Source organism: Mixophyes fleayi, chromosome 3, assembly GCF_038048845.1.
Source record: "Mixophyes fleayi isolate aMixFle1 chromosome 3, aMixFle1.hap1, whole genome shotgun sequence".
NCBI lineage: Eukaryota > Metazoa > Chordata > Amphibia > Anura > Limnodynastidae > Mixophyes > Mixophyes fleayi.
In genome coordinates this window covers 28,173,314-28,407,289 of record NC_134404.1, presented here as the reverse complement: position 1 = coordinate 28,407,289, position 233,976 = coordinate 28,173,314, and the positions used below count along the sequence as shown (strand labels likewise).

At 39.2% G+C, this 233,976-nt stretch overlaps 3 protein-coding genes across 3 annotated transcripts in view; all 3 read right to left on the bottom strand.

Moving 5' to 3' along the window:
- Positions 1–13,821: 13,821 nt before the first annotated feature.
- On the bottom strand, positions 13,822–203,176 carry LOC142143093 (uncharacterized). The gene is made up of 21 exons (XM_075200807.1): positions 203,071–203,176; positions 191,674–191,862; positions 190,245–190,407; positions 187,691–187,840; positions 178,485–178,645; positions 176,713–176,889; positions 166,041–166,182; positions 163,096–163,280; positions 160,917–161,058; positions 157,642–157,815; positions 144,926–144,993; positions 142,086–142,283; positions 140,642–140,804; positions 137,083–137,232; positions 134,929–135,089; positions 127,462–127,638; positions 121,489–121,630; positions 117,768–117,952; positions 117,188–117,329; positions 102,334–102,707; positions 13,822–14,120 (listed from the first exon to the last, which is right to left on the bottom strand). Exons 2-20 carry the CDS (start codon positions 191,845–191,847, stop codon positions 102,529–102,531), a joined length of 3,033 nt encoding a protein of 1,010 aa, XP_075056908.1. The 5' UTR covers positions 191,848–191,862; positions 203,071–203,176; the 3' UTR covers positions 13,822–14,120; positions 102,334–102,528.
- LOC142143436 (cytochrome P450 2K4-like) lies at positions 14,185–79,025 on the bottom strand. The gene is made up of 10 exons (XM_075201277.1): positions 78,950–79,025; positions 63,103–63,300; positions 61,623–61,785; positions 59,664–59,813; positions 54,819–54,979; positions 47,701–47,877; positions 22,011–22,152; positions 18,999–19,183; positions 17,400–17,541; positions 14,185–14,512 (listed from the first exon to the last, which is right to left on the bottom strand). The coding sequence occupies exons 2-10, from the start codon at positions 63,274–63,276 to the stop codon at positions 14,334–14,336; spliced, it is 1,473 nt and encodes a 490-aa protein (XP_075057378.1). The 5' UTR covers positions 63,277–63,300; positions 78,950–79,025; the 3' UTR covers positions 14,185–14,333.
- Positions 203,177–219,702: 16,526 nt separating the features above from the next.
- The window catches only part of LOC142143433 (cytochrome P450 2K1-like), an 82,665-nt gene continuing 68,391 nt past the window's right edge, over positions 219,703–233,976 (bottom strand). Inside the window, exons 9-10 of the mRNA XM_075201273.1 lie at positions 221,967–222,108; positions 219,703–219,994 (exon numbers count right to left, since the gene is read on the bottom strand). Coding sequence (XP_075057374.1) covers positions 219,816–219,994; positions 221,967–222,108 — 321 coding nt within the window. The 3' untranslated portion in view covers positions 219,703–219,815. The remainder of the gene's footprint in view (positions 219,995–221,966; positions 222,109–233,976) is intronic.

Here is a 233,976-nt window from a genome sequence, read left to right as displayed (position 1 = left end):
GGATCAGAGAAGCAAATACAGGAAGCACCAGTAACTGGTAAAGTATCAAGGTTGCAAATACACAGTATAACAAAGTCAGGATTCAAGATTTACAAATACACTGGGGTGCCATATCAAGATCAAAGTTACATATGCAGAGGATTGTCAGGTCATCTTCAAAGTTACAGATGCCCAACGTACCAGATCAAAATAAAGAATCTAAGGGACTGTAACAGAATGACACCATCAACTCCTTCACTGATAACAACTACTGGGAGAGACAGAATATTAAGAACCAGCCATAGAGGCTTTGCTGAGGAATGCAGCCTAGTGGCTTTACTGGTGCATTGCTGGAACAGCTGGTAACCAAAATACAGCAGCATCCCTGGTGAGAGAATGGTACTGCACCAATGTTCTCAGTGCACTGAAAAACAGGACTAGTCATACTCATTACAGCCTCTAGGTGACCTGCAAAAGTTTATTTTTTTGTTGTTCACTCCACACACACCTGTCACAGTAAAATATAATCCTGAGAGCTTTATTTGGGTTCTAGATTCCAATCATCATATATAAACAAGTCATCATTTCACTAGTGGATCTGAATTTTGATAATTAAAGGATATCTCCACCCTCATCTGATTCAAACACTTTTAGTATGAGTAAACCACAGTGAGCTGTTATACATGCTGAGTATTTTAGTCTGCAGATGCCACTTGCATCTTCATTCCCAGGCATGCAGTATCTAACATTACAGTTCCTCCCATCATATAGGGATTTCAAACCTCTACAATTGCTGGTAATAGGGCTCCCATAATCTTAAAATGATAAACCTAGATATCCATGTGACCTGAAGTTGGATAAAGCTTTAAAATTAACCCCATACTTACTCTTAAATTACCAGATTCTGAAACATAAATCCAGGGATACAATGTATTATATATGATAAATAATAATAATAATCCCACGGCGCAAAATCAATATGAGTGCTAATAATAGCAAAAATGTATAATTCAATTATTAAAAACAGAACAAGCATGATGAGTGCACTGATAAATAAACATGCAATACAAATCATCAACCAATAAGTAATAATATTCTAAATACTCCTAATAAGATAACGCAAGTACCAAATAAGATAAGGGAATGTGTTATATGTGTGTAAATGTTCCTTTAATGGGGACAGATGGAATGGCTACATGTGTATAAATAATAAAATCCATAAAAAAAACTACAGGAAAATTAATTAATATTGTTGCTGCTTCAGTTCCAGATCATTTGGATCCAGTATCCATCACCATATCAATGTAGTCATAAGTTTCAGTAATACGCAGAGCGCTGGAGCGGAGGGAAAAAGCTCCACTAGATCAGAGCAGTAAATCGGTATACTGAAAAAATAGTATGCCCTTACAATTCTACCATTTTAAAGCCTAGCACAATAACTGTTGTTTACAGTGTTATGAGGGATTGATGATGGCAATGAAGACATTTTTCAATAGATTATACCGTTTAAATAAGTACTGTTATCTACAGTAGAGCTCAAGAAGGTCAGACAAACTACAAGTGTTCCCTATAACGTGTTTTGGAGGATATAACTGTCTCTTTCCTCACACATGGGAACACAGTGACTATGGTTGCTTTTGTGAGAATTCATCATAATACCAGCTACAGATGACAGGTGGCAGTGCATAATCAATACTGAAAACTGCACATTCTTTTTCACTTACTGCAATCAACACTTTACTAATGGTTCAGTCATTTAGGACTAAGAGACCACACTTGTTTGCAGTCATTATAAGGTCCTCACTCCTACCAATCCTTGCAGAAAAGATTACATTTTCTATTGCTAATTATTGGTATATTTGTGATGACATTTATGTCTTTTAAATACCTGTAAGTAAGGTGATGCTGGGGTATTTGTGATTATTGGGATATTTGTGAATTGTGACATTTGATTTAAATTACCTGCACTTATATAATTGGGATATTTCTGATGAAAAAAAATGTAAATGTTTATAGACCGAAACAGATTCTAAAGCATATTTTTTGTGACCATACTACAGAGATAAACAGCTCTGCATTGGACATGTTGAGCTTTAAGTAACATTGGAACATCCAAGTCAAATACATCTCTCCATATTGAGATGTGGTGGTAGTCAGTTTCACGGTACTGACTAACCCGACAGAGAAGACAATGACACGAGGAGTCCGATTCAATAGTACACCGACCTGCAAAAAAATGACTTACCGGAATGCAGATTACTTCAAATCACGACTCGCTCTGTTGCCGACTGGAGAAAATGACGTCATCCCCAGCCGTGAATTGACTTACAGCGGCGATGGATGGACCTGCCTGTCATTTATGTCAGGTAAGTATTATTTTAGGGGTTGAGTTAAAGGTTAAGGTTAGGGTTAGGGTTAGGCTTAGGATTAGGGTCAACCCTAACTCCTAACCCTAATACACCTAACCCCTAAAATAGTATTTACATGACATAAATCACAGGCGGGTCCGTCCATCGCCGCATTGAACCAAGTCGTGCCTGGTGATGATGTAATTTTCTCCAGTCAGCACCAGAGCAAGTTGTGATATGAAGTAATCTGCATTTCGTTAAGTACATTTTTTGGCAGGTCGGTGTACTATGGAATCAGACTCCTCATGTCGTTGTCTTCTCTGTTGGGGTAATCAGTACCGTTAATAGGTACTACACCCATTGAGATGGTGTCATGATGTAATGTTTGCAAAGAAATAGACCCGGATGGTTGGTGACCCCTGATACCCGATAGCAAGTTTCTGTGTGATGACAATTAACTACAATATGTAACTAGTGTAAAAGTAAAGCAGGCCTGGTCTGTAGGTTGAGGTTGTACAATGACCATTCTTACATCTAAATAGTCTGCACATAGCTCTTCAATTATTTTGAAAATACAGAGAACTTAGACAGAGCAAACAGTAATGTCCCAATATCAGAAAATGTTCTGAATAAAGACAAGTTTAGCTAAATTCACAAATTTTGAGGCAATAGCAATGATTCCAGAGATTCCTCAGCAGGAAATGTGGTGCAAAGAGAGCACAAGTTGCAAACAGCCTGTTGTACAGTCATGACCAAAAGTTTTGAGAATGACACAAATATTGTTTTTCACAAAGTCTGCTGTCTTAATTTTTATGATGGCAATTTGCATATACTCCAGAATGTCATGAAGAGCAATCAGATGAATTGCAATTAATTTCAAAGAGGGACATGGCAAAGAGGGACATTAAAGTCCCTTTTTGCCATGACAGTGAACTTTATCCCAAAAACAACATTTCCACTGCATTTCAGTCCTCCCACAAAAGGACCAGCTGACATAAGGTCAGTGATTCTTTCATTAACACAGGTAAGAGTGTTGACGACGACAAGGCTGGAGATCACTCTGTCATGCTGATTGAGTTCGACTGGAAGCTTTAAAACGAGGCTGGTGCTTGAAATCATTGTTCTTCTGTTAACCATGGTTACCTGCAAGGAAACATGTGCAGTCATCATTGCTTTGCACAAAAAGGACTTCACAGACAAGGATATTGCTGCTAGCAATATTGCACCTAAACCAACCTGTCACTCACCGGACCGTGAGTGCCTCTTCTCCCGTTATTAGGAACCGTGGCCGCCCGCCATCCTGATGGTCTGCGCATGCGCAGCCTCTATGAACCCTTCAGACCTGTTGCTTTTAGTTAATTGGCTGATCAGACAACACTCCCTATTTAAAGCGCCTGTGGTCATTACCTCGTTGCCTGATCTTGGAGTCTCATTCCCTGTGAATCTCTGAAGGTGTTCCTGTGTTTCTCCTCTTGTCTTCAGTTCCAGCTGATTCCTCTCTATTGCATTGCCGGTTTCCAGACCGCTTCAATTCTCCTGTGTTTCATCGTATCTTCAGTTCCAGCTGATTCCTGACTATTGCATTGCCGGTTTCCAAACCGCTTCAACTCTCCTGTGTTTCATCGTGTCTTCAGTCCTAGCTAATTCCTCTCTATTGCATTGCCGGTTTCCAGACCGCTTTAACTCTCCTGTGTTTCATCGTATCTTCAGTCCAGCTGATTCCTGACTATTGCATTGCCGGTTTCCAGACCGCTTCAACTCTCCTGTGTTTCATCGTGTCTTCAATTCCTGCTGACCTCCGCAAGAATCATCATTGCTCTACTCGTGTCAAGTTCTCTGCCTGTGTGCTACACAGACACGGATTACCGCTACCACTCTCCTGTGGCCTCTACTCGTGTCGGCGTTCAGCCGCTCAGCTATCCCTGTGTTTCTCTCGTGACAGCCTGCTCAACTAAATCGCGGTATGCTTACCTTCTATTGACTTTACCAGTTTATTGCATATCCGCTTGGACTGTGTTCTGCTCATCTACGGAGTCCTCTATCTCACGAAGTTATAGATGCTATTGACTTTGCCTCATTTGACCTGGATCTCAGTAGTGACTTTGTCTCTCTCAAGCAGCGCTTGTCATTTGCTATTGTGTGATATATACCATTTGGAATCAAGTACCTTGTGCTCTCCGTGTTACCTTCGATTTTCCACTCATCTACACTAGTGCCTATCCTCACCTATAGCAGTGGTACAACTTGCTGAACGCAGACCACTGACTTCCCCATAACCTACTTGCACCTGGAACCAGTCCCATCACTTCAAGCAGTGGTACAACTTGCTGTACACAGACCACTGACTTCACTACCTCCTATCTATCCCTAGACATTCCTCTCACTATAGCAGTGGTACAACTTGCTGTACGCAGACCACTGACTTTCCTCACGTCTTCACGTCCATCAAGATCCTCGTGTTCATATTGTCTAATCCATAACCAGTTGCTGCTAGTCATAGACTTTCCTTTAGCATCCTCTCACCATCTGCTGATTCTCCTGTTCCGCTAGTCACTCTGCTATCAGAGGACCACTGTGTGTATACACTACTCTGGTAAGACTACATCTGGTGATATCCTGGGCAAAGACTCCTAGTGCCCGTGACAGTAAGATCAGGCCGTGACAGACCCAGGATTGGAACCCTCAGCTAAAGAGATGCTGCAGTATCTGGTTACCCGTATTGAACAACAGGATGTTCGCCAACAACAGTTGCTGCAATGTTATCAGACTTTAGCCTCCCAAGGAACTTCTGTGCAAAATACCGCAGCCACTGTTGATACTCCTGTGTCATCACCTATTTCCCCAGTGCCATCCCAGGTGTCTACTGCTTCCACGATACACCTGCTTACTCCTTCAAAATATGATGGAGACCCCAAAACATGTAGGGGTTTTTGAATCAATGCTCTGTTCATTTTGAGCTTCAACCTCACAATTTCTCTACTCATCATTCCAGAGTGGCCTATCTCATCTCCTTGTTTTCCGGACAGGCTCTTGCATGGGCTTCCCCTCTGTGGGAGAGAAATGATCCATTGTTACAAGATAGTGCCAAATTTATTTCCACATTTCGAAGTGTATTTGATGAACCTGGTCGGGTTATCTCTGCCGCATCCAGCATCCTCCGTCTACGCCAAGGATCTCGCACTGTAGCTCAGTATGTCATTCAATTTCAGATACTAAACTCTGAACTTCAGTGGAACACTGAAGCCTTGATTGCCGCCTTCTGGCAGGGGCTTTCTGATAAAATAAAAGATGCACTGACCTCACAAGAATCACCCTCTTCCTTGGAGGATTTGATTTCTCTTTGCCATCGTGTGGACATGAGATTTCGTGAGAGAGATTCAGAAAAGACAACTTCCCATAAAGCACCTCTTCGCTCAGGACCTCAAGTTCGTCAAGCTCCATCTCCAGTAGTACCTATGGAGATAGGTCGCTCCAAATTAACTTCAGAGGAAAGAGACCGAAGAGTAAAAAATAGACTCTGTATCTATTGTGCTGATTCTACTCACATGCTCAACTCACGTCCTAAAAAGTCGGGAAATGCTAGGCCCTAACTAGTTCTGGAGAGGTGAAGTTAGGGTCCCTGGAGTCCTCTTCAAGTTCCACGAAATTAAAAGTTTGTGCTTTTGATGTTACCGTTTCCTTTGCTACCAAATCCTTTGTGTCCCAAGCACTTATTGATTCTGGAGCTGCAGGAAACTTTATTTCTAAATCCCTCGTGAATCAATGGTCCCTACCAGTGGTTTCTTTAAAGGTACCTATTACCGTTACTGCAATCGATGGATCATGTATTATTAATGGTTTCATTACTCAGAGTACGTCTCCAGTAACTCTTCAAATTGGAGCCTTACACCAGGAAAAAATTTCATTCCTAATTCTTCCTGTTACTACCAGTCCTATTGTTCTAGGCCTTCCATGGCTTCAACTGCATTCTCCTCAGATTGACTGGAACACTCCTCAAGTTACGTCTTGGGGGCCTGAGTGTCATCATCGTTGCCTTACTCAAGTTGTTCCACTCAAGATGCAGCAATCCTCCATTTCACTGTGTCCACCGGGCCTTCCTCCTCAGTATGCTTCCTTTGCCGATGTATTTGATAAGCTTCAGTCTGAACGTCTTCCTCCTCACCGTTCTTGGGACTGTCCGATTGATCTTCAACCTGGCAAGACTCCTCCTAGGGGTCGTGTGTATCCACTTTCTTTACCGGAGACTCAAGCTACATCTGAGTATATCAAAGAGAATCTCCAGCGAGGATTTATTCGACCTTCTTCCTCTTCTGCTGGAGCAGGATTCTTCTTCGTGAAAAAGAAGGATGGGTCATTACGTCCTTGTATAGATTATCGTGGACTCAACGCCATTACCATCAAAAATTGGTATCCCATTCCATTAATTACTGAGCTTTTTGATTGTATCAAGGGAGCCCGGATCTTTACCAAGTTGGATCTCCGTGGTGCTTCTAATTTAATTCGAATCAGGTCCGGTGACGAATGGAAGACAGCTTTCAACACCAGAGATGGGCATTATGAGTATTTAGTTATGCCCTTCGGGTTGTGTAACGCCCCCACTGTTTTCCAGGGTTTCGTTAATGAGATCTTCCGGGACTTGTTATATGTTTGTGTCATCGTCTATCTGGACGACATATTAATCTTTTCTCAGGACCTGCCTTCTCATCATCAACACGTGGCAGAAGTCCTTTCCAGACTCCGAAGAAATTCGTTATTCTGCAAGTTAGAAAAATGTTCATTTGAGTTGCCCCAGATTCCATTTCTGGGATATATTGTCTCCGGAGTCGGCCTTCAGATGGATCCAGAAAAGGTGAATGCTGTATTACATTGGCCTCAGCCAACTACTCTTCGTGCAATTCAGCGTTTTTTAGGTTTTGCTAATTATTACAGACGCTTCATCCAAGATTTTTCCTCGATTGCATCTCCTATTGTGGCCCTAACCCGTAAAGGGGCTAATACGAAACAATGGTCCCCCGAGGCCCTTCAAGCTTACCAGTTTCTCAAAGAGTCCTTCTCCTCTGCTCCTGTTCTTCGACAGCCTGATGTGACGCTTCCCTTCTTCCTAGAGTTAGACGCCTCTAATGTTGGCTTAGGAGCCATTCTATCCCAAAGATCGGATCAACAAAAATTCCATCCTTGTGCCTTTTATTCTCGGGGCCTTCTACCTGCAGAGAAAAATTATACCATCGGGGACAAGGAGTTGCTGGCTATAAAAGCAGCATTAGAGGAGTGGAGATATTTGCTGGAGGGAGCTCGCCATCCTGTGACAATTTTTACAGATCATAAAAATTTGTCATATTTACAGTCTGCTCAATGTTTGAATCCTCGTCAAGCAAGATGGTCTCTTTTCTTTTCTCGTTTTGAACTTATTATAACCTTCAAACCAGCTGCTAAAAATAAAAAAGCAGACGCCCTATCTCGGGCATTCGTGACGTCCTCAGACGTTGAAGATGGTCCTAACCACTCAATATTAGATCCCAAATGTGTTTCTCTGGCCGCTTCATCCACTAAGGTGCTACCATTTGGGAGAACTCTCGTGCCTCCATCCCTTAGGAAGAAAATCCTGTCGTGGTTTCATTCTTCACGTTTTTCTGGACATGCTGGTGAAAGCAAGACTTTCGAAATTCTTTCTCGTAGTTACTGGTAGCCCTCCATGAGGAAAGATGTCAAAGATTTTGTGGCTGCCTGTGAATTGTGTTCCCAGTTCAAGACCTCCCGCAGAACACCGGCGGGTCTACTTCAACCACTACCCATTCCTTACAGGTCTTGGACCCATATTATTATGGACTTTGTTACTGATCTTCCTCCTAGTAAAAAGTGTAATACAATTTGGGTAGTGGTAGATAGATTTTCGAAGATGGCACATTTTGTTCCTTTGACCGGTTTACCTTCTTCATCAACACTGGCTGATCATTTCATTAAAGAGATTTTCCGTATTCATGGATGTCCTTTAGAGATCGTTTCAGATAAAGGGGTGCAGTTCGTTTCTAGATTCTGGAGAGCCCTTTGTAAGACCTTGGGTATTTGATTATCACTCATCTTCCTACCATCCTCAATCAAACTGACAGACCGAGAGGGTCAATCAAGATCTTTAAACTTTCATAAGGATGTTCTCTTCAGCCAACCAAGATAACTGGGTCGATTTGCTTCCATGGGCTGAATTCGCCCATAACAACATGTATCATGAGTCATCTTCTAAAACTCCATTTTTTGTGGTTTACGGTCACCATCCATCTTTTCTGGACTTTGCTGCCCTCCCGCCCACCCAAGTTCCTGCTGTAGAGACTGTCTGTCAGACCTTCAAAAATATTTGGTCTCAGGTCAAAAGCTGTTTAAAGAAGACATCTGCCAGATATAAGTCCTTTGCAGATAAAAAGAGACGGGCTATTCCATCACTTAAAATTGGAGATCGTGTATGGTTATCAACCAAAAATATTCGTTTGAAGGTCCCATCTATGAAGTTCGCTCCGCGTTTTATTGGTCCATATAGGATCATTCAAGTGATAAACCCAGTTTGTTTCAAACTTCTACTTCCTAAGAACCTTCGTATTTCCAATGCCTTCCATGTGTCATTGCTCAAACCTCTCATCATCAACCCTTTCTCTGCTCCTCCTTCAGCACCTCGGCCAGTTCAAGCTCTTCAATAGGAGAACTTTGAGATCACACATATATTAGATGCAAAAATTTCGCGAGGTGTTCTTCGTTTCCTCGTTCATTGGAAGGGCTTTGGCCCTGAAGAGCGTTCATGGATTAGGGCTGAAGATCTCAACGCCCCAGCTCTTCTAAAAAAGTTCTATTCCAAATTTCCGGGCAAACCCGGTTCCATGTGTTCTGTGCCCACCTTTAAAAGGGGGGGTACTGTCACTCACCGGACCGTGAGTGCCTCTTCTCCCGTTATTAGGAACCGTGGCCGCCCGCCATCCTGATGGTCTGCGCATGCGCAGCCTCTATGAACCCTTCAGACCTGTTGCTTTTAGTTAATTGGCTGATCAGGCAACACTCCCTATTTAAAGCGCCTGTGGTCATTACCTCGTTGCCTGATCTTGGAGTCTCATTCCCTGTGAGTCTCTGAAGGTGTTCCTGTGTTTTTCCTCGTGTCTTCAGTTCCAGCTGATTCCTCTCTATTGCATTGCCGGTTTCCAGACCGCTTCAACTCTCCTGTGTTTCATCGTGTCTTCAGTTCCAGCTGATTCCTGACTATTGCATTGTCGGTTTCCAGACCGCTTCAACTCTCCTGTGTTTCATCGTGTCTTCAGTTCCAGCTGATTCCTGACTATTGCATTGCCGGTTTCCAGACCGCTTCAACTCTCCTGTGTTTCATCGTGTCTTCAATTCCTGCTGACCTCCGCAAGAATCATCATTGCTCCACTCGTGTCAAGTTCTCTGCCTGTGTGCTACACAGACACGGATTACCGCTACCACTCTCCTGTGGCCTCTACTCGTGTCGGCGTTCAGCCGCTCAGCTATCCCTGTGTTTCTCTCGTGACAGCCTACTCAACTGAATCGCGGTATGCTTACCGTCTATTGACTTTACCAGTTTATTGCATATCCGCTTGGACTGTGTTCTGCTCATCTACGGAGTCCTCTATCTCACAAAGTTATAGATGCTATTGACTTTGCCTCATTTGACCTGGATCTCAGTAGTGACTTTGTCCGTGTTACCTTCGATGTTCCACTCATCTACACTAGTGCCTATCCTCACCTATAGCAGTGGTACAACTTGCTGAATGCAGACCACTGACTACCAGTTTCCTATTGGCACCAGTTACAAGTTTCCTCACTATAAGCAGTGGTACAACTTGCTATACGCAGACCACTGACTTCCCCGTTACCTACATGCACCTGGAACCAGTCCCATCACTTCAAGCAGTGGTACAACTTGCTGTACGCAGACCACTGACTTCACTACCTCTTATCTATCCCTGGACATTCCTCTCACTATAGCAGTGGTACAACTTGCTGTACGCAGACCACTGACTTTCCTCACGTCTTCACGTCCATCAAGATCCTCGTGTTCATATTGTCTAATCCATAACCAGTTGCTGCTTGTCATAGACTTTCCTTTAGCATCCTCTCACCATCTGCTGATTCTCCTGTTCCGCTAGTCACCCTGCTATCAGAGGACCACTGTGTGTATACACTACTCTGGTAAGACTACATCTGGTGATATCCTGGGCAAAGACTCCTAGTGCCCGTGACACAACCATTTATCGGATCATCAAGAAGTTCAAGGAAAGAGGTTCAATAGTTGGGAAGAAGGCTTCAGGGCGCCCAAGAACATCCAGCAAGCGCCAGGACCATCTCCAAAAATTGATTGAACTGCGGGATCAGGGCACCACCAGTGCAGAGCTTGCTCAGGAATGGCAGCAGGCAGGTGTGAGTGCATCTGCACGCACAGTGAGGTGAATACTTTTGGAGGATGGCCTGGTGTCAAGAAGACCAGCAAAGAAGCCACTTCTTTCCAGGAAAAACATTAGGGACAGACTGATATTCTGCAAAAAGGTACAGGGATTCGACTGTTGAGGATTGTAGTAAAGTCATTTTCTCTGACGAATCTCCCTTTCAGATTGTTGGGGCATTGTTGGGTTGGAAAAATGCTTGTACAGAGAAGGAAAGATGACCGCTACCATCAGTCCTGTGTCATGCCAACAGTAAAGCATCCTGAGACCATTCATGTGTGGGGTTGCAATATCAGCCAAGGGAGTGGGCTCACTTACAATTTTGCCTAAGAACACAGCCATGAATAAAGAATCGTACCAAAACATCCTCCAAGAGTGGTGATGAACAATGCCTTTTCCAGCATGATGTTGCACCTTGCCATAAGGCAAAAGTGATAACTAAGTGGCTCGGGGATCAAAACCTAGAAATTTTGGGTCCATGGCCAGGAAACTCCCCAGACCTTAATCTCATTGGGAACTTGTGGTCAGTCTTCAAGAACTGGGTGGATAAACAAAAGCCCACAAATTCTGACAAACTCCAAGCATTGATTAGGCTAAAATGGGCGTCCATCAGTCAATATGTGGCCCTGAAGTTGATTGACAGCATGCCAGGGCGAATTGCAGAGGTCTTCAAAATAAAGGGTCAACACTGCAAATATTGACTCTTTGAAAAAACATTGAAACAGCAAACTTTGTGAAAACCAATACTTGTGTCATTCTCAAACTTTTGGCCATGACTAGTACAAACTTGTAGCTGCTTCAGTGTAATACAGATATCAGGAGTCAACTAATAGCTGGGTGTGCTACACAGTGAGTTGTATGGAACAAACCTCACAAATGGATGTTCGTACAATTTGTAGGTTAGAAATGTGAGGCATCGATCAAGAGTGATGTTCAGACTGGAAGCCAGGTAAGAGCTGCAGGAGGCAGACAAGCTGTGGTCAGGAATGGAAAATGCTGGACACAGGTCAGGAATAGACTCAACAATCTGTCAAGTCACAGTTCTTACAGCCGCAGGTATGTGCTTGGCACTTATATGATATCCCTCCTCATCAGGGAATCACCTCCGTGTTCAGGTATTCACATAATGCACATGCATACTCGTTTGACCTTATCTATGTCCAGTTATAATGTCAGCCTAGCAAAAGTTGAGTTATAACATTTTTCAAGTCTTTTGTACAATTCAATTCTCGCTACATATATGTTTCTGAGCTGTTTAGTTCCGAACCATGTTACTGCTACCAAGGTTTGTGACAAATGGTTTCTAAGAGAGATATTAGACATGACTGTATTTCCTAAAATGCCTTACATGTATACTGTTTTTTGACCAAGGTGCATAAGGAAATTTTCACACCATCATGCCCTCCCATAGTATCTACATTTAGGGGCAAGTACAGGACATTGGTAAGGGGAATTCGAAAGTAAAATATATATTGAGATACACAATCAATAGTAATTACATAACAATTACTAATTACAATTATTTTACAGTATAATTATTGTTCTAAACCTTGAAGGAAACCCCATGTAAACTTTTTGCTAAATTGTGTAGCTGAAATTGGCATTATTTTTTTTTTAAACGGGGGGACGTGGCTTGACCAACATTCGGATTAGTCATTCTCTACTTCTGCTCCTGACATGGAACACTGTGACCTACTTCTATTGGGTACCACAATAGCCCATTTTCACCCATATTATCAGTGCTGAGCTCCAGAATATTGCAGCTCTCTCTCTAGAGCCCTTTTTGTCTAATCTGTCTATGCCAAACACAGAGCACTGAACTGAGGCTTAGAGGACTCCTGCCTATCTACACAACCACTTCCATCTTCCTTTGAACCGATGGGATGACTGTTAATGATAACGCACTGAGGCCCCCTCAATTGCTTAAGCCAGCGCCGTTCTAAGCCGCTGATCTGACCGGGAACTATCTTTCACAGTGGGCCGGACACATTTACACCTTGTGTCCCCCTCTGGAAGTCGGTCTGTTCATAGAGGATTCACTAAATAAGAGGAAAATGCATTCCGACATTCCCCACCATTCTCCGCTGCTCTTCACCTCAGCAGCATTAGAGACTTAACTTACCTTCCGCAAGCCACCTGACAGTCAGAATAGCCAGAGCTGGACATATCCCTCCAGCTCCGAGACCTGCTTTTCCCCACCTGCAGACTCCCTGCCTCCAGACCAACACGCCTGCACCACTGTTGCATAATCACTGGAGTCTGGGTAAGTGACATTATATCAGAATGCCGAGATATCACTTGTCTCGACTCCCTTGCTCATCTATCAGAGACATTGATGGGGGAGTGGAGAAAGTTAAAAGTGCAAAAGGTGGTGGGGATTGGATGACTGAGAAGAAACAAGGGACTTAAAGAAGGGTTGTTTGGCAAGGAAAAGGGTGGAACTGTAGGAGGGGAGGATAAACTTAAAGTGAAGAAAATCGGCCAGGGAGCAAGATTTTCTCCAGAGGCATTCAGCAGCGCGTGTGCACTTCAGAAGGAAGAAGGTAAATTTAGAGTGACAAGGTTGGGGTAGCCAATGCTGGTAGTTGACAGAAGAGGCTGGTGAAAGTGCATCCAGAGCAGTGGCGAGGGAGAGGTTGTAGAGAGAGATCGGTTGGTTAGGCCAGACCAGAGTAGGAAGAGAGGAGAGAAGAGTTTCAAGAGAAGAGGAGAAAGAGGCAGGGTCAAGAATATCATGGTTGCACCTAGTGAAAGTGGATTTAGGCGGGGGGGGTCAGCGGAAGACGAAAGAGTGAAGGAGAGGAGGTGGTGGTCAAAGAGAGGGAAGGGGGAATTAGAGAAGTCAGAGAGATACAAAGCTCTTAGTATCTGTTAACCTATCTAATAAATTAAATGAAGAAAAGACTATAAAGCCCCCATGTTAAGCAAAATATTTAAAGAATAAACTATCCAGGATCAGAAATGTGCAGAAAAACAAATCACAATATATTCATGTATTATTATTTATTAAGCAATACAATAAAACATTTGCAAAAAAATAACACAAGCACATAAAAGTGAACAACCAAAAGCTTAGTAGTCTCAAATGGTCACCTGTAAATGTCATATATCCCACTGCATTCAGTAAATGCGGTCTTCTCAGCATCCTGGGTGCAAGTCTGTTGTACACTTATCTATCAAGCTTTGTACACTCCATCATATCGGAACTGTTCAGATTCCACAAGAAGTGGTACAAGGGGACTCTTCAATCTAATGTTCTTTTCCCAGTTCACAAATCACCTCCTTACCATTGTATTTTATAACATACATGGCTAAACACTCTTCCTGCATCTCAAGGCTGAAGGAGAGTAGCATGCTCTGCAGGTCATAACATTTAACATTTAATAATAAAATGCAAAATAACTAATTCAAAAATCATCAGTAGCTGCAACATTACATTAGAAGTATTTCTTAACCTTAAAATTGAACTAAAGTATGAATACCAGATACTGTTTTTTTCATTTCCTTAAATGCTTTAAGTTTAACAATTATGACATATCATTTAAATGAGCTTCTCTGAAAACATGTTCTAGCTGCGAGGTATAGCACAGGTTTCATAGGGTTCTGGGGCATTAGTAGAACTCAGTGTAGGGGTGAGGTCCAGTTTAGCTCCAGGAGGAGCCTTGAATGTGAAGTTCTGCAGCAGTGTTGTGAAGAACAGAAATAACTCCATTTTGGCCAGGTTTTCCCCAGCACAGCTTCTTTTACCTAGAGCAAATAAAAAACAAAAACATTAATAGCAGATATGTGCTATTTTGCCTTTTAAATAATACTGACATGCATCTCAGTATAACAATCAGTAAATTTATAGTCAAGCCTAACTAACAGAACTAGATCCATCTTTTTCTGAAGGCTTTTACTTTTTAAAGAGGAAGTAGCACAAAAAAATGTTTGAATTAGTTATGGAAAGTTAAACATTGTTGGAAATAAGCAAAGTTTCAATCCTGTTAATAATAATTACATACATATAACACATAAAAAAAAACAAAAACACCATTTCAATATCATGTCAATATGGCACCTCAGGGGACCGCACAATTTATTACATTTTTAAGCTGTGTATATAATTTTTTTCTCAATACCGACGGAGCCTACTCTTCATAGCAAAGTGAAATATATATTTTATTTATGGTCACTATGCATAGGAAACTTTAATATATATTATCATCACTATAGAGTTGACACTTTTTTTTTATTGTCCTTATCTGCAGCAATACTGTTTCCCTTTTCAGTCTAGACTTTTTCTGCATACTAACGGCACAGCAATGGGCACTTGTTTTGCCTTTTGCTCATTTGTTTATGGGGTGTTGGCAACAGCTATATATGTTCAATTAGAGAATTTGCCCTAACAATATCTGATATTTTTAATCGTTATATAGACAATATTTTAATTGTTTGGAATGGTATGGAGACTGGGGTGGATGACTTTGCAGGCTTATTGAACCAGAACAATTAGAACTTGCAACTCACATATGCAATTAATAAAATCAAGATAGATTTTCTGGATTTACAATGGAAAAGGTCACAAGACTGCCCGAGTTATCACTAATACCTATTTTCAGGCGCAGGCTGGGAGAGGGAAGCCCGGGGGGCACACAGGCGGCCGCATCTCATGAAACGGGATGTGGCCGCATCATTGATGACGCGGCTGTATCCCCTGTCATGTGATGCATGAAAATGGAGCATATTGCATCCGGGGGCGGCCGGCCCTAATAGCGGCCTGACTGAGCGGCCCGCCCCTGCCTATTTTAAACCTATATATGCCAAAACATTGATGCTACACTCCAGATACCACTTTCAAAAGTGTTGCCAACTTCTGCACTGAATTGTTTGCACTGAAAAGTAACTTTGTACCTTGGCAAAACCATGTTACATTGGAGGGGAGATAACTTTAAAATGTATTGACAGATTTATAGTTGCGTTAGGGCATGTCCTAGATCAACTTTAAATTACAGTGTATAAATAAAGCTATCAAGTATTTGTGTGCTACATGACTAAACAGCAAGGATTTAACTTATTTGCAAATTAATAAACTAATTTGAACACCTTGCATTGCAACATTGTTTGTCCAGGAGAAAATGTATTTCTTGTTTGCTTTACTTTCTTTAATAAATCATGTACCATGTGTTCTAGACTCGAAAAGGTGCATAACACCTATAATTACTTATAAGCTCAACAACATTGGTGCTTCTTACAAGATACAAGGTATATTCATACCCTGTACTTTCATCATTGGGAAATATGACGTTTCTTCTATTGATTGACAGGTACTTTCCATCTCAGGATTTTTCACACAGGACTTTAGTAAATAGGAATATAGGTATGCACCTACATATGTTGCTAGGTGAACAAATACGGTTATTTCCACGTAATTAAAAGCACTGCTCCTCCACTAATTAATAGTGACAATATTATATGTTATATTACACTAAAAAACTTGAAAAGAAACTACTGCACCAGTCTCACTTGTACAAATATTATTTATATGATCAAATCAATATAGACAAATATTGCTAATAAGGCTATATAATATCAGACGAAACATGATTTCTAAAAACTCAAATTCACAGTATTAATTTTTAATCACTCTTTTAAAATTTCAACACAAGAACTATTTCTACTTAACTATATATTATTATATATTTCACTGATTGTATAAAAAATATTTTATTGTAAATTTGTATTTTAAAAGTAAAATAATAAAAAAGTAATATTTTATAGACTTTAAGATTTCTAGGTAGTGCTTTTCCACAAAAATACTTAGTTTATCCTTTTTGCTATGTGTGACTAAAATAAAGTAGTAAAAGCAGATCAAAAAAATCAGATGTAGGGAGAACAGACAGACACAAATTGCAGAATTTAGTGGTTTTAATCATTGTGGATTTTTTGTATTAAGTCCCCAGCATTTGACTAATTGGCCATCAGGCATGGTTACAATTATTTGTACCCAAGACTACTAAAAGTCATCAATGTTGTAGATCTAATTTCATATAGGTGCATAACACCTATAATAACTTATGAGCACAGCAACATTGGTGCAAGGTATATGCATTCCCTTTAATTAAATTAAAGGGGAATATGAAGTTTGTTCTATTGCCTGACAGCTACTTTCCATCTCAAGCTGTATTTTCCACATGGGACTTTACTAAATAGGAATGTAGATATGCTCCAATATATGCTCCAGGTGGACAAATAAGGTAATTTCCACATAATTAAATGCAATGAACTTCCACTAATAAATAGAGGCAATATTATATGTTATATTACACTAAAATAAACTTCCAATAGCAGCTAAAAAATTTAGAGTTTTTAATCATTGTGGAATTTTTGTATCAAGTCCCCAGCATCTAACTAATTACCAGTTGGCCTGATTACAATTCTTTGAACCTAAGACTACTAAAAGCCAACAATGTTGTAGATCTAAGGTTTAATGTTCATAAGTTTGTGAAAGGTTCCTCTCTATAAATCATTTAACTCAAATTTCTTTTTGTCAAACTTTACTACTGATTAAGGTCTAGTCAGGTAACATTTACAGGTAATTTGGTCTCCTGCACTGGAATTCTCCTAAGAAAAGTCTGTTCAGAATTATTATTACCCATTGAGAAAGGTATGAATGCATCATTTTTCTTGAAATGTCCTTGTGAGTTGAGAAAATGTTCTGGGTAGAACTCTTCTGGTCTTTCAAAGTAGGTGCCATCTTTCAGTGCAGATGTCAATAATGGGATAACAGGAGTCCCCTGGGAAAAGAGTCAATTACAAACCACATGAATAAAACAGAATCAGAAATACATAGTTGAAAACAGAGACTATTATATCTGATGTGCAACCTGAGGAGGTGTGTAGCCATTGGACCATATATACGCATTACTAAATTGGACATGTTTTCATTAATAAAACACATCATGGTCATTGCCGGACCAGATTTTATAAACTGAACCATATTTTTATTCTTTAGAATGACACCCTTAAAAGTTTGGCCTGTTATTATTATTTACTTACATAGGGCTGACATATTATGCAGCGCTGTATATTGAGGTTACCATAATACAATTACATTATGTACAATGGCATTAATCAGAACGTAAAGAAAATCCAGAGTTCACAATCTAAGATGTGGGGTTAACAATTGATACATAAGGTAGCAGTATAATAATTGTAACTTCTGATAATGTAATGATGGTAAAAGTGTGTATGGCTGCTGCAAATTAGCCTTTGGAGACTGGCATTTCTGTGAGGATACCAGTGGTGCATTATGGTAAGTGACTGGAGACAGTGGAAGATGGAAACATGAAAGATGGATTAGTAATTGTAGAAACCTTATGTCAGTCAGCCCCTGGCAATCATGACTGCCCCTCACTATTTATTTTAACTGAACCTCCTTACTGTTCTGGTTCTGGAGAAGGCTTTCACTTTTCTGCTACTGTGCCCTTATATGTGTTCTCTGCAGTGTTTATCTGTCAATTTCAAGTGGAGATGCTCAGGCTCGGTTTTCCGAAAATAGAACCCCCCCAAACATCGTCAATCCGAGTACCGAGTCGGGTCAGCTCGGTACTTTTCCGCTTCCTCGGATCTGAGTCAAGGCAAAACATCATTGTTGCCTCTTTGGATCTTGTGGGTTTTGGATTCCATAAGTAACTTCCTCCCCAGCATATAGAGCGCCATTGCTCATACAGAAACAGGGATAGCAATGTTCTTGTCACTCTCCATTTTCCAGTGATATTTCTAAGTGCCATTGCTCACAATGAAATAGGGGCAGCAGTGTTCGTTCACTCTCCAGTCTCCAGTGCAGTTTCTCAGTTAATTGCCCATACAGAAATAGGAGGAGTAGCAGTGTTCTTGGCTGCATCACTGTGGAATGGAGTTTCAGAAATTGTGCTATAAACAGCCTACCAGTCTCTGCAGAGAGACAAAGAAGCCAATTGCTTGCTTCTACTCTCTGTGCATAAACAGAGAGGAGAAGAATCTTTTATCAATCAGTGCACATGCAGCGTTTGTCTCATATCAAACACTTATCTCTGTCAGTACAAATTTTTCACATAAACACTTTAATTGTACATTATTAACAGTAGGGCGTGTGTGTATGTGTGTTTGACATGTTTGTTCCCGTAAATATCTCTTTATCAATATTGATATGGAAATCCAATAGTCCCACATCTGTGTCCCTATGATATGCTCTGACAAATGTGACACTCACCTTTGGAATAAAATAGCCTCTAAATGTGACATCTTGAGAAGTTGCATGCGGGACATTAGCCGGTGCGATATCACCAAACCTCTGAATTTCATGAATTACGGCGTCTGTGTAGGGCATTTGTTTCCTATGCTCTATTTGTGGTGAAGCTGATCCAATCACTCTTTCAATTTCATTTTGCACTTTTACTGTCAGAAAAGAGGTAATTATATTATAATTTATGTCTATTGTCATGAACATAGAGAACTTACAGTTATTTATAAGAGTTAACCCATCTAATAATTGTGGTGAATATGGCCTAAATCATAATTGCAGTGTAAATATGGTATATCAAATGAATCCATTGATAAATTGAGCTACTGAAGTGTAAAATGTGAGGTCAGAAAGTCTATTGTGTGTGTATTCGGTGACTCTGTATATCTCAGTGTTAAAAGTTAGCAGTGTCACCTGTAGCAGCTTCAAAGGCCCCTGTGGTGAGCTATATCCTTTCCTGGGGTGGAGTTTTGACACCTGAATAGACTTTTAGGAACTGCTCAACTTGGTGTCTGGCTCAAAGAAACCATGTGCTGACTTGGCTATATTTTATATAGACAAGAATAATTCAGTTTTAAAATATTCCACTTAAAACCAATAATAGCAGTGATCAACCACATATTCCTCAATAGCACGATGAAGGGCAGCTCATATGCCAAATTAAGAATTCTGCCACACAGAGAAGTTGAAGAGAGACCTCATAAGTCTTCGAAGAGTTAGATAATTTAGTGAGGTGAGCGATTAGTGTGGATAATTTGTATTAACTTCAAATACAGCTGATATGTTTGATGGCATATGTATCCCTAAATATGAAATAAAATTTTCCTTATAAATTTACCTAAACCTGTATTTTAAACACACTAAGGAGTTCAATGGGAGGTTAAATGGGAGCGCCTCAGTTTTTATGTTGTTTAGTTTACAGTATGACACCCAAATATATTTATTCAGTATGTAGTACAGAGGCTCCAACAATGTCTCCAGGCTCGATACAAAGTGGAGGACATCATCCATGAATAAGCAAAAACTGTGGTCCATACCCAGGAGGTGAAAGCCCCTACACTCCGTAGACCTGTGGAAGCATTCCGCTAAGGGTTCAGTTGCCAACACATATATAATAGGTGTCATGGGACACCTCTGTCTGGTGCCATTAGCTAAGTTACATTTGTCGGAAAAGAAACCATTGCTAAAAACCTTGGTAGACGGGCCTCTGTAGAAAGCCATAATTTCCTTAAGGATGTGACCCCGGTAGCCAAATTTAAGTAGGGCTTGTTTCATGAGGTCCCAGTGAAGTCTGTGAAATGGCTGAGTTGCTGTTGTTCCTAAATGCTTCCACTTTCTATTAATAATACTTACAGTTGACCATGGAATATCCAGCAGGCATAAAATTTCACAAACCATCTTCTTGCAAAGGTGGCATCACAGTACCACGGTTGATATCACTGAGCTGTTCAGAATGACCCATTTTGTATCACAAATGTTTGTAAAATGAGACTGCATGGCTAGGTGCTTGATTTTATACACCTCTGGCAATGGGTCCGATTGAAACATCTGAATTTAATAACAGGTGTGGCCAAATACTTTTGTCCATATAGTGTATGTATAAACTGTAAAATACATCCTTATGTCTGTAAATCATTAACATCATTAGACATTAGTGATGAGCGAAGTTGCAGCACAATTTTATGCAAATCAAACTTAGTGGCAGAGAGGTATATTTGTTTAGAAGAGACACAAAGTTCTAGAGATACAAACTTCCAGTTTCACTTATGCTTTGACACTCCAGAAATGGCCATTTGGGACTGGATTTGTAAATAGGCATTTCGGAAATCTTAAAGTCTAATAATTAAGCTGTAAAATTTTTATGCTCTGTAGTAGGGGTTAAGGTCCAGTCATAGCAAAAATGCTAAGGGGAATATGTGTGGAACACTTAAGGAAAAAATTCTGCTTGTTAATTCAGTAGTTATTATTATTATTATTATTATTATTATTATTATCATCATTTATTTGTTAGGCGCAACAAGGTATCCGCAGCGCCGCACACAGTACTAACAGTAAACTATACAGGGTGAAACCATACAGAACAATGAACAAAAAGTACCAATACTTCAGAAACTCCGGCTAGTCATATGCAGTAAAGACGGAGTGGAAGAACAGGTATGGAGACAGGAGGGGAGGGGGCCCTGCTCATACGAGCTTACATCCTAAGGGAGGGTAAACAGACCAGGCACAAGAGGAGCCAGTTGAGGCAAGAGGAGAGAAGGGAGGACGAGCAAAGGGAGGACATGGGTGTTAAGTAGAAGGTTGGTAGGCTTTGAGGAAGAGTTGAGTTTTGAGTGCACGTTTGAAGGAGCACAGAGTAGCAGAGAGACGGATGGAACGAGGGAGGTCGTTTCAGAGAAGGGGGGCTGCACGGGTTAAATGCTGATGGAGGATAATACTTTGTAGAAACATGATGGCCATGTTAACACAGTCTCCATCCATACCAGAGTGTTGCATGTAATATATCCCACACATTTTCCTATAGTGTGCTGAACACTATAGGAAAAAGCTTCTCTACTTTATTCCAATCGTTCAACATCAATGGTGTCTTAGCCCAACATTAAACTGCCAGCAGCAGTCGTGGACCCATCCCCTCCCCGTACAATCTGTCTCAGATGCAGATCTATCACAAACAGCTTTGCTTTCCTCATTTGATAAAAAAGGAAAATATGTAGTTAAACCTTATTTACACCAAAGTATAATCTAATCAATGAACATAAAAATACTGAAATGTTTTATTCATTTACCAGAAACTACTATTCATGTATAAGAATTAATGCATCCCCTACTTTGAAATACAAGGCTTTGAGAAGCTCAGAATTCCACAGTCAGCTATTGACCTTATATTTTTTTACGGTAACAGAACTCCTAGGTGACTTGTCATATCCTTATATTTCACAGTATGCGTGTATTATACCATATGTAAATATAGAGATTTCTCACTTTGGATGTCTGGGTATTTCATCATTAGCAGGAGGCCCCATCTCAAAGTGGTAGTGGTTGTCTCCATTCCTGCAGCAAATAAATTTCCCACCAGTGCATTGAGGTTGTCGTTGTGGTAATACAAAGTGGATTCTGGTTTCCCCTGCACAATATAAATAAAACATTTTTATACAGAATACTTCTTAAAAGTTAAAAATACTATCTTAAACACTGCCTTTCTAGTGTTGTAAATAAGTATGATTTTTAAATGAAAGATTTCCCCTACATAGAGATGGCAGTGTACCAAATATAAATCAAATGATTGCTTATATGATTAATATCTGAATCAGCAGGGTTCCCAGATAAACCACTTAATCACAAAATACTTGGTCAGAAAAAAACAGCAGATAAACCCACTTTTAATGTACTAAATGGTTCATCCTTTAAACTATGTGCAATTTAAATTACACATAAAAATAAACGTATTGTCAGCTTATCTGTTGCACAATATAAAAAGTACAAGTAAAAGTATAATTTGCTTTGCAAATCTCTCTAGAACCCAAATCTATCTTTCCTCCTGACCTCTATTCTTCCCTTTTGTCTTGCGTCTCCTGCTGTCTTTCAGCCATTTTATCTTGGATACCCAGCACCCCCTTAAATTCAACATCTCCAAGATTTAAAAAATGGTCTCTCCCTTTTTGTTGATAGCACAACCTTTTCGACTCCTCCTTCAAACCAAACATTCCATCCATCTCAAATTCCTGCCACCTCCACAATATATCAATGATATAGCCCTTACTCACCATGAAAGTAATCAAAACTCTTAACTACTCCTTATAATCTCTCACCTTGATTACTGTAACATCCTTCACTCTCACCTTCCCACCTTGCCTCACTCAATTCTATCCTCATTGCTGCTGCCTGCCTTATTTTTCTCTTCCAATGCTCTATCTCAGCAGTTCCTCTCTGCCGGTTGCTACAATGATTCCCTGTGGCCTACAGAAATAAATTTAAACTCCTCACCTACAAAGCTCTCAACCATCCTCTCCCCTTCTTCGTCTTCAAGCTCACCACTACCCACAATCCTTGCTGCCTCTTTCTGCTAATGACTACCATCTCATTACCACAGATTTCCTCTTCCCTTTCCCACCCACTGTGGAACAATCGGCCATGGCCTATCAGGTTAGCCTCTACACTCAAAGGCTTCCCGTCCTTAAAACTGACTTTTTTATTCAGCCCTCATATTAACTGTTTGTCTCGGTTCTCAACGCCACTCTTCCACCTTATTTCTTTCTTCCCCCTTCCCTATAGGATGTAAGCTCTCATGAGCACGGCATTCTTTCTTTGATTTCTCCTTCTATTATTCCATTACCCTCTGTACCTCTAGGTCTTCTGTCCCCTAAATAGCTTGATCTGCATTCCCAAGTTATCTGTGTACAAAAAGCACTTTTATATGACACACTATATAGGGCGCATTTTCTTTTGTGCTTATTTTATTTTAAGACTTTTTTCCCTTTTCACCAAAGGTGTCTTGAAGAAGGGGCTCCCACCTTCAATATCTAAAAGGAAGTGACTTAGTATAAATTATGTTAGTGAAGCAATCCTGAAGGTACTACTAATGATCCTGAGGGCTACTGTTGATAGAGTTTTCCCCAATCTCTTAGAATTACTCAATTCACAACACCCCTTGAGTGCCCTACTCAGGATATACTTCCATATAAGATAAAATCCAGTTAACAATCTCAAGGATACATGTCATACACATAGGTTATGCAACAGTTTGATGCTGTGAAACAATTCAAATTCAGTTAGTATGACAATAGGAAATGTACCAATGTTCTTCTTGTGATTCTGTCCATTGTGAATAGTCACTTGAATGCAGTAACTCTAATCCAACTTATTCTGATATATGTCAATTCCACGACCCCCTCGATACAATCTGAATGTAATTTAATGGAGTATGCATGGAATAAAAGTGTACAAATCCAATATTGGAGTATATTTTTTATTGGTAATAAAAAAAGCACAATATCCACATACAATTAGGTAGATGACAGGAAGCTTGTAGTTCCTTTGTCCTGTGACTTTCCATTTTATTTGACAGCTGTGTTGCTGTGCGTTTGTCACAGATCTCAAACAGAAGTACAGCTAGGAGTCACGAATTTGGTGAAAACACGCTGTGTTTATTTGCAGAGAGGTATTAACAACAGGTAATAAGGAGCAGTGATAAATACCAGGTTCCAGCTGATGCAGAAAGTAGCATGAATGTCCAGAAACAACCAGGTAAACGGTAATGCAGGGTAGCAGAGGGTAGGTATTAACAACAGGTAATAAGGAGCAGTGAAAAATACCAGGTTCCAGCTGATGCAGAAAGTAGCATGAATGTCCAGAAACAATCAGGTAAGGACAACAGGAAAGGACATCACAGGATGGGACAACAATAACCAGCAATGACTGCTGGGAGGAACAGGTATATATAAGGGGAATGAGACACACCCAGGTGCATGAGATAATTAGTGAACATACAGGTTAACTCCTTAAGCACAAGAATAATGCACAATAGCAGCATCTCTGGTGAAAAGAGGTACTGCTGGACCACACAAAATAGAAATACAAATAATAGAGTCCAAAAGTCCAGGAGGCAGGTTGTTACAGTACCTCCTCCCTAAAGGGCGGATTCCAGACGCCCATATCACCAAAAGTGTTTGAAAGTGTCCGAGTCATAGTCCACTATCGGGCATGTGGTGGAGAAATCCTCATCCATGGACAGAGAAGGTACGGAAACCATGTCCAAGGAATGCGGGAATCCCGAAGTCTCACCTCTCTTCTTTTTACATTTCTTTTTCTTTGCTTTCTTTTTAGGGACACAGGATTGCTCAAACTGAATAGAACATGCAGGTAGCCTCAAAGGTTGGGCAACTGGAGACAACGAAGTTGGCACAACAGACATGCAAGGAGTAAAACTGACAAGTGCTGGAACAAATTCTTTGCACACTGCCTCACAAAAAAGTTGTAAATCGGAAAGGATGGGATCTCTGGTCTCAACAAAGGGGCTGGCCCATTCCAGAGCTTTCCCTGTAAAATTGGACAACATGTAATATACTTGCTTCCGTTGGCTATCTAGGAGGTCAGGTACTGATGGTAAATAGGATATAAAAAATTTAATCAGAGCATTAAATTGCTGTATATCCCCATTGAAGGTAGGTGGTAGTTCAGACTTGGTGGCAGGCCCGGACTGGGCAGCAGGCTTGACAGGAGAGCCGGAATGGGCGGCAGGCTTGGCAGCAGGCCCGGACTGGGCGGCAGACTTGCCAGCAGGCCCGGACTGGGCGGCAGACTTGCCAGCAGGCCCGGACTGGGCGGCAGACTTGCCAGCAGGCCCGGACTGGGCGGCAGACTTGCCAGCAGGCCCGGACTGGGCGGCAGACTTGCCAGCAGGCCCGGACTGGGCGGCAGACTTGCCAGCAGGCCCGGACTGGGCGGCAGACTTGGAGGAGACAGCGCTGTGAGAAGCCTCGGAGGGGACAGCACTTTGAGAAGCCTGAGGGCAGACAGCACTTTGAGAAGCCTGAGGGCAGACAGCACTTTGAGAAGCCTGAGGGCAGACAGCACTTTGAGAAGCCTGAGGGCAGACAGCACTTTGAGAAGCCTGAGGGCAGACAGCACCAAGTGGTAACTCGGGCTGAACCGCATGGACTGGCAACTCGGGCTGGACCGCATGGACTGGCAACTCGGGCTGGACCGCATGGACTGGCAACTCGGGCTGGACCGCATGGACTGGCAACTCGGGCTGGACCGCATGGACTGGCAACTCGGGCTGGACCGCATGGACTGGCAACTCGGGCTGGACCGCATGGACTGGCAACTCTTCTGGAGCAAAATGGAGGGACAGGACCCCCTCTGGAGCAGACTGGAAGGGCAGCGCCCCCTCTGGAGCAGACTGGAAGGGCAGCGCCCCCTCTGGAGCAGACTGGAAGGGCAGCGCCCCCTCTGGAGCAGATTGGAAGGGCAGCGCCCCCTCTGGAGCAGATTGGAAGGGCAGCGCCCCCTCTGGAGCAGACTGGAAGGGCAGCGCCCCCTCTGGAGCAGACTGAAAGGGCAGCGCCCCCTCTGGAGCAGACTGGAAGGGCAGCGCCCCCTCTGTAGCAGACTGGAAGGGCAGCGCCCCCTCTGTAGCAGACTGGAAGGGCAGCGCCCCCTCTGGAGAAGACTGGAAGGGCAGCGCCCCCTCTGGAGCAGACTGGAACTCAGGAACAGAGACAGCGGCGGAAGACACTGAACTGGACACAGTGGCAGGAGGCTCGGGACCGGACACTGTGGCAGCAGGCTCGGGACCGGACACAGTGGCAGCAGGCTCGGGACCGGACACAGTGGCAGCAGGCTCGGGACCGGACACAGTGGCAGCAGGCTCGGGACCGGACACAGTGGCAGCAGGCTCGGGACCGGACACAGTGGCAGCAGGCTCGGGACCGGACACAGTGGCAGCAGGCTCGGGACCGGACACAGTGGCAGCAGGCTCGGGACCGGACACAGTGGCAGCAGGCTCGGGACCGGACACAGTGGCAGCAGGCTCGGGACCGGACACAGTGGCAGCAGGCTCGGGACCGGACACAGTGGCAGCAGACTCCAAGCTGGAGGCAGATGATGTGACCTCAGAGCTGGAGGCAGATGATGTGACCTCAGAGCTGGAGGCAGATGATGTGACCTCGGCACAGGAGACAGAGGCTGGCACCTCGGCACAGGAGACAGAGGCTGGCACCTCGGCACAGGAGACAGAGGCTGGCACCTCGGCACAGGAGACAGAGGGAGTGGGTGCCTCAGGACAGGCGGCTGGAGCTGGCAGATTGGGTCTCTTCACAGAGAACAGGAATGCTGGAGCATAAACAGATTTGGAGTGCCGAGAGGAAACAGGAGATGGTTCAGTAAGCTGACGTGGTCTACGGACAGGACAGTCCTGCAAGAAATGTGCATCGCTGGCACAGTAGAGACACAGTTTGTTGGTTATTCTGCGCTGTCGCTCCACTTCGGTCAGATGGGGGCGTGGCCCACTTGTGAACCGGGCATTAGTTAAACTGCAGTTTTGACATGGTATTATTGCAAGGTGTTGGCGGCACGGATTCAGCAGCAGACAGAGTTGGCTGGGTCAAATCAACAGTATTAGATTTCAGTGAAACAGTCTCTGATAGTCTCCTGAGTGGGTCCAAAAGCAAAGTGGAAAATTTGGCCAGCTGGGAGCGTAACAATATAATGTCCATTTGTAAGGTTTGTAGCAGTGGTAATTCCATGATTGGTAAAACAGACATGTTGCAAAAGACAAATGAAAACTTGATTGCAGCAAAAAAAGTCCCAGAATAAAACAAAACTTTCACCTGACTCCAAAGCTGTTTGGGCTGGTTATACTGTCACAGATCTCAAACAGAAGTACAGCTAGGAGTCACGAATTTGGTGAAAACACGCTGTGTTTATTTGCAGAGAGGTATTAACAACAGGTAATAAGGAGCAGTGATAAATACCAGGTTCCAGCTGATGCAGAAAGTAGCATGAATGTCCAGAAACAACCAGGTAAACGGTAATGCAGGGTAGCAGAGGGTAGGTATTAACAACAGGTAATAAGGAGCAGTGAAAAATACCAGGTTCCAGCTGATGCAGAAAGTAGCATGAATGTCCAGAAACAATCAGGTAAGGACAACAGGAAATTACATCAGGATTGGACAACAGGAAAGGACATCACAGGATGGGACAACAATAACCAGCAATGACTGCTGGGAGGAACAGGTATATATAAGGGGAATGAGACACACCCAGGTGCATGAGATAATTAGTGAACATACAGGTTAACTCCTTAAGCACAAGAATAATGCACAATAGCAGCATCTCTGGTGAAAAGAGGTACTGCTGGACAACACAAAATAGCAATACAAATAATAGAGTCCAAAAGTCCAGGAGGCAGGTTGTTACAGCGTCCTCCTTATTAGTGTGAAGATGTCCACCTCGATAAGCTCATAAAATAAAATGGCTTGGTGTTACATTCAGGATATTTTAATTATGTAAAAATAATACTGGCACTTACATATCAGTTTGATGGTATTGGTGTGTCTGCGCACAGCTGCAGCAGATCTCATTCACTGTTATAATGTTATTATAGACATTATAAATTGCAAATAATAGAAGTCTAAAAAAACAAACTAGAGTGTACAATAATCCTCTCCAAAGTTCAATGCTTTTCATTCCCTCACGGAACTTTAGCAAGAGCAGAGGTGTCTTGTCGATAGTCTTTCTTTAAGTAATAAGCAATACACCTGTGGAATGTTAATCAGAAACTCAGTTCATCACCTGAATTTGTAACCTATGTTTACTATTTATACTAACTACTTCAATTGGCTCACTCTTAGGGCTAGATTTACTAAACTGCGGGTTTGAATAAGTGGGGAGGTTGCCTATAGCAAGCAATCAGATTCTAGCTGTCATTTATTTTGTACATTCTACAAAATGACAGCTAGAATCTGATTGGTTGCTATAGGCAACATCTCCACTTTTTGAAACCCGCAGTTTAGTAAATATACCCCTTAATCTTTTTTATATCATTGTTTAAATATATCAAATTGTTTGTTGTTACATATTTATTTAGTTAATTCATTCTGAAACACTAGGCTATATATGGATGTCAACTGGTTTATTTTAGAGATGGGCGGGTCCGGTTCCCCGAGAACCGAACCCACCCGAACTTTGCCTATCCGAGTACCGAGCTAACTAGCTCGGTATTCTCCCTCCCGCTCCAAATCCAAATCGAGGCCGAACGTCATCGTGACGCGATACTTCAACATTATAAGTACACGCCTCCACAGCAATCCATTGCCATTTGACAGAGGGAGAGAGCAGGGTGTAGTCACAGGCTGATTAGAGCAGGGACAGAGAATCCAATATTCTTCTTGCAATTGCTCTAACAAAAATCGCTAGAGAAGAGAGGAGAATAGAGGTTTATTTTATTTTTTTAATATTTGGCACTCCCCAGTGATTTTGGGGTGTCCCTCATAATTGTGCATAGATATTTATGGCTGTCAAAAGTCATATCTGTCAGCAGTATCTACCAAATAATTTTTAGCACTCCTCAGTGCTTTTGGGGTGTCCCCCATAATTGTGCATAAATATTTCTGGCTGTCAAAAGTCATATCTGTCAGCAGTATCTACCAAATAATTTTTAGCACTCCTCAGTGCTTTTGGGGTGTCCCCCATAATTGTGCATAAATATTTCTGGCTGTCAAAAGTCATATCTGTCAGCAGTATCTACCAAATAATTTTTAGCACTACAAGTGCCTTTCGCTCGGAATGGATTCAAAGCAGTCCACATATGATCAGAATGAGCAATCAGGTTCTGTCACCAGTCCTGATGTTAGTATTCCCAGTACGTCATCTGGGCAAGGCGATGTCAAACTACAGAGTGTTTCGAAATCAGTCCAAAAAACAAAAAATTATTTACTGTGTTGAAGCGAAAAAGAAGTGTTACTGAACAAAAGTTAAGTGCCGATAAAAAGAAAATTGCCAACATGCCATTCTACACACGCAGTGGCAAAGAGAGAATGAGGCCTTCACCTTTGGCTATTAGTTGCAGATCCCAAAAAGTTAAAGAGCCTACAATTGGTGCACAACTACTGTTGCGCATCAAAGCCGAGCTGCAAGATAACAGTAAGGCATTAGAGGATAATGTTTGCCCTGATTCACAAATGACACCAATCCCTGCGGAGAGTCCATCCAACAGTGGGATGTCTAATCGTGAGCATTCTGCCGATGTGTGCCTTAATAGCCCGAGTGTAGCCGGTGATACACAAATTGACGATGCCACTTTGGAATTAGAAGAGGATGAGGGGGAGATTCGTGGAGGTGACGAAGGCGCTAATGAGGATGTTGATGATTATGATGCAGACAGATACCAAATTGCCATTCTCAATTTCTATTTATATTCTAGATTATATAACGGCTGAATAGTTTTCTATTTTACTCCAAGTAGAGAGGGGATCTGATGCAGACAGATACCAAACTGCCTTTGTCCATTTCTTTGTATATTCGAATTTCTAGTTTTACAGTATATGCAGGCAGCTTTTTTTTTATATTCAACGACAAGTGGAGGGCGGGGGGCATAGATAGCCACCAAACTACAGTGGTCCATTTAATTTTACTTTCTAGGTCCTCAGCCTATGCAGGCTGCTTTTTTTATATTCAACTACAAGTGGAGGGTGTAATATACACCCAAAGATGATGGCTACATTGTCAATAATCAAAGATGGAGGAGGTAGACAACCAGGTTTTACTGTATACTTTGCAGACAAGTGTTCGCATTAAGGACGGCCTATTAGCTTTAGAATTACCTCACTTATCTAAGAAACTGGTGGAGCACTAAACTAGGTTATTTTAGACCAAAAAATTTGTATTTTTTTCAAAAATAGCAAAACAAAACCAAACAAAACCAAACCAAAACCAAAACACGCAAGGGTGGTTTTGCAAAACAAAAACCAAAACCAAAACACGAAGGTAATCCAGATCCAAAAATATAAACAAAACCTAAACACCGGGGTCAGTGACCATCTCTATTTTATTTATCCAATGCTTTTCAAACCTCAAATGTGTACGATTTCTCTGTATCTTTGTATCTTCTTACAGAAATCTTGTAGTATTCTAGGATATCGGGCAGATACAATTGCTGTGCTTATGAAGTTCGACTTATGCACCGCTCCTGCCCTGTTGCCCGACTTAATAAATCATACCTGTATTTAGTATACTAGTTTGCTTGACATAATAAAGTGCTGCTTGCACTTCTTTGGGATCTAATATTCATCCATAATGTAACTAACATTGATTTGTATAATCCCTTTGTCCATCAATATTTCACTTCATTGATTTGTATTCTGATAGTAGTTATCTTTGTTCGATTATATTGACCATAAGCAGGTGAGGGGTTATAATGTTATATGATATCACACACACTCAAAACTATACCTCTCTGTTTGTGGCTATGGACCGATCGAGACTTAGTGACCCTAAATGATTATCCACTGCTATAATAGGTATAAATTTGAATAAACATCTTTAGTTCATTCATTGTTGGTTACTATAAGCTATCCATCATGGTCTTAGACAGTTAAGGACCATATCCTAAATTTATGTCTCATTTCGTTAACATTTTGCGAATGGTACTTATATGTATCTTGTGCACTAAGCCCGATATCCCTACCTCATGATCCTCATAATATTTGATGCAATATTCTTGATAAATTTTGATATTATGGCACCCTCCAAGTCACTCACATTTAGTCTTGGTAAGTTAGTTCTCCAATCTTAGTATCTAATTGACACCCCACCAGCCCCTAGTTCTGCTACGGTGATCTCCAGTGACTTCTGATAAGACTGTTCCAGGGGAAAAGGGTGCGGGCGGTGGAAAGAACTGAATCATCCAGAGTCTAAATATGTGGTGGCTTTGGCCATATTGCTGGTAAATGTTCACTTGCAAAAGGTTATGTGGCAACTGCACTAGGTATGATAAGTACTTAACCATCCCTTATAGATCTATGCATATGGATCTCATAACTCAGGACATCTGTGTTTGAGTTACCTGAGTGGTGCACCCTATCACTTAGGAATTGCACAACACACAAAGTAGAAAATAATTGTGCACTCTGGGATTTTACTCAAAAAATGTTAAAAGACACATTCTTTATTGAAATATCTAAAATAATGGATTAATTCTAATCAAAGACGAGCTAGCGAAATGATGAAGGAAACAGTGATATAAGTGAAGAATAAAAATTGCAAACCGACCGAGAGAGAGATATTAGTGTCTTTTATTAAATTTGTATCAAAGTTATTGTAGGATATTCCTTTATTAGTTACAAACAATCTCTTATATATTTGTCTTTTGTCATTAGTAGTACTGATACATAAGGATAAGATATAGAGTCACAAGAAACACTTTTATTTCCTAATAGTATAGATTACTGCAAGTGTGAATCACACTGTAGACTGATTTGTTAGGATACCATGTGTGACATTCTGGCATCCAGCTAATTTTCCTTAAGGTGTACTATCAAACAAATGGGTTACAAAATAGAAGTCTGTTTTCAAATGGACAGAGACGTTGGGCCTGATTTATTAAGGAAAGTTAAGCGAAAATTTAATAACTTTTCTTGCTTAAGTGTTTTGGACAAAACCATGTTGCAATGCAAGGGGTGAAAATGAGTTTATTATTTTGCACATAAGGAAAATACTGGCTGTTTTTTCATGTAGCACACAAATACTTGATAGTTTATTTGCATACTAAAATTTATAGTTGATCTAGGACAGTGATGGCTAACCTTTTCGGCTTGGTGTGTCAAAAATCAGAAAAAAGTGTAGCCTTCCTCGGGTCGCGTGTCACTTAAAAAAAAAAAAAAAAAAAAAAAAAAAAATATATATATATATATATATATATATATAATTTAATAAAAATATAAATATACTCTAGAGACAGACCTCCTTAAGCCGAAACAGAGGTGTGATCCTTCTGAAAACAATAGACAGATACTATACCTTAAATAGTTTAATTTTCTCTTTAGGTTCCCAGAGATTGCTTTTCTCTCGTCCGTTGTTTTTTCTACCCCCTCCCCTCTTTTTTATTTCCTGACAGGTACGAGCATTACATCATCGTGTGCTCCACATGGACTGATCGGACGTGTCCTGTCTTATTGCTGAAAGAAGATTCACCTGTTCATCTCCGGCTCACCCCTCTAGTCTCACAGGGAGAGTTCAGCTCACTTCGAGGTCTGGGCGTAGACTTCTGCCAGCGCCATATGTGCTAAGAACTATTCTATACCGGTGATATTTAAGCCTTAAATACTATTTTAAGTTGCCAAACTTATATTGTTTTTACACAGATATCTCATGGCTGTTTACTATTGTACTTTCAGAGGATTCTCTAGTGTGTAAATGTTAAAGTTAAAGTCATGTTATTGTATTCTAACTAAATTGGTTGGTGCCCCTCTCTTCCCTTCTGCTCACACTACCCAAACACAACCTACAACAATCCACCCCGCCCTTCCCTGTCCTCTCCCCTCTTGGTGCGACCCCTTGTAGTAGCACCTACTACTTTACCCGAAGTCAAGCAACCATAGGTCGGACAAACGATGACCGGCCAATACTTCCCCCCCCTTGACAGGTTGCAGACAGCTCAACCCCAAACCTTCTCCCCTACCGATTCATCCATCCTTTACCATCCACTTTGTAAGCATAGCCCACTTCACGCATCCCTGATTTCATGGCATCTTGCTGGAACTGCGGACTCGGAGGAGCCCCTCAATGTTAAGTCTCACACTCTCACCACAATATGTCGCTTCACTTACTGACAATAAATGTTAAGGGGTTGAACACCCCCCAAAAGCGTTCCACATTAATGGCTGCACTTAAAAAGACACGAGCAGAAGTAGTCTTCCTGCAGGAAACCCACCTAACTCAACCGCACACAACATTTCAGGGAAAACTCTTTTCTCAAACCTTTTTTGCTTCAGCTGCATCTAAACACCGAGGAGTGGCAATCCTTGTACGACCATCAGTACCTCTTAAGGTACGACGCTCAATAGCAGATCCTGAGGGTCGATTTCTTATGTTAGTGGGCACACTGGGCCAGCTTCCGGTCACACTGATTTGTTGCTACGCTCCAAACCAAGGCCAGATCCCATTCCTACAAAAGCTATTCAGCCTTATTAACAAACAAGCGGAGGGCCAACTTTTGATGGGAGGTGATTTCAACGCGATACTGGATCCCAATTTGGATAAATCCCCAACTGTCACAACAGCTGCACAAACACCAATGCACCACACGCGACTTTCCAAACAATTTGCTCTCTTACTTAAAGAACATTCTCTGTTGGATGCATGGAGGGTTATCAATGGTACGGACAGGGGGTACACGTTTTACTCTCACCCTCATAATGTGTATACCCGTATAGACTATTTTTTCGTAGACTCACAGTTAGCAACCAAACTCTGTAAAGCTGAGGTTCATCCGTTTACCTGGACAGATCATATGGGGGTATCATTGGATTTACAAGTAGCAAATCTTCCTAAGCGAAACTTAACATGGAGGCTAGATGACACCCTCTTACTCAACCCTAAGACATGCTTGGAGCTATCGGAAGCACTTAATGATTACTTTGCTTTGAATGAGTCCCCTGACCTATCACCATCCGTAGTCTGGGAGGCGCATAAAGCCACAATCCGCGGGCGGCTCATCAGCATCGCCTCTGCTCGGCATAGAGAGGAAAAAGAACTGATAGCCACACTAGAGACTAGTCTTATCTCCCTTCTCGCTCAGCACCAGGGTTCCTTGGACCCATCGCACCTGCGGGAGCTGACAGCGGTGAGGGGTCAGCTCAACGCGGTTCTGTCCAAAAAAACAGCCCGCAGTCTTAAATGGACCCAGCAGCTTTTCTACGAAAAAAGCGATAAAGCGGACTCTCTCCTGGCTAGGAGGTTGCGGCAGAAGCGCACGCGTAACACGATCACATCAATTAAAAACTCGCAGGGTGTAATGACATACAATCCGAGTCAGATAGTGAAGGAATTCCAGGCGTACTATTCGTCGCTATATAACTTAGACGCCTCATCTCCACCCCCTCCTGATTTAGAAGACAGAATAAATGCGTATCTGTGCTCTTGCCAACTTCCGCGACTCTCTGAAGCAGAGATTGAATTCCTTAATTTAGATATAACGGAGGAGGAAACCATTACTGCATTACGCGCCATGAAAGTGTCATCTGCTCCAGGCCCAGATGGCTTCCCAGCCAAATATTATAAAAAATTTGCAGGTGTCCTTAGCCCTAAACTCACCACATGGTTTAATGCCATACTTGATGGTACCTCCTTTGACCCGGCAACGACCCGATCCCGGATATCAGTAATCCCAAAAGAGGGTAAGGACCCCTCCCTTTGCAGCAGCTATCGCCCCATATCACTTCTAAACGTTGACCTTAAGATATATGCTAAAATTCTCGCGAATAGGGTTAATTCTGTGCTCCCCAGGCTAATACACCCAGATCAAGTCGGGTTTGTCCCGGGTAGACAAGCTGCGGACAACACAAGGCGGATCATAGATCTTATTCAAAATATTAATGACAACAAACAACTCTCTCTCCTTATGTCACTCGACGCGGAGAAGGCATTTGACCGCGTTGGCTGGCCCTTCATGATGCAGGCTCTGGCTGCGTATGGCTTCCAAGACCGCTTTCTCAAAGGGGTGTCAGCCCTGTACCATAACCCATCGACTTCGGTCCAGGTGAACGGAGACTCCTCTCCATCTTTTATTATCCGAAACGGAACACGACAAGGGTGTCCTCTATCTCCCCTTCTATTTGCCTTGGTGATAGAACCCTTAGCCACGAGAATCCGTATAAATCCTAATATAACGGGGATACAACTGCCTTCCAGTGCCCATAAGATAGCCCTCTATGCAGACGATATTCTCCTCACCCTAACTAACCCTTTAACCTCTCTCCCCAACCTATTTCAAGAGCTTGAAATCTTTTCCACAATATCAAACTTTAAGATAAACACAGCCAAAACAGATATCCTTGACCTCCATATTCCCCCTAAGTTAAAGAAACTCCTAGAATTAAATTTCCCCTTTCACTGGAATTCCGAACACATAAGATACTTGGGCATAACCCTTACCAGAAAAGTGGAAGATATCTACCAGGCTAATTACCCCCCTCTCATAGCTTGTATAAGAAAAGACTTAAAAGCATGGGATAAACTCATGATATCCTGGGTGGGAAGGATAACATCTGTGAAAATGAACTTGCTCCCAAGGTTATTATACCTTTTCCACACTCTCCCTATCAGGGTCCCCCCCTCTATTCTAAAAAAGTTACAAACATTAATAATGCAGTTTATATGGTCGAACAAGAGACCCAGGATATCTGCTCGCATCCTACAGCGCTCTCCCGCTGCGGGTGGTCTTGGCATCCCTAGTATCCGCAATTACTATTATGCTGCGAGGCTGGCTCAGTGTGTACAATGGCACTCTCCCCCTGGAACTAGGATATGGGTAGACATAGAGTCGGACATACTGGGTGGCCCACCGATTTGCTCTGTACTATGGCTACCAGCTACACAGCGCCCAGTCTCTGTCCGAGCCCATCCAGTTCTGGCCCTGTCTTTATCAATTTGGTCTAGATGCAATCGCTTAGCTTCCCTCTCTCCTACCCCTTCGATTCTAGTACCTTTGTGGTCTAACCCAGCCTTTACGCCCGGATTATCTCGCTCTATGTATATGAAATGGGCAGGTGAAGGCAAGCTGCTGTTACTCAATCATATAACCAGAACAGCATTATTTCCACAATTCTCAGAGTTAGTTGAACAGTGTGGCTTTGCTCCGAGACAGTTCCATCAGTATCTTCAGATTAGGCACTACCACCAAACAGTCAAGGCTCAACTCTCTTCCAGGCCATCCACCACATTTGAGAATCTATGTCTTTCGGGCCCAGCCTCCAAAGGTCTCATTTCTATTCTATATAATACTTTACTTCCTGTCACTCCGCCTGTTAAGGATCGCTTTCAGGCGCAGTGGGAGGCTGACCTGGGGACTGTACTGGATGAGGAAGAATGGTCGGATATATTTGATGGTACGGCTCACTGTTCTATAAATGTCCGCATTAAAGAAAATGCTAACAAACTGTTGCACAGATGGTATTATGTCCCCTCGAGATTACAAAAAATATATCCACAGAGCAGCGCTGATTGTTGGAGAAACTGTGGTCAGACGGGAACATTCATGCATATATGGTGGGACTGTCCGGGGATCCGCTCATACTGGGCAGCAGTTCTTGCTCTAGCCTCAACAATCCTAAATGCCCACATACCACCTGACCCTAAGCACATCTTACTGCCACTACCCATTCCAGACCTTACTAGATCTGCTCACAAACTCTTTAGGCACATCATCAGTGCTGCCACTTGTCAAATAGCGGCCTCTTGGAAAAGCTCCACACCACCAACACTCCAGATGGTCTGCAGTCGGATCTGGCACACTTACCAAATGGAGCATATTACTAGTGTGCTGAGGGGCTCCTCCGTCTCCTTCTACAAAACTTGGACCCCATGGGCCATGTATCACAATCAATCTCCACTTCAGTTCTAGTGGAAAGATATTGCTAAGCAAACATACCTGTTCTCTTACTGGATGCGTGAATCACATACACCCCCCCCCCCCCCGTCCCTCCCTTTGGTCCCTGTATACCCCCCCCCCTTTTTTTATACCCTTCAAACTTGAAAAGTTAAAATAACATCTTTGCAATATTAGATAGATAAATATATATTTATCTCCCAAGTGCGAGAGAACCTGTTGTATGTAAACATGTGTTATTTATTTCTGTTTAACCTCTCGAAATTCTGTAATGCATTTTCTATGGGAAAAGATGTTTCTAATAAAAAGTTAAAAAAAAAAAAATAAAAAATATAAATATAAAACAACACTACATAAGATTGCTTGTGGCTAGTATCTGGTTTCACCCTGTAGCCCAATGACAAATTATATATATATATACTTTTTTAATCCTATAATACAATATTTATATATAATCAGACAGCTCTGCATACCCTGCAGGCTCACCAGAAATGGAGTATTTTGTCTACAAATAAAAACACTACATAACATTGCTGTTGGCCAGTATCTGAGGCTATTTTACTATTAAATATTATAAATAGCCTTTACAAGCCCTACCGTGCTCCAGGGAAGAGCGCCATTGAAGTAATGCCAGGAGATATACACAAGGGAGGAGCTGCTGCGACCGCGCGTGCGCAGCAGCTCCATGTCGCCGACGGGGAGATGTACAGCAGCCGCGGCGCTGTCAAAGAAGCGTCCGCGGCTGCTGTACAGAAAAAATATTTGGTATGTTTAAAACAGGCAGTTTGACTGAATCGCCTGGCGTGTCAGTCAAACTGCCTCCGCGTGTCACGAGTGACACGCGTGTCATAGGTTAGCCATCACGGATCTAGGACATGCCCTATCCCCATTATAAACCTGCCATCACATTTTAAATGTAACTCCCCTCTAATGCAACATGGTTTTGCCTTACTTACTTTTGCTTAACTTTCCTTAATGAATCAGGCCCATTATCTCTATGTATCTATTAGCTATCCCCTAATGTGATAATCGTTGTATGCTGCTGGTTTATGCAAAGAAGAACACTATCTGCTAGACTCCTATTGGTAATGGTAAACTAATAGTGTAGATCGATGCTAGATTCCTGACACTGCATAAATGGTATTATATTCTATCTAGAAGAACCCTACAATAATAATTAGTAGCATTGCGGGTAACAGGGTGAACGCCGGCACACGTATCGCTTATAGAATTTCACTAGCTTGTTTTTGATTAGGATGAATCCGTTTTTTTTTACATATTTCAATTGTTCACTTATGTCTGAACCGATGCAATGTGATACTGCTTATGTACAGTGCAGAGTATCTTTCTTTGCCCACCTGACCTGCAATGCAGGCTGCCAGACTGAGCCAGACAGACAAATGTGTGTAATTACCGTATAAGGCAAATGGGTAAAGGCTCAACTAAATTCTGGTAGTATGGTGACACTTGTAAAAGCCGAGTTGGTGAGCCCATTAAAACGTCAAGGGAAAACAATTGGGATAATTTGTATACATGGGGATACTCAGTATTATGTTACCGCTGAAGTGAGCATAGAAACACAGTGTGGTTCCATGGCATTCACTAGTTACTTGTTTGGGGTATGATGCAATATTGGGGAGAGATTTTTTCCCATTTCTGCAAGCTGTGAGAAACCCAGATGGTTACACAAGTAAATAGCCCAGAACCGGTTGATAATGTTACGGATGAAGTAGCAGTGGGAGAGTTTCCAAGTCCAAAATGTTCCTTTTCTCAAATAGGATTGTGGAGTCAGAAAAGGACGGTGACAGCAGTGGAGTGCAGAATGATGTACATCCTACTGAAGTACAAAATGTTGTTGAAAATAGTTGCTTGTATGCCTGATCTTGAAGTGGAAAAAATATTTTTGCCTCAGAACAGTTAAAAGATCCTACTCTGGTAAAGGTTAAAAAAATGTAAAAGTGGTTGATAGATACCCCGTAGAGCCAAATAGTAGGATGTTCCATTACCCATTATTGAGGTACCTTTCGAAAAAATAGCAATGGATTTGGATGGACCGCTAATAAATCTGTCCAGGGTCATCAGTATATTCAGGTGATACTGGATTACACTACCAGATACCTGAAAGCGATACTGTTACGCAATAAGTTCACACAGACAATTGCAAGGGAACTTGTAAGGTATTTAGCAGAGTAGGGATATCTAAGGAAATGGTCAATGACTAGGGCACTCCATTTATGTCCAGAAATATGAAAGAGCTGTGCCACCTGTTTAAGATTACTGAGTTGAGGACCTCTGTGTATCACCCTTGGACTGATGGTTTAGTGGAAAGGTTTAACAAAACTTTAAAGCATAGGCTAAGGAAGGTATTGGAAAAAGAAGGAAAAATTGGAATATTTGTCACCCTATTTGCTACTGGCCAATAGAGAGGTTCCATAGTGGTCCAAAGGATTCTCACCTGTTGATTTGCTGCATGGGAGCTATCCTACGGGATTACTGGATTTTTCAAAGGATACATGGTAGGGACAACCCAGTCCCTATAAAACTGTGAGTGAACATATTTCCCAGATGCAAGAAATAATAGCTGCAGTGGTGCAGATGTGAGAGAGCACATGGAACAGGCCCAACAGGCACAACAAAGGGTGTATAACCATAATGCCTATGTCAGGTTTCTATGCCGATAGCTGGAATAGCAATGGCAGCTATGGAGACAGAGTGTGATGAAAAACATAACAATTTTATTGAACAAATGTAATCCAGAAAATGGCAGGAAAGGTACAGACTAGGTAGAGCTGAGAACAATGGATATCTGGGTGTGGATGGAAAAAGGTAAGTAACAGGAAATACAGTAGGTGCAGGTTAACTAGTTAAGTGATGAAATATCAGGAACAGAGATGACAGCTAGCAGCTTGAGGTAAGTTAAAGGGAACAAGAACAGAACAACAGCAACAGCAATGGCCAGCAAGAGGAACTGTGGAAAGCAGGTATAAATAAACATAGACTGTTATGGTCTGATGCTTTTGCTGGTGCAGTTCTGCATTTTCCCCAGCAGTGGCCGCTATGGGGATTATGTGTCCTGGAAGCAGCTGATCTGCCTCACTCAGCTGTAAGTTGGTATGCTGATGACTAGACTATAAATACTCACCCTTGGCAATCAGACCTGGCAGGATCATTTGCAGCTCTGGATCATTGTGTTTGCAGTTCATGTTGTGCAGCTCTGGATTTTTGCTATTCCTGGTTCCTGCTTTACCTGGCTTTTTGACTTTGGCTATTCCTGACCTCACTGCTGATTTTCTAGTACCCTGACCCAACAGCTAGTCTGACTTCGCTGCATTTCTGGAACCCTGATTCTGGCAAGTTTAAAGGACTTTGTTTATGAATATTATTTCTGGACTTTTGTTGCATGCCTTGCCTGGCCCTCCAGCCGATGAGATCCTAACCTGCTTGTAGTAACAATAAACATTTTTTAAGTTCAGCACCATTGTAATTGTGTGATATACAAGAGAGCCGTGACATAGATACAGGTGCAGCAATTAACAGAGGCAGAAGGTTAACTCCTGCTAGTGAGGGAAAAAGGTAATAGACAATAGCAGCACCTCTGGTGAACCAGAGGTACTGCAAGGCTGATACAATAATACAGAGTCTAATATAGTGCAGCAGGTAGAAGCTGTCGAGACAAAGCAGCATCATAGGGCGATTCTGCAGTGCAGACGGAGGCAGATCCTGATTGCCAAATTACGCACCTTTGCTCCTGGGGACAGAGTGCTTATTTTAGTACCCTCGGTAGAAAATAAATATATAGCTAAATGGCAAGGATCATTCAAATAATGGAAAAAGTGGGGGAAGTTAATTAAAAGGTATGCCAGCCAGGGAAAAGAAATCTGGATCAGATGTAATGTAAATGCTATAAAACCAGGGAAAGACAGATTAGCTTTGTCAGCTACCCCAGTTTCCCCGGTAACCGCTATACCATACTAGTTCTGGAAGTAACAGTAGCTAAAAAAACCTCTCACCCACGCAATAGCAGGAGGCTAAATAGTTTCTCATAAAAAACAGAGACTTGTATTTGGATGTACCTGGTAAAACAACAGCCATTAAAAAAGACATAGTCACTGAACCAGTGGTTAAAGTCAATCTAAAACCCTATAGAATATCAAAGGCCCAACAGGAATTAGTGTCAAAGGAAATTTAAAAATGTTGGAATTGAGTGCATAAGAGTGACATAGTAAATTGGCAAATCCCATTGTGGTCATTTCAAAACCAGATGGGAGATTGTGCTTCTGCAATGACTTCCCTGAACTAAATTTAGGTGTCCAAGTTTGATGCATACCCAATGCCTTGTGTGAGCTTATTGAAAAGCTGGCTTTTTCAGCTCAGGTGGGCATGTTCCAGTATAGGAGGTTACCATTTGGGTTACATGGGGCACCCATCACATTTCAGAGAATGATGGGTACAATTGTAAGGTCCCATAGACAATAAGCTGTGACTAACCTTGATATAGTCATTCATAGTCCTGATTGGCAGCCTCACTTACCAGGGTACAAGCAATGGTGGTGTCAGACACCATCCCCACACTTCTGGTGCCAGAGATGGCTGCCTTCTCTTTCTCCACAGGTGTGTCTAGTTGCCTAGCGATGAGACACTTCTTACTCTTCTGGCCCATCAGGCGCATGTGCAATACACCCGAGTCTCCACTGCTAGGCAATGGGACACTATTTGACTCTCCTGTCGGCGGTCAGCTGTTTCCTGACCGCAGATTCCACTGCCCACCACTCAGGAGCCTTCTTAATATATATAAGGGAGGCTCTGGCAGCATTAGGGTGCCAGAGTATCAAGGTCCTCTTATGCTCCATTACTCCGGTTTGTGTACCTGCCTTCTGACTGACCTGCTGGCTTTTGACTCTGCTTTAGCTTACCTTGCACCTGGATTCTCCTTTGGGCTGTTTTGGATCTCTTGGTTTGACCTCTGACTCCTTGACTACGCTTCTGCTTCATCCCGTGGTACCACACATCCTGCTCAACCTAACTTCGAATTGCACGACTACGTCTCCTCACCCACTACTATGCTGGTGGATAACTTGGAGACCTGCACGTCTCCTGCTGCAAATTCCAAGCCCCCCTATCAAACACCAGAGGCGTGCTAGAGTCCACGCCTCCTAGCTTAACTGCATCAGTACCAGCAAGTAGATTTCAGTCCAGGCAAACTCGTGACAATTGGACTCCATCCATAGGCGACAGTTAACAGCCTTCTCAAAAAAGTGTGACTTGGGAATGGAGTAGGTGAAGTATCTGATGTACACGACAGACAGAGGGTTGCTATAGCCCCAACTTAATAAAATGGAGGTAATACAAAAATATGGGCAAGACCTTTAAACAAGAAGCAGGTTAGAACTTTCCCGGGAATCACTGGGTATTATAGAAGCTTTATTCCCAATTTTGCCCCCATTGCCCCCCCCTTGACTAAACTTACCAGTCAGATATGATTAAGTGGAGTCCTGAAGCAGAAAACGCTTTTCAGGCACTAACGGTATTGCTATGCACCCAACCCATTTTGGTGACGCTTGATTTTAAGAATGAGTATGTCATGCATACATATGTGTCAATTGTAGGGATTGGTGCAATGTTATCCCAAAATAAATGGTAAGGATCTACCTCTTATTTATTTAAGCAGAAAATTAAATGTACATGAGAAAAATTATGCCATTATTGAAAAAGAGACCCTTACAATTAAATGGGCATTGGAAACGAGGGTATTACCTGTTGGGCTGGAAAATTAGGTTGATTACAGATCATGCTCCGTTAAAATGGATGGAAAAAAATAAAGAAACCAATGGTAGAATAGCCAGGTGGTTTTTGGCTCTGCAAAATTTTAATTTCTCCCTAGCGCAAAGGCCAGGAAGCTAACTTGCCAATGCAGATGCATTGTCCCGAGTTTATTGTTTGGTGATTACAAGTGTTTCGCCCCATAGGTTGAAACAAGAGGAGGGGGATATGCAACATTAGCGCAGGGAAAGTGATTAAAGGCAGATATATTTCTCACAGACTACTGTCTTGTACATTTTAAAACCCCAGGAATATTGTTGTGTTTGGGAAACTTTCTCAAAGTTTGTTTTCAGCATTAGAAAAAGCTAGTAAGGGACTCTCTAGTATAAATGGAGGGAGAAGGGTTGGCTCTATTTATAAGGTCCATTTTGGGTTTTCCAACCAGCTAGCAAGTTGCTGGTAATCAAGAGCTGCTCCTATAAGGTGCTGATAAAAATTTGCAAGAGAGCTCAATCACTCTCTCACAATCTGGGGAGTAGTTGGATGCTACTGAGAGACTTCGCAATTTATGACTAGCAAGTGGCGTTGTTTTGTATGGGTGTGTGGGATACTAGGTCTTTCACTTCAGAGAGGATGATCCAGTGTATTAGTTACAAGCCTGACAGGCTAGTCTTTTTGGTTATGTTTTATTTGTTTTGAACATGGTGAAAAAAAACTGTCTGTGGCTAGTTGAACCAAAAATTATTGACTAGTGTAATATCTGTGGCTGATATGCCTGAAGGTGAAGCTGTCAACCCCAGAAGATGGTAATTCCAATACGATCTTATGACATTACTTAAAGACAGACTATGGGCAAGACACCACTGCTCTTGATAAAGTGGGGTATAAATGCGCTGAGCTAAGGAGAGGATTATTGTACATACTATTTTTGTCATCGTTTTATAGTCTCTTTTAGACTTCTATTATTTGAAATTTTAAATGTTTTAAACTTCAAGCTGTCATTCAACATAACAGTGAACGAGATTCATTGCAGCTGTCCGCAGACACACTGAAACCATCAAACTGATATGTGTCAGTATTATTTTTATGTAATAAAAATATCCTTTGAATATAACACCAAGGGGTGGACATCTTCACACTAACAAGGAGGACACACAGCAAAACAACTATAAGCTAAAAGGCTGGAGATTAGCAAGACAAAGGAATCTCCAAGCTTCGAGTCATCGACCTAATTGTAAGTGGATATTGTGCTTTTTTGTTATCAATACAGAACATACACTAATATTGGATTCATACAATTTTTCTGCATGCAAATCCCCTGAAATTACATTGTAATTTAGCTACTCTCTAATTGCATAGTAAGTTGGTCTTCTATCCATTAACAGTTCTCTACAGTGTACACAAATTTTACTTCTTTTATGTACCAGCCTGTCATTTAGAACAATTTTGAACACTTTTGCAAAATCCAAAATATTTTCACATCAGTTGCACTACCAAAATTTAGTTTGATGCTTACCTCATTATAAAAACTAAGCATATCTATTTGGAATGACGAAGTTTACCCTATGAAACCAAGCTGACACAGTGTAATCAAATTATTTATTTAATATATTTCAGGAGTCCTGTAGTGTCTATTCAAATAGTTTATTCACAACAGATGCAAGGCTAACTAATTTTTATTTTCCTGGTCCTGATTTTGTTCCCATTCTAAATTATGGTACCACATCTACTTTCCTCAAATAATGTGGCCTGACCAGATTATGGAGTGTTTAAATAAATAGTGATCTATTAATTACAAACTTTATTTCTTTCGTACACATGTATGGATTTCATTTGGACCAGATATTTTATATGTCTTCATCTTGCTTAGGTGTAACTACACCTTCAACTGGGTTAAACAAGTAGCGTACATATGCAGGTGTGAAAGACGCATTTCTGCATACTTCTGCAAGTATTTTCATTCACTATCGAATAGTGGACAAATATTATAAGTTTATTTTTTGCATATATTTTATGTACTTGATAACATTCAATTTTTTTTATTTTTCAGCTTCAGTCTTTGCTAACCTGATTTCATTTTTATATATTTTGTTACATTCATTGCATTTCTGTAAATAATTCAGTCCTTTCTAGATTAAGATTAAGTTCATAGAAATATTGTTGCCATATGATACTGCATAAACATACAACAATATTTATTTAAAATCATTTTTTTTTTTAATGTCCTGTTTGTAGACTGGGAAATATACTCTTAAATAAAGCACATGATTCATGCAGCTCCTTTACAAAACCTATTTTGAAACTCTAGTCAAATGTCACAATATTGTTATCGTTACCTCCAGGTCTGTATATTAAGTATTATTATTATTATTATTAATTTTTATTTATAGGGCGCCACAAGGTGTCCGTAGCGCCGTACAGGGACAAACGAGTTACAATACAAGGTGAGACAGCACAGTACAGTAAACAGTAAGCACAGTAACTCAGTAAGCTCAATGCACAGTTAGAGAGGGCGGGTGAAGGGGGAGGGAGGATCCACAAACAAAGGAGCCCAAGAAGGAGGGCGTGGAAGACAGGGAGACCCCCAGAGGGGACGGGGGGTGGAAGGTCCTTGAGGAGGAGGGCTAAGTAGCTGGAGAGCAGAATTAGGAGTGGGGGAAACAGGAGGAGAGATGGCCGTGCTCAGAGGAGCGTACAATCTAAGGGGAGGGGTGGACAGACAGAGATACAGAGGGGAGAGAGGGAGAGAAGGGGGACGGAGGCAGAAGATAAGGTAGGAAGTTAAGTGAGAGACTGAAAGGCTTTAAGAAAAAGGTGAGTTTTTATAGCCCGTTTGAAACTGGACAGATTGGGGGAAGTTCTGATGGAGGGAGGGAGCTTGTTCCAGTGGAGGGGGGCAGCGCGGGCGAAGTCTTGGATACGCGCGTGGGAGGAGGTAATAAGGGGGGAAGAGAGGCGACGGTCAGAGGCAGAACGGAGAGGGCGGGATGGAGTGTGAATAGAGAGGAGGGTAGAGATGTAGGGCGCAGTGGAGTTGGCGAGGGCCTTGTATGTGAGTGTGAGGAGTTTAAAGAGGATTCTGAAGTATAATATATTTTCTTTTAGATAGTAACAAGTCTAGCAGAGATTCCTCTCTAGTCGGTATTCCTAACACTTGCAAAAATATAGCTATAACACGGCTATCAGAAGCCCAGTAATCCCCTGATATACACATTTGTTTATTTCACATTAAATGTTTTATTTATATATATATATATATATATATATATATATATATATATATATATATATATATATATACATACACACTGTACATATACACACACACACACACACACACACACACACACACACACACTGATTTTCTTGGTCTATATTTACATTTGTATAATATACAATGCTATGCAGTGAAACCTGTGTGCTGCCCTCCTCAGCTACGTCACTGAGCAATGTAAATTATGTGTCCTATTAAGAAACATTAAATTGATAGTTTTCTCCTTCATTTGAATTCACATTTACCATACTTAAAACTACATATCTTATTCATTTCTTCTTATGAAGATTTTTAAGTATAAATAGGTGGAGACCATGGAGTTCAAGATTTCAAGAGCAAAGAAAGTCCAGTAATGTCTGCTGACCACACACTGAAATGATGCATTAAAGGGAGTCAGCAGCGAAGCAGGGGGTAGAGTGGATATTGGGTGACCCACTAGAGAGTCTCAATGCTAGACACCAGGGGCCTGATTCATTAAGGATCTTAACTTAAGAAACTTCTTATTTAAGTCTCCTGGACAAAACCATGGTACAATGCAAGGGGTGCAAATTAGTATTCTGTTTTGCACATAAGTTAAATACTGTCTGTTTTTTCATGTAGCACAAATATGTTAAGATCCTTAATGAATCAGGCCCCAGGTGAGTAAACAGTGGGGACAGAGTTTAATTTCCTTTTTTCACCTAGGTATTTTGGGAGAATAAACTTGCATTTTAATGATTAATGTTTAACACCCCCCCCACCCCAATTATTATAAATAGGTTGCTGCTACGTTATTCAGGGGTTAAAAGACTCACAAGTGAACTAAAAAAAAAAAGTTTGCATGAGCTCGAAATTGAGCACCCATTTCTGCAGGTGTAATATGTGTTGGGGAATTGCTGGTATGTACATGGTCATTTTTGGATTACTTTGTAGTGAACTTAAAAGATGTGAAAAACTTAATAACATTAAAATTTTAAAGGAAATAAATAAACTTGAAGAAAAATATTGTAAGGTTCTTTTTAAGTGTTAAACATATTCTATTACCATTCATTTAAGTATCTAATAGAAACAAAAAATTGGATAGATTAAAAATTTAAATGATGTCTTAATCACTACCAGTAAGTAGCATCCAGAGATTAGAAATTCCCATGTGTCAGATGTTTATACCCCATAGCCATTCCCCATATTTACCTTCTACATAAAAATGAGCACTTACCTCACTGCTCCCAAACACAGGACCTCTAGCACTCATGTGCCAGAGAGACAGGGCGGTTGAGCATGCAGTTACAAGACTATATGTAATCTCAAGAGCATTTGTAAACAGTGTATGAAGTTACAGTTATATATGTGCTTGAATTTTGAGTTGTACTACATTTTTGTGAAATAGACAATATTTACACACCAAAGAGTTTGGCACTATTATTTTAGGAATACTTCTTCTATAGTAACATTTAGTAAACACACATTCATGGACTGAAATGGAGGCACTAATGCTTTTACATACATTTATTATTTTGGGTAATTCATCCTAAATGATCAGATGTAATTTATACCTCTCGTTGCTTAGCCAGGAATACATCAATCAGATTCCTCTGGTCATTTACATCCAGGTCTTTCTTCTGTTTTATAAATGTTGCCCTTAGAAAGCTTTGAAACTTCTCAGCGTTTTCAAAGATTTTTCTGTGAGCCCCTGGCAGCCAGTCCATCACAGATGGAAAACTGTTGTACAGCTACAAAAGAAAATATTGAAGATTTAATTTATTTTTATGTCATATATAGGCTAACATTGTGATATATATATATATATATATATATATATATATATATATATATATATATATACATACACGATAAAACAAGAGATAATTGGTGCTGAAATGAAAAATAGAGAATTTTGCCATTATTCTAGTGATGAAACAAGTGCTTCATTTTAAATAAATATGGATTATAAAAACAAAAAAATATTAATGAAGGGGGGGCAACAGTAAAGGAAGGGGTGTTGTGGTTTTTGGTAGCCCACTAGAGAGGCTTAATGCTAGACACCAGGTAAGTAACCATTGGGGACAGAGTTTCACTATGGACAATAATAATCAATGCTAATAATGAATAATGCCACCACTAGTTATTGGCTTTGAGGTCCTGGGATAATGCTTTTGGCTAATTTTATTTACAGTGAGTGAATGGACATTAACCTGGAGGAGGGGTACCAAAATAGTATATAAGACAGATTCCAGAGCAGTTATAGGTGAGTTGTCAGTAGTGGTAAGGAGTTTCGACTGGTACTTTGGATTTAACCCTACTCCAGGAAAGAACTTGACTAGCTAAAACCTATCGGATTGTTGCTGTGAACACTGCTACTTTCCTGGAACTGTCATGCTTCTTAGCCAGAGGGAAAGTCACCAGGCACTTGGTGTACCTGCCTAAGAAGCAGGAAGGCCTATAACATTGTCCCTGCCAAGATGTTAGACGCCCAAACATAGTGCAGATGATTGGTACCAGGGAGTATGTATGTATGTATGTATGTATGTATAATTCTGAGTGTTGTCGATCCATAACACAGGAAGGGAGTATTGATTGAGGGTAAGGAGTTTAAATTTAATTCTGTAGGACACAGTGAGCCAGTGCAGCATCTGGCCGAAAGGGACAGCAGAGATAGAGGGCCAGGGAAAAAAAATAACCTGGGCAAACTCATATGGGTTAGCCTGAAGATGGGGAAAGGTGGGAGTTGGCTAAACAAGGAGGATAAAGTTAGAGGTATCAAGGCGAGAGATTTTAAGGGAGTGAATAAAAGTTTTAGTAGCTTCAATGGTGAGAAAGGGCCAGATCTTGGATATATTCAAGGTGGTTGTGGCAGGATTTGGAGAGGGACTCAATGTGAGGAGTGAAGGAGAGGGAGGAGTAGACTTGAGAGGTGAAGGAGATGGTAATGTTATCAGCAGAAAAAGAAAGGGGGTGCAGGAGCCTGGAGCAGAGGAAAATAATGTTTTCAATCTTAGGAATAATGAGTTTGAAGAGTGAGTTGAAGGTGAAAAATATGCAACAGGGACTTGTGGATTGTGAGGTATTGAGAGCCTTGAAGTAGGACTGTTTAGAGAGTGACAGGGCCCAACTGTCATAGGAGAGAATGAACTTGAATAAAAGAAGTCAGAGTGAGAGTATTACTTCCTCCTTTTTTGAAGAGAACTGAGGAAGGTCAATATTGACAGCTGGGATGACAGAGTCAAGGACAGTGGTAAGGGTGTGATTGTAGAATGAGATGGCCTGATCAAGACAAGAAATGGTGGTGATGGGGTAAGAAGTGAAATTAGTGAGGAGCAGAAAGTAGTAGAAACAATGGCATCCTGAGCCTGGTAACTTTGGGTTGGGGATGAAGAGATGCTAAAATAGAAGAGATGGTGGACAGAAAGAGGCAACATTGAATTGTTAAAGTTGGAGAAAATACATAGGTGGGAAAAGACCAGATCAAGGGAGTGTTCCATGTGAAAAAGTGTGAGCTAATATCACTAAACCCAGTCTGCACCTCATTTTTCTCAATGTGTGGCTTATAAAAACATGTACTTTTCAGCTCTGTGGTTCCCCTTATTTCTCAATATTTTTTTATTTTAAATTATGCATTTGTTATGGTGATTTTTAACTGGTATCATATCTGAAAGAGCATGACTTTGTAAGCTCATGTGCACATGCAGATTATTCCACTACCTCAGCTTACACAGAAAGATAATATTACATTGTCCATCAAATTTCTGCATAAATATATATTACACCAGTTTGGGGGGAGGTGGGGTTCATAGTCTGTGTGTCCATTTGTGTTAATATAATCAAAAAGATCACAGATAAACAAGACTTTGTTTAATTATTATTTATTTATTTATTTAATTATAAGGCGCCACAGATTCCATAGTGGTGAATTGAGGTGGAGGTCAGAGTGGCCGGGTAGGTATATACTTCAAGGCAAGGTCAGAGATATAAGGGAGAGAAATGTTGACAAGGGCTTTTTAAGTGAGGGTAAGGAGCTTGAAACAGATAGGAAGCCAATGAAGGGATTTACACAGAAGAGAAGAGGAAGAGGTGAGATGGGAGAGGAAGATGAGCCTAGCCGCAACATTCTGTATGGTTTGAAGATCAGAAATGTGAGAGTCAGGAAGGCCAGTGAGAAGGAGGTTGCAATAGTCAAGACGAGAAATATTAAGTGAATGGACCAGGATTTTGGTTGTTTCCTGAGAAAGGAAGGGATGGATCTTTGTGATGTTGCAGAGGAGGAAGTGGCAGGATTTGGTGATGGACTGCATATGAGGGGTAAACCTAAGGGCTGAGTCAAGGGTGACTCCAAGGCACCTTGAGTGACAGCAGAAAAAGTGATGTTGTCAACTAAAAGGGAGATATTGAGAGGGATAGCAACACTGTCAAGAGGAAAGATGATCTTGGATTAAAATTTTGACTTCTTTAGGTAATCAAATGTAATTTTTCTCTGCTATGACCTCTCCTGTTTAAAAAAAACTCTGTAGACTCTATCAAACAATTCCTAATTGCATCATCTGCAATCCCTTTGTCTGCATGTTTATTTGTAACAAGGAAACACACAAAAGGACAGGTTCTGGAGCTCCACAGGGGGCATTTCTGCCTTTAACAGAGAGTTCCCAAAACACCAGAGGTGAATTATCTACCCGGGGGTAGCTGAAGTTAAGCTTGTGTTGAGATTACAGGTCTCTGCCAGTTGACAGTAATGGACAGTCGGTCCCTGGAGTGCTGCCATTTGTCCTGATCACTCTCCAGATCTTGGCAAGCTGTGTCTGCCAAAAGCACAGTGACAGTGTCCTGGGACCACTACCTTACGGTAGCCTGACCGGAGAGAGTGACAGAATTCCTGGAGAAGCATTTGTAGACAGCGGTCCCTGAGAGGGGCACAGATACTAGTGAAGTGTTTTTATTGCATCCTGTATGTTGCCTGTGCAAGACAATAGTGTGATTTGCTGTCGTTCATTATTTAAATGTTATTATTACGGTTTGGTGCTACCATTGTGTTAAATAACCTAAATTGTGTTTTTAGGTAATTGTCTTGACGATTTTAAACCTCAGATAGGTACCGGTTAGACTAGCTGTGTGGCACAGAGAGATACATTAAGCATGTTAATATCAAAGCCCTGTAAACTATGCTATCAGCAACTACACTATATGCTACTGCAAATCATATCTCCTTATCCTTATAACACACATTTTATTATTTATAACATGCATGATACCATTTTAAATGTGAAATTCAGCATGTTGTCACATATCCTGCTAACCATTAGGGTATAATTTAATGTTGCATTTACTGTATGTAAGCAAATAATGAGTTAAATGAGAAATCAAATATATAACAATGTATCACGATATGGTAATATATCTTAAGAACACTGTTCTATTCAGATCTTGATAATTGATTTATAAGGCTGATTTAAAGTAGAGATGTGAGCTGACCCGTGTTTTGGTTTTGGATGTGGTTTTGGTTCTAATACTCCTTTGTATTTTGGTTTTGTCACATGTTTTGTGCAAAAATCATGAAAAGTTTTGGTTTTGGATCTGGATTTCATTAAATATTGTGAAAAATAGTTAAAATTGTCACTTACAGTCTATTTTCTAATGATCTTTTCACAACTGTCCAAATTTTCACCAATGTATTGCTATTGACCCTTTCGAAAGTATCACACATGCTGTCTAACAATTACCTATTTGGTGTATCTTCTTTATTTTTTAAATGAAAATTAAATTGATGTAGATGTAGACACTTTGACAAGGGTGATGATAAAATTGTCATTTGTCACAACTGAGGAAGATGACCAGTGACCACTGTTATCCAAATTGCTTTAATTCATTTATTAACATCCCTATCTATTCTCCAGTTCAACAATCAAAATGTTGGCTTTTGTGTGGGCCCAAACAAATCAAACTTCAGCCACAAATGTGGCAGTCCCTGCCGCTGTAGTGCTTGATTTGTTAAACTATGTGCATGTCCTTTTCAACATATGGGTTTGTGGGTGATTGGGCTATCTTGATTCGTACCATTTAACATTTTTCCCTCTCATCATCTTTTAAATGTCTACTTATGCCACAGTCTGTATTTATGCTCTGGTGTCCTCTTGTCTTAATGAAGGATTTTTTAAATCAGCCATTATTGCATTCGCTTTCTCCGATTCAATTAAAAAAAAAAAAATAACCAGACTAATTCCATCAAATAGCGTAAATCATTAGAAATCAAATTTTCATCTATACATGTATTCTTTGCTAGAGCCAAATTCTGTTCTCCTAATTGCCCAGAATGTGGACTTCTATTACATTGTCTTGTGAAGACCATTCCGCATACACTAATCACGTGTATACAAATATATTAAATAGATAAGAATCTCAAAGTGGACATTAGTTTGTAGATACATGGTAATTGGACTTAGATATACATGGTAACTGGCATTTATACAGTCGCCTTGTTTGATTCACAAGGGCAGCATTATGGCCCACATCTACCATAATGATAGTATAAACAATCACTTAAGTAAAACAAGGTATTTGAAAGCTCCACGTTTTGGCTAACAATGAAGGCTCTGCCCTTCGAGAATAGTACTAGTCTTCAAAGTTTTTAGTATGAGTGCAGGCCATCTTTGTCTATCAACATAAACATTTATTTATATAGTGACAGCAAATTACATTGCACTTTACAAATGGGTATCTACTTGTATAAATATCTACTGATGTCTCTGTCCATCTAATGACATCAGGGGGTAAATGTATGAACATGCGGGTTCTTCAACACCTGCGTGTTCAGCCTGTTCGGCGATTAAATTTCACGCGGCGCTGCATTGAAAAGGGAAGTTTCCGCATGTTCATACATTTACCCCCTGATTGTTACTACCTCTTCCCTCTCCATGATGCATGCTGTCTAACGTTTCAAATTTAGTATGTTTCAACATTTTATCTCTTGCACATTACACTAATTGTTTGTTGTTGTTCAACTTATCTAATGGGCTTGCTTCAGCTGGTGGCATGGCAGACAACATTATTTTTGTGGTCGCTGTATGTTGAAAATTCCCAGAAAAAACCTTACAGGCAAACACCCTTTTTTTCCCACTTAATGCAGATGATACGAAATTAAAATCAATTAATTTGCAAACTATTCTAGCTCACTGAACCTTACAGAACAGGTGTACCATAATCTACAACCTATTCTATAGTTTTCAATGTCCCTCATTTACCCTGAGTGCTATTTTCAGAGCAGAGCACTGCAGGCAACATCCTACCTTCACTCTGATCTAAAATGGCACATGAGAAAATGTGGGAGGGATATTATATAAATATATATATATATATATATATATATATATATATATATATATATATATATATATATATATATTTATATATTATATATATATATATATATATATATATATGCATACACATACGTACACACACACACACACATGCAAGTCTTGCATCAATATTTTCCCTAAAATTAAGTTTTGCCTCGTTTTGAGGTCCAAAATTGGCGCCGAAACTGAATCATGGCTCAGTTTCACTCGGAACTCCAAATCTTAGATCTGTTGGATTTCTTATAATCCGAACCGCTCATCTCTAGTTTAAAGTGCCGCTATTGCACACATGGGAGCAAGCATTTAGGTTATGCAGGCAGGCAATTCACTATGAACATACAAAGAACAAGATGCTATTATGTAATATACCAATTAGAATCCAGGTATAAAAAAATATATTTATTCACAGATAATTCTGTAAATTATAAAACCAAATAAAAGACTTAGATAAAATAATCCTGAATGAGCTCTATATAAATTGCAACAATATAATATCAATTGAGTGGAATAAAAGATCTTAACTTGATATTAGAGCTGAACACACTTGTTGAGAGTCTCAAACACTACATTCCGTCTGCATTCAACCCTATATGATAATATTGAAAGGTCATTAATATAACCAGTATCCTAAATGTCCAGTAAAGTTCTATAGACTGAAATATGTAGAAGTATCAATCATGAATAAATCAGGGCATGAGAATCATAAAACTTAATACCTTACTTGCAGATCTGAAGGGGAATAATAGCAGAATTTACCAGAGCTCCATGTGTCATGAAATGTTTACCGCTGAGAGTCTTCTGGAGGGTTTGAAAAACCAATCAGATTCTAGCTGTCATTTATTTAGTACATTCTACAAAATGATAGCTAGAATCTGATTGGTTGCTATAGGCAACATCTCCACTTTTCAAACCGGCCAGAAAACTCTCAGCTTGATACATTTTCCCCTATGTGTTGATGGTCCTGAAAGCATTTCCTGACAATTTGTGGATTTTCAATACTATTTCTCTTTAGATAAAAATAAATAAATTGGACAACTGTTTTAAATAATTAAATCCTATGCCATATTAAGGGTATTCTTTGTACATCACCCTCTGGAATCTCACCCTGTAATTGTGATAAGATGAGGACTGGCTGATTATGGAATTACTTTAATGAATCTTTCAATACATGTGCAGTACTGCAGTTGAGGGGGGGACTTCCCTGTCAAAGCCCCGTGTATATGTTAGTTTGCAGCCCAAAAAGGTCTAGCTATGCCCCAGATTACTTATCACTGCTACTTTTCTGTGATCAGTTAAAGCACAAAAACCCTCAGAAGAGAATAACTTACCCTGACCATAGGTCTTCCCAGGAGTCGTATATTTTCATTAACTGAACCCATCAGCTGCAGAATGGTCGGATCATCATATTCAAATCTACGACTGAGTAGTATGGACACAATTATATTGGCCACAGCAGCATTAATGATGGTCAAATTATTAAAGGATTTTCCTAAAATCGGAAAAAAAGGGTTGAAATTAAATCAAACATCAGCAATATTCATAGAAATCATATATATATATATATATATATATATATATATATATATATATATATTGTAACAAAAGGAGACATTTAGCTGGCAATATGCAGAGAAAGCAGGGGAGTAGAGTAAAACATTGGCACAGTTATGTACCTAGGTGGAGATTAAACCCGGTAAAAACATATCTGTAGTTTAAAATTGGTTTACTTACATGATTTAAAAGCTGCTTCCTCTCAGCAAACAGACAGGGTGGGTCTGATAGTCTAAACAGAGCCAGGGATGGGCGTTTCCTTTTAAAGAGAAGGTGGGTGTGTCACCTGTCCATCAAGCTAGGCCTGTGGGAGGAGTGTCAGGTATAAAACCCTGCTTGTTTCATTGTTCAGGGAGATCAACGCTGGGCTAGCTGGCTGATCTGGAAAGAGAGCTGGACTATGTATAGTAAGCGTTGAGGGTCTCCATAATTGCTGTGCAAGTATAAGGTGTCAAAAAATTATTACCATCCTGACAATAAAGAACCATAAAAAGGAAGAAGTTGTACGCGTGTGCTTCTGCAGTAGCGGGCTCTTGCCACAATATATATATATATTTATCAACATCATCATTTATTTATATAGTGCCACTAATTTCAAAGAATAGAGAACTCACTCACATCAGTCCCTGCCCCATTGGAGCTTACAGTCTAGACAGAAGTGCTAACCACTAAGCCACTGTGCTGATCATGAAAAATAAAGTTTCAGGATTTGGAATAATCATGTCCTGAATTTTTTTTTCTACAAGAATCACGTTGAATGAATGTGCATGAATACATTTTAATATCTTTAACACTTCTATCAATTCAATATTTTTCTCTACACCATTAGCAAATCCATGTGCTGAAAATCCAATTATTGTCGCAATGACTCAAATTGTCCCATGAATAGAACAGTGGGCATTCCACTCATCTCTACATATAAGCTGTCACGTAGCATTACCCTCATATCTACATATAAGCATGTGCCCTCACCTCTATTAATAACCCATCATTGTATCATTATCCAGTCTTCAAGACCCACTTTTGCGTTGCTACTTTGCAGAATGGCTTTCACATTTCTCAGAATGATTAGTCTATCAATTGAACTGAGATGACAAAGGTGTAAATTTATTCTGCTGTGTTTGTGATGTAATAAAAGGGAGAAGTCTGGACAGGAAAAAAATTAAAGGGGAACTCCGCACTGATCACCTAGGGACTCATGTACAGTTGGATGTATTTGCACCCAGACTATACACAGGAAAACATGCACGTATAAAAACACATTTACGTGCATATGTTTAGTCGGACACATCTCAAGAAGTGTCCAGCTTCACTAGCATGAACCACCTGTACATCAGGAGTAACAATTGTGTAAACTTACGCCCCATAATAGCATAGAAATGTGGCTTAACATTATAAGGAATCAAAGTGAAAGTCACATATTCCAATTTGTACATAAAATAATGATGTAATGAAGTGTCATACACAAAATAGAATAGTGGACAGTTATTAATAAATGCAAATGATACATTTACCATATACAATGTAATCAAATATAAAACATAAATATAAGTAAAAATTCAATTAAATACAAACCTATGTTGTTGCATGTTGGTCTATGCTCCAGAATGTATGCCAAGAAAAATAAAATACCAGAGATAGTATATTATCCTTTATAACCATCAATGTAGCACCACTTCCCCTAAATGTGTATATGCGCACCAGATATAAAAGATAACAGGCTTATCTGCAATAATCTTCAATCTCCTCTGAGTTCATAGTATAACTCCACCCCAGTAGGAAGAATAACATCATCATCATCAGCAGCAGCTATTTATATAGCCCAATAGATTGTAAGCTTGCAAACAGGGCCCTCTCACCTCTTTGTCTGATTTACCCAGTTTGTTTATTAGTTTACTATGTTTGTCCCCAATTGTAAAGCGCTACGGAATATGTTGGCGCTATATAAATAAATGATGATGATGATAGTGTCACTAATTCCGCATAGCTGTACACAGAACTCACATCAATCCCTGCCCCCTTGGAGCTTACTCTCTAAATTCCCTAACACACACACAAAGACAGAGACAGACTAGGGTTAATTTGATAGCAGCCAATTAACCTACTAATATGTACACAAATATCTTTAATATAGTACACCTACACTAAATGCACTTACAAAGACAATCAATTAAATACGCTTATCTGTAGTTCTCTGGTCGCCATGATAGCAGAATGGAGTAGGAGTTCCTTATGAACTCCCTTGTGTGGATTTTCCTTTTGCTGCAGACCAAAGCCAATGCGATGATTCCAGGGATAAGCGATAATTATTACGATATATATTAAAATTAACAAAATGTTCTTATATCACCTCAACGCATTTCATTTCTTGTGGAAACTTCTTCAGGAGGAAAATAATTATTCAGTGGATATGTCTGTCTTAAATAATGTGCACCACCATTTTACGCATGTGCAGTAGAAGCGACGTAGACTCGCATATATTATTTATTATCTTATATTTACATAGATTTGATAGGCTGACACATGTGTATTTATTTTTTTACATGATGTTCTGATATTATGTCTTCATAATTGCTGTGAAAGTATACGGTGTCAAAACATTTACCATCCTGACAATAAAACTACATAAAAAGGAAGAAGTTGTTCGCGTGTGCTGCAGCAATAGCGGGCACTTGCCACAAGTGGTGTCAGGAGCCCGCTACTGCTGAAGCAACGCGAACAACTTCTTCCTTTTTATGTAGTCTTATTGTCAGGATGGTAAATGTTTTGACACCGTATACTTTCACAGCAATTATGGAGACCCTAAACGCTAGCTAGACATAGCTCAGCTCTCTCCAGACCAGCCAGCTTCCCCAGCGTTGGTCTCAGTGCACAAATGATACAAACAAGCTTTAATACCTGATACTCCTCCCCCAGCCTTAGCTTGATGGACAGGTGACACACCCACCTTCTCTTTAAAAGGAAGCGCCCCATCACTGGCTCTGTTTGCACTAACAGACACACCCTGTCTGTTTGCTGAGAGGAAGGCTTTCTCTATCATGTAAGTTAACCAAACTTAAACTATTGTTTGTTACACATAAGTCAACAATCTAGGTGCATTACTGCACAAATGTTTTACTCTACTTCCCTGCTTTCTCTGCATATTGCCAGCTAAATGCCTCCCTTTGTTACAATATATATATATATATATATATCTCGTATATATTGTATATATTGTATATTAGTATTCTTTTTTTATGTAGTGCAGATATATTATGCAGTGCTATACATTGCGGGGATCATAATTCAAACAAATAACATACAATGATATAAATTGAAGGTAAATATGACTGTGTCCAGATGAGCCATTGAAGAGGTATGGGGAACAATTGATAAATAAGGTAGTATAATAACAATTTTTAAGACAGTCATCTACTGACAAACTGACTTGACTTTCATCATTTATATTAACCGAACTTCTTTCCTCTTCTGTTTCTGGAACAGGCTTTCACTTGCATGTTGCATAATCATCTATGTGGTTATTATCATACTCACTGCTGGACACAGAGCCAGGAAACTTTTTCTCAAACTTAGCAGAAGTTGTGACAGTGGCAGTTGCCACCAAGGAGGCCTCAGAATTCACTAAACAATAGACAGCAATAGCAACAGCAATGACAGACAGTTGACCTCTTTGGGCCCAGCAGCTAAACTGAGATAGTATTGAGAAGATCTTCAAAATAGTCAATCCTCAGCACTATACTGTAAATTCCCACTGAATTCACAAAAATGTAATAGTTTTGTATTTGGGAAGGTTATGTAGGAAATAGGACAAATATTTAATCTAAAATGCAGTCATTTCTAACTGACATCCACATACAACCTTAATCAGTCTACTCATCTTCATTTTCTACGCATCTCGTTACATGGCATGTCAATAACATTAAAGTTCAACTGGATGGTGCAAGAGGTTTAACATTATTAAATAAATGTATTGTACACTAAGTTTTACATATATGTATATAGTCAAGGATTCTAAAAGGGATTTAACTTTCCAGAACCCTTATGTCAAACATTCGTTCCCAAATTTGGAATTGCAATGAATTTGAAACACAAAGGGAATTTGATTATAGAATATTTGCCTAGGGTCTGTTAATAGTAGTGAATTAATCAGCTAATATAAAGCAGAATGAAGTCTGGTGAATTGTATTAACAGATAGAACAGCATTTGTTGCATAATCTGCTTAATCTTTATCATCATCGTCAGCTATTTATATAGCACCACTAATTTTGCAGCACTGTACAGAGAACTCATTCACATCAGCGCCTGCCCCATTGGAGCTTATAGTCTAAATACCCTAATATACACACACACACACAGACTGAGAGAGACTAGAATTGATGATATCACACCTTTCTATTAATAAACAATGGTTTTAGCTTGTGGAATGTTGAAATTCAAAAGCATAAGTTAGATGAAGTGCAATAAAGCCTACTACAAGTATGTTTTACAAACATAGTGTATAATTACAACAAATACAGAATACAAAACAGATTAGAACAAGCAGAGAATAACACAAATACAGTATATGGGGAATAGTGTATGTATGTAACAACACTACCAAATTATAGTGATGTCTACTCACCTCCATGTGATTTAATTTTCTGTGTTAAACATTCAGCCTCCTCAATAATCTTGTTTTCTATAGTTTTTCTCCCCATCCCAAAATCTCGTAATGTTGAAATAGCAAATCGCCTCATCACTTTCCAGTTCTCACCATTAGCAAATACAATACCTGAAGAGAATGAATACATGTCACAGGGCTGTGCTGACTAAAAGTACACATTACTTCTTAAAAGAAATATATAGTTCTAGCGAGAAGTGAGGTTCACCAAGAATGAAATTTGCCTCAAACTCCTGTATACAGTATGATGTCAGCTCTCCATAAGTCAGACGCACTCCCAGCCTCAATCTTCTTCTATCACAAAGTCTGTATTACAAAACTGAACATACATAGTTAAGTATAAATCCTCAATGCGTTGTATGTCCCTCATGCTCTCTTTCACTCTTCTGCAGCTCGTTTTCATGTTAGGAGGGAGGTGCTTCTCTAAGACAAGCAGAGAGTGACTGACAGCTGGGCAGACTTGCTTTACAGAAATGCACAGTGGGAATTGCTTGACATAGACAGAGTCAATTATGTTCCATAAGTTCAAATCACCAAAGATTGTTGTTTTTTTTTTCTCCAAACAAATGGATCATATGGGACTTAATCTGTGCATTTAAAAACTAACTGCAAATACATACAGATTACAATTATCACCATATTATATTTTCCAAGATATTAACAAGCCAAGTCTTTACCATCATTGGGACAGGTTTTTCAGTGTCATGACAGCATACTCTGAGCAAGAGAGTATGTCTCAGTTCTATTTGGAATTGAGAGATGTCATACAGTAATGGGAAGGTTTCTATTAGTTCTTAAAATTCATCTAAATGTATGTTTGACTTTCTCACAATTTTAGCATTATTTATGTAATTTAAATAAGACCGACCATGCTCAGCATGAAAGTAAATAGTGCCTTCAATACAATTTATACATAGCGTGGGTGAAATGTAATAAATGCAGTTTTTTTCAGCAGTTCTCAGAAACTGCCAATTTTTAAAAAAAGTCACATAAAACATAACTGTCTAGTCTCCAAAAGAGGTAATGTAAAGTAAGCCAGCCTACTTAATAGATGGGCAGCCAATAAGGAGTGCTCTCTTCCGTGAGAGTTACTCCTGATTGGCTGCCCATCTATTAAGTAGGCAAGCTTACCAGGCATTAACTTTTTTATTCTAAAAATCCTCAGCTTTGTGAGTTTTCAGAATATTGTGGGCACATTTAATTTTTTTGTTATAGTCTTGGGGGGGCATAAATAATTTATTATATTACTAAGGGGGAACAATTCATTTATTTGATCACCAAGGGGCACAAATATTTCATGATTATTCTTGTAGTGCCTGCTCTTTTGGCACTGCAAGTAACAATATGCACTGCTGCACAGGTGCATGCTGGTACTTGTAGTGTTAACCCAGGCATGCATGTTAGGGAACACCCAAGAGGACTAGGCATGATGCACAATAGAACTGAGATACAAGCAGTGGCGGGAATACCATTGGTGCAGCAGGTACGGTGCACCGGGCCCATGGAGATAATGGGGCCCCGGATCCCTCCTCCCTGCACCAGGGTCCACAGCTTGCTAGTTCCTCCTCTGGATGGAAGATAAGTTTCATATCTGGTTTTAACAGACAGTTTGCCTATACTTACTCTTTGGACTAACCCAAAGGGTTTTCAAACTGCCACATATTGCCAGTGGTTTGGGTTTTCACCATCCAAACTACTGGATTTTATAAATTTGTTAATAAATTTTCCACTATGTTTCAAATTACTTTTTTTAAGCTGTTTTTCATATATGACAGACTTAGTGCCAGGATGTCACAGGGAGTGGTGTATAAATAGTTGCACATTTTGCGTATAGCCAACAGATTTATTTTCAGCTTTACAATCTTTAAAACATACATAAATGATATTTATATATTCTTTAAAGAAATTAAAAACAGTTACCATTGCCCTTTAGTATTTTATCAAACACTGGAGTGCGTGGTCTGTCAGTAAATTCCTCAGCGTGGTTGATTAGAGCATCTTTAATAGTATCGTAACCACATAGGACGACCATCTTTGTCATGCCTAACTGGACGCTGAATACTGAGCCGTACTTCTTAGACATCTGTAAATAGTAAATAAACAATAAGAGAAAATATTTGGACTATAATCAGAAAAAAATACATTATGCCGGTAAATTAATAAGTTCCTATAGTATTGTATTACCAGGAACTGTAGTAGTTACTCCAATCCTCAATACAATAATATATATATATATATATATATATATATATATATATATATATAGTGGTGAAGGTATATTATGTTGAAGGTAGCATATTAAAACCTTGATCTGTGCAAGGAAATTAAAGATGCTGCACAGTGATTTACAAAATGGGCATAAATTCTGCGTAACACACATATGACAATAGGCAATGTTGCTGGTTGTCCTCATCCTCATGTATTTGCACCTCGCTTCCATCAGGAGCAAAATATATGCCTCCTGACAGACGTATATGCATCCCGTGCTGGTCTACATGAGCCATCATTGACAGTGAGTATCATTGACAGATAAGGATGACGAGTATAACATTGGAATGTATGGAATAACACCATCATCATCACCATTTATTTATAAAGCCCCACTAATTCCGCAGCGCTGTACAGAGAACTCATTCACATCAGTCCCTGCCCCATTGGGGCTTACAGTCTAAATTCTCTAACACACACACACACACAGACAGAGATAGAGAGACTAGGGTCAATGTGAGAGCAGCCAAATAACCTACCAGTATGTTTTTGGAGTGTGGGAGGAAACCCACACAAACACAGGGAGAACATACAAACTCCTTACAGATAAGGCCATGGTCGGGAATTGAACTCATAACCCCAGTGCTGTAAGGCAGAAGTGCTAACCACTACACCACCGTGCTTGTGGGAAGAAATAATTGCAATAATATAGCAAACAAACACATGGGGCTAGATTTACTAAGCTGCGGGTTTGAAAAAGTGGGGATGTTGCCTATAGCAACCAATCAGATTCTAGCTTTCATTTATTTAGTACCTTCTACAAAATAAAAGCTAGAATCTGATTGGTTGCTATAGGCAACATCCCCACTTTTTCAAACCCGCAGCTTAGTAAATCTAGCCCATGGTATTTTTCTTTTACTTATAGGAATACAAGTAACAGAGCTAAGTGTAAATTATCATTCTGCATTTGCACCCTCCTGTACAACTACTGTAGGTCCTTACCATTTGATGTTCAATTTAGTAAATGTGTGCAAATGTCTTCCCATTTCTTCTATTATAAATAATATGGGGAAAATAATGTACCCACTTTCTCATTTAAATTACCTTGTATTTGCTTCTGGACTAATGGAGTAAAAAATGTATTAAAACATATTTATTTTAACAATATGTTTTAGCAGACATACAGTATTACCTCTATAAGTGTTTTATGAGGTTTTGCCATGTCAATCATGTGTATATTTCCAATAATCGGTAAAGGCTTTGGTCCCGGTGGGAAATTCTTATAATTGTGCTGTTTCCGATTGGTAAAAACATAGGCCAAAAATAGGATGACTACAGCGGACATAATAATTGTGAAAGGGTCCATGGCATACAAAGTCTTCTGTAAAATCTAGAGAGGAAAGACAAAACATAGGTATTTTATTAGAAAACTAAAATAGTTATCATACATATACAGAATAAGCAATAGTCAAAGATATTTCTTCTGTCATCCTACGGGAGAACTTGCCACCAGAGAGGAGGAAGCTGAAAGATTGGCCCCTGTGGATGGGCCTCAATGTAAATATTTTTTTTTGTATATTGTCAGCATCTACTGGATTTAAGATCTAATCTTACAGAGGTTCTAAGGTTGTAACAATACCTTATTGTAAATAAGTATATCTGTTTTTAAAGCAGCCATACTAAAGATTGTTGGACCAAAAAAGGTTGTCAGTACACATCTGGTACATATGGTAGACCCTTGAAATCCAATCCCTCTAAGCATGGGGCTGTGGACACCTTGTGGAGTCCTCTAAGTAAGAGTTAATAATAATTGTGTCTTCAGAAATATCTGTCTGGTCACTACTGTTTCACACTGGGCCCTTTTTCTTTTTTGGCTCTTTACTGTATGAACATCGGCATCTCTTACAAAAGCTCTGTCCCTGCAATTAATTTGTACACTAACTCTGCTACTGGCCATTATAACTTACTTGCATGGCTGCACAACTAACCCGTGTCATATATAACGGCATTTCCACAGACGTTACATGAGCTGCCTAGCATATATTGCAATTTACCGTAAACAGTAAGCATTTTCTCACAAAAATACAAAGCACAGTAAATGGATTACAAAGAACAAACTTAACTGCACCACGCTCAAGCACTGCCCCATCCATCCTGATCCTGACACTTCCGGGTGGTGGGTCACATGACCCACCTAATGGGGTGGGTATTTTGAATGCCTACTACTATTTAGACACTGCACTGACAGTCACCCTGTGTCAGTCCAACAGAGTTGCTGTGCGTCTAACTCCTGCTTAGTTTCTGCTTTTGTCCTGCTCCCTGTGAGTGTTTCTCTGCTGGATCTTTTGTGTACTGTTCCTTACCTCTCTGACCCTGAGCTGCTGGATCTTCTGTGTACCATTCCCTGCCTGTCTGACCCTGAGCTGCTGGATCTGTTGTGTATCATTTCCTGTCTGTCTGACCCTGAGCTGCTGGATCATCTGACTATGCATTACCTGACTACACGTGTACATGATCCTAACCGGTAAATAATCTCTGAGCCAAATACCCTCTACTAGATCCTTGCCTGCCTATTCATTCTGTGCTACATTTGGTGTCCCTGATCCTAGTGCTATCACTACTTCTGTGCTATGTTCTGGGTATGTTATACACCCTTTAGGCCCCATGTTGCATCCTGAGACAGTCCAGGGGGCCACGACCTGTGAGTTCTGTAGCCAGCAACTGAAGTTTGAAAAGCCTATAAAGTGTGAAATTCCACCTCATTACTACCTATTGCTGAGTGCGATACATATGTTCAACAGTGAAATGATCGACACTTAATATAGATAGGGTTGGAAAGTCACCAATAAGGACATAGACGGTATTATTAGGTGAACAATTCAGTATTTTTAGGTTGACAATAATATCCCTAACCCTATCGTAATACTGTCTACATTTCAATTGTCGACCTAACAATACTGTCGACCACGTGAATTGTCGACCTAATGTTGTCAAGTTTCTCAATGTCGACCATACGATTGTCTAAAACACACACTAATATATATATATATATATATATATATATATATATATTTATATACATAAACTGCTTCTCTACTCTTCACTCTCAAAGCTATTTTCATAGCACAGAGTTGCGGCTAACCTTCTGCCCACATGCTATCACTTTTAAAATTGCAGATGAGAGAAAGACTATGCATAAAAGATATAGATCCTAAACCTGAGACATCCAACATTTTACAGGATATTATATTTTGACTCAATTTCAGATCCGAAAATTGACACGAGAAACGAGACACGAGAGTCATGTCTCGACTCGGAACCCCAAAAATCAGATCTGTCGGATTTCTCTAAATCTAATGTTAATAATCATTGAAACCCGCAGGAATTCAGTCTCAGGTTAGGACAAAATATATATTGTTTCCTTGATTTGAAAATATATTACATATCCTTTTACATCCAATCTCCACAGTAGTGCCAAAAGACAATTAACCTCAATGGATATTAATAGAGTCCATTAATTTTCTCTTTAAGAAGAAAATATCTCTGTGCTTTTAGTGACTGTCTATTGTACGATTCCACACACATGGCAGTTTTAATAAAGATAGAAATCAGTCAAAACAGGCACAAATTAGAAGAGAACATAAAAATCATATATTTATAGGAATAGATATCTCCATATTATCAAGACAGGGGTTGTGAATACAACACCAACCAGCAAGCGGTGGTGAGGAGTCTAAGTTCTTACTGTTATTCACCAGAGCCCACCACAACAAGGGTTACTTGTAGTAACCAGGTCGTGGTTTACCGATGTGGACTTTAGCTTGCTGGGTGGAACACTACAGGCCGATCACTCAGAAGGCGCAATGGTCAGACATGTCAAGGTCACCAGAATGCCGGTAGCACAAAACAAAATCAACAGGCAGGGGCACAAAACAAGATCCACAGGCAGGGGAATTCAAAAAGAGAAAGGTCAAAACTAATATGTCAGTACGATACAGTTAGGATCCCAGCCTTACAAAAACAGGAACAAGCCAGGTCAATAATCATGTAGTAATCAGGATTACATGCTCAGGAGCTCAGAACAGCAAAGCTGATACTCTGACAGGGAATGACAGACAGAGGAGTTTAAATACTGCATCTGTGTCAGCGGTCACCTGATTTTATCCTGTAATACTCTGGCACAACAAAGGTCTTCCCCTGTGAAAGTTCTTTGGGTGTGATAGTAGTATTGCCCAAAATGCAAGCTGGACACAGATTGAGTTTAGGGATGTTAGATTCCTCAACATCATCTGAATCAAAGGATCTAAAGAAAGTATCAGCTTTAGTGATTTGAATACCAGGGTGGAAGGTAATCTCAGAGTTGAATTGAGAGAGGTGTGTTGACTGTAAATATTCCAAATTTTTATGGTCATTGTATAATGTGATGCTATCATTGCATCTCAATTAACTTGCATCAGCTGTGCTTGCCACATTGTGAAGTTAAGGATAGGTACTGTGTCGAGCATTTAAATGAAGGATTCATTAAACAGGCTTTGAAGAGTTAATAGAAAATGTATTGCTCACTGGCCTAGTCAGGCAGTCTGTAATTGTGTTCCTTGTAACTGTCAAGGAAGCAACCCAGATATTTAAGTCCTTATAGTCTGACTGATCTGTAATTTTAGAAGCAGCACCCAAAACTCATCCAGTATTGCGCTTCCTGTATATATTTTATTGCGGAAACTGATAAAAAAAATCCAGAAAACACTCTTGTTCCTTTTGGGATTATTAGCAAGCAGTAACCAAAAGATCTTACAGCTTGATGCGTTTCATTACACTTGGTAATGAAATCCATCATTTGCTTACACTTTCATCAGAAGATACAGACGTTACATCCAGTAGTGTTTTTAGAAAGGGTGGGTACATTAATTACTAATCAGGTGGGTACATTAATTACACAGGTGTGCAAAAAAAATATTTTGGACAGCTGTTTGGTTTCGTTGACTGTTTCTTCCGTTTTTTGGTGCGCTGAATCCAAAAATGTCAGCCGTTTTGTCCTGGGACGTCAGGTTTTCGAACAAACGGGTGGTCATCGTTTAAAAATTCTCACCGAAAATATTTTATTTACATGAAAAATATTAACTCATTTGCACAGGTGATGACAAAATTAACACCACACTCAAGAAGATTGCTTGTGAAATCGTCTTTTTTGAAACTCTAAACTTCTTTTTGAGCTTTTCCTCTTGTAGGTGGCTTCCAGAAGATCCCTGTACAACATCCAGCAGTAGTCAGCCATCATCGTAACACTCCATTTCCCTTGATACCTTCTTTCCATTTCTTTTATATCTTGATGGAAACGTTCTCCCTGCTCTTCACTCACTGCTCCCAAATTTTCAGCAAAATAGTCAAGGTGTGAGTTGAGAAAATGGACTTTTAAGCTCATGGAGCAACCAAGCTTGTGGAATGCTTTCAACAGTGTTTTCACCATTTCCTTGTAATTTGGGTCCTTTTGGTTTCCCAAAAAGTTATTTATGACCACAGTAAAGGCAACCTACGCTTCTTTTTGAGTTGGGGTCATTGAACTGATGAAGTCTTTGTCGGATATGAGTTTTCTAATATCCGGGCAAACAAAAACCCCCTCTTTCAGTTTTGCCCTCCGTTAAACCTGGAAACTTGGATCCCAAGTACTTGAAGCATTCCCTATCTTTGGGAAGTGCCTTAACAAATTGCTTCATTAATCCTAATTTTATACTTCCACTTTGAATTGTACCCCTTCACATCACAGGAACAGAAATAACAATCATCACTATGATTCTTTTGCTCGCGACACACCATAGGAATTCCAAATAGAAAAGCTTTTACCTTGCCTTTTGACCAATTACGAAGATCTTCGACGCACCGCTTACATACTTTATGAGGAGCCCAAACTTTATCTTGGTCACCAAGTGTTAATTTAAAATAAACAAAATAAACTTTCTTAACAAAATCCGTAATATTCAACTGCTGCTTTTTCACCATGAACTCTCCACATATGAAACAGAAACTGACAGGCGAATTTACACACTTTCTTGGAGGCATTGCACTAATTTTGAACCACACAGACAATAGCAGGATGACGACTGAAATGAAATACAAGATTGTGGAGGAATCAGAGAACAAGTTAATGCATGAAAGAACATGTCCAGGCAGGCCCTAGCAATCACACTCAACAATGCAGTGATCACTATCAGGACCAATAAACATGTCTCATGTTTTTGGGAGCACTGGCAGTGAAAATAAATTTGTTTTTCCATGTTCAGTTTTTTTCCCCAAGTATGATGAATTTGAAATTTAGCGATTTCCAGCTACCTGTGTGACCAAGGCACATTTCGATTGTGAAAAAACCTGACGTCCCAGGAAAAAACGGTGGTCATTTTCGAATTTAGCACACCAAAAAACATAAGAATCAGATAAAATTATGAAAACAGCTTTTTGATTGCAGACCTGTGTTACCTATACCTTTTTTAGGGTTTAGTTGCCCCAAAATTTAAAAAATGTGTAATTAAAGCATATAAGAAAGCATACCTGGCTCACATAGCAAAATAGAGTGAGAAATTACGACTGAATTGTCAACGTATTAATTTTTTATACTTTAAGTTCCTTGTTACAATGAGTTCTAGGTTTCATCCCAAAAATGTTGACAGATATTTAAGAATCTCTAGTTACCATGGAGCTACTAAAGCAATGGATCCTGAAGGTTAGCCTTAAAAAACTCTTGAAAGTAGAATGTCATTGGCAAAAATCTCAATCTTCTAATAACTTCCTCAAATGTACTGTTACTTACCACATCTAGAAATGCTCTGGACACTGCCAAGCACATATACTTCAAATCCCTCACCTCTGCTCAGGCTTCTAACCACAAATACTTTTAATACCTTCAAATTTCTTCTCAACCCTCCCACGCCAAATCCTCTGACTACCATCAGTGCCAAATATCTTGCTTCTTACTTTGAACACAAGATTGATAAGACCTAAAATCAAATCGTATCCTCTTCCATGACCAACAGCCTGCTCAAATCCTTCCCTCTACCCTCTGGCACCTTTGTTTAGTTTAATAACCTCATATCTTCTTAATTTACTACCTGCCCTCTTCATGCTATACTTTCCCAAATCAGTCAATTCCTGTCTCATGTGCTCATCCCAGCCTTAACTAAGATCTGTAATCTTTCTCTACTGGTATATTTCCATCATTGTTCAAGCAAACAGTGATTATTCTTAGTCTCGAAAGACATAGTTCTGACCCAAACTCTCTCGCAATATAAAATATTTCTATTAAACACACAAGGACATTAAGAAAACTGCACCAAAATATATCTCAGCATTTGCCTTAAAATATCTCCCAACTCAAATCCTCGCTCTGCATAAGATCTGTTTCTCGCATCCACACTCACAACCTGCTATCATTCCCAGATAAAGGACTTTTTTCCAGGCTTCACCCATTTTGTGAAATGTCCTCCCTCATACAACAAACTTCCAAGTTCCCTGAAAACTCATCCTCTTCAGGCGAGCTAATCAAATCCCTGATCCACCCTCTTAACCTACCTAGGATATTCTACTTGATTAATAACCCTCAGTTCTGTCACCCAAAACGAATGTGTTCTGTTTAATGCTCAAACAATCCTCTGCCATCACACTAACATTGCACGGGTAGAAATCGCTTAAAGGGCTATTTGACCCAATCTGGCTGGACCAATATGCTATATGTGCACTTAGCCCAATGTATCAAACTTCTATTGTCCTATAGATTGTAAGCCAGGCCCGTGCATTTGCTACCAATTTGTGCTACAAATAAAATTATTGTTATTATTCCCAGGTATTGGAGAGGTTCAGCAGAAGTGACAGCAGGTGGAGACATTACCTTGGCAGATAACTAAGCCTTTAGCGCTGACACAGCAACCATGAGTACACACATTTTATCAACCAGGGGTGACTCAGCTTCATACTCCATGTCAGTAACATGTTACAAAGCAAAGTACAACTAGATAATTGTATTTATGCATATAAGACCAGTAGTAAACAAAAATAAGAAAAAAAAAGCAGTACTGATAGTAACCCCAATTCAATATGAAAAATCTTAAAATAAATAGATGTAATCTAAACAATTAGAAAGTCATATTGACATACTTACTGACAATTACTGAAATAAAAGTTAAAATTAGAATTTATTAAAAAAAAATATCAAAAGTTGCTTAAGTGTGGCAAATATATATATATATATATATATATATATATATATATATATATATATATATATATATATATATATATATATATATATTTCAAATGAATGTGTAAATGTTGGGACTAACTTCATATACTGCTCAATATAATAGAGATGTGTGAAGACCCCTGTCTTTTGGTTGTTTTCTGGTTTTGGCAAAACCAGCCTCATGTGTTTTGGTTTTGGATATAGATTTCATTGCAAAGGCCAAAAACAGGTAAATTCATGTAATTGTGTGCTGGTGTTTGTTACAATAGTACTAACACTCATTTACAGTCTATTTTCTAATGATCACCTTGCGCCTTTCAATATTTTACCAACATTGGGCAAATGCTGCAGAGGGTTGGCTGGCTAAAATAATAACAGAGCACCGGCACAAACACACGGCAGTTTTAAAAAATATATGATACCTATGAAACAGTGACACAGCAGTGGCAGAAAGGATGGCAGCTTAAAAGAATAAAGGAGAGAGCTCTGGCTGATACGACGATTTTCTCAAACTATTTTACTTTGGCAGTCTGTCCACCATGGGATATGCTCTTTTCTAAAATGACCATCCTATTTTATTCTCAATGTTATGCAGTATGTGTGACACATTGTAGACTGAAGATACACCAAGGTGGGCCTCACCCAGAAGTGAAATTATTTGAGAAAGGAAATAGTAACATTTCATGCTCAACGTTACACAGCATGTGGGACACATTGGAGAGGGAGAGAAGTGGCAGTAATAAATTGTCATTTTAGAGAAGATGATACATCAAGATGCATTAAGCCCATAATGTAAAATAGTTCACAATACAATTGTCATTTAGGTATATTGTACATACAAGTAGTATATCCGTAGTGTAACAAACCAAGCACTTTAGCAATAGTGAATGGCACTTTTGTGGCTGCAGTGCTTAATTTGTTTAGGCCCCACAAAAGAAAACAATTTGGTTGTTGGTTGATGAACTGGAAAGAATAGATAGTGATTAGTTTATACTTTAGCAAATTACTAATGGGCATTTGGGTAACAGTGGTCATCTTCCTGTAAATTGACAATGTCATCATCCTCATCATCATCCGCATCACTGATTTTAAGATCTTCATCATCACACAATATTAATTCATCCTCACTGGAAAATACACATTCTGTTGGTAATTGGCAGCAAGAACGACATTCCTAATACAATTTGTAGTTTATTTTGATGAGCACCAAGTTTTCTACAGTTTTGGGAAGTAGTTTCCTCCGACAATCACTCACAATTTTGCCTAAGAACACAGCCATGAATAAAGTATGGTACGAAAACATCCTCTAAGAGCAACTTCTCCCAACCCTCCGAAAACAGTTTGACGATGAACAAGGTCTTTTCCAGCATGACGGAGCACCTTGCCATAAGGCAAATGTGATAGCTAAGTGACTCGGGGGTCAAAACATTGAAATTTTGGGTCCATGGTCAGGAAACTCCCCAGACCGTAATCCCATTGAGAACTTGTTGTCAATCCTAAAGAGGCGGGTGTACAAAGAAAAACCCATAAATTCGGGCCTCAGTCAGTATATGGCCCAGAAGTTGATTGACAGCAAGCAAGGGCGAATTGCAGAGTTCTTCAAAAAGAAAGGTCAACACTCCAAATATTGACTCTTTGATTAAACTCAATGTAATTGTCAATAAAAGCCTTTGACACTTGTGAAATGCTTGTAAATTTACTTCAGAATACCATAGAAACATCTGACTGTTAAGGCTCACCAAGATGAACTTTTACAACAGATAGTATTGAGGTCTTCACCTTTTGCAGCCGCCTTTTCCGTAGACTTTATGTGCACACAGGTACTTGGATGGCTCCAGATCTTAAGTGTAGTGTAGTAAAGGCTCATCTATGATGGCCATAGAGCGGAAGCCCTCCCTGCCTTAAATACAGGAAACAACCAGTCAGTGCCTTGCCCACAAAAGTGCTCTCAGGAAGAACTTAATTAATTAATTAGATTAATTAGCCCACAGTCTAGCTCTCCGTATGTGGATGCACCCGGCAGTTCAATGTTGCCAGGATGCGGTGCTGCTTATAAAGCGTCCCAACCGTTGCCATGGTGACTGTTGAGACAACGGAAGCAGGAAGTGACACCCCGGCTGTTACCATGACAGCCGGGATGCAGCTGAAGGAGGCGAGCCGCGGATCGCCGTGGTTTGTAACATTGTTTGTAACACTGACAAAAAGGTCTAAAAACACTGAAGTAGCAAACTTTGTGAAAACCAATACTGTGTCATTCTCAAAACCTTTGGCCATGACTGTACACATATAAAAAGGAGCACTATAGGGACTAAATGTCTCAAGGTATTGTAGATCATTATGTGAAGAAATATAAATATATAAACACACAGGTGGATGGAGTGGATAATTTACTTAGTGGAATAAAGTCTGTCAATCTGATCACTAAGCATAGGTTTATCATCCAGAGAATAGTATTAATCATTAATTAGCTCACCACTCCTGGATTAAGAGCAAAATTCACTTCACCTTGATGTAAAAGATCCCAGCTCCTGTAATACATTTGTAGTTGTAGTTTCTATTGGAAATTCAACAATGACAAATAGAAGTCTACAAATCCCAATAGGTATTATCAGAAAAACACAAAGAAAAATACTTTGATGCATTTTTCTGCTGACACATTTTCATCAGAGGCAATGTAATTTTCGGCAGGAACACAATGGGCCTGATTCATCATTTGACATATCTGTGACATTGTGCTTATCGTGCGGTAATCCACACTGCACATTCTCAGGACCGGGAGTTAAGTGCGCAAAACAGTGAGAAACGAACAAATAAGTAGGCAAAGTACCTGCGTATACGAGCGCAGAGACCACTTATGACACCCTACATCCTTCCAAGTAAAAAGGGGAGTGTGATGGACGGACAACGCTGTGAACTACTCAAAGTAGCCGTTTATCGCAGAATACGTGTGATTCATACTCTGGTGTACGTTACAATTTAAGTAAAACCATGCACAACACTTACCCCAGCTAGGGGTCATGTCTAAGTCCAAAGCTATAGCAGCAATGCAGAATAAATACAGCTCTCGTCCCCCACAGCTGACCATATACCTGAATACACTTCTCTCATAACAAACCAGTATAAAAGATTTACTGATGTACAGTTACAATTGTTGAGAGTTTAAAATTGTTGTTGTGAAAGATTATATAATATAGTCAGCATATTAAATTATTTATCACTTTCTTTCCTGAGAGGTATGTTTTCTCTGTCTTATGCTGTGGTTTTTTTTTATGTCTAAACTGTATTGAATATTTTTTTAGCCACATTAATAATGCTTTTCTATTTTATAATGTTGTTATGCCTGTTGAATAGTTTTTGACATGCTTGATTGTTTGATTTTTGATATCCCTCCCTTAAAACATTGTTTTTAGCAAGATATGCTTGCTCTGGGTACCTATTTTTAAGGTGGGATAATAAAAATAATAATAATAATAATAATAATAATAATAATAATAAATTAACGTATTTTGTCCCTGGTGCACTACATTTTCCAGGATGGGCAGCTTGCCATTAAGTATTACTAGTACTACAAGCACAAGCTTACTCCATGGCTGCAAAGCCATGTTTTGTATTATTATTATCAGTTACTTATATAGGCCACTAATTCCGCAGCGCTGTACAGAGAACTCACTCACATCAGTCCCTGCCCCACTGGAGCTTACAGTTTAAAGTCCCTAACACACACACACACACACACACACACACACACACACACACACAGACACTAGAATGTTGAGACCTGTAATGTTAATCTCAAGACACATTTAAATACGACACAGACACAAGTTTAAACATCAGTTTTAAGGTCAAAAATGGCACACACATTATTGGTCACCTACATGATAGTGTGATCCAAACAGAACCAAAGCCAAGATAGATGATGCAAAATCAACTGTCCTGTAAAGTAAACTCTTTTTACATACATTATTAATATTTAACAAACAATGGATATTAATAGACATATAAAACTATAATAAAAAAGTTATGTGCAGCAGATTTTAGTTGCATTGTTTTCTGATGAAATGAGTTAAAGTGTCTCCTTATTGAACAACCTCGAGTTTACTGTGCAGGGCAGTTACTAATAATTATTACTATTAATTAATATTATTATTTATGAATTCCTAATTATATACATAAAATAATATTTATCTATATAATGTAAATCAAAATAATGTGGTATGCACCTAACAACGGTTCTGCGTAGTACACTCAAGGATATATATTTATTTAAAAATACACTAATCGCATCTCAACACTAGACAAGTCAATGGAACTGATCTATTTTATATTTGAATACGGCCAATTCATTGAGTACTCTAATGTTCGTAGTGCATGATATATGTGGTTTGACACATGTCCAAGTCACAAAGATTTTTACCTTACGTAAGCGACTCGCGACCAGATTCATTTTGGTTCGTATCTGGAGATACGTTGCTTGATGACAATGTGCATACGTTTCTTGCACTTATATGTGTATATTACGTTACGCACATTACGCACACAATACATCCGCTGATGAATCAGGCCCAATATGTACATGCCAGAATCTATTGAGCAAGTAGATCTATCCGTAGGTCTTGGACAATGAATAGGAAGAACATATCAACTGCACACAGATAGCAGTCTAGGGGGTATAATTACTAAACTGTGTGTTTGAAAAAGTGAAGATGTTGCCTATAGCAACCAATTCTTGTTATCATTTATTTACTACATTCTACTAAATGACAGGCAGAATCTGATTGGTTGCTATAGGCAACATCTCTCCTTTTTCAAACCCTCAGTTTAGTAAATATACCACTAGGTCAGAATGAAACTCGGGCCCAATGATGCAAGTCTAACCTCTGTGCCACCATTATAAGATAATTAATACTAATAGCTCATCCTAAGCAACTGAAGAAATAAATTACATTTAAAATGCACTGTTCTAATTTCCCAAAAAGTGCATGGGTCACTGGGTGACCTATTTTCAGTACCAAAAGAAGCCTTTGTAATTTACATTGGACATGGTTGCATACTTACATTACCCCCTTAACAACAGTGATAATCCCGTCGGCATGGTGAATGACGTCATCAACTGCAGCCGTCTTCTTACTTCATTATGATTGGCTGAAGTTGGTTTGAAGAGAAGTCATCATTGGTGATGGTCGGGAAGGAGCCCTTCGGAGTCCTCAGGTCGGTTAGGGATTGTTGGGGTACTCGGCATCGACATGCCGTACCACACCCCTTTAGTTTATATAATGGGTTTGCTTCAGTTGGTGACGTGGCAGATGCCATTTTTATTTGCAGCTTCTGCAATGTTATACATGCGGTCGCTGAATGTCGAAAATGCCCAGAAAAGCCCTCACACGCAAACATCCTTTTTTTAATTAAGTATTCACTGAATTACCATTTAAAAACGGACAAATAATTAAAATTAAAAACGATTAAAATATAATAATATACAGCATATATAGATAGAATTGGGAGGCAAACTCATTTCCTTTAAAATGCAAACCGGGTTCACAACTTAGCTCAACCATAAATTGTAGTGATATATATATATATAATCAAAATAAAAGATATATCTGGCGCTAATCACCACAGCGTGACAACTTTGAATTAAAATAATATAGTATCAGTCCCACATATAAAAATCCATAAAAATCACTTTACTCTCGTAAGAGTGGCAGCCTCAGTAGCCTGAAACCAGATGGTTGGTCCGGACGGATGCAATGCTGTAATACAAAGACAGGCAGGGTGCCTCTAAGTGGAATATCAAATATACAAGGTGGAAATGCGTAATAATATGCGTACCGTAAGGTAAGCAGCAATGGGTCTCCAGGAAAAAATGGAGCAGTCTCTGCTGTTCTTATAGTCCTCCAAATCTCCACCAATCAGTCATACAATATAAAAAGAGCAAACATAGTGTAACACTGAAATGTAATTGGTAAGGGCCGTTCACCAAATACCCCCCAATCCTATGGAGTGTCTGAGATTATTGTCTCAGATTATCATATACAGGACACCCAAATGAGTGCAACAAATATGTAATAAAATCTGCGTACCAAAAATCATGTAGATCTCACGTCTAGGTACTTAAGACATATGCAACATCAATGACTTCACAGTCCCAGCCTCATACACGTGGCGAAAATGCATAAGGTTGAAAAAAGAAGATAATTCAATGTGTATGCAAAAATATTTTAATAAAAAGTATAAAAGCACTCACATGAGGTAATGGAACTAACGTTGGATACCGCTCAATGCGTTTCGTCTTGTAACACCCAAGACTTCATCAGGAGCAGAAGATATCTTACACATTGAATTATCTTCTTTTTTCAACCTTATGCATTTTCGCCACGTGTATGAGGCTGGGACTGTGAAGTCATTGATGTTGCATATGTCTTAAGTACCTAGACGTGAGATCTACATGATTTTTGGTACGCAGATTTTATTACATATTTGTTGCACTCATTTGGGTGTCCTGTATATGATAATCTGAGACAATAATCTCAGACACTCCATAGGATTGGGGGGTATTTGGTGAACGGCCCTTACCAATTACATTTCAGTGTTACACTATGTTTGCTCTTTTTATATTGTATGACTGATTGGTGGAGATTTGGAGGACTATAAGAACAGCAGAGACTGCTCCATTTTTTCCTGGAGACCCATTGCTGCTTACCTTACGGTACGCATATTATTACGCATTTCCACCTTGTATATTTGATATTCCACTTAGAGGCGCCCTGCCTGTCTTTGTATTACAATATATATATATATATATATATATATATATATATATATATATATATATATATATATACACAAATCTACACATGCCCTTCTTCACATTCAAACACAAAATGCATATGTTCATGCCTCAGCAATGGCATCACTGTAGGTATGGTTGCGCTCTGTGCAGTGGCATGTCTGTTTAAGTTGAATGGTCGAAGGACAGTCTAAGGGTCACTTCTCCATACTCTTGCTCCTGGACCGCTCCCTGCTCTTTAAACAGTTGATCACCTTCTTCTCCTGCACACTCTTCACTCCATTATCCTTCATTACACTGTACTTTCCGGTCTCACATCCTACCAAACAAACCACTTATTTAGTGTCTCTACCTCCACTCCATTCCTGCTATCTACAAGACTCACTTCTTAGTCTTCTCCTTTTCTCACTGTGCACCTCTTCTTTTGGGGAATTAATTAGCTATTTCAGCCTCCAATGCCACCTCTACTCTGATGACACCCAAATCTACCTGTCACAGCAAAAACTGGAGAACAGAGGCAGGAGCTAGGATAATATTAGAGGATAAATCTATAAGCGATACTGTGCTCCAAATGGTCACAAGTACAGATGGTATTATATGATACAATGCCATACAATACTATATTCAGTTCAAAAGATGGACCTCAATGGCTGAATGCCTGATCGGACAGGAAGCAGGAGTTGAGCAGTTCAGGTTATCAGACTTTAGTAAGAGTGTATACAGAAAAATACTGACAATGATAATCAACATGTGCAGGTAACATGACTGAAATAGACTTAAAAATTAGTCAGGAAGATTCCCAGAATATGCCCTTTTCTTACCCAAGATGCTACCAAAACTGATCCATTCTCTCATCATCTCCTACTTTGACTACTGCAACCTCCTCCTATCAGGTACTCTCCTCACCCATCTTTCCTCATCTCAATCCATCATAAATGACACAGCAACACTTATCTTTCTGTTGCTCCACATCTCTTGAACCACTTTCATGCGCAGGGCCCATCCTACGCTTTATTTTCATGTCTGCGCTTATTGTCTTCCTTGTATGTCCCTGTTTTATGCATGTCCTGTTCTCCCTACTGTCCGGTGCTTCAGAACACTGTAGTGCATTATAAATAAAATAATTTTTATTAGTAATAATAAATGTTTATGCGTAGTGTTGAAATGAATCTCTTCAGAGGCTTACAGATACACCTTTTACGAGGCATATTTTTTGCAGGCGATGGAGACAAGGATATGCAATGAGGATGATGACTATAAGCAGCACTATCTAGCCCCTTCTGATTGGCTGGTTTGGATTGACCCCTCCAGCTGATAACACTTAAATCATTAATGGCTATATTATATGAAGTCTATTTGCATAATTAACATTTTCATTTGGACCATTGCATGAAAGACATTTACTATATAATTTTTAAAAGGACAAACAGCAGATTGTATTTAATTTAATTTGTGTTTGCATTTCATTATATTTTGTATTGAAATATGCACTGCCTTTTTTGTGTACACGGCACTTCATTGCAATATTATCCTGTGTACAAATAGTGTAATGGGAGACTTTAGCATTTATTATTAACACTGTCAAGTCATGTCTTTATGCAACGTCTATACTTTTGTGGTGGATGGGGGGAGGGTTTGCATACTTATTTTTTATATCTGACATACGCCTGGTGAACTGCTGCTGTTGTGAGCCAGATGCAACAACGTAACCTATGCATGCACCTCTAAATGAGCCATTATGTCTCTGTTCTGCTAAATAGTTAGCTAATTATAAGCAACCATGCAGTCATTGAGTGTGTAATCGACAAAGCCACAAAACAATAAAGATCACAGTAAAACATTAAGTACATATTATTACAGTGACCTGTGACATGCCAGACATGTAGATGAACATTTATGTGTATTACAATTTGCTAATCTGAGCACTCAGCTTAAACCTCTGTCTTTAATGAGACACACAGACATTTTATAGAAAAAAGCAATGTCAAAATGGTTTATGAACAGTCAGAGAACTTGTTTTCTTACTTTGAGTATTGCCGAGGATAGACACAGCGCTAATTCATTCGTCTCAATTCTGTTCTCTTTCAGTGAGTTGTGTAATGCTTGGAGAATGTTTAAGCCATATAATTACAACACACCTGACCTGCAGAGCCATATAAACATCCAAATGACTCCGCCCCACACTAAACAAATAAAATCATTTGAGAAAATATGGCGTTTAATAACAATGTACAACAGTCTTTCACAGTACTTTTTATCTATGTTTTAGAGTAGTGATATGAATGCTCATATAGTACTCTCTTTACTTATACTAGTTTAAAACACAGACCAAAGCAGAAATTATAGGGAGGGTGGTTATAAAGAGGGTGGCATATAATAGAATGAACACATTTTAATGTATATGTCATGTGCAAGCTAATGTTTAGGCATAAATCTGCAAGTATATGTTTGTGAATTACTTCCTAGAAATAGTGTGACCTGGTTCTCTTAGAAGCTGTTAGATCAATGGGTTTTGTGGATGTTAAACCACCCAGGGGGGCTGGTAGATAAAGATAGCACCTTATACCATTTATGGCAGGATGGCAAATGTGAATGCCTTTGAGGAGATCTCTTGCAAGACAATGAAATCTCACACATGTTTGGGAGGCCCCAGACAGGCCGACTGCAGAGACTGGGTTGTATGTTAATGACAGATTCAAGCTGAATAAGGGCACAGGAAAAGATCATATCATTTTCTCCAATATCATACATACCAGAGGCATGTGTGGTATGCAGATGAAGGGAAACTTAGGACCTGTTGTGTGAAGGTAAAATCATGTTCGTAAACCATACTGTTGAAAAGTTAGGACGGTGTAAAGAAAACTTGACTTAGAGGTATTCAAACAGCAAAGTCATAAGACCCTAATTTGCATTCTCCCCTCCTGTTGGTTCTGACCTCACAGGGAAGGGGGCTGGGGGGCCCTGTAGCTTGACTTTAAACTGTATTGAAAATGTAACTCTGGGTTCTTCTTCTGAGGGAGTTTAATTGAAGAGGTTCCATTTTTTCCTGCTCCTCCCGGCACCACAAACTTGATTCTAAGTGAGGTATCAATTCTGTGTTTTATCCTTTTTATTTTATAAGAAACAATTGCACTATATTTGTATGTCATTTTATTATCTTTTTATCTTAAGCATTGTGGATGTGTCTTCCATATTAAATTACACTTAATAAGTTCTAGTCTCTGTGTTCTTATGAATTCACGCGACAGTTTGGTCCACACGCTACCTAATTGAAACTGTGCAAACCTTGTGGTTTAAATGAACTCTGATTAAAGTAAATTGTGTTGGATTAATGCTAGGGAGAACCGAAGGCTTCCTAAATAAGAGTGTCAGCTCTTATCCGAAAAAAAAACCTTGGTGGTGGTAATTAGTATCGCAAAGCTAGTGTGTGGCATAGATAGGGAAGTATTTAATCATTTTAGACATACCAAGTGGTTGTTGTGTGGTTAACCCTGTGTCACATAAGCGTCACGCAGACTCAGGTGAGTGCTGTTCGTGACAGTATACTTTTTCAGAGAATACACCTGGGGATAAGTGAAGGGTTATTAAGAAGAGGATAACAAACAACTATAACACAGCACATTATGTTTTTCACTTTCTGATACCACTAACTATGGAATTCAGTTCAGAACATATTTCATTCATACCAAAGAATGGTGGAGAATAAACTTCATGCTAGTGGTCATTCACTAAATGCAAAACAATAGGAAACACACTACATGTTTTGTGTACAGAGGCGCCTATTATTTCTGCCACATACATGGGTGCCCGGCCACTTTCCGCAGGTGGGAATGTACCCCATAAAATCAAAGTTCTAAGTTAGTGGTATTTGTACTACATGGAAATGTTCTTGTTGGAAAGTGTAAAAATGTATAAAACTGCATAGTGTAGATGTCTCTCTTTTATGCACCCAACCCCCTTAAGATGTTATTTGTTATTACTTTATTTGCATGTAATAACCACACGGACACCATGCGAGTTCGGCGTCTTCGGCGCTTAAATTTAAAGCTGTTTTTTTCATGTAGCACACAAATATCAACTTTAAATTTCATTGTACAAATAAGCTATCAAGTATTTGTGTGCTACATGAAAAAACAGGCAGTATTTAACTTATCTGCAAAACAGAATACTAATTTGCACCCCTTGCATTGTAACATGGTTTTGTCCAGGTGACTGAAATAGGAAGTTTCTTAAGTTAAGATCCTTAATGAATCAGGCCCAAGATTGTCAGGTTACAGATGCCAACTTTTCAACAATCATTTCAGGGAGAAAGTAAAAGGCATTGTGGGCATGTCCTGGTCTGCCCAATAGGCATGTCCGCTCCTCCCAAAAGTGTGTCCTGCACTGATTTTGTTAGTGCAAGTCGACTCCTTAGGTTTTCAAGGTTCTTCAAATGATTACAAATTAGCAAGTTTTTCCCATTTTATCCTTCATTTACAAATATATCTAAATATTATGGAGTTTTATTCCAGTGTTGCAGATGGTGCTGACGTCCAGTGTTGCAGATGGTGATCCGGAGCTGTCCATTAACACATAGGTAATATAAGGCACTTTGTGCAGCTACATCCTGATGTGTGCCTTCAGATACACAGAATGGGCTTTATTCATGAAGGAAAGGAAAGCAAAAAAAATTGAACCTTGGCAAAACAATGTTGCATTGCAAGGGGTGCAAATTAGTTTATTATTTTGCACATAAGAAAAATACTGGTTTCTTTTTATATAGGACACAAATACTTCATAGCTTTATTTTTACACCATTTAAAGTTGATCTAGGACATGCCTTACCCCAATTATAAATCTGTCCCCACATTTTAAGTTTACCTCCCCTCCAATGCAACATGGCTTTGCCAAGGTGCGTAGTTACTCATTTGTTTTTGCTTTACCTTCCTTACTGAATTAGGCCTAATGAGTGTAGCTGTTTATATTGTGCCTGTCAATCTATTCACTAGTGTACAGCTAATTGGAACCCTGCATTCTCAAGTATAGCGGTTCATCCCACAAAATAACTGAGCTCCCTTTGTGCAGTTGATAACCTTAGAAATCTATCTGCAAAATGTGTCTAATAAGCACTCTTGCACTTTCTGAATGATGAACTGTTAAGCTTGTATCTTGCCTATATTATTATCTCCTAGAGAATTTATATGAAGCATTCAGTATAATTGATCATGCATCACTGCTGTTTGTCATAGATTAGAAGCACCTATTGCAGCTTTATATTTGGGGATTATATTTCATTTGACTTGGCCTTAGATAGATGCATTCCAAAACCTTAAATAAATAATTCACTGTTCAATGTACATCCCATTCTTCATTATAGTTGAAGAACCGTGTGGCAGCTAATGATGAGGTTTAATCTGGCTGCTTATTTTAATGCAGTTTTTAAATGAGCAAAGAGCCATATTCCTATATTCTCCTATTAAATATGTCACTCTGTAGCAATATCAACGAATTATGCAATCATTTTATGGACGGGCGCAGGAGGATGGCTTCAGAAACTTGAACAACTTTAGTATTAGAGGGCATCCAATCTTCATAGTGTCTGTGTATTTAATGAACTCTTAGCAGGCAGGCTGACTGTTGGGATGTTTAGTATTCTGCATATACATAATGAATAATCATTGTTTAGCTCCACAGTAATTCCTAGATGTTCAGAACGGACTCCTGGAAATTAATACAATTCCCTATCTTCTCTTGAGCACCCGGGAGCCTGTTCCATATTATTAAGTCACTGATCCCACATCCCAATATACCACAGGCTACAGAGAGATCATACCCATGTGTAATTAAAATGATTTCCACAATGCCGATTCTCTGACACTGTGTAAAACTGGGACTTTATATAAGAAGTTTCCTATATGCCTTTGTAACACTGACAATATCTTATCTGTTGGACAATTAAACATTCCATCTGTCTTGTGAAAAAAAAAAGGGACTAAATGTGCAGATCTATGGGGTGTGTTTATTACATTTGGTCACTTTTATATCATTATAAAATAAGTAAAACAAAACACAATATTATAAATACACACACTCACCTCATATGTCTGCATGTTAGCACACCTTAGTTATGATCTGGCCCGCTCACCGTCTCTCCGCTCACCGCTTCTCCTCAGTGCTGGGTGAGTCCTGGCCGAACTCTGTGCTCTGAGATGGCTGGTACCTTCTGGGAGGTGAGATCAGGTTGTGTCATCACGCAGGTGACGTCACCCAGTGCTTATGCGCAGTTTTCAATCAAGCCGAAAATCTACAAGTCCGGCAGGTCAGTCTACTCTCCCCGGAGTCAGGGAGAACTCCCAGTATTCTGGGAACACAGTAACTGGGATTGTTTTTTTGAGGATCCATCATAATGCCAGCACTAAGATGACAGGTGGTAGTGCACCATCAACATTGATAACCGCACCATATGAGCATCCAACGCAATACCGGCTACAGACAACAGGTGGCAGTGCATAATCAACACTGAGGTTGTATGAAAAAAGTTCACATGAAAAATTGCACACAGATAAAATATCAACAACACAAATGCCCACAAGAACGATGCTCACATGGAAATTGCTCACACAGAAAACTACCCACATGGAAAACTACCCACATGGAACAAAACTCACATATGCCCACACAAAAAAATACCCACATATAGCAATTTGATATTACTATATTAGTATATTAATTCATTGCAATACAAAAGTGGCTTATGTTTGAAGAGGGCTATAATGATCTTGAGTGTAAATGTTTGTAAGGTAAATAAACGAAACTGTGAACAGTTTTTTTGTCAACAAACTTTATTAAGAACGAAAAAAAAAAAATTAAAACAACAGTTATTTAATAGAACATTTTTTAACCCATAATGAGAGAGGAGCCCCGCACAGAGCCCCAACATTAAATAATACATGCCATAAATAACAAATTAGTTAAAATTATTTCTTGCAAATCTGCCAAATCTTTCTTAAGTTATTTAGCTTATCTTCCACCTGCTCATATTGCTGTACAGAAGTGGCAACTATGTGATGGGGTGCCTCCTATTTCCTGTTCTACACCTCTAGGTAACCTGCTTGTGCATTAGCCAGTGTTAGTTTGTGTGCAAGCCAAGTCCCTCTGCAGTCCATCAAATAGCAACCACACGCTGGGATGACTACTGCAGTGGAATAGGGAATTATGAGCATTGTGAAATCCCTCACAACAGTTTATAGCTTTTGACGACCGTTCCGGGACTGCATCATGATGATTCCATGTTGTTATAGGAAACTGAGGATCTCTACCTGCCGCACCCTCAATATATGTAGAAAAGTAGTATGTGAGCACCTCATTATGTTTTCATCTGGAAATGTGGCAGCAAGGTTATCAAAAACCCTTCTGACATCATAGATTGGAACGTCCTGTGAAGGAGAAGACTTCTTGCGAGAGAAGATTGTCTGGGAATATGGGCATATGGGCCAATATATCATTAGTTAACCCTGGCAACACATGTCCCATCACATTGTGTGGAGTGGCACTTGCTGCTCTCAATCTTGCCTCATTTTGCTTCTGGCAAAGATCGCTGTTGCTTTTTGAGGACAACAGTCATGGCAATGTTCTGTTGGTTCTTGGACTATGTTGCCATCTTTTGTTTTTATAATTGAAATCACCACTCTATTAATAGTGCAAAAAGCAAGATATTCAAACCCCAAATAAATCAATATGTAGCACACAAATACTTGATAGCTTATTTGTACACTGAAATTTAAAGTTGATATTTGTGTGCTACATGAAAAAACAGTCAGTATTTAACTTATGTGCAAATCAGAAAACTAATTTGCACCCCTTGCATTGTAACATGGTTTTGTCCAAGAGACTTAAATAAGAAACTTCTTAATTTAAGATACTTAATGAATCAGGCCCCGGGTCTTGTTTGAGTGTGAGCAGCAAATACACTGTATATCATGTTTTTAAAATCTAAAGTGCTTTCTCCACTTTTCTCTTTTCTAGTAAAAGTAAGTTTGTGATTGGCTCAATGAAAACATCAGCTCTTGATGTAAGGAGGATTAAGTGAGAAGTTTCTGGGGAATGTGGTGAATTGTTAAGAAAAGGGAAAATAGCTAACATTCTATACACCACCTGCAGTGGCAAGAAAAGGCTCAGACCATGCCCACTTGTTGCTAGTAATGATTCTGTTACTGCTTCTACACGTACTAGAATGCTCATTGCAAAAAGAGTGCCTAACCCGGTCATGCATCTTCCTTAACTTCCCATGCACCCTCTTCTCACTCAGAATGTAGGACTGTTCCAAAAAAGCCAGATCAGTGCCTGAAAAGAGAACTGAGGCTGAGGAACAACTTGGTCTAAGGTTATCCATGAGTGCTATATGTGAGTCTGACATTTCAGATTCTGACACTGTAATTACAGAGCAGAGCCTCAATCCCAGATTTCTTAACCATTTGGAAACTGTCAAGGCATCTATACCCTTTATGATGCTAAAATAGGTAGAGTTAGGGACGTTGATCATCTAGGCACCGAATAGATAGATACCTCATGGAATCCACATCGGCGTCAACACCTTCATTATCAACCTTCTCTTTATTAGTTCATAGTCCAGCATCCAATTTTTCAAGTCTAACTGACTCTGTTACATCATTTGCAGCGAGTTCAAGTGGTTCTTCAAAAGCTGGACAGTTGTGTATAGTAGCAAGTCTGTTGAGACTGGTCGGGATCCTATTGGTCCTGGATTGTGACGTTGACATATCAGATGTTGTGCGCACAACTCGGCAACCCGTCATACCAGAAGTCTACATGCATTCCAGAAGAGAGAGGACCGAGTTACTGGAACGCACGCGACTTGGATTGGAAAGCGGGACTGGCACAGTATACCATACACTATCCCGTATAGTGTGTATTACCGAAGTCTTAAAGGAATGTGGATTTAAGACTACTTGGAATCGAGAATGACCACATTCAATGAATTGTTGACACCAATATCATTTTGATGTATTTTGATCAGGACAATACTATTGATCATGGACTTATATGATTATTATCACTTTATTATTTTGTGTTTTTAATTTTTCTGGGATTTTATTGTATGGATTGTTTTTATTAGAACTATGTAATAAATAGAAGCATTTTAATGAATGTGATTATGTGCTATTTATCTTAGAGGCTGTGCGCTCTTTTATGTATAATATACAGGCCTTATAGAGGGATCTATGTTGAGTAACACCATCATGCATGAACTGTGCTGAATACGATATTCAACGTACATAAAGAGAGTTGTTATATAGTGTATTCAATCGGTGTAGCACTAATTTCTGATGTGTCACTCACTGGACCGTGAGTGCCTCTACGCTGGTGCGTGGCTCCCTAGCCTTCCTGCCGACACCTATCCTGAACCGCGGCCGTCCGCCATCCTGATGGACTGCGCATGTGCAGCACCCAAGAACTCTTGTGTCCTTTGCTTTTATCTTATTGGTTGATCAGACAACTCTCCCTATTTAAGGCACCTGTGCTCATTACCTCATTGCCTGATCTAGAGTCTCATTCCCTGTGAGTCTCTGAAGGTGTTCCCTGTGTTCTACTAGTGTCTTCAGTATCCTGCTGATTCCTGTTCTACTCATCGCTGGTCTCCCTACCCGCTACAGTCTCCTGTGTACTACTAGTGTCTTCAGTTTCCTGTGGATTCCCTGTGCTATTCATCGCTGGTTTCCATACCTGCTACAGTCTCCTGTTTCCTGCCTGTGTTCTCAGCTGGACACTGATTACCGGTTCTACTCACCTGTGGATCCTACACTCGTCTCTGCCGTTCAGCGTCTCTGCAGTCCCTGCATCTTCCTATGGACAGACTGTTCTACTGAATAGCGGTATGCCTATTTGTTATTGACTTTCCACGTTTAACTCTGCATATCCGCTGGGACAAGTTTCTCTTCTCAGCAGCGGTATCCATACCCGCTATAGACTGTTATTGTTACGCTGCATATCTGTTTGGAACTAATCATACTACTCAATCGTTATATGCATACTTGTGATTGACTATCCGTTATTGGCCTGCATATCTGTGCTGAGCAAGTCTCTACCAAGAAGTGCCACACATACCGTTATAGACTTTGCTGGATACGCTGCATACCATTTGGGATCAAGTTCCTCTGTGCTCTCAGTGTCTTCATCCTATTATCCTTTGTATGCCTCCACTCATCGACACCTGTACACATCCTCACCTATTAAGCAGTGGTACAACTTGCTGTATGCAGACCACTGACTTCCCCGCTACCTACCTGCACCTGGACAAGTCTTCTCACCTTAAGCAGTGGTACAACTTGCTGTACACAGACCACTGACTTCCCCGCTACCTACCTGCACCTGGACAAGTCTTCTCACCATAAGCAGTGGTACAACTTGCTGTACGCAGACCATTGACTTCCCCGCTACCTACCTGCACCTGGACAAGTCTTCTCACCATAAGCAGTGGTACAACTTGCTGTACGCAGACCACTGACTTCCCTGCACCTTCCTGCATCTGCTCACGTCCATCCTGATCTCCGTGTTCAAGTCTGCCTTTCCACTATATCAGCTAGTCGCTGACTCATTGACCAAGATAGCTGCAAGTCACTGACTTTCCTATTCTGTATTGGCATCCTCTCTCCATCTGCTGTGATATATGTTCCGCTAGTCACCCTGCTACCAGAGGACCGTTGTGTTAACTTCACCACTCTGGTAAGCCCAGTCATCTGGTGAATTCCTGGGCAAGACTCCTAGTGCCTGTGACATGATGTTTTTATAGTAGAAAGCAGCCCAGCATCAGCAAGCAGCCATATGGATAGACACCTCATGGAATCCACATCGGCCTTAACACCTTCATTATCAGCCTTCTCATTATTAGTTCATAGTCCAGCATCCAATTTTTAAATTCTAACTGACTCCCTGAATGCAATCCATGATTCCCAAGAGACATCCTTGCGCACTACAGCTACCACTGCTGTGGGCGTTACATCTACACAGAAGGGGACCAAGAAGTGTAAGCTGCATAGTTGTACACAATTTTCTGCAATGCAAGCACTTGCAAGAGGAACCAACATCAGATGACTAAAGCTATAACAGCTATGTTAGCAATTTCCGGGATCAGTGCATCAGATTTTAGCCGATTAGTTGAGGTGATGTGTCCATGCCACCAAACCCTGTCTTTATTCCATTCTATTCAGCTTTATCGGGTGGTTAAGTAAAAGTAATACATTCCCTAGAATATGCCATTGTACTGACTTTCCACTTAACTACGGATATGTGGACAAGCGGTAGTGCTCAAATGAAAGACAACATGACTGTGATAGCCACTGGGTTGGTGTTTTACCATCAGCAGCAGCACCGCCGGTAGCTTCACCTTCCTCATCCTTTCAGCATAGTAGTGTTAACACACATTAGTAGGTCATTCACAGGCAAGCTACTCTTTGTATCGCTGTTTTCATAAAGAAACATACTGGTGTCAATCTGTGTCAATTTCAACATGCTTATACATGCAATAAACTTGGTGGTGTAGAATTTTTTTAAAAAAAGATACGCCTCCACCAATACTTACAGATTAGACACTATCACCAAAAGGTCAGGGCTCAGTTATCATCTAGGCCTCCCACCGGGTTTGAGAACCTATGCCTTTCTGGAGCATCTTCAAAAGGTCTCATTTCCACGCTATACAATGCAGTACTCCACACCTCCACAGAGGTCAAGGACAGATTCCAAGTGCAGTGGGAAACGGACCTGGGAACGTCCCTAGATCCAGAAGAATGGTCGGACGTTTATGAGTGGACAGCGCGTTGTTCCATAAATGTCCGTATCAAAGAAAATGCCCATAAATTGCTCCTTAGATGGTACTATGTACCTGCTAGGCTTCATGTTATATATCCACAAACAAGTCCCGCATGTTGGAGAAATTATGGTCAAGTTGGCACCTTTATGCATATCTGGTGGGACTGTCCCAGAATACGCTCGTACTGGACAGCGGTTCTGACACTAGCTACAGCGGTCCTCGACACTCCCATACCCTCCGACCTTAAGCATGTACTATTACCCTTGCTTCTCCTAGACCTCCCTACACACATGCATAAGCTCCTCCGGCACATAATCAGCGCGGCTACTTGCCAGATAGCTGCTTCCTGGAAAAGTCCCACACCCCCTAGTCTCCAAATGGTCTGTGGTCGGGTTTGGCATACTTACCAAATGGAGCATATCACCAGTGGGCTGAGGGGCTCCTCCGTGTCTTTCCCTAAAGTCTGGTCTCCATGGGCTTCATACCATAATCAACCTCTGCTTCAAATCTAATAGAGGCCGCTCCTCCATTGAAATTATCGGATTTGACTACTCCTTCTTGTTAAAGGCGTGAATTCCTTCCCCCACAACCCCTCCAATTCTCTCCCCCCCCCTTCTTGCCCATTAACTTTACTTATCCCCCCCCCCTCTTTTCTTTCTATTATTTCTCTCTGTTTTGTTCAAAATAAAAAACAGCATCTACATGGTACAAGACTAACGCAATCAAATTTGCTCTGTAAAAGCTTTGTGAGAAAAAGTTGTACATCGTGTTTATCTTTATATGTACAAGTATTCGTCAATGTACCTTTTGGAAAATGTTGTAACTTTGTTAAAGATAAGATGTTATTATTAATAAAACGTACTTTAAAAAAAAAAAAAGATACGCCATGCGGGAGATGCTGTTTGTGGCCCATAAAATTTCTGGCCATTTAAGACATTCTGCGACCACATTATTATTTTTATTATTATTATCGTTTATTTGTAGGGCGCCACAAGGTTTCCACAGCGCAGCTCATAGTAGAAACAGTAGACTATACAGTAGACTATACAGGGTAGAACAGTACAGAACAATAAACACACAGTACCAGTACTTCAGAAACTCCGGGAGGGCAGATACAGTAGAGACAGAGCAGAAGAACAGGTATGGAGACTGGAGGGAAGAGGGCCCTGCTCATTCGAGCTTACATCCTAAGGGAGGGTAAACAAAGTCAGGCACAAAAGGGAGCCAGTGAATCAAAGGGGAGAAAGATGAGGGGTCAAGGGAGGATGAGCAGAAGAGATGAGAGGTTAAATGGATGGTTGGTAGGCCTTGAGGAACAGGTGAGTTTTAAGTGCCCGTTTGAAGGAGCACAGATTGGGAGAGAGACGGATGGAGCTAGGGAGGTCGCTCCAGTGAAGGGGGGCAGCACGGGAGAAGTCTTGGATTCGAGAGTGGGAAGAGGTGATCAGTGTGGAGGAGATCATTGGCTGAGCGCAGGGAGCGGACAGGAGTGTGAATGGAGAGGAGGTTAGAGATATAAGGGGCAGTAGACTGGGAGAGAGCCTTGTAAGTGGTGGTAAGGAGTTTAAAAAGGATTCTGTAGGGGAAGGGGAGCCAGTGTAAGGCGAGACAGAGTGGAGAGGCGGAGGAGGAGCGGCGTGAGAGGAAGATGAGTCTTGCAGCCGCATTGAGTATAGAGCGGAGGGGGGCAAGGTGGGAGTGGGGGAGGCCAGTAAGGGGGAGGTTGCAGTAATCAAGGCGGGAGATGATGAGAGCATGGATGATGGTTTTGGTGGCATCCTGAGAGAGAAAGGGACGGACGCAGGCAATGTTACGGAATTGGAAGCGACAGGCTTGGGTGAGGGATTGAATGTGGGGGGCAAAAGAGAGAGAGGAGTCAAGAGTGACACCCAGGCAGCGGAATTGGGTGACAAGATGTAGAGCTGAATGTCATCAGCGTAAAGGTGATACTGAAGACCAAACGAGGAGATGAGAGCACCAAGGGAGGAAGTATAGAGCGAGAAGAGTAGAGGGCCAAGAACAGAGCCCTGGGGGACTCCTACAGGGAGAGGGGAGGGGGTGGAGGAAGAGCCAGACGTGGATACAGAGAAGGAGCGGTTATCCAGGTATGAGGTGAACCAGGCATGGACAGAACCAGAGAGGCCAAGAGAAAGAAGAGTTTGCAGCAGGAGGGGGTGGTCCATGGTGTCAAAGGCCGCAGAGAGGTCGAGGAGGATGAGTATGGAGAAGTGACCTTTGGATTTGGCTGAAAGGAGGTCATTAGTGACTTTAGCCATGGCAGTTTCGGTGGAGTGGAGGGGGCGGTAGCCAGATTGGAGTGGGCCAAGGAGGGAGTTGTCAGAGAGGTGACAGGTGAGGCGGCTGCAGACAATCCGCTCAAGTAGTTTGGAGGCATAGGGGAGAAGAGAGATAGGGCGGTAGTTCGCAAGAGAGGTGGGGTCAAGATTGGGTTTCTTGAGGATAGGGGAGATAAGAGCATGCTTGAATGAGGATGGGACTACGCCAGAGGAGAGTGATAGGTTGAATAGGTGTGCGAGGTAAGAGCAGGCAGTAGGAGAGAGAGAGCAAAGGAGGTGAGAGGGGATGGGATCGAGAGGACAGGTAGAGGGTGGAGAGGAAAGAATAAGGGAGCGAACTTCTTCACCTGATGTAGGGGTGAAGGAGCACCACAGCTGGTTAATGGGGGGAGGTGAAGCAATGAGGGTGGTGGGAGAGGGTAAGGAGGAGGAGATGTTCTGTCTAATGGTTTAAATTTTGGAAGAGAAAAAGGTAGCGAAGTCAGAGGCAGAGAGGGAAGGCGGGACAGTGGGAGGGGGGGGGGAGAGGGGGGAGTTGAATGTGGCGAAGAGGCGGCGGGGATTGGAGGACTGAGAAGAGATAAGGAACTTAAAGAAGGATTGTTTAGCGAGGGACAGGGCAGAGCAGAAAGAGGAGAGGATAAATTTAAAGTGAAGGAAGTCCGCCAGGGAACGAGATTTCCTCCAGAGGCGTTCAGCTGTGCGAGACCACATGCAGAACATTGCAGCAGCTGCAAAAAATTTCATCTGCCATGCCACCAACTGAAGAAGAGGTAGTGACAAGGTGGAATTCCACACTATATATGCTTTAGAGACTAAAGGAACAGCAACAAACCATCAAGACATATACATCAAACCACACGATAGGGAGAGGGGGGACATTTTATCTTACTCCAGCATATTGAAGAATGCTTACAGTTTTATGCAAACTACTGAAACCATTTGGAAATTGTAGCAAACAAAGTAAGTTTGAACACTACCAGCCTAAGTCAAGTCATACCCTAAATCAATCTATTTGAAAAACAGTTGGAGAAACTGGAGATAAATCTTAGCAATTCTGCAAAGTATCCTGTCTTGTAGATCAAGCCCTTTTTTCACTTTGCCAGGACCAAAGGGTTTGCAACATCTTGAAATTGAATCACTACATTTTGGCAACTCTGCTTGATCTTAGGTTTAATTCATATGTAATGTCTTTCTTTCCAACTGACATAAATCTTCACAGATGCACAAATGAAACATTTAAGTTACAAAAGTGGCAGTCCCTGTTGCTGAAGTGCTTGGTTTGTCAAACTATGGTCATGTCATTTTTATCATATGAGTGGGTGGGTTTAACCAAGGATAGTTCCATCTTGCACAATTTAACATTATGGCTTTGGTCTATCATCTTGTGTAAAATGCTAGGCAATTGAAAGATAGACATTCATTTGATCGACATTAAGAAAGTCGACAACATTAGTTTGACAATGCAGGTGTAAGAGTATTATTAATTCAACAATTCACATGATAGACAGTATTATTAAGTCGACAATTCACATATTGAATAGTATTATTAGGTCAAACATTCAAATATCGATTGTATTATATGGTTAGTCTTAGTGTTAGGGATAGGGATAAGGATAGGGCTAGGTTTAGGGATAGAGCTAGGAACAGAGTTAGGGATAAGGTTAACTACAGGGTTTGGGATATGACTAGGGACAAGGATAGGGATAGGGCTAGGGACAGGGTTAGAAATAGGGTTAGAAATATTATTGTTAACCCAATAATTCTGTTTATATTTGACTTGTCAACCTAATAATGCTGTCTATATTTCAATTGTAGACCTAATAACACTGTCAATGTCATTATTGTCGAGTTTCCAACCCTGTCTATATTAGAGGGTCCACCATATAAATGTTGATCAAGGACAATTCTTTCTTCGGCCATTTTACATTGCGGCCTTGGTCTATCATCATCTGTTAAATGTCTACTGATGACGCCAAATTCTGTCTAATGACCTCTAATACTGCCACTGCTGTCCTTCTCCAATGTATCGCTGATGTCCCTCTCCAATGTGTCCCTGCTATTTTCTTTTGTAAAATGATACTGTATTTGACTTCTTTGATGAGGATGATGATGAAGGTGATGACATTGTCACAATGGAGGAAGATGACCACTGTTAGCCAAATGCCCATTAGTAATTTGTTAAAATCCTGATCTATTCTCTCCTGTTCGACAAACAACAGGCAGAAGTTTTTTGTGGAGCCTAAACAAATGAAGCACTTCAGCCGCAAAATGGACTGTCCCTGTCGCTGAAGTGCTTGGCTTGTTAAACTATGTGTATGTTCTTTTTAACATATGGGTGGGTGGGCCCAAGGACAATTTCATCTTGCACTATTTAACATTATGACCTTGGTTCATCATCATTTGTACAATGTCTACTGATGCCGCTGAATGTCTAATTACGTCTTATTCTTACTGCCTCTTCACATTCCATGATTCATGCTTCTTACCTTAAAAATGTGCATGGAGCTCCATGTTTTGGTTCTAAAACTTCTTTGTGTGTTGATGACCTGCCCAGTCTGATGAAGGAGGGGGCACAGTGCATGATGAGGGGGTACAGTGTGATGAAGAAGAAGGAGGGCACAGTGTGATAAAGGAGGGGGTACAGTGTGATGAAGTGGCAAAAGTGTGAAGAAGGAGGGGGAACAATGTGATGATGAAAGGGCAAAAGTGTAACAAAGGAGGGGGCACAGTGTATGATGAAGGGATACAGTGTGATGAAGAAGGAGGGCACAGTGTGATAAAGGAGGGGGTACAGTGTGATGAAGTGGCAAAAGTGTGAAAAAGGAGGGGGGACAATGTGATGGAGCAGGAGCAGAGAGTGATGAAGCAGGGAACACAGTGATGATGGAGCAAAAGTGTAATGAAGGAGTGACATGAGGGAGAGGTGAAGGCACACATAGGAAAGGTAAATGTAAACAGGAGAGGTGGGGGACACAGGGTGGATAGCCTTGCCTCATATAATATGTTTTATATTGAGAAATGCTGAGCTGACGCCATCTTCTTACTTGACAGACATTTTGTCCTTATACAGCTTAAAGACAGCTTAAATACAGCTAGTTTGTAGAAGCTATTCATTATTATCTTGTTGTTTGCAAGAAGCTGCACCCATGACCTTGGATATGGCAGACAGGATAGAAACCACCATCCACTTTGGGAGAATTCATGTGAGAATGTAGCAAGGTTTGTTTAAAGGATTCATGTGCAATAATTGGTTAAGACAGTTAGGGACGTAGTTTGCTGAAGTACGTGATTTTGTATAATCAGAGTGCTATAAGTATGTGAATTGGTAAACAATAAAGTAGAGAATATTGAACACTCTGAACTTGCAGTGTCTCTGATTCTTTCCAGCTGATGAGCTCATAAACTGGTAAACTGACACTTACAGGTGAACTGACTGATTAGATCTGACAATATTATACTATATAATGTTAAAATATATCTAAAATGAATTTCATTCTCTCAAAGTCACTAAACCATTGGGGAGAGGGGAGTTAGGCAGCCCCTGGCCATTCATTTCAAAGTGAAAGTTCCATACCAGCAATTCTAAATTTCCTCTTCGACCAACGGATCTCTTAACAACTATTCAAATTGTCATCAAATTTGTCCAAAGGCTGCACTAACTGGCTGCCTAACATTAGTGACAGAGCAGGGGCACAAATAAATGGCAGATTAATAAAATATACAATCCCAAAGCTAGGGGGCCTGGACAGATAGAGAGGTCCATCTGGGCCCCCTAGTCTGTATGGGCCCCTTACAATTTTACCACCTGTAGTCGTCTGATGGTTGCCCTGAGAGACAGCCTGGTGTGCCTCCACCTGTGTCTTAACGTGAACTGAAGTCAAAGAAAATGGTTTGAATTGACAGACATAGTAACACAATAGTCATGGAGGAAGATATTGGCTGCTTCTGTGTCTGACATATTGAAATAGCCGTTGATCAATATCCAGCCTGTAAGTTCAGTACAGTGAAGACTGTTAAGATAATATATATCCTGTGCCACTAATCTTACATGATACTTAAGAATCAGTGTGATGAGCAGGTTTGATGGCACCACAGATATTTTCACAGAAGTACTATAACATGGACAATAAAACAAAGTCTCCTTTTGGAGTAAAATATGTGCAAACTAAACCTCTGCATAACAAATCATCTCTAAGATAAAAAGAAATACTTTAAAAAAACTGTTTTGTTTGTTGTATGCCAAACAAATGAAAATATAATGGCATCTTGGAGACTTCAATAAGGAAAGACGAAATATGAACTGCAAGCTGAAGTCATTGTGGAATTTTTTAGAAATTAAATTTGCTGTCAATACAGGGTGTCAAGATGAGAGCATAAATCTGATATGCTGAAATAGAATATTGGATGTCAGGACCCAAAATAAATCTTTGCATGAATACCTAAATTAACCTGATCTTCAATTCACATAAAGGTGTGACCAAATGAGCCCAGGAGCAGGTAATTGAATTAAAGCAAACCCTGTGTGAACAGACCAGCTTTAGATATGCAGATCACAGACATCCATTGTATTTGATCATGTATTTCCCTAGCTAATTTACTTCCTTTCAATGGGTAGTCTAAACACAAACTAACTCCTGGGTGTAAATTGGAGAACCATATGCCTACAGGAGATCCTGGTAGACAGCATGTGAAAGCCTATACAGGTATATAGAAATGTGAACTTGAAAGGAAATTAATTCATTTTTCATATTTTGGGAAATCTGGATGCTACTCTGTGCTGAGGGGCAAGGAACACACAAGGGTCTTGAAAGATAGATGCCAACTACATAGGGAACAGCCATAGGCACATGTATTTCAGGATGAGATTGGATATTGTTGTAATTCCATTATGTTTGGTATTTAACCGTGCAGGAGATTATGACCGGTTTATTGAGGGGGGTGTTATTTCTCTGAAATATATCTGTGAAGAATTACCAACAGGTCAAAATTTAGGAATAGTTTGACCAAACCTGAGGTAACACCCAGGGGACATTTCCGCCCCCACATTAGCATTCACGCTGCCCCTGTGAATGCCGTCCCATTTGAGTTTGCTTAAAAACCTGTGTCTGGAGGGACAAAGTGTCAAACTTTTTGGGAAATCAATTGACATTGATAAGCTGTCCATCTTCTTAGCCACATTTCCCTTGGCCAGAAATGCAATTCATGTAAGTGCAAATCTGAATGTAATCCTTTTTATTTTAAACTGTTTTTGCTTGTTATGTCAAATTTATTATTTGTTTATTCGTTATTTTTCTTTATATCTGAATGCCCTGTACCTTTTTTATATTAAATCTAAAATTTAATAAGTTGGGTCCTTGCTACTCTAAAGAATCCATAGCCTGTGTAGAAGAGAGATTGCTAGTCCATGTTACCCTGTGTGTGATTTGTTGATACATTTGATTTGAGTAACAAGCTGTGTGTGCTTGTATTTACATTTGTGTAACCGTCTGGAGGTGTGAAGAGTTAACCCTGTGTGTGCTGGTGTAAGTCTTGCTAGATTGTGGAACTAGAAGCCTGTGTGCCAGTGTGAGTATATTGGGGTCCTATTGCCCGTACCCAATAGGTGGTGGCTGTACCTGAAGTGTCTGGGTGTGTGAAAACGCTGTGTTTGGGGGCGATTCTGTAGGTCTAGAACCTGTGTGATAGGTAAGAGAGACTGCGGGCTGAAATCCTGTGTGACCTCATACAGCAAACACCCCAAAGTCACGGCAGCTGGGAGCGCGTTCGTGACACAGGGTTTACAGCAAAACTTTTTTGAAAAGAGAACAGACATGAGGGAACTTGGAAGACATGGAAGAGAGTTAAAGGAAAAGATGTGCTTCCAGGTGGTACCAAACCAAGTTGCAACAGATATTTCTAACTGTGGTTTAACTGGGGGAAATATGCGTACTGGACAATCCAGAAAAGGGAGTTGATTTGTTCTGACATTTTGATGTTGCACTGAATTTTACTCATTGGAGAAATAGGGTTTCCAAAATACTAGTCGTTATTAAACTGCTGCTTGGTACAGTTAAGAAAATTAACAGAAATGAAAGTATCTTTGGATCCAATGCCAAACTTTGACTGTCATGTATCAAAAAAGGATTCATTATGGAATGAATCATTTGATGGGCAAGTTGCAAATTCCTTGATATAAGTGTATAAACGTGATTGCAACTTTCAGCCTATGAAAACAAAAAGACAATGTTTTCCAATTGTTTCATTATATGCAACTTTTGTATCCCAAAAAACTGTTAAAACGTCATGACCAGACATTCAAGTTAATTTCATCAGGCAATTATACATTTGCAAGCTATACAATGGTACAAAGAATTGGGAAAGGCAAATATGACAGAATTATAATTAAAAATGTTCATTCAACATTGCTGAAACCTTCCAGAAAAGAGACTTCCCAGAACAATGGCTCAGAAAATGAAGCACAGTCTACTAATTTTACAGATACAGATCAACGTTCTGATATCTTAGTGACATTAACTTTGTTTCAGAACCAAGTCACTGTTCCTCAAATAAGTACATCCCACCAAAACAACACTGTGGGCTAGATTTACTAAGTTGCGGGTTTGAAAAAGTGGGGATGTTGCCTATAGCAACCAATCAGATTCTAGCTTTCATTTATTTAGTACCTTCTACAAAATTACAGCTAGAATCTGATTGGTTGCTATAGGCAACATCCCCACTTTTCAAACCCGCAGCTTAGTAAATCTAGCCCTGTGTTTCTCTGGACAATCTAATGTCTTCATGTATGGTGGTTACATCCAAATCTATGAAAGACCCTCAACTCTTAATAAGAAGTGAACAGGAAGCTTTAATACCAGCTGATCGGTATCAAACTGGACATCAAAAACAAAACAGTCTTCTCTGTGAAAATGTGGGGTCTAGTAACAAAGAAAAGGACTCAAATGAAGAGAAATGTATGAGCTTTGAAAATATTATCAATAACATCCCTTTACTTGAGTTTTTATGAAATGTTTTTGATGACAATTTCATGTCCTAGAACAATAAATTAAATTTTCACCATTCTTGTCATTAAATAAAATAGGACAGAGATGCAAAGATCCAAAAAAATTATGCAGTTAGAAAAGAGCAGGACTTTCTAGAAAGTTGTGCACATATGACAAATACTACAGAATGTTTGCAAATCAATTAGAAGTTACAAAAGAAGGAAAATAGGCTAAAATGGCTTTATCTCCTGGAAAAAGTCCACCAACTTCTCCTCAAGTAACGGTTTCTGTGTCTGTTTAGTGCGTCACACTGTACTACTAAAGGCAATGAAATTGGTCACCTTCAAAACAAAAGCCAGTTGATTTCTTCATGGACTGATAAGCAAACAAGACGGTAGACAGTACATGGCCTAATCAACAAACCAAAGAGCTCCTCTAGGGGCAACGAATAGCTTCAGTGACAATTACAATGATTATTATTATTAATTTTTATTTATAGGGCGCCACTAGGTGTCTGTAGCGCCGTACAGGGACAAACAAAATTACAATACGAGGTGAGACAGCACAGTACAGTAAACAGTAAGCACAGTAACTCAGTGAGCTCAAAGCACAGCTAGAGAGGGCGGGGGAGGAGAGAGGGGAATGTCCGCCAATGACAGAGTCCAAGAGGGAAGGCACGGATGACAGGGAGACCCCCAAGGGGAGAGGAGGGAGCGAGTGGGGACGGGGGGAAGAGAGTCCTCAAGGAGGAGGGCTAAGTAGCTGGAGAGCAGAGTTAACAGTGGTGAAGACAGGAGGAGAGAATACCCTGCTCAAAGGAGCGTACAATCTAATGATGAACCATCATCTCATAAAAACAATTCTGTGGATAAAAGTAGTGATCACCAAAGCAAAAGTTTAAAAACTGTCCAGAGCTCTGTTACTCATGTTAATTGCAAAAGAAATTCTCCTGACATTGGTAAAGGTAAGGTATGTAAAGCTGAAGGATACCCCATCGGTAGAAGATGTGAAGAGACAGAGGACACCATTTAAAGTTGAAAAGGATGTCCCAGCAGAAATAAATGCTGCAAACAGTCATAAAACCTACAAGGATTGCAGATTCTCCATTGTCCCATCAGAAGGTAAATTGTCAGAAAGCTGAAAAGAAATGAATATTGAAGAAATCACCTGTAAAAAAATGCTAGTATACAAAACCTGATTCTTCACAAATCAGGGAAACAAAGAAAGCTAAGAATTTAAAAAAAGAACCTTCCTACTTCAGCTAAACAAATAACGGATAATAAACATGATATCACAAGTTAAGAAAAGGTTTGTATTCAAAAACTAATAATGAAAAGCACAACTTTGTTCTGCATTCATCTTATAAAGCATCTAATAGCACAAGCATTAAATAAATATTTAAAACAGACAGTTCAGATAGTCCAATAGTTGCCCTTCCTACACAAGTAAGTATGTGTAATACTCACATTGATGCATATTTGGTTGGCAAAAACATCTGTTTTGACAATACAATTGAAAGTTCACATTCTGAGAAATTAAGAGAACAGAATTTGGCACTGGCATAGTATACATGTATAGATGGAGATATTATGGTTGACAATATACGCTATGTAATGAAGTTAGGGAAGGTTTAGGTTGCATTATCGTAATCTGAGTAGAACTTTTCATGATCATTGCTGTCTAACATTCAAAATATAGTGTGTGGGGTCTTTCACTATTTTTCTTCTAGGCGCAGCCCATTTTATCTATTTACTTGACAAAATGTCTACTGATGCCGCTGTCTGTCTAACGACCTTACAGTATCTTCACTTTCAATGATGGATACTATCTGTCACAAATCCGGGTCTTAGTCCTGGTTACACCAATCGGCATTACCATATCACAGTACATCTCCCTCCTGCTCGAATGCAGCATTCTATCCTGGGACAAGCATGACTCCTCTCTGCAGTACTGGAGGCTGCATCTTGGCTGAGACATTTGCTAAACATCCTGATGAGTCTGAACACCTGGGGGTAAATGTATTATGGTCCAATTTTTCCAACTCGCAAGTTTGCCTTTAAAAGCCAGCGCCGCTTTAAATTTTAGCTGTAAATTCGACGATTTCCGGTGAGTTGAAAAAAATCGGACCATAATACATTTACCCCCTGATCTCATCCACCAATTAGCTTCCTCTGCACACTATAAGAGTCTCCTCCTATACTCAGAGAATTGCCAGTGCAACACTTTCCTAGTTCCTGGTTCCAGATTACCACAGTTGCTGTTTGTTTGTTGCTTCGTTCTGCCAGCTGTGTACAGATCTCAACCATTAACCCTTCGTGTGAATTCAGCTTCATCCTGTTTGTAGTTATATGGACTTCTATCATTAACCCTCTGAGTAAGTTCAGATTCATCCTGTTGCTGTTATATGGACTTCTACCATTAACCCTTTGTGTGAATTCAGCATCAATCTGCCTGCTGAAATAAAGACATTGCTTATTTATTCTTTGTGTGGATTCACCTTCATTCTATATGCTCGTGTACAGATTCCAGCTGTTACCTTCTGTGGAGATCCTCCTCTCACCAATCTATTCCTGTCTCTCCTACTGGCTATCTGGGGTAGTAGGTTGCTGTTCTGAGTCATCCACTTTCTGGAGCCATCTCTGTGTCTTGGGGTACTGACTTCCAGTTCTAGGCCCAGCCCAGGTTCTGAGTTGTCCAGGGCCAGTTCCAGGCTTTTTCTGTTCAGGAGGTTGCCACCCCTGTATATACTCTGCCTGAGTTCTGCGTCTTCTGAGTTACAGTTGTGGTACTATATTTGACTGAGTTTCTGAGTTCTTGGAGGTACTTAGTCTCTGGTCGTGGATTCAGGTCCTCCCTGTTCCACACGTCCAGGTTCCAGTCCATCAAGTCCAGATTCCAATCATCTATTTCAGTACAGAGTCCACTCCAGCATACCTCCTCCTAACATCCAGTATACAGGATTAGAGCAAGCTCTATGAGCAAGACATTCATCCGGCCTCACAGTTTCTACTACATTCCTGTCACAGCTAGTCCCAAGGATCACAAGACTGATTCCAGAAACCCTATTGCCGTGACACTATCTAATTTTTGCAGCAATTTGTGCTACAGTAGCTCTTCTCTGGGAATGGACCAGACAGGCTACCTACGTGCATCAATGAGCCTTAGGTGCACGTGTTCCTGTCGCTTGTTCACTGGTTGTCTTTCTTTGGAAAACCTTTGGTAGGTACTAACCACTGCATAATGGAAACACCCCACAAGACCTGTTTTGGAAATGCTCTGACCCAATAGTCTGACAATTCATTACAATTTGACCCTTGATAATGTTGCTCAGATCCTTACAGTTACCCATTTTACCAACACATCAACTTCAAGAATTGACTTTTCAATTGCTGTCAATACATATTACCACTTGACAGGAGCCTTTGTAATAAGATAATCAATGTTATTCATTTCACTTGTCAGTTGTTTAAATGTTGTGACTGATCAGTTAAAACAGACAGACACTCTTATTTGAACATAGGCAGATGACATAAAAAAGGCATTTGAAATGTGGATTTATATTTTTCAGCTTTTTTAATGACCCTCGTGACGGAGTCACACTGGTTATTGTTTCAGTGTTTTTGTGGCTGTAACTATATGGAAAATTGCTGGAGCTCGAAAGGAATATTTTCACTGCTTAAACATCTCAGCTTAACAGAAGCAATTTCAGTTATTTAGACCAGTGGGGGGACTTATTCTCAATGTTACTATTTTACATTGTATTCAACTATGAAACAATTTCTACCAGTGATTTTCTGAGTTACCTGAGTTCCAAAATTGATAGTGAGAGACAGCTTTTAGTAACTGTTAACCTATCTAATAAAATAAATGCAGAAAAGACTATAATGTCCATGTGTTAAGTAAAATATTTCAAGAATAAAGTATCCAGGATCAAATCTGAGCAGAAAAACCAATTACAATGTATTAATTTATTATTAATTTATTGTTATTGTTTATTGTTATTTAAGTAATACATACGTAAAATATATACAAAGAAACAACACAAGCACATGAAAGTGAACAAACAAGAGCTTAGGAGTCTCCAATGGTCACCTATAAATGTCATCTACCTCAATGCATTCAGTAAAGCATTGAGGACTGTTGTACACTTATTTATCAAGTCTGTTGTACACTTATTTATCAAGATTTGCACATTCCATCATATCGTAACTGTTCAGATTTCTCAAAGAAGTGACACAAGGAGACTCCTCAATTTTATATTCTTTATCCAGTTCACAAATAACCTCCTTGTATTTTATAACATATATGGCTAAATACTCTTCCTACATCTCATGGCTGAATGGCCATAATAATTAATATTTGTACATCAAAGACAAAATCACTAATTCCAAATTCATTTCCAGTAGCTGCAACATTGCATTGAAAGTATTTCTTAGACTTACAATTGAACCAAAATATGAATATCAGAGAGTCTAAACAATTATGGCATATCATTCAAGTGAGCTTCTCTCTAAACGTGTTCTAGCTGCGAGGTATAGCGCAGGTTTCATAAGGTTGTGGGGCACTAATAGCACTCAGTGCAGGGGTGAGGTCTATTATTGCTCCGGGAGGAGCCTTGAATGTGAAGTTCTGCAGCAGAGTTGTGAAGAACAGATAAAGCTCCATTTTAGCCAGATTTTCCCCAGCACAGCTCCTCTTACCTAGGACAAACAAAAAATAGAAACATTAATAAGAGATACATGCTATTTTTTTCTTTTTTTTAAAAAAAAAAAAAAAATAAACATGCTCACAGTTTAAAAGTTTATTAATTTTCTACTAACATATTTCAAGTCTTACTAATAGTGCTAAATATATTTTTTCTTAAGGATTTTACGTTTTAAAAAAAGAAAGTAGCACAAAAACATTTTTAATCGGTTATGGAAAGTTAACCATGGTTTGAAATATGCCATATTCCATTCTATGTATAATTAATTACAATAACTACATACACATAATAAAAAAAACACCATTTCAATTGCATGAATGTAACAGTGGTGTGTGCCAATATGGCACCTCAGGTAGCCGCACAATTATTTTTAATTTTTAAGCCGTGTATATATTGTTTTACTCAAGGCATATGGAGCCTACTTTTGATACCAAAGAAAAATATATATTTTATTCATGGTCAATATGCATAAAAACGTTAATATACATTAATCACTGTAGAGAATTTGCCCTGACAATATCCAATATTTTTAAACGTTATATAGACAATATTTACATTTTTTTAAATGGCATGGAGACTGGGTTGGAAGACTTTATAGGCTTATTAAACCAGAACAATTACAACTTGCTATTTACATATACAATCAAGATAGCGTTTGGAGATTTACAAAGATAGGTCGAGTTATTATAAATACCTATTTTTAACCTGTGGATACTAACACAGTGATGCTTCACTCCAGTTGCCACTTCTGAAAATGAAAGACTAATATTGCTTATTCACAATTTATAAGATTACATTGTAATTGTCCCTTACAGGTAACATTTGAGCAACAATCAGAGGTATTCATTTGTTTAAAGTGGATATATGACAGATTTGATAAACAATGCATACCAAAAAGTTCAGAATGAATGACAAGACCCAATGCCTCAATTTGAATAAACATAATTCAGCACTACTTTGTATCCTAAGGTACAAAGCTTGGACCCACATTTAACCGCTCAACTCAGATTAGTATACAGGTTACCAATTTTTTAAAATTCCCTTAAGTCCATAGTTTAGCGAGATGTTCCCTCTTTAGGTAAATCATCTTATCTAACATAGAGGTTCCCATCCCTCTTCACTGTGAAGTATGTAAGTTCATCGACAGAGAGTCTAAAAAAAATTCTATTCCCCATATGAGATCATTTGGAATGTATATAAAACACTACCAAACTGCACCTGGATGATAGAAACATGGTAATAAAACTTGTCAAGTAGTTTCCATAGGGGAAAATGAAGTTCAGGAATATCTATGTTAAGAGTTAATTCTGGAAGTGTTCCTCTCTATTAGTAGTAAATTACCCTGTAAAAAATTGTTATCCTGCCAATAGGACAGACTACAACACACCCCGGCCTGATTTATTAAGGAACGCAAGTCCATTTGCTGTATCTTGTGTAAAATTGCTCTGTGCATGTGCCAGAACAGGACTTGAGCAAAAAAACGCAGCTACATGCAGTTCATGTTCGAACTCAAATGACGCTTACAACAGCCTCTGATTTTAAGGGCAGAACGGAGGAGGGAAAGGACGGGTGAACATAGGCAATGTAAAGCAAGGGAGTGCCAAGGCCGAGCGAATGCACCTGAGGTTGATTCAAGTTCAAGGCATCTCTTAAGTCCGTGTTTTTTAACCGTATCACTTGCACCAGCTACAGGGCTATTGTAAGTGGCAAAAAATAGTGATGAAAACATGAATCTGTGCCAGAACATGTATTTGCAAGTAAAAGAAACAACAAAAATACATTGTATGTATAGTACGAATTAAGAAAATTTTGAATTTCATGTGGAAAAAAAGAAAAACATTTTAACATATTTTTATAAATTATTCTACAATTAAGTGTTAAACATTCATTTATTACAATATATTCTTTTTTGCACACATTCTGATGGGGGTTTATGCTTATCCTGTACTGTCTAAGAGATGGCAAGTACTGTTTAGGCAGGACATACTTGTACCCAAATTCAAATGGAAACATATCTTGAAATCCGTTTGTAGTTGAATACGGGTTCTCGTATGTACAGGTTATGTGCGGGATTTTAAATACACAACTTGCGTTCACATTGCTTTTCTTAAGGAATCAGACCCACTGTGTTTAGAATAATATCGGAGATAGAACAATTAGTGAATGTATCAGTCTTCAGTGTGTTTCCCAAGCTTTAAACAAAGACTAGTGTCCCATGTATAATTAGGAACATAATAACAATTCAAGCTCCTCAGAATGCTGTTTGTAGAGAGCAGAAGCACAGTTGACTAGGCAGCAGGACCACAGCTGATACAGTCAATTTCTAACTTAAATAAAGTGAGCAACATCCAGATATATATCTGTCCTAAAGCGCTTTTCCACAGGTTGCTTGTGCGATTTTATGAATTATATTGTATCCCAATATTTAACTTGACATCATAATAAAGATTCAACTTATTTTGAATTTCATAGCTATTGAATATGTGTTGTTAGGAATTAGAGGGACAGATAGATAATTCAAGTTATCCCAAAAGAAATTCTATTATTTCTTCCAAATAAATATCTTAGTCATTCTTTCTTAGTAAATATATTGGTATTGTTTATTATTATTATTATTATTCATAATTGTTCTTTTATTTGACACTGACATCTTCCTGTATGATGTATTAATATTTGCTTTTATACTACTTACATTCAACTTCTGAATATTGACAATCCAGGAGTTTAAAAAGACATACAATTACTGTTCTCCCCTATATATTAGATTGTAGTAGTATATTTAATATAATCATGTATACTGGCACACAAGTTAAAAATGTCAAGCAAATATCATGGACAGTATTAAAAGAGATTCACAGATCAAGAAAACCATGTTAAATTTTATTTTAAAGTTGCTGGCTGTGTGTGTCTTTATTTGCATTCTTTAGTGCACTATAACTCCCAGCAGACCCTGGGTGCCAGGGCAGCTGGGACCTGTTGTTCCTCAAGTGCCAGCATGCATTGGCAGCTCTGGGTACTATTACAAGCTCCAGCATGCCCAACCACTTAAAGGCAGCCAAGGCATGCTGAGGCCTGTAGTACACCATAGACAAAATGCTGATTTAACTCTTTTTCATATTACCACACCCACTGTAGCAGTGGTGGAGAAAGAGCCATAGCACTAGCACCATGCCTCTGGTTATTCCTAGGGCTGCCACATTTTATTTTGCTGGCCCGATCCCCCCAGGGAATTCAACCTCAAGTTGACTGGCCCAGGACTGGTTTATAGTATGCCAGTGAGACCCCATTATGCAGATTTTGCTGATTTCTGTGGAGAGGCCTGGGGCTGCAGCCCCATCAGGCCCATTGTTAATCTGGCCCTGTAGGGGACCCTGGACACCCACTGCAGCAGTGGTGGAGGGAACACCATAGTGCTAACACCACATGTCTGGTTATTTCTAGGGTGGCCACATTTTATTTTGCAGGCCCGATCTCCCTAATGAATTCATCTTCAAGTTGACTGGCCTAGGGCTGGTTGGTACTATGGCAGGGAGACCCTGTTTTTGGGTTTTCCTGCAATAGTGTCAACAACCCAGGCTGCAATAGCCTTGTGCTGCTATTATCAATTTCGAGGGAACCCAACCCTTTTTTGCCCTGATATTGCCAATATCAGCTGAGGCTTCAAGCACTAGAGCTGGTTTGGCTTTTTTTGGTGGTTTACTGCTTGCTTTTTAATATATATTTCTTGGGCTTATGGCCCCTAGTGTATGACACGTTTTTATGTTGTTTTAAGCGCACCTTACTGAATTCTATGCATTTTGTATGCTAGTACACATACATACCTAAAGATGTGTGCAGCTCTGAATACTAACTAAAGTAAGTAAAAACTAAGTAAAGTAAACATTTTAAATGAACATAATTTATGTGTATGGTTTTTGGCAAAACTTACATCCGACTCTACACTCTACATAAGACCCTTCAAGTTTATAGAAATACAAATTGTGTCTAATATATTAGTGACATGGACCAAATTAGTGTTGTACATAAATGAATTTATGTGTTATGAACAGTTGATGCACTACATATGTGCACAACTTGCATCTAAATTCAGAGGACAAGCAGCAGAAAGTTAAGCATGCCACGTTGAAATGCTTCTTATTTTGATCTTGAAATACAGTCAGGGCCAAATGTTTTGAGAGCGACACAAGGATTGGTTTTCACAAACTTTGCTGCTTCAGTGTTTTTAGACCTTTTTGTCAGATGTTACTGTGGTATACTGAAGTAAAAATACAAGCATTTCATAAGTGTCAAAGGCTTCTATTGACAATTACATTAAGTTTATGCAAAGAGTCATTATTGCAATGTTGACCCTTCTCCTTGAAGACCTCTGCTGCAATTCAACCTGGCATGCTCTCAATCAACTTCTGGGCCACATACTGACTGATGGCCAACCATTATTGCCTAATCAATGCTTGGACTTTGTCACAATTTGTGGGTTTTTTGTTTGTCCACCTGTCTCTGGAGGATTAACCACAAATTCTCAATGGGATTAAGGTCTAGGTAAATTCCTGGCCATGGACCCAACATTTCGATGTTTTGATCCCGGAGCCACTTAGTTATCACTTTTTTTTTTTTTTAAAGTAATTTTTATTGGGGGTTTTTCAAAACAAAACAATGAGATTGAAACATACCAAGAGAATGTATAAACATACTGTATACATGTGAAATTCAATAGAGTTTACACATAATAATAGAAAGACTTAGATTAATTCTCTAAAATCCGGTATGTTATTTATGGAAAAGAAAAAGAAAAATGTTGTTTGTTTTTATTTTTCAGAGGGAGGGGGGAGACGAACAATAGGGGAAGGAAAGGGAGGTTATGGGAATGGGGAGGGGAACAGGAGAATATTCTACTCATTGTATTATGCCTCAGATTGTAGGGTAGAGAAGCATTGACCCGTGTGGCTATATGAAGAACGAATTAAATCAGAATTTTCCAGAACTTATATGCGCAATGATCCTTTTTACACCTGACAGGGGTACCTATCCAAACCAACAAAGATTTGTCAACCGGTTGTCAAGGGAGGTTCAGCATCATAGTGATTCGTCCAGGAAGACCATGTGTTTTTGAAGTTCACTGGTTTGTCTTTGAGGAGAGCTGTGATGCTTTCCATCCTATAAACTGACCAAACTTTGTTGATAGTGGCCGAGAGTGAGGGGGGAGAGGTGTTTTTTCATTGAGCGGCAATTAAACATTTAGAGGCATTTAATATATGATTAATACGTTTTTGTGTGGAGCGACTAATGCCCGGGAGCCGTCTAGGAAGAAGCGAGTATTGGGGGGACTCGGGCATTTTAACCAATGTAATATCCTTGATGAGATTATGAATTTGTTGCCAATAAGGTTGCAATTTAGGGCAACACCACCAAACGTGCAGCAGGGTACCCCGCAAACCACACCCTCTCCAACATCTGTCACTAGCAGTCGGAAAGATAGAGTGGAGACGAGAGGGGACCAAATACCATCTATAGAAAATTTTGTAAGAGTTTTCCTTTATCCTAACCGATATAGATGACTTAGCTATATTAGCTCTTACCTTTGACCATTCTTTAGGAGTCAGGGTCTCCCCGGTGTCCCTCTCCCAGGCAAGCTCATGAGGGTCTTTATCGGGTTGGCCAAAGTTGTTAATCAATTGATACAAAGTGGAAATTAAGCCTCTAGTAGTTGGGGAACAGCGACACAGAGATGCTAATGGAGAACAATGAACCGAGGAGGGGGGGCGCGTTTATGTGTAGCTCTATAATACTTTATTATATTTGGGAGGCCCAGACCTCCAGAGGTTTGATGTTTACAGAGTATTCGCATACGCACTCTAGGCTTACGTCCTGCCCATACAAATTTAGATACCATTTGCTGAAGGTGCTGGAGAACATGTAAGGGAACCTGAATTGGGAGTGTTTGCCACAGATAAAGTAATCTAGGTAAAACATTCATTTTGATTAAAGCCATCCGGCCAATCCAGGAAACATGAAATTTATTCTATTGAGTTAGGTCACCTCGAATTGCATTAATTAGTCTAGGGAAATTAGCTGTGTATAGAGAGGAGTAATTCTTGGTTATATATATTCCCAAATATTTGATCTTATTGTGCTGCCATCGAAAATTATAAGTGGTTTTAAGAGGTTGAGTGATGTGCTGAGGGATCTAAAATTTTGGACTTGTCCGCATTAATTTTGTAGTTCGATAGGGAACTATAGAGCGATATTTCCTCAAAAAGTTTAGGCAGTGACGCATGCGGGCTAGTTAGTGTAAGTATAACATCATCCGCGTATAGAGCTATCTTATTATCTCTAGAATTTGTGGGAATACCCGTGATTCCCGTATTGTTTCTGATTCTAGCTGCTAAGGGTTCCATAATGAGGGCAAAGAGTAAGGGTGAAAGGGGGCAGCCCTAGCGGGTGCCATTACTTGTTCTAAAGGGTGTGGATGTGAGACTGTTCGCTAAAACTGAAGCTGTGGGATTATGATAAAGCGCCGAGATCCCCTTACAAAAGGAACCTTGGATCCCCATGCTTCCTAAAGTCTGCTGAATAAAGGGCCAAGCCACTCTATCAAAAGCTTTCTCAGCATCCAGAGCGACCACCAAGGCAGGGAGAGACGTACTATTAGCTATGTGGATTAAGTCTATTATCCTTCTTGTGTTATCTGAGGCTTGCCTTCCTGGAACAAATCCGACTTGGTCCGGGTGGACCAATGAAGGGAGGACGGCCTCTAATCTATTTGCTAGGATCTTAGCAAAAAGTTTTAGATCCACGTTAAGCAGGGAGATGGGTCTATAGTTACTCACTTCCATCGGGTCTCTGTCTGGTTTAGGTATTACGACGATCCCCGCACCGGTGGTGGCTCCATCAAATTTGCCACCTTCGAGTACTGAGCTAAATAACCCTGAAAGCATGGGGACCAGCTGGCGAACAAATTTTTGTAATATATAGAAGAAAATCCATCCGGACCTGGGGCTGACTGATGTTTCAGCGCTTTAATGGCCTCAGTAATTTCTTTAGGGGTGAGCTCTGCATTAAGAGTTGCCAATTGACTTCTACTATTGTTGGACTCAAATTGTATAGAGAAGCGTAATAATTTCCAAACCGTTGCGCAATCTTTTGAGGGTCAAAAAGAGGGCAACCCGTAGAATCTTTTACTGATATTATTCTGTTTCGGGTACGGCGAGCCCGGAGTTTGTGCGCCAAGATAGTATCCGCTTTGTCGCCTTTTTCATAGTACTTTTGTTGTACCCACAGAAGAGTTTTAGCTGCCTGTTTTGATAGTATTTGATTCAACTGCCCCCTAAGAGAAAGAAGTTTTAAATATAGTTTCTTTTTAGGGTTTAGTTGATGGCGAGATGTAACTTGCTGTATCTGTTGCTCAAGTTCGCATATGCGCTCTTTTTCTTTCTGCCTCTGCTGTGCTGCTATTCTGATAAAGATGCCCCTTATAGTAGCCTTATGGGCTTCCCAAATTATAGGTTGTGATATTTCCGGGGTCGCATTTTGTGTGACATAATCAGTCATAGCCTGAGATATCTGACTGATGTTCTCTTCCCTAAGAAGTAATGACTCATCAAGGCGCCATTTAGGACGTGATTCCGAGAGCCGTGGTAAAAGCAAAGATAGCTCAACTGCCTTATGGTCTGACCAGGACACCGGGAAGACCCGGACATCTCCCAATTTCTGGGTTGTCCGATGATCAACAAAGAAATAATCTATCCTTGAATACAAGTCATGAGGGGCCGAATAATGAGTGTATTCTCTGGAAGAAGGGTATAGAACTCGCAAGGCATTATACAAATTGGATTGCTTCAATTGGTCTTTCAGCCTGCTAGACTCCTTAGAGTGTCCAGAGGAGATATGAGTTTGAGTGGATCTATCTAGTATTGGGTCCAGGATAGTATTAAAGTCCCCTCCCATGATAGTCATACCACCTGCATTAGAGGTTAGTTGCTGAAAGAAATTTGCGTAAAAAGCTCCCTGCTGCACGTTTGGGGCATATACTGAGGCTACAGTTATAGGATTCTGATTCAAAGTACCCCTCAAAATAACATATCTACCAAGAGAGTCAGATATCTGAGACTCAACAGTCAGTGGAACTCTACTATGTATCAGTATAGCAGTACCTCTGCATTTTGCGTTTGCAGAGGAATAAAAGGCATGAGGATAAGATTTAGAGGCCAATGACGAATGGGGATCTCTGAGATGCGTTTCTTGTACGAAAATCAGGTCTGGGTTTTTCCTCTTAAAATACTGTAAAGCCATTGTACGCTTATTCGGTGAATTAAGGCCGTTGACGTTTAGAGAGATTATTTTAAGACTCATGGGGGATACTGATGCAGGAGAAGCTCTATTTTAACAATGAGAATAAGACCTTTATTTAAGCCTAGTAGCTGGATGCGGGGAAGGGAAGACACATAAGGAAAAAGGGGATGGGAATGTATGATGGTCCTGATCTCGAGACGAGTTCCAGGACCTAGATGAAAGAGATGTGATGGGTTGCATGACACCATCTCTTTGGTAGTGGAAGGATTGGTGGGGGTAGTGGTACTTCGTAGTAAGAAATGTAGTATACAACTAACAAAGTCTGCGCTTAGCGCACTTTTAAGGCACATGGGTACGGGTGAGTTAAACATGTGTGAGGAGGATTTCACAGGTAATTACCTAAACAAAGTGATATAAGTAGCACAACATAAGCATCAAATAAAAAGATATGAGAGCAGTTCAAACATATAACCATATCAACATTATAAACAAGAACTGTAAACATATTCTATATATACTATATATTGACTCCGGCGAATAACAGGAGTAGGTACTAATATATAAATTAAGACTCCATGTCTATTTTTAGATCAACCGGATTAGAATTGGTTAAGCCCTTTAAGGAGAAGGGGTAGGGAGGACAGAGGGGGGGAATTGGGGAAGGGAAGGAAGGGGAAGAGGGGGGAAAAAGAGGGCTTTTACCTGGCTATCAATACCTATATTAAAGTGTTACATGGTCTGAGAAATTAGCGAAGGTCTATAATCCATTTATATATAAACTTTAAGTATTATAATGGACACAATAAACCTATATGAAATAGTAAGCTAATTACGTATTAACAGCCGTAGCCATTGTTAAGACTGTATGATTACTCAAACCTCATAAAAAGGAGAGTCAAAGATAGTGAATAGACTGGAGTCAGTTTATAACCAAGAATCACGTTTTCTGCCAAGATGGAGCCGGAGCTGAAGTCTTCTGTTGTGAAGGAGATGCTGAAGTGGAAAGATCAGAGTCCTGGGTAAGGTGAAGACGCCTAAGCAAGTCAAGACCCTGCTCCGGGTTTCTCACCGAGTGGTTCCGACCATCTTTTGAGACAATTAGCTGGAATGGGAAGCCCCACTTGTACTTTATCGAGTGGATGCGTAGAACTTTTGTGACATTTAAAAGGTCTCTACGCTTTTTCAAAGTAGATGGAGCCAAGTCCTGATACAGCTGTAGGTGCGATCCAGAGTAGGAGATCGATTGGATGTTTCTAACTGCTGCCATTATTCACTCTTTGGTTTTGAAGTAGTGGAAACGTATAATTATGTCTCTAGAAGGTTGATCTGAATTTGGTTTCGGGCGAAGGGCTCTGTGGGCCCTATCTAAATTGAGTAACTCTTTTGATAGATCAGGTATTATCTGGAGGAATAGGCCCTCTAAGTAGTCAGGCAATGCTTCTGCAGAAATGGACTCTGGGACATTTTTTATCCGGATGTTGTTAAGCCTGTTGCGATTCTCTAGATCTTCCAGTTGGTCTTTGAAAGTGGTGAATTCCGCTTGCAGGTCCGCTACCTCCGTGTCTGTTGTTTTTGGGTGCTTGGAGACTACATCCAGCTGACTTTCAACAACATCAGTGCGAGATCCGAGTTCTGATATTTTCGACCGAAGCTCTCAGACAATTGCTCTCATTTCTAACTGAATTGTTTTTGTAACTATGGCAATCACATCCTTGAGGGTAAGTGGATTTTCAGGTGATGAATTGTCTTCTGAATCTGATTCTGTATCAGCGGCTTCGGGCAGCGTTTTAGATTGGCCACCGGCCTTTTCAAGAGCTTTTATAATGGTATGTTTAGGAGTGCTACCTATTTTTTTATTTTTGTGAGACATATTAGCGAATAAGGAGCACCTACTATTGACCCAGAATTAACTTAGAGATCAAGGTCTACAACAATCAGATGTATAGAACAGTGCGCAGCTTCCAAATCTGCATAGAATAATATACGACACTTTGCTTCAGGACATCATGAGTATGCAGTGCACCCCGCACCCAATAAAGTTAGAGTCAAGCAAACATTTCTTTACAACTTACAGTTGAGAGTGACTGAGGAGCTCCATTCGTTATATATAATCTAGATATCTCGATGACGTCAATGTTAGCTGCTATTGTTGCTGTAGAAGGAGCTATCCGCACCGCCGCCAAATCAAATCAGGGCTCCTGTTGCAAAATGTGAATCTTGTGTGCCTTAACCCTCTTCCAGCTGGGTAATTCAGAGACAGACTGAGCTCACACTTTCTTTGTTTCACCACTAGGTGGAAGTGTATACTCACAAGTGAGCTGTGTAGAGTACAGAAGCAGCTACTCCTGCAGGAAGAGAAGCCACAATGGTGGAAGTGGGACTTCCAGTTCGGAGTCCACTGTTGGCAGACTGGGCAGCGCTGGAGGGGTTGAGAGTGACAGAGCCAGGCTCGGGTCCCTGAGAGTGGCTCCCTCGTGCTCCGTTTTTTGAAGGGCTCTCACTGCTGCGGCAAACCGGAAGTGCGCGGCCGGAACCGGAAGTGCACAGTCGAAACCGGAAGTGCCCTCCCGCGGTCCACTCTGTCTGTTCTAACCACTCTCGGGCACACGATCCAGCAGGGGAGCCTCCGAATCAGGTAAGGAGCCAGGGGAAAACTAGGAAACCGTTCCGGGATTCGCCCACAACAGTCCAGTCCAGCGTAATACCCGTGGGTGGGGATGCCCAGGGGGTCCAGCGCTGTCTCCAAATGAAGCTCTTGAGCGCTCCTGGGGTGCCTGGTGATATTAGAGGAGAGTATGAGGCAGATGGTGATGTTAAGTACCTCCAAAAGTGTAATACTGGGATCTCCAGGGAAAGAGCTCTGTCTCCCAGCTTCTGGTCAAGATGGCGTTCAAGCCACGCCCCACTTAGTTATCACTTTTACCTTATGGCAAGGTGCTCCATCATGCTTGAAAAGGCATTGTTCATCACCAAACTGTTCTTGGATGGTTGGGAGTAGTTGCTCTTGGAGGAGGCTTTGGTGCCATTCTTTATTCATGGCTGTGTTCTTAGGCAAAATTGCGAGTGAGCCCACTCCCTTAACTGAGAAACAACCCCACACATGAATGGTCTCAGGATGCTTTACTGTTGGCATGATATAGAACTCATGGTAGTGCTCATCTTTCCTTCTCCAGAACAAGTTTTTTTCCATATGCCCCAAATATTCTGAAAGGGGATTCTTCAGAGAAAATAACTTTACCCCAGTCCTCAGCAGTCCAATCCCTGTACCTTTTGCAGAATATCTGTCTGTCCCTGATGTTTTTCCTGGAGAGAAGTGGCTTTTTGCTGGCCTTCTTGACACCAGGTAATCCTTCAAAAGTCTGCGCCTCACTGTGCGTGCAGATGCACTTACACCTGCCTACTACCATTCCTGAGCAAGCTCTGCACTGGTGGTGCCCCAATCACACAGCTGAATCAACTTTAGGAGACGGTCATGGTGCTTTCTGGATGTTCTTGGGCGCCCGGAAGCCTTCTTCACAACTATCGAACCTCCCTCCTTTAAGTTCTTGATGATCTGATAAATGGTTGATTTAGGTGCAATATTGTTAGGAGCAATATCCTTACCAGTGATGCCCTTTTTGTGCAAAGCAATGACGACTGCACATGTTTCCTTGCAGATAATCATGGTTAACAGAGGAAGAACAATGATTTCAAGCACTGCCCTCCTTTTAAAGCTTCCAGTCTGTTATTCTTACTCAGTCAGCATGAGAGAGTGATCTCCTGCCTTATCTTCATCACTCTCACCTGTGTTGATGATAGAATCAATGACCTGCTGTCAGCTGGTCCTTTTGTGGCAGGGCTGAAATGCAGCGGAAATGTTGTTTTTGGGATAAAGCTTGTTGTCATGGAAGGACTTTGAAATTAATTACAATTCATCTGATCACTCTTCATGACATTCTGGAGTATATGCAAATCGCCATCATAACAACTGAGGCAGCACACTTTGTGAAAAATAATATTTGTTTCATTCTCAAAACCTTTGCCCATAACTGTACACTAACTATGAGATTCAAACTTTGCACCTACACTGCCCTGAAGTATTGGAGTTGATGAATGATGCATTTTGGCACCAGGCTAGATTTAAGGTTGCACATATCTTAAGATGCAATCCAAATATAGAAGAGGAAACACAAGTGAGCAGAAACATCTTTGTTCAAATGCAAAAAATAAATAATAAATAAGGCCCTATATATGTAAGCAATTATAATTGTGTGTGGATATTTTTCTGTTGTGTGTAGGTTTTAATTTCTTTATTCCCCCAAAAAATATATGTTTTGTTCATGTTCAGTACAATTGCTGGTGATAACCTACAGGCTTGGATATCAGTGACATACTGTAACATAAAGGGCACAAATAAGACCCAGTGTTCTTCCCTTCAACAGAGAAATAATCACTTGATCTTATGCAATCCCTGGAGACTGATTTTGAGAATCTAGAGCAAAATTGTTATTTCAAGGCGACATCATTCTGTTTAGTACCTACTGACTGCAGATGAAATTCTGAGCAGTTTTCCTTGGCTGATGTATGACTTAAGCATTCTCAGTGCCAGCATGGTGGTCTGTACCATCATAAAGTACACCTGGGTCACCCAAGACTGGGGATCGGTATTTAACAGACTTCTGATAAATGCATTTGCTTATCTTAGATAGAAGATCTTGGCATTGTTTTCAAATATAATTGGTAGCATTCTTAAAATGATTTTAAGGCCTTGTGATCTACAGGTAGAAGTTGAGAAGGTAAATTCAGATGAACCCGTCAAGCTCTGGCTTCTTGACCAGCCATCCGAATGGAAAGTTCCTGGAACTTTTAGGATAGAATTACGAGTAGGTCAGTCAACATTTGAACTGGACCGATTTTAGCCTGTGATATTATCATGTCTTGACCCACTCTGTATTGATGATCACCAGTGGACAGGCATGTATGCTTTTTCTCTACAGCAGACCCTTATCTTTAAAGAGAGTTGTGCTTACCTGTATATAGCTGCCCCCAGGACTTATGAAGAAGTAAGAAATGTTTATTTGCAAGAAATACATCATACTCTAATTAACCACATGAATAAAACAGGATCAAAGAGCAGAAACACAAATTACAACATCAATTTTAGGGTTCAGTAACGGACAGAAACAGCACTAAATCAGTATCTTAGAGAACAGTCCAAATCTGAATCCAAAGTCAAGATAGACAGATAACCAGTAATATCAAGAGTCAGGCAGGGTCCAAACACTAGAGAGCCAAAAGTAACAATGTAACCAAGGATTAAACAGCATGGGTTCTAGGCTCAGATAAGTGCATAACACCTATAATTACTTATGAGCACAACAGCATTGGTGCTTCTTACAAGGTACAAGTTATATTCATACCCTGTAATTAAATTAATGGGAAATATGAAGTTTCTTCTATTGACTGACAGTTACTTTTCATCTCAGGCTGCATTTTTCACACAGGACTTTAGTAAATAGGAATGTAAGTATGTACCTACATATGTGCTAGGTGGACATATATGGTAATATCCACATAATTAAATGCACGTCTCATCCACTAATACAGTGTTTCCCAAGCTCAGTCATCAGATACCCCTAACAATGCTTGTTTTCCATATCTCCTTGCTAGACTACAGGTGTATTCATTACTGACTGACACATTGTAATTATACCACCTGTGGATCTGTTAGAATGTGTCAGTCAGTAATGAATACACCTGTGCTCCAGTAAGGAGATATGGAAAACATGCACTGTTAGGGGTACCTGAGGACTGAGCTTGGGAAAAACTGCACTAATACATAGTGACAATATTCTTATATTTTATATTACACTAAAATAAACTTCCAATATTAGCTAAAAAAAGTTGGAGTTTTTAATCTTTGTGGAATTTTTGTAATCAAGTCTCTAGCATCTGACTGATTGCCAGTTGGCCTGATTACAATTCTTTGAACCTAAGACTACTAAAAGCCGTCAATGTTGTAGATCTAAGGTTTAATGTACATAAGTGTGTGGAAGGTTCCTCTCTATAAAACTTTTAACTCAAATTTATCTTTGTTAAATTTAACTATTGATCAAGGACCAGTTAAGTAACATTTACAGGTAATTTGGTCTACTCCACATCATTGAAATTCTCATAAAAAGAAAATTTGTTCAGAATAAGTATTACCCATTGAGAAAGGTATGAATGCATCATTTTTCTTGAACTGTCCTTGTGAGTCGAGAAAATGTTCTGGGTAGAACTCTTCTGGTTTTTCAAAGTAGGTGTCATCTTTTAGAGCAGAGCTCAACAATGGGATAATAGGAGTCCCCTGGGAAATAAAAGTGTCAGTTATAAACCACATGAATAAAACAGAATCAGAACTACATGGTTGAAAACAGAGAAAATTGTACCAGTTGTTCAACCTGAAGTTTGAAAGATGAGGTATGTAGCCAGTTTGACCATATATATGAATTTCTGTAATAGACAGATCATAGGTTTTCATTAATAAAACACAATGGGGGGTTATTAAATTGTTCCTTCGGGCACCGCCAGAAAGAGCACGTTAAAACTATTACCGTTTATACGGTAATTACTCGCTCAATATCAGCTCGCAGCTCCCTGAGCAAAACACTTTATTTTTACACTATTAACAGTAATGTGTGTGTGTTTATTTTTAACAGATTTGTTCCAGTAAATCTCTCTTTATGAATATTGATATGGAAATCCATTTGGACCCATGATATGCTCTGACAAATTCGACACTCACCTTTGGAATAAAATAGCCCCTGAATGTGACATCTTGAGAAGTTGCATGCGGGAGGTTACTCGGAACTATATCACCAAACCGCTGAATTTCATGAATGACGGCGTCAGTGTACGGCATTTCTTTCCTATGCTCTATTTTTGGTGAAGCTGATCCAATCACTCTTTCAATTTCATTTTGCACTTTTTCTGTTATAAAAGAGGTTCTAAAATTATAATTCATGTCACATATCTATATAAACTAATTAGAGCTGTAGCAATAATCCAGTTACAGATGTGTACAAGTGCTTTAAGTTTTCCTTTAAGCTATGTCTTCATATACCAGTAACAGCATACTCATCAATTACATTATCGGCATTACATTACAAGACACCAGTGGTGTCCATCACAATTCTGTAATTTAAGCTTGAGCAAGAGCAATGTATGCCTGAGTGAGCATTGCCAGCAATCTATGACATAGAAATACCAGAGATGTAACTACCATGGGTTAAATAGCTAAAATTGCTCATGTTCTTTACATGTTATACCATATATCACATCATGAAGTCATCATTTGTCCTTTGATATCCTATCTCATAAATGTAGGAGGCCAAATTAACACCAGGCCCTGGAAGGTATCATTAAACCAGTGAGCATCAAAGCAAAGTGGATTAAAATACTATATAAGACTGGATACACACTAAAGGTTTGTCACCGGATTATCGGGCCAATCACACAATAAACGACCATTTGGCCCGATATCACATTAGTGTCTACGCTCCAAAGATAAATGATTGTTGTGCCAAAGCACATCGTATCATTTGATTTGAGTTTATAATTGGACTAAAAATCTAGTAAATGATGGAACAATGTTATTCCAATTCTGAAGTTTGTAAGCAATCTAGACCGGCAGTGTAGGCAGATCTCCATAGAGATTACAGAGTCACGACCTTATCAGCCGATGGCTATGACAGATGAAGGAGCATAGATCTGAAGGTAAATCTTGTAAAACGTGTATAGTGTGTACACATGAATCCACATGCTGATCGGGAATTTCAGTCGCTAGTAAAATCATTAACAATATTGCATCGGAATAAATTTTCTGTAGTGTGTACCCAGCCTAACTTGTGAGGTTTTGACAGTAGATAGTAATCACCTCTTACAGCTGACCATACCCTTTACTATTTGAATATGGATCAAATGTCTAAAGTACATGAAGGGAATGGCGGTGTCACACAATTTTACCAGCTAGAAAAGTACTAGCGTTAGTGCTCAGTTGCTGGAAGATTAAAGTTGATGTGGAATGCTCCTCCCCTGTTACACAAGAGCAATTCATTAAAGAAGATGTTGAATGAATGTTTATTCGCCCTTGTTATTCCTGTGAGACAGGCTAGGAGCATTCCATTTTATATGAGTATGCAATGTAAAAGAATGTTCCAATTCCTGATATTTTTCCTCCTTTGTGAATATAGATTCATTTCTAACATTTAAAATAATCAGCTTTATTTTCTAAAAAAAAATTGTTTTCCTATTTTATCATATAGTGACCTAATATTCTATGTTTTATTTTTATTCCTGTTTATGTACTAGAAAAACATTTGGGGAAGTTTTGCAGCCAAACGTTCACCACAAGCTACCATGTTATGATAACTATTCCCTTAATGTCCCCTGCTCTGTACATTAGATATAATATCTGTTATATTAGATAGTAAAATTCAAGCAGAGCTTCCCCTCAAGTGTTTACCATCAAAAACTTTGTGTACTTCAATGAAAAAAAATATACAGTAAAATTGTGAAAGTGTGACACCAGTTTGTCTCGTATTATGTAGTTAATTAATAATTTACTGACATATATAACCTAAGGCGGGCTGTTTCGGGGGTCAGGGCCGGACATTCAAAGTGTATTTTGGGCCGCCTGGTGGTCTAGTGGCAATGTGGTGCAGGTAGCCCTATGCAGGGACTGCATAGGCTACCTGCACCGCATTTCGGTAATGACAGTGCTACAGGACTCCTCACCTAGACCTGTAGCACCAAGTTACTGTGTGAGTGACGCGACTGTGATCACCACAATATTGATGGGCCATAAAGTCAGATTGACACCGAGTGCTCTGCCTCTGCTCCTATCTATCAGGGGGTGGCAATTTGGACGATTGCCCCTCCCAGCACACTGCCAGACCTAGTGCGCCCTGCATTCTCTACCCTCCTCCTCACTGACGGTGTGACATCACCATCACGCCTCATCGCTGTCAGTGAGGAGTTGCACTGAGAGGAGCGGCTGCAGAAAAGAAGAAGACTGAAGATAAGTAAAGAGTTGTGTTTATGCAGGGGGACAGTGTAATGAGGGGGACAGTAATGAGGGGAACAGTGTGCTGAGGGAGACACTGTTATGAGAGGGACAGTGGGATGAGAGGGACAGTCTGATGAAGTGGGAACAGTCTAATGAAGGAGGAACCGTCTGATGATTGGACAGAAATATCTGTTATTTGTTGCTCTTATTGTTGTAATTTTATAGCTATATATATATATATATATATATATATATATAGTTATAGTTATATATATGGGTATATATATATATATATAGTTATAGTTATAGTTATATATATGTGTATATATATATATATATAGTTATAGTTATAGTTATATATATGTGTATATATATCCATATATATATATATATGAAGAATTTAGCTGAAGTAAAATGATAGTCAATTTATTCTGCTCTGCAGGGTTTGAATTCCAGACAGAACATAAATGCTTATGGGAATTCTATGCGGAACACTTAGGGAAAGAATTCCGCTTCATAAATCAGTATCTAAATGCGGATGGAGGAAAGTATTTTGCATACTCATTTATTAAAATTTTGCATGTCTCTAGTCAAAGATAATGGGCCTGAGTCATCAAGGAGAGCAAAGCATAAAAAAGGAGTAACATTTGCACCTGGGCAAAACCATGTTGTATTGGAGGGGGAGTTAAATTTAAAATGTGGGGACAGATTTATAGTTGGGGTAGGTCATGTCCTGGATCAGCTTTAAATTTTGGTGTTATAACAAGCTAGCAAGTATTTGTGTGCTAGATGAAAAAACAGCCAGTATTTAACTTATGTGCAAAATAATAAATTAATTTGCACCCTTGTATTATAATATGGTTTGTCCCAGAGAACATTTACTCCTTTTTTGCCTTAATGACTCAGGCCCAATATGTTTAATTAGGGTGCCCATGTTACAACATACCTCATCCATGCCAGAGTGTTGCATATAATGTACTTCACTCTTTTTCCTATAGTGTGCTGAACACTATCTATGGAGCTTCTCTACTTTATTCCAGCAGCTTAACATCAGTGGTACCTTAGCCGGACATTAAACTGCCAGCACCAGTCCTGGACCCATCCCCTCCCCGTACAATCTGTCACAGATGCAAACCTATCACAAACAGCTTTGCTTCCTTTATTTAATTTAAAACAAGAAAAACATGTAGTTAAACAATAATTATACCAAAATGTAATCTAACAAATTAACATAAAAATACTAAAATGTTTTATTCATTTGCAGAAACTACTACTATACATGTATAAGAATTAATGCATCCCTTACTTTGAAATACAAGGCTATGAGAAGATCAAAAGTCCACATTCAACCTGCGGCCTTATACTTTTATATGATCATAGACCTCCTACATGACTTGTCCTTATATTTCACAGTAGGGGTGGATTATCCCGTATATATTTAAATATATAGATTTCTTACTTTGGATGTCTGGGTATTTCATCATTAGCAGGAGGCCCCATCTCAGAGTGGTAGTGGTTGTCTCCATCCCTGCAGCAAATAGATTCCCCACCAGTACAGTGAGGTTGTCATTGTGGAAATACAAAGTGGATTCTGCTTTCCCCTGCATAATATAAATAGAACATTACTATACAGAATACTTCTTAAAAGTTAAGAATACTACTTTAAAATGTGCCCTCATAGTGTAAGAAATAAGTGTGCTTTTTAAACGTAAAGATTTTCCATATACAAGGCAGTGTACCCAATGCATATCAAGCAACTGCTTATCTGATTAATATTAGTATCAGCCTTATTCCCTGATAGATCACTTAATCATGAGGTACTTGCTCAGAACTGATAAAAAAGCAGCATAGAACCCCACTTTTAGCTTAGTAAATAGTTCACCCTTTGATATATATTTAAAACGGCACATACATGAAAACAAAAATATTGACAGCTTATCTGTTGCACTATATATAAAGTACAAGGTCTTCAACCCATTCCAAGAGTGGACTCCTACATGCAGAAGACAAACCCATCAAGGTTAGTAAAAAAAAATACCTATGCATTTCATCTGTTTGGGGACTTCATCATGGTAAATTATTGCTTATAATAATCATCTCTTTCTTCTTTTAAATAGATACACTCAAAATCCATGCACATGCATTGATTAATTAATGAATAAAACCATCACTGGGAACCAGGAATTTTAATAAACAGTTGATAACAGTAGTTATCCACATTTTAAGAGTAGCAATTTAAACAAATGGTAGAACAATATACCTTTCTCACAATGTTGTTGATGAATAAAGAGGTATTGTAATAATAATGTGTAATCAACAACTAAGTGTATATACCTAAAGGTTTAAGAGTAGAGGACATCTGGACAATAGCTTTGATAAGGCCATTAATAAAGATTAATATAGGTGGCAGAAATTTATTACTGCTGTATAAACAGAAATAAAGAGAAAAAAAATGTTTATCCCATTTATAACTGAGTTCGGTAGTAATAAGATGAGTATATGTAAGTCATTGAACACCAAGTGGAAGATTTAGCTGAAGTTCTTCTGAAGAAAATGGATAGGCAAAAAAGGTTGAAAGGCAGAATGGCACCTAACATGTTGAAAAATAAACAAGAATAGATTTTAATATGCTGGGACAATGGACATTGAGAATGTTCACTCATTGAAATGTCTGTAAACATCTAAGTATGGAGAATAAACTTTTTTTTAAATAAAAGAGATAATGGTTCTTTTAGCATTAAACATCTTATGAACTGCACAACAACTTCAGTCATTTATCTTTTGGAATACACATATAACTGTCACAAATCCCTTACTAGCCAAGTTATCAGAACCAATCTTCAGAAGAGATTCTTCGCCTATAGCAACCCCCATTCCCATGAAACTTGATATGTTCAATGGTACTTGGTTGTCCCCTCACTTATCCTCAAGCATTGATAACTTAACAGATGTAGGTTGGCACATTAGTATAAAGAAAAAATATAATAGTTTGATGTTAGCAATGCACTAATGGGATACTGATGTATCAGGTATGAATGATGGAATGGGGAAATGCAGTACCCAAGTTCAACCAGCATTACTCTTGGCAGTAGAAAGTACTGAGTGATATAGTGAGCCACAAAGTAATGTGTAAGTTGTATTCCAGTGTTTGCCAAATACTGCTGTGGTAGTGTGGAGCAGCAACAATAGTGAGAAATCTGATAAAGCAGAAGCAGAAGTAAAACCAATAGTATCAGTAAAGTAATGTCCAGGCATAGGAAAAGTGAAAGTCTATTTACAAGGGGCCAGATTGATTATGGAAATCAAAGCAAAAAAGGAGTAAATTTGCAACTTGGCAAAATCATGTTGCATTGAAGGGGGAGGTAAATTTTAAATGTGAGGACAGATTTATTGGTGGGGTAGGTCATGTCAGAGATCAACTTTAAATTTCAGTGTAAAAAATAAAGCCATCAAGTATTTGTGATAAAGCAACCAGTATGCACAGCTTTTTTTGCTTTGCTTACCTTACTGAATCAGGCCCAAGGTGGGTGGAGCATGTGGTGCAGAATACAGAGAACATAGCATACAACAAACCAGAGTTAAACATGTAATATCTGATATGGGCAGCGAACAGGATAATCAGGGTCACATGCTATGATTCAGTCCATATATTGCACAGAGAAAAACAGTTGCGATTACTTTGTCATGGTGGCGCAAGGGTATTTGTCTAAAAACTTCAAAGTATATTGGTATGCCTTAAAATTATTATTGCAAGAACATTTTAATAGAAAAAAACCCATTAAGATTAGAGCATGAAAAATGTGCATCAGATAGAAAGGTTTCAATAAAATTCTAAATAAAATAAAGTATTGTAATAGTTCTTGTCCTCTGTTAATGTTTCAAAATTTTAATATATCAGTATGTAGTTATAGATTTTTCATTCAATACCTCTAATTTTAAGCAGTCTTTTGAACTATCCCGAAACCGCAGTCTGACTATCTATAAATCACTCGCTTGTGATCACATTCTTTATGTTCCCATATGTAAGGCAGCACGATGGCTCAGTGGTTAGCACTTCTGCCTCACAGCACTGGGGTTATGAGTTCAATTCCTGACCATGGCTTTATGTGTGTTGAGTTTGTATGTTCTCCCCATGTTTGTGTGGGTTTTCTCTGGGTGCTCCAGTTTCCTCCCACACTCCAAAAACATGCTACTAGGTTATTTGGCTGCTATCAAATTGACCCTAGTCTGTCTGGGTGTGTGTTAGGAAATTTAGACTATAAGCTCCAATGGGGCAAGAACTTGTTTGAATGAGTTCTTTGTACAGCGCTGCAGAATTAGTGTTGCTATATAAATAAATAGTGATGATATGGATTTGAATATACATCAGTTGCTAATTTTCTTATATATGGTTAGAGAACTAGTTTCTTAATACTTTCTTATCTCAAAAAGGTATATCCTAATATTGCAACAATTGTGATACAGGGTAATTGTATTCTTCCAAAAATCAACAGTATCCTTACAAGTTCACTGTTGATTTACAGTATATATCTTAAACCAACCTTGTGTTTAGTGTTTTGTATTCCTGGGTTACTCAGTATTATTGTAGCTCAACAGGCTATCAGATAAGGTTATTTTAATTATTCTGCTCTCTATGAATATACTGTATTTATTCTTATATATTATCTCAATATTTGTTCAATATTAAATTGGCTCTTAGTATCACTGTTATTTTCAATTAACAAACAGCACTTTATTCCAGGAGACAAACTTATGTTTATTTTATTCTGAGATTCATTAAATCCATGGTTGGTAGAAGAAGACTCAGTACTGATTTTGTATGCCACAACATTCCTTATAGCTTGTATACATGGAATTGAGTTTTCATCACTCCCAGGAACTGATGTACTGGTATTTCCCATAGCCTATGCATGTGCAATATGTGTTTTAGTGTGGATAATGAGCATATTTATTTAAAATAATAGAGGGCTTGTAATTATTTGCAATTTTTGCCCCTGATGAAGTTCCCAAACAGACAAAACTCATAGGGCTAGATTTACTAAGCTGCGGGTTTGAAAAAGTGGGGATGTTGCCTATAGCAACCAATCTGATTCTAGCTTTCATTTATTTAGTACCTTCTACAAAATGATAGCTAGAATCTGATTTGTTGCCATAGGCAACATCCACTCTTTCTCAAACCCGCAGCTTAGTAAATCTAGCCCATAGGGTAACTTTAGTATTAACTAAGGGATTTACTGTCTGCATATTGTTACATTAGCTGAAAGTGTAGGGGTCCACTCCTGGAAGGGATTGAGGAGCTTGGACTTTATATATGGTGCAACAGATAAGCTGATAACACTTCTATTTTGAGGTGTTTATAGTTTTATTTATACATTAAAAGGTGATCTATTTACTACATTGTAAGTGGGTTACTTTGCTATGTTTTCCTTTGTTGTATACAATTTCTGAGCAACTAATGATTAAGTGATCCACCTGGAAACCCTGCTGTATCAGATAATAACCAATAATCAATCATTTGACCACTGTCACCCCCACTTGCTAGCCCACCCACCTTCTCTTACATTACTTTGGTATCAGCTGATGAGGTCCGTACTCCATCCTCCTCACGTCCTCCACCTGCCCACTTGATCCCCTCCCACCTCCACTGCTCCCTGTCTCTCAAGGTCTGCTCCCACCTTGCGCAACTCTTTTCAGCCTTTCCCCTTCTCTGGAACCTTTCCCTCCTCCCTCAAACATGCCATCATCTCCTCCATGCTCAAAAAACAGTCCCTTGACCCCTGCTCTCTTTCTCTAATTACCGACCAACCTCCCTCCTTCGTTTTGACACCAAACTTCTCGAATGAGATGTTTACAACTGTCTAACCTCATAGAAAGAGAAGAAATGTATATATATATATATATATATATATATATATATATATAGGGCACTCAATGACTCACATATGTATGTCTTATGTTAGATAAAATTTACATTTTAATTATTATTATTATTTTAATAAAATGTAAATTTTATCTAACATAAGGCATAAATATATGAGTCATTGAGTGCCCTATATATACACATTTCAACTCTCTTTTGCCTTTTTATGAATTTCAATATATGTGTGGGTACACTGCCCTTATATGTAGAAGAATCATATATTTATACTTCTGAGACAAATGAGGGATTAATGACCTTTCTTGGTGTCGGAGTCAGTATTATTATTAACTGTCTAACCTCCTTATCTTGCTCCCTCCTTGACCCACGTCAATCTGGATTTCAGTCCCTCCACTCTGACAAAACTACCCTCAATAAGGTATAAAAAGTGACCTTCTCTTTGCTAAATCTAATGGTCATTGCTCCCTTCTTATCCTTCTTCAGCTTTCTGCTGCCATTGACCACTCCCTCCTTTTGTAAACTCTCCAATCTATAGGCCTCTATGATGCTGTCATCTCCTGGTTTTAGTCTTTCCTCAACAACCACTCCTTTTCAGTCTCTACACCTGACTACACCCCCTCTACCCTTGGGGACTGAGTTCCTCAAGGATCTGATCTTGGCCCCCCGCTATTCTCCCTATACACCTCCTCTCTCCTTTAAATTTACCATTCTTGAAACTACATATCTTTTTTGGATATTGGGTGTCCCACTAGAGATGCTTAATGCTAGACATAAGGTAATTATCCATTGGGGAACGAATACCACTTGGGTTTTGGGGAGAATAACTCTGTATTTTTATTTCTTCACCCCCCCCATTATAAATAGATTGCTGCTAGTTTATCCAAAGGGTTGAAATACTCACATGTGTACTAGTGAAACAAAGTTTGCATGGGCTCAAAGGGCAACACTGAGCATCCATTTTTGCAGGTGTAATATGTGTTAGGGCATTGCTGGTATGCATGTGGTTACTTCTGGATTAATTTGTAGTGAACATAAAAGATGTTAGACAAACTCATAACATTCAAATTTAAAGGAGAAAAATAAAATTGAAGAAGAAAAACAGTGCAAGGTTCTTTAAAAGTGTTAAAAATAGTGTGTTATTATCAATTTAGCAAAAAAAAACAACTATTAAAATACAAACATGGGGCATATATAAAATTAAAATGCTGTTTCAATCCCTACCAGTCAGTAAAATCCTGAGACTCAACACACAGTAGTGTCACATGTTTATACCCCCAAAGCCATGACCCTTCTACATAAAACAAGCATTTACTTCACTACTCCCAAACACAGGACCTCTAGCAGTATGTGCCTGACATTTGTGTTGTACTACAGTTTTGTGAAATGGACAATATTGAAACACCAAAGAGTCTGGCATTATTATTTTAGGAATACATCTTCTATAGATAATATTTAGTATACACACATTCAGGGACTGAAATGGAAGCACTAATGCTTTTACATACATTTATTCTTATGGGTAATTAATGCTAAATGGTAATATGTAATTTATACCTCTTGCTGCTTAGCCAGAAAAGCATCAATCAGATTCCTCTGGTCATTTACATCCAGTTCTTCCTTCTGTTTTGTAAATGTTGCTCTTATAAAGCTTAGAAACTTCTCACCGTTTTCAAAAACTTTTCTGTGATCACCTGGCAGCCAGTCCATCACAGATGGGAAATTGTTGTACAGCTTCAAAAGAAAAATGTAATTTTAAAGAAAACTATACTGAATGTTTAAATCATTTCCATGTCATACATAGACTAACATTGTGATATATGTAAAAAAATTAATTATTTTGAAAATAAAGAGACAGAATTTTGCCATTATTCTTGTGAAACAACAAGGGGTCAATTTTATATCAACATTATTTTCTCACATTAATATGGATTATTAAAATAGTGTACAGTTATATTGCTGGTATTAAGGGGCTGATGTGAGGACCCCGCACCTATATAATGTTTTTTTACTCAGGCTTACACATTGTACAGTACAGGTGCTGGGTCCTCGCATCACCCCCTCAATACCAGCAATGTAACTGTCACCATATTAAGTGACGAACATCACAATGCCGGCTTGTTCTGCTGTCTGCGTTTATAGCAGCCTTGCGGGAAATGTTCTCTGTAACTATTTCAGTAAGTCTCTATTTTTTACATGTCAGGACTAAAAAATTCTGGATTTTTATGGCGCTATAATTCTTGTTGGAATATTCGTAGTCGCACTTTCGTACCCCACCCACTCTTTATTGGGTGCAATTTCATGTATATGGATACTTGTTCACTTAGTGCAAGTACTGTTTCTATCGTTGTAAAATCAAGTCAGTATATGATTGTGTCTGCCTGGTAGGAATCATTAGCCTGAGTGCTAATTTGTTTGCACAAATCTACATAAGCCATGCTTTCTGTTAGCGATGGCTAGGTGTGAATTGGTTCTTTGCAGTTTAAGTATCCATCTTGGCTTGAATATAGCATTTTTGTATGTCATTTCTTTGTAGCTTATGAGTTCATTCTTTCAGGTGTTTAGAAAGCTTCGTAGTTTGACCCCATAGGTGCTAATGTGGATTGATCAAATATCCACTTAGCTTCCTCTCTGGAGATTCTGGATAAAACATTTCTCCCTCTCCAGGGCTTCTTGATTCTATTAATTCCTATGAATCTGAGGCTTGAGGGATCTGCATTGTGTTTATGGGCATAGTTATTAGATACCCTATTTGTTTCAACTTTTTGTGTATGTTTCTGCAATGTTTACCTATTCTTAGGCCGCACGGACATTCTGGGAGGTAAATAACACTGGTAGTTTCACAGGTTATTTTTTTTCTTTTATCGAAAATGCTTTGCCATTGGACTTTGATGTTATTTTAGTTATAATTAAAGGCAGCAGGATTTGGAGAGGAACTGAAATATTGGATGACACACTAGAGAAGCTTAATGTCTATAATAAGAGAGGAAAGAGTCAAAGAGGACCTATCGACAGTAGACTTGAGGGTCAAAGGAGATGGCAATTTTATCAACAGAAAAAGAGGGGCTGAAGGAGCTTGGAGCAGGTGAAGTCAATGATTTCAGTCTTGGCAATATTGTGTTTCAGAAAGAGCTGGGACATCCAAGATGAGAGAAACAGCAGGAGACATGAGAGAGGCGAGAAGGGGAGCAGTCAGGGAACGATAGATTTGGGTGTTATTAGCATACAGGTGGTACTGGGGGCCAAAAGAGCTGATGGGGAGGAGGTGAAGAGCAGGAGGACAAGAACGTATCCGTGATTAATTCCACAGGTAGTGTAAGTGGGGGAGGTAGAGTCAGATTTGGAGAGAGGCAAGGGGTGGTCAGTGGTATTGAATGTAAGAGAGGGTGAGGTAAAAGAGCGAGAGGATAGGGTCAAGGGAGGGTTTTTTTAAGTATGGGGAGATTATAGTATGCTTGAAGAAGGAGACGAAGGCATTGGAGGAAAGGGAGAGGTTGAGAAGTAGGCCAAATTGGAATCAGTCCTCAAGAGAAGGACCAGAGAAAGTGAGAGGAGATGCAGAAAAGGGGGCAGCAGGAGGGGATTTGGAGGGTAGAAGGGCATGGACTTCATCTGGAGATACTGGAGTGAAAGAGGAGAAGGTGGGTGGGCTAGTGTAGAGAAACAGGGTCTCTCTGGACTGTGGATTTTTTATTTATCATACCTTTTTTCCCAGCAGCATGTGATCTTTATACTTGCCCCAGTTTAAGTATATACACCAGCGGTGTATTACATTAAAGTTGGATCAAGAATGTTGCTATATATTGCAAATGTGTCACTGTGTGAGGAATGTCACAGGAAATATGATTAAGTTTTTAAGGTCAGCAAACAGTTCAATAGGAAAATTATATTGCAATGTTATTAGTATATTGTGAGCAGTCTCTGCTTTCTATTGTCTAGGACAAGGTCTAAATCAAACAACAGTGTTTGTCCCTTGTGATATGTGAATGTTATTTAAAATACAATGTTATATTGTGTGTGTATTGAATTGAGGTCATGTATTTTCTGAAGGAGGTGAGGTAAGCATATAAAAGGTAGAGGTAAAGTTACTGTTAAAGTTGGAGAATGTACGCTCTAGAGAGCTGGAGTGAAGAATATGGGAACAGGGATACTAAGCAGGAATCTATGTTCTATGTTCTGTTAGTACAGAGTGCCTTTAGTGACAGTGCTTTGTGTGAGCTGACATCCCAAGTCAGGAGACACAGACTGTTATCAGTGCGAAATAGCAGAAGGGCTAAAAGAGCTGATGGGGAGGAGGTGAAGAGGAGGTGTATTAAAAGATGCTACCAAGGAACTTGCCATCACATACCTAGAGACTCTGAACTGCCATCTGCTGGCAGAGCTGGATTAAGGCTTCGGGGGGCCCGGGGCACTTAAGACAGGGGGCCCCTAAGATCTAAAATTAAGGGCATAGTGACACATACTGCATTACATCACCTACAGCCCACAGTATGACACTTACAGCTCTCCCAGAGGGCTCGCTTAGGTTGTCTGCATAAGAAAAATCATTGCTTCCACAACTAAAATACTGTACATTAAAACAATCATCAAAACACCACATTAAAATGGGCATTGACTACACACATTAAAACTAGCAATGATATCATACATTAAAAATACCATTGATAACGTACACTAAAACTAGCAATGATACCGCACGCTAAAACTAGCAATGATATCGAACTTTAAAAATAAAATTTATAATGCACATTAAAACTAGCACTGATACCGCAAATTAAAATACCATTGATAAAGCATCATTGGGCATGACCAGGCCACCCTCCTACAGACAAAAAACCTGCATTGTTGTGTACACCATTGAACGGTCACCAAAAATTGGGATTGTCCCACTAGAATCACAACATTTCACAGACTTTGCTGCTCTCTCCTACCTGTTCTTCTCATTTTCACCACCTGTGCTGCAGGTTTCTTTAGTTGCGGTTTGTCTGGATCCTGGAATGTTAGGGGACCTATTTGGAAAAAAAAATGGGTACATTTAGAGAATTACAGCCACCCCCGGTGTTAAATCAGTACCACCCATAATTAATAATTAGGCCTTCCTCCAGCCCCAACATTAAAATCATAGTATTAACATTTAATAAATAAACCTATTTCCCTCCCTACAAACAGCCCCAGCAATAAATTAATGGTATTTACATTTCAGAAATATACTTATTTCCCGCAACCTTCACTGCCATTAAATAATTCATAGGCACATTTAATAAAGGGACCTCATTCTCCCCAAACTCACCCCCACATTCACTAGCGCCCAAACAACCCCATCTTAAATTAATTAATTGTCCCCACTATTGTGCCTCTCTTCTCCCCCTTTTACCATACTGTGCCTCTCTTCTCCCCCTCTTTTCTTACTGTGCCTTTCTTCTCCCCCTTTGTTCCTTACTGTGCTTCTCATCTCCCCCTTTTTTCCTTACTGTACTTCTCTTCTCCCCCTTTTTCCTCCATAGTGTGCCTTTCTTTTCCCCCTTTTTCCTCCATAGTGTGCCTTTCTTCTCCTCCTTTTTTCTCCATAGTGTGCCTCTCCTCTCTCCCTTTTTCCTCCATAGTGTGCCTTTCTTCTCCTCCTTTTTCCTCCATAGTGTGCCTTTCTTCTCCCCCTTTTTCCTCCATACTGTGCCTTTCTTCTCCCCCTTTTCCTCCATAGTGTGCCTCTCTTCTCTTCCTTTTTCCTCCATAGTGTGCCTCTCTTCTCCCCCTTTTTCCTCCATAGTGTGCCTTTCTTCTCTTCCTTTTTCCTCCATAGTGTGCCTCTCTTCTCCCCCTTTTTCCTCCATAGTGTGCCTTTCTTCTCTTCCTTTTTCCTCCATAGTGTGCCTTTCTTCTCCCCCTTTTTCCTCCATAGTGTGCCTTTCTTCTCCCCCTTTTTTCTCCATAGTGTGCCTCTCCTCTCTCCCTTTTTCCTCCATAGTGTGCCTTTCTTCTCCTCCTTTTTCCTCCATAGTGTGCCTTTCTTCTCCCCCTTTTTCCTCCATAGTGTGCCTTTCTTCTCCCCCTTTTTCCTCCATAGTGTGCCTTTCTTCTTCCCCTTTTTCCTCCATAGTGTGCCTTTCTGCGTTATTCCCTTTTTTTTTACTTACCTTTCTTTTAGCTTCTTTCTTCTCTTCACTTCTGTCTTCTTGTTTCTTTTTTGGTCCTCTCCGCGCTGCTCCTCACTGAATGACAGGCGTGACTTGATGACATCACGCCTGTCATTCAGTGTTAACATTGCAGAGAGGGAGGAGGAGGGACGCTGGCACCGCGATGAGGTGAGTAGTATCTCTATTTATTTATTTTTTACTACCCTGCTCCCCCCACCAACACAGGGAACCCACCAAGGTGTCTCTCCTTTGGAAATCCACTTCATATACAATCTATTAGAAAAATTGTCTTCAATGATAAGGTAGGTAAAGCTAAGTGTCTAAAGTCGATTGGTCCTTCACCACACAGCTCCCCTCATGTGATAACACTTACTAGAGAGAAGATTATGGAAGACATTATATCAAGGTACTTGATGTTTTCCTCTTCCCTTTAACATGATATTGGATGCTCTTCAATATTATTCCAAAGGAGAGACACCTTGGTGGGACAAACCCTCTGGATTGATTCACATTAATAATCACCATTGCTTTGGCACTTTTTTCACATGTTTATAATATTATGGCTTAAACAATGTTACTCTATGTTGTATTTTCATTTTCTTTTTATATGTTATTTACCACTATGAATAATTTGCATAGAGGAGAAAATCACTAGGCAATGATATAAGGATCCATCCTTATACTAAATATAAGTATATATTGTTTTTCTCAATATATATTTTTGGTGTATGCACCATTCATTTTTGAAAGGGATAACAGAGAAACAATATAAGCACACATGTTTGACACCCACAAGAATATGTTTATTTGATTTGTTTACATATTGGGTTATGTGAACACAGAGAGTGGACACTCTTGATTTTCTATATAGGTTTTTATTTGGATGAGAACGTTTGTGTGGTTCTTTTTAAGTGTAGATAGCAGCAACTGTTAGAAGCACGGTCATTTTTAATATCTCTTTTATACTTTTGTTTAATTATAGATGACTGAATTAGTTATTCAAATGTAATGTGTTATGACCTCTCCTGTTTAAACAAGCTCTGTAGAGGCTGCTGAACAATACTTAATTGTATAATTTGGTTTTCCTTTGTATGCATATTTACCTGTATCAAGTAATCCCACAAAAGGACTCCTCCAGGAGACCCACGGGGGGGACATTTCTGCTTTTAAAATAGAGCTCCCACAATTCCAGAGAAGAATTCACTACCCAGGGATAGCTGAAGTCAAACTGGCATTGAGATTGCAGGTCTCTGCCAGTTGACAGTAATAGACAATCGGTCCCTGACGCACTGCCATATATCCTGATCTCTCTCCAGGTCTTGGGGAGCTGTGTATCTTCCAAAAGCGAAGTGAAAGTGACCTGGGACCTCTAACTTACTGGTAGCTCCAAAGGAGAGAATGACTGCATCACTGGAGTAGTATTTATAGATAGCGTCCCCTGCTGAGGTGGCTTTATTACAAGTGTGCTAGACTGTAGTGTGATTTGTTGTGGTTCATTATTTAAATGTTATTATTGCTGTTTTGGTGCTACCTTTTGGTTAAATTTTCCTAAATTGTTATTTAAGAAATTTGCCTTGGTGATCTTGAACCTCAGATAGGTACCAGGTAGGCCAACTGTGTGGCACAGAGCAATACTTTAAGCCTTTCATTATCACAGCTCTGTAAACTATGCTGTCCGTAACCACAGTATATACTGCTACAAATCATATCTCCTTAGAGCAAACATTTTATTATTTATAATATGCATGATACCATTTTAAATGTAAAATAAATTCAACATGTTGAGATATACCTTGCTAATCATTGGGACATAATACAATGTTTCATGTACTGTATATAAGCATATAAAGGACTAAATGTGAATCAAATAAATAATACTGTTTTAAATCATTGTATGGTAATACTTCTTAATAACATTGATATATTCAGAACTTGATAATTGAATGGCAAGGATGGTATAACATGCTGTTATTGCATAGATGGGAGACAGTTATTTAGTTTATGCAGGTTAGTAATTCACTAAGAACAACCTATCAATTTCTACATCAGTAATGCACTGGTTACTAATTAACTGAGGCTGCTTCCTCATGAATAGACGTTAATAATATATGTGTAGCGACACAAACAAAGAATGTTAACTTCACAGTCATCCAGGTCTACTGTTGTAGTTGTTCCCACTAAAGCACATGTTTCCAATCTTGGCTGGTTTTAGAGACCAAGAACACTAATTTATTTTTTTAAATAGTATAACATTTTTAAACAGTCAAATAATTGTTGTAGTTTGGAAGATGAAAAGCTATCACCAATCTAATTCTTTCATCTTCTATCGCATCTCAAGCAAAAATCTACTGCCAACAAAACTTTAAACTGGTGCAAAACCCTCAAAAATTAACCCTAACCTAAACACAATGTTTGCACAAATACAAAATAAAGGTTTAAATTCTTGGGAAGAGATGAATAAAATTAACTACTAGGGGTAGTGGCGGGTGCAGTTACTGTCTGTGACGATTGACTATTGCTTTCAATGCAACCTTTTGTCCATCAACTAGGCACACTATGTAAGGGAAAATGCATTTATATGCAATAAGCCAACATAATTTATACATTTAGATATACACAAGAAGAAAAAAAAGAGCCCCAAAGTTCCTTTACTCTCACGACTATAGTGAAAATGTTGGAGATAGATACAAATTTTTAGGGGAGTAGGTGCTTCCCTGCCAAATCCACATGTATATCTGTGAGTTTTTCACCATGGGGACCCTTACAGAATTTTGCTGTGGGGCCCACAATCGTCTAGCCCAGATTAATTGTCAAAGGAAAGTAGAAGTAAAAAGTAAGTAAAAGTAATAAAAAACAAAACATTGAAAACAGCAATAGGAGAAAAACTTACCCTGACCATAGGTCTTCCCATGAATCTTACATTTTCATTAATTAAGCTCATAATCTGCAGAATGGTCGGATCCTCATAGTCAAATCTATGACTGAGTAGTATGGACACGATTATATTGGCTACAGCAGCATTAATGATGGTCAAGTTATTAAACGGTTTTCCTATAAATGTTAAAAAAAGTTTTCAAATTAAAATATTGACAGAAACACCTCTCTGGCGATTTTACATCAAATCTCAGGTTAATATATCGGCGAGTTTCAACTCTCCCGAGAAAATCACAGGATTTTCAAAATCAGGGGGTAAATGTACCAAGCTGAGAGTTTTCCGGCGGGTTTGAAAAGTGGAGATGTAGCCTATAGCAACCAATCAGATTCTAGCTATCATTTTGTAGAATGTACTAAATAAATGATAGCTAGAATCTGATTGATTTTCCAAACCTGCCGGAAAACTCTCAGCTTGATACATTTACCCCCAGGAGTAACAAGTGTGTGTATACTTATGCCTCATGATAGCACAGAAATATGGCTTTACATTAATGAAAGAGAAAGTCACATTACCCAATTTGTACACAATATAATGATGTAATGAAGTGTCAAATGCACAAAAGAGAATAGTTTCTGGACAGTTCTTAATAAATGCAAAAGTTACCTTTTCCAAATAAAAATGTAATCCAATACAAACACAAATAAAAGTTAAATTCAGTTAAATACAAATCTCTATTGCTTTCACCTATAAAAATGTTATGGGAATTTTCTTTCTTGCAGCAGTCCAAACGGAAACATCAATTAAGTAATATGAATATATGCCAGCAACTAATGAATTACTATGAAGTACCATCAGCAGACAGGCCAATATGCAATCATCTAATCAGAAGGTGTTAGCTAGTGGTGCGGAGTGTCTTCATCATTAGCATGTGTTTGAACCCTAGCCATCAGGCACAGATACGGCTCCTGAGAGGCGCACATGCATCTCTGTGCAGATCAGACTCAATCGAAAATTAAGCAAATATACCCTTACTGTACTCAGCCTGCTTTAACATGCCCCTCTCTGGTCTCAAGGAGGTGCGAGTGTCTGATGTGTGTATGCTTTTTTTGTGGGCATGTATAGTACAAATTTGCATATTTTATGTCAAACAAGCCATTATGCTTTTAAAACTTGCCTTTCCACTTTCTAACTCACAGATAACAGCTATGTAAAGAGACCAAGTTATCCTGGTGGAACCCTGGACAGGAAATATGTGACGCACACCCTCATTGCATAAACCTGTGGATCGTTGCTACAGGCAGGAGTGAATAAACATAAATCTTATTCACAAAAAGTTACTGCAGGCAGGGGCTAAATTGAATATGTTGTTAGAAGTTGGGAGGGGTACACACTCTAGCTCAACTCTAAATCACAGTGCAAAAAAAAAGATTGCAATATTTGTATTATTTTTTTTTACTGAAATTCTATTAGGATTCATGAGATTTTGTACAGAAATAAAAAAGGAAAAAGGGAATAAAAAAAAGTAAAAAAAGGGGAGTGAGGAAGGACAGTGTATTGGGGAAGGGAGGGGTACATACATAGTAGTGGGCACGAAACAAGTAATAAGTAATCACTTGCTGATTTGCTATTTAGTACAGATACAACAGATTAAATATTCATATATTCCACTTGCATTTCTGAATAAATGACCAGAAAAGCATTACAAGCCTTCTAGTTAAATATCATCTAAAAAATCATGGAATCAACATGTTAAAACCAATACTTGTGTCATTCCCAACATTTTTGGCCATGACTGTATAATAGAAATCCAAATGCACTCTGCATTGTATTAACAGTTAGAGCAGCCTTTGTTGCATAATTTCACATTACACAAAACAATTATGGTGAATTGATGGTATGACACCGTTCCAGTGATGAACAGTGGTTTTAACTTGTGGAATGTTGAAATTTAAGATACATGAGCCACACAAAGTGCAATAAAACCTACTCCAACTGTAATTTACCATCATAATGTATAATTACAGCAAATAAAGAATATGAAAAAGATTAGAGCAAGCAGAGAATAACACAAATAGATGTTGAACAGTGCATGTATGTAACAACACTAACAAACTTATTATAGTATGGTCTAATCCCTGTTATTATGGAAACTATAAAGTAACCACTCACCTCCATACGATTTAAATGTCTGTGTTAAACATTCAGCCTCTTCAATAATCTTGTTTTCTATAGTTTTCTTCCCCATCCCAAAATCTCTTAATGTTGAAAGAGTAAATCGTCTCATCACTTTCCAGTTCTCACCATTAGACATGACAACACCTGAACAGAGTGAATATATGTCACGGGGCTGTGCTGATTGAAATACACATAACGTCTGCAAAAAATATAATATATTTTTGGCAAGAGATGAGCTTCACCAAGAACGAAATCTACCTCAAACACCTTTATACAGTATGATGTCAGCTCTCCATAAGTCAGTCAACCATTCCCAGCCTAAATCTCCTGTTCAGAGTTGAAGAATATATTTGTAAATTTACATTTTCCATAATTTATAGCTTGAATACAGATGGGATGCAGGCGGTCAATTAATGCAGCTGTGTAGTGTGTTTGGTGCAGGACTGGGAACACTTAAGACCATATTCGTTGGTAAGACATGCAACATTTTGTTTCATAATGCAGAATGAGGCAAATATTTTGCAGAACTGCAAACATTTTACTCATCACTAATCAAAGGTGTGTTACAAAACTGAACAAAATACAATACATTGAGTAACTATACTTACTATGTATGTCACCCATTCTCTCTTTCACTCCTCTGCAGCATGTTTTCATGTTAGGGGGGAGGTGCTTATTTAAGACAAGCAGAGAGTGACTGACAGCTGGGCAGACTTGCTTTTCAGAAAAGCACTGAGTTGACTGGTTGAGTCAATGATGTCCCAAAAATTCAAAATCATTGACGTTTGTTTGTTTCATTGTTAAAGTGTAATTATTAGTGAATATATATGATTGTATATTTAATCATCAGTTCATCGTATTTAGTTATGACACTATATTTTTCCTTGATCAAAAGGATAAAAAACATATAGAATAAATTACCTTACATTCAGACAGTCTGTCTCTGTGTTAATATTATTTAATTTGATGTTAATTAAGGGTCTCATTTATAAGTTGTGAAACTAATCTATATTAAAACCAGATTGGCACATATGTTTAGTATCAACACAATTAAGGTACAAATACAATAGTGAAATGATTTTCATACTCCGCTAACACCCACAAGTAAGCATTAAAATTAACTGCATTGTTTACAGTGATTAGGGGAGGCTCTAGTTAATATTCTCAGATAGAGTGGAATCTGGTTGGGTATGTTACACCAGTGCTTGGAATGCTGATACCCGGTAAAGCGACCAAATAAATCTGATTGCAGTAATTCTGATATATCTAAAATGCCAACTTACTATAATGAAGACAGAGCACATGTCCGATGACACTCCTGCTATACATTCCGATAGTAGAAAATGGCGGCGCTTCAAATTGACGTCACTTGTAATGTAGACAGTGGGGGTTTTTTAGTTTTTAAGTGGCAATGGCAGGACCCTAATTTTTAACCCTAACCCTTGGATTCGTTTTTCGAGGCAGTGGGTCCTGGCATTGCCACTTTAAAAAAGAAAGTAGGAGTGTCTGCATTAGAAGTGACTTAAATTTGGCACGCCACTATTTCCTAATATCGCAATGTATAACATTTGTGCAGTCGTGCAGGAATGTTATTGGTCATCATTATAGTAATTAGTCTTTTTTTATATATTGGAATTACTGAAATTGAAATTATTTGGTCGATATACAGGGTGTCGACATTCCAAGCACTTGTATAATGACTGCCACCACTGGAATCAATGTTCAATAACTTACTAATAAGATAAGTATCACGTAAAAGAGTCTTAGAAAATGTCACTATCAAATATGTTGTGAAATTCTTATTAATTCAAGACTAAATATGACTAATTGTAATCTTTCTATTTAAGATTTACCTGTTTTAATTGACCAAAAAGCCAGATGTCAACAACGTCTGAGGGACCGAACACAAAGACAACATTTCATCCGCCCAGAGAGACAGAACTTATTGCAAATTGTAATTAACTTCTTTTTGGAACATTGTATAACACTGTAATAATTTATGTATATTTGTGAATTGTTTCCATTGTTCAAATGGTATTAAACGTCCCCCTTGCTGACTATGGTGAGAGGGTTCAGTAATGAAACTCCAAGCTAACAGGTTGGCTGTGCTGCATACTTCAATCTTATATTAATATTTTATTAAATAAATGTACTTATTTTCCCTTTAAGCAACTAGATCGGACAATCAATTATTTTCCTCTTTTATATCATTCTCCAAACAATTGGATAATATGGGGCTTAAACAGTGCATTTGGAAATTAACAACAAATACATGCAGATTGCAATCACCATCAAGTCTGTGCCATCATTGGTAAAGCTCTTTCAGACAAATGGCAGCATCCTCTGAGCAAGAGATTAGAGTGTGTCTCATTCCAGTTTGGAATTTAGAGATGTGATACGGTAATGGGAATGTTTCTATTATTTCTTAAAATGTATCTATATTTATGCTTTAACTCCTCACAATTTTAGAATTATGCATTTAATTTAAATAAGACATACTCTGCATGGTATGAAAGTAAATAGTGCATTCAATGCAATTTATAGATTGTATGGGTGAAATTAACGAAAATGCAGATTTATAGCAATTTCCATTTTTATTTTTACTTTGAAACCATCAAACTTACTAAAAGACCAAACCATGGTTTTTCAAAAAGCCACATAACACATCACTGTCCCGTCACCAAATGAGTTAATATACAATAAACCAGCCTAAACAATAGATAGGCAGTGTTTTCATCCGTGAAAGATAACTCCTGATTGGCTGCCCATCTATGAAGTATGCAAACTTACGAGGCATTAACCCATTTGGTCATAGGAGTTTCTTGGGAGGAGTCAGTTTTATCTGAGGGTTTTAATAATGTTGTGGACAAAATATTTTTTTCTTTGATAGACTATAATTAATTTATTGTATTACTAAGGGGACACAAATAATTTATCTTATCACCAAGGGGCACAAATACTTTATTATACCAAGAGGGTCAATTATATTAGTACCCGCTCTTGTGGCACTGCAAGTAACAGTACGCATGTGCATGATGGTACTTGTAGTGCTAAAATAGCAGGCACTATATTTGAACATTTGAACCCTGATATGTATGTTCAGGACCACCCTTGAGGACCGGGCATGATGCAGAATAGCACTAGAATGAATGCTAATGCTTGGTAAAACCTAATGTTTTCTATCTGGTTTTGCCAGACAGTTTGCCCTAAACCACATACTCTTTGGGTTAACCTGCATGTGACTACAGGGTTTTCAAACTGACACTCATTGCAAATGGTTTTGGCTTTCACCATCCAAACTGTTGGATATTAAAAAATATTAATACATTTCCCACTATGGTTTATTTGACTTTAAGCTGTAGAACCCTTCAACAACTTTTCATATATGATCAACTTACTACCAGGATGTCACAGGGAATGGTGTATAAATGGCTGAACATATTGCATATAGTACAAATAAGCCAACAGATATATGTTCAGTTTTACAATTTTTAAAACATACTTAAACTGTATTATATTTATATATTTTTTAAAGAAACTAAAAAACAGTTACCATATCCCTTTTGTACTTTATCAAACACTGGAGTCTCTGGTCTGTCGGCAAATTCCTCAGCGTGGTTGACTAGAGCATCTTTAATAGAATCATAACCACATAGGACGACTGTCTTTGTCATGCCTAACTGGACGCTGAATACTGAGCCGTATTTCTTAGACATCTGTAAATAAACAATAGGAGAAATAATTTGGACTATACTCAGAAATAAAATTACGATATACTAGTAAAATAATAATTTTCTACCATTGGTCCCAGTGGTCGAAGTGAAAATTTATGAGGGGCAGTATAAAAAAGTAAAGTGAATGGAATGTGATAGTTTTACAATGAAGGCAGTAGGAGGAGTGGTGGTATGGCATACCACCATATACACCACTACTTTCACCACTGGTTGAAACCCATTATATTGTATTACGAGGAACAGATATTATAAACCTCAAGAAAACATAAGAAAATAATCTACAAAACTATAAATTAAACATTTGATATTGCTGTAGTGAAGGCAGAATGTTAAAACCTGGATCTGTGTAGGGGGATTAGATCAAATGCTCTAAAATGGGTGTAAATTCTACTAAAACCATATACAAAAAGAAAGAACATTTCCACCCATGTGCTGGACCATATACATCTAGAGATGCATCCAGTTTCATATCAGTAGCATATGCGCCTGGTTTATATGTAGTTTAGGCAATTTTGCTGGTTGTCCTTGTCATCATGTATTTGCACCTGCCTTCTATCAGGAACAAAAGATACACCTCCTAACAGACGTATATGCATCCCGTGCTGGTCTACATGAGCCACTGTAAGAGACCACTTTTACCATTCTCAGCCTCTGCCAGACTGCTCCTATCCTCTCCCATTCTACCGCCCCCCTCGTAAGGAGAAAGAAGTGACAAATTTGTGCATGTTTGAAGTGGTGTATATGTCTACATTCATTCTGTGGACCTGTACATTGTAAATTTGTGCAATTTATGGTACGCAAACTGGCATAAGTTCAAATTCGCATCAGGCTCCGAATGTTGAGGTATCATTTCTTAACGGTTAAGGATGACATCTATAACATTGCCGTATGGAATAATACCATTCTGATTGTGGAAAGAAGAGATTGCAATAATACAGCAAACAAACTCATGATACTTTTATTTTACTTATAGGAATACAAGTAACAGAGCTAAGCATAAACTATTATTATGCATTTTCACCCTGATACACAACGACTATAGTTCCTTACCATTTGAAGTTTAGTAAAGTTGGCCAAATTTCTTCCCATTTCCCTACTGTAAATAGTTTGGGGAAATAAATGTACCCACTTTGACTTATTCTCATTTAAATTACCTTGTAGTTCTTTCTGGACTAATGGCGCAAAAAATGGTTAAAAATCATAATTTTTTTTAAATGTAGGCATAAATGGTTTGGTGGTGTCTTAGCAGATGTACAGTATTACCTCTATAAATGTTTTATGAGGTTTTGACATGTCAATCATGTGTATATTTCCAATAATCGGTAAAGGCTTTGGTCCCGGTGGAAAATTCTTATAATTGTGTTGTTTCCGATTGTTAAAAATGTAGGCCAAAAATAGGATGACTACAGCAGACAGAATAATTGTGAAAGGGTCCATGGCATACAAAGTCTTCTGTAATATCTAGAGAGGAAAGACAAAACATAGATATTTTATTAGAAAACTAAAATAGTTATCATACATATACAGTACCAGGAATAGTCAAAGATATTTCTTCTGTCATCCTACGGGAGAACTTGCCACCAGAGAGGTGGCTCCTGTATTTTTTTATACAGTGTTCAAGTCTACTGGATTTAAGATCTAACCTTACCGAGGTTAAAAGTTTGTAATATTATGTCTTATTGTAAATAAGTATGTCTGTTTTTACAGCAGCCACATTAAAGATTACTGGACACCAAAAAGCTTGTTAGTACACATCAGGTACATATGGCAGACCCTTGAAATCCAATCCCTCTATGTAGGGGGCTGTGGACCCCTTGTGGAGTCTTGTAAGTAAGAGTTAAGAATAATCCTGTCATTTGCATGTTTAACATATTACACTGTGACTGACTCACTTGGTACAAAAAGTTATATCAGGAAGAGTGATCTATTGACTTAATGATGTGCAATGTGTTTGTTTTGAGAAGATAAGTAAAGCTACATAATGATTCTTTTTTTATCGATTTGACATATCAAAGTGAATAATACTAATACAACGCTCTCTCTTTTACAGAGAATTACTTTAGTTCAATTAACTTAATTTGCTTATAATTATTACTTTGGAGGAATATCTATCTGGTCACTACTGTTTCAAACTGGGCCCTTTTTTGTTTTGGCCTCTTACTGTCTGAACACCGGCATTTCTTACAAGAGCTCTGTCCCTGCAATTAATTTTGTACACTAACTCTCCCACTGGCCATTATAACTTACTTGCACGGCTGTAGAGCTAACATGTGTCATATATCACTGCAGTTCCACAGACATTACATGATCTGCCTAGCATGAATTGCAATTTACCATAAACAGTAGGTGCTGTCTCACAAAGCACAGTAAATGGATTATGACTTACTGAATCAAAACTCTTGTGAAGCTGTAGCTATGAATAGCAAAAAAACTATCTGAAAAATATAATAAACATCTTTAATTTAAAGTTTCATAAATATGTACATACAATATAGATAACTATAAATGAAATCATTAATAAAATAAAAATATACAATTCCCTTGCCGCCGAAACAAGTGCTTATGGTGCATATAATGGATGTAAGAAATCAAGCAACTGATAATAGTGAATGATCATATATTGAGCCAAATCATATTACAACATAATAAGTGCACTGATACAATACATATAATCAGTAAATTAAGTAGAATTAACTTTCTACCCACTGAGAAACAAGGTAAACAAATCAATAGTAGTTCTGTATATCAGAGAAGGCTGAAAGTCCTGCATGTCAGAAAAGCTGAGATTTACAGCAAAACGTTGATAACAGTCTATGGTGTCCACAATGTATCCTGTCTTAAAAGTCTGAGATATCACAGCCACAGTGGAAATGAGGAAGGGTCTGCTAGAGGCAATGCCTGTAATGGAGGTGTTGGCCAATACAGTATCCAAAGTGCCTATAGTAGGTTAAGACACACTTATATCCAAGTTCATGCTTGCTGTGCAAATGTCACTGTATGGAGAATGAGGGTAGAGCCAGAGTAGATGCAAGTCCCGAAGATGTACTATGAAAACTCGCAAATGTCAATAACGGCTGGTGTTGGGGGACTGTTGTTCAGTCACTTACTCCATGAAAGAATCTTAACCGGGATCTCCGGTACTATTAGGTCCCCTTCATGCCGCATTCAGAATCTGTCTCCAGATGTGTTCCTGTTTGCGGCTGCGTCTCTTCCCATCTGTGCTTGCGTATCGGTGGTGTCAGACTCTGCAATAATAATGCCCTTGCCGTTCTGTAGGACAGAACAGGGTGTTCATATTGGAGATAGATAGAGATGGTCTGAAGTTGCAAAAAGGACCAACGCGTTTCGCCAATAGTTGGCTTCCTCAAGGATAATTGAGTTAATGGTGCAGCACCTAGTATGGTGATGTTCCTAGCCATTTGCTGATTGGTCATGTTCCAAATGGAGACTGATGTGCCATGATCCTATGGGTCCTAGTTGATTGACACTAGAAGCACCTTAATTGTAAAGGACTGTTATAAGAAATACATGAGTAGGGGGGAAATAGAGGAGACATGAATAGAAGTAATTAATAAAATAAATAGAGCAAATGTAGCGATGAGAATAGGTCAAGTTCCAAATGGATACTGATGTGCCGTAATCCTGTTGGTTCTTGTTGATTGACAATATCTTATTAGAAACAAAGAGAGAAAGCTCCTAACAGACATTAAAGATTATGACTCAAACCTCCAATTTCATGAAGAAGAGTCACAGACAATTCCCAAACACACGAAAAAGACTCCCAGACTCACTAGGAATTATAGAAACAGCCCCAGAAAGGCAGAGATTACTAGAAAACAGGGAGATAATTACTTTAACACTGTATCATCAGTCCACATCCCAATTTATATCCACGCTTATTTAGAAAACTCCCCAAAGAAATACATGAGATACATGAGATACACAACCAGACATGCAGATAAACATTTATGTGTATTAAATGATACAATTTCCTAATCTGAGCACTCAGTTTAAACCTATGTCTTTAATGTGACACACACTGACATTCCATAGATTAAAGCAGTCAAAATGTTTATGAGCAGTCAGAGGACTTTGTTCCTTACTTTGAGTTCTGCTGAGGTTACACAAAATGCTGATTCAGTCTTCTCTATTCTGTTCTTGCAGTGAGTTGTGTGTTAATAAATGCTTGGAGAATGTTTAAGCCATATAGTTACAACACACCTGACATGTAGAGGCGTATAAAACTTCCAAATGACTCCACCCCTCACTAAACACATAGAATAATTATGGCACTTAATAACAATGTTTAATAGTCTTTCACAGTACTGCATATGTGTTTACACACGAGGGGTTTGTATGCTCATTCAGTGCTCCTTTTATATATACTAGTTTAAAATACAGGCAAAAACTGACATTATATATCAAGGGTGGTTATAAAGTGGGGGTAATATTAACACATTATAAAGTACATTTTTGCAGAGAATACACTTGGTGATGAGTGAAAGTGGGATTAAGCTGATGGGAAATAAATAACTGTGACATAGATTATCGGTTTGTGACTTTCTGATACTCCAGAATCCAAGACTTCTCCTGTGCTGCCCCCCTTCAATGGAATGACCTCCCTCGCTCCATCCGTCTCTCTCCCACTCTTAGCTCCTTCAAACGGGCACTAAAAACCCACCTGTTCCTCAAAGCCTACCAACCTTCCACCTAAGCCCTCCTCCCCTCCCTTATACGTCAACTCACTCCCTTTGTACCTGAGTTTTGTTCACCCTTCCTTAGGATGTAAGCTCATTGAGCAGGACCCTCTTCTCTCTTGTGTCCTTACCTGCTCTTCTGCTCCGTCTTTACTGCATTAACCTGCTTGGAGCTCCTGAAGTGCTAGTATTTTTTTGTTTACTGTTCAGTAATGTTTTACCCTGTACTGTCTACTGTTTGTGCATTGTACCGCGCTGCGGAACTCTTTTGGCGCCTAACAAATAAAGGTTAATAATAATAATCATACTACGGAACTATGGAAATTATTTCAGAACAAATATCATTCATAGTATGCAATGACAAAGAGAATATACATCATGCTAGAGGTCATTCACTAAGTGCAAAATATAAGGAAACGCATTTTGTGTACAGAAGCGCCTATCATTCCTGCCACATACATGGGTGCACGGCATTCCGGAACAGACCCCATAAAATCAAAGTCCTAAGTTAGTGGTATCATATTACATGGAAATGTGCTTGTTGAAAAGTGTTAAAATGTTTTTGCAAAGTCCAGCCTATTACTGTTTTAGAACCATCACTAAATAATTACATATTTTATATTTTTCCAGCAAAATGGAATTTGTAATACATTTTAATTGCACAAAACTCATGCATTATAATGCATAACACACAACCTACCTCATCAGGAAATTAGCAGTTACTCAAAACAGAATAGTGCGGAATAATGAAAAGCTTAAAGCTGTCATTTTAAAATCCAGCCTATTACCACTTTAGAACCACATCTTTAATTAATTACAAATTTTACACTTTTCACAGCTGAAGCAAAATTTGCTGCATTTGAAATGTAAAATACAATAGTTGAAAAATAAAATTTCTGTATTACAAGGCATAGTGCACCTCCTACTGGAAAATACAAGGATTTTATTAGTTACTCAAGACTTCCAATACCATATAGAATAAATATTTTACATGTGATAGCTTTACATGTATGCTGGCCAGCTGGGTGAATATGCAGCATTGCCTACTGGTCAGATTGGTTGCGTAGTTTGATTATAGATTTCTGGAATTACAATTAGTCATTACACCTGGCACCTGTGACCACAGCCTATTGCATGTAGGCATGTACTATTACTGTATACTGGTGATAAAATGCAACTGTGTTGGTACTAAGTTCTTAGAGTAGATGGTCATGAGGCTTCTACTGTATTCAGACACAAGCTGTTATTGTATACTGCCGATAAGCTTCCACTGTTTATTGACTATGGGATGCAACTGTATAATGGCAATGGGCTGCTACTGAAAATGGATAATGGATTTGTTTTTGTATATGGGCATGGGAATCTTACTGAATACTGGAAAGGGATATCGCTGTATTGCAGCAGGGGTCTCTTGTTGCATAATGGGATGGGGTTGCTTCTATATATTAGACAAGGAACTGTATTACAAATTAAGCATTTGAGACTACAAAACATGCTGTATTACTGGTGACAGGGATGACAATTTCCCCTCTGATTGCAATTTTTCATATATTTATTTGGCTTAGTTAAAACATGAGCACTATTTGGCATGTAAGTACTAACCGCTATGCATATCTCCCTAATTCCTTCACCCAAAGTGTGATGTACATTTTATGTATGGTATGATACTGTGTATGGCATGAGTATAGGCTGTGGTATACTGTAATCAGTAAATATTTTATTTAATGTCTTATATTATAAATCAGTGGATAAAGTTACAATCTGTTCTTGCCAGATCCAACAGTCCACACTAACATTATCCTCCACTACCTTCCCCACCCTAAGGTATTCTCTCTTGTTACTGAGGAAGAGGTTTTTGCACTCCTAGCTTCATTTCTGGACAAATGGATAATCAAATATATGAAACTTTAATGCCTGCCCATAGGAAAACTAGAGTAATCAGGTAGTTTCCTAAATCATGGATCTAACATGATCTGTTGACTGAATGCATTATTATGTTTCTATGGTGTTCTGGTTAAAATATATTTTATTCCAAAATAGAAAGGTGCTGTGAATAAAAGTCATAAAACGGTGGTGAATTCACATTAACATAGACACAAACCTCTTCCAGTGAGATCCCAAGGAGTGAGGAGGATGGGAGAGTGTTTAAAAAACATTATAAACTGTTGTCCATTGTTCTTTTCATGGGTATTAATTTTTCTATAAAGGATCTGTTCCATATTTCAGCTTGCCATGTCAAAAGTTAGAAGAAATGTTCTATTCCTGTATTTCTCCTTTATATTTTAAGAAACTTGTTTGCATAATTGTATATTCCTGTGTGTCATTTTCATAATACATTTTTATACCTTAAGCTGGCGGTTCCCAAAGTGTGCGCTGCGGCTCCCAGGAGTGCCGCGGCGCTGTCACTGGGGTGCTGCGAGCCAGCCATAGGAAAAATCAAAGAGCACATAAACTTACCAATCCGCGCGGCGCCGGTACCCAGCAGACTCCTCTCTCCCGCAGCTATCACTGAATATCGACGTCAGTGACAGCTGCGGGAGAGAGTAGTCTGCTGGGTCCCGGCGCCGCGCGGATTGGTAAGTTTATGTGCTCTTTGTTTTTTCCTATGGCTGGCTCGTGGCAGAGGAGTGAGAGGGAGCGTGACAGCGGTCAGGCAGAGGGGCACAGTGGGACAGACAGCGGGGCAGACAGAGGGGCAGATGAGTGTGACAGAGGGGCAGATGAGTGTGACAGGCAGACAGTGGGGCAGACAGAGGGGCAGAGGAGGGTGACAGCGGGGCAGAGGAGGGGGACATCGTGAGAGGGGCAGTGAAGGTGGGACATCGTGAGAGGGGCAGTGGAGGGGGACACAGCGTGAGAGGGGCAGTGGAGGGGGACACAGCATGAGAGGGGCAGTGGAGGGGGACACAGGGTAAGAGGGGCAGTGGAGGGGGACACAGAGGGCAGAGTATTGGACAGCGTGACAAAGGGCAGAGGAGGGGGGACATTGTGAGAGAGGGCAGAGGAGGGGGACATCGTGAGAGAGGGCAGAGGAGGGGGGACAGCGTGACAGAGAGCAGAGGAGGGGGGACAGCGTGACAGAGGGCAGAGGGGGCAGTGTGAGAGAGGGCAGTGTGTCTGGATGCAGAGGGGGCAGTGTGTCTGGATGCAGAGGGGGCAGTGTGTCTGGATGCAGAGGGGACAGAGTGCCTGGATGCAGAGGGGGCATTTTTGCATACAACTAAATAAGTATTTCTGTCCTGACCTAAATACTTATTACATTTTTTTGACCCAACTACTTCTGAAACAGGACTGCTCAATAATTATTTTGGAGGGGTGCCTTGAAAAAATTTGGAGACTCTAAGGGTGCCGCGAACTGCAAAAGTTTGGGAACCACTGCCTTAATCATTGTTTTTCCTCATATTTAGCTCCATTTAATTATGTTCTGTCTTTGAGTGCTTAGGGGATTCATGTGCTAGATAGCTTGATTATTAGAAACTACATAAATGAAACACAGGAAATTGCTTTATTTACAATAAATGATCAATTTAAATTAAGCTGTAGTGGAATGTAAGTCAGGAAAAGAACATCGTCAGAGTGTTAGCTTTGGAATCAAATCTTGGTGGTGGCAGTAAATAGTGAGTGTGCAGTATAATACTACACCCTATGAGTGGTTTACCAGCTATAATCCTATCTCCATCTTGAGATTCATCCTTTATTGTCTCAGCATTGCCATCTCCCACTACAATGTATGCTCTCAAAAACAGGGCCCTCTCTATCCCAAGTTTTCACATTTTTCATCAGCTTTGTATGCACTTTTTATATTTTTCTATACAATTTGCTTTTATGTATAATTTGTAATACTCTTTGTCTAGTTCTGTGGAGTTTAATGCACTTTCAAATAAACAATGATGGTGATGATATGGTGATAGTGATATGCTGCTTACATCTTCATTAAAAAAAAAGAAGAAAATAATGCAGCAATTACTTTAAACCAGTTAAAGTAAGCAAGAACAGATATTTTTCCCTCTGTGTTAAGCTGGTAGAGTTTTGTGAAAGTAGTTAGATTTATATTTAGAAGCTATATTTTTTTGAATTCTGTAATATATTACAAATGTATTCTTGATGGGGATAAATTTTTCTTTTTTTCTTTTTTATATTTGAACTGAAACACCTGTATACATTGTACTGCGCATGTAAATGAAAGCTTTCCCATCACTATCCTGCAACATTGCTTGTGTCACCTTTACTCTGCAAAATGAACTCACCTTTACCCTATTTATTAGTGTTACACAATCTTCTTTTCTTGCCCAGAATGTATTCACAGGATGGAAACCCACCAATTATCTTCTTTCTAATGCTGACACCTAATTTTCATAAAGGTTGAGAAGAGGATTATCATTCCATGGCAGACAATATGTAAAATTGTTAAAGAATAACGCAAATTTACACTAATGAATAGATTTTTTACCCTTAGAGAGGTATCATACAGCACAAATAGCTTTGGTAGAACCCCCCACACATCCCCACTGGGACACCTGCAGGATAAAATACAATGTTGGCTTGCTTCTGTAATGAAGCTACAGCGTCACAAAGTATATCACAAGTCAAATAGTGATTAAAAGGCGATCAAACAGATAAATAAGATTGTAGATTATTGTTAAGGTGTAAATAGAGATATCACAGGGGCACCAGGTATCAGGATTGCACATAAATTGCATACTGTCTAGATTCCTAAAGATAGCAATGTAATAGATAACACATGGCTGTCCAATACTTATAAGTATTTATGCATAGTCTGCATGCACAGGATGAGGGAAGCAAATACAGGAAGCACGGGTATCAGGTATTACGATTGAAAATACATAGAATAACCAAGTCAGGATTCAAGTTTTGGAAATACACAGGAGTGTCACATCAAGATCAAACCTACATATGCACAAGATTGTCAGGTCAAGTACAAAGTTACAGATGCCCAACTTACTAGATCAGAATAAAGAATCTAAGGTTAGCATATAAACAGGATCTCAGGGACTGTAACGTAGTAACACCATCACTGCTGATAGAGCCAGAATTTTAGAACCAGCCATAGGAGCAGTGCTCACTACATATGTGGTTCTGGACTGCTGAGTACCGGATCAGGTTTCTGCTACCAAGGTTTGTGACAAAAGGTTCTTAATCAAAGAGAGATATTAGACATCACCGTATTGCCTAAAGTGACTTATTTGTATACTGAATGTTGACCAAGGTGCATAATGGAATTCTCCCAAAACCATGCCACCAATTGTCTCTACATTGTAGGGGCAAGCACAGGATTTTTATGAGGGGGGTTCCAAAGTAAAATATATATTGAGATACAAACTCAATAATGATTAGATAACAATTGTTTTTACAGTATAATTAATGTTTTATACCTTAAAGGATACTCCACACATATTTTGTACTAAACTGTACGCTGAAGGAGGCATTAAAATAAATTGAACACTTCAGTCCTCTTCATCTTATTTTCAGCTTCTTTCTGTAGGTCTTCCTTGGTTGTAACACTCAAAAATTGGAGTTGCCATGCAGAAACAATCGTGGCAACCCAACATAGACTGTAAGATGAATTCCTGAATGCGCCACTGCTCACTGCATAAGGAAGTCTTGTCATCCTGTCTGGCTGAGCAAGAGGCCTAATGGTTGTTCAGTAACAGTATTGACCAACTGCTGATTTAGCTGGTGTCTGGCCTGCTGTCAAATCTGTGCTTTTCCTATTCGCTAAATGGAATAATGTGAAAGATAATTTATTATTTAGTCATTCAAAAGGGAATTTTATCTGAAAAAATAAGTATAATCCTCATATTGTTACTCCAGGGGCAATAACCGCTAGTTAGTGCCTCACATTTCTACCTGAGTGTCCAGATAATGTTTAGTATACCATCCTATTAGGGGCTTGGCAGTAGGGTATTAATGTTTGATAGGAACTTTAGGTTACTCCAATACTAACAAAAATAAAATGTATTTTAACATCTGAAAAAGGTTCATAATAACAAGAACAAGTGAATATACTAAACAACTGGTGACAGCATTCAACATATAATGAAATACAGATACTCACACCAGAGCACTATTGCCTGCTTACACCCTGACCAAAGCGTCTAAATCAGTCAATGAACCAACTAGGGAGACAGGTGAAACTCTCCATCAAACTGTTATTATCAGAGTCAAGAGTGATTTCTGGTACAGTACACCTCACTGACCTACGTGGCAGGAGCTAGAGTCTCTCTGCCTTTGAAGGGAATATGCCAATCACCTGCCCTGTGAAAGTTTGGTTGCAGGGCAGTGGGGATACTTGTTGATAACAGGATCCACAAGTACAGAAGACGAGTCTACTTATTTCCGCAAATCGGTATCCAGTCAGAAAAGATCCTTTATCACCAGTCTTTGCATGTTGCAGACTCCCTGTAATCTGCCTCTTTAAAACCTCTCACAGTCTCAAGTCTCCCAAAGCCGAACTGTTATAATCTCCAAGGGGAACAGAGATTCAATAGCCAGAGAAGCTCTACAGTACTTGGACAGGGCCTTGTTTGCTGACTCCCTTCCTGGCTCCCTTCTGGGCAGAGGCTGGAATGACTGAAACTGTCTATTTGGACACATATGTGCTGCACAGTGGAGTTTATCAATTCAATAGATAAGGGCTGTTGGTAGGGACAGTGTCTTACTTCTTTCTTAGGAGTAGGATTGTGGTCCCACTGGGCAAACAGGAATTTTGATTTTGAATTATTGTTTTATGACTGATAAGAAAAACATGATCCTGATTTATCATCATCATCATCATCATCATCATCATTTATTTATATAGCGCCACTAATTACGCAGCGCTGTACAGAGAACTCATTCACATCAGTCCCTGCCCCATTGGAGCTTACAGTCTGAATTCCCTAATATAGACACACACTCACACACTCACACACAGACGCGGAGACAGACAAAGAGGGAGAGACTAGGGTCAATTTTAAAGCAGCCAATTAACCTACCAGTATGTTTTTGGAGTGTGGGAGGAAACCGGAGGACCCGGAGGAAACCCACGCAAACACAGGGAGAACATACAAACTCCACACAGATTATGAAACATAAACTCACTGGGAAGTCTAAAATAAAATAAAACTGGAAGACTATACAATTGATCTGATATAAAAATATGGTCCTGGGTGACTGAACTTAATAAATGGTCAATGTCACAATTGTTTAATGTGTCAGGATGATTGTCTTCCTTATTTGAAGAAAAGGTTAAATCCATTAGAAGCATGGGTTATGTGCTTTAGCACACTAGCTGTGTTTATGCACTTTATAAGGATCAACAAGTCTAGAATGGAACAGGTTACTAAAAGGAAGGTATGTTGGCTCATTTTGTGCTACCCTTTGTTGGTGTAAAGACTTTGCATGAGGTGGCACTGTGACTAAGTAGTTAGTTTCATTGTCTCAAAGCACTGGGACCATTAGTTCTATTTTGGGCAAGATTGTGTAGAGCTTGTATACTAGAGTTTATCTACACGGCCAGTCTGCTCTGACCTCTGCATCAATTCACCTATCATCACCTCCTCCCATGCTCGCATTCAAGACTTCTGCTGTTCTGCCCTCATTCTTTGGAACTCCATACCCTGCCTCACTCGACTCTCCCCCAACCTTCAGTCTTTCAAACGCTCACTCAAAACTCACCTTTTTTAAGCTCGACTATCCTGCCACCTCCTGACCATCTTTTCCATCACCTCCTATTTCTTGCCTGACATCTCCATTTTCGCCCAGATGTTTCAAATGCCTCTCATCACCCCCCCTCCTTCTAGAATGTAAGCTCTCGTAGGCAGGGTCCTCTCTACCTATTGTCCCATGTTTGTCTACAGACAGATTCCCTCGCACATCCTCTCATGTATTTTGCTGCAGTCTGTGTGAGTCCCCATAGTCCCCCAGAGCAGGAGCAGATGAGACAGAGAGCAGAGGAGAGGAGGAGAGGGGGAAAAGTTGAGAGGAAGAGAAGGATAGTGGATGAGACGTGGAGCGGATTAGAGTAGGAGAGGAGGAGCGTCTGAGACGGGAAGAGGATGAGAAGGAGAGCCGATGAGAGGAGGAGAAGGGATGTGGATGAGAGGAGGAGAGGGGGAGCGGAGAAGAGAAGGAGGAGAGGGAGCGGAGGAAAGGAGGAGAATGGGAGCGGATGAGAGGAGGAGTGGGTGAGTGGAGGAGAGGAGGAGAAGGGGAATTGAGGCAAGGAGGAGAATGGGAGCGGATGAGAGGAGGAGAGGGGGAGCTGATGAGATGGGGAGTGGATAAGAGGAGGAGACCGTGATGCAGAGGAGAGAGGAGAGGGGGAGCGGATGAGACAGCCTGCAGATGAGAGGGGAAGTGTATAAGATGGGCATCAGAGGAGAGGGGAAGCGGATAAGTCGGGGAGCGGATGAGACAGGGAGCAGAGGAGATGGGAGAAGATGAGAGGAGGGGATCAGAGGAGGAGAAGGGGAGCAGAGGAGAGGGGGATCGGAGGAGAGGGGGAGCAGGTGAGACGGGGAGCGGAGGAGATGGGGAGCGGATGAGAGGAGGAGAAGGGGAGTGGATGAGAGGGGGAGCAGATGAGAGGAGGAGAGGGGTAGCAGAGGAGAAGGGTAGCGGATGAGATGAGGGGAAGAGGAGCGAATGAGAGGAGCAGAGGGGGAGTGGATGAGAGGAGGAGCAGATGAGATTTGGAGGATAAGTAGAGTGGGAGCAGATGAGAGGAGGAGTGGAGGAGAGGGGGAGAAGAGGAGAGAAGCAGAGGGGAAGCAGAGGAGAGGGGAACCTGAGATGAGAGGAGGATAGTGGAAGAGGAGGAAAAGAGGAGAGGGGAAAAGGATGAGAGGAGGAGGAGTGGATGAGATGGGGGCAGGAGGAAATGGGTAGTGTATTGGAGGAGGAGAAGGGGAGTGGAGTAGAAGGGGAGCCGATGAGAGGAGGAGAGGGGTAGCAGATGAGAAGAGAGCAGAGTAGAGAAGAAGAAGGGGAGCGGATGAGAGGAGAAGACGGGGCGCGGATGAGACAAGGAGCGGAGGAGACAGGGAACGGATGGGAGGAGGAGAAGGGGAGTGGAGGAGAAGGGGAGCTGATGAGAGTAGGAGAGGTGGGAGCAGATGAGAGGAGGAGAGGGGGAGCAGATGAGAAGGGAGCGGAGGAAAGGAAGAGAAGGGGAGCGGATGAGATGAGGATAAGGGGAGTGGATGGGATGAGGAGAAGGGGGCGGATGAGAGGAGGAGGGGATGAGATTTGGAGAGGAGGAGAGGGGGAGCAGATGATAGGACGAGTAGAGGAGAGGGGGAGTGGAAGAGAGTAGCAGAGGGGAAGCGGAGGAGAGGGGGAGTGGAGGAGAGGAGCAGAGGGGAAGCGGAGGAGAGGGGGAGTGGAGGAGAGGAGCAGAGGGGAAGCGGAGGAGAAGGGGAGCGGATGAGAGGAGGAGAGGGGGGAGCAGATGAGAGGAGGAGAGGGGGAGCAAAGGAGAGGGGGAAGCGGATGACACAGGGAGTGGATGAGAAGGGGAGCTGATGAGAGGAGGAGGAGAAGGGAAGCCCATGAAAAGGGGAGCTGATTAAAGGAGGAGTCGAGGCGAGTGGGAGCGGATGAGAGGAGGAGAAGGGGAGCAAAGTAAAGGGGGAGCAAAGGAGAGGGGGAGTGGATTAGAGGGAGAACGGATGAGAAGAGGAGAAGGGGAGCAGATGAGAGGAGGAGAAGGGGAGCCGATGGGAGGAGGAGAAGGGGAGCAGATGAGAGGAGGAGCAGAGGAAAGGGGGGAGCAAAGGAGAGGAGGAGCGTATGAGAGAAGGCGAGTGGGAGCAGAGGGGGAGCGGAGGAGAGGAAGAAGGGAGTTAGGTTGCCAATTGGGATTTTTATCTTGGCCATAAAGTTTACCTCAGATTAGCTTATACAATGATGCTGTATGGACTGAGGTGCTGTCTTCCAGATACAAATTTTTTTTTGCAAGTGATTTTGTCCTTGAGAATTTTTAGTATACATGATAGCTGTTATGCTATTATAGTTGTTATGAGTTAATTTGCTAGGACAGTTTTCAGGATAGTATGAGAGATTCATTTTTTTGAGATATATTAGTTTATATTCAGTGAACTCAACAGAGAGTTGTTTGGAGTTGTCTGTTCAAAAGAATAAGAATAAAAATGATTATATAACCTTACATTTTTAAAAGAGAATGTATATGATTACATATTGTCACACAAGGTAGTATGTGACCGACATCTAAGATAATTATTAGATTTTGCAGTAGTCCATATAAATATATGTTTTCAAGTACTCAAAGAATAGGACACTTTTCTGACTTTCATGAATGTTATTTATATAATTTATTGTTGAGCAATTGTATGAGGTAAAATCAAATTACAGTGGCTCTTCACTGAGTTTAATGCTCACTGAGCAATTTTATATACATTATATGCTATTTTACTTATATTTATTTGTTTTTATGTTTATATTATTAGGTTGCTGCATCGCAATCTGAGTAGAACTTTCCATGATGCATTCTGTCTAACATTCAAAATATAGTGTATGTGGTCTTTCGTTATTTTTCTTCTGGGTGCAGAAGAAAAATGTCAAAATGTTTACAGATGCCGCTGTCCCAGCAACATCAGTAAATGACCTTACAGTAATGGCCTTACAGTATCTTCACTTTCTAAGATGGATGTCTAATGTTTGCAGCAATTTTTACTACAATAGCTCTTCTGTGGGATTGGACCAGACAGGCTCCCCACGTGCATCAATGAGCCTTGGGTGCCCATTTCCCTGTTGTCTGTTTACCAGTTGTCTATCTTTGGACAACTTTTGGTAGGTACTAACTACTGCATAATGGGACCACCCCAGAAGACGTGCCGTTTTGTAGATGATCTGACCGAATCATCCAGCCATCACAATTTGACCCTTATTAATGTTGCTCAGATCCTTGCACTTGCCCATTTTTACAACACATCCACTTCAACTTCAAGAACTGACTTTCAGCTTGCTGTCAATATATCTCACCATTTGACAGGTACCTTTCTAATGAGATAATCAATGTTATTCATTTCACTTGTCAGTTGTTTTAATGTTGTGGCTGATCTTATGCAAAGATAGGCACATGACATAAAAAAGGCATTTTAAATGACCCTAGTGACAGTCATAGTGGTGATTGTTTCAGTGTTTTTGTGGCTGCTACTATATTGAATATTGCTCGAGCTTGAAAGAAATATTCTCCCTGCTTAAACATCTCAACTTAACAGAAGCAATTTGAGCTATTTATACCATTAGGGTGACATATTCTCCATGTTACATTTTTTACATTGTATTCAACAATGCAATATTTTCTACCAGTGATTTTCTGAGTTACCCGAATTATTAAATTTCTAGTGAGACACAGCTTTTAGTAACTGTTAAACTATCTAATAAAATAAATGTAGAAAAGTCTATAATGTCCATGTGTTAAGTGAAAGATTTAAAGAATAAAGTATCCAGGATCAAATCTGAGCAGAAAAACAAATCACAATATATTCATTTATTATTTTTTAAGTAATGCAATAAAACTTATACAAAGAAATGACACAAGCACATGAAAGTGAACAAGCAAGATCTTAGGAGTCTCCAATGGTCACCTAAAAACGACATCTACCACAGTGCATTCAGTAATTGCAGTCTTCTCAGCATCTTGGGTGCAAGTAAGTTGTACACTTATTTATCCTGCTTTACACTCCTCCTCATCAATCTTATGTTCTTTATCCAGCTCATAAATAACCTCCTTACCATTGTATTTTTAAACCTACATGGTTAAACAGTCTTCCTGCATCTCCTGGGTGAAGGAGAGTAGAATGCTCTGTAGTATTATTGGCCATAACAATTAACATTAATATATCAAAGGCAAAAGCACTAATACCAAGTTCATTACCAGTAGCTGCAACATTACATCAGAAGCATTTCTTAGCCTTAAAATTAAGTAAAATATGAATATCAGATAGTTTCAATTATTATGGTATATCATTCAAAATAGCTTCTCTGAAAACATGTTCTAAAATATTAACATCAGACACTGATTTTTTTTCCTTAAATGCTGTAAGTCCAGCAATTATTGCATATTCAAATGAGCTTCTCTGAGAACATGTTCTAGCTGCGAGGTATAGCACACATTTCATAAGGTTCCGGGGCGTTAGTAGCACTCAGTGCAGGCGTGAGGTCCAGTTTTGCTCCAGGAGGAGCCTTGAATGTGAAGTTCTGCAGCAGCGTTGTGAAGAACAGAAATAGCTCCATTTTAGCCAGGTTTTCCCCAGCACAGCTCCTTTTACCTAGGATAAACAAAAATAATAAACATTAATAGCAGATACATGCTATTTTTTTCTTTTTTTTAAAAAATTAACACGCTCACATTGAATGTTCTCATAAATCCCCAATGTCCGAAAAGGAAAGGAGAGCTCTAATACAAGGTCCTGAAGACCATAATTACTTTTCTCTATTGTGTGTAGGTTTTGCTTTCTTTATACCCCAAAAAAATCTTAGTTTTTTTCATGTTTATTGCAAATGCTTGTATTATCCAAGCCTGTTGGTTATCATTGACAAACTATACCATTAAGGGCCAGAGCTTCTCTTTTTACCAGAGAAACAATCACTTGCTTTTTATACAATCAAACCCTGGAGACACAGTAATGAGTAATCTAACAAAGATAATCTCTTATCAATGCCAACTAAACTTTTATGAACATCAATGACTTCACTAATGTGCTTCTCTTCCTACAGCTTGAAGCAAGTAGTGATTACCTGTAATTATTTGCACCCAGGACTTTTGCACAAGCCAGATGTGTTTATTGAAAAGGGATGCAATGCACCAGTGCTATGAAAAAACAGTCAGTATTTAGCTTATGCGCAAAACAGAATACTAATTTGCACCCCTTGCATTGTAACATGGTTTTGCCCAGGAGACTTAAATAAGAAGTTTCTTAAGCTACGATCCTTAACGAATCAGGCCCAATATTCTTATATTTTACATTACACTAAAATCCAACAGCAACTAAAAAAATCCTCATGTAGGGAGAATAGATAAACAAAAATTTCAGAAATGAATGTTTTTAATAATTGTGGATTTTTCGTATATCAATTCTCTGGCATCTGGCTAATTGCCAACAATAACAGTTTTTTTGTATACATATTTGGGCATTTAAACTGCCATGAAGCTGGTACCATATATAACATGGGATATTTCGAGCGCAGGCTTATTTCTTCTCTGGTTTTGTCTCATAATATTGCCTTATATTGTCTTACCAGCTATCCATCAAGCCTTTTTAAGACTCATGTGTGTGTGTGGCTTACAAGCCAGCCCTTGCTAGATGTAAGCCCCTATACCTGGGAGGTGAGTGCATCTGATTTAATGGTATTTTAATGGGGTTTGACGCATATAGGTCATTGTAGGACCTATTATATTGAGGTGCCCTTGACGCTGGGATGCAGGCTTAAAAGTTTTGATGAAAATATGAACTAAGACCTCATTGTGTCGATAATGTAATATATCTATTATTATTGTTATTATTATTAATTTTTATTTATAGGGCGCCACAAAGTATCCGTAGCGCCGTACAAGGACAAACAATGGCACAGTACAAGGTGAAACAGCACAGTACAAGTAACAGTAAGCACTCTAACTCTGGGGGCTCAGGCACAGCATGAAAGAGAGGGAGGGAGGGGAAAAGTGAGTATAGGCAGGTCACTATGGCCCAAGAGGGTGGGCACGGATGACAGGTTGATAGTCACTGAGGGGAGCGGAGAGAAGCGAGAGGAGACAGAGGGCAGAGGGACTGAGAGGAGGTGAGCTGAGTAGCTGGAGAGCGCAGTTAAAAGTGATGGAAACAGAAGGTAGGAGAGCCCTGCTCAAAGGAGCGAGCAATCTAAAGGGAGGGGAAGACAGACAGACACATGGATGAGACGATGAGACTGGAGAAACGGAAACGGAGTCAAGGAAGGGGGAGAAGGGAAGTAGGGATGAGAAAGAGAGGTAGCCGACCGGTGGGAGTTTAGGCATGAGACTGGAAGGCTTTAAGGAAAAGGTGGGTTTTTAATGTTCGTTTGAAAGAGGACAGATTAGGGGAAGTTCTGATGGAGCGGTGGAGCTTGTTCCAATGGAGGGGAGCGGCGCGGGAGAAGTCTTCTATCTAATGACTTATTGTTATTTTCTGTTGAATTCATGTAAGACAATGTATATTGTATGTAATATTATAATTCAATCTCAGTGTGTACTTTGCTAGATAACATGAGTCTGAACCTTTGCAAGTGTCAATAATCTTTTGAAATTAGCCAGAAAGAAATATATAAGCATCTCTGAGGAGTTTCTTTGGTATGTAGAGATGTGGACCTGACCAGCCATCCAAACGAGCAGAGGTGAGAACTCCTGTGAACATCCCCGATCTCAGGACATCCTTAGCTCACTTTGAAATTCATGTGACATTTGGGAGATCAGTCTGTCCTTATGGACATATAAACTCCAAAGGTGGAGGGTGAGAGCTATGTGGAAAAAGGTTTAAGACCTTCTGCTTTAGACATCACAGTGTGCATTTTCATGAGAGGGTCTATCAAGACTAAAATGTCCCATATTTCTAATTTGTGTTCCCTCACACACATGCCAAGTCTTAACTAGTATGTAGTGACTGGTTTTATTTCCTATTTTATTTTTTGAAACTTACTTGTGCAACTTAATGTATGTCTTGTTATAAACTTTTTTGCAACTAAGCCTTGGAAACATTTTTCAGATTAAATAAATTTAATCTAGTGTTTTCTCCATGATTCTTTGTGAACTTACGAAGCCCAGGGAGGCTCATACTACATGTGTACGTGATTTAAGTGTGAAACATTAATAAGTGGGTTAGGTGAACATAAGGACACCATAATAAATTCTTTGAGGTGGCAGAAAAAGTGTATTAATTTCTAAGTGACTAAGGTGATGCCAGTCACGGCCAGCTGTTCAGATTGCTGTATGTGGGACAGGCTGGGCGTTCATGGCACTCATGTTTTCATTTTGCTAGATACACACAGATATGCAGTGTTAAGGATAAGCACTGACAACAACTGGCTTTTTGTTTCATATACGTATATGTACATTTATATTGTCATACAGCTGGTACCGTACCGTATATACTGAAAGGAGGCTTATTTCTTCTCTAATTACCAGCAGGCCTGATAACTATTCTTTGAACCTAAGACTACTAAAAGCCATCAAGGATGCAGATCTATGGTTTAATGTTTGTTAAGTGTGTGAAAGGTTACTGTCTATACATCCTTCGACTCAAATTTATTTTTGTCAAACTTTACTACTGATCAAGGAGTAACTTTTGCAGGAAATTTAATCTCCTGCACTTCATAGAAATTCTCATAAAAAATAAAATCTGTTCAGAATTAGTATTACCCAGTGAGAAAGGTATGAATGCATCATTTTTCTTGAACTGTCCTTGTGAGTTGAGAAAATGTTCTGGGTAGAACTCTTCTGGTCTTTCAAAGTAGGTGTCATCTTTTAGTGCAGAGCTCAACAATGGGATAATAGGAGTCTCCTGGGAAAAAAAAGAGCCAATTACAAACTAAAAGAATCAAACAGAATCAGAAATACATAGCTGAAAACAGAGAATAATTGTACCAGTTGTTCAACCTGAAGTTTGAAAGATGCGGTGTGTAAAGAATATGACCATATATATGTATTACTAAAATGGAGAGATCATATGTTTTCATTAATGAAGCACAAGGGAGTCATTACCTCAAAAGATTTTATAACCTTAGTGATAAAAACTGAACCATATTTTGTTGTTTATTCTGGCCTATTATTATTTACTTACAAAGTGCTGACATATTACACTGTATATTGTGGGTACCATAATACAACTATATTATTTACATTGGCATTAGACAGAAGATGAAAATGATCCCGAGTTCACAATCTATGAAGTGGGGTTAACACTTGATACATAAGGTAGCAGTATAGTAACTGTAGCTGGTGTTTAATGGGTAATGTGTGCAGGTCTGCTGCAAGGAAGGTGCAATATCAGCCAAGTATTAAATCATCTTTTGGCGACTGGCATTTCTTAGAGGACCAAAGAAAAAAGAGAAAGTGAGGTTGTTTAGAAATTGATGCACTACTTGCTCCCTGGTGTATATAGAGATCCAATATGTATTAGTGGAATGTCTAATGATAATTAAAATATAACATTTATTAATTCACATTAAAATTAGTTGGGTAAAAGTCAGAGAAATATAACAAAAAAAGTGCAAGTGAACAAATAAACAAATATGTGTTATAAAATAACTGGCTGTACTTGGATAGTCTCTAATCTTTTTTGAGGTTAATTGTTATCAAGGGAGATGTCCGCGCTACTCAAAAAATCCTAATGCCACTGCTATTATACAGGTATTGTTAAGAGTGCTATTCCTCCCTACAGATTAGCAAAATACTCCAGGGTGGTTGTTTTAATTATATGCTTAGTATTTTAAATGGACATAACTTAAATGCAGCCAGCGAAATGGACGTCAAATTATTATTTTAATTTAAACCATACGTAAAAGAGTGTTATTGCTCCCCACAATTAGTGCGACAGTACCTCCTACTCCCTTCCTCTTCTCTCTTTACATTTCTGTGAGTATACCAGTGATGCAGTATGGTAAGTGATGGGAGTGAGTGGAAGATTGAAACATGAAAAATGGATTGATCATTGCAGAAACCTTAAGACAGTCAAATGCTGCCAACCATGACTGTTCTTCACCATTTATATTAACTGAACATCCTTTCTATTCTGTTTCTAGAGAAGGCTTTCGCTTTTCTGCTGCTGTGTACTTATCTGTGTTTTTAGTGTTTATTTGTCAATTTTGAGCAGTTGTGTGTTGATATTTTTCTTTGCCATCTTTGCAGACGTTGTTTCAGCAGCTGATACCACCAAGGCGGTCATGGAGATCCTCCCTCAAAGGAGGAACAGAGATTGCACTCACTGTGGTTGATACAGGGGCTTTTCTCTATAAAAGTCCTATAGATAAATCAGGGTTTTTTCACGTGGGGCCTATACAAAATTTAGCTTTTTTTTGCAAAACACCTTTTCTTTATTTATTCTCCTTACCTTTATGGTAAGATACAGCACAAACAACAGTACAGAGAACGACTACAAGCAGTTAAGTCAAGTTCCTGTTGAGAGTTTTTAGCTTCCTTCCTCCAGATTAGAGGTGAGGTGAACTGTCATTGCATACATATAATGATGGGCAGCTTTGCATTAAACAAGAAGGACAGACAGGAATCGGTGACATCTACTGTTGCATTACTGTGGAAGTGAGTTTGAGAAATTGTGCTATCAGTGGCCTACCGGTCTCTAGAGAGAGTTAAAGGAGTCAATTGCTTGCTGCTGCTCTCTGTGCATAAATAGAGGGGAGAAGAATCATTTACCAATTCCTCTGCATGCTGTGTTTGCCTCATATCAAGCCCTTTTTTTCACATTAACACTTTATTTTTAACAGATTTCTTCCAGTAAATATCTCTTTATGAAAATTGATGTGGAAATCCATTAGGCCCCATCTGTGTCCCTAAGATGTGCTCTGACAAATTTGACACTCACCTTTGGAATAAAATATCCTCTGAATGTGATATCTTGAGAGGTTGCATGCGGGAGACTACCCGGAATGATATCACCAAACCGCTGAATTTCATGAATGACAGCGTCAGTGTACGGCATTTCTTTTCTATGCTCTATTTGTGGTGTAGCTGATCCAATCACTCTTTCAATTTCATTTTGCACTTTTTCTGTCAGAAAAGAGTTTCTAAAATTATAATTCATGTCACATATCTGTATAAACTACTTAGAGTTGTAGCAATATTCTACACATACAAAATTAACTTGGCAAAACTCACCAAATGCTTTGCCTAATATAACATATAATGGGCTCTAAATACATGCACAGAATATAATATGGATGCAACGTATGACTTCATATACCAGTAACAGCATGCACATCAATTACATTATAGACATTACCTTACAAGACACCAATGGTGTCAATCACAATTCTGTAACATTAGTTGAGCAAACGTAATGTATGCCTGAGTGAGCGTTGCCAGCAATTTACGACATAGAAAAACCAGAGATGTAACTGCCAGGAAGAACGCAGTTTAAATCGCTCGTGTTCTTTGTATTGTATATCATGTATCACATCATGAAGTCATCGGATGTCCTTTTGTGCTATCTCATATTTATAGCAGGCCAATTTTACACCAGGCCCTGAAAGGTATTATTAAACCAGTGAGCTTAATAGCGAAATGGAATAAAATACTAAATGAGTTTGTAATCAGACTAAAAATCTGGTAAATGATGAGACGATGCTGTTCCAATTCTGCAGTGTGTATGCACTTGCAACCAGCAGTGTCGGCAGATCTCCGTAGACTTTATAGAGTCACAAACTTTTAAGCCGATGATTATGACAGATGAATATCACAGATCTGAAGGTGAATCTTTTAAAATGTATATAGTGTGTACACATGAATCAACATGCTGACCGGGACATTCAGTCGATAGTGAAATCATTAACCAAAATGTATTGAGAGAAAATTTTCTGTCGTTTGTATCTAGTCTAACTTTTGAGGTTTTGGCAGTAGATAGTAATCACCTCTTACAGCTGACCATGCCCTTTACTATTTGAATATGGATCAAATATCTAAAGTACTGTACATGAAGGTAATGGTGGAGTCACACAATTTGTCCAGCTACAAAAGTGCTAGTATTGATAGTGCTCAGTTACTGGAGGATTACAGTTGATGCAGAAAGCTTCTATCCAGTTACACTGAAGCAATTCCTTTCAGAAAATGTTGAATAAATGTTTTTTCACCCTTGTTATTCCTGTGTGACAGGCTAGGATCATTCTCTTTTATACGAGTATGCAATCTGAAAAAAATGTTAGATAATTTTGTTTTCTAGAACTTTTGTCCAGTCTCTGTTCCATTTTTAATTATCCTTTGGTTTTTTTATCATTCAGTCAGTTATTTTATCCATGCAAAGGGGTCAGGGGTCAGCCTGGACAATCAAAGTGTATTTTTGGCTGCCTGGTTGTCTAATGGAAATGCCACATTTCTGTAATGACAGTGCTACAAGGCTCCTCCTCTAGACTACAGAGTTACAATCTTCCAGTTCCACTGATGCCTTGACAGTCCATGAACTGGACATTCAGGACCGGATTTGTAAATTACATTTCATATATCTGAGGGAGGAATTCAATTGGCCAAGTTACTGTAAAAAGTAACGCGACCTGCGCAATATTATCATCATCATCACCATTTATTTATATAGCGCCACTGATTCCGCAGCGCTGTACAGAGAACTCATTCACATCAATCCCTGCCCCATTGGGGCTTACAGTCTAAATTCCCTATCATACACATACAGACTAAGGTCAATTTGCTAGCAGTCAATTAACCTTCCAGTATGTTTTTGGCGTGTGGGAGGAAACCAGAGCACCCAGAGAAAACCCACGGAAACACGGGGAGAAGATACAAACTCCTCACAGATAAGGCCATGGTAGGTAATTGAACTCACAACCCCAGTGCTGAAAGTGCAAAAATGCTAACCACTGAGCCACCGTGCTGCCCAATAATAGTGCGCTTAAATATCATTATTACGGTAATATCAACGCTGGCTCTTTGCCTGCAGCTTCCTAAGCTGCGAGTAGAAAGCCGGGTTAAATTTACTGTAATAACGGTGATAGGTTTCACGCTGTGCTACTACCAGGGGATTTGAATTCCCCCCTTAGAGTCTAAAAATGAAGCTAAAGTAAAATGATTATTCTGCTCTGTAATGGGGTTTCAATTCCAGACAAAGCAAAAACGCTTAGGGGAATCCTGTGCGGAACACTCTAGGAAGAAATCAGCTGTATAATTCAGTATCTAAATGCAGAAGGAGGAGAATATTTTGTATAACCATCTTTTTAAATTTTGCATGTCTCTAGTCAAAGATAATATTTTTCATTACGGTGGCCATGTTACAACATACCTCATCTATGCCAGAGTGTTGCATATAATATATCTCACAATTTTCCTATAGTGTGCTGAAGACTATCTGTGTGCTGAAGACTATCTATAGAGCTTCTGTAGTTTAATCCAGTCATTCAACATCAATGGTACCTTAGCCGGACATTAATCTGCCAGCACCAGTCCTGGATCCATCCCCTGCCATATACAATCTGTCACAGATGCAAACCTATCACAAACAGCTTTGCTTCCTTTATTCAATTATAAAAAAAAATATATGTAGTTAATCAATATTTATACAAAAATATATTCTAACAAATGAACATAAAAACACTAAAATGTTTAATTCATTTGCAGAAACTACTATACATGTATAAGGATTAGCACATCCCCTACTTTGAAATACAAGACTATGAGAAGCTCAGAAGTCCACACTCAACCTGTAGCCTTATACTTTTATATGGTCATAGAACTCCAAGGTGACTTGTCCTTATATTTCACAGTAGGGGGAGCATTATCCCATAAACAAATATACAGAGTTCTCACTTTGGATGTCTGGGTGTTTCATCATTAGCAGGAGGCCCCATCTCAGAGTGGTAGCAGTTGTCTCCATTCCTGCGATAAATAGATTTCTCACCAGTATAGTGAGGTTGTCATTGTGGAAATACAAAGTGGATTCTGGTTTCCCCTGCATAATATAAATAGAACATTACTATACAGACTATTTCTTAAAAGTTAAGAAAACTACCTTAAAATGTGCCCTTATACTGTAGCAAATAAGTGTGCTTTTTAAATGTAAAGATTTTCCATATATATGTATATATATAGTGTATATATAATATAAATCAAACAATTGCTTATCTGGTTAATATCTGAATCAGCATTGTTCACAGATAGATCACTTAATCATGAGGTACTTGCTCAGAACTGAAAAAAGAGCAGAGAACCCCACCTTTAGTTTAGTAAATGTGTAACTAGCACATATATGAAAATAAAATTATTGATAGCTTATATTTTGCACCATATATAAAGTACAAGGCCTTCAACCCCTTCCAAGAGTGGACTCATACATTTTCAACCAGTGTAACAGAGAATGCAGAACACAAATTCATCAGGGGTAGTTAAAAAGCTACCCTACTTGTTTCATCTGCTTAGGGACTTCATTAGGGGAAAATATTGCTTAAAATAATCATCTCTCTCTTCCTTTAAATAGATACACTCATAATCCATGCTAAAATGCAAATTGCACATACGTAAGTGACACAGGATGCTGCCTTGCATGATATCTGCCATCTTAATAATGTCACTTCCTGGGAAGTGATTAAAACTTAAATACAAACTATAAGAAACCATAGCCATTAAAGAACAAATACATTTTAGACAAACAGGGTCTAAGACTAACTCTTCTGGCTGTTCTACGATTTCTTTAAAAACTAGAAACTTGAAAAATGTTTGCCTCCATATAAGAACACCTAAATAGGTTTGCCACTTTACAATCATTTCATTCTACTGAATAAGGAGGGCTACTATTGCCACTAAACAGAAGTTTCCCAAAGGGAGATGATGTACTGAGAAGATGTACTTCATTAGGTCTTGGGAAATAAGGAATTTTCAATGTTTCACCATACGCTTTATAATCCTGAGATCTCTTTATTAAGGGGAAGGTGTGACATTTGCACTCGCACAAAAAGCTAATACTTTGCAAACTATTATTTATCTTAATACATTTGCAAGATGTCTGCAGCCTGATCTTTAAAATACATTTTGCAAAAAAATATCTTCCCATTATAAGGGATTCTAGGATTCTAATGATACACAGTACCTCTCTAAGTCAGATCTTAAAGTAGTGTATAAGTTCTATCCTTTACAGTCAAAGTGCAACCATATTAATATCTTTTAGGACATGGTTAAATGGGATTTGACAAGGACAGAGATTATAAAGTGAAAGAGAATATATTTCAGAAAAGCAAGCCCTAAAGCACCTGTATAACAATGTGAATCTGATTATCAAGAAAGCTGATAGAGGTGGAGGTATAGCGATAATGAATAAAGAGAACATTGTTAAAAAAGCTTCAAGGCTTCTATTCGACACAATATCGTATACAATACCTATTTGAGAAAAAGGAGTTGTTGATGCTTTTGAATATCAATATATTTTACAAAAACTAATATTCCTTAATTTTATTAACTCCCAAAAAATCATAATTTACCTGGGAGACCAATTAATGCTAAAATAGATTTGCTTACCTGTCAAGCTTCAAACTAAATAAAATAAGGACACATCAACATTGCTACAATATTTTAAAGTTTTAAATGGAACGCAGAATATTTCTGGCTTATAATTCATATGCAGCCCTTATATCTATTGAGCATCAGTTAGGTATCACATGTAGACTAGTTTCTTAACCTGGATGACAATTGAACTCAGAAACATAAAACATTTTATTTGTGATCATATCTCTTTAAACCAGACCTAACTTATTTTATTTTAATACTTTCTTAAATAATTTAAATATACAAAAGTGTGGAACAGCAATGGGAACTATTTTTGCGATTTCTAAATCTTTTTATGGAGATTGGGAAAAGTTGCAGCTGCCAGAGTAAATTTTAGTTAAGTAAAATTGATTTATTTAATGATTGATTATAGATATATATATATATATATATATATATATATATATATATATATATATTGTAACAAAGGGAGGCATTTAGCTGACAATATGCAGAGAATGCATGCAAGCAGGGTAAAACATTCATGCAGTAATGCAGCTAGATTGAAGATAAACCAGGTAAAGACATATGTGTGGCAAACAATAGTTTAAAGTTTGGGTAACTCTCAGGGTTTGAAAGCTCCTTCCTCACAGCAAACAGACCGGGTGTGTCTGTGTCAGTGCAAATAGAACCATTGATGGGAGCTTCCTCTTAAAGGGGATGTGGGTGTGTCACCTGCCCATCAAGCTACGGCTGGGGGAGGAGTATCATGTATAAAAGCTTGCTTGTTGCATTGTACAGAAAGACCAATGCTGGGGAAGCTGGCTGGTCTTTAGAGAACTGGTCTCTGTCTAGCTAGTGTTTAGGGTCTCCAGAATCGGTGTGAAATTCTTATGGTGTCAAATATATTTTACCATCCTGACAATATAGCTGCATAAAAAGGAAGAAGTTGTTTGCGTATGCTTCAGTAGTAGTGGGCCCGTGCCACAATATATATATATATATATATATATATATATATATATATATATATATCAATAAAATCATCACTAGGAATTTTATTAAACAGTTGATTGGAATAGTTATCTACATTTTAAGAGTAGTCATTTCAACAAATGGTAGAAACATATACCTTTCTCACAATGTTGATGAATAAAGAAAAATTGTATTAATAATGTGTAACCAACAACTAAGTGTATATACCTAAAGGCTTAAAAATAGAGGATATCTGGATAATAGCTTTGATAATGCCATTAAAAAGATTAATACAGAGGACAGAGATTCATTTCTGCTGTATAAACGGAAATAAAGGAAAAATCCAGAGTCCAGTAGTAATAAGATGAGTATATGTAAGTCATTAAACACCAACTGGAAGATTTCATTTATGAACACGCCTTTAGCTGAAGTTCTACTGAAGAAAATGGATAGGCAAAAAAAAGACTGATTGGCACTTAGCGTGTTGAGAAATAAACAAGAATACATTTTTATATATTGGGACAATGAACATTGGGAATATTCAGTCATTGTAATAACTGTAAACATGTATGTTTGGACACTAATCTTTTTTAAAAATTAAAAGAGATAATGGTTCTATTAGCATTAAACATCTTATGAATTGCACAATACCTGTCCAGGCATAGGAGAAGTGGAAGTCTATACACGAGGTACCAGATTCATTAAGTAAAGCAAATAAAAAAAGGAGTAAATTTGCACCTTTGCAAAACCATGTTGTATTGGAGGTGGAGCTAAATTTAAAATGTAAGGACAGATTTATAGGTGGAGAGCAGAGGAAAAAGAAATCAATTATTTGTGTGGTACATGATAAAGCAGCCAGTATGTAAACCTTTTTTGCTTTGCTTTCCTTAATGAATCAGGCGCCAAGGTGTGTAGAGTTGTTATCTCAAAAAGATATACCGTATATACTCGAGTATAAGTCGACCCGAATATAAGCCGAGGTACCTAATTTTACCACAAAAAACTGGTAAAACTTATTGACTCGAGTATAAGCCTAGGGTGGGAAATGCAGCAGCTACTGGTAATTTTTTTTTAGATTTATTCATTATTATGTTTTTAATTTACATCTGTATATGCATTTTTATATCATGTGTGTTTTTCAGTTTATTGCTATTTTGTCATTTTGATGTATGCTTTCACCCCCTATGTACATTGTTGTGGAAAATAAGAAGATGTATACACATAAAATACAAATAAATTATTAAGTGTGTAAGTTGTGAAATTTGAAAATCTATTACTTGCAGTTTGGTGGGGTTGTCAGTTGTCAGGGGTCACTCTCACACGTTTGCAGCCACTATCAGAAAATATTTTGCACTCCTTTGGGACGTACGGCATCATATTTGCCACAGCCTCTATTATATGTGCATCCTCCTGGAGCCCATATTGCTCTTCCTTGATACACATCTTCACATGCCGGTGCTCCAGTGGCAGAAAGGGGATGAAGAAATCAACTATGTTCTGGTCAATGAGGCTGCTGTGAAAGAATGCACCTTTTTTGTTGTAAAGTGCTAGAGAGATTTCAGGCTCCAGATCCTGTAACTTCATCTCCTCCCTGTCTTTCCCCATTTTCAAGTTCTCCGGCACCTTTGTGTTTATCAGGTTGCCATAATCATTGCTGCTGAAAAATGAAGATCGCTTTAAGGTAAGACACTCCGTTAAAAAAAAAAATAGAGAGAGATTTTTTCAGCCTTTTCCTTCCCCCGCAGTGGAACGCATGTGCGTTCCACCGACAGGAAGTTCGGCACGCAAGTTTGCGTTCCAAATGCTGAACTTCCTGTCAGTGGAACGCACATGCGTTCCACTGCGGGGGAAGGAAAAGGCTGAAAAAATCTCTCTCTATTTTTTTTATTAAACGGAGTGTCTTACCTTAAAGCGGAACTTAAAAACTGAGGGACCGGACACCAGGTAAGTTCACCCGTGTATAAGCCGAGGGGGCTTTTTTCAGCATACAAAAATGTGCTGAAAAACTCGGCTTATACACGGGTATATACGGTATGCCAATATTGCAACAATTGTGTTACAGGTGAATTGTATACTTCAAATAAACAACATTATTCTTAGAAGTTCACGGTTGATATACATATCTCTTAAACCAACCTTGTCTTCAGTGTATCGTATTCCTGGGTTGCTCAGTATAATTGTAGCTGGATATCAGATAAGGCTATCTAAATATTTCTACACTCTAGTTATATATTCTTATATATTATCTCAATGCTTGTTCAATATTAAATAGGCTCTTAGTAACACTGTTATTTTTAATTAACAATCAGCGTTTTATTCCAGGAGACATAAACTTATGTTTATTATATTTAGAGATTGATTAAATCCATGGTTGGTAGAAGACTCAGCACTGATTATGTATGCCACAACATTCCTTATAGCTTGTATACAGGGGATTGAGCTTTCATCACTCCCAGGAACTGAGGTATTGGCATTTTCCACCGCCTGTACATGTGTAATATGTATTTTATTGTGAATAATGAGCATATTTATTTAAAATAATAGAGGGCTTATAATTATAAGGAATATTTCCCCCTGATGAAGTCTCCAAACAGATGAAAAACATAGGGTAACTTTAATAAAAACTAAGGGATCTGCTTTCTGCATACTCTGTTACATTGGCTGAAACTGGAGGGGTCCACTACTGGAAGGGATTGAAGACCTTGGACTCTATATACGGTGCAACAGATAAGCTGATAACACTTTTATTTTGAGGTATTTGTAATTTTAATTATGCATTCAAATGTGACCTATTTACTACACTGTTAGTGAGTTAATTTGCTATAATTTTTTCTGTTGCTACAATTTCTGAGCAACTAACAATTTAGTGATCTACCAGGGAACACTGCTGATTCAGAGTAGCCAACAATCATTTGATCACTGTCACCCCCACTCTCGCTAGCCCACCCACCTTCTCTTCCTGTACTTTGGTATCAGCTGATGAAATCCATACTCAATCCTCCTCACCGCCCTCCCCCTGCCCACTTGACCGCATCCCCACTCACCTCCACTGCTCATTCTGTCTCAAAGCCTGATACCACCTTGCACGATTCCTCAACCTCTCCCTTTCCTATGGAACCTTCCCATCCTCAATCAAACATGCTACATTACAACTGTCTAACTTCCTCCTCTCACTCCCTCCTTGACTCACTGCAATCTGAATTTCACTCGCTCCACTCCAACAAATCTAGCCTCAATAGGATTTTACTAACAACCTTCTCTTTCCTATATCTAATGGTCATTACTCCCTTCTTATCCTTCTCAGCCTTTGATACTGTTGACGACTCTCTAGATTTGTAAACTCTCCAGTCTATAGGCCTCTATGACACTGTCCTCTCCTGGTTTTAGTCTTTCCTCACCAACCACTCATTTTTAGTCTCTACAACTGATTACACCCTTCCCCCCCTCTTCCCTTATAGGACTGAGTTCCCCAAGAATCTGTTCTTGGTCTCTTGCTATTCTCCCTATACAGCTCCTTTTTCCTTCATATTTACCCTTCTTAAAACTACTACTACTCTTATTTTTTCTTCTTATTAAGAGTTTTCAGTATGAATAGTCCAACAAGGTCTGCTGACCACACACTGTAAAATGATGCATGAAAGAAGGTCAGTGAATATCGGGTGACCCACTAGAGAGGCTTAATGCTAGACACCAGGTAAGTATTCACTGAGGACAGAATTTCACTTAGGGTTTTTGGGAGAATAACTCTGCATTTATATTTTATCACTCCCGATTATGAATAGATTGCTGCTAGGCTATTCAAGAGGTTGAAATATTCACATGTGTACTAATGAAACAAAGTTTGCATGAGCCCCAAAGGGCAAAACTGAGCATCCATTTTTGCAGGTGTAATATGTGTTGGGGCTTAGCTCATATGTATGGGATCACTTCTGGAATAATTTGTAGTGAACTTAAAAAATGTAACAAAAGCTTATAACATTCAAATTTAAAGGAGATAAATAAAATAGAAGAAGAAAAACAGCGTAAGGTTCTTTTTAAATGTTAAAAATAGTGTGTTGCTATCAATTTAGCAAAAAAATATTTAAATATAAACTCATACTTGGCAACTTTTCCTCGTTGGCTTCCGGGAGATTCCGGGGGAGGTTGACGGGTGGGGGCACATCATTTTGCCCTCGCCCCCTAAATGATTGTCACAATTTTGGCCAATTACAGCAGGGGGCAGGGCTAAGATGACAATATTTGCATTATTAAGCCCCGCCCCATCACTTATCTATTGCGGGAGTGAGAACAGGGAGGTTGCACTGCTCCTCTGGGAGGTCTCCCAGAAATGCGTAAGTCTACTGGACATTCCGGTCGAGTAGGCAACTAATGAATCTCTAGAGACTGAAGTGTCTTTTACCTTTCTGTCTCCATTAGTGGAGTCATGTTGTCTTACCTGTCAGTCTATGATTACATCTTGGTCTCCATAGAAATGGCCACCTCCATAGGCATCAATACATGGACATAGGACACAATTTCTGAACTGTGTCATCCTGCCACAGATGGCGAAGTCAACCACGTCTTGTACTGGCTCAGCATCAGGGAGAATGCCAGACTCTTCAGGGAGTGAGGGAGATCACCCCTATTTCAGGAAGTCTCCCTGACATTCAGGGAGAGTTGGCAAGTATGTATAAACTTGGGGCAAATATATCAAATATAAATGTTGTTTCAACCCCTACCAGTCAGTAGAAACCTGAGATTCGACAGACAGCTGTGTCAGATGTTTGCACCCCACAGCCATGCCCCATAATTACCTTCTACATAGAAACAAGCATTTACTTCACTGCTCCCAAACACAGGACCTCTATGTAGCACCAATATATTAGAGAAACAGGACAGTTGAGCACGACAGTTACATGACCGCATGTAATCTCAAAAGCATTTGTTAACAGAGTGCCTGAGGTTGCAATTATATATGTGCCTGCCATTTGTGTTGCTCTACAGTTTTGTGAAATGGACAATATTGAAACACCAAAGAGTCTGGCATTACTATTTTAGGAATACATCTTCTATAGATACCATCAGGGGGGGAGAGGACCCAATAATGTATAAAGGGGGGGAGAGGACCTGATAATGTATGAAGGGGGGGAGAGGACCCGATAATGTGTGAAGGGGGGGGAGAAGACCCAATAATGTATGAAGGGGGGGAGAAGACTCGATAATGTATGAAGGGGGGAGAGGACCCGATAATGTATGAAGGGGGGAGAGGACCCGATAATGTATAAAGGGGGGGAGAGAACCCGATAATGTGTGAAGGGGGGAGAGGACCCAATAATGTATGAAGGGGGGGAGTGGGGCTGAAAATGTCTGCAGGGGTGGGGGGGGAGTGGGGCTGAAAATGCCTACAGGGTTAATAAAATGTCTGCATGGGTGGGGGGGGAGTAGGGCTGAAAATGCCTACAGGGTTAATGAAATATCTTGGGTGGTATTTAAAAAATATAGCAGTTTTGAGGGACATGATATCTTTTTTGTGTGGCAATTACATGGCTGTTTTAACTATCACTATTATATTTAATGCCAGTGAGATGGGGCTGGTAGAGGTTAATATTTTATTGACCACAAATGTTCAGATATTACTTATATATGCCTGTACAATGGGGTAGTGTTATCTGGCCATAATGGAGTGGGTTTTTTTTAAATTAAAGAGCCTAATCATTCTGGGTTTGTTAACATTTTGTATTATAATACATTTTTTGCATTTTCAGTACAGGACTCCAAATTTCCCAAAGCCAGCGAGAAGACAACAAAGCAGCAAGAGAGAAGAACAAGAACAGGTAAGAGTCAACGGCGCAATCAATCTAAATTGAATGCTGGAGAATATTTCCGAATATTTATATTTAGGAGTATTCCTATACATTGGGGGGTGGAGGCGCTGTTGGTGTATTTGACTACGGTGACTGGAACCTTTAATCAGGCCCTGGGTTTACTGTAGTCGTTTTATGTTGTCTCACGCAGTCAGAACAGTACGCTTTTGTAAATGAAGCAAACTGCTTGGTACTTGTTAATCTGTGACTGTGTTTAAAACATTATCAGAATAGGTTTGGTTAGTTCGTGTCCAACTACATGTATATGACAGTTCTTTCGATTGTTTTTCAAATGTGTTACCCATTTATGCTGAGGATGGTTATTTTTTTTTTTTACTTTTCTTGTGTCCCATTGATATGTCCGTATTAATCTCTGCAATGAAATTTCTTTTTATTATCCGTTATTTTATGATTTAGTTGTGACTGTGTATTCATTTATAATATTAAATGAATTTAATGTTTTGTACGTATCCCTGAATGTCTAATTGGCCATCTGTATGTATATGGTTTTTTTTATAATCTATCATGTTTTTTATTAATCATCACATCCAATTATCTCTCACCCACCTTCTCTATCCCCCTTAATTTATATACTGTGTTATTTAAAATGAATAGAAAAGACGTATATCCAGTTACTGTAGTAAAAAAAAATATTTTTCTCTGACATTTTGCTGTAGATGGAAATACTTTTAATGCGGCCGTGTGGGTTCAAATGATCATTCAATAGTTATGGTTTTTTTTTAGATATATGTTAGAGTTTTATTTCATGTGGAGTGATTCATGAAAATTCTGCCATTACTATTTAATCAAGGGAAAAGGGTTCCTGTTATCTATATGTGTGTAAGTATTCTGTTGTTGCCTGTATAATTGGTGGTATTGCTGTAGTATGGGGTGGCGTGGTGGTGGCAATGTTGTAGTGTGTTTGGGGCTTAGTATTGTTAATATGTAGGAGAGGGTATTGCTGTAATGTGGGGGTGATGCTGGACGCTGTAATGTGGGGGTGATGCTGGTTGCTGTAATGTGGGGGTGATGCTGGTTGTTGGAATGTGGGGGGGTGATGCTGATTGCTGTAATGTGGGGGTGATGCTGGACGCTGTAATGTGGGGTGATGCTAGTTGCTGGAATGTGGGGGTGATGCTGGTTGCTGGAATGTGGGGGGTGATGCTGGACACTGTAATGTGGGGGGTGATGCTGGTTGCTGGAATGTGGGAGGTAATGCCAGATGCTGTAATGTGGGGAGTCATGCTGGACGCTGTAATGTGGGAGGTGATGCTGGATGCTGTAATGTGGGGAGTGATGCTGGTTGCTGGAATGTGGGGGGTAATGCCGGATGCTGTAAATTGAGGGGTGATGCTGGACACTGTAAAGTGGGGTTGATGCCAGTTGCTGTAATGTGGGGGGTGATGCGGGTTGCTGTAATGTGGGGGGGTGTTGCTGGTTGCTGGAATTTGGGGGGTAATGCCGGATGCTGTAATGTGGGGGGTGATGCTGGTTGCTGTAATGTGGGAGGTGATGCTGGTTGCTGTAATGTGGGGGGTCATGCTGGACGCTGTAATGTGGGGGGTGATGCCGGATGCTGTAATGTGGGGGGTCATGCTGGACGCTGTAATGTGGGGGGTGATGCTGGACGCTGTAATGTGGGGAGTGATGCTGGTTGCTGGAATGTGGGGGATAATGCCGGATGCTGTAATTTGAGGGGTGATGCTGGTTGCTGTAGTGTGGGGTTGATGCCGGTTGCTGTAATGTGGGGGGTGATGCGGGTTGCTGTAATGTGGGGGGTGATTGATGTAGTATGAGTGTGTGTGGGGGGTTATTTATTGCTGTAATTTGGGTACTAATAATGTATTGTCATGTTATTTATTGATATAATTGGGGTGCTAACAATGTAATGTTGAGGGTCATTAGTAGAAATAAATACCCCCTCACACACACTCATACTACATCATATTTTACAGCACCAGCAAAGCGCACTGCGCCAGCATCAGTGTGCAACAATATAGTGCATGAAGCCCACAACACGTGGGCCTGTGTGCTTTAAATGCCATGGCTGATTTTTTTGTCCCAGTCCGGCCCTGGATACCATTTAGCAAACACACATTTGGGGGACTGATATTGAGGCACTAATGCTTTTACATACATTTATTCTTATGGGTAATTAATGCTAAATGATAACATATCATTTATACCTCTTGCTGTTTAGCCAGAAATGCATCAATCAGATTCCTCTGGTCTTTTACATCCAGTTCTTCCTTCTGTTTTGTAAATGTCGCTCTTATAAAGCTATGAAACTTCTCACCATTTTCAAAAATTTTCCTGTGATCACCTGGCAGCCAGTCCATCACAGATGGGAAACTGTTGTACAGCTTCAAAAGAAAAATTTCATTTTAAACAAAATTATTTTGAATGTTTAAATCATTTTCATGTCATACATAGACTAACATTGTGATGTCTGTTAAAACAAAAATTAATTTAAAAATAAAAATAGATAATTCTACCATTATTCTTGTGAGGCAACGAGGGGTTAATTTTATATCAACATTATTTTCTTACATGAATATTGATTATTAGAGTAGTGACAGTTATATTGAGTGGGCGATGTGAGAACCCGGCACCTGTTAAATGTTTTTTACTCAGGCTTACCCATTGTACAGGCGCTGGGTCCTCACATCACCCCCTTAATACCAGCAATGTAACTGTTGTCATTTTAAGTGACTGCCATCACAGTGTCGGCTTCTTCTGCTGTCTGCTTTTATAGCAGCCTTGCCGGAAATGTTCTCTGTAACTATTTCAGTAAGTCTCCATTTTTTACATGTGAGGATTACAAAATTCTGGCTTTTAATGTCGCTATAATTCTTGTTGGAATTTTCGTAGTCTCACTTTCGTACCCCAGTCACTCTTTATTGGGTGCAATTTCATGCTCATATACATTGGGATTTGTATATGGATACTTGTTCACTTAGTGCAAGTACTGTTTCTATTGCTGTAAAGTCAGTATATGATTGTGCCTGGCTGGTAGGATTAATAAGCCTGAGTGTTAATTTGTTTGCACAAATCTACATAAGCCATGCTTTTTGTTAGCGATGGGTAAGAATGATTTGTTTCTTTGCAGTATAAGTATCCATCTTGGCTTGACATTTTTTTGTGTCATTTCTTTGTGTCTTATAAGTTTATTCTTTCAGGTGTTTAGAAAGCTTCCTAGGTCGAAGTCTAGGTTTAACCCATTGGGTGCTAATGTGGGTTGATCAAATATCCACTTAGCTTCCTCTCTGGAGGTTCTGGATAAAACGTTTCTCCCTCTCCAGGGCTTCTTGATTCTATTAATTCCTATGAATTTTTTTAAGTGTTGTCGTTTGGAAGATGAAAAGCTATCACCAATCTAATTCTTTCCTCTCCTATCCCTTCTCAAGCAAAAATCTAGTGCCAACAAAACTTTAATCTGCTACAAAAACCCCCAAATTAACAAATACAAAAGAAAGATTTAAATTCTTGGGAAGGGATGAATAAAATGAATTACTAGGGGTAGTGGCGGGTGCAGTTACTGTCTGTGACAATTGACTATTGCTATCAATGCAACCTTTTGTCAACCATCTAGGCATACTATGTAAGGGAAAATGCATTTATATGCAATAAGTCAACATAATTTATACATTAAGATATACACAAGAAAAAAAGAGCCCCAAAGTTCTTTTACTCTCACGACAATAGTGAAAACGTACGAGTGGTGGAAATGAATAATTAATGCAATGGACAGGGCGATAGATACAAATTTTGAGGGGAGTAGGTGTTTCCCTGTCAAATCCCTGTGTTTCCCTGTCAAATCCCCATGTATAGCTGTGAGTTTTTCACCACGGGGACCCTTACAGAATTCTAGCCCAGATTATTTGTCAAAGGAAAGTAGAAGTAAAAAAGTAAGTAAAAGCAGAAAAAAAGTTGAAACAGCAATAGGAGAATAACTTACCCTGACCATAGGTCTTCCCATAAATCTTACATTTTCATTAATTAAGCTCATGATCTGCAGAATGGTCGGATCCTCATAGTCAAATCTATGACTGAGTAGTATGGACACGATTATATTGGCTACAGCAGCAGTAATGATGGTCAAATTATTAAACGGTTTTCCTAAAAATGAAAAGTAAAGTGTCAAATTAAAATGAAACATCAGTAATATCCATAGAATATATATATATATATATATATATATATATATATATATATATATATATATATATATATATATATATATATATATGGCAGCACGGTGGCCTAGTGGTTAGCACTTCTGCCTCACAATGCTGGGGTTATGAGTTTGATTCCCGACCTATGTGGAGTTTGTATGTTCTCCCCATGTTTGCGTGGGTTTCCTCCGGGTTCTCCGGTTTCCTTCCACACGCCAAAAACATACTAGTAAGTTAATTATATATACCCAAGACAATAAATAAGGAGCACCACACATAGTGTAATTCATTCAAGTAGGTGACAAAATAAAAATTGGTGCCAATTATGCTCGTACCAAATATATGAATAGTATCAGCTTATCTGAGGAGTAGATGAATGTAGTTTGAATACTCTAATATTCCTTCTACTTATCAACCAGAGAGTGCATCCAATCCAGGACTCTTCACTGGCTTTCCAAGTTGTCCCTGTGGTCCTCAGGCTCTGCTGGCTTCAGACGTCTCTGTAAAGCTGGGTACACACTACAGAAATTTCGACCAACTTTTTATGCCGAGCGATTTTACATGCGACCGATGTTCTGATCGCTCGGTCCATGGACTGCATACACACTAGCCTTGTTTAGGACGATAAAGGGAAGAGCAGACGTCCGTATAGCGACTTTTTACAGCCATGTTGTCGTGAGCAATGACTGTAATTTCGTACTCACTGTTGTGGATCGGTCGGAAGTTTATACACACTGCACAGCGGAAACGAGATTGGACCGAAAATATTAAACGGTACGACCAACCAAATGAGGCGACAATCGTCCATTTGGGCAGACTTTCGACCATCGTGTAACTGTACACACTGACCCGACCTTTAAACGAGCGGTCGTATGTCGGATGTTTGAGCCGATTATTGGATGTAAACAGTGTAGTGTGTACCTAGCTTAAGATGCTGCCCAGTCTTGACAGCACTACATTCATCTACTTATCAGATAAGCTGATATTATTCATATATATGGTATGGGCATACTTGATAATTGTCAAGGATTTTTATATTGTCATTTTTTTTAATAAATTACACTATGTGTGGTGCTCCTTTTGCTTTATGTCTCGGATTGTAGGTTTGGCACTTGCAGACAGGTGTCAGCTTATCTTCTTTTGATATATATATATATATATATATATATATATATATATATATATATATATATAAAGTGTGTGTGTGAAAACATTTTGAGGAGATCACGAATTTCAGGATTTGGAATAAACATTTTTGAACAAACAGAATTTTCAAGATGTATTTTTTTAATAATTTTTCTAAAATACTCAAACACTGATATCTTTAACACTTCTATCAAGTGTGTTTTAGTTTATACTGTTAACAAAAGCTTAATGAATCAATATGCTGAAAATCCAATTATTTTTACAATAGCACAAAGAGTCCCATGAACAGAACAGTGGGAGATGCACTTTTCTCTACTTATAAGCAGTCACTGTAGCACATACTTACCTACTTTCTTCAGCTCTCTTCCGGGAGCCAGCCAGTGGAGGGGGGCGTGAGGGGGCGGGGCGGCCAAAATCGCGTCATTTCGGCCCCGCCCCCTGTGACGTCATGACGCAAATTGCGTCATTTGACAGCGGGGGGCGGGGCTAAACGCCGCGATTCATCGGGAATCGCGGCGTTTGGGATCTAATTCTGCCCACTTCACTAGGAAGTGGGCACTTCCTAGTGAAGTGGGCAGAATTCGGGAGATTGCCACACTCGCCCGGGAGTCCGGGAGACTCTCGCAAAATGCGGGAGTCTCCCGGACATTCCGGGAGAGTTGGCAAGTATGCTGTAGCATTACCCTCATATCTACATATAAGTATGTGCCCTCACCTCTATGTATGAACCATAATTGTATCATTATCTAGTCTCTTCAAAATCCCCTACTGCCTTGCTATTCTGCAGAATGGTTTTCACATTTCTCAGAATGAATAATCTATCACTAAAACTGAGATGACAGCTGTGTTTGGGATGTAATAAAAGGGAGATGTCTGGGCAGGACAAAAAAAATGAAAGAGGAACTCTGCACTGATCACTGAGGGGCTCATGCACAGTTGCATGTATTTGTATCCTGACTATATAGAGGAAACATGCACACTTAAAAAACACATTTACGTACATTTGTTAAGTTGGACACATCTCATGAAGTGTTCAGCTGTAAATCATCATCACCATTTATTTATATAGTGCCACTAATTCTGAAGCGATGTACAGAGAACTTACTCCCTGCCCCATTGGCGCTTACAGTCTAAATTCCCTAACACACACACAGGCACAGCCAATTTAACCTACCAGTATGTTTTTGGAGTATGGGAGGAAACCGGAGCACCCGGAGGAAACCCACACAAAAACGGGGAGAACATACAAACTCCTCACAGATAAGGCCATGGCTGGGAATTGAACTCATGACCCCAGTGCTGTAAGGCAGACGTGCTAAACACTTAGCGACTGTGCTGCCCAATCACTAGCATTTACGCCAACTGTACATCAGGAGTAACAAGTGTGTATATTTACGCCCTATGATAGCATAGAAATATGGCTTGACAGTATAAGTAATGAAAGTAAAAGCCACATTACCCAATTTGTACACATATGCTGCCAAAGAAAAGAAAAGTGTGTTTAGAGTGATGCACTCAAATTGTCGATTCCCTTTAAAACTTAAATTGTTATTATATATTATTAAAAATTGGTCTATTAAAAGACTTGTAGCGAAATATTAAAAAGTGAATATAGAGTATATTTGCCCAAACGACGCTGTTCAATATATTGTAATACCTTCCATAAGTTCATACATTTATAGTTCTAATTTTTCAGACATCATTAGTAAATAAGACCTTTAATCCATAACCACCAGTTATCAAGAAAGATGTTTTCCTTAATCATGTGCTGATTTTTTAATCTACATAATCTATACTATAATAATGCAATGAAATGTCATATACACAAAATAGAATAGTTTCTGGACAGTTATTAATAAATGCAAAAATTACCTTTTCCATATAAAAATGTAATCCAATACAAACACAAATAAAAGTTAAATTCAATTGAATACAAACCTATGTTGCTTTCCCCTATAAAAATGTGATGGGAATCTTCTTTCTTGCAGCATTCCAAATGGAAACATCAATTAAGTAATGTGAAAATGTGTCTGCAACTAATGAATTACTATGAAGTACCATCAGCGAACAGGCCAATATGCAATATCTGATCAGAAGCGGCTAGCTAGTGGTGCGGATTGTCTTCATCGTTAGCATGTGTTTACAACAGCCATCAGGCACTCGCAACAGATACGGCTCCTGAGAGGCGCACATGCATCTCTGTGTAGATCAGCCTCAATCACAATTAAATAAATATGCCCTTACTATACAAGGAGGTGCCAGTGTCTGATGTGTTTATGCTTTTTTTTTGGGCATTTAGCAGGGGAAAAAAATTAAAGAGAGAGCTGCTGCGCATGCGGCCGCGCATGCGCAGCAGCTCCATTTCGGCGGCACTGTATTGTACAGCAGCCATGGCGCTGTCAAAGAAGCATCCACGGCGGTGCTTCTTTGACAGCGCCGCGGCTGCTGTACAGTACAGTGCCACTATGTAGGGGCACTGTTTAGCCCCTGCTCTTCGCGGAGGGGAGGGGTTTCTGGATTACCAGAAACCCCCCCTGCATGCGCCCCTGTGCATAGTACAAATTTGCACATTTTATGCTAAACAAGCCAATCTGCTTTTAAAATTTGCATGTGCAAAGACCCATTTACACTGGAACCCTGAGCAGGAAATATGTGACACGCACCCTCATTATATAAACCTGCGGATAGGTGCTACAGGCAACAGTGAATAAACAAAATTCTTTTTTTATAAAAAAAAGCACTGCAAGGGCTAAATTGAAAACGTTTTGATAGAATTGGGAAGGGTGCACATTCTAGTTCAACTTTAAATCACAGTGCAAAAATAAAGCTTCTGATATTTGAGTGATACATGCAAAAGCATGCAGTTTTTTTTTATATAACTGAATTTTTTTTATTAGGATTCATGAGATTTTTGCAGGAGGTACAGAAAGAAAAAGGGAATAAAAAAAGGGATGGGGAAGGACAATATATTGTGGAGGGGAGGGCTACATAGTTAAATATCTTATAAGAAACCATGGAGACATTGGTAGTCTGTTGAGCGGTCCATGACAGGGTTCCCTCCCCTTCAGTCAGATCTATATGCCAACTACGCACCTTCACAAGTGGGGAGGCAGCTGCCGTAAACTATGGTACTCCCAATATCTCCATTTCAAAACTAAAATTAACTCTTGTTATGATCTTAGGCAGTATCAGTGGTAAAGGTTGTTTCCAGGCCTGAGCTATTGAAACCCTATTTGTTATAAAAACATGGCCCATCACATATCAGTCCCCTTGTGGAATTGAAGGTGGGTAGTGGTGCAGTAAGGCAAGTTCAGTGGATGGGTGGACCGGATGTTTGAAGACGTTTCCCATTAAGTGAAGTACTTCCAGCCACAGGGGTTATAAAACTGGACAGGACCAAATACTATGAAAGATATCCTCTCTCCCTGAACAAATACGCCAGCATGTCGGGGGTATCAAGGGCTACATCCTATATGACTTCTCTGGGGTGACATACAATCTATTCAAGAGCTTTACCAACATTTCAAAATGGTTAGACATTTTAAATAAGTTCTGGAAGATGCACTCCAAATCCTCTCCCGAAAAGTCCATGTGAAGATCTGTCTCCTATTGAAGTTGATTTTGGATTTAGGCAAGTCTATTTGTGTGTTCAGAATATTGAACTATGTAGTTATATTAGCTGTAATGTTGCCCTTTGTCAGGTTAGTGGGGTATAATGATGGGGGGGGGTGATTAGCAGGCAGTATTGTTAGCGGGAAAATACGTTATATATTGCATTTTTATCACAACATGGTTTATACAGGTAAACATATGCACCCTGAAGTTGGATTTGCTCTAATTGAGGCTCTGAATATGCTAAAATTACAGAGTAACTCATTCACTGAGTGCCTTATTGATGTCACTGATTCCTAGAGAAATAAAAAGTTGCATTTTTGTTATTTTTGTTCCTCTCACAAATGGTGCTGTGTCAGGAGACTAAGCCATACTGGCTCTAAACCCATGGCAAAATGTGCTCCTGTAAGCTAAACCCAAGTTAACTCCACCAGACTTATTCTGCAGCCTTAACACTCTTTGCCCAGTAACTACTATGTGGGTACAAATTACATACTTAAATATATAACATAATAGTAACTATTTGTCAACTCAAGAAAACTGGCTGTTATGGCAACCACTGCGGCATAAACTTATAGAACTTCAGTAGAAGAGGTCTTCACTTTTAGCAGCCACCTTTCCCGTAGAGACTGGTTATGCTCACAGGTACTCTTAAGCCCAAAGGACTTATGCTTAGTGTAGTACAAGTTAATGCTCAGATGGTGGCCCACAGGTACAGAAGGTAATACACAGAGTAGAGACGGACCAGAGATATGCGGACTGGATAGAGCACAGGTGGAGATGTCAGGTACCAGCAGGGTCAGGGTCACAAGCAATAGTTTAAGTCTGGGTACAGGCAAAAGGTCAGGGCCACCAGCAATTGCTCAGAGTCCGGGTACAGGCAGAAGGTCAGGGTCACAGGCAAAGGTTCAGAGTCCAGGAACAGGCAGAGGTCATACACGGAGAAAGTAATCCAAGGTTACAACACCAATTAAGCACAGGAGTAGGCAGCACACTGAAACAGGACGCTATAACCGGCAGTGAGGCTCAGTCCTCACTGCCTTAAATAATGCAAAGGGTCAATCAGGGCAAAGCTCAACAAGTGCTGCATAATTAATTACTGGCATGCAGCCAGTAAAAGGGAGAGAGAGACCAGAAGAGTTCTGCCCTAATCAGCCACCATTGGCAGAGTCTGAGTAGTCCTGCGCACACGCGCTCGGCTGTTTGACAGCTGGCCGGGTGTGGCGGTTGGTAGGTGCAGGCGGTTGTTGCCTAGGCAACCGGGACGCAGAGAACGGAAGTGACGTTCCGGTCATCATAGTGACGGCCAGGACGCCAGAGACCAGGGGCGGGGAGTCGCGGCTGCCGCGGCTCCTGACACTGGCTCTACTATAATATTTAGAATATAATTTTTATAACATAAGACACATTAACAATAATGCTCAATACTGATCCACGAGTTTTAAACTTTCAAGTAGTGTCCTTATTGGCTGCTTTGTTGCTTTGGGTAGTACAGCTGCCAACCAGGCAGTGACCAAGCTCTGATGTCACCACAATTTCAGCATGCACTCAAGAGTGTGCATTGATGTCCTGTCATCCAAGTTCCACAACTTTCCCTGATCAATGTAAATAGTAAAATATAGAAATTTGATATTATTTCACTAATGTCAAAAGACAGGTGGATGTTAAAGGAATTATTTAGATTGACACAAATCTAGGTCTTTATTACTCCCTATATATACAAAAAAAAAATCATCATTTTACCTATGCTATGACAGCAAACCTGCCCCCTGCTCATGACCGCTCTCACCCCTTTCATGAACAGGTTGGCAAAACAGGGGGAAATTATGGTGCCCATTGTTTGAGGACATCGGGGTTGGAATCATAGTTTTCTAGGTACCCAGTTTTTTCCTTTAAATTCACAGATCACACAGGTAGGCAAAAAAGTGATAATGATCCCTTTGTCAGTGTAATCCCCACTGTGTTTTATATGTCATTAAATTTGTTTATTAATTAAAAAGTGTGAATTGTTATCATATAGTGGCATGCTATTACGGTATATTGATTGATTGTGCTTCTTAAATTTGGAAAATATTTTTGTTTTTATGTATTAATGGTTGTCACGAACACAAACCTCTAAGGAGCAGCAAAAAGTAATTGGTCTTTTATTAAGTATTAGGTATAATTTGTTTAACTCTTAATATAAAGTATAGGTTTAAGAGTTGAAGTTGGTCAGCGCCCATTAGCAGTCCGTTTAGGGGGACAGCAATATATGTAAATATTAACAGATAGAGCAGCCTTTGTTATGGTGAATTGATGGCATCACACCATTCTGGTGATGAACGATGGTTTTAACTTGTGGAATGTTGAAATTAAAGATACTTTAGCCACACAACGTGCAATGAAGCCCGCTCCAACTGTAATTTACCAGCATAATGTATAATTACAGCAAATAAAGAATATGAAAGAGATTAGAGCAAGCAGAGAATAACACAAATAGATGGGAAATAGTGAATGTATGTAACAACACTAACAAATGATAGTGATGTCTAACCGTCTCACCTCCTTTCTTACCTCTAACTCACTATTTGACCCGCTCCAATCTGGTTTTCGCCCACTCCACTCCACTGAAACTGCCCTCACTAAGGTCACTAATGACCTTCTCCTCGCTAAATCCAGTAGAAACTACTCCCTTCTTATCCTTCTTGACCTCTCTGCTGCCTTCGATACCATTGACCACGCACTCCTTTTGCAAACTCTCAAATCTTTAGGCCTATGTAACACTGTCCTCTCCTGGTTTTCCTCTTACCTCACCAACCGATCCTTCTCAGTCTCTACTCATGATTCTACATCACCCCCTCTTCCCCTACCCGTTGGCGTTCCTCAAGGCTCCGTTCTTGGCCCCCTGCTTTTCTCCCTCTACACCTCCTCCCTTGGTGTCCTCATCCGCTCCTTTGGCCTCCAGTACCACCTCTATGCTGATGATACCCAAATGTATCTTTCATCCCCTGACCTCTCCCCTTCCCTTCTGTCTCGTGTCTCCTCCTGTGTCTCGGCCATCTTATCTTGGATGTCCCAACGCTTCCTTAAACTCAATATTTCCAAGACCAAGCTTATAGTCTTCCCCCCTGCCAGGACTCTCCCACCTCCCCCCTCTCTATTTCTGTTAATAACACTACCCTCGTTTCTGTCCCCCAAGTCCGATGCCTTGGAGTCATCCTTGATTCCTCCCTCTCATTTAAGCCTCACATTCTGTCCCTCTCTAAATCCTGTTACTTCCACCTTCGGAATATATCTAAGACACATCCCTTTCTCACCACGGAAGCCACGAAAACCCTTGTTCACTCGCTTATTATCTCTCGCCTTGACTACTGTAACCTTCTTCTCTCTGGCCTACCTGTTTCTCGCCTTGACCCTCTTAAGTCTATCCTCAATGCTGCTGCCCGCCTCATTTTTCATTCCCGCCGCTCTAACTCTGCGGTCTCCCTCCAACAGTTACTACATTGGCTCCCCATACCCTACAGAATTAAATTTAAACTCCTCACGCTCACCTTTAAAGCTCTTAGTCAATCTTCCCCTCTCTACATCTCCAATCTCATCTCTACCTACACTCCTACCCGCTCCCTCCGCTCTGCCTCTGACCGCCGCCTCACTACTTCACTGATCACCTCCTCTCACTCTCGTCTTCAGGACTTTGCCCGGGCTGCTCCCCTGCTGTGGAACGATCTTCCACATTCCATCAGGTTAGGATCTACTCTCAAAGGCTTCAAGTGTGCCCTTAAGACTCATTTCTTTATTCAAGTCTATCAGTCCTCCTAACTTTCTTGTCCTGGCTCTCTCCCCTAATTAGTACCCCCATTTATGTGTCTCCCCCTCCCTCTAGGTTGTTAGCTCTCATGAGCAGGGCCCTCTTTCCTTGTGTGCTCCTTCTACAGTTCCTTCACCCTCTGTACCTCTTGGCCTGCTTCGCTAGCCCTGTTTTCCCTGTTTTATTAATCTTCGGCCTTCTTCTTGCTGATTTCTACTATCCCTTTCTCTATCTGTCAGATATAATCTGATTTGCTTTACCCTGTCACCTGTGTTTGTATATATTTGTGTATCATGTTGTGTCTTGGTTCTGTTTTCTGTATATGTAATGTACGGCGCTGCGGACCCTTTGTGGCGCCTTATAAGTCAAAGATAATAATAATAATAATAATAATAATAATAATGTCTAATCCGTTATTGTAGAAATTATATAGTAACCACTCACCTCCATATGATTTAAATGCCTGTGTTAAACATTCAGCTTCTTCAATAATCTTGTTCTCTATAGTTTTCTTCCCCATCCCAAAATCTCGTAATGTTGAAAGAGTAAATCGTCTCATTACTTTCCAGTTTTCACCATTAGACATGACAATACCTGAACAGAATAAAGAAATGTCACAGGGCTTTGCTGATTTAAAGTATACATAACGTCTGCAAAAAAATAATAATATGAGAAAGATGAGATTCACCAAGAATGAAATTTGCCTAAAACAGCTGTAATAAGCATGTCAGCTCTCCATAACTCTGTCACCCACTCCCAGCCTAAATCTTCTGTTTAGGTACCTGATAACTTTACTTGTACAGAGTTGAAGAAAATTATTGTAAATTAACATTTTGCATAATTTATAACCTGAATACAGATGGGATGCAGGCAGTCAATTAAAGCAGCTGTGTGGTGTGTTTGGTGCAGGACTGGGAACACTTAAGGCTCTATTCTCTGGTAAGAAATGCAAAATTTTGCTTCATAATGCAGAATGAGGCAAATATTTTGCAGAACAGTTATGAATATTTTGTTCACCACCAATCAAAGGTGTGTTATAAAACTGAACAGAATACAGTAATACAATACATTAACTATAATTACTATGTATGTCACCCATGCTCTCTTTCATTCCTCTGCAGCATGTTTTCATGTTAGCAAGGAGGTGCTTCTCTAAGACAAGCAGAGATTGACTGACAGCTGGGCAGACTTGCTTTGCAGAATGAGTTGATTGTTTGAGTCAGTGATGTCCAAAAAGTAAAAAATCATTGAAGCTTATTTGGTTCATTGTTAAAGTGTAATTTTTATAAAACTGATTGTTTATTTAATCGTCTGTTCATTGTATTTAGCTAAGACTCTATATTTGCCATTAATAAAAAGGATAAAAAATAAGATTCCTATATGAATACATAACTTTTCATTCAGACAATCTGAATCTGTGTTAAAATTAGTTACTTTGAATGTTAAAGGTCTCATCTATAAGTTGTGAAACTAATCTATAATAAAACCCAGATTTGCATATTTGGTTAGTTTAACACACAAGTAAAAGTACAAATAGAATACTGAATAGATTTTCACAGTCAGCTAATACACGCAAGTAAGCAATAAAGTTCATTGCATTGTTTACTAGGGTTAGGGGAGGCTCTAGTTAACATTCTCAGATAGACTAGAATCAATGTTCAATAACTTACTAATAATATAAGTATTAAATAAAAGTTTTAGAGTCTTGAAAAATGTCACTGTCATATATGCTGTGAAATTCTTATTAATTAAAGACTAAATATGACTTCACTAATTGTAATCTTTCTATTTAAGATTTACCTGTTTTAATTGACCAAAAAGCCAGATGTCAACATCGCCTGGGGGACCGAAAACAAAGACGACATTTCATCCGCCCAGAGAGACAGAGCTTATTGCATATTATAATTAACTTCTTTTTGGAACATGGTATAACACTGTAATAATTTATGTATATTTGCGAACGGTTTCCATTGTTCAAATGGTGTAAAAACTGCCCCGTGCTGACTATGGTGAGAGGGTTCAGTAATAAAACTCCAAGCTAACAGGTTGGCTGGGCTGCGTACTTCAATCTTAAATTAATATTTTATTAAATATATGTATTTGTTTTCCCTTTAAGCAAACTGGATCAGACAATCAATTATTTTCCACTTTTAGATCATTCTCCAAACAATTGGATCATATGGGGCTTAAACAGTGCTTTCGGAAGTTAACAACAAATATATGCAGATTGCAATCACCATATTATATTTCCCAAGATACTTATTGAGCCAAGTCTGTGCCATCATTGGGAAACCATTTTTCAGAGACATGGCAGCATCCTCTGAGCAAGAGAGTAGAGTATGTTTTAGTTCTGTTTGGAATTGAGAGATGTGATACAGTAATGGGAAGGTTTCTATTATTTTTTTAAAATTTATCTACATTTATGTTTTAACTGCTCACAATTTTAACATTATTTATTTAACTTAAGTAAGACAAGCTCTGCATGATATGAAAGTAAATAGTGCATTCAATACAATTTATAGATTGTATGGGTGAAATGACCTAAAATGCAGAATTCAGCCATTTCCATTTTTTATTTTTAATTCCCGTTTTGAAATCATCACACTTACTAAAAGACCAAACCATGGTTTTTCAAAAAGCCCCATAACACATCACTACCCCGTCACCAAATGAGTTAATGTACAGTAAGCCAGCCTAATTAATAGATAGGCAGTGCTTTCATCCATGAGCGATAACTCCTGATTGACTTGATATTAAAAACATATTAATACATTTCCCGTTATGTTTTAATTGACTTTAAGCTGTACAGCAACAGTTCAACAACTTTTCATATATGATAGACATACTGCCAGGATGTCACAGGGAATGGTGTATAAATGGCTGCATATTTTGCATATAGTACAAATTTGCCAACAGATTTATTTTCAGTTTTACAATCTCTAAAACAGACTTAAACTATATTATATTTATAGTTTTTTAAATAAACTAAAACAGTTACCATAGCCCTTTTGTACTTTATCAAACAATGGAGTCTCTGGTCTGTCAGTAAATTCCTCAGCGTGGTTGACTAGAGCATCTTTAATAGTATCATAACCACATAGGACGACCGTCTTTGTCATGCCTAACTGGACGCTGAATACTGAGCCGTACTTCTTAGACATCTGTAAATAAACAACAGGAGAAATATTTTTGACTATAGCCAGAATTATGCCAGTAAATTAATAATTTCCTATAGTTGGACCCAGTGGTCAAAGTGAAAATTTAGACGGGGCGGTGTGAAAAATGTAATGTGAATGGCATTTAATAGTTTTACAATGAAGGCAGAAGTAGAAAGGTCAGTTAGACATTCCCCCGTATATACTACCACTGGTTGTAATCCATAATATTGTATTACCAGGAACTGCAGTAGATATTATAAACCTCAAGAAAAGATCAGAAAATAATTTACAAATATATAAATTAAATAATCGATATTGCTGTAGTGAAGGAAGACTCTTAAAACCAGGATCTGTGTAGGGGAATTAGATAAGATGCTCTAAAAATGGTGTAAATTCTGCTAAAACACAAACAAAAAACAGAGCATTTCCACCCATATGCTGAGCCGTATACATCTCGAGATGCATCCAGTTTCATATCAGTATCATATGTGCCTGGTTTATACGTAGCTTAGACAATGTTGCTGGTTGTCCTCATCATCATGTAGTTGCACCTGCCTTCTATCAGAAATAAACGATATACCTCCTAATAGATGTATATGCATCCCGTGCTGGTCTACATGAGCCACATTTACGAGACCACCTTTACTATTCTCAGCCTCTGGCAGACAGCTCATATCCTCTCTCTTTCTGCCGCCCTAGTCATAAGGAGGTACAAGTGCCAAATTTGCGCATATTTGAAGTGGTGTATATGTATGCATTCTCTCTGTGGACCTGTACATTGTGAATTTGTGCAATTTTTGGTGAGCAAACTGGCATAAGTTCAACTTCGCATCAGGCTCCGAATGTTGAGGTATCATTTCTTAACAGTTAAGGATAACATCTATAACATTGCCGTATGGAATAATACCATTCTGATTGTGGAAAGTAGAGATTGCAATATTTCAGCTAACAAATTCATGATACTTTTATTTTACTTATAGGAATACAAGTAACAGAGCCAAATATAAAACTATTATTCTGCATTTGCACCCTCCTGTACAACTACTGTAGGTCCTTACCATTTGAGGTTTAGCAAAGTTGGACAAATTTCTTCCTATTTCCCTTACTATAAATAATTTAAGGAAATTAATGTACCCACTGACTTATTCTCATTTAAATTACCTTGTAGTTCTTTCTGGACTAATGGAGCAAAAAAATGTTTAAAAGCATATTTTTAAAAAATGTAGACATAAATGCTTTGGTGGCATTTTAGCAGATGTTCAGTATTACCTCTAAGAATGTTTTATGAGGTTTTGACATGTCAATCATATGTATATTTCCAATAATCGGTAAAGGCTTTGGTCCCGGGGGAAAATTCTTATAATTGTGTTGTTTCCGATTGTTAAAAACATAGGCCAAAAATAGGATGACTACAGCGGACAGAATAATTGTGAAAGGGTCCATTGCATACAAAGTCTTCTGTAATCTAGAGAGCAAAGACAAAACATAGATATTTTATTAGAAAACTAAAATAGTTATCATACATATACAGTACCAGGAATAGTCAAAGATATTTCTTCTGTCATCCTACGGGAGAACTTGCCACCAGAGAGGTGGCTCCTGTATATTTTTATCCAGTGTCCGAGTCTACTGGATGTAACATCTAACCTTACCGAGGTTAAAAGGTTGTAATATTATGCCTTATTGTAAATAAGTATGTCTGTTTTTACAGCAGCTATATTAAAGATTGCTGGACACCAAAAAGCTTGTTAGTACACATCAGGTACATATGGCAGACCCTTGAAATTCAATCCTTCTATGCATGGGACTGTGGACCCCATGTGGAGTCTTCTAGTAAGAGTTAATAATAATTCTGTCATTTGCATGTTTAACATATTACACTGTGACTGACTCACATAGTACAAAAAGTTCTATCAGGAAAAGTGATCTATTGACTTAATGATGTGCAATGTGTTTGTTTTGAGAAGATAAGTAAAGATCTTTAATTATTCTTTTTTGAATAATACTCCTACAGCACTCTCTCTTTTACAGAGAATTACCTTAGTTCAATTAACTTAATTTGCTTATAATTATTAGTTTACAGGAATATCTATCTGGTCACTACTGTTTCAAATTGGGCCTTTTTTTCGTTTTGGCCCCTTACTGTCTGAACACCGACATTTCTTACAAGAGCTCTGTCCCTGCAATTCATTTTGTACACTAACTCTGCTACTGGCCATTATAACTTACTTGCACGGCTGCACAGCTAACATGTGTCATATATTACTGCATTTGCACAGACATTACAGGATCTGTCTAGCATATATTACAATTTACCATAAACAGTAAGTGCTGTCTCACAAAGCACTGTAAATGGATTATGTCTTTTTGAATCAATACTCTTGTGAAGTTGTAGCTAGGAATAGCAAAAAAAAACAAATATGAAAAATATAATAAACATATTTCATTTAAAGTTTCATAAATATATAAATGTTGATAACTATATATGAAATAATAAAATAAAACTTTAATCCTGTCTCTTGAATACACAGTTCAGTCCAAAATCCTTACTGTAGAAGCTGTTTAACAAGGTCTGCAAAATAAGAAATACTGCCCCTTGGAAGAGGTCTGAGGAAGAAGCAGATTGGCATTTGACTCTAAATAACACCCATAGCAAGGAAGAGCCATGGCACTAATGTGATCCACCTGCAATCCAGGGTAAGGACAGTATTATAATGAGTATGCTCTCTGGCCACTAATTGTTAGTTGGTGGAACCTCATCCACAACTTCTACAGTAGGTAGGTTTTTCATAAAATATATTGTAGTTTCTAAACTTCAAATGAGCCCTCTCTTATTTAAAGAACTCCCCATACAAAAAAAATGGTTTTGGATTTAGGTGTAATAGGAGGCATATAATTCAGAAGGAATGAATGGATCTGCCTTTAATTTCCCATTTAACGATAACTCATTTCTCTCTATATATAGTCACTGACATCTTTTGCTGCTCCCTGCTTTGTGCAGGAACAGGTACATGTCATAATTTGCCAGCATTTGCTCTACAAATCTGAACTTTGTGAAGTGAACTTTATTGGGTTCAGATAATGTATTAGGACTGATGAAGCATATACCAGGTTTAAAGGAAGCCTAGTACTAAATTAAATTTTTTTTTGATGCTTTGGTTCAGTAAACTGCAGTTTAATTATTATTTTAGCTTTAGAAATCAAAAGTTTGAGCTCACAAACTAGTAAATCAATAACCAAAGGAGTGAATAATAGCAGGAAGAACAGTAGAAGAAGGCAAGAATGTTTATATTATTATTCCATACTATTGTTTTTTTTTTAATAAGGATATAAATCTGTCAAAACAGGCATGAATTAGAAGAGAATGTTAAAATAATCCATTTTAAGGAATAGAACATCTCTATGTCATCAAGACAGGGGTTGCAGATACAACACCAGTTAGGATTGACACAGTTAGAGAGGTAAGGAGTATAAATTATTACTGTTATTCTCCCTGCTTAAATCAGGGATGGATATGGCTGTGTGTAGTAACCAGGTTGTGGTTCACTGAAGTGGCCCTTAGTATGGTGGGTGGAGTTCTACAGGTCAATATCTCAGATGTCAGCATGGTGAGACTAATCAAGGTCATTGTGATGAAGGTAACAAGACAGAATCGACAGACAGGAGAATTGTCAGGGAAAGATAAAGGTCAAAATCGATATGTCTGCACGGTACAAAGTTGTGATCCAAGTATCACGAGAACAGGGTCAAACCAGGTAAATAATCAGGAGTCAAATAGTAATTAAAATAATGTATAGGGGCTCTGAACAGCAAAGCTGATACTCTTACAGGGAATGACAAGCATAGTAGGTTTAAACACTGGCTCTGTTAGTGATCTAGTCTAGTGATTTTATGACAGTGAACTTGCAGTATGTGTGCGTGCCACACTCTGAAGTGGAAGTTATATTCTGAGTCCTGTGTCTCAATGCTGAATTCCTGACAGTACCCCCTGTCTTTAATGTGGGCACAGAAAACCCAATAAAAGATTTTCCTGTATACTTCTTATGAAATGTTTGCAAGGCTCCAGGTAAATGCATATCCAAGGCCTTAGTCCAAAAACGATAATGAGGATGCATCCTTTCCAATCCACCAAAAATTAAAGGACTCCCCTAGCAATGTGGGAATCCAGTATTGGCTTAACCTCATACTTCTCCTATTGCTGAACAATTACCGTAGGATGAGGATGACAAGTATATGATTATCTGTTAATGACTAATGGTTCATCAGTGAAACATGAAAGGAGTTGGGTATCCTCAAAGCTGCAGTAAGTCCAGCTTATATTTTACTGGATTTATTTTGTGGAGTATGAGTCTGGGTGCAAATTTCATGGAGGTCATACTAACTTTTAGATTACAGGTAGATAACCAGTAGACAAACTTGGTGCTTATTATCAGTGGCTACTTTATGTAACTCTTGAAGTCTTTTTCAATTCCTTCTTGACTTGAGCCCAAATATTAGCAATATTATGTAAAACAATTCACTGAATGAACCTCGGGTGCTGGGAGGGAATACAGCACTGATGGGCACAGATGATATCCATAAAGAGTAAAGAAAAAGAACATAGCAGTACTGCCATGGGTATGAAAACAACTCTACACATTTATGATTAGCAGAGAAATACATCCTAATGAATATATCAAGATCTTCTTTTACACTCTAGGTGTGTCAAATGGTCTGAGGGTGGCAAGCCAAAGAAAATTTGAGCTTAATATCCATATTTTTGCTTAGAACTCACCAAAACTTAGAGGTAAATTGTGTAATTTAGTCTGAAATGTCTCTTCCAGGCATCCATGAAGCCGAAAGATCTCCTTAACAATAAGATTGGCTAGAGAGGCATTGGAAGGTAAACCCTTGAGGGGCAGAAAACTGTCCATTTTAGAGAATCTTTCTACCACACCTATATAGTATTGTATCCTATATAGTATTGTATCCTGACAATGGGATATCAAAGACAAAGTACATAGAGATGTGTGGCTATGACTAACTCGACCTACGTAAAGGTTGCAATAGTCCTGCTGTTTTTTGATTAACCACTTTATATTGAGCACAAGTGTGGCAGGAAGCCACAAAATCTAGGATTTCTTAGGCCACCAGTAACTTCTAGAAACAAACAACATCTTCCTGACATCAGGATGACCAGAAAATCTAAGTTCCTTAAGTTCCTTGTTACTATGAGTTCTCGGTTGCATCAGAAAAACTGGTGACAGATATTTAAACATTTCTTGTTACCCTGGAACTACTCAAGCAATAGATCCTTGGGATTAGCCTTCAAAAACCCTTTCTCAAAAAGAAGAATGTCATTGGCTAAAATCTCATACTTCTAATGACTTCCTCAAATATACTGCTACTTACCACTCCTAGAAATGCTCTGGATACTGCCAAACACACATACTTCCAATCTCTCATCTCTGCTCAGGCTTCTAACCCCAAATACTTTTTAATACCTTCAAATTTTGTCTCAACCCTCCCATGCCAAATCCTCTGACTACCATCAGTGCCAAAGATCTTGCCTCCTACTTCAAATACAAGATTAATAAGATCCAACTTGAAATGGTATCTTCATCCTTGACCAACAACCTGCTCAATACCTTCCCTGCACCTTCTGGCACTTTCACTTCATTTAATCACTGAATATCTTTTTACTTTACTACCTGTCCTCTTGATTCTTTACCTTTATTAAAATCAGTCAATTCCTGTCTAATGTGCTCATCCCAGCCTTACCTAAAATCTGTAATCTCTCTAGTGGTATCTTTCTATCATTGTTCAAACATACAAATTATTCTTATTCTGGAAAAATTAATTATGACCCAAACTCAATATAAAATATTTCTATTTAACAAACAAGGTCATTATGCACCAAAATAAACTTCTTTATTTTCCTTAATATATCTCCCAACTTGAACCCTCTGCTCTGTGCTAGATCTGTTTCTCTCATTCACACTCACAACCTGCTATCATTCCCAGTTATAGGACTTTTTTAAGGCTAAACCCACTTTGCATAACACCCTCCCCCACAAAATAAGCCTCCAAGTTTCCTGAAAACTCACCTCTTAAGTTTAAATTTTCACGTTCCTGATCCACCGATTGGGCCCACCCATATGTTATAAATGACATACATAGCTTAACAGAGGGGACTGACACTTTTATGGCTGAACTGCTTAATTTGTTTAGACCTCCACAAAAGAACCCATTTTGTTTGTTGGTTGAAGAAATGAAGAATAAATAGGGATTTTAACAAATTATTAATGGGTATTCGGCTAACAGTGGTCATCTTCCTCTTTGTTGACAATGTAATCATCCTCATCATCATCACTAATGTCAAGATCATCACACAACATTAGTTCATCCCCATTGGAATCTAGCATTACAGATTCTGTAATTGGTGGCAAGAACAGTATTCCTCTGATTTCTACATTTTTGGGAAGTAATCTCCTCCAACGATCACTCACAATGTTCCCGGCTATGCTAAACAATCTTTCCGAGTACATGCTGGAGGATGGGCAGCTTAAGTATATAGCTAGTTTGTAAAAGGGGCTTCAAATTGCCTTTTTTTTCCTTCCAGAATTCAAAGATGCTACTGAGATGCTACTTTCTACTTTATCATTAAAGTAATCCTTCACCATTCTAGTAATAAAAGGTGTATGAGATTGAGACATTGGGCTAGATTTACTAAACTGCGGGTTTGAAAAAGTGGAGATGTTGCCTATAGCAACCAGGTTTGTAAAAGAGAAAAGATATCCGCACTAGGTAAGTTTCATACCAAAGTCTAATAATAGGCTCTAAATATTATGGCCTATCAATCAGGATGATTGAATTGTAGTACAGAACATCCTGAGCGGTGCACCCTATACACCAAAAATATAGTGGAGTATCAAAGAGAAGAAAAGTAGGTGACTGAGGGGCACTCAGAGATGATGGATGAATATGTATGTGAAATAAAATAAATTTTTATTGATATACCCTAAAATTATGAATAAACTTTTCATCCTAAACCCAAAAGCTAGCGAAATATTAAAAACCAAAAAACAAAAAGAATAATTGTTAAAATTGCAGATCCACTACAAACTTAGCTCAGTGGTCATATAATAGATAATAGACTCAAAGTGGAAAATATCGCTATTGATATTAATTAGTTTATATAGAAATAGAAAATTCCACTATTTGAGAAGGATTCCCTATTAACAATAATGACTCCTAGATATCTTAAACAATATATTGGATCTAAAAAGATACCAATATAGATCAGAGGAAACCCCTTGGTAGAGGTTATAATAGTAACTAACTAGTATATCATAGTTAACGATATTGGGATAATGAGTGACCTATCAGAGTGAGCCCCTGATTGTGTAGTTGGTTTACAATGGTAAAGAATATGCTAGGAGAGATGCCTTTAAACCTTTAGAAGCAGTCCCCCTAGTGGTAGCTAGTATAGAAAATCTCAGGTCTATCCTGTATCATATCGTACTAACTCTGATATATAAGTCTTCTAGAAGTCTAATGTAAGAACAAGATGTGTCTGTATAGACAAACTCAGGGAACAGCGTGGGAACCGTGATGTTGGTAACGCTGAATAACCTACACTATTTCTCCCTAAATGCCCTATATATTCTAAGACAGCTAATTGGTAAATCGAGGGTGGGGGAGAGTAGTGAGAGCGTGGTTTAATGACTTTCCATGTTAGGAACACTGAGCTAAGATTCTCCAATGTGCTGGAGTAATGCAACATGTACCCCCTCTCCCTATTACATGGCTTGATGTGTAGGTCTTGATGACTTTTTGCTGTTCCTCTCATTGATAAAGCATATTGTCACACTTCAATGCTGAAAGCTAGAAATGACAGCTCTGGAGCTGGGGATATGGTGAAAGCATATGATATTTATTGAACAGATGCAATCAAGATAATGCAGAAAATGGTACAAACCAAGTATTGCAGACAGTGAACAAGGATTTCTGAGAGAGGCTGAAACCAGTTAATAATGAGGAATATGGGTGGTGCAGGTAAACAGGCTAAGTGGATAGAAACCAGGTAGAGAGATATTGGCAAGCAGATTTTAGTAGTCCCAGGGAACAGGATAAACAAGTGAGCACAACAATGTCAGGCACAGCAACATAAACAACAATGACCAGCCAAGGTAACTAGGAGAGACAGGTATAAATAAGGAGACAACAGGTGCAGATGATTAGCTAGTGCAGCAGGTTATCCATTGGTAGTCAATGCACAATAACAGCACCTCTGATGGTTTAGAGGTATTGCAGGATATATTACAGTAATCTAAAATCCAATATAGTCCCAGAGGCAGAAGCTGCCGATGCATAGCAGCATGCTGTTGCAATGTTGTAGCACAAGCAGAGGCAGATCGTGACACCCTCCCTTAAGGGCGGATTCCAGATATCTGAATCACCAAAAATGGTTAAAAAAGTCAGAATCATAGTCCAGAGTTGGGGACCTGGTAGAGAAGTCCTCGTCCAAGGGCGGAAAGGGAAAAGACATTATGCACGAAGAAAGTTGAGGCACAGCAGACCCTGCTTTCTTCTTTTGCCCTCTCTTTTTATGAGACCTTCTCGGAATGAAAGCCTGAACCAATTGCGTGGAACACAATGGTAATTCCTGGACTGGGGTCATAGAAGATGTTGCCGAATGTACTGAAGACCGCAAGTTGGCACTGCGAGGCATGGCGCAAACCTCCCGATCACTGATTCAGTAAAGAGTTGCAAATTAGACAGAATGGGATGGTTAGTCCCAATAAAAGGGGTTTGCCCATTTCAAGGCCATTTTATTTGACAACAGAAACAGTACCTGCCCTCTTGGGTTGTTGACAAGGCTAGGTGTTGTGTTTCAACATTTTTTTCCCTTGCACCTTACACTTCATTCACTAAAGTTTTTTTGTTGTTTAATTTACCTAATTAAATTATTTTCTTATCATTACACACCCCATACACTGCACCCAACCCTACATAAACGCTATCTACTACAATACACCACACCACATCACCAATGCATTTTGAGGTCCCCTCTGAGCCATGTCTCCTGGAGGCACAGGCACTCTGGGCTCCAAACACCATCGACTTTCCGGCATCAGATCAAGGCGACCCACCAATTCAGGGCATCCTGAAACAACCGTACTAGGTCAGATACTACACTTGAGCTTAGCCAAAAGGATGAATTGAGTTTGACATTTCAATCTCAAACTGAACATTAGTATGTAGATATATATGCTACCTAGATGTACATATATGGTAAATGGCAAATATATATGAGTTCTCTTGTTTGATTTTTGATGGATAACCTATTACCTTCCAAATTTTTGATGTGCATAGCATTTGAATTTATTGCTACGGGTGCAGGCCACCATCATCTATTTCACTTTCCAAATGTATAACTTTGCATTCTGCCACTGTCCATCCAAAAATTTATGGCTGTTTCTGTAGCACCAGTCTATGATGAATGCCCTATTGTGTTCTAAATATCCAAATGTGCTGGCTGCTGACCCCCTCCAATGTGTTGGCTGCTGACCTCCTCCAATGTGTCTTCTGTTGACCATCTTCAATGTGTCACATATGCTGCCTAATGGTTGCCTACTTGGTGTAACTTTTTCAAATGAAAATTTCTTTGATGCAGACATCTTTGATAAGGTGATGATAACATTGTAATATGTCACCACTGAGTAAGATGAACACTGTTGTCCAAAGCTGTATCTAGTTTTGTGAACCAGTTCAAAATAAGATTTCAATTTGCATAGCAAGATGATTGAAATGAGATGAATGTTTTTTTTGCAGTAGTTCAGACTTGGCAGAGATTGAGTTCTATTTCATATGTATATAGGACTTATTTTGCAAACTCCAACTGCAAAATGCAAAATCAGATATGGTGGAAAGTGATGTCTGCGCCATGTATTTGCTCTGTCACTATTTTTAACCAGCCAGATCACTGCAAAAACATCTCAAAATTATATAATTGTACTTAATTTTCACAATTTTTAATTAAATCCGCATCCAAAACCCAAATCTTTCACGGTTTTTGGGCAAAATCTGTCACAAAACCAAGCATGAAGACGTTTCAGAAGTAAAACCACATTCAAAACCAAAACTCGGTGGTCAGCGTACATCTCTATTATATACAAATTATAAATATACACATCCACACATACTCTTCTTCACACTGAAAACACAAACTGCACATGTTCCTGACATCTGGAGGCATGGTCGCCCTCTGTGCAATGACAGGTCTGTTTAAGTCTAAAGTTCACTTCTCCATACTCATCCTCCTTGACCACTCCTTGCTTTTGAAAAAGTTGATCACCTTCTTTTCCAACACACCCTTCACTCCATTATCCTTTATAACACTGTACTTTTCTGTCTCACTTCCTTCCAATCAAACAACTCTTTTAGTGTCTCTACCCCTAGCACGTCCTCCCCTCAATTCCCAATTTCTATACGACTCTATACGACTCTGTTCTCAACAATGACAATGCTGATATATGAACCTGACTGAAATAGACTGAAAAATCAGTCAGGAAGTTCAACAGCAGGCTCAGAGGTAGCGGAGTAAGCAACAAATAATGACTTTGCAAAGCTAATACAACAGGCCTCATTTAAAGGTTAACAACTAGAAATAAATATAGGCAGCTGCAGAGTTGTGAGCAAAGGCTGAGCAAGCCCAGGGACTTAGAAATACAACTGACAGTTGTAAAAGTATACATTGAGCAAGTTCAGGGAAAAGGGAACAGAAAAATCTCTCTTCTATTTAAGAGTACAGGATCATAACATTACCTCTCCTTCCCTGGCCTCACCCCTTCTGTACTATTTTGTGAATCAACTAACTAATCAAACAGAGCTTATCATCTTTCCTCCTCGCAAAGTCAGCACATCCCCTTGAAATGTCCCTCAAATTCAATAACACCCCAATTTTCTCAGTCTGCCAAGCCCACTGCCTTGTTGTCATAGTGGACACTGCCCTCTGCTTCATTCCTCACATCCAGTCTCTCTTCCAGTCCTGTCGCCAACAACATAGTAATATTGCCAAAATATGCCCTTTTTTTTACCCAAGATGCTGTAAAAACTCTTATTAACTTTCTCACCATCTCCTGCCTTGATTACTGTAACCTCCTCGTTTAGCATTCTCCTCACCCATCTTTCCTCACCATAATCCTTAAATAGCACAGCAATTCTGATCTTCCTGTTGCTCCACATCTTTTGCACCACTTTGCAAATACCTAATCCAACTCCCTTAGTACTCTCCCTTAGCCTATCACACATCTCAAATTTCATATCAATATCCTTCTCCCCCTCCTATATTTATTTCTGATCTATCTGCATTTTACCTAATTTCTGATATCACTTCTCACTCCCAATAACTATTCCAGTGCCGCTACACACTTATGGAAATCCTTAACATGCCTGATCAGACTCTCCCACGGCCTTTAAATCTTTAAACACTCTAAAAAAAAACAAAAAAAAAAACCCTTACCCTACTCCCTCCTATACTAACCTCACAACTGTCCCAATCTCCACTCTAAGCCACACTCGCTCCTCTTGCTGCAGCTGCGCCGACTTCCAATTAGAATGTAAGCTCTCTTATGAGTAGGGTCCATCACACCCTTTATTTTCATGTCTGCACTTATTGTGCTCCTTGAATGTCACTGTTTTATGTATGTCCTGTTTTCCCCACTGTCTGGTGCTGCCGAACACTGTAGTGTCTTATAATTAAATAATATTGTTATTATTTTTATTAGTAATAATAAATATTTATGCATATTGTAGACTTGAATCGCTTTACATCTGAATGGAGAGAACAGGGGTGTACAGACACACCCTTGAGGAGGCATATTCCTTGCAGGTAAAGGAGACAAGGATATGCGATGAGGATGATGATGAATATCAGTAGTAATATCTACCCCTCTCTGATTGGCTGATTTTGTTTGACCCCTCCAGCTGATAATACTTAAATCATATATTATATGAAGTCTAGTTGCATAATTAACATTTCCATATGGACTATTGCATGAAATACATTTACCATTTCATTTTTATAAGCAGTTGTATATAAATTAATTTTTGCTTGTATTTCATTATAATTTATATTGAAAGGTGTACATCACACTTCATTCCATTATATTATTGTGTATAAATAGGTAATGTGACAGCACTTATTATTGCCCTGTCAAGCCACATCTCTACGTCTAAAATACAGCTGGTGAAATGCTACATTTATGAACTGGATGTGTCTTGCGATGCATCCAACATAACATATGCATGAATATGCTTCCTTATGTGCATCTTCCCCCTATGAACATAATAAGCACCTATGCATCTACCTTTAAATAAGCCATTATGTCTATGCTGCTAAATAGTTATCTAATTATAAGCAACCATCCAGCCATTGAGTGTGTAATGACAAAAGCACAAAGCAATAAAGCTCACGTTAAAACATTAAGCACACATTTTTACAGTGACCTACGAGATACACAATCAGACCTGCAGATAAACATTTATGGGTATTAAATGATACAACTGCCTAATCTGAGCACTCAGTTTAACCCTATGTCTTTATTGAAACACACATTGACATTTTATAGATTAGAGCAAAGTCAAAATGTTTATGAGCAGTCAGAGGACTTGGTTTCTTACTTTGAGTTCTGCCGAGGTTACACAAAATGCTGATTCAGTCGTCTCTATTCTGTTCTCTTGCAGTGAGCTGTGTGTTTATAAATGCTGGGAGAATATTTAAGCCATATAGTTACAACACACTTGACATGCAGAGGTGTATAAATCTTCCAAATGACTCCACCCCTCACTAAACACAAAAAAGAATTATGTCACTTAATAACAATGTTTAATAATCTTTCACATTACTGTATATATATATTTATATATATATATATATATATATATATATATATATATATATATATGTACATACACACACACATATATACACACACACACACACACACTAGTTTAAAACACAGGCAAAACTGACATTATATTGACGGCAGTTATAAAGTGGGGGTGATATTAACACATTATTATTTTTGCAGAGAATACACCTGGCGATAAGTGAAAGTGGGATTAAGTGGATGAGAAATAAATAACTGTCACCTAGATCATTATGTTTGTCACTTTCTGATACTACTGGACTATGGAATTTGTTTCAGTACATATGTCATTCATACAGCGCTATGACAAAGAGAATATACTTCATGCTAGAGGTCATTCACTAAGTGCAAAATACGAGGAAACGCATCACATGTTTTGTGTACAGACGAGCCTATCATTCCTGCCACATACATGGGTGCACTGCCACTTTCTGCACTTAAAGCTGTCATTTTAAAATCCAGCCTATTACCACTTTAAAACTATATTTTTAATTAAATACAAATTTTACACTTTTCACAGCTGAAGCTAAATTTGCTGCATTTGAAATTTAAAATACAATAGATGAAAAATACAATTTGTGTTTACCAGGCATAGTGCACCTCCTACTGGAAAATACAATGATTTTATTAGTTACTCAAGACTTCCAAGACCATATAGAATATATATTTTACATGTGATAGCTTTACATGTATGCTGGCCAGCTGGGTGAATATGCAGCATTGCCTACTGGTCAGATTGGTTGTGTTGTTTAATTATAGATTTCTGGAATTGTAATCAGTCATTAGACCTGGCACCTATGGCCACAGCCTTTTGCATGTAAGCATGTACTATTATTGTGTATTGGTGATAAAATGCAACTATGTTGGTACTGAGTTCTTAGAGTAGATGGTCATGAGGCTTCTACTGTATTCAGACACAAGCTGTTATTGTATATTGCCGATAAGCTTCTACTGCTTATCGACAATGGAATGCAACTGTATAATGGCAATCGGCTGCTACTGAAAAAGGATAATGGATTTGTTTTTGTATATGGGGATGGGAATCTTACTGAATACTGGAAAGGGATATTGCTGTATTGCAGCAGGGGTTTCTTGTTGCATAATGGGATGGGGTTGCTTCTATATATTAGACAAGGAACTGTATTACAAATTAAGCATTTGAGACTGTAAAACATGCTGTATTAGTGGTGACAGGGATGACAATTTCCCCCCTGATTGCAATTTCTCATATATTTATTTGGCTTAGTTAAAACATTCACACTATTTGACATGTAAGTACTAACCACTATGCATAGCTCCCTAATTCCTTCACCCAAAGTGTGATGTACATTTTATGTATGGTGGGATACTGTGTATGGCATGAGTATAGGCTGTGGTATACTGTAATCAGTAAGTATATATTTAATAATATATATATATATTAATATTATATATTATTATATTATAAATCAGTGGATAAAGTTACGATCTGTTCTTGCCAGATCCAACAGTCTACACTAACATTATCCTCCACTACCTTACCCACCCTAAGGTATTCTCTCTTGTTACTGAGGAAGAGGTTTTTGCACTCCTAACTTCATTTCTGGACAAATGGATAATCAAATATATGAAACTTAAATGCCAGCCCATAGGAAAACTAGAGTAATCAGGTAGTTTCCTAAATCATGGATCTAATATGATCTGTTGATTGAATGCATTAATATGTTTCTATGATGTTCTAGTTAAAAGATATTTTATTGCTAAGATTCCAAAATAGTTTAATAAAAGAAGGGCTGAATAGGTGCACTAATGCGCTAAATTATAGAAGGAGTACAAATAACCTAAAACATAACTTTTATTACTGACATATCAGCGAAATATAAAATGGATTGGAAATCTTAAAACATGATGTGTAGTTAAAAATTCGCTGGATGCTCTACTAAATCCTATTAATCAGTAATTGCATCCTTGTGCTGAATTCTTATAGTATCTCATGCAATGTGAGCTAGCCCAATAGATTGATTATCTCACCATGAGACACATGGACACAATCGATCCGAGAGGATTAAATGAGAATAATAATTATATAATCTTCCTGTAAGCATCTCATCAAGTTTTGGATCTCTGACGGATATAAATTGTCTATAAGTCTTCAATTATAATAAAATTTACACCATCTTTAGATGAAGTATGGCAGATAGCTTAAGATCATTGACCTCACATTATTATTAAACTATGTAATATAACAAATGAAACCTCAATATATGACAACTTTATCACAATAATTTCTTTCTAGGAATCTATTTAAAATATGGAAAAATTTTCCTTCTAAAGCGTAATTGATATTTAATATTACACTATAATTGGTTATCCACTTATCACCTTGACATAGAATACTTTTCTTTGTCCTTACCTGGTTATATTATATGGGGTCTTTCTTGTAAATTATTTTTCCTTCCCCTCTTCTTGTTTTCAATTCTCTTTCACGGTAAATTATATCTTCACTATTCTTCCATGAATTTTTGCAATCGATAGCAATTGTTTAATTAACTTATACACGATCACTAGATACCATAATTTATAATAATTAATATCATAACATAATTTATTTTATAATAATCTTATAAAATCACTGAGTTGATTTAATATATATAATATTTTAGTAGAACACGTCATCGTTACTGAGGGTTTTTTGGGATATCAATATTTATGACAGATCAAATATTATATAATAAATCCAATTGGTTAATAACTACGCTAAAATGTATCAACAGCCATAATTAATCTTCATATAAATTATATATGATAGGTATCCATAATTCCCGATGAGATAATCTTCAGGATCGCAGTCCGATCAGAGGACATATGTTTACAATATGATCACCATGACTACCACGTACCGATGTGGTACGCTATCTGCCCTTTCATTTTAGAATATCCTATGGGAAGAGTTATCGTCATAGAATAAAAACGTGGCAGGATTCTATTGGATAATCTTTATAAGACTGACTTGTACTTTGTGAGACCTGTGATAGGCAGCTAACGATATCAATCTCATTCCCGCCACATGATTGGAACTAATCCTCACGTGACATTCACGTAGCCCCATACTGACGGTATAAAAGAGCTGTCAGTTGCGTCCTCCGCCAGCCACGACTAAGCACACATAGCGAAACACGCGTCGGCGTTTCGCTGGGTGCCTCTACTTACCTACTAAAATCTTAGATCCTTATCATTGCTCCTATTAGATCCAAAGATAGATGGAGTTAATGTTAGGTAGCTAGCAATACACTTTATATAGACTTATGGAGATTACTTGCTAGAACCGTGCCTCATAGATCTATTGATAGCTAGACAGCCAAGGTTATTATCAAGTCAGCCAGGAGGGTTGTGTACAAACCGATGGTTATATTAAGGTGACCTCTGATCTAACCTTTGGGATTATTTACCTTATATTATCGAAACCAGACGTGGTGAGATAATCAATCTATTGGGCTAGCTCACATTGCATGAGATACTATAAGGATTCAGCACAAGGATGCAATTACTGATTAATAGGATTTAGTAGAGCATCCAGCGAATTTTTAACTACACATAATGTTTTAAGATTTCCAATCCATTTTATATTTCGCTGATATGTCAATAATAAAAGTTATGTTTTAGGTGATTTGTACTCCTTCTATAATTTAGAGCATTAGTGCACCTATTCAGCCCTTCTTTTATTAAACTATTCAACTGCTTCTCAAAGGAATGGTAGCACCCCACACATTCATTAAAACAATATTGTGAGTGGAAACACGGGATATGCTCTATCACTAGTGCGACTAACTTAAGCCCCCCTCCCCCCGTTCTTATATCTATAGCTACTATGTAAGATTCCAAAATAGAAAGGTGCTGTGAATAAAGGTCATAAAACAGTGGTCAACCCACATTAGCATAGACACAAACCTCTTCCAGTGAGATCCCAAGGAGTGGGGAGGATGGGAGAGTGTTTAAAAAACATTAGAAACTGTTGTCCATTGTTCATTTCATGGGGATTAATTTTTCTATAAAGGATCTATTAGATATTTCCACTTGCCATGTCAAAAGATAGAAGGATTGCTCTGTTCCTGTATTTCTTCTTTATATTTTAAGAAACTTGTTTGCATAACTGTATATTACTGTGTGTCATTTTCATAATACATTTTTATACCTTAAGCATTGTGACATTTTTCATCATATTTAACTCCCTTTAATTATGTTTTGTTTTGAGTGCTTAAGGGATTCATGTGCTAGATAGCTTGATTATTAGAAACTCTACATAAGTGAAAGAAAGGAAATTGCTGTGTTTATGATAAATGATCAATTTGAATTAAGCTGTAGTGGAATGTAAGTCAGGAAAAGAATGTCTTTAAAGTTTTAGCTTTGGAATCAAATCTTGGTGGTGGCAGTAAATAGTGAGTGTGGGGTATAATACTATATTCTATGAGTGTTCTACCAGCTATTGTCCTATCTCCACCTTCAGATCCATCCTTCATTGTCTCAGCATTGCCATCTCCCACTAGAAAGTATGCTCTCACAAACAGGGAAATCTCTATCCCACGTGTGCACAATTTTAAGCAACTTTGTATGCATTTTTTTATATACGATTTGTTTTTATGCATAATTTGCAATACTCTTTGTATAGTCCTGTGGAGTTTTATTGCACTTTTCAAATAAACAATGATGATGATAATATGCTGATAGTGATATGCTGGTTACCGCTTTTTTTTAAAAAAAAAAAAAAAAAAGAAAATAATGCAGCAATTACGTAAACCCATGAAAGTAAGCAAAAACAGATCATTTGTATTCTGGATTAAGCTAGTAGAGATTTTTGAAAATAATTAGATTTCCATTTAGAAGTTATATTTTGTGAATTCTGTAATATATTGCAAATTTATTTTTGATGGTGATAAATTTTGCTTTTGTTCTTATTTATATTTGAACTAAAAACACCTGTATACATTGCTCTGCACATGTAAATAAAAGCTTTATCAATACTATCCTGCAACATTGCTTGTGTCACCTTTACTCTGCAAAAAGAAGCCAGCTCACCTTTTATCTGTTTATTAGTGTTACACAATCTTCTTTCCTTGCCCAGAATGTATTTTGCAGGATCCAAACCTACCAATTCTCTTCTCTCTAATGCTGACACCTGTTACTGAACAGCATATTTCACAAAGGTTGAGAAGAGGAACATCATTCCAGGGCAGACAATATGTAAAAGTATTAAATAATAAAGCACTAATGAATAGCTGTTTTACTCTTAGAGAGGTATCATACAGCACAAACAGCTTTGGTAGAACCCCCCACACACATCCCCACTGGGACACCTACAAGATAAAATACAATTCTGGCTTACTTCTTCAATGAAGCTAAAATGTAATCATCTTTACTGAAAAAACACTGATAAATAAGATTCTGGATTATTGTTAAGCAGTAAATAGAGATATCACAGGGGCAGCAGGTATCAGGATGGCACATAAATTGCATACTGTCTAGATTCCTAAAGATACCAATGTAATAGATAACACATGACTGTCCACTGGTTATACGTATTTATGCATAGTCTGCATGCACAGAATGACAGAAGTAAATACAAGAAGCACCAATAACAGGAATCAAGATTGGAAATACACAGTATAACCAAGTCAGGATTCCAGATTTGAAAATAGACAGCGACGCTACATCAAGATCAAAGTTACAAATGCACAGGAATGTCAGGTCATGAACAAAGTTATAGATGCCTAATTTACCATATTAGAATAAATAATCTAAGGTTAGCATATAAACAGGATCTCAGGGACTGTAACAGAGTAACACCATCTATGCTGAGAGAGCCAAAATTTTAGAACCAGCCAAAGGAGCAGTGCTCACTACATATGTGGTTCTGCACTGCTGAGTACCGGATCAGGGGCCTGATTCATTAAGGATCTTAAATGAAGAGGATTCTCATTTCAGTCTCCTGGAAAAAAACATGTTACATTGCAAGGGGTGCAAATGTGTGTTCTGTTTTGCATATAAGTTAAATACTGACTGTTTTTTCATGTAACACACAAATACTTGATAGCATATTTGTACACTGAAATTTAAAGTTGATATTTGTGTGCTACATGAAAAAACAGTCAGTATTTTACTTATATGCAAAACATAACACACATTTGCACCCCTTGCAATGTAACATGGTTTTTTCCAGGAGACTGAAATGAGAATCCTCTTCATTTAAGAACCTTAATGAATCAGGCCCCAGGTTTCTGCTACCAAGGTTTGTGACAAATGGTTCTTAATCTAAGAGAGATATTAGATATCACCGTATTGCCTAAAATTACTTTGTTGTATACTGAATGTTGACCAAGGTGCATAATGGTTTTTTTTTCTCCAAAACCATGCCACCAATTGTCTCTACATTGTAGGGGCAAGCACTGGATTTTTGTGAGGGGGGTTCCAAAGTAAAATATATATTAAGATACAAACTCAATAATAATGACATAACAATTGCTAATTACAATTCTTTTACAGTATAATTAATGTTTTACACCTTAAAGAATACGCCACACATATTTTGTACTAAACTGTGAAGCTGAAGGAGGCATTAAAATAAATTGAATGCTTCAGTCCTCTTCATCTTATTTTCAGCTTCTTTCTGTAGGTCTTCCTTGGTTATAACACTCAAAAATTGGAGTTGCCATGCAGAAACAATCGTGGCAACCCAACACAGACTGCAAGATGAATTCCAGAATGTGCCACTGCTCACTGCATAAGGAAGTCTTGTCATCCTGTCTGGCTGAGCAAGAGGCCTAATGGTTGTCCAGTAATAGTATTGACCAACTGCTGATTTAGCTGGTGTCTGGCCTGCTGTCAAATCTGTGCTTTTCATATTCGCAAAATGGAATAACGTGAAAAATAACTTATTATTTAGTCATTCCAAAGGAAATTTTATCTGAAAAAAATTATTAATATCCTCATATTGTTACTTCAGGGGCAAATAAAATAGTTAATCTCCACATTTCTACCTGAGTGTCCAGATAATTTTTAGTATACCATCCTATTAGGGGCTTGGCAGTAGGGTATTAATGTTTGATAGGATTTTTAGCTGGCTCCAATACTAACAAAAATAAAATGTATTTTAACCTCTGAAAAAGGTTCATAATAACAAGAACATGTGAATATACTAAACAACTGGTCACAGCATTCAACATATAATGAAATACAGATACTAACACCAGAGCACTATTGCCTGCTTACACCCTGACCAAAGCATCTAAATCAGTCAATGAACCAACTAGGGAGACATATGAAACTCTCCATCAAACTATTATTATCAGAGTCAAGAGTGATTTCTGGTACAGTACACCTCACTGACCTAGGTGCCAGGAGCTAGAGTCTATCTGCCTTTGAAGGGAATATGCCAATCACCTGCCCTGTGAAAGTTTGGATGCAGGGCAGTGGGGATACAAGTTGATAACAGGATCCACAAGTACAGAAGACAAGTCTACTTATTTCCGCAAATCGGTATCCAGTCAGAAGAGATCCTCTATCACCAGTCTTTGCATGTTGCAGACTCCCTGTAATCTGCCTCTTTAAAACCTCTCACAGTCTCAAGTCTCCCAAAGCCGAACTGTTATAATCTCCAAGGGGAACAGAAATTCAATGGCCAGAGAAGCTCTACAGTACTTGGGCAGGGCCTTGTGTGCTGACTCCCTTTCTGGCTCCCTTCTGGGCAGAGGCTGAAATAACTGAAACTGCACATTGGACACATACCTGCTGCACAATGGAGTTTATCAATTCAGTAGATAAGGGCTGTTGGCAGGGACGGTGTATTACTTCCTACTTAGGAGTAGGAACATTCTCCCACGTATCCTTTACCTCCTCCAGACTCTTCCAATTCACATACCAAATAAATGGTTTAATGACCTACAGAACTTGCTGAGAGACTTTGTTTGGAGGGGAAAGAGGCCCCGTTTCAAACATGATATTTTATATCGACGTAAACACATAGGGGGACTGCAACTTCCACACTTCCCCTCATACCATAATGCGGTGATGCTGGGAAGGATCCTGGAGTGGTCAAATGATAATAGTGAGAAGCAGTGGATCATTATTGAAGGATCATACCTTCCTTCCTCACCTCTATTTACTTCATGGTTAAGCAAACTACCTTTTATCAGACACCCCATAATTGGTCCTACCATTTTAGTATGGTCCAGACTTCGGATCCTTCCACACCTCTCCTCTATTATTTCACCACTGACCCCCTTATTTGATAATCCTCTTTTCCCCCCAGGCAAACAAACTGGCCCCTTTAAGACATGGGTGCGTGCTGGGATTACACGTGTCGGCCAGCTGATAAATTCCACCGGTGTGTCCTCCTTTCTTGAGATCCAGTCCAAGTGGGAGCTTCCGGGATTGGAGATTTGGAGATACCTCCAGATCAAGCACTTCCTGACCTCGGGATTACCACGTAATGATATAACTAGAGCCCTCACAGCGTTTGAAACATGGTGTCTAGCAGATGGCTGTCTTACCCACCTGCTCTCCAAAATCTACAAACTACTTATAGAAAACCTTTTTAGCTCCTTACCCAAATTCACCACTGCTTGGCAGCAAGATCTGGGAGAGCAGGTCCGTGAAGCAGACTGGTTAGCCATTTTTGAGACCACACATGCTTGTTCTGCTAGTGTCTCTATAATAGAAACTAATTACAAGGTTCTAACAAGATGGTATAGGTGCCCAGCCCAACTAGCAAACTTTTGCCAGGGTTTTTCTGACTCCTGTTAGAGATGCCAGAATGCCCGGGGCACTACTATGCATATCTGGTGGGATTGTGAGATACTCAGACCTTTCTGGTCCAAGGTCATGGAGGTCTCTGCTGAAATATTAGGAGATGATGTTCCTGATAGTCCCGCCTTCTGGCTTCTCAACAAGATCGACGTTCCAATTTCCAGGTTTAAAAAAAACATTTTACGTTATCTGATTTCGGCTGCGAAAGCAGTGATTCCAACCCATTGGAGATCTCCTAACCCCCCAACCATCCGGGAGTGGTTCCAGAGATTGGAGTTTTATAGAGTTATGGATGAGCTTTTACTTTCATCTGCTGATAAAGTTACTGAATATTACTCCATTTGGAGCCCATGGCTCGAATTCCAGGACTCCGATAAATTTAATCATTTAAACAAACCAGTTCTCTCACCTACTCTCCTTGCTAGGACTTGAATTGTTTATTTACATAATCTGTACTAGGAAACATTGCCCCCCCCACCCTTACCTATCCCCGTCTCTGTCTTTTCCTTTTTCTCTCTTTCTTCTTCTTCTATTATAACATTTATTTGAATGTGTTATTATGACATTTTGTATTAATGAGGTGGTTTTGTTACCCACTTATCTGTTCTTGTGAATCTCTGTTGAAACTGCCTTAAAAACTTCAATAAAGATAAATATTATAAAAAAAAAAGAAAAACATGATCCTGATGTATGAAACATAACTCACTGGAAAGTCTAAAATTAAATAAAACTGGAAGACTGTACAATTGATCTGATAAAAAAATATGTTCCTGGCTGACTGAACTTAATAAATGGTAAATGTCACAATTGTTTAATGTGTCAGGATGATTGTCTTCCACATTTGAGGGAAAGGTTAAATCCACTAGAAGCATGGGATAAGTCCTTTAGCACACTGGGCGTGATTATGCACTTTATAAGAATCAACAAGTCCAGAATGGAACAAGTTACTAAAAGGATGGTATGTTGGCTCAGTCTGTGCTACCCTTTACTGGTGGAAAGACTATGCATGAGGTGGCACTGTGACTAAGTAGTTAGTTTCATTGTCTGGCACTGGGACCATTAGTTCTATTTTGGGAAAGATTGTGTAGAGCTTGTATACTAGAGTTTTTATACTATGTTTCTTCTCGTGTTACCTTTTCCTCCCACAGTACAAACATATACTGGTAGATACTGGTGTTTTAATATTACTCATCTAGCGATCAGTCTATATTTCACTGCAGTTATTTCCATCTTCACTGGCCAGTGTATGTTCTCTGTATTATTGTTTTATTGTTTTAATTACTAATAAATAGTTTTTTTATTATCTCACGGACTGTATTAGCAGTTTTTGTGTATGCTGGCTGTCAGCGCTGTTTTTTTGTATACTGGTAGATTAACCATGCTTCTGTTCAAAACTGACTTAACACATGGTTTGACAGGGTGTTTACCAGGGAAAGCAGCATGCTGGTGGAGGCTTCTAATCTCTTCTGAGTCTGGTAGTCATGTAAGTAAAGCATGTTTTCCTGGTCTAGCCAGCTCCTGACTTGCCCCTCTTCAGCATATCCTCAATGGCTTTGCCCACCTTTTCTTCTCTCATCACCATCACTCTTACTCACTGTCCCTTAAATAACTTGATCTGCATTATGTTTATGTAATATGTTAACTAGTAGATGTCCAATCATTATATAATAATGTTTACTTTAATATTATATATTTTGTAATGTAATGTATTATGGATTGTTGCTGTTTGTGTCTTCTATACTACTATAAATTTAATGTACGGCAGTACGGATATTTTGTGGCTCCTTATAAATAAAAGTTAATAATAATAATAATAATAATAATAATAATAATAATGGGAGAGGGAGTTATGAAAGAGAAACTGGCGCAGTCTCAGAAGCAATATAAAACAGTCAGTCACTTCTGGTCGGTGTGTAATAGGGAGAAAGAGCTGTAGGTGAGCGCTAGTGTGTTCAGCTCATAAAAATTAATGAGTGATAATAAATATTCAGGTAGATTAGAGGATTGTCGGAATTTGCTGTATTGCTCTCATTCTTATTGATTCACCTTGTACATAGTACCTTGTAATTGTCCCTATCAATTCCATTTGTGTCCCCATTCACCTTGTTACGTTCCAGCATTAAATTCTATGGACATCTCATGCCATTCCTGCATTTACTTCATATACCTTCTACATTATCATCGAATTTATCCTGCTGCCTACTATATCATCATCCCATTTCTATACCTTTTCTAATATCATCCTGTCAGGAAATCACAAGAATTCTGGATTTGAATGGTCAGTCTTATTTGACACTACCTAGAGTGGAGGTGCAGAGTCAAAAGCAGGGTAAGTATGTAGCAGCCTCCCACCCCTCCCCCCCTTCCTGGAGGTATGGATTTCGCTGATATCCCTACTCAGGTCGCGGCCCTCTGACAGGTACCAAATGTTTCTGGCAAGTAAATGGAGTCTGACGTGAATATAATAGGAATTTACTGGTAAAAAGGAAAGTAAAACAGATGACTGAAGATATCAGGAATCCAGCGAACGGCTGCGGATACCAGAAATAAACTGGAACACATGGAATTGCCTAGAACACACTGGAAAAGATGGAATGACTAGGACCACATTGGAACAGAGGATATACTAGGAGCACACTAGAACAGCGAATATTCCAGGAACATATTAGAATAAGGAATTTACTAAGAACACACTGGAACAAAGGATATATCTATGACACAAGTCAAGAGTCAGTTTACAGTACAAGAGGCTTCATAAATTATTATTATTATTATTATTATTATTATTATTAATTTTTATTTATAGGGCGCCACAAAGTATCCGTAGCGCCGTACAAGGACAAACTATGGCCCAAGAGGGTGGGCACGGATGACAGGTTGAGAGTCACTGAGGGGAGCAGAGAGAAGCGAGAGGAGACAGAGGGCAGAGGGACTGAGAGGAGGTGAGCTGAGTAGCTGGAGAGCGCAGTTAAAAGTGATGGAAACAGAAGGTAGGAGAGCCCTGCTCAAAGGAGCGAACAATCTAAAGGGAGGGGAAGACAGACAGACACATGGATGAGAGGAGAGATGAGAGAAATGGAGACGGAGTCGAGGAAGGGGGAGAAGGGAAGAAGGGATGAGAAAGAGAGGTAGCCGACCGGTGGGAGTTTAGGCATGAGACTGAAAGGCTTTAAGGAAAAGGTGGGTTTTTAATGTTCGTTTGAAAGAGTACAGATTAGGGGATCTTCTGATGGAGCGGGGGAGCTTGTTCCAATGGAGGGGAGCGGCGCGGGAGAAGTCTTGGATACGTGCGTGAGAGGAGGTAATCAGAGGGGAAGAGAGGCGACGATCGTTGGATGATCGCAGTGAGCGTGAGGGAGTGTGAATAGAGATAAGGTTAGAGATGTATGGAGCAGTGGAGTTGGCGAGGGCCTTGTAAGTCAGAGTGAGGAGCTTGAAAAGTATTCTGTAGGGGAAGGGGAGCCAGTGAAGGGCTTGGTAGAGTGGGGATACAGAGGTGGAACGGCGAGAGAGGAAAATAAGCCTAGCAGCGGCGTTAAGTACAGATCTAAGGGGAGCGAGACGAGAGAGGAGGAGGCCGATAAGGAGAAGGTTGCAGTAGTCCAAGCGGGAGATAATCAGAGAGTGGACGAGAAATTTGGTGGCATCCTGGGAGAGGAAGGTCCGAATGCGGGCAATGTTGCGAAGCTGGAAACGGCAGGATTTGGCAAGAGAGTGAATGTGAGGGGCAAAGGAGAGAGAGGAGTCGAGGATGACACCTAGGCAGCGGAGTTGGGGAACAGGGGAGCTAGATAAGTTGTCAACAGTGATGGAGAGGTCAGAGGGGAAGGAGGTACGAGAGGGAGGAAAGACAATGAGTTCAGTTTTAGCAAGATTGGCACCATCTTGCAGTCACAGGTACCTTAAATAGTGTAGAGGCAAATAAGGGCAGGGAGGCAGGATCTAATAGAAGAAGTGGGATGATTTCACAAAGAACGGGTAATGCCTTCTTCTGAGCATGCCCAAAGAACTAAGATGGTGGCCACCATCCATCTGCAACATCAGCAGCTCCAGAGAAGATAGAAGTCCATGTTGCTGCCAGAAGCAATAATGAGAGTACGTCAGACCCCGGTAGGTACACCAGAGGGTCTGTTGTGTGACACATCCCATTTATCCCTAGAACTTCAAAATGGTTACCACATATATCACTATATATTCTATAATGATCAACATTTCATTCATTCGAACACCTTCTACATAACCATCCTCATGAATCCCTACCAGTGTCTGCAGTCACATCTGATGTCCATTCATTTAAATGGAAAAAGTAGATATGGAAAAAAATCTAAGATATTCAGCGCTAAATTGTAGTCAAAGATCAAGAAAACATAAAGAACTAAAGCGACAGTGTTGTAAAAAGTGTTGCTCTATTGAATTGATGGTAATTATGAGACAAATGTGCATGTTACAATAAATACTGCACATTATTTGGTGTTCTTGGTGTTATATGAATTCATATGTAGCTGTGTATATTGTATCTCAAGATATCATTGCCTCCTCCCTTGCTCGCATTTAAGACTTCTGCTGTGCTTCCCCCATTCTTTGGAACTCTCTACCCTCGACTCACTCGACTCTCCCCCAACCTTCAGTCCTTCAAACACTCACTCAAAACTCACCTTTTCAAGCTCGAATATCCTATCACCTCCTGACCATCTAATCCATCATCTCCTCTTTCTTGCCTGTCATCTCCAATTTCTTTTTGTAAAGGTAGGGCAAAGGGAATAGGGGTAGTCGCACTAGTAGTTTGTTGAGTGATTTAACCCTTCTAATATAGTAATTAAATTAGGATAATTATATCCATTAGGATTATTGAGGGGTGCATAAAACCTCTATCATGTCAATAGAAAAAAGAAGAGGAAAGAAAACAGATTGTAAGATGCACTAAAACACTCCATTATTTAAATTGTGTGGGAAGCAATTATGGATTGGTCATTATAAAATGTAACTTTTATTATTATTAATTCCTAAAAACAGCGAAATATCTAATAAAATAAACAAGTGAAAATGTGATTTAAAATGCTGGTCAGATCTCATGAATCTGTACATCTCCATTCATATAAGACCATTTATTATTATTATTATTATTATTAATTTTTATTTATAGGGCGCTACTAAGTGTCTGTAGCGCTGTACAGGGACAAACAAAATTACAATACGAGGAGAGACAGCACAGTACAGTAAACAATAAGCACAATAACTCTGAGAGCTCAAAGCACAGCTAGGGGTGGGGGAGGGGAGAGGGGAAGGTCCGCATACGACGGAGCCCAAGAAGGAAGGCACGGATGAAGGGAGACCCCTATGACATATGCGACGAATATGTATGCCTAAAAGGAATTATCAACCTAAGAGGCATGTAGATACTAGGATCACAATCCTATAGAAACCCGTATAATCTGGAGCAGAATACGTTCTATATAAATTAACACTGCTTTTTGGGGATTAGTTTCTTTGTGATCCGCTCTGTGTATAGGATATTAACCTTCAATACCCTCCTCATTCCAGCGTCTTTAAGAATGGAATTTATTCATTATTGGATAGAATTCATTTCAGATTGTTAAACCCATCTGTCCCCATTACTTAACGGGTTCAGTAATTATTAGATACATGCTGCAACAAATTAGAAACAGTGGCAGTGGTAGGAGTATCTAACTACCCAATTTATAATTTCTTCCATTGTAAAAATAACCAACATCGGACGCAAAAAATTATAGTATCTTACTAACACATTTTCAAGGCATACTCAGTATTGATTTTGACAACTGTATTAGATTAACACAATATTGGACTACATTTACATCTCATAAGGAATAAGTAGAATATCTTTGGATGGTAATCCACTAAATGGTCTTATATGAATGGAGATGTACAGATTCATGAGATGTGACCAGCATTTTAAATCACATTTTCACTTGCTTATTTTATTAGATATTTCGCTGTTTTTAGGAATTAATAATAATAAAAGTTATGTTTTATAATGACCAATCCATAATTGCTTCCTACACAATTTAAATAATGGAGTGTTTTAGTGCATCTTACAACCTGTTTTCTTTCCTCTTCTTTTTTCCATCTCCATTTTCTCCCAGATTTTCCGACTGTCTCTCATCACCCCTCCTTCTAGAATGTTAGCTCTCATGGGCAGGGTTTTCTATACCTATTGTCCCATGTCTGTCTGCAGTTGGTTTTCCTCACACATTCTGTCATGTATTTTGCTGCACTCTGAGTGAGTCCCCATAGCATTACGCATCTCATCTGTGCAACTTATGTGTATTACCTCATCTATTTGTTAATTGCTTCTGTAACTGGCACTGAGAAATCTGTGGCACCTTATCAATAAATAAACAATAATCATTAAAATTAGGTTATAGAGGATTTTTCTTGCTTCCAACACATCAGCTTCAAGAACTGACTGTTCACATGTTGCTTACTCAATCCCACTCCTTGACAGGCGCAAGAGGTGATGAGATAATCAATGTTATTCACTTCGCTTGTTGGTGGTTTTAATGTTGTGGTTGATTGGTGTAAACAGATGCTATTATGCAAACATAGAGACATGACATAAAAAAGGCATTTGAACTGTGGATTTATATTTTTCAGCTTTTAATTGACCCGAACAACAGTCACACTGGTGATTGTTAAAGTGTTTTTTGTGGCTGTAGCTATATAGAAAACTGCTGGTGCTTGAAATGAATGTTCTTGCTGCTTAAACATCATCGCTTACCAGAACCTGACTTATAAACTGAGCGATTTGACCTTCTTAGACCATTGGGAAACATATTCTCCATGTTACCTTTGATTTGCATTGTATTCATCTATGCAACATTTTCAACCAGTAATTTTTTGTTAAAATGCTGTTCAGAGTTTTCTGAGCAACTTCAGATACAAAATGTATTAGTGTGACAGCCTGACAAATAAAACCATTCAATTATATTGAATAGTATTGGTTATTAAATTGTTCTGCTTATTACACAAAGAGAGAATCTTGCTAGTGTGACACAGCTCTTTGTAACTGTTAAATAAAGAAAATGCCATAATGTCCATGTCTTACATCACAAATTGAAAGAATAAAACATTTCCAGAATCAGATGTGAGCAGAAAAAAAAATCACAATGTTTTAATTTATTATTATTTTTTAAGTAATACAATAAAATGTATGCATAAAATAACACATGCATATAAAAGTAACCAAACAAGAGCTTACAATGGTCACCCATAAATGTCATTTACCTCGCTCCATCCAATGAAAACTGTCTTATCAGCAAGACTGTTGTACATTTATTTATCAAACTTTGCACAGTCCGTCATATCAGCACTGTTCAGATTCCACAAAGAAGTGGTACAAGGGGATCCTCAATCTTAGGTTATTTTGCCCCCTCACAAGTAAACACCTTATCATTGTATTATATAACATACATGGCTAAACACTCTTCCTGCATCTCTTGGCTGAAGGAGAGTAGAATGCTCTGCAGTATTATTGGCCATAACAATTAACATTTTTAAATCAAAGGCAAAAGCACTAATTCCAAATTCATTACGAGTTGTTGCAATATGGCATTAGAGGTATTTTTTAAATTTTAAAATTGAACTAAAATATGAATATCAGATAATGTTTTTTTAATTTCCTTAAATGCTTTAAATCTAACAATTATGGCATATCATTCAAAAGGGATTATCTGACATGTTCTAGCTGCGAGTTATAGCACAGGTTTCATAAGGTTGTGGTGCGTTAGTAGCACTCACTTCAGGTGTGAGGTCCAGTTTTTCTCCAGGAGGAGCCTTGAATATGAAGTTCTGCAGAAGCGTTGTGAAGAACATAAATAGCTCCATTTTAGCCAGGTTTTCCCCAGCACAGCTTCTTTTACCTAGGACAAGCAGAAATAAGAAACATTAATAGCAGATACATGTTAAAAATAAACAGACAATACCGTGCTCAGAAGGGGCCCCTTCTGAGCACGGTAAGGGTCCACCTATCCCTACTGATCAGGTCCCGCCTAACGTTTATTTGTCTGTTTATTTTTAATTGTTTGTAATAAATTACCCATACGTTGTCACACTATGGAGCATTTTTTCTTTTATTGGAGTTCGATTTAATCGAGGGAAACTCTACATTATTGGATCGATATTTGTGAAGAACTACATCTCGGGTATGATTTGGGTTTGACCACATTATCTGTTCGGTATTATCGAGTGATATTATATATTAGAGGATCGACGTATCTGAGGAGTTACATCTTGCATACAGGCTTGTTTCACTATACTATTTGGTGAGTGCGCAACCCTGAGGGGTTAAGTTTAACCCATCATCACGTGAGGTGTTCCCGTTTATCTATTATTGCACGGAGTACATAGGGATTTTTCTCCTCCATCTACATTTTTGATATATATGTGGATTGCACTATGTTTTTTCCTTCTCTTTTACATGTATGACCTATGAGGAATATTGAAATATTCGACTTGATCAGAAGATTCCATAACTGTGCCTTTTGGAACATAGGACTTCCTTTATACTTATATATATTTTTTCTGGACTTTTTATTATTGATTTTTTATTATTGATTTTATATTTTGGTGGATTTATAGATGATTGGCGCCTGTTTGCGAATTTGCTGTGTGTATATATATATTTGATAGGGATTGGTGTTTCCTATATAGTTTGCTACAGGCTGCCTTTTTTGATTTGATACATTGCTTTGCGCCGTGGACTTAGTCATCTTTGATTTGTTGTTAACCCTTATAAATAACTGTAAGTTCTATCTGTTCACGACAAGGACACACAACAATACACCCTGGGCCTGATTCATGAAGGAACAAAAGTCCTTTGTATGCTTTTCCTCTACAGCAGACCCTTATATTTGAAGAGCGTTGTGCTTACTGGTATACAGTTGCCCCCAGGGCTTATGTACAAGTAAGAAGTGTTTATTTGCAAAAAATGCATCATTCCCTACCTAAATAACCAAAAGAATAAAAGAGGATCAAAGATCAGAGACACAAATGACAATGTCAGATTTAGGCCGGGTTCAGTAACAGGCAGAAACAGCACTAAACAAGTATCATAGAGAACTGTACAATTCTAAATCCAAAGTCATTATAGACAGATAATCAGGAGTCAGGCAGGGTCAAACACTAGAAAACCAAAAACAACAAAGTAATCAAGACTTAAACTGCATGGGTTCTAGACTCATATAGGTGCATAAAACCTATAATTACTTATGAGCACAACAGCATTGGTGCCTGTTATAGGGTATGTTCATACCCTGTATTTAAATGATGAAGTTTGTACTATTGACTGACAGTTACTTTCCATCTCAGGCTGTATTTTCCACACAGGACTTTACTGAATAGGAATGTAGGTATGCACTTACATATGCACTAGGTGGACATATAAGGTAATTTCCACATAAACAAATGCACTGCTCTTCCACTAATAAATATTGACATTATTCTTATATGTTATATTACACTAAAATAAACTTCTAAAAGCAACTAAAAAAAATCCTTATGTAGGGAGAATAGATACAAAGAAATTTCAGATTTAATTATTTTTAATCATTGTGGATTTTTTTGTATCAAGTCCCCAGCATCAGACTAATTACCAGTAAGACTGATTACCATTCTTGAACCTAAGACTGCTGAAAGCAAACAAAGATGTAGATCTAAAGTTTAATATCTATAAGTGTGTGGAAGGTTCCTCTCTATAAATCCTTTGACTCAAATTTATTTTTGTCAAACTTTATTACTGATCAAGGACCAGTCAAATAATATTTGCAGGTAATTTGGTCTCCTGCACATCATTGAAATTCTCATTAAAATAAATCTGTACAGAGTTAGTATTACCCATTGAGAAAGGTATGAATGCATCATTTTTCTTGAAATGTCCTTGTGAGTTGAGAAAATGTTCTGGGTAGAACTCTTCTGGTTTTTCAAAGTAGGTGTCATCTTTCAGTGCAGAGGTCAACAATGGCAAAACAGGAGTCCCCTGAGGGATAAAGAGCCAATTACAAACTAAAAGAATAAAACAGAATCAGAAATACATAGTTGAAAACAGAGAATATTGTACCAGTTGTTCACCCTGCAGTTTGAAAGACGAGGTCTGTAGTCAATTTGACCATATATATTGTGACAAAGGGAGGCATTTATCTGACAATATGCAAAGAAAACATACAATCAGATTAAGACATTGGCACAGTTATGCACCTAGATTCAGGTTAAACCAAGTAAAGACATGTGTAGTTTAAAGTTGGTTAACTTACATGATTTAAAAGCTGCTTCCTCTCAGCAAACAGACAGGGTGTGTCTGTTAGTTGAAACAGAGCCAGCGATGGGTGGGTGTGTCACCTGTCCATCAAGCTAAGGCTGGGGGAGGTGTATTATGTATAAAAGTTTGTTTGTGCCATTTGTTCACTGAGACCAACGCTGGGAAAGCTGGCTGGTCCTGAGAGAGAGCTGGTCTATGTATAGCTAGCATTTAGGGTCTCCATAATTGCTGTGAAAGTATACGGTGTCAAAACATTTACCATCCTGACAATAAAGAACCATAAAAAGGAAGAAGTTGTTCGCGTGTGCTTCTGCAGTAGCGGGCTCTTGCCACAATATGCATTACTAAATTGAACAGATCACGTTTTCATTAATAAAACACAATAGAGTCATTGCCTAAATTTTATAAAATAAGTGATAAAAGCTGAACCTTATTTTGTTGTTTAGAATTACACTTTTAAAAGCCTGGCCTATTATTATTATTTACTTACAAAGTGCTGACATATTATGCAGTGCTGTATATTGTGGATACTATAATACAATTCATTTTTGTACAATGGCATTAAACAGAAGGTAAAGATGATCCAGAGTTCACAATCTAAGATGTCGGGTGAACAACTGATATATAAGGTAGTAGTTTAATAATTGTAGCTGCTGATGTGTAATGATTGGTAAAGTGTGTAAGTCTACTGCAAGGCAGATGCATTATCAGTCAATTATTAAGTCAGTTATTGGTGCAGTATGGTTAGTGACGGGAGACAGAAACATGAAAGATAGATAAGTCATTGCAGAAACCTTAAAGCAGTCAGCTGCTGGCAACCATGACTGCTCCTCACCATTTATATTAACTGAACCTCCTTACTCTTCTAGTTCTGGAAAAGACTTTCGCTTTGTGCTGCTTTGCCGTTATCAGTGTTCTCTGTAGTCATTGTCAATTTTGAGCAGCTGTGTGCCAATATTTTTCTTTGTTATGTTTGCAGAACTTGTGGCAGCAGCTGATGCCACCAAGAAGGCCACGGAGATCCTCTCTCAAAGGATGAACAGAGATTGCTTTGACAGTGACCAATGAACTCTCTGTGGCTGATACTGGGCCCATCTTCTCTATAAAAGCCATATGCATAAATCATTGTTTTTCACCCATGGGCGGTATATGGGGACTCATATAAAACTTTGCTATTTGGCCATTAAATCTCTAGTTACACTTTTTTCCTGCAGGAAACCTTTTGTTTATTTATTCCCTTACCTCTGTGGTGAGAAACAGCACAAATAACAGTACAGAGAACAGCAACTAGCAGTTACTCATATGTTCCTGGTAAGAGTTTTTAGCTTCCCTCCAGAACAGTGGTAAGGTAAACTGGTACTGAATACACATTGTCACGAATGTCCAGCCTGTCCCAGATACAATGGATTCATTTGATATATCATATTAACACTGCAGCTGGCTGTGACTGGCGTCACCTTAGTTAATTAACAATGAATACACATTTTCTGCCGCCACAATGGATTTATTATGGTGTCCTTACATTCACCAATACCACTTATTAATGTTTCACACTTAAATCACGTACACATGTAGCATGAGCCTCCCTGGGCTTCGTGAGTTCACAAAGAATCACGGAGAAATACGCTAGATTATGTTTAATCTGAAAATTATTTCCAAGGCTTATTAACAGAAAGGTAATAAACAGACATACAATAGGATGCAAAAAAAATTAAATATTAAATAAAATCAGAGTACTTCTTACGAGGTAGTCTTGCTGTGTTTAAGGGAACACAATAGAAAAAAGGATGGAACATTTCAGTCTTGATAGACCCCTCATGAAATGCACAATTTGATGTCTAAGGCAGAAGATTTTAAACCCTTCTTAAAGGCTGTTCACCCCCACCTTAGGAATTTACACTGTCAATTAAGTCAGATTGATTCCCAAAATGACAGAGCTTTCCGAAGTAAATTATATATCACTAAGATATATGTTTGGGCACCTCAGAGACTCTATCACCTCTGCTCTGCTTGAGTGGCAAGAAGGTTTACAACTTTGGGGCTTCAAACTCCCCCAAGATCCTTATCTATCTGGCTAGTTTCAAAAGATATGTTACATTTCGTCACACACGTAATAATTGGCAGCTCTGTGTTGTTGTCTTCGAGCATCACACAAGACAGGAATCGATGACATCTACTGCTGCATCACTGTGGAAGTGAGGTTGAGAAATGGTGCTATCCGTAGCCTACCAGTCTCTAGAGAGAGTTAAAGGAGTCAGTTGCTTGTTGCTGTTCTCTGTGCATAAAGAGAGGGGAGAAGAATCTTCTACAAATCCCTCTACGGTCTGTGTTCTCATCATATCAGGCAGTTATCTTTGTTAGTAAGGGTGTGCAGCGGGCACTTTTAGTGTTTTGTGTTTTGGGTTCTGATTAGCTTGAGGTTTTGGGTTCTGATTTGTTTTGCCAAAACACCTGACGAAAGGTTTTGGTTCTGATTTCGGGTTTTGGGTTCTGATTTATATTTAAAAAAGCATAAAAAGCACTAAAATCCATTTTTTTTGTTTTTTCCACTCCTACGCTATTATTAACCTCAATAACATTCAATAACAATCATTTCCACTAATTTCCAGTCGATTCTGAATACCTCACACCTCACAATATTGTTTTTAGTCCAAAACGTTGCACCGAGGTAGCTTTCTAGACTGCGTAGTGGAGTGGGCCCGGTACCCAATTTGGTACCGGGGCCACAATACCTCCTCCAACCATGGTACAGAGCATTCATCATTGAGATCCCATCAAGGATGTAAAAGACAGACAGGGTCGAAGTGTTATTTGTTGACTTTGTGAACAAAAAAACTGTCCCTGTTGCAAATCTTCGTGCAATGAAGAGTGACTTTTTCATTTGAAGGCTCAAGCTTTCAAGTGTAGTGTTTATAAGTTATAAACACTACAGTAGTTCTAACATGTCAATACCTCTTGTTTTAGACGACCATGGTACAGAGCATTCATCATTGAGATCCCATCAAGTATGTCAAAGACAGACAGAGTCGAAGTGTTATTTGTTGACTTTGTGAACAAAAAAACTGTCCCTGTTGCAAATCTTCGTGCAATGAAGAGTGACTTTTTCATTTAAAGGCTCAAGCTTTCAAGTGTAGTGTTTATAAGTTATATTATACTTTTGGTTTAATTTGTTTAATTTGTTTTAAATTTGTTTTACTTTGTGCTCATGGCAAACGACTGTTGAACGGTCACATAATGCCAAAAAAAGAGTTGCAAGATGGAATTGTCCTTGGGCCCTCCCACCCACCCTGATGTTGTTGAAATAGGACATGCGCACTTTAACAAACCAATCATTTCAGCGACAGGGCCTACAAAACAACTGTGGCTGAAATGATTGGTTTGTTTGGGCCCCTACACCAAAAAAGCTATTCATCTCTCCCTGTACAAACTAAACAGGCTCTACTGAGGCAAGATGTCATCCTCATCCTCTGATTCCTCTCCCCCTTCAGTGTGTACTTCCTCATCCTCACACATTATCAATTCGTCCCCGCTGGACTCCACAACCACAGGTCCCTCTGTAGTATCTGGAGGCCAGTGCTGTACTTGATTGAGGGATTGATAATTCATTTTTATGAACATCATTTTTTCAACGTTCTGCGGAAGCAACCTTCTTCGTCGCTCACTGACCAGGTTCCCCGCTGCACTAAAAACTCTTTCCGAGTACACACTGGAGGGGGGACAACTCAGGTAAAATAGAGCCAGTTTGTACAGGGGCTTCCAAACTGCCTTTTTTTCCTGCCAGTAACAATATGGACTGTCTGACATGTCTATTTGGATGGTGTCAGAAAAATAATCCTCCACCATTTTTTCTATTGTGAAAGCATCCAATGCAGCGACAGTAGACATGTCTGCAATGGTTGGCAGGTCCTTCAGTCCGGACCAGATGTTGTCTGCATCCCCGCTAGCGGGTCTTTTAGGAAAACTGAGTTTTTTCCTCGCAGCCACAGGTGTGGAAGAATATGAAGGTGGAGCTGTTGGCACTGCTTAAAAGTTGAACGTATTAAATGTAATATAGATTGCAGTACCTATTTTCTGGAACTGCTTAAAGAATGAACTTAGTAAATGTAATATAGATTGCAGTACCTATTCTCTTGCACTGCTTAAAAATTGAACGTATTAAATGTAATATAGATTGCAGTACCTATTCTCTGGAACTGCTTAAAGAATGAACAGAGTAAATGTAATATAGATTGCAGTACCTATTCTCTTGCACTGCTTAAAGAATGAACGTAGTAAATGTAATATAGATTGCAGAACCTATTCTCTGGAACTGCTTAAAAATTGAAGGTAGTAAATGTAATATAGATTGCAGTACCTATTCTCTTGCACTGCTTAAAAATTGAACTTATTAAATGTAATATAGATTGCAGTACCTATTCTCTTGCACTGCTTAAAAATATAACTTATTAAATGTAATATAGATTGCAGTACCTATTCTCTGGAACTGCTTAAAAATTGAAGGTGGTAAATGTAATATAGATTGCAGTACCTATTCTTTAGAACTGCTTAAATATTTTTTTTTTATTAATTTTGTATAATTTTTAAAATACATTTTTTTTAGTAATTTTTAAGAGATTTTAATAATTATAAAATTTGTATGGACTTAGCACAACAAAGCACAGCACAAAAGCACCGCTGGACTCAGCAAGGACAGAGCACTGGACTGATGCACCACTGGACTCAGCAAGGACAGAGCACTGGACTGATGCACCACTGGACTCAGCAAGGACAGAGCACTGGACTGATGCACCACTGGACTCAGCAGGACAGAGCACTGGACTGATGCACCACTGGACTCAGCAGGACAGAGCACTGGCAAAAGCACCACTAGACTCAGCAGGACAGAGCACAGCACAGCACAGCACAGCACGAGAAATAGCAGGACAGAGGACCACCTAACACACCTTCCCTCTTCCCTGATCAATGCCGAGTGAAGATGGCGGCGGCAAGCGGGGAATTTAAAGGTTCCGAGTATCGCGAGATCCGACACCGGGATTATGACTCAGTGCGTCGTTTTAAGTTTCGTAATCGGCGGGAATACCCGGACAGTGCAGGATCTGACTCGGATCCGCACTGTTCGGGGGGGCTCGGATTTCAGGAATCCGAGTCCGCTCATCCTTATTTGTTAGTACAATTATTTTCACATAAACACTTTATTTTTACATTATTAACACTAGTGTGTGTTTATTTCTAACTAGGGATGAGCGCACTCGGATTTATGAAATCCGAGCCCACCCGAACGTTGCGGATCCGAGTCGGATCCGAGACAGATCCGGGTATTGGCGCCAAATTCAAAAGTGAAACTGAGGCTCTGACTCATAATCCCGTTGTCGGATCTCGCGATACTCGGATCCTATAAATTCCCCGCTAGTCGCCGCCATCTTCACTCGGGCATTGATCAGGGTAGAGGGAGGGTGTGTTAGGTGGTCCTCTGTGCTGTTTAGTTCTGTGCTGTTTAGTTCTGTGCTGTTTAGTTCTGTGCTGTTTAGTGCTGTTTAGTGCTGTGCTGTGCTGTGCTGTGTTCTGCAGTATCAGTCCAGTGGTGCTGTGTGCTGTGCTCTGTCCTTCTGAGGTCAGTGGTGCTGCTGGGTCCTGTGCTGTGTCCTGTTCAGTCCAGTGGTGCTGTGTCCTGTGCTCTGTGCTTCTAAGGGCATAGTTATTTCCCCATTATTCCCAAGTTTTTAAAAAATAAAAAAAAAATAAAAAAAAAAAAAAAATTAGAAATTAAAAAAAATATATATAATTATAACCAAATGTGCAAAACCAATCCAGCAGTATAAGTCCATTGGTACTGCAATATTACCAAGTTCACACATTCTGCAGTATCAGTCCAGTGGTGCTGTGTCCTGTGCTCTGTCCTGCTGAGTTCCGTAGTGCTGCTGGGTCCTGTGCCGTGTCCTGTTCAGTCCAGTGGTGCTGTGTCCTGTGCTCTGTGCTTCTAAGGGCATAGTTATTTCCCCATTATTCCCAAGTTTTTAAAAAATAAAAAAAAGTAAAAAAAAATAAAAAATTAGAAATTAAAAAAAATATATATAATTATAACCAAATGTGCAAAACCAATCCAGCAGTATAAGTCCATTGGTACTGCAATATTACCAAGTTCACACATTCTGCAGTATCAGTCCAGTGGTGCTGTGTCCTGTGCTCTGTCCTGCTGAGTTCCGTAGTGCTGCTGGGTCCTGTGCCGTCTCCTGTTCAGTCCAGTGGTGCTGTGTCCTGTGCTCTGTGCTTCTAAGGGCATAGTTTTTTCCCCACTATTCCCAAGTTTTTTAAAAATTAAAAAAAAGTAAAAAAAAATAAAAAATTAAAAAAAAAAAAAAAATATATAATAATTTAAACCAAATTTGCAAAACCAATCCAGCAGTATAAGTCCATTGGTACTGCAATATTACCAAGTTCACACATTCTGCAGTATCTTGTGCTACATATAATGGAGACCAAAAATTTGGAGGATAAAGTAGGGAAAGATCAAGACCCACTTCCTCCTAATGCTGAAGCTGCTGCCACTAGTCATGACATAGACGATGAAATGCCATCAACGTCGTCTTCCAAGCCCGATGCCCAATCTCGTAGTACCGGGCATGTAAAATCCAAAAAGCCCAAGTTAAGAAAAAGTAGCAAAAAGAGAAACTTAAAATCATCTGAGGAGAAACGTAAAGTTGCCAATATGCCATTTACGACACGGAGTGGCAAGGAACGGCTTAGGCCCTGGCCCGTGTTCATGACTAGTGGTTCAGCTTCACCCACGGATCTTAGCCCTCCTCCTCCTCCCCCCCCCTACAAAAAATTGAAGAGAGTTATGCTGTCAGCAACAAAACAGCAAACAACTCTGCCTTCTAAAGAGAAATTATCACAAATCCACAAGGCGAGTCCAAGGATGTTGGTGGTTGTCAAGCCTGACCTTCCCATCACTGTACGGGAAGAGGTGGCTCGGGAGGAGGCTATTGATGATGTAGCTGGCGCTGTGGAGGAACTTGATGATGAGGATGGTGATGTGGTTATTGTAAATGAGGCACCAGGGGGGGAAACAGCTGATGTCCATGGGATGAAAAAGCCCATCGTCATGCCTGGTCAGAAGACCAAAAAATGCACCTCTTCGGTCTGGAGTTATTTTTATTCAAATCCAGACAACCAATGTATGGCCATATGTAGCTTATGTAAAGCTCAAATAAGCAGGGGTAAGGATCTTGCCCACCTAGGAACATCCTCCCTTATACGTCACCTGAATAACCTTCATAGTTCAGTGGTTAGTTCAGGAACTGGGGCTAGGACCCTCATCGGTACAGGGACACCTAAATCCCGTGGTCCAGTTGGATACACACCAGCAACACCCTCCTCGTCAACTTCCTCCACAATCTCCATCAGATTCAGTCCTGCAGCCCAAGTCAGCAGCCAGACTGAGTCCTCCTCAATACGGGATTTATCCGAGGAATCCTGCAGCGGTACGCCTACTACTGCCACTGCTGCTGTTGCTGCTGTTAGTCGGTCATCTTCCCAGAGGGGAAGTCGTAAGACCGCTAAGTCTTTCACAAAACAATTGACCGTCCAACAGTCGTTTGCCATGACCACAAAATACGATAGTAGTCACCCTATTGCAAAGCGTATAACTGCGGCTGTAACTGCAATGTTGGTGTTAGACGTGCGCCCGGTGTCCGCCATCAGTGGAGTGGGATTTAGAGGGTTGATGGAGGTATTGTGTCCCCGGTAAAAAATCCCCTCGAGATTCCACTTCACTAGGCAGGCGATACCAAAAATGTACAGAGAAGTACGATCAAGTGTCCTCAGTGCTCTTAAAAATGCGGTTGTACCCACTGTCCACTTAACCACGGACATGTGGACAAGTGGTTCTGGGCAAACGAAGGACTATATGACTGTGACAGCCCACTGGGTAGATGCATCCCCTTCCGCAGCAACAGCAACAGCTGCATCAGTAGCAGCATCTACAAAATGGCTGCTCATGCAAAGGCAGGCAACATTGTGCATTACAGGCTTTAATAAGAGGCACAATGCTGACAACATATTAGAGAAAATGAGGGAAATTATCTCCCAGTGGCTTACCCCACTTAGACTCTCATGGGGATTTGTGGTGTCAGACAATGCCAGTAACATTGTGCGGGCATTAAATATGGGCAATTTCCAGCACGTCCCATGTTTTGCCCACACCATTAATTTGGTGGTGCAGCATTACCTCAAGAGTGACAGGGGTGTGCAGGAGATGCTTGCGGTGGCGCGCAAAATTGCTGGACACTTTCGGCATTCAGCCAGTGCCTACCGCAGACTAGAGGCACATCAAAAAAGCATGAACCTGCCCTGCCATCACCTCAAACAAGAGGTTGTGACGCGCTGGAACTCCACCCTCTATATGCTGCAGAGGATGGAGGAGCAGCAAAAGGCCATTCAGGCCTACACAGCCACCTACGACATAGGCAAAGGAGTGGGGATGCGCCTCAGTCAAGCGCAGTGGAGACTGATTGTTGTGCAAGGTTCTGCAGCCATTTGAACTTGCCACACGAGAAGTCAGTTCCGACACTGCCAGCTTGAGTCAGGTCATTCCCCTGATCAGGCTGTTGCAGAAGCAGCTGGAGAAAGTGAGGGAGGAGCTGGTAAGCCATTGCGATTACACCAAGCATGTAGCTCTTGTGGATGTAGCCCTTCGTACGCTTTGCCAGGATCCGAGGGTGGTCACTCTTTTAAAGTCAGAGGAATACATTCTGGCCACCGTGCTCGATCCTCGGTTTAAAGCGTATGTTGTGTCTCTGTTTCCGGCGGACACAAGTCTACAGCGGTGCAAAGACCTGCTGGTCAGGAGATTGTCCTCTGAAGAGGACCGTGACATGCCAACAGCTCCACCCTCATTTTCTTCCACATCTATGGCTGCGAGGAAAAAGCTCAGTTTTCCCAAAAGAGGCACTGGCGGGGATGCTGATAACATCTGGTCCGGACTGAAGGACCTGCCAACCATTGCAGACATGTCTACTCTCGCTGCATTGGATGCTGTCACAATAGAAAAAATTGTGGATGATTACTTTGCTGACACCATCCAAGTAGACATGTCAGACAGTCCATATTGTTACTGGCAGGAAAAAAAGGCAGTTTGGAAGCCCCTGTACAAACTGGCTCTATTTTACCTGAGTTGTCCCCCCTCCAGTGTGTACTCGGAAAGAGTTTTTAGTGCAGCGGGGAACCTGGTCAGTGAGCGGCGAAGGAGGTTGCTTCCTCATAACGTTGAAAAAATGATGTTTATAAAAATGAATAATCAATTCCTCAATGAAGTACAGCACTGCCCTCCAGATACTACAGAGGGACCTGTGGTTGTGGAGTCCAGCGGGGACGAATTGATAATGTGTGATGAGGAGGAAGTACACACTGTAGGGGGAGAGGAATCAGAGGTTGAGGATGAGGACGACATCTTGCCTCAGTAGAGCCTGTTTAGTCTGTACAGGGAGAGATGAATAGCTTTTTTGGTGTGGGGGCCCAAACAAACCAATCATTTCAGCCAAAGTTGTTTGGTAGGCCCTGTCGCTGAAATGATTGGTTTGTTAAAGTGTGCATGTCCTATTTCAACAACATAAGGGTGGGTGTGAGGGCCCAAGGACAATTCCATCTTGGAACTTTTTTTTTGGCATTATATGACCAATCAACAGTCGTTTGCCATGTTCAAAAAGTAAAACCAAATGTAAAAAAATTCAAGAAATTAAACCAAAAGTAAAATGCCGTGTCATAATTTAAAACAAGAGGTATTGACGTGCTCTAAAACTACTGTATTGTTGTTTATATTTTATAAACACTACACTTGAAAGCTTGAGTCTTTCAATAGAAAAGTAACTGTCCATTGCATGAATATTTGCAACAGGGACAATTTTAGGGTTAAGAAAGTCAACTAATAACACTTCGACGCTGTCTGTCTTTATAAACACTACACTTGGAAGTTGGAGGAGGTATTGTGGCCCCGGCACCAAATTTACTACCGGGGCCACTCCACTGTGCAGTCCATATTTAGGTGTATCAGATATTAAACAACGGTGACAGTTGATGCCCAATTTTTTAATTATATTGTGGCCTCGGTACCAAATTGTGTACCGGGGCCACCACACTACGCAGTCCAGATACTTGTTTGGTGGAATTCAGACCAGTTGAGGGTTTTATTATTATATTGTGTGGACCACTCTATCTATACCACACTACAACTCTATACCACTCTATTTCATACTTTAATTCTATTTCATACTTTAATTCTATTTCATACTTTAATTCTATTTCATACTTTAATTCTATTTCATACTTTAATTCTATTTCATACTTTAATTCTATTACTAATTAATTACCATAAAGAGGAACAAAATAAACCAATTTTACCAAAAGTATAATATGACTTAGACTTACAAACACTACACTTGAAAGATCGTGCCTTTAAATGAAAAAGTCAGTCTTCATTGCACGACTATGTGCAACAGGGACAGTTTTTTGGGTTTACAAAGTCAAACAATAACACTTTGACCCTGTCTGTCTGGGATCTCAATGACGAATTGTCTGTACCATGTTTGGAGGAGGTATTGTGGCCCCGGTATCAAATTGGGTACCGGGGCCACCCCACTATGCAGTCCAGATACTTGTTTGGTGGAATTCAGACACGTGGAGGGTTTTTTAATTATATTGTGGCCTCGGTACCAAATTGTGTACCGGGGCCACCACACTACGCAGTCAAGATAGATAGATGCGTATTGCGTATCATAGATAAAGTACATTCAGTGGTGTGGGGCAAATTGAAAAATATTCAAAATGCACTGACATTATCAAAAACAAGAGGTTGTCACACGCTAAAACTCCAACATATATATGATGGAGAGGATGGAGGAGCAGCCGTATGTGTAGTGTAATGCAGATCTGTTGAAGGTTTTTTATATATTTTATTGTGGTGCCCAGTGCCCACTCCTCTACGCAGTCCAGGTACAATTATTGGTGGGAATCATAAAAGTTCAGGGTTTTTAATTTATATTGTGGTGACCCACTCCTCTACGCAGTCCAGGTACATTTATTGGTGCGAATCATAAAAGTTCAGGGTTTTTAATTTATATTGTGGTGACCCACTCCTCTACGCAGTCCAGGTACATTTATTGGTGCGAATTATAAAAGTTCAGGGTTTTTAAGATATATTGTGGTGACCCACTCCTCTACGCAGTCCAGGTACATTTATTGGTGCGAATCATAAAAGTTCAGGGTTTTTAAGATATATTGTGGTGACCCACTCCTCTACGCAGTCCAGGTACATTTATTGGTGCGAATCATAAAAGTTCAGGGTTTTTAAGATATTGTGGTGACCCACTCCTCTACGCAGTCCAGGTACAATTATTGGTGCGATTCATAAAAGTTCAGGGTTTTTAATTTATATTGTGGTGACCCACTCCTCTACGCAGTCCAGGTACATTTATTGGTGCGAATCATAAAAGTTCAGGGTTTTTAAGATATATTGTGGTGACCCACTCCTCTACGCAGTCCAGGTACATTTATTGGTGCGAATCATAAAAGTTCAGGGTTTTTAAGATATTGTGG

Coding starts and splice junctions, on each gene's coding strand:
- LOC142143436 (XM_075201277.1), bottom strand. CDS start 63,276: ATGGACCCTTTCACAATTATTATGTCCGCTGTAGTCATCCTATTTTTG. Junction 59,814..61,622: donor TAAAATACTAAAGGGCAATG/GTAACTGTTTTT, acceptor CATTCTCTTCAG/GTATTGTATTTGCTAATGGT. Junction 19,184..22,010: donor GAAATACCCAGACATCCAAA/GTGAGAAATCTC, acceptor CTTTTCTGACAG/TAAAAGTGCAAAATGAAATT.
- LOC142143093 (XM_075200807.1), bottom strand. CDS start 191,847: ATGGACCCTTTCACAATTATTCTGTCCGCTGTAGTCATCCTATTTTTG. Junction 178,646..187,690: donor GGCATTTAAATCATATGGAG/GTGAGTGGTTAC, acceptor TTTCATTTTTAG/GAAAACCGTTTAATAATTTG. Junction 135,090..137,082: donor GACATTTAAATCGTATGGAG/GTGAGTGGTTAC, acceptor TAACATTTATAG/GAAAACCGTTTAATAACTTG.